Here is a 255,930-nt window from a genome sequence, read left to right on the forward strand (position 1 = left end):
CTGTTACCTCATGTGTTATGCCTTTCTCTTGACAGAAAGCTTCAAACGCATGTGAGGTGAACTCTCCTCCGCCATCAGTTCGTAAAATCTTCAAGACCTTGCCACTTTCTCTTTCCACATTAGCCACGTATTTCTTGAAGACATCAAGTGCCTCACCTTTTGTTTTAATCACAAACACCCAACACATCCTGCTAAATTCATCAACAAAGACGATAAAATATCTATTTCCAGCCAATGACAACGTGTCCAGTGGTCCACAAATATCAGCATGTACCACGTTCAAGCATTCCTTTGATCTTGTCTCAACTTGTGTCTGGAACATTTTTGTTGGTTGTTTGCCTGTCAAACAAGATTTGCAAGCATCAATAGGTAAAGAAATATGTGACATACCTGACACCATGGATTTTTCTTTGAGTTTCTGCAAATCTCTGAAGTTTAAGTGACCAAAGCGCAAGTGCCATGTCCAACTCTCGTCATTCTTCAAAACAGATAGGCATTGTGTACTTTCTTCTGCATCAAAACGCACTTGAAACGTTCTATTCTTTGAAAGATTACTGGTTAATACTAATCTTCCCTTTTTATCATATAGTTTCACCTGATTCTGATTACCCATGACCATTGTGAATCCCTTTTCGACTAATTGTCCTAAACTAAGGAGATTACATTTCATTTCAGGTATGTACAACACGCTGGAAATCACTGCCTGTGAGCCACTTCTTTTGTTGATAACCACGTCTCCCGTGCCTTCAACCCTCAAAGTACTGTCATCAGCAAATTTTACTTTGTTTTTCTTTGTGTCATCGAAGTTAACAAGCCATCCTTTATTGCATGTCATGTGATTCGAGCAACCCGAGTCAAGATACCATGTGTTATTCACCGGTTTCTCACATTCCATGGTTGTCATCACCATCAATGTTAGTGTCTCTTCATCCGATTCTTCCTGTACAATAAGAGCTTCTTTCTCTTTGCCTTGAGATTTCTTTTGACTCGCCTTTTCTGGGAAGCATTCAGATGCAAAGTGTCCATATCTATGACAGTTGAAACACTCAATATTCCTTTTGTCTTTCTTCTTTGACCCTTTCTTGAAATTTTTCTTTCTTGTTGAACCAGTTTTATCATCTGGTTCTTCTGTATCTGCACCACTGCCATCTTCTGTATCAGCATCACTACCATCTTTCCTCCACTTTCCTTTTCTCAGTTTTTCTTCTCGTTTCTTAGGCTTCTTTTTCTCCTCGCTTTTAATATGCTTGACCTTGAGAGCATGATTATCGCGTCTTACAGAGTTTCTGTCTAGTATTTTCATCTCACGTGCCTCCAATGAGCTCTGAAGCTCCTCTATCTTGAGTTTTTCAACATCTTTAGATTCTTCGATGGCCACAACAATGTAATCAAACGACGGCGGTAATGATCTCATTATTTTCTCAATGATCATCGTATCTGAGACAGCTTCACCACATGCTTTCATCTGATTTGTAATTGTTAATATCTGGCAGAAGAAATCACTCACCCTTTCACCTTCTTCCATAACCAAATGCTCATACTGTCGCCTCAAGGTTTGAAGTCTTACCTTCTTGACTTTTCCACCTCCAGCGTAGCATCGTACCAGAATACTCCATGCTTCCTTAGATGTAGTTGCGTTCTGAATTTTTCAAAATGAGCATCATCCACGCACTGGTGAATGAGCAACAACGCCTTGTCATCCTTCATCTTTAATTCTTTTTTCTGTTCCTCTTTGCCAGAAAGATCTGCTTCTGATCCTTCAACAACATCACTGACTCCTTGTACCCGAAACATCACATGCATCTGGGTGCTCCAGCGATTCCAATTCTTGTCTGAAAGAACCGGAAATTGTATCGAGGATACATCAGCCATTTCTGCCAACTTCTTGATCAAGAACAATCTTCTTGTCTTTCGTTAAGATGCTACAACCACCCTTCTCAACCACAATAGGTTCTCTTGTGATGAGCAAACACACATGCACCAGGTTCTATAACCCTGGCTCTGGATACCACTATTGGAACCAACGAAAGCTATTGCAGAGAAGACTAATATCACAGAAGTATATCAGAAAAATAAACTCTCATTAAAAGAATGAATGGGGTACATTGTTTATATATACACCTGAAGAAATAACAGAAAACAGAATTTGAATTACACGGCAGCCATTAAAAACCAAGTTCAAACACGATGCTCCTGTTTGTGTGTGCCTGCAAAGTGCAATAAAAGTTTGAAAGCACCGAAACCAGATCCAAACACAATGAGATATAAACTCCTCTGCCCATCATGCTTCCCCGATTTAATAACTAAATCAATCCTGTTTTTCTTGTATTTTTTTAACACATAACTTTTGTCTTAATAATTTTTTATAACATTTATAAAGTAAAAAAGAAAAACAGTTTTTATGAATTAAAATTAAAAAAATTGTTTCCTCTTTCACCTTTAAAAATCTTATAGCAATATGGAGCACATACAAGCACGTACATACTACATAAAAAATATTATACTTTTTAGCCAAATAATCAAATTAATGGTAATTACTTAAAATATATAACTAATGATTATATTGTATTAAAATGGTTACTGTTGTTAATTTCTCAATTTAGTGTTTATATCTAGCATACACAAATTGTCTATAGTACCATAAAACATTTTTTTTATTAGTCTTTTTGTCAACAAATCCACTTTTTTTTATTATAAAAGGAAATTGTATAATCCTTGTTATTTATTATATGAAATCTATGTATAAATTTAGTATACTCAATTTGTTTATGGTATCATACAATATTTTTTATTAGTTTTTGTGAATAAGTTTTTTAATTAACATTTTTTATAAAATATAACGGTATAATCTTTCATTTATTTAAAAAAAATAGGATTGATAAGTATCATCATAAATAAATTACTATATTATTTGAGTGAACTAAAATAAAAATTATACGAAATTATATATATATATATATATATATATATATATATTAATTGATAAATATTTTTGTTATAGAAATTAATTTAAAATAAAATATAATTAATTTGAATTATGTTAAAATAAAATGTGAGTTATTATTTAAAATAAACAATAATAATTGATGAAATTATATTTAAATAAAATGTGATTAGTAAATCATATGTTATGTTGAAATAAATTGTAAACAATTAATATAAATTAAATTAAATTAAATTTTAACTTTAATCGATAATCACTTGTAAATATTAATATAAATTTTAAACTTTAAACCCTAAATATTAACCTCTTATCCTTTACTAAGTATAAGTGACATAGTTTACATTTTCTAAAACACGCATAAATACTGGAATTTGTTAGAACAAATTAGTTTCATGTTTTATGTTAACTCAAACGTAAACACAAACACTTGAATGTTTCATTAATAAACATGTTTCAATTATAAACATGTTTCAACTATAGACAATCAAACCATGACACGAACATGCATAATATATGCTTTCGATATTTGTTCATGATTTTTGAATGAGATAACTTGGATCATATAGAAACTATTACATTGTCAAACCAAAAATGTATTTTACCAAACATAGTAACAAAGCAATCATGAATTTTCACTCAAATTAAATCCATGCCTGTTTCAAACAAAATTGCAAAGTCATAAATGATACATGATGAAAAGCTAGCACTTATTTTTTCTATGGTGTCATACATGTGCACAGTAAAATAAAACAAGGCTAAAAACATCACATTATATTTATTCAATTAGTTTTCTTCGTGTTTCCAATTACAAGTTGATGAGAGACTTAAACTATCATTTTACTTTTTCATCGTCTCAAATGTAGAAAAAAACAACATACATTCTCATTTAAGTACACACTTGGAAAGAAACGTACCAAAAAAAATTAAACAATAAAATAAGGATTGAAATACAACTAAAAAATCCTTACAACCTAAAAAAACCTACCACACTATTAAAGATTATAATTTAAATACAACTTATTTACAAAATAAATCAAAATGGATTAAATTAGAGGTGAAATCAATTATAAACATATTTTAACTTGTTTTTTATTATTAAAATACAAGTGTTTCGATTTTGTTTGTCTGGTCTCTAAATATATTTATCAAAAGTAATTTCACAATATGCCAATCTACCATAAATAACATCAGTGGCACTTTACTTAGAAAAAAAAAATCCAACATTCACTTATTTATCAATAATAACATAGGTTAAAATAATATAACCAACAAGGTTATATTTCCTTTTATTTGATTTACAAGGAAAATGTTGTTTAAATTGCATTGTATTGTATGTATAAAGAAAATATTGGTTAAAGACAATCTTCTAAATTAGATCATCTAAAACTATGTAGTTTATATGATGACTTTTTTAACTTTCAAACTCTTTTAGAGTGGATATTATAGTGGACTCTTGGTAACAAGTCCATGTATACATCTTCCTCTATATGTCTTTATTGAAAAATGTACTAATAACATGGAGTCATTCCAAAAATCAATTTTATTTATTGTCTTAGACAAAAAAAAAATGAAAAATGAATTTAAGTTTTATAATTAGTGAAAAACTTTATTGGTAAACATATCATTATTCATATATCATTTAACAACTAGTCTTACTTTAAATATTTGATTTATTTGTTTGTACAATTATATATATATATATATATATATATATATATATATATATATATATATATATATATATATATATATATATATATATTTTGTCAACTATGTGTTTCACTACAAATATTCATGCTCGAGTGTGTTGTTCCTTTATATAGTGAAACATATTTATAAATAATATTTCTTTAAAAAGATTTCATTTTATCGTTCATTATTTCTATCATTTGAATCCATTAATACATTATGTATATTATATAAGAATTCGTATATTATTTCTAATAACTTTTGCAATGGTATAATTAGTAATACGAGTTTATTTTTAGTCTTGAATAATTTGATATTGTTTATTCAAAATTTCCTTATCAAATTATTACTAATACTTAATAGTTATGTATATATAAAAACATGTATTTTGTATATTTAGTTAACTTTTAAAATATGGATAAACTATTTTCGATATAAATATTGAGAGAAACGAGTCTATTTATATAAAGTTAGTTTTACAATAAAAGTATAAATTATCCTATAAAATGTTTTAACTTTTCAAATCTTAAAACAACAAGAAACCATATTGTTAGTAAATTTCAAAAGTTTGATTATATTTAATATTCTTCAATTTTTTTGAAAAAGCTATAAAAGAAACTAAGTAGAGTGAAAATTCTTCTACAACTGAGTAATAAATTAACAAAATTCCACTTACATTCTCTTTTTCTCTTATTTGATACCATTAAAAACATTATTCTCAATCTCTCATTGTTCTACCTCTTTCACAATGTCAACTTCAATTCATTCTCAATTCTTTATAATTTTAATAATCAGAGGATAAAACCAACATAATCACACAAATTTTAGAATTTGAAAATCCAGTAAGTTTCTTACTTTTTTTCTAAGAATTTACACACTTGTTTGAGTTATTGTGAGAAATGAATTTTCATTATTTCTAAAAAACAATTCTGGTCATTTTTTTTACAAATTTTATATTAATTTTGTAACCAGTGGTGTATACTATATTTAATGTCTGGCTTCATCCAAATGATCATAAAGAGTTAAAAAAAATACCATGTTAACAAGTTTGTTTTTCTTTTTTACGTAGTTGTGATTATAATTGTTATAAAAACTTATTTTTCTTATGATGGTTAAAATTACGTTATAATATAATTGTAATTGATATAAAATTGTAATTACAATCATAAAAAATGTTTTTAAAATTATTTTATTTTCCTTACGATAAATATTTCATTTTATATAAATAAGTTTGTTATATTATCAGAATTACAATTTATTACATTATCTTAACTAATTTTTAGGTAATAAGCTTTTATTTTTTATTTTTTTAAAATACTATAATTGATATACAATTGTAATTACAATCACCATAGGAAATGTTTTTAGAATTATTTTATTTTCCTTACATTAAATATTTCATTTTATATAAATAAGTTTATTAGAGTGTCAGAATTACAATTTATTACATAATATTAACTAATTTTTAGGTAATACGCGTTTAACTTTTATTTTTTAAATATGAATAGCATTTGAATATTTAGTATGTTAATAATTATTGTAGTGAGTCTAAAGAGTTCAACAAAATATTATTTAGCTTTGTAAATATTCAACCTTGGGAAAAATAACATAAAAGCATCTCAGTTATTTCCTACTAGAATGTGGTGTCAAGCGACAAAATTGAATAATATTTAACAAATTTAAGCAATATTGAATTTGCTTGTTTTGGCTATCTTAATTTACATATATAGTCCAATAAAATATTGCATATCCTAGTTTGATTCTTTAATTAAATGAATAAAACTATGTACAATATTAATAAAATAAATTCCTTTTCAACCACCTTTTTAGTATATATAAATTCTTCCAATTTTATTTTTTAAGTAATTATTTTTTAAATTGAAAAGGATAACAAAGTAAATATAATCTATATGCATAAAATTATAAAGATTATTTATTTTTATAATTACTTTTTATAAAACTCTTTTTACAATTTAATTATAAATTTTTATTTTATAAAACTATGGAATTAGTGAAATGGTTGGTACATTGTAATAAAAATTGAGTTAACAACATTGAAAAAATCCAATTTTAAATCATCCAAGTTAACAAGCTGTTATTTGACGTATAATAAAAAAATTGCAGACATGACTGAAAGTAGTTAAGGAATAATTCGATGCCTTTTTATTTACTCAAAACAGATTAGTACTTTCATGCGTATTTTTTAATTCCTTCAACTGCTTACATTATCTAGTGTTTGACTTTGATATTTGATCCTACAATATTTTATAATAATAACTTTACAAGATTGCATGTGACTTGATAATATCATTAAACTTTTCTTGTGAACTAAAATATGCATTCACTTGGATAATATTCGTTAGAATTTACATATACAGAAATTGTTTATGTAATTCTGGTTCACTAATATAAAACTGGATAACCAAGTCACAGAGAACAGTCATATGAAGATGTAGTGAAGTATTTGGAGTTTCTAAGCAATTCACACAGAGCTCAATAACACTGTGCTGCCTTCTCCTGAAGCTTCTTAATAATGGTCACAGGCTCACCATAAAACCCCATTAGCTGCTGCCACTTGTAGCACTCCTGACCCTTTTTCTCTAACTCTATTACACCCATCTTTTTTTAAAAAACATTTAAAATTCCTCAAATTTCTAACTCTACCATCTCTCATTTATAATCTTTGTTCTCTACTCTCATATTCTTTTCCAAAGTCTGTGAGGTGGCTACATATAGTGTATGTTTTCCCATTTTTTCATTAATAATTTTAAGAAAAAAGTAAATAAAAAGAACATAATTTTTTTTTCGTAAGTTAAAATTAATTAGAATAAATTATCTCTCTTTTATTCTTTCTAAATTCCATTTTTAACTTAGTTATACATTAATTTTAGAGTATAGAAAACACTTATTTAATTTTCTTTCTAAAAACCTTAATTAAATAAATCATTACTACCTAAATATTTCGCTTTCATGGTACAGACAGAGGAGAAATAACTTTAAGAAAATAGTGAAATTTGCTAAACTATTTTCTCTCTTATCTACCTCCCTGTCTCTTTTATTTTCTCCTCAACTGAACACAATTAAATTTTGCTTTATTCTCGTATATTTTCACTCTTACTACCTATTTCCATCCAACCTCGCAACCACGAGAGCTGCATCACCAGATGAATTTCAAGCATATTTTTCTTTTTGTGATGCAACATAAACATGTTTGCTTTGAGCATTAAACTTTTTTTCCGGTTTAGGACAACTACTGGATTCTTCAAGATAATGTGTATCCTAAGTACAAAATATAGAAATAGTTAATAAAAAAATCAACCAATAATGGTGGTTGTATAGTCCAACAGAGAATTCACACCATAAAAAGTTACTAATAGACGCATCTATACTCTACCTTAACTCCCAAAGTAGGGCAAAAGTAGTCAAAGAGATGAAGGTTGCAATGCTTACTTATACACCAAAGGAACCACGGTAGCTCCTCGTCATATTGTTGGGCGGGCGGCCTAGACCATGTCGTGGCTACTGGGCCCTTTACCTAGGTGTTATTGTAGATCTCTGTTAAATCTTATACGGATTATATCAATGCTTTAAAAATCGGCCCAGTTATTGAACCAGACAAGATAACTGCAGATGGAAATCTGCGAGGGCTTCAGACAAGTGCTGAAGACAAGGGCTGCACTAGATTGCCAACAGAGGATTAGACCCCTTCCTTGACATGATTCAAAACATGCTTTTTATATGAATAATTTATATTTCCAGGAACAGATATTTCCCAAACATGCTTAGCAACTCATGACTGTATCTGCCTTCCACTTACTCTTACGACTAGGTTATCCGTATCTTCTGATTTTATTTTTTACTTTGAAGATTACGACTAGTCTTTTTATTTGAGATATCTTTTTTTTTTTACGTTGTACCTACCATCAGACGCATACACACTCACAACTTCAACTTTTTATTGGTCATCTCACTAAAACACTACTCTGTTATAACCTAACCTGACAGATAGGCCGAATTATCTTGCACACAACAAACATATTTACATAAGAGGGGAGATTGCTGAGAAGTTTATGACCTAATTACGAAAAAAAAAATAATAAAGACGAAAATTAAGGTAACTGTTTCTTCATGATAATTTAAAGTACACACTCTGGAATTGTCATGATGATTATGAATTAATTTTGGTTCTGGTAGAATGTATTAATTACCCAATAATTATATTTTTCTCATTTTTTCATAAAATTTTTATTTGATCATTGGCCTCCCAAAGTAAAAGAAAAAGAAAATACTTGACTTTCAATGACCTTGACTATATTGCTGAATGAAGTCAAAAACTATGTAATCCAACATATGGGTTAGCTTCAAAGAAGTGAGGAAAACCATGACTTTCTCTCTACAACTATTTCCCAAAGGCAACTCATTGAAACCACTAGTGTATTTCTACAACGTCCGAGTTTTTTACCGATTGTTTCAACCCCATTTAGACGTCAGCAGTTCTCTAAAGTCACAATCCTTAACAGCTTCAACTTATTCGTTAATTACTATCGTTCAACTTCTTTTCAAAGTATTTAATTCCCGATTAACCTTTTTGTTCCCATTACAATCAACTAGGTTTTCCTGCAGTCTGTCTCTATTGAGGAGGTATATGCAACCAGCAAAGGGAGGCATTATCATTACTGTAATCAGCAAATTGACAGAATTATATGACATCTTATTAAGAGGCCAACCCAAGAAGAGCTCTCTTATTTATGGGGGGTAGGGATGGAGATATTGCTTCTCCTAAATAGAGTTCAAGTCACCTAATGTGCCCACCGGGCCACTATTGTAGCAAGACTCACCCTCTCAAGTTTGTGCAAAATAACACGGGTTGTTCGTCCTAGATCATAAAATCTGTATCATTATGAAAATTAAAATAACTAGGGAATATTTTACCAGAGAAGGAAAAAAAAAAATAACAAGAGATATTATTCATTCAATAGATACCTTAAAACAGTCAGCCTAAGGGGCATGCTGTTTTGGGGTTAAGAAGGAATGTGTTAACATAAATTATTAAGATCTGAAATCACGAACCTGAGAATAACACAATGACAGGGTAGAGATTGAAGCCCAGAATCGCCCATCGAGAAGTCTATCTCACCGCTTCAATGAGCGCTCCCAACATTGTGTGATAGAAAGATGGTATAATCTTTAACTAGGTAGAAGCGGTTCTAGGAAATGATAAAAAAATCCAACAACCTCTAAATTAGAAGAATTTTAAATTATTGTCACCATTACCACTACATACTATCTAAATCCAATAAATAGACTGCAGGTTAGTCAATAAAGCCAATGTACCATAGTGGAATATTCTTGGATATTTACGAACGAAATTAATACATCCTTTCCATCTGTCACAAAAGGTTACCCTAAACCTAACGTAATCCTAGTCTCCGATCTCTAGGTCTCAATTAGAAATGGAATTAGAAGTTGAAGCTACATTATTATACTATGTTTCATATTTTAAACTATTTTCCCTTTAAACTGTCTACCACATACTTTGTTAATAATCTTTGCATGCATGATCCCAGGTCCAAATATATGGTAGGCGGTCAAGAGCCAACATAAACGTTGAATGTGCGTCACACGGATCAATAATACAAAGGTTATTAGTCATTTTTTAAGTAAAACATGTATAAAACAACTTTTGTACACCAATTTTACCAGTTTTACCATTATTTACGTATAGGACGCCATGATATGCCAGTCATAATCTCATTATGCCTACTATCCTCTCAAAACAAAATTACAACTCCCAAGTAATGAAGATTAACCAAGAAACAGAGACACTGAAGCACTACAAGGAGTTGGTGTACCAATGACAAGGTTATGTGCTAATAAATCAAAAACCTTAAACCAAATGATGACATCCTCATTGCAAGGATGAACTGCAAAATTGTATTGAGTGATAAAGAACATATAGCTCATAAACACAGTGCTAAAAAATGTGAGGTAATGCTAAAACTATGGTACACATCCTTTTCTACTTCATCCATTAATTAAAATGAAATGTTGCTTCATATACAGAAGTCAGACGGGGGCAAGTTTTAAAATGAATTGTCAGACAGATTTCCTTTGATCATTTACCCTACATTGACAGTTGACTGAAAACAAAGCCAACGAGCTCTTGTACATCAGATGAAACTACAATGTACTAGTTACCACAATCTAACAGAACAAACAGCATCATCCCACCTAGTACAAAAGAATCTTAGTATATGTCTGGATACTGATGAAAATATTGGTCAAAGTAATTCTCCCAGCATTCCTATATTGGGAAAGTTCAAGTGAAGAGCTGACATTACCCCACCCAAAATTTACAATTATGTTGGAACTAAAGAATAAAACTATACATTACATACTTTTGTTATAAGAAATCCAGAACCTAACCAAGGTCAAGGAAGTGAAAGGTGAAAGTCATCAGATCCTCAAATGTTTTGAGGTAAGAGGTACCAAAAAGGCTCTCCTGATTTGGGGAAAAAAGAAGGAAAGTATAGAGAAATGAAATTACTACAGGAAAAAACAAAATTAACGTGATTAATTACTTAATTTTTTTTACATAAAATGTTAAATTTTAAGATGGAGTTTTGCAAAAGGTCACAAGTACATTCAGTTCAGCAATCAGAAAAGGATGTGGCAACCCAAAAAGCGGCAGCAAGGTAATGAATATATTTTCATAATTAATTTTCTAAGTGTTTTATGATGCACTACCTCTTTTGTCTACAGCTTATTTCTTTATCAGTTATTTTCTATTTTAATTAACATAGTTGTATTCTTTCTTTTTTAAAGACAACGTTCTTATCATTCTCACTAAGTTTAATCTCTCTCCATAACATTTTGACCATTTCCCAATGAACTCATTGGATTCTTTCCTCAAACAAAATGACTTCCTTAATCAAGATCTACGGCTAAGGATGTTGATACGTTTTAAACTTAAATTATATAGGTATGGGAGTAACTAATGCTGATTTCACTTGAATTATTTAGAAGAGTAATTTCATGTTGTTTACATTATTTCTATTTTTTCTAACTGCAAAAATAGGAGGGCCTGAGCAATCTTTCATTTCATGCCACACCCAAACAGGCCAGGTCAGTTGCAATCTGGGTTTTTTGCTCCACAGTAAAAATCGGAATCACAAAAAGCAGCAGAACTCCTGAACATTTCAAGTTATGGCCAAGATTCAACAACTCCAGGCATCTGGTCACCAGAACCACACTAGGCTAGAAGTTTGCTAGGGCAGCAAAGTCAAAAAGAATAAGAAGGAAGCAGAACCACACTCTGCCACCTTCGTTTAGCACCATGAGTGCATGCACCTTATACATCATCGAACCCAATGCGTAATACTTATGACACTAGGACTGTGTATGTGGAGAAAATATAGTTTTGTAACCAAGGATCTTTACCTATTTTTCTAAATATAAAAACTAAATGGAATTCGGCTTCTAAAATATAAATTCCATAAAGTATAAATGGCAGGGGTTAGTTTGATATTTGATCCCTTTTTAAGCTGCATAGCAAACAATTAGCTTCCTTAAGATATGCTTAAAAGCTTGTATAATGGAAATTTGAGTGCTAATTAAGGGATAAAAAACAGAAAGACCAAACTGGGCTAGGATATTCAACTACCATTAATCCGCAGAAGTCAATAGGAGGTTTCTATGATGAGACCAAAAAGGGCTACTGTTAGTGTGCTATAGTGCTGTAGAGCTATGGTAGCAGTTGGCAGCTATAGAGCATCTCTTACAAGACATTTTCAAGGTTCTAGAAGTCAAGGCTCAATCACAGGCAATTTGCATGCTATACTGCCTGATGCTTGTTATCTTGAAAAACCACATTCCCCCTGCCGCCGCACAATTCAGCAGAAACAATGTCAGCAAGGAGCCAAACACACAGCCCTCACTGTTTCTCTTCTCTTGTACCCACCTTGACTGGTGACAATGACCACCTCTCCGGCCATTTTCTGGCAACTGCAACATTGCAGCCATCTCTCTTCTCAGACCATTTTCAGTCTTTACTGTTTCCTTCACTTTTGTCATATTTTACCCATATGCTTTGCCTAGGGCATCCTACTTTTTATTGAAAATTATGAATAGATCAAATTTTGAAATTTTTTTAGCATTACATATTTAAATATGTATATAGCAGAGATGGATAATATATCTGTATCGAAAAATAAAATAGCGCCCATCCTACTATAGCGACTTTGGGGTCAGTCACTATCTAGGATTAGTAACTATAGTCAAAAGATTGCAATCCGGAGAAATTGTAATTATCAATAACATGTAAACAACATAAACAACATGAAATGATAGAAAATGCTAACAAAGCACCAAGGTTGAGAGCTATTCCAGTTATGTAATTATCGATTTCAAATTCAAAAGCCAACAAACTTAACTGCCACAGTACTCCAGTTCTGTAAAACATTCCCATAACCATGAAGGCAGCAACCTGAAATAACACGAGTATCATAAATAACCTTTAACATAGGAAAGGACGTTAAATGATAAACATTGATAGATGCAATAATACCATAGTAACATCTTTTGATGCATTGTAGAATATCAAAGTACAGCAAACTGCGAATACTCAATGCTTATTTCCACGACCCTCAAAACCAGTATTGTGTGCCTTGTTTCCGTCATCAACTGTGGGTTGTTCACTGGGTATTCTACAAAAACAAAAGAAACTTGCATCATAAAATAATAGAGGGTTTATCTTCCATATGGAAGTTAATATTTTTCTAGATGTATGCAACAGCATTAATAACAAACCAAAGAATAGCCTACAACTTCTGTTTCTTCGCATTTTGCTTGATTGTCTTAACCATATCCATAGCCATCTTCTGGTGCTCCTTTGTTTGTGAATGCAAGTCCAGACCTTCTACTGTTTCACAGTCAACTTTACATATCCGGCACCACCCCATGGAAGTCTTCCTTCTCCTCAAATTATCAAACGACCTGATATCTCCCTGAAAAGAAAAGACAACAGTAACATAAATAAAACAAAATATTAAAAAATGAACAATCTATTGAATATTGAAGCCAATTCCCCCCAAAACTTTCCATTCTACCTACTCAACTTCATTTTTTAACACTTGCATGGTAATAATTATAAATACAAAAATGAATATAAGTAATCAAAACTTAACTGTTAAAAATCCAGCATCATTAGGAAATCCAGGAAGAGAAAAGCTGCTCCTGAACCCAGGCTCACCAAGTTGTGGATGACCTGACCGGTTGCCTTTAGCAAAAGATTCAAAACTACGAAAACTGCCATGTTCAACTGCTCTCATATGACCAGGATGGGCACCAAAACCAACAGGCTCCCCAAGCTGCAAATGTCTAGGGAAATTATGAGGACCCAAAGGATCACCCCTTCGAAAATGGCCAGCAAACTCATCTTGACCAATGAAATCACCACTCCTTGGATGTTCACCCATTCGGAAATTACCAAAACCATCAAATTCATCTCTACGCAAATGGCTAGGCAAATGAGGAAAACGACTATCACGGAACTCACCACCAAAATGACGAGAAACTCTGCCATCAAAATCATCTATTCCCGACTTACCAACAAGACTACCAGAGTGTGCCCCCAATCTCCGGGAAGACATCTCAGCATATTCACCAACAGGACTTCTAGGAGTCATACCATCCATATGATGTCTCCCATATCCGGGACCTGGTCCAAGATAACCAGGATGAAGCGTAGAACCTGATTTCTTAATGACATCATCATGAATACCAACTGATCTCTTTCCAGATTCATGTGCACTTAGTGGGTAATTCCCAAATTTAGAAATTGACTCAGCATCCAAAGGCAGCCTAGAGAATTTCTTAAGATCGTCATCATACTCTCTTTTGTCAATATTTTGTTGATTTGAAACAAGGAAAGGTTTGAACCTATCATCATGCAAACCAAAACCTTCAGGACCATGTGGTGGTATGTTTGCTGCCATTCGACCATGCATATCTCCAGGAAGTGGTGCACCAAATTGAGGCCCTCCAAGACGAGACAAATTGGAAGTTCCAGCACGGAAAGGAGGCTCATGGACCTGGTTAAATGGTTGCGGAGGTCCAAGAGACTGAGGTTGAAAGCTCCTTCCAGGGGTAATGTCAGAATCTTGTGGTTGCTTAAACATGGTTGGTGGAAAACTCTCTGCTAAGGGCTGTCCTGTGTGGGGATCATGGGCAGATCCATGATTCCTGACAAGGGCTGAAGAGTGCAATGAAGAGAGTGGCTGGTTTGGAATTGTTGGGTGTGGCAATTGCGAACCTAACATTGCAGAAGATCTCTGCTGGACGGAAGGCCCATAATTAGTCATTGGTTGTTGATGCTTACTCTGGTCTGTGAAAGCGGCAGAGTGAGACAGCTGAGCAAAACCACCATTGCTTTGAGTGTTAGATGCTGCAGAATTGTCATCATTTTGTAATTTATCAGTTTCTGACTCGGGTAGTTTTGTCTCTGTCTTTGGTGGATGTCCTTCTTGAAACTCATTGCCTTGGACAGAATGTTCATTAGTGTCATTTGGAACCCCGTGCATTGCACCACCAGATTTAGTACTAACTGAAGGCTTCCAAGTGCTTTCAGCAGCTGCCCCCATCCCAAGATTCTTATTCACAGAATCACCATTTTCTACTGCATTGGCATTTGGGACTGAAGTCTTAATAGAGTGTGGATCTTCATTATTTAGGATGTTCCCAACCTCTGCTGGTTTCAAATTTGCTTCGAATTTTTCAGATTTCAATTCATTTGTTGATCCAGACACCGAGTCCAAATCTTTAAAACTTTTACCCAGTTTACCAGCGGCAGAGTCAATTTGTTGTTCAACAACATCACCATGTCTTTCAATTGTTTCTGGTGCCCTAGACTGCAACTCAGAAGGCAACTGTACTTGATTATTGGTACCAGCCAACAATTTCTGATTTTCAAGCAAGTAGCCAGCACCATTTTGCCCATGTCTAACTGGAATAGTATTGGAAGATTGAGCAAATGGCTGTAGATGTCCCGCATGGTTAGGCACTAAAGGCCTTCCTCCAGCATTTTGAGATTGATTCTGCTGAATGTTATTTGATGGTGCAATATTACCCTGTGGCTGTGGATACACATGTTTGGCAAATGAATGTGCTGGACCGGGTGGCCGTAAATGTGATGGCATAGGCATTTGGTGCTGTGCAAATGCTTGCTGTTGAGGTATCTGTTGAACCGGTTGCAGAGTAGGACGTTGGTTAATTTGTCCGGGTTGTTGATTGTGGGAATATACAGGCTGTTGTTGCAAAGGAGGGGTAGTTTGGCCCTGAACAGATGATTGCTGATTAGGAAACATGGCATGAGATTGATTAGGACGCATGGTTGGAATTTGTGGAGGAAACTGATTTTGCATCTGAACAGGGTGTTGAGCATGGGGTTGGGGCCCACTTTGAGGATGCCCGTGCATAGGATGTTGAGGAACTCCTGGTTGCATATTTGGGTGAGGCAGAGGTTGCGGATAAGAGTGATGTCCCGTCACTGAAGGTGTTGCTGCATTTTGCACTTGAGGCTGGACATTCGGTGTCACAGGATGAGGAGGAGGCATTGGGAGCTGAGAGGGATGTTGAACTGGAGCATTAGGTTGCAGCTGTGCGTGAACTTGAGATTGAGGAACAGGATACTTCTGAATTGGTTGCTGAATTTGAGGTTGTGAATGTTGCATTTGAGGAAGAGGCTGCTGATATGGAGGAATTTGCATAGGCTGTTGAGGTTGAGGTTGGACAGAATGAAGCTGAACTTGTGGGTATGGATAGGGCTGAGTCTGAGATTGAGGGAGGGAATGACCAGGAGCATGACTCGTCTGTCCATGTGGCTGCACAGCAGGTTGAAGTTGCTGAGGTTGTTGCTGAACTTGCATCTGATTCTGAGATGGTGGGACAACCGGAGCCTGAATATGTGAAAGTGGTTGAGATTGAGCCTGAGGTTGTTGTTGGAGTTGAGGCTGCTGTGATTGGTGTTGGGCCTGTGGCTGGGGCTGAGGCTGAAGCTGGGCCTGGGGCTGTGATTGTGACTGAGGTTGGGGTTGACTATAGGCCTGCTGGTACTGTGGAACCATGGACTGTTGATAGGGATAGTAATGTTGATACTGCTGTTGGTATGGATCTTGTCCAGGGTATTGTTGGTAGTATTGTTGATACTGTTGCTGCTGATACCACTGCTCTGCCGTTGGCTGCCCAGCAGTTTGAACTAAAGCTTGTGTTTGGGGTGTAAGATTGGGTTGCTGACTAGAAACCTGCCCAGGCGTGGTAGTTGAAACAGCAGCTTGTGCAGTAGTTGCTGCAACGGGAGCAGCATTCTGGTTCTGATCAGTAGAAGCAACGACACTAGTAGTTGAAGGATCCTGGGTAGTGGTCACCTGTTGTGCCTGACCTTGCACACCCTGCCAATCAACAAACATAAGCAACATACTGCCAAAAATAAACGGCAGAAATAATTGTTATAGTGTAATTAAATGGAACGTACAGGGCAATTTTGTGCATGTTCTTGTACTTGGCGATGCACTATTTGGATCCCACACCTATTGCAAACTACGGGGGAATTGCCAAAAGCACATCCAGAACAATGGGATGTGCACTCAGACAAAGTTCCCTGCCATGTGCATCCACTCCTATGGTAAAGGCAGTGAACCGTGATTTTTCCAATAGTTTCAGCAAGTGTTTTATTTGACTCTGTCAGAGGCTGCAATTAAGACAAACAAATACACATTCATACATGCACAGGAAAAAATTTATTGCACTTGAGCACTTTGGAATGAATAGGAAAAGAACCTTGGAATCTGCCTCAGTGACCAAGTAACCATCATATGGGCAAGCCTTTGTGGTGCTCACAACGTATGTCAAACATGGCTTGCAGTATAAATGAGTACATTGTGACTGCAAAGCCTCATTTGGAAATACAAGCAGCCGACACACAGGACAGAAGTACTCTCCGGCAAGAGATTGAATGTTCACTATGCACTCGTTATCAAATCCCATGCTAACCTATATTCACGGCTTCAGCTCTAGGCCCGCATAAAACCTAAACACAGTTATAGAGTTTTTTAATACTTCCAACTTAAGAAGTATGAATACAACACAAGACAAGAATGCAATATGACATAAAAATGGAGATATGACCTTAAACAGGGGGACTATACACAGTTATAATACAAAGTTCATAAAGCTAGTTAAAAATAATATAAAATATAACTTCTAAATCATAAAACTATAATTCGTGTCATGAAATGGCAAAATGCATGAATCTATTATAATGTTTAAATCTGTATAGCTATAAAAGTTCAAAAAGATATAGTAAACAACGATAAAATTACAGTTAAAAAAAATTCCAAGTGTCCGCTAGTGCAATGTTCAACACGGATATGTGGCAGATTACTGCACAACACTTCCACCACAATCTTCAAATTTTTCAAACAATACACAGAATGAAATGTGGCCGATAGTGGGTTACCAGATATAAAAAAAGGGCGTTATTATCACTGTTAAACATCACAAATGAAGAAAAAAACGGTTAGACATTTAGATAAACACGTAAAAGGATAAGCAAAGGGAATTGGCACAATGCATTAGCATGTCAACAAAAACAGGAAACTAATCCAATATGTGATGAATCTACCGAATTATCAAGAACGCAAACATGATTGTTAAGCATATAATACAGATTCCGGCGCAGGGGGGGAGGTCATGGAGATTCTGCTCTAAACTAGGAATTAAATTAAAAAAATAAAACCTAGAAGTCCTCGTTCGGTAAATATTCGGTACCCGAATTCTTGCTAGCAAGTCGGATTGGATTCGAAAATGAAAACCCCACGGAGCTGAAACCTGTAGCGGAAACCAAAAAATGCACAAAAACAGTTATAGGAGATCGTGCTATGTGATAGATGAAAGTGAAAACGGAAGAAGAATGAGTAACTTGAAAACGGAAGGGTCAGGTAGGTAAAGCACAGGGACAGAGATTGCGTGAGTTTCTTGGGAGAGAGATAGAGAGAGCGCGAGCGGTGCGAACGGAAGAAAGAAAGTATAATGCGTATGCGATTTGTATTTATAAGTGGAGGATGATGCGATTAAGGGTATGCTAGCACCAGTACCACCCCTAACTACGGCGTTGCCTCTTTTCAGTTCTCCTATGCTCTTTATTTTGTGGGTTTTTTCCCTCCTTTATATTTAGGTCTTGTTCGGTGAGACTGTATAAAATAATTTTATCACATTGTTAATCTAATATTTATTGGACAATTAAATGTTGTTTTTCAGATTGTCTTTAATTATTTATTGAAGTATTTTTTATTGAATTGAGTAATTGAGTTAAAAGTTAAAGAGAATACATTAAATCTTTTGTTTTTTTTTTCAACTTTTCAACATTTGAAATCACAGAATAAAATTAACTCACTCTTTGTACATTATACAACTTTTTCCTTAAATATTTGTTTCTTTATGACATTAAACATGTTTTTAAGCTTTGATATAAAATTATTATTCGTTTTTATCTAAGATTAATAGAGTTTGTTTATACGAGAGTTAAAGTTTTAGAAGCAGTAAAATTATAAGAAACAAGTATTATCGACGGTTAAAGTATGTTGAAAGTGTTAAAATTCATTGATAATGTTTTTTTTACAGATTATTGACGAACAAAAATTTATCAGTAAATATAATAAAAATTAGTCGTTAATTATTAATAGAAAAGTTCGTTGATAAATCTGTCAGTAAATTCGGTAATCTTGTTTACCTTTTTCCTCTTTCCCATTCTTCCTTTTCCCCTTATTTGTTGCAATCCACAAAAATGAACACGTTACAAACAAATGTCATACATATTCATACAATTTTGCGCACAAAATTTCATCATCCCACTTTTATTCATTATCTTGCTTTCCTTTGTTTCCCATTACAGCAATTTTATACAAATTCGCACAATTTTATAATATTCACAAAATTATAGTCAACCTAACAAATTACTTCACTACAAACATAAATAAAAAAAAGAGATAAAACATAAGAAAGATAATAAGGGGGTTTGTTTGGCTTTAAGTCCATCATTGTCTAGTAACAATGCACAATGATGACATTTTGTGGTACAACAACATTGGCTTGGACGCGCCCTTGCATGAAAGAGGAAGAATAAAGACAATATCCCTCTCTTCCATGGGTTAGAGAATAAGAAGATAAAGTGCAAGACCCTAAGCTCGACGACATAATTGGTGACATAAGGATTACAAACAGATTTATCGACAATTTTTTCTGTTGGTAAATGAAATATGTATTATCAATAGACATATCTGTCAGTAATTCAAATCTACTGACGAATTTCTTTTCATTGGTAAAATTTCACCGATAATTTCAAAAGTTTTTGTAGTTTTTCATCAAAGGTTTTTACACATTAAGCAAAGGAAAATAATTATACTACGTGTATGTTCTGGCTGAAATGATACAATATTGTTTATTGAGTAATTGTGTATATTTAATTGATATGTTACGCGGTTGAGTTTAACATTAGATTTTGTGTTGATTGTGTGTGAATGATTTTAGTAACAAATAAATTTATTTTCATAACGAGTGAATTTGCTTAATGTTTGGTTAATTGAGGTTTTATAAGCTTAGTATGAGTTAACCAATGTGCAATTTATGCAAGAAAATAATAAATTAACTTAAAAAAAAAAAACTAAATTGGCGAACATGACTTATTTAGGTAAAACCTAAAATTAAAATATAATGAGCTCCAGAGTTTTGGAACACTCGAGCCCAACTACAAATTTAATTACAAGGAACAACGGGTGTTAGCTCAGTTTCATTAAGCTACATGATAAATTGTTGAACATTGGTTTAGTAGTGTAGGCTCTAGTTGGAATATGTCTTTCTAACCTTTTTTTTTTTCATTTGGTACAATTTGTAGTATATAAACACGAATTGACACGTAATATGTCGTTAATAATTTGACCAGTATGAAAAAAAATTAAATGAAACCTGAAATTACACTTGAAAGAACCAAAATGAATATTTTTCAAAATTGAAAATCATTTAGAACAAAATATACCAAGATCAAAAATATATTTAAACCTTAAACATATTCGTCTAAATATTTCATACCAAAAATATAATTTTCAATAAATTTAGAAAATGCTCAACTGAACATTAAAAAAAAGACATTTATGTGTGAAGTGAAGCAAAATTTATTAAAATTATCCTAAAAATATAATTAATTAAATTTGAAATAATTTAAAATATTAGTTTTTATTATTGAATTTTGTTATTAATACCTCATCCAATAGTTTCATCCATTTTTCGAAATATTTTTTAAGAATAAGATAGTTTTAGTTTTCAAAACGAACAATATTTCTTAAATGCTTTACTCAAAGTGTAATTTAATTTTATTATCTCACATTTATTTACATTTTAAAAACTTATATATATATATATATATATATATATATATATATATAATTTTTTGGTTTAATAGCCAATTTAGTCCTCACTTTGGTTGAAAAATCTCAATTTAGTCCCTCGTTATAAAAGTGTTTTGAATTAGTCCTAACTTTTAAAATAGTGGGTCAGATTGGTCCTTTCTGTTAAATATAAGTTAACAAAATTAATGGATGATGATGTGACACAACTTAAAGCTAACGAGGGACCAATCTAACACATCAGCTTTAAGCTGTGTCACATCATCATCCATTAATTTCGTTAACTTATATTTAACGAAAGGGACCAATCTGACCCACTATTTTAAAAGTTAGGACTAATATAAAACACTTTTATAACGAGGGACTAAATTGAGATTTTTCAACCAAAGTGGGGACTAAATTGGCTATTAAACCTAATTTTTTTTAATTTTATTTTTACGTTTTGGAATTTTTATGCATATACTTTCCACTATTTTTTTTTTTGATAATTTTAAATGCAAGTCACTGTTCTTCATCGACATGTAGCCAAACCAAGTAAGCTGGAACGATTTCCACTGTTTGTCTAGAATCTGGATAAGCCGCGCACTGACCAATTTCACCAACCGAACCCATTCTAGAATCCGACGCCGGTGTAAGTTTATTTGCTTTGCCAAAATGTCACTTTCTGTCGGCCATTTTATCACTCTGCACATATTCTGCTCGATAAAATGCTCCTATCTCTCTGCCACCCTGAATTATTTGCTCCTGGTTTTTAAATGATTTTTCTCACTTTACAAACTGTTCCCTTCAAGTGAAAAATCTCATTCCATGTAATTGGTCGCGTACATCGGCAGCTAACAACGCATGTTGTTGTGTATCAGTTTGACAGTTTTGTTTCTTTTGATGGATAGGTCATGGTTTGCCAAGAGGGGTGAAATGAAGAAGTTTGCAGGATGTTCCCTGGTCGTTTCATTTGCTCCCACAGGTTCCAATATCCTTAAAAACAATGGCAGATTCCCACTACTTATATCTCGTAGGAATAAGTTCAGCTATAGGTTATTTTCTACTCGTGTTCTGAAAGCACAATTACATGATAAGCCTGGGGTGGTTTCCAGATACTATCTTCCTCCTTGGTTTAGGTGTGTTCCTGGTAATGGTATCTCTGCACTTTTTTTTTTTTTTTGGTTTTGGTGTTATCTGCCTGTATGTTGATTATAACAGTCATTTGATATTGTTTTTTGTTGGTTGAATTTTAGTGTTGCTCCAATGATGGAATGGACGGACAATCACTATAGGACTCTAGCACGCCTCATATCAAAACATGCTTGGCTGTACACGGAGATGGTTGCAGCTGAAACAATTGTTCATCAAAAGGACAATCTGGTAGATATATAATTCTGCATGTTAAAAGAAAACAAAAAATGAAATAAAATGGGTAGTATGAAATCAAAAGAGTTTTGCTTGTGTGAATAACTAAGATCATGATTGCAGTTTTGAAGTGTTTTATGTGATAAAATATCTCATATAGTAAATTGTATTGATTGGTTATCATTCAAAACCAATAGTTTATCTCATCTCACTGTGCAAACGCCAGTGCACAAGAGCTCAAAGTAACGCCGCATATTTCTACACCGTGGTTTCTGGATAATTTGGTATTGAAAAACCTATTATTCTTTTTATTTGTCTATTTTTCTCAGGACAGATTCTTGGCATATTCTCCAGACCAACACCCCATTGTGCTTCAAATTGGAGGGAGCAATATAGAAAATTTGGCTAAAGCAACTGAGCTTGCTAATGCTTATTGTTATGACGAGATCAACTTAAAGTTTGTACATTCAATCTTCTTAAACCTTAAAGTTTCGCTTTTCTACTACTGATCTTTGACGTACATTTCTTTTTCCAAAATTTATACCAGCTGTGGATGCCCTAGTCCAAAAGTTGCTGGGCATGGGTGTTTTGGTGTGAGTCTTATGCTTAACCCCAAGGTTAGAAAGCCATTCTTGGTGCTTAATTAAATATTAATATATGTAAACAGATAAATATATGTGTTATTTGTCAATGCAAATTGATATGGAAATCTAATGTATACAAGGAAAGTTTGTTGCTGAGGCCATGTCAGCAATTGCTGCCACCACGAATGTACCTGTCAGTGTCAAATGTCGAATTGGTGTGGATGATCATGATTCTTATAGTGAGCTTTGTAAGCTTCTTCTGTCTGCGATCTCTTTCTATTTTAAGTTTAAAGATTGCAAAGTATGGATTCGATGAATAGGTTTTCTGTTCTTTTTATAAAATTTGTAGGTACGGTATTACAGTTGCCATGTATATGTTAGTATCAGAAACATTTTATAAACTGATATCAAACAGTATGTCTTGCATTTAGTATGCAGTGAAAAGGGTTTCCGTGGGACAGGGTTATGAATTTGGTTTGTAACCAACTGTTACTGGAAAGGAAACTATTGGTTGTGAAATATGCAGAATCAATCACAAACATATTTGTGATGGAGTTTTTTTTTTTTTTTTTTGGGGGGGGGGGGGGGGGGGTGGGTGGGGTTGGGCAACCTTTTTATTTTGGCCACTAATTGTTGGGCTTGGAGTTGTAGGTGTTTTACTTGTTTATTAAGATATCAGTTTTTTGCATTTGTGAAGATCAGTGATAATACATAATTATGAAGTTGTGTTTCCATTTATTCCAGAATCAAATTATTACCATTTTGGTTTATTCCACCTTCGGTCTGGATCTTAATAACGGAAAAGAAATAGAAATTTGTACTTTTTATACCCTTTGTTTCTTTGGATTGGTGCTTTGGGTTTCGTTGTTCTAAAGTATAGTGGATCTCTATATACATCATACGTTGCCATTGATGTTGTTTAGATCTTTGGTTACACACACAATACTTGTTCCATGGTTTTTAGGGTTACTCATAGAACTTTATGTTGTCTGTTAGGTGATTTCATATACCAGGTTTCTTCTTTATCACCCACTAAGCATTTTATAATTCACTCAAGGAAGGCACTGCTCAATGGTATTAGCCCTGCTGAGAATAGAAGCATTCCTCCTCTAAAGTATGTGCTAGTAATAATTGATTTTGTAGTTACATGATATGTAGAATTCCATGTGATAGTCTCTCATCTGTTTAAAATGTAGATATGAATACTTCTATGGCCTCCTACGTGACTTTCCTGACCTAACATTTACAATCAATGGCGGCATTACTAGTGTTGAAGAGGTGAACTATTGTCATTATAATTATTTAATATTCATGAGATTTAGGAGTTTTCCAGGCATAAAGGATTCCATAATCATTTATATCTACACATTGCCTAACTCTGGACACTTCTACTTTTACCTGTTTTCGCGGTACATTAATTATAGGTCCTTGCGGCTCGAGAAGCTGGGGCTCATGGTGTTATGGTCGGACGTGCAGCGTACACCAAGTAAGTTTCAAATAAGATAATTTCCCTTTTGCCTGTGTGATGTATCAGGATTCTGCTTTTCTGAAAATATATCCGAAAAACTTCAGTGTTTTGGGGGGACATAGAGTTTCTATTTATTACAATGTTTTTTTTTTGTTTGTATTAATTAACATGCGGTGGCTTGAGTAACCATTGTTGATAATCTTAACAGTCCTTGGCATATTTTGGGGCACGTAGACTCTGCAATTTATGGTACACCAAGTCCTGATCTTACACGTCGTCAGGTTCATTTACAGAATGTTTGGCTTTCCATGATTTTTTCTCTACCAATTCTGGGTTAACTGTCTCATTACTCAGAGTTTACAATTTTTTGTTTTAATTATTTATGTCTCACTTAATTAAGGTCCTTGAAAAATATCTAACCTATGGGGAATCGGTCATGGGAAAATACGGACGTAGGCCAACTATGCGAGATATTGTGAAGGTTGGAACAACAATAACTGTGGCACTTTATTTTCTGTCTTTTTCTTCTTCCATTCGCTGTAAATTCATATGTAGCATTTTATGTAGTATTGAATAGCTGATATATAAGGCGGTATTCTTTATATGTAGATGTAGCTTTAAGTTGTTACGTGGTAGACACATTTTCACTACGTATTGACTTTGTAATATATATACACCGCACAGAATTTTTTGGTTCCTTGTAGTCTACTTCATTAACACTATGTATTTTTTTCCTATTTTATGTTAGAAAATTGGAGGTTTTTTGTCCCACCTCCTCCTTTTTATTTTCATGAGGCAAACTATACTTCTATTAATGATATTCAATTTGCTGATATTATGCGGCAATTCTGTTATGTTGCTGCAGCCTTTACTCAATCTTTTCCATTCAGAACCTGGGAATGGACTTTGGAAGCGCAAAGCTGATGCTGCTTTCAAAAATTGCACGGTAAGATTTTGTATTGTGAAACCTATTAATTGATTGCTTAGAAGAGTATGCCGTTTATATTGTATAATAGGACTTTAAATGAAGCTATCAACAGAGTAAAGGATGTACAAACCTTTTTATCAAGCAAAGTTTATATACATGGTCTTCGATGTTTACTGTTCTTTTCTATGATTTCTACCTCACGGATGGTAAGGGGCATAATATATGGTCTGGTATACATGTCACCATCCATCTATCTAGCATTTGATGGTTTACTGGAGCGGTCTTCATTTCTACTGAAATTTAAAAATAATGCTTATGAAAATTAAAGATTCGTTGAGGATCCTTTTTTGATAATCAGTTTGGTTTATCTTAAAATAAGTGTTTTTGAAATAAGTAATTTTTAAAAGCAAAATCACTCTGTTTTTTTTTTAAAGCAGAAAACTCCTTATTCTTAAAATATGCAGATTAGACAAACACACATTTTGTTTTTGAAATAAAATAATCATTTGTTTAAGAAGCAGATTGGCTTTGCTTATTAAAATAAGAAGACTTTTCCTATTTAAAATAAACAGAGTAAACAAATACGTAAAAACACTGAAATTTATTTTATTAGGTAAGCACTCTTTTTAAAAATCAAGTACAAATAATCTCACCTAGATACATTATTAGCTTATAGATTGTACATATACAAAATTATGGAAATGGATTGGGAGATGAGTGGTTATTCCAGAATCAATGATTAAATGTATAGAGTGAAGTTGACTCCAAAGAAGTGTGTATATTGCGATCATGTATTTTATAATTCTGTTGTGGAAATTAGAGGCTTACATGTACGAGATATAAGATGCCTTGTTCTTTCATTTCTTTGTTTGGGTTAGTCAGGTCAAGATCTTGCGTTACATAATTTGTACACTGTAAACTATCTATTTACAACTTCATTTATTATATCAACTGATTGAAATGCTAACTGCATTCTTTAACCATGTAGACTGTCGAATCATTTTTTGAAGAAACCCTTGTCGCAATTCCCGACTCAGTATTGGATTCGCCTGTTGCCAAACTACCACCTGGCCGTAGAGATCTTTTTGCCAACATAGACAATTTATTGCCTCCGCCATACAAAACAAGAGAAGAAGAGGCAGTAGTCATTTGCGCTTAAGTTCATGTGTATTCTGCAAACCCAAGTTGAGCTCATTGCCTTTATTTATTTATTTTAAATCGAGTAATAGGTCTCATGTAACAGTATTATCAATAAAACATGAATGCATAGTTATATTTTTTAAGCAATTGACTTTGAATTGTAATCCATTCCATTGAGTACTCTTGATAAAAAAAATAGTGGATTGAAATTCTGTGCGGGGTTTGCTTTCGCTCTTGTTTGTGCCGCAGAATCTCGTAGTGGGTGTTAAGATTGTGAAGTAAACTATTAGCACAAAAAACCCTGCTATGTGTTGGGTCATGGGTGGCTCACATAACCCTGCATAAGATAAGCCTGGCCCACACCTGAAAAATAGAAATTCAATGAGAGATTTTTTTTCTTTGGTAGCCATTCATAAAACATATAGTACATCCAATGGCCACTGGTTCAGGATAATCCCATATTCCACGTGGCAATAGTTTATTGGAGACTTTGTAAATGAGATAAGATAATGGGGTTTCCAACCAGTTCCTCATCCAATATATTCTTTTATCAAACATAACTACTTCTACTTGCAACATAGAAGGACTAGTTTTGGGGGTTAGTTCAAGACTGAGATCACATAGCAGAGATGGCATCAATCACCATGGCAGCATCACTCATTGGCAGCTCAGTCACCAGCAACCGGTCTCCGGTGGCATCCCAGAGGAGGTTGGTGGTGGCAAATGCTTCCAAAGCAGTTGAAGGAGAAAAGACAAGGGTCAGTTACGAGAATGACAAGGAAGGCAACAATGGCAGGAGGAACATGATGTTTGCTGCAGCAGCAGCAGCTGTTTGCTCTGTTGCTGGAATGGCCATGGCTGATGAGCCCAAACGTGGCACCCCTGAAGCTAAGAAAATCTATTACCCTGTTTGTGTGACCATGCCAACTGCTAAGATTTGTCACAAATGAGGGCCTTAGGCTGTAATGTAATGTTTTCCATTTCATATGATGATCCTTTGACTCTCTGTACTATTTGTTCATGAAACAATCTACTTTGCCTTTTCTCTTGTGTACACTTTCTGATTTTTTCCCTTTGCTAAGATCGTTTTTAAGTTGATATGTTGAACGATCTCTAACTCAATTTTCTTTAGAGTGGAAGAAAAATATTAGATTTGCACTACAGTGATGAAAGGAAACAACCTTGAATAGGTTTAACTTGAAGCCATTCATCAAAAACTATTCAGATGCATTAACTTCAACCAACTGAAGAAGATTAGCATCATATTACTCTCAGCCTACACAATATAATGTCATAGTAAATTAAGTCAGATGTTTCAGCCTTCTGTGTTTGAAGTAAACTCGAATTTTAGTTCATTAAAATTCAACAATTGATTTGGTAAATTTAGTTTATTAACTACATTAGCACTCTAAACGTAATAAAAAATAAATAAGTTGATTATTTATTGTGGACCTTCGATATACAATTCTGATATAGTATATTTCATATTTAAAGTGATATTATCAAAATTCAAACTTTTGACCAACCGATGAAGGATCACAAGTTTAGAATCAGTAAATTTTTCTTTAATAATTTATTTTCGTAAAAATATCACTTGTTCTTTAATTAATGAGAAACATAAATAAATATTTATAACAAACAAAACATTTTCTCTCTCTTTAAAATTAAATATTTATTTAATTATTTAACTTTTAATGATTTTTTTTTCAAAATATTAAATAAATTTAATAAAATTTGATTAAAATGGTAAAATTTACGTATTTATAAAATTAGAGATTAAATTAGATGAAAGTTTTAAAAAATGATTAATTTTAATTTTTATTAAAAATTAAAAATTAAAAATTAAAAACATAATTAATTCATTTTCATATATATATATATATATATATATATATATATATATATATATATATATATATATATATATATTATATTTTCTTTACTTATTTTGATTGGCAAAAGTTGTAGCGAAAAACGCTGATACAAGGTTGGATTGAAAGGTTGAACAAAATTTGTTTTTCTAAATTGTGTAATCAATGTGCGAAGCTAGTTTTTCAATAGAAAAATACTTAAAAGTTTTTAAAATAATTATGCAAATTATGAAAGACATTGTTAAACATATATAAAAGAAAAAAAATGAATTTAGTCCATTTAATTTGTATTCCTAATTTTGGTTTTTCATTTTCTTTTATAGTTTTTAAACATGTTTATAGTTTAAAAAAATTGGAATTAGTTTTTTTTAAATTTTGTTTAATTTAATTATTTAATCAAATTTATTAACATTTTAAAAAGTAAATTAATATTAATAAAAAAATATGTTAAATAAAATAAACAATTTAAATATTATTTTGGCCCGTATTTAAAACAAAATTTATTTAAAAAATTAAATTTACACATTTATAAAATTTAAAAGCTGAATTAAGTAAAAATTTTGAAAAGATAATAATTTTAATTTTCACTTTTAAATTAAAGGAAATAAATATATTTAACGTGTTTAAAAAGACAAATTTGCTTCAATCACTAATTTCACGTCAGTTTATTCTTATTTTAGCTAATACAAATTATTTTAATAATTTCTTAAATGCGTAAATTAGGTCATATAACAATAATAACAAGCCATTATTATTACACTTTATCTTCATGAAAAAGTAACAAAATGAAGAACATTTGAAGTAGTAGATATAAAGCGTGAGATGCACCAGGTTGCTTGATTTCTCCGCCAGCAACCCTTGCAACCGTTGATTCATCTTCATCATCTTCTTCTTCTTCATTTTCTCCTTCTTCTTCTTCTTCTTCTTCTTCTTCTTCTGTGTATTATTATGGAGGTAGATTTGAATTCGCAGTGCAACTGGACCATTCCTTCCTCAGCCTCTATCAGCGACACCATCACTTTCCAATCCTCGTACTGTCTCCTCAGCGACGATCAACGAACTGATCCCACTCCTCTTCTTCTTCATTCTCCTTCGCCAGATTCTCCTCCCTGCGAGATCAAGAGTAACCTCGTTTTCCCTTCACTGTACTTCAATTTCACTAACGCTTTTCATTAATTCACTATTTTGTGAACAGTTACTTTTCCGGAGAAGCACGAGCTCAGACAAATCTACGTTCGGAGCACTGCTCGCGTCTACGAGATTTACTTTGCGCCCAACGCTCGCACTAACAATGACTATCTCTGCACTGTCCGATGCGGTCTTGCTGTTAGAGACGATCACGTTCTTCGTTCCCCCGCTGTCCAAAATATAGGTGGTGACGATAATGTTAAAACTGAAGATGATTGGGTTGAGGTCAAAGTTCCCGATTCTCCCAACATCGCTTCGGAAACAAAACCCTACCTCAATTCCATTAAAACATATCAGTCTCAGGTATTCCTATAAGTGATTTCCCGATTTTGTTGGCTTTCGTTTAGATTCGTAAATAAATAGTAAGAACAACTGGATTGATGTGCTCTGTTAAGGTAGATGTGGAATAAACTGTTGTAGCTTTAATTTGGTGAAAGGTTGGGCTTAAATTACACTGCTCCTCCGTTCAGGAGAGAGTGACGATGCATGCATAGTTTTTGTAATTTGAACTGGTTGCATACAAAGTTTTTTGCTCTGTACATCGTTGGCACGAGTTTGATTTGACAAGACTTTTAAACTCCATGACATGAGATGATAGTAGTGTTTGTGAAACATTACTCTGGTTTTGTGTGGACTTCGGATGAAGTTTTTTCGTGGACACTTATTAGAGGAAAAAAAAGGAATAATGAATTGTGTTTTTCTCATAAACTAAGATCAGCTTATTTAAGCATTTGGAGAAGATAAATCAGAGTGCTTTTGTAGAAGTTAAAGACTAAGTTGATTTTGGATTGTCGGAGAACTTAATTCATCTAACCTTCTTATTCTCTTTTTTTATGCCATTGTATTTTGCCAAAATTACCTCTTAAATCCTATAGTTTATAGTGGGTTATTTAAAATTAGCTATTGGTTATTTTTATAGAGTCAGGATAAATTCTTTGTTAGTCTTGTTCCCGAAGGTTCATTTTATCTGAATGGGGAGAAACTAACGCACTCCATCTCTTAGGAGGACAGGGGGAGCGTGTTTATAAAAATTAAGGGGTAGGAAAGAGTACACAAGCATAATTCAGGCGAGGAAGTGTAGTTTTCTCTGTAATAAACAATACATTATTCTCGTAACTTAGAATCTGAATGTGCCATATTAGATGGAGGTACCTTACCGATCTGATTTCAGTGTCCTCTTTTCCTGTCTCCAGGATCTTTATGAGGCTACCGCAGAGATTGATGATGCAAATCCTTGCATATCTGTTACTATTCGGCTGCTCTCGCTTCAGAATAAAGGATGTGTTTATGTTGATGAGATTTATGTGTTTGCTGATCCTGTTGATTCAGCCGATTCAGAAAGCCAAGAAAAGCCTTATGAAAACTCATCCGGAAGTTCCCTCATGGCTATGTTTATCCCCACTTTAATGCAATTATCTAAGACAACAGGGCTCAACAATTTAAATGCTCTCAGAAAGGAAAAGTCCCTTGTTCAGGGGGATGATTTGGAAGCAACTCTCCCTAGTGATTCTATAATTAAAACCCAGGTGATAGGAAACACTAGCATAACTGATCCCCAAGAAGTGACGTTGAAGGAGGTAGAAGGAGGTTGGGTGGGTCCATCCCAGCCAGATGTCATCCCACAAAATGCTAAAATCGAGAGTAACCCTGTTGCAGTACCCTCACAAGCTGCCAAAATGGACAGCACTTACACAGTTGTACCCTCAAAAATTGCTGAAATGCAGAACAACCATAGTTCTGTTCCCTTTGAATTTGCTAAAATGGAGTGCAACCGTAGTTCTGTCCCTTCACAAGTTGGTATTCCTGAGAGCAAAGGTGGTTTTTCTTTGGGTTACAGTGTTGAAAGGCTCCTGGAACAGCTTGTATCACGCATGGACAGGATAGAAGAAATCTGTTTGGGCTTTCAAGAGAAAATGGTAGTGCCCATGAGCAGCATGGAGGTGAGACTTCAAAGAGTTGAGCAGCAAGTGGACACATTGACTAAGAATTTGCAGAACTCGGCATTGCCATCACATTGTAAGATTTTCTCTCCTGATGCTTCTTGTATTGTATCAGATGCCAACACCAGTGATTGTCCTGATTTTCTGGTGACTAGGCAAAGTGAACCAGATGAGAATCATTTACACGCAGAGATACCACATGTCCCTCCTTCTCCTAATAGGTCTGATTCAGGAAATATTTCTCCATTGCTCCCAGGTCTTGTAGTTACGGCACCCGAGTTTCCTGATAGCGAGGATGAAGAAGATAATGCATCAGGGCAAGAAACAAGTTCTTTGAAAGATAAAGGAAAGCACACAATTGATGATGCCTTATCTTCTGCATTGGCTAATTTTTTGTCTTCTGTGTCGATGGACTCTCCAAAGTATACGAAAAGTCTAACTGTTAAAGCCCCTGAGTTTTTAAATGAAGATGATGATGATGACCATGGGAGCAGTAGTGAGATAGCGAAAAATGACTCGGTTTGTCTTGCAGAAAGTGAGGAATTTAGTCACATCCAAGTGTTGGCTTCATCTAATACTTTGGAAAATGGTGAGAAGATAAACCCAGATTCTAATTATAAACAATCTGAAAAGACTGCCCAGGAAGCTGTAGAAGATGGACAACTTTACATTGCTAGAGGAGATCAAGAAGAGGTGCATGTGAAAACTAATAGTTTAACTGAACTCAATCCTGAAACAGGTTTTATTGACAACTCTGAAGAAGATGATAATGGAAAAATCAATGGTCATAAAAGTGATGATTCGCTCGACAATCAGATTCCATATTGTTATAGCATCACCGAGGAAGGACGGACTGCAGGAACTGAAGATACTGTTGCAAGAGAGGTACCTAGAAAGGCCTCCCACGAGAATATCTTAGAGAACGTTCTTGGATTTTCAGTAGGTTCCTCTGTTGTAGATTTTGAAAACCCAATCTTGGACGTGAAATTTATTTCTCAGAGAAGTCCTGCCACTGATCGTTTCCTTGAAGAGCTTCTTCAAGTTGATACACAAGAAACCACCAGTTCAGTAGATCCCTCTGTCAAGGAAAGCAATGTTGATCTTTCCGTTGAGGAACAACTGAAAAGAAATGATGTCTCAATTGAGGAGCAGTCAAATTTGATTTCCAATGGATGAGGAACCGGCGAATCTAGTTAGCGACAGTCATTTTGCTGTGGACTTAGACTTGTGTACTTCGATACCTGTGAACATCGACGAAGATAATCTGCCTCTGCCTGAGGATCATAAACGAAAACGTGATCAAGTAACTTGGTCTAGTAGCATATGAATTGGTTTCTAGTCCTTGCTTCAGTTCTTGAATAGATTTTTAGGCACTGTATATAAATTTCCGTGAATATCATCTTCTTCCTTCTTTATGTTTTCTACAATAGTTTTTTTTTTTCTTGCCTTGTGGCGTGGCTGCATGCATTACAAATTAACAACTGTAAGTAGTAAATCACTTTTAGTTGTAGTTGCTTAATAAATGTGATAAATACTTATTATTCATCTTTATTTTTAATCTTATATTTGTATTAATTCATGTATTGTGTGTTTTGATGTAAATTTTTTTGTTTCTTTCAAATTATATATAATTTGTTATTATTAGATTATTATGTAGGAAAATGGGCATTTAAAGAAGATTGGAGGATTGCCTCTCAAGACTTTTTAGAAGTTATTTCTCACTCAGCAAGAGTCTAAGTTCACTCAACAAGAAGATAATTTGTGAAAGTGATTAATATGTCGTGAATGAAATGAAAAAGGTAGTTTTTGTGTGTGGAAAGACAGAAACTGAGATTTTGGTAGGAGGCAATTCTAGGGCATCAAGACTTCAATTTTCCTCCATTCACGCCATCAATTTCAGCCAACTTATATGTTCTAGTTGCGTAGGAGCAATTAAACTCTCATTTCATTATGTAATGAATTCATACTTAATGTAGTTTTTCTAATATAATCTTTTTTTGTTAATATATTTTATCTAGATATTATTCATGTGTATGTTGGAATATCATGTAATTTGAAAGTATATAATCATTATGAAAAGTGAATTAGAATTTAGACAAAGATAAGACATCCAAGAGATTTGGTTTTAGGAATGGACTTAAATATCTTTATCATTTTGGACATCTAATCTTAATGTAATTTATATATTAATTTGATTAAGGACTTAGTGATTTAACATTAAGAACTTGCTTATAAGAAATTAGAATTAGTGTAATTTTGATGTGAATGTTTGAGTGAGATAAAATATATTGTATAAATTATTGCATTATTTTAATTTATGAAATATAATTTTAATAAAACTTTTAGTGAATATTTTATAACTTATATAATTTTATTGTTTAAAACATGAGATAAAATATATTGCGTAAATTATTGCATTATTTTAATTTATGAAATCTAATCTTCTTGATAAAAACTTTACTGAATCATTTTATAACTTATACAATTTTATTGTTTAAAACACGTTTCTGAATCAATCAATAACATTTATTATCGTTGAAATTAGTAAATAATTATAATTAAACAACTGCAAATCTTTTAAAAAAAAGGATACTTAAACTTTTATTTTACTGTTTATAACAATTTCACACACTTGTAAAATAATTAATAAGGTGTTAGACTCATTGTCGAGGGGATTTACGTGTTGCTGTTTAATCCAATTTTGCGTTATTTATTGATTTAGGCTTTTTCATTCGTTTGTAAATTGATTTTGTTTAAATTTTTGTATATTGATATATATATATATATATATATATATATATACGGGGTTTGCTAACGCGCGTAGTGTATATAATGGATTTTAAGTTTTAAGGTTAAGGGTATTTTAATAATTTTCATTCTCAAAAATATTCTCTTTCCTCTCAACCCTTTCTCTTTTCTCTTTCTCGCTCCAACCTTTTCTCTGTCATTCATACTGTAGTTCTTTGAAAAATCAGAAACACTTAGGCGCGTTAGGAAACCTTATATATATATATTTATTTATTTATTTATCCTGTACTTGCTTTATCTGTTTTATCTAAGTGTTTCTTGGCATAACAAGAACTGATAAACTTTTATTTGATCCAGAAATAAATAAAAAACCGTTTATATGTATAATAATAGAAGAAAACAGAATCGAAAAGCTAGAGAAGTTTTCCTCATATGTATCTATAGTCGGATAAATGCTAAATGTTTGTTTTCTCTTCACCTTTTTGCGTCTTTGGAACCAGTTGAAACTATGATAATTTTTTCTTTTATAAATTTTTAAACTATATGTTCAACTAACAATTTTAAAATGGGATTAGCTATTATACACAATAAAGTTAATTTTATGTACCTTGGAAAAAAAAGCATATTCAACCAAGGAAAAATAGGATTTTAGTGTCAAATTTATCTTTAGATCCTCGCCTTTCAAATGGATAAATTAGTTCTCCAACTTTTAAAAAACATGTAAAATTAGTTTGTTCTCATATTTAAACTAATATTTAATAAATATTTTTACTGTCCTAAAAGATTTTAAAAAAAGGATTAAAGTTATTTGCTTTCTAAACTTTTAGGACTATCTCATTAATTTAAGAATATAAAGACTGAAATGAATTATGTCAAATAGTATAAGGATTACAAATACATTTTTTTCATATATATATATATATATATATATATATAATATTATTTTATAACTTTATTAACAAAATACTATAAATATTTTACCGAAAGTATAAATCAATGTATGAAAAGAACTCTAGAATATCCCGTGCTTTAAACCAAATAGTTTCTATTATGTTTTGATAAATCAAATTAATATTGTTATTTTACATAAACCAATTATATATTTCATTGTACAGTATCGTTTTTAGTTCTTACACACCATGTCATTCATCTACGAATTTCGTATGAATTAAAAAAGCAAGGGGTTGACATAGACCACGTGTCTATAAAACAAATAATCTCATCTTCAATAGTAATTTCTTATAAATATTATATCAATGAACAAAAATATATATATCATAATATAGTTGTTAAAAAAATTCCTATATGAATGTTAAAATATTCTCTGAACTGAACTCATTTTTAATTTTATGAACTTAAAAAACCTTACATATTAATTTTCATTTGTTATAAATGAGCACGGGCTATGTTGGTAAATTGTAGTATTTTTCTCCAGATATATTATATAATTTATTTTAAAAATGATTATTAATTTTCTGAGAAATAATTATATAGAAACATATTATGTTATTTAGAGGAAAAAAATATATCATGCTTGAGAAATAAGAGTGTTGATATGATTATTGAGTGTGACTGAGAGGCTTAGAAGGAAGAGAGGTTGAAGTGAAGGAAGAAGCGAAGAAGGTTGTTTGTTAAGGAGAGAAGATTGAGATTAGGGTTTAGGGTTTAGTTTCAGTTAAGGAAGCGATGGAAGCGGCGGTGGTGGACGTCGGTTCTAAGCTTCTCAAAGTCGGTTTTGCAATTCCCGACCAGACTCCGGCCATGGTTTCCTTTCATTCCTCTCTCTCTCTCTCTCTCTCTCTCTCTCTCTCTCTCTATATGTGTGATTATAATAATCTAAGAATAGGGTTTTGCAAATGCTATCTATCTTCACTGATATGGACGGATACTTATAATAATAATTGATACATATATAGATACAATAATATAGCACGTGTACTTGAAATAATAGTCATAGAGATTTGAATTCCCGTCTTCCAGCTGGAACAATTTGGCGGTAAGTGAACATGATTATCTCTGAGAGCTTGCGTCTCGCTTGCTATGGAATTATTTTGCGAGGGCGAGAGTAAGTAAATTTTGCTTAATGAAATAGAGAATTTATAATCTCCAGCAGTGTATAGACTCTTGGTTATAGTTCATGAATCTCTTACTATCATGAAAAGTTTTTATGATATTCAGATATGTAAGTAGTCAGGGATGAACCGATTGCTATAGTAATTCGAGAGGAGGAGTCGATTCAGAAAGTTAAAATTCTTCTACTTTAGGCTCTAAAGGTGCTAAGAAATTCAATTTGAAAGGAAAATAAAAAAAGGATGAAAGAAAGGTAGCACAACATGTGAGGTTTAGTAGAAGCATCCAATTGGATGCTACGGGTATTAGCTTTATTCATTGACTTCTACTCTCCAGTGACTATAGCAAGCTTTGCCGATCACTAATGTCTTTGAATATTATGAGGTCGTCATGATATCAAAGTGTGAAGGCATAGATTCAAGATATATGGTTAATAGCTCATTGAGAGGTTCTTATTTACTGCTGCTGGGTGTTATAAATTTTCTATCTCATCGAACAAATTTACTTTCTCCCACTCACAGAATAACTTAATAGAAAGTGGGCAGAAAGCTCTGAAGACTAATAAGTGGTCTATCACCACCAAACTGTTACCATTTGAAAAAAAACATGAATTAAGGTGAGCATTCAAATCTCTTTAATTATTAATGCAATTATCTAGACTATTAGAGTATTGTATCTACGTGTGAGGGTATACATTATTGTTATTATCTGTCATAAACTAGACTATATGCATGGAAAATCTCCACACTTTGAGAGATTTCATCTCCTTTAATGCATAATTCTAATCCACTGTACAATTCTCAAGTATAACATTTGACTCACATCCATCTCGTCAATTTTAGTTTCCAACTATCTCAGAATGCCTCATTGAGCCTCTTTGTGTGACTCAGATAATTCCCACTAAAATGAAACAACTGCTTGATGATGGATCGGCCACTGATAGCTCACTGGCTGAAAATGTCACTGTTGATCCAGTTGTGCGGGGATTTATTAGAGATTGGGATGCCATTGAGGATTTGTTGCAGCATGTTTTATATACTGGTCTGGGATGGGAAATTGGCAATGAAGGTCAAATACTCTTTACAGATCCACTTTGTACCCCAAAGGTTTCTCAAACTTGCTTGCTTTCTCTTTTCCTGTACACGTTCATTCCTAGATATCCTTTTTCTATATAAGAATATGAATATGTATTATTCTTTGCTAGTTTTTTGTTTCCTTTCTACCTATCTGAACTAATCAGGCAACCTTTTGTTAAATGGAATTGCCACTAATAAGTTAGTATTATTGTTTTGCTAGTGTTATATATATCTTTTCTTAACTAGTATATATGTTATTGTTTTCCAACTTTCCAGGCCAACAAAGAACAGTTGGTGCAATTAATGTTTGAAACATTCAACATATCAGGGTTTTATGCTTCAGAACAAGCAGTGTTATCACTGTATGCTGTGGGACGTATCTCAGGCTGCACTGTTGATATTGGACATGGAAAAATAGGTATCCACGCCAGAAGCAATGGGAACTTTACTTGAATTGTGCAAATAGTGTCTGCATTGAATACATGGATGCTTTCAACTGCATGCTGTGTGAATCAAGCTGTCTATTTTTGATGTGGGAGTATGTTACCTCTAGCACTTAGCATGACGTGTTCTTGTACCACAGGGTCTGTGGGTAACAAGATATCTGACGTCCTGCCTTTTTGTTTTAGCTACAGAGTAACGAAATAATGATTTATTAATTTTCTTTATCTAATCTCAATAGTAAAATTAAATATCATCATCATATAATAAGTCCACTTGAAATTTAACAGATTCAAAATGATGAAACAGTTATTCTCCACTTCTTATATTCCAACATGTGTATATTCCTTATGTGTTACCAATTCTACCTCCCTTTTATGCTATATTCGTTGGGTTACTAGCTTTATCTTTGAATGGAAGGAATCGTGTGCTGAGGATCTTACCAAATAACATAACCTAGGCTCCTAGTATGAATTTATTGAAGTTTCACTCTTCCACCCAGCCAGTATTTTTTTGGTACATCTTGTTTTCCTAATGGAATCAAATTGAAAGACGAAGCTAGTAGTTTTCCTTAATGGAGCAAGGAAAATATTTAAAATTTATTGAAAAAGAAAGTTAAATACTCCCAAGATTAATACATTTCAATTACAATTTTTCTGATACTCTCTATTTTTTAAACTTAACTAGATAGTGTTCCAGTAATGAATGGATGGATGTCTGCTGAGTGTTTGTCTTCAAATATGAACATATTTTTGAGCTTATTTGTTGTTATATGTATCATTATTTTTTTTATGTGCCTAGATATTGCACCAGTAATTGAGGGTGCTGTTCACCATATTGCCTCAAGAAGATTTGAATTTGGAGGTATTGATCTAACTAATTTCCTAGCTCAAGAACTAGGCAAGACCAATCCAAAAGTAAATATCAGCCTGTCTGATGTGGAGAAAATGAAAGAGCAGTACTCATGCTGTGCTGTAGATGAGTTAGCTTATCAAAAGACCCAATATTTGTGTCCTGTGGAGGAGCATACCCTTCCTGATGGACAGGTCTGCTTTCTTAATTCCTCTGATAGTTTTGACTAGCAATACTGATTGATAGAAGGGAAGTAAAAGAAAATGAAAGAAAAGGTGAGATTAAGAATCAGTAAGCAGAGAATTGATTGATTTAAGCAAAACTTATGATGTGGTGACTGATGTTACATTGGAATACATTCTGTTTTCAACTTTCTGTGATTTACCAATTAAAATGTGATATTTTTAGCTTATCATGCAGCTTTCTTTTATTATGTTATAAAATATTTTAATCAGCCTTTTGGTGAAACCCTTTGTAAGTTCTCTGCATGCTCAAACTGTTAAAAGTTGTATCAGTAATTTTCACATTCCACAAGGAGAGGCTGTGTAACAGTTTGTCTTCCTGAGGATGTTGAGTTGGCTCTATTTAATGGTTCAGCTGCTTTTGTGTCTCAAAATTCTGGAGCAGCCTGAAGGTTATATAATTTTTAGACAAACAGGCTGGTTTGATAGGATAAAAATTACCAGAAAATCAACAACATTTGTTCCTTCACCCCAGTGTCAACAATGTGTGTTTATATTTAAGTTCCGTAAATGCATCTTCAATAATTTATTACTTATCTGAAAGTTGAATTATATTATAGGTGATACGAATTGGGAGAGAAAGATTTACGGTCGGGGAAGCTTTATTCCGGCCATGTCTATTGGGTTTAGAGGCTCATGGCATTGTTGATCAGCTTGTCCGTGCTATTTCAACTGTGTCATCTGATAATCAACGACAGCTGCTGGAGAATACGGTGGTTTGTGGTGCCACTTCATCTATGGCAGGTAAATTTTTGTCTGCATCAGTTCTGGTGAATTTAGGATAAGCTTGATATGAAGTTCTATTTTGTTATGCTTTTTGTTGTTTTTCCATCTAAAGACAATGTGCTTATATTTGGTTTGTCCATCATTATCTTTTAATTGTTATATCTTCTACTTTGAATGTAAGGGATCCTACTTCCTTTTAGATTAGAGTAGAATATAACCTAATATTCGACAAATAAATTCATATCATTTAGTTAGAAACTATGATACATACGGCTATTTGTCTCATCCTTGAAAATATAGGACACGATTGGTTGAGATATGTTTAGACATATATGAATATATATAGTTCACAAATAAAATTAATATTATTATATTTTTTAAAGAACATATTAAAATTGAAAATTACTAAATATTGTCTGATGTATATATAAATGGTGAGTGAGAATTGTTTCTATCTACATTTTGTGTCAAGTGTTTTTTAATTATGTGGTACTCAAATATCAAATCCGGAAAATGGTTTGCTGGAATAAATCATAAAAATTATATATTTTATGTTTGTTTAATGTTTGGAATAATATAAAAAAATTAAAAATAATGATAGTTAAGCACTAAAACGAAAAAAATTACTACAAAAAAAATTGTGACTGTTATATATATTAGTTGAATGTTAAATCTAAGGCTAGTTTAGGAAAATCGAATAGTGTGATCTTGGGGTGTGTTGTCTTGTACAACATGAGTAATAAAGTCTTACCCAAAGGACAATACAAATTTATAAAACAAGATTAACTGTACACCAACAAGTAATACTGTTAGCTTCTTAGCTCTTTTTGTCTTATCATTTTTAACTGCTTATTAACACTTTACTGATACGTAATTTTTAAGTGTATACAAACGTGTATCTGTGTCGGGTATGTCGTAGACACGGACGGATACACAGGCCTGATCCATGTATTAGTGAATCACAGGTTAGTAACTTGGATAGGAGCCAATAAAGTTTGAAATTTAACAAACTTCTCAAATCACAGAAATTAGTAATTAGACTCGGGAATTCAGAAGAAAGATAGAAATCACTGAATAAAAAGGTGACCTAGTGCACGAGGTTCCCACAAAGCTGGGTTTTTGCGAGGATAGATGAACATAGAATCTTGGCAAGTGGAAAGGCCGTTTCTAGGATTTCATATGTAAACTCCTGCTCACAAGGTTGTTCTTGCTACTGTTTCATTAAGGGCCTCCCTGAAATTACACGGCATGCAGGCTAGTCATTATATTTTCAGCTCCCTGTTCTCTTCCTCTCATTCATTACATTCCTCACTTGGTCCTGCAGTGTCCAACAAAGCTGTATGGGGCTTCCTAACGTATTTTTGAAATAATATTTATATATGGAAATTCTAATATGAACTTTTCTGGTGGAATTTCCTTTAGGCCACAATAAAATATGATAAACAGTTTTAATTGTGTATGCTTAATATTTGCGTATTGAGGTAGAAATGCCAATATTTTATATTCCCTTTTTTCTTTATTTCACAGAATCTGGATTTACTTCCCTACTTTTATAAATAGTTATTATATGGAATTTAAGTTTTACATTTTTTTGCCGATGGAATTTAGGTTTTTATTTATTGCCAGTGAACTCCAATTATGTTTTACATCAAGATATTCATATTTCTACTGACAATATTGGCTTTATCTTACACCACTTAAATTTCCTATCTATGCCAATGCTGTTTCTTATTTACTTCTGACGGGCTAATATGACACTTCTCATTGCCAGGTTTTGAAGAGAGATTTCAGAAAGAATCTAGCTTAAGTTCATCTGCCGTTCAACCTACCCTTGTTAAGGTAATTTGGTTATCTAAAAGTGACTTGAAATTTATAACAACTTAAAATAACGTTAAAAACCTTAAAGATACTATTAGTATTCTTGTTTTAACTAATCTTGTCACTGGTGGATAATCTCTGGCTTATTGCAGCCTCCAGAATATATGCCAGAAAATTTAACCATGTATTCTGCTTGGGTGGGAGGTGCAATACTTGCGAAAGTGGTATTCCCTCAAAATCAGCATATAACCAAGGCAGACTATGATGAAACCGGACCTTCCATTATTCACCGGAAATGCTTCTGAAAGTATTCATCTCCAGGATTTCAACAATTGTTTATTCCGCTGCTTGTACCGCTACTGTAACATATCGTATCCTGTAGATTTTAAATGCTTGATGTCCATGTGCGTGTATATTGTAAAAGCTGTAGCAATCTCCATTAAGGCAAATCTTCTCACTCTTTCTCCCCTCCAAAAAAATTCTTCTCACCATCGTGAGTTCCTAAGTTGCAGTAGAAGATTTCCATGAATACTTGTTCCTCAGAAATGTATATATGTGGAAGCTTGCATATCTTTTGCAATGTGGATATCCTTGTAAAATATTCATTTTCTTTGTAACCTTGTAGGCTGTGGCTACTGGCTACATCCCTTGTAGAACCCCTTGTTCCTATAATAGTTTTGTATTTTATGGATTATTAACATTCTCTTTAATAATGTTTTGTTAAATAGTTTAAAAGGAAATTATATGCAAGGCTTCTTTACAACTTTCCCATCGTAACTGCAGTACCACAGCTGTTATAACTTTACTATGGTTTCATGCAATAAGTGCTGTAAAATGAGATTGTAAGATTGGCTTGACTTGCACCTAAAAATGCATCCACGTCCCAAGCACTACCTTCTGCTACTAATTTCTTATTAGATCTTGTCCAACCCAATATTTGAGGGCCCCTCCACATCATCTTATACTCGTACAACCAGAATGAATTCGTTTCTCTTTATTACTCAATCCATCGACCTTGCTTCGTTTTCTAACGTGTCTATCACACCATTGTAAAGTCTGGTTCTAGTATTCTACCAATAAAAAAGTATTCCACATTCTATTCCTTTATTCTAGTGTAAATTTTTATTTCTTTTGGTATTGATTAATTCTAGGATCTCTAACATGAAGATGGCATCCAGAGAGAGAGAAGCATAGATATAATGAAAAGAGAAATAATAAATGTTAATGGAGCATTTGATAAACATATTTGGCTGTTTTACCTTACACTTTCAATCATTTCACCCTGCATTCCAAATTCTTTTAAAATTCTAAAACTGTTCTCTACCATTCAAAAAATTCTACACTTTACTTTTTGTGCCTTATCATATTTCAAAATTCAATCAAAATTTTTTTTCTATCAGATTTTTTGAAATCCAATGAAAATTTTTTCATTTTCTTCGTCAGATTTCAAAATTAGAGGAAGAATTTTTTTAAAGATTTTATTAGATTTAATGAAGAAAAAAATCTTTTATCAGATTTCAAAAATTCTAAAGAAAAAATCTTTTATCAAATTTTGAAATTCGATAAAAATATATATAATTTCTTAGATTATTTTAAAAAATTGAAGGTAGAGGATGAAATATTTGGAAACCTAAGTAAAACAGCCACGTATGTTCATATAAATAACATCTTGACTTGAACCACGTCGTTGATGAATTATGTTTAACAATCAAACAGAATTGACACGTATATTTTATTCCAGAAGAGTAACTTCAGATGATAAGATAGCTATACTTAGAAAAGTAAAAATACCCAACAGGAAGAAGTATACCCGTTTCAATTATCACCCATTTCAGATGAGTATCGGATTCTCATCACATCGGTGTACATAAGAAAAGGGTTCAGAATTTTTTTTATTCTAGATCTGTACAATTATTTTTAATAAAACAAAAACATTCAAAAATAGTAAATATCAAGGATCACGATCATTTTCAATGCAATTCCCAATTATTTATAATTTCAAAAGACAAACACACAATAAAAAAAAAAAGAAAGGAAAAATAAAACACCCCACAAATGTATATTCCTTTTTGTACCATAGGAACTATACTACAGAGGATATCATTTTCGGATATATCTCTTTATCTTTGCTGCCCCTTTTTGAGTAGGAAATGTTACCCAATGAATTTCGAAGTCCATTGCACAGGTTCTCTCTGAAGTTGAAAGAAGCTAAAAAACAAACAAAAGTGTCACTTGTATAATGGGACCAGTCTACAAACGGAAGGAGCAAGAGGAATGCTTCAATTCACACATCGCACTCCAACCACCAATTTTCTCTTATAAATAAAAAGCTATGGACCAAGTGGATGGGGTCCGTGAAAAATAATCATAAACAATCTATGCAATTTAATGATGTAGTCAATGGATCTTTCAGGGAAATATTCAAACTTCACTAAATTTAGTATTATTCAATGGATTTTGAACATGCACGTTTCATGCTTAATGATGTAGAATCTTTAAATTTCCACGCAAGAGAGACTACTTTTGCTTGATTTTTTGCTGTTCTACACGTTCTTTATGCAAATTGATGGTGAACATCTAAGATCATAGCACCTCCCCAATTTCCCAACTTTGTCTTGATGCAACCTTCTGATGGTTGGGAACATATTCCTGAAAGAAACAAAAATAAACAAGAAAAATTGTTACCTGAAAATACAACTTTATTTTCTTGTCCTCTTACACAATTCAGAAAGGAGTTCAACCAGAAAGTTTATCTTGTCATGATCATAATCAGCATGTTTGGAGTACTGTCATACCTCCATTTTCTTTAACAGTTCTTCTGCTGTGTCTGCTATGACTACAATATGCCTTGCAGAGTTGTCTATAAAACCCTCTTCCACTCCCTTGTCAAATAAGGTCAACAAGCTGTTGAAATACCCATCTACATTCAACAAACCCACCTACAGATTCACAGTTACAGTGTCAATTATTATTAACAAATTGAAGATGTCAAAAACCCATATCCATAATTCAGTTTGATCTGTGTTTGTTTCGTTAAAAAGACAACCTTTCTAAACATTTTCAGCTTCTCAAGCTTCATGTTCTGATTTACAAAACATATTAGAGCTCACTAACGTTTCTTGAGTTTTCAGCAGACTTTATGAATCCTTAAAACTTGCAAACATATTCAGGTAGACGAGGATAATCTTACTGGTTTATCATGTATCCCTAGTTGGGACCAGGCTATCACCTCCAGCAACTCTTCCATGGTTCCATAGCCTCCTGAACAGTTTGATACTTTGATTTAGTTTATATATAATATATATGTGAAGTTACTATAAGAATGTTTCGATATGGAAAAGAACTTTGAAATTTTGTCTATAATATACCAGGAAGAGCAATGAATGCATCAGCATGTTTAGCCATCACTGACTTCCTTTCATGCATATTTGCAACTGTTTTCACTTCTCCAAAAGTTTCCCCAGATATCTAATTGCAGGCTTTGGTCAGTGTAAGCCTTTCATGATGAATAGTTCAGATTGAAAGAAGCAGACGATGATGATAGTAATCAAGGATGAAAAAACAATTGTACCTCACGAGGCAGCAGAGCTTTAGGAATCACACTAACAAGGAAAAGATAAAGAATGAATTTCGTGAATCAAAAAGGAAACTGATATGATCTATCAAGAAAAGTAAAAAACAGTACCCAAGAACATGACCACCTCCCTTTTGCACAGTTTGAGAGATCAAACCCATTAGTCCTAATCTTCCTCCTCCATAAACCAAATCAATCTTCCTTTCAACCTACCCAAAAAAATTGAACAAACAAACAAACACATGCAAGAGTTGATCAAGGGAGAATAACTATACCAGAGACAACCCTATTCATGAATTGCCAAGTAAAAATAATACAAAAACAATCACCAGCAATTCACCAAGCACATGAGCTGCATCACTGAATGAAGACCTATATCCCACCCTACTTCCACAGAAGACACATATTCTTTGGAACCTTCTTTCCTGCTTATTTTCTGCTGACACCTTTACTTCTTCCATCCTTTCAATAGTAGTGGAGAGAAGGTATAATCCTGAAAGAAAGAGCATATATATATATATATGATATAGATACAGTAGATAGATAAAAGTGAGTGTGCTTTAGCTTTAGGGTAACAGAAAGAGACACCCTTTTGAAGAAACTACAGAATTGGAAATTTTATCTAAAGACAGCATTCTGCCTCATTGAAAAGAACTTGGCTTGAAAAGACCCTTCTTCTTCATCTTGTATTATTTTTGTCAACTCTCTTATCACTGCTTCTAATAAATAATCTTAATATACTGCGCTGACCAATCACCACTACAATATTTCTGCACACCATGCTGAATTACCGTGCAAGGAATGTCTTTGTTCAATCAAAACCAAGCTATGTTCAACTTTACAAGCAACAGTTACCTCCATTCAATCAAATCAATCTTCCTTTTTTCTTTTAAAACTATATTTAATTCCATTTACTCTTTACCGTGTGGATAGTGATATCTTTTTTAATTAAATATATTTATATTCTTTAAAGTTGAAAGTAAAATTAAAATTTGTATTTGTTTTTTAATATATTTTTTTAGTGTTAATTCGTAGTTGATTTTAATTAAAAGTGATAAATAATAGATCGTTTGATCGGAATTGCTTGATCCATAACTTTACTTTGTCCGTTTTCGAAAACGTCAATGGAGTTCGTTACCTCGTACGGACAAAGACAAAACTCTTTACGACATGGATAAGAAAGGTAAAGAAATTGACCTAATTACTTTCAATTGCGCTGCACCACACAAATATAGAATGTGTAACTTTTTAGAGTCTATCAGCTAACTTTCAATTTTGCCTGTTTGGTATGTAATACAAATTTATATGCAAAAATATAAATTTTATTTATTTAATAAAAAAATTTCGTATTCAATTTTATTACATGTGATAAAAAATAATTTCAAACTTAATTTAATATCACAAAATTGATTTATAAAATAAAATTTACATTTATTTATATATTATAAATTGATTTTATCTTTTATTAATATAAAATTTTTAATTATATGAAAAAATAAATAAAATTGCAGGATGAATGTAAGTTTATAAAATTAATTTCCAATGTAATAAATTGGAGATGTTCATGACAAAAAAAAATGTAATATGGATTGAATATGTAAATGTAACTAATTTGAAATAAGTCCAAATTCACCCAAACAAAAAAGTACAAGGCATTTCTTCAACTATTAAATAATGGAAAAATCTTTAAAACTAATAACTTTTTATAATCTATGCATCCAATAAAATATATATAAAAGAAAAATCTCTATTTTCTACACCAGTAGAGAGTAAATACTTAAACATTTTATATACAACAACCAAATATCTAATAAAGTTATGTACATAATACTCAAACACTTTATATACTTAACTTTTATACATAATCCGTTTTTAAAAAATATAGTTATGTGATTAAATTGGTTAATAGCCAACTTTACACACCAAATGAATAAACTCACAAGTTACACAGGCTACACAGTTCTTCCTACATCTCCATAATTTCAACTTGTAACCTCATAAATATTTAAATTCTGAAATATATAATTTTAAATGTATTTTTTATTTTAGAATATAAAGTAAAAAGTAAATTTAAATTGTAAAATTTGAAATATAAATGTATTTAATCTGAAATACAACTTTTACATTTCACATTCTGATTTCCTAAATACGAAAAGCTATATTGATATCAAATTATGCATTGTTGTACTAAGATCAGCGAATGTGCGCGTTAATGTGAAACATGAGCGACGGAATCATCAATTGGGTGCCAGTATCGGTTGAAAAACCAAACGGAATCAGCCTCTACGGCAATTCCATCTTGATTTCGGTTCCAGCTGTAGTGAGCATGCGTTCGGTTCTTTATGGAAAACATGGCATGTCCAAAGCTGGCTTCTCGGTATGCAGAATACTCTGGTTGTGGTTCTGTCATGCTGCAGATCAAACGTTGTTCATGTCAAACTTTGTAAATACATGTTCAAGCTTAATAACATAAAAGTAAGGAGAAATGTGACAAGAATCATCATGTTACGTTCAATGAGCTTACCTTGTTGCTAAACCTTCAAGGTTTCCTCCATCACCAATGGTGATATATACAGGAGCTGATTGATCTTTTACAGGAGTGCAAATGCCATTCACAACGTTGTATGCAATGTTAGAAACACGTTCCTGATACATAGCAGCCCATTAATCATATACCCATTCGAAAGAGATTATTGAAATGAATTTCAGAAGCATTAGAAATTTCAGATGAAGTCAAATTCTAGCACTTACAGATCGTTCGTAGGCATGAACATGACCAGCAAACACAACATCAACCTTGTACTTCACAAACCAGGCTTCGTACATTACTCTCATTGTTTCCCCTTCCATGTAGTGATAATTGTAGCTATTGTACCAAGGTGAATGCATGAGAACAATCAACCAAGGAGTCTCTGTCCTGTTAACTTTCGGTAGCTCCTGTTCAAGCCATTTATATTGCGGCGTATATTTGCCTGAGAATAACGAAGATGATTATAACAAAAGGGCTACCAATTTCAAAGTAGGTGTGCATTTAATCCAATAAAAGAACAGAGTGGCAGAAGTAAGCAACTTAACTTTATATGTTTGAATAGACACACACACACAGATTATTAAGGTAAATGTCGTTGGTCAGGAACTTAAGGACACCGACATCATGCTTTTAGATAAACAACAACGTTCCACATTAAGTTGATACATACATATAGATAGATGCAGGCGTAAGTGCCGAAATTATTTAGCATTATTTTATTTCTGTGTTGTAAATTATAGCTAATTCCTAAGTGAAGTTATTACAAACAGAACTGAGTTAATCTGAAATCATAGAATTAAGCAGTGTTGTCTACAAAATTATGTATAATGAAAAACACATAGGAGGGAATTACCATATGATGAATATGAGGACAAGACAATTATGTGTGCTGAGGCTCTCTTGATAGAATACCAGAAGGGTGAAGTGCTCTGAGATGCTTTGTAAGGAACATGGTAACGATGGGAATAAGGCTTGAAAGGTACGGTTTCCCCCTGCAAGAAAGTGTTCATCTATGTTAAAAACTCTATTCTTACCAACATTTGGACTGGGAAAATGCATTACACCAAAGTTAAGATTTAATGTTGAAAAACACACAAGTTTTTCAGATAGTTGAAACCAGATAAAGTGAATTGGTTTGAGAAGCTTACAATATCTGGAGCAAAATCAATTTCATGGTTCCCTGCAGTCCAAATCCAAGGTTGATATGCAACACTTCTTTCTGTAAACCTTCCCCAAGTATCCCACCTCACATTATCATGATTCGGGTAGTTATCAGCATAAGAGAGGTCTCCAACAAACAGTACAGTTTCTCCTTTTCTTGGACTCAACTCATAGTGAGAAAGAGTCACATTTGAATCAAAACTCTGACCAAGATCCCCTACAAATAATGCCACACCAGTTTACAACAAACATATAGCACTTTTTTATCTCAAATTAATAAAACACACTAACCTATAAGACCAAATGTGTATGGTACATCAGGTCCAATTTCAGGTGGAGTTACAAACCAAAACTGCCGTGTTGTGTTCCCAAGTCCAACTTCGTAGTAGTATTTGGTGTTGTACTGCCACAAAACAAGCACACATATCAGCAATTTATTCACAAACCAAAATGCCCTTTTTCTTTTCTCTCACAAGCTTCTCTTCCTTGTTCTGCATCTGGACAACAAACAACATAACATTTAAAAAATGGAAAGGAGAAGTACCTCTAAATCTCCGATGGTGGTGTGGTGAATAAACCCAGATGAGTAATTGAAGAACCTATAAGTAACAATTTTTCCTTCTGCAATCTTCTTCTTCCCACTGTTCTCACTCCAGTAACGCACTGCACTCGACCCCGGTTCATCCATCGTCACCCATGACACTATCATCCCCCTCCCCACAAGGTCTCCTTGCGTTATATGAACCTTATGCATAGCAGCCATTTTCATTGATTCAATTCAAACAAAAGAAAACTCCTAAAGGGTCACAAAATGGAAAAGTATCGAAAAGAGAATTTGAATTTCATCTCCAAAATATGTATCCTAAAGAATCCTATGGAATATCATATCAACTCGCTTTGTTATAGTGAAATTCCAATTCTAAAACACAAAAAACAGTTCAAGTAACGGATGAAGCGGCAGCACAGTAATTGATCAACTAAGCAAAGAATCATTCACCGTTTTCCTCAACTCTAGAGTATGTCCTCTCCTATCTTACACCAACATAATATTTAACCAAATTAGAAAAAAAGGGAAACCCAGATAAGCATGTACCTGCTGTGGAGCATTATAACCAGGAGGAACAGAAAATACATCACTGTCAAGTGACATATCCACAGATTTCTCGGTTTTCCTAACGAAGAAGCTGCTTGAGCCTCCATTACACACCACAACCACATTCAGAACCAAAGTTAAAGCCAAGAGAACCTCCACAACACCCATTTTGCTCGAATCCTACCGATCCAAGTCCCAACCCTCGATGGCCTATTTATTGTTTCAATTCTTTGCAATCAACGAAACAATAATAATAACAAGAAGGGTGGTTGTGAATGGCATATAGCAAGGAATATTCCGATCGAGGGTCAACGTCACAATGGGCCCATAAAGCTTGGAACTTGCATAGTTTTCTTGCATGTATATTTCTTTCGGTTCTCTCTATCTCTCACACCCAAACTTCTTCATCCTTTTTCTTTTTCTCTTTCTCTTTCTCTTCCAACTTCCATGAAAAAGAAATTGTTCATCAGATTTCTGTGTGTTTGTTTCAAGTGAATTACTCTGTGTGAGGAAGCTGGTCTTGTCGGCGCATTCATGAGCAGTAATATGGTGCATGCAATTACACATTCATCCTTAATTTAGTAATATTTTATTCTCATTAGGTGGCAAAATGTTGTCCTTAATGTTCACGTGACTTCGAAGATTATCCCCGATAATTTATTGTTTAGTTTAATTTATTTTTAATTTACTAAATAAATCTAAATTTGAAATTAAATTGGAAACATATAAATTAAACAACGTGAATGATTAAAAATGACTTACATATTTTATAATTACTTTTGACTAGATCCTTTAAATATATATTATAGATTTCCTTCTTTCGTACTTATTGCATTTACTTTGTCACGTGCTTCTTCTTCTCTTTTTATTAGATAATTTAGTTGTTGTCTGTTAAAAGAAAATTTTCAAAGTGGTTTTTAAAATTTTAGATCTTTAACTCAATATTCTGACACTTGTGGAAGAGATTTGTAGTTATTTTAGTCCAAATTTAATATTGTAGTTCGATATATATTAGGATAATCATACTTTAACAATATTTTTTTGACAATATTTTAATTTTATATATGTGTTATTATGTGATTGGTCTAGGTTGATGTTTATGAATATTATTATTAATTGTGAATAATTTTAAATCAGTCATAGAATAACACATAAATAATGTTAAAATTTAAAAAAAATTATCAAAATATCATTATGTAGATTAATATCTGTCGTGCTAGTAAGAGTTTATTACTTTCATTACAGCATGTAATTATGTGTACGACCAATCATATAAAAATGTATACTTAAAAGGAATGAAAAGGCTGAAAAATAATCAAGGAATTCAAACAAAAAAGAGAAAAGAGCTTATTATTAATTATTTATACAGCATTTGTATTTTTTTTACATCAATCTAACTTTATTATTTATTTTCATTCACTCTCTTATAATTTTTCCTCCATCCAAAATATCTTTATGATAATAATATGAATAAAAATAGGAAATAATATTTTTTATAAAAAATATGAATTATTAAATTTTTGAATAATTCTTTAAAAAATAATTATCACCTTAACAAATACTTAATTATTGTATTTATTATTCACAAATCATTAATTGAAATTATATAAAATATTTTCACTATAACTTCCATAGGCAACCCATGAAATTCAAATTTCCAATAGTACCCTTCTTCTATTATATGGTAATGAAATAGGCACACCATCATCTAATTTATATTTCAAAAAGATGCGTTCTTATGCAATCTGAAACATAATTTTATCTTTTGCTCTGAAAACAAATTTTAACTTTTTTTGTTATCCATTAATTTTGTAATTGTTTAATTCAAAATAAAGAAATTAAATTAAAAAAATTATAAATTATACAATTTGTAACATAATTTTAACATTTAAATTGCAAAATTATTTTTCAAAATTCACTCGGACTTTATTCCATGCAATTTCAGAAGAGAAGAACGCGATTTGCAATTGTCAACTGTAACTATTTCAGAGACATTGAAGATCAATGTTGGTGGTATTGGCAGCAAATAGTTGCCGACTGATGAAAGTGAAAGTGCGCGTTAATGTCACTCATGAACAGTGGAATCATCAACTGGGTGCCAGTATCGATTGAAAAACCAAACGGAATCAGCCTCCACAGCAATTCCATCATGATTTCGGTTCCAGCTGTAATGAGCATGCGTTCGGTTCTTTATGGAAAATATGGCATGTCCAAAGCTGGATTCTCTGTATGCAGAATACTCAGGTTGTGGTTCTGTCATGCTGCAGTTCAAACGTTGTTCATATCAGACTTAGTAAATACATGTTCAAGCTTAATGACATAAAAGTAAGGAGAAATCTGACAAGAATCATCATGTTACGTTCAATGAGCTTACTTGGTTGCTAAGCCTTCAAGGTTTCCTCCATCACCAACGGTGATATATACAGGAGCTGATTGATCTTTTACAGGAGTGCAAATGCCATTTACAACGTTGTATGCAATGTTAGAAACACGTTCCTGATACATAGCAGCCCATCAATCATATACTCATTCCAAAGAGATTATTAAAATGCATTTGTGCAATACTTTTGTTGTTGTTTTCCTTCTTAAATTTTACGAACAGAATATGTTTTCAAGCTTGTAAGCCTGATGGTACATGATTGATATTGGTGGCTTTCAGAAGAATTAGAAATTTCAAATGAAGTCAAGTTCTAGCACTTACAGATCGTTCATAGGCATGAACATGACCAGCAAACACAACATCAACCTTGTACTCCACAAACCAGGTTTCGAACATTACTCTCATTGTTTCTCCTTCCATGTAGTGATGATTGTAGCTATTGTACCAAGGTGCATGCATGAGAACAATCAACCAAGGAGTCTCTGTCCTGTTAACTTTCGGTAGCTCCTGTTCAAGCCATCTATACTGTGGCGTATATTTGCCTGAGAATAACGATGATTATTATAACAAAAGCGCTACCACTTTCAAAGTATTGGCATCACAGATAAGGTGAGCATTGAATCCAAAACGAAACAGACACGCAGATTAAGTGTTGTTGGTCAAGAACTTAACGAAACCGACATCATGCTTGTAGATAGACAATAACATTCCACATGAAGGTTGATACATTCATATAGATAGATACAGATCTAAGAGCTGAAATGATTTTTGCATAATTTCATCTTTCAGCCGTAAATTATAGCTAATTGTTAAGTGAAATTATTACAAACAGAACCCAGTTAATCTAAAATCATAGAATTAATGTATGATGCAAAAGACGTAGGAGGAAATTACCATATGCTGAATATGAGGACAAGACAATGATGTGCGCTGAAGCTCTCTTGATAGAATACCAGAAGGGTGAAGTGCTCTGAGATGCTTTGTAAGGAACATGGTAACGATGGGAATAAGGCTTGAAAGGTACGGTTACACCCTTCAACAAAGTTTTCATCTATGTTAAAAACTCTATTCTTACCAACATTTGGACTGGGAAAATGCATCACACCAAAGTTATGATTTATTGTTGAAAAACACAGAGTTTTTCAGATAGTTGAAACAAAATAGAGTCAATTCGTTTGAGAAGCTTACTACATCCGGATAGTAATCAAGTTCATGGTTCCCTGCAGTCCAAATCCATGGTTGATACGCAACACTTCTTTCTGTAAACCTTCCCCAAGTATCCCACCTCGCATTATCATGATTCGGGTACTGATCCGCATAGGAGAGGTCTCCAAGAAACAGTACAGTTTGTCCCTTTTTTGGACTCAATTCATAGTGAGAAAGAGTCACATTTGAATCAAAACTCTGACCGAGATCCCCTACAAATAATGCCACACCAGTTTACAACAAACATATTGGCCTATTAAGACACAAACATATAGCACTTTTTTATCTCAAATTAATAAAAAACACTAACCTATAAGTCCAAATGTGTATGGAACATCAGGGCCAATTTCAGGTGGAGTTACAAACCAAAACTGCCGTGTTGTGTTGCCAAGTCCAACTTCGTAGTAGTATTTGGTGTTGTACTGCCCCAAAACAAGCACACATATCAGCAATTTATTCACAAACCAAAATGCCCTTTTTCTTTTCTCTCACAAGCTTCTCTTCCTTGATCTCCATCTGGACAACAAACAGCATAACATTTAAATAATGGAAAAGAGAAGTACCTCCAAATGTCTGATGGTGGTGTGATGAATAAACCCAGATGAGTAATTATTTAAGAACCTATAAGTAACAATTTTTCCTTCTGCAATCTTCTTCTTCCCACTGTTCTCACTCCAGTAACGCACTGCACTCGACCCCGGTTCATCCATCGTCACCCATGACACTATCATCCCCCTCCCCACATAGTCACCTTGCGTTATATGAACCTTATGCATAGCAGCCATTGTCATTGATTCAATTCAAACAAAGAAAAAACCCCTAAAGGGTCACAAAATGCAAAAGTATCAAAAAGGGAATTGGAATTTCATCTCCAAAATATGTATCCTAAAGATTTCTATTGAATATCATATCAACTCACTTTGTTAAAGGGAAATTCCAATTCTAAAACACAAAAAACAGTTCAAGTAGCGAATGAAGCAGCAGCACAGTAATTGATTAACTAAGCAAAGAATCATTCACAATTTTTCTCAACTCCAGAGTAAGTTTTCTGCTATCTTACATCAACATAGAAACAAAATTACAAAACAAGGGAAACCCAATAAGGTACAAAAGAAGAAAGGGTAGAGTATGTACCTGCTGCGGAGCATTATAACCAGGAGGAACAGAAAATACATCACTGTCAAATGGCATATCGTTAGATAACTCGGTTTTCCTAACGAAGAGGCTGCTTGTGCCTCCATTACACACCACAACAACATTCAGAACCAAATTTAAAACTAAGAGACCCTCCAAAACACCCATTTCGCTCAAACCCCGTTATGCTACTGATCCAAGTCCAAACACTCGATCGCCTATTTATTATTTCAATCCAATGAAATCGGTGAAATAATTACAATAATAATAATAAAAGTTTGCTAATTGTTATGACTGGCACAATATTCAGATTAAGGGTCAACGTGACAATGGGACCATGAAGCTTGAAAACGTTGTCCATGGTTTTCTTGCGGTTTAGTTAAGGCAGTGACTGATAACAGTAATAATGATAAAATATCTATAGCAGTAATTTTGAAGGATCCGTGTTCCTTCCAGGTCACATCGTGCATGTGTAATAATTTCTTTCAGTTCTCTCTCTATCTCTCACACTCATACACCCGTTCATCCTTTTTCTTTGTCTCTTTCTCTTCCATTCATATAAAAAGAAATCGTTGGCTAGATTTTTTTGCAATAATGTTGACGTTGACTGAAAAAGTTGACTTTGAAGATAAAGGTTGCAGCTTATGGTTGAGAATAGACTGGGGAATGGCGTTCACACCATTGAAGTTGACCGAATGAACCGTATAACCCTACCATAAGACTTATTACTCTTTTGCTTCTAATATTCGGTCCCTGTGTCCATGAGCAGAAACATTGTGCATGCAACTACACATTTATCGTTCCTTAAATTAGTAACAAGTTCGAAAATTAGTGGGACTAATTACAAACAATTTTTTTATAGGTACTAAAACTTTTTCTTGCATTTTAAAAAACTTTATACCCCACTTTTCTTTTTAACGGATTTTGTAATCTGTTCAAGTTTTTGAAAATTCTTCAAAGGGATTTGAAATTTATTGAAAGACTTTTTATTTTGATATATGTTTAAAAATGTTAATTTTGGAATGTGAGGATGCAGGAAAAATATAAAGGGAGAAATATAAAGAAGTGCAGGAGAAACACTCTTTACTAAATGATACATAAAAATAGAAGAAGCACGCAATTTGTATTTATCAACTGTGACAGAGATTGAGAGACATTGATAATCAATGTTGGTGGTATAGGCACAAATTAGCTGTCGAATGACGAATTTATTGATATAAAATTATACATTGTTATACTAAAATCAGTGGAAGTGTGCGTCAATGTGAAACATGAACGGTGGAATCATCAACTGGGTGCCAGTATCGGTTGAAAAACCAAACGGAATCAGCCTCCACAGCGAGACCATCTTGATTTCGGTTCCAGCTGTAGTGAGCATGAGTTCGGTTCTTTATGGAAAACATGGCATGTCCAAAGCTGGCTTCTCGGTATGCAGAATACTCTGGTTGTGGTTCTGTCATGCTGCAGTTCAAATGTTGTTCATGTCAGACTTTGTAAATACTTGTTCAAACTTAATGACATAAAAGTAAGGAGAAATGTGACAAGAATCATCATGTTACGTTCGATGAGCTTACTTGGTTGCTAATCCTTCAAGGTTTCCTCCATCACCAATGGTGATATATACAGGAGCTGATTGATCTTTTACAGGAGTGCAAATGCCATTTACGACGTTGTATGCAATGTTAGAAACACGTTCCTGATACATAGCAGCCCATTAATCATATACCCATTCGAAAGAGATTATTGAAGTGAATTTCAGAAGCATTAGAGATTTCAGATGAAGTCAAATTCTAGCACTTACAGATCGTTCGTAGGCATGAACATGACCAGCAAACACGACATCAACCTTGTACTTCACAAACCAGGCTTCGTACATTACTCTCATTGTTTCTCCTTCCATGTAGTGATAATTGTAGCTATTGTACCAAGGTGAATGCATGAGAACAACCAACCAAGGAGTCTCTGTCCTGTTAACTTTCGGTAGCTCCTGTTCAAGCCATATATATTGCGGCGTATATTTGCCTGAGAATAACGAAGATGATTATAACAAAAGGGCTACCAATTTCAAAGTAGGTGTGCATTTAATCCAATAAAAGAACAGAGTGGCAGAAGTAAGAACTTAACTTTATATGTTTGAATAGACATACACACACAGATTATTAACGTAAGTGTCGTTGGTCATGAACTTAAGGACACCGACATCATGCTTTTAGATAAACAACAACGTTCCACATTAAGTGGATACATAAAGATAGATACAGGCTTAAGAGCCGAAATTATTTAGCATAATTTTATTTTTCTGTTGTAAATTATAGCTAATTCCTAAGTGAAGTTATTACAAACAAAACTGAGTTAATCTGAAATCATAGAAAAGTATGTATGATGCAAAAGACGTTGGAGGGTATTACCATATGCTGAATATGAGGACAAGACGATGATGTGTGCTGAAGCTCTCTTGATAGAATACCAGAATGGTGAAGTGCTCTGAGATGCTTTGTAAGGAACATGGTAACGGTGGCTGAAAGGCTTGAAAGGTACGGTTTCACCCTGCAACACAGTGTTCATCAATATTAAAATCTCTCATCTTACCAAAATTTGGACTGGGAAAATGCATTACACCAAAGTTAAAATTTTCGTTGAGAAAAACAAAAGGAAGTTTTTCAGATAGTTGAAACCAGATAAAGTGAATTGGTCTGAGAAGCTTACAATTTCTGGAGCAAAATCAAGTTCATGGTTCCCTGCAGTCCAAATCCATGGTTGATATGCAACACTTCTTTCTGCAAACCTTCCCCAAGTATCCCACCTCACATTATCATGATTCGGGTAGTTATCAGCATAAGAGAGGTCTCCAACAAACAGTACAGTTTCTCCTTTTCTTGGACTCAATTCGTAGTGAGAAAGAGTCACATTTGAATCAAAACTCTGACCGAGATCCCCTACAAATAATGCCACACCAGTTTACAACAAACATATTGGTCTATTAAGACACAAACATATAGCACTTTTTTATCTCAAATTAATAAAACACACTAACCTATAAGACCAAATGTGTATGGTACATCAGGTCCAATTTCAGGTGGAGTAACAAACCAAAACTGCCGTGTTGTGTTCCCAAGTCCAACTTCGTAGTAGTATTTGGTGTTGTACTGCCACGAAACAAGCACACATATCAGCAATTTATTCACAAAGCAAAATGCCCTTTTTCTTTTCTTTCACAAGCTTCTCTTCCTTGTTCTGCATCTGGACAACAAACAACAAAACATTTAAACAATGGAAAAGAGAAGTACCTCCAAATGTCTGATGGTGGTGTGATGAATAAACCCAGATGAGTAATTGAAGAACCTATAAGTAACAATTTTTCCTTCTGCAATCTTCTTCTCCCCACTGTTCTCACTCCAGTAACGCACTGCACTCGACCCCGGTTCATCCATCGTCACCCATGACACTATCATCCCCCTCCCCACAAGGTCACCTTGCGTTATATGAACCTTATGTATAGCAGCCATTATCATTGATTCAATTCAAACAAAACAAAAAAAAACTCCCAAAGGGTCACAAAATGCAAAAGTATCCAAAAGAGTACTTGAATTTCATCTCCAAAATATGCATCCTAAAGATTTCTATGGAATATCATATCAACTCACTTTCTTAAAGTGAAATTCCAAAACACAAAAAACAGTTCAAGTAGCGGATGAAGCAGCAACAGCAACACAGTAATTGATTAACTAAGCAAAGAATCATTCACCATTTTTTCTCAACTCCAGTGTAAGTAAATCCTTTCCTATCTTACATAGAAACAGAATCAAAAAACAACAAAACCAGAGAAGGTAGAGTATGTACTTGCTGAGGAGCATTATAACCAGGAGGAACGGAAAAAACATCACTGTCAAGCGGCATATCCACAGTCTTCTCGATTTTCCTAGTGAAGAGGCTGCTTGAGCCTCCATTACACACCACAACCGCATTCAGAACCAAAGCTAAAGCTAAGAGACCCTCCACAACACCCATTTTGCTCAAACCCTCTGATGCTACTGATCCAGGTCGCAACACTCGGATAGCCTATTTATTATTTCACTTTCAATCCAATGCAATCAATTTGTTAATAATAATAATAACAAGGGTTTACTAATTGCTACGAATGGCATATAACAAGGAATATCCAGATTAAAGGTCAACTCGACAACGGGACCATGAAGCTTGCAACGTTGTCCATAGTTTTCTTCAAAAAAGAAAACACAAGAAACCGCGGAGTCTACGATAACGGCATGGACCGAAAAAACAAACCAATGTGTTCGATTTAGTTATGGCTGTGGCTGATAGCAGTACGGGTAAAATACTTACTGTAAAATATTTATAATAATAATAATAATATTCATGGATCCGTGTTGCTATCAGGTCACATCATGCAAGTATATTTTTCTGTCGATTCTCTCGCTAATTCTACTAATCATCGTTAAATATATGATAATATTGTTTAGCAAATCTTCATTAAGATAATCACGATCCTTTTAGACCTGTTATAAGATGCAACACCATGGACTTATGATCAAAACCCGTAGGATTATTCCTGTTTCTTTTCTCTCTCTCCATCTCTCTGTCTTCTTCACACGTGAAAAGGACATTGTTTGCAAGATTTTTGATGCAATTGTGTCGATGATGGCTGAAAAAATTGACTTTGAAATGCAATAAGTATTTTGCAGCATATGATTTGAGAATAGATTTGGAAATGGCGTTTACACCATTCAAGTTGCCCGAATTGACCGGACAACCCCACTAACACTATGATCACTGTTCTATATTTGGCATCAAACGTTGTCTCGGAATCTTTTTTTAGTCGTTTTTAGATTAGATTCACTCGTTGTGTTTTTCAATGTCACTCTGAAAACACAAAGGGTCACACCATATCAAATCATCCCTGTCACCCAAAAATTTCAATTCATCAAACAGTTTTTCTGCAGCGTCTACAAATTTTTATCTAATCTTTGAACATGTAAAAATGATATTTTTTAAGCTAACGGTCGGATCTCATATATTTACATTCATTTAATATATCTAACAAAAATAAAAATAAAATAGTTATAAAAAATGAATTTTTATAGTTTTTAGAAAAAAGAAAATAAAAAATAGCGGTGTCAAAAAATTATGTGTGTCAAATTATATTTTTTAAAATTTTATTGAATACTATCATGAGAAACTTTTTTTTCTATTTATATATATATATATATATATATATATATATATATATATATATATATATATATATATATATATATATATATATATACCTTTTTTAAATAAAGGTTGCACAATAAATCTTTTGGAATTTGTTTACATAAATAGCCAATCTTGAAAAACTACCTATATTGCGCGTGCTACCTGACTGAAGCCGAACTCCGATATGATTTTTATCTTTTTCTTCATTTTCTAATAAAGTTATATTGATCGTAGTTTTACTTTTTTACATAATTAATATATTTAATATAGTTTTGAAAAATGATATAGAAATAATTAATTAATATTGTAAAATATTTTAGTGAGAGTTAAGAGTTTATAAGAATGGTTGTTAATATTTAATTTGAACTTTTTAGTATATTAAAAATGTTCTAAAGTATAATTATGAATAATAAAAATAATTAATACTTATTTTCAAATTATGCTTACGTAAAAATAATAAAAATATTTATGATATCAAAGGTTAAATTTTAAATACAAGTTTTGAAATGGTGATTTAAGTTACTATATATAGTAATAAGTTATAAAGTCGAAAACGATTATTAATTCAAATCATACTTAATAATAATTTTAGTATGAAATTTAAAATGTGGGTAAGAATATTATATAGTGAGTTATAAAGTTAAACGTGTTTGTTTAAATAATATGTTGAGTATTAACAATTAATATTAGTAAGTTAAATATGTGTTGATAAATTTTTTAATTAAATTATTAATTTTGCTATTAGATTTATTAATAACCTATTTAATGGTATACGAGAAATATTATAGTAAATTATTAATTATTAATTGTTGGGTTTATTTTTCAAAGTTAAAAATTTCTAAATCTTTCCCAGCAGGAGTTGTTGATTGTGATGGCCCTCTAAAAGTTCCTATGGAATCTGGGCTCTCGTTTTTTCCCCTCTCCATTTATGCATTTATGAGTTTTCAATTTAAAATATATTCTAAATTATATGATTTTTTAAATTGTATAATTTAAAATATATTTTTGAATTATTGTTTGTAAAATTTGGAATGTATTTATAAATTAGATAATTTAAAATAATTGTAGATGGTAATTTGGAATGTATAATGTTTCAAACCCATACACAATTTGAACTTTTTCCATTTGAAAAGAAGAATATGGTATATGTGGTTGATTAGTCTTTCTTGTATATAACGTAATCCAGAGAAAAGAGGAAAATATATATGTTTATTAATTCTATTATTTTTATAATTATATATATATATATATATAGTAATTTAATAAATTATAAAATAATAACCATAATATACATAATTTTATAACTTTATACTCAACAATTTTAGGGTAAACTTTGTTTATTTCAATATATATAAAAATTATTCTGAATAAAAATATTTAGTTATAAATCAACAAGTTTATGATACACTTTCCCGGTGCACGTATTTTTAGTACATGTGTGTTGTTGCATATAAAATTGTCACATGTGGTTGGTACTATTTCATTATTTATTCATAACACATTTTTCAATTGAGGGTTTCAGGTTAATTATTGAAAGAGGCATCTTTTAGTTAGCCATTTTCACAAGCATGGTCTCGCTGGGTTGAATTACTTCTAAAAACAACGACAATAATCAAATTAGAAAAATATTTTTTATATATCTAAATCTTTTACATTTATTTGACATTCTTTTTTAAAACATACAAAATTTACATTTTTATAACAATTTTATTCTTATACTCTGTGTTAAATGAATGTAAAAATATGTCATAAAGAATTACTCATCAAACTATTATCTAGATTTTCATAACCCTAATATAAGTAAATTTATTGCTTCATCAATTTAATTACAACTATTATACAGGAGAAGCCAAAGAGAAGATACAACTTCACTCGAATGGTTAACGACCTAAAACTTAAGGAAGAAAGAAGCTAAATATTAACTTATTGTTCACTTGAATGATTTGGGAAAGAGTGATTGAATGGATTTGAGAGGATTTGAAGATAAATTTTTTGTTCTTTATTTGAGTGGATTTTGGAAGTAAGTGAAAGTGAATTTGGAAGTAAATTCTTTTAATCTGTCACATCAATCAAATTCTACACTAATTCTCACAAATTTTACTTCCAAATTCACTCTCACTTATCTCCAAATTCCACTCAAATAAACAACAAAATATTTACTTTTAAATTTTTCAAATTCATTCAATCACTCTTTTCCAAATCCATTGAAGTGAAGTATGAAGTAAGTAACATAAATCTAAATTTATCATAGATAATCTGTGACAGATGCTGCAGCTGCTGCTACATGTTACTACTAATAATTAAATCCTCGTGGATCGTCTCGTGTCAAAATTCTAACTTCTGCTCAGAAACAAACACAAGTATCAGCACAAGGAAACAGTATTTCTGGGTACTTTAAGAAGAAAAGGAAACAAAGTTTGAAACAGCAAATACACTTACGAGATTTTGATGGCTGAGGCAGAGTTTGAGACTTATCATTATCAGCCCATCCAAAGAGACGCTTTGCCATTTTACCAAATTTCCGTGAAAGAAAGAAATCATAACACGAAGCCATCTTCTTCAAAAGTATATGTATGTATATGCTTTCTGTTTGCTTCTATTGCATTAGTATTTATAATTGTTCCTTCTCAACTCTTTTCTGCTTTCTTCACATGGTTTTTGAATATAATAATAACACCAATAATATGATAAAATATTTACATGATAGACACGCTCATGCATGAGTTAATTAGCCCGAAAATTTTAATGCTATCAATTACTATGGACTCGTCAACAAATACTTGAATACAACCACTGCTTCACCGAGTGTGACATGAAAAAGAAATAAAACATTTTTTTATTCAGACACAGGACATTCTTATTGTTATCAAAAAGTATTCCTGTAAGGTTATTTTATAACATATACAAGGAAATTTGTAGGACCGAAACATATTTAAATTTACTTTTTAACATCATATCGAATAATAATACATTAAAATTTATTGTAACAAAATTTTATTAATATTCAATCTCATACGAAATGTATATATTAACTATGGTAGGATTGAATATGTAAATGAATACCAATTTTACTTTAAAATCGAATTTTTAAAATTAAATTAGATTTAAAATTTATTTTTTATATGATATTACTTTTAACATTTAAATATGTACGTAGACTTGTCTTTTCTTTTTTTAAAAGACTTTCAACAAACGCCTGCATACTGTTGAACGTTGAACTGGTTTTCCCTTGTCTCTGTGCGTGTTCTTATTGGCATGAAAACTCCTCGTTGTTTTGGTCATGGTTAATGTTTTCGTATGACAAAACTTCCTTTGTCTGTTTTCGTTAAGTAAACTTTTGTTTTTCTTACGATATTAACTATTTATGTTATTATGGATAAAAAAAATAACATGCAAGAAGAAAAAAATAAAATAAAAAGTGTATCTCCCCTAGAAAAACTTAATAAATATAGTTTTCTTTTGAATAATATTCTTATTAAAACAAAATAAAATGCCGTTATGAAATAATTAAATATTTATGTAATATAAAACAAAAAGCTATTATGGAAAGTAATTTAGTGCATTCTTGATTTTTTTTAAAAAAAATTAAAATTATAAAAGGGGGACATGATGTAATACCAAAAAACGAGTATACATATGCACTCACGGTAGAATTGGAAATTTTGAAGTCAAATTAGGACTTCTTCTTGTTGGGTTGTTGTTGGTTATGACTTTCACACTATCCATTTGCAGCAGTCGTGATTTGACAAACCACTTGATTTCTCTCTTTCTATTGGGGAACAATTTATCAATACAGTTTTTTCTTATTTTTAGCATATTTATCAAATTCTCACCAAACATCGTTATGGATTATTATCAAAGATAATGATACTTTGACAATATTTTAACATCATTTACGTGTTATTCTGTAATTGGTTGTGTTTATAATTATTATTATTGATTGTAAAATAATTTTACACCAATTATAGAATGACACGTAAAATATTATAAAAAAAATGTTGTTAAAGTATCATTATTCTATTATTAATTATAATTATTTTTATTATTGATAATATTATTTCTATCAGTATTATTATTTACATAAAATTATCATGATTATTATTATCCTAATCATCATCACTATAATTAAAAATTTACGTATATTTTCCATTTTATCATTATATATTGTCTATGATAAATTTTTATCATATATAGTCATGAATTAATAAGTAAAATAATCAGTTTTTCTTACCATTAAGTAAATAGTTTTCTTGTTGGAATTGAAAAATACCTTAAAAAAAAATTCATAAACATAAAACATGCATTAACATGGTAGGCTCACTTGATTCCAATAATTTTTGTTTCCTCTAATGGATGTTATGGATAAAAACACTATAATGTTTTGCTTCTAGTGATATGATTATGTCTATTTTATGTACTAGTCAATTTTTCAACATTTTTTCTTTCTATTTCTATAAATTATTTGTTTAAATGGATTATTGATTCAAAGTGTTAGTACTATTCTTTATCATGATTTCAATTTTACATATACGTAATTAATAAAACCCTTCTTGTGGTGCCCATTTAATTTTTTATTCTTGTAGTAGTTAGTCTTACATTTGTGTTTTATAATGGTTTTTATATCTCTTAATTCAATTTTAATTTGTTATTTTTTATTGATCCATTGTGATTTTTTTTTAAAAATGTTTTTTTTGATTAATAAAATATTTTATAAGAAAATTATGAAAAATGTTTTGTATGACGATAATTGTTGAAATTTTTTATTATTGTTTACACCTAAATAGGATAAAATTGAAGATTCTCAAAATAATAAATTAAGAGTAATAATTACTCCATAAAAAGTCTTTATTCTCTCTTATAAATGTTTATATAAGCACTTTTATGAATGTTATACACGAGTTTATTTAATGTTTATGTAAAAAAAAAAGTAAAAAAGTGCTGAGAAGATACGTAAATTTTTATTTGTTTTATATTTTTTAATTAGACTTATAATATTGGCCTTAATTTTTTTTTTGGGTCAAATAATTACTTTTGGTTTATGCAAACATAACTTTTTTATTTTATTTGGACAACATTATGAAAATTGTGAAAAAATTGGCCCCAGAATAAACTACACACAGTGGTAGTGGTTGATTCAGTTGAGTTGAGTTTTGATTTGAGGGAAGGGTGAAGAAGGAGAAAGCGAAGTTGTTGGCGATGGGCGTGTCTTCGAACGAATCGATACAATTATGCATTTTTGATCTGAGAAGAGGGCAACATGAGGGCCAAGAGCTTGATAAGATCCTCTTCTTCTTCCCAGCGGGCTTGCCTTTCTCCAAGCAACTTTCCGTCATTGGTCTCAGCGAAGGACTCATCACTTTCACAAGGTTAGGTTATGTATTCATTTTACTGTCTGTTTGCTTTTTAAATTATTCAAGACATTAATTAATTGATGATTCATTGATTCGTTCATTTGTCCGCTCAATTTTGCAGAATCTTTTCTCCCGAGGCTGCTTGCGAGGTCATCGAAGCTGAGCGACATTCTCACGTTTTCCACGAGGCCGAACCTGATATCTGGATGGTCATGGTCCGTTTTTTTTTTCTTTTCATTCACATTGGTTGGAATTCGGGTATGTATGTATGTATGTATCTGTTCGTTCACTTGAGTAGAAGACTCTAATTCAGTTATTCACACTGTTAAATAGTTGATACGGTTGTTAATAGAACACAAGATACTAGGAAATCTAAAGAGCTTGAAGAATATCAAATTGCACGAGCTCGGTAATAGAAAAAACCTCGAGATTTTGTTCGTATAGAAAAATACAGAGAAGGAGAATTGCGATTACCTATTAAAAGTGAGAATTGCCTTACTTCATGCCCAGGTAGTTAGTTGTCATCAGCTAAGTAATTTGATTATGACTACTTAACTAACTACTAAAAATAACGACTATAACGATAGAGTTATCAGCTCAGTGAGTAAAAGCTTGCAATCAAATGCATTGCCAAATGAATAAATATAGGTTAATAGTTTTATACACCAAGAAATAGATTTTTTTTTTCTTCCTTTACAATATTCAAGAAATAATATTTTTGAAACTTTGTGGGAAATCTTTTGTTATTAATGCTAAGGTCGCAACAGAGCTCACATACAGGTCTCTTCAAACCACTCACTGATTTGAGGTTTGTTCTGTGCTTACATCTGTTGCTACACTGTACATACGGAATACTAATTGCTTCTTACGAAATGGGGTCTATGAAGCTAGCTACAGAAACTTGTTATCATTAGATCAAAACTCAACCCCTAATTAGCCAATTTATGAATACAAATAGTGGGATATTGCTCCCATCTGATGATGTGTTATTCATTATGCAATCTAAAGGTCAGAGATGTAATTCATCCAGTAACTTTGGAGTTTAACTGTTATATTAATGTAAAGTTTTTACACTGTCATATATGATGATACGTGACTGAACGAAGGTATAGAAAACCTTTCCCTTGTCAATGCATTTCAATTAAATTTATACCTTTTAGGACTATTTCATTCATTACATTTTTGTTTCCTCAGTTAAATATTTAATGGGAAGGAATAAATTTTTTTAAGGACTAGGTTACTGAAGTGCAGATGTTGTCATTTTCCACAACGTTGCTTCACCTATGTGCAATTTGCAGTAATATGAGGTTGTTACCTTGTAGTTGGTGGAGAAAAGCAATGACTCAGAGCCTATCTGGAGAGATGATGCATTAAGAAAAGTTCTCAAGGAAATTCACTCACTTTTTATAATGTTTCATGGATCTGTTCGAGGAATGCTGGAGAAAGAACCTGGTGGAGAACTAACAAGACGACATTTATATTCCTTTATCATGGATTATCTGAGGGGTAAGTCATCACACAATTGCATGCCTATGAAATTGATACATCATTATATTTTTCATTGGAGTTATGATTCAAAATATTTCATTGTAAGTCATAATTGTCAGCTTGTAAAAACCGGTCTCCGTGGGATAATTGCTGCTGTGGTAATGGTGAAGTTGCTGTATCAAATGGTTTCCTTTGGCTCTGTGCTACCTGACTGATGCTGAAGTAGCTGTCTCTCAAACCTTAATTATGAATTTTCTCTTTGAGGCAGATTTTCTTGCGGGGAGAAAGCTTCTTTTACCATCCTTCCGTGATTGCCTTAAGGAACGTGGAACTGTGCAGATGCTGACAATTGGTCGGGAGGCTGCAATTGAGGTTCAGGTTAGAAATGTTTAAAGTTGCGTTTTCATTCCACCCTTTGGATCTGGTGGCCACTTAAGCTATTGACTATTTATTTGCCGCTGGCTTTGATGAAAGAGGAAGTTTGGAATGTTGATGTTGTTCTGTCTTGTTTTTGCAGTCCCTTGTCAGGGTGCTTGAATCGTCTGCTGGGAACAGTCTCTGTGATTCTTTGATTTTATTTCAAGACCTGCTAGTGTCCACAACTTTATCTCCTGTATGGTTTATCAGTACAATTTTTTCACTGAACTTGATTGGGCAGAACTATTGGTCATTCATTAAGTTACTTAATTATCCTTGACTATGTTATCAGGATGATACCATAAATTTATTCACATATGCGGTGCTAAGGTTGACTCCCCATGCTTTATCTTCTGGATCAAGTTCATGGTCCTACTTAAGGAAAGGAAGTACTGCATCCAATGTTGCCATTGAGTCTAACTCGGCCCATCCAAACTCTCTGTCTGAAAGTTTATATGGCACATCTGATATATCATCTGGTGAAGATAACCACTATCATGTTGTGAGGCCCTTACAGAGTGACAAATGGTCTAAAGGAAAAGATGGTTATCTTGTCACTGATTTATGGGGTGCAGAAGTTGGTACGTGGGTGTTTGCCACTCCCACAGTTTGGCTTCAACAGACAGGAGAGAAAATGTACCTCTGTGTTTACCAGCATAGAAGCCTTACTTTAATGCTTATGATTCCTGTATCAGCTGTACCTAATGGGGAGCAAGGTGTGTCGGAAGTGAGGCGGCAAATTATTGAAAACGTTAGTCTTCTAAAATGGTTTATTTTTTGTTTTCTAATGATTCTGTTAAGCTTTTCAACACTATGAACTGACTTAACATTCTAGTGATTTATATTATATCATTTAGGGTTCAACTTCAACTCCATGCACGACAATTCATTGATAGGACCTCTTTTTCCTGTACATGTATAATGCAATTACTGTGTACTACTTCCATTCTTTTCCCTTTTACGTAAAAGAATTCCCGATCTTTGGAGAGTGGACAAAAGTTACTTTTCATTTCCCTTCTGAAATGGTCCTCTCAATCCAGGCACAGTCTTTAATACTGTGAAAATATTGTTGTCACTAGATTATTGAATTCTCTTTGTAGCTTACTTACAAGGTTTGAACGTGTTTGGTGATTCCCATGAAAGAACATTTCATTAAGAGAGGGATTACAGATTATTGTGCTTGTTTATTCTAGTGGGATTGTGTTGTTTTCTCATTTTTACTCTTCTGTTGCTTTATGTGAATGATCATCATGATATCAGACATTATATATGAAGCCATGCAATTGAGGAAAGTTGTTAGTAAATGCTCATAGTTCCTTAGAATAATAATAGTCTTGTATTTTTTTGGATTAATGACTCCTGTTATAAGGGTTTCATGTGACAATACGGAGCTATCAAGAACAGGAAGATATATAAATGGATGATGATATTATTGACTAAGTATATAAGGGTAGTAATATACTACTTAAGGAAAAGAAATTGTATGCACTTGTTTTTCTTGTAATAATCATTAATTGAACTCCAAAATTTCTGGTGCTTACTGGATTAATACGACGTTGAGACATGTATTATCATGTGCTCATGAAGCAGAATACTTATATGGCTATTTTAAAACAGTCACTAGTATTTAATATTTTTGAATGCTCATTTTTTTATCTGTTGCTAATTATTCATCACTGAACAAGGCACTACTTTGATCTGCTTAATTATCTGATAATCTCTGTTTGACAATGTACTGTGCAGCTTCAGTTGGAAAGCTCATGAAATTGAACCGATATGTTTAGCAAATGTATCTTTTTCTCTGATCACACTTTTTTCTTTTTTTGGTTGAATACATCAGGCATCACTTCAGATATTGAAAGTTGAAGAGAAGCTATCCAAAGGATGGGGTGGTGAGAATGCATATCACGTCGGTGGGTACCGCTACTTACTAGTAGATGGTGATAGAAATGTATCGAGGGCTTCTCCAGCAACAAAAGTAACAACTTTAACAAAGGTGTGTGTTGGCATCTGACTGTGTTCTGATTTGTTTTTCGAATTATATTTAGTCAATGTGAAAGTATAACTTGTTATTCATGATCCTGGTGACACTTTTTTTGAGTTCGGCACTATAATGGTCATGTCACCAGAGCTCTCATTGCCTGTGTGAGCTGACACTTGCAAAAATTTTAAACTTAGTTCCTTTTTTTGGTTGGTACAGGAGTCCTTGCTTGCCATGAATAAGCTTAGGCAAGAGGTGGAGTTGGAAAAGAGAAGAGCGAAACTGGATGGCTGTAATTTTGAAAAAGATTTAGAGATGTGCATTAGAACAAAAAACAATGCATGGGTTATTTCTCGAGTCACAAGAGGGAAGGAGCTTTATATGGTTCTAGAGAAAGCCAGTGAAACCCTTCTATATGCCTCAGATGCTGTTGAGAAGTTTAGCGACAGGTATGCTATTTCTATCTTTAGTGTGGTTAATAGTGTACTTCCTATGCTCAAATTGCTATCCTATCCTATCCTTATTGATAAAGCGTTTTTTTATGCATTTTATGTTTATATTTTCACTTTTATTAACAAAAATGTGTAAAGTTTCGTACAGAAAACGGTGAAAACAACATTTTATATATTTTTTTCTTTTCATATTCAAACTTAATAGAAAAAAGAAAAAAAAAATCTCAAAGTAAACTTCTCTTAAAAGGAATTGTGGCCCTAACAGATTTTTTAAAAATCTTTTTAAAACAACAATTTTTGTTTTAAATGAAAAAAATGTTCTAAAGGAGTGTTTAAGAAAGCTAGTTAGAAAATTTTAGTTTATACTTATTCCTTTTTTATTTTATTTCAGAATACAAAATTTCGTTTACCAAAAACTTTTAGCTTAGAAGTAACTCCCAAGCTTAAAATCATTATATACTTTCAAACAAATTTAAATTTGAAGCTCCTATTTTAATTTCAACTTTCGAATTTAAGCTACGATATGAACATACTAGCATAACATCTTTTAAATTTGAAGCATTTTTTTTTTACCTTGATGAAAAATATTCTTCGCTGGTATTATTTTCCACCTTCTGTTAGATATCCATCTGCAGATATTGAGAAGTTTGATAATACCAACAAAATCTGAACATCCCAAAACGGTCTGAAAACACGAATTATAATTTTTCTTTTTTGTTGGGCATGGCAGGTATTGCGATGGAGCATTTTCACTGGACTAGAGAAAACCAAGCATGCGTATCCCGGAAATAACACGTTAGGTCTTCTAACTTGTTTTCCCCAATAAGGTCGAGAAGTTTTCCACCGTTGAATTTTCTCATCAGTAAATTCAAGAAAGGAAGATAGAATACTGCTGTGTGTATATCTCTATGTATATTTTAAGTATAATCAATTTATACCACCTTTTTTTTCTAATAAGAAATTTAGTCAATTCTCAGAGAAATTGTTTTTTGGTAATGTTTAAAAAAAACTTTATTTTTGGACATCTAATACACAACGCCCAATTCTTACAAAATGTTTATTCTGACAAAGTTGCTTTTCGCTGCTGAAAGTGATGATGATAATAATAATAATAATACGACAATGAGGTTAGTAATACTTATTTTTTTTGGATAACCAAGATATTATTTTATTATTCAACATGTTTTTAAACAAAATTAGTAAATAAAATAGTAAAAACGATTTATGTTTCACATCACCATCTTTTAACATATGAAAACAAGAACAACATAACAGAATAATATGATAGTCAGGTTACCTGAACAACATATACTCAATTGTAAAATTTTAAAATTTTAAATACTTTATTAGATAATTAATTAAAAATAAAGACTTCAAACTCAATTCTGTTTGTAATTAATTTTAAATTTTTATAATTCAATAATTTTTTTTTATAAATTAAATTTTAAGTAATATCTGTGTAAAAACTTCATTATAATTTAAATTGTTGCAAATTTTAATAAAGAAAATAAATACTTCATTAACATAAAAATAAATAATTGAATAATAAACTAATACAACATTAAATTAATAATTAAAAAAAAGGAAAAACTAAAACAATAATTAATTTTTTTAAATAATTTGTATAGCGAACTTTATTGTTTTCTTTGAAGAGATGTCAAAAAAAAAGAAAACTTAATCAAAGTATCAGTTTTATTTACGAATATGTAAAATCCGAATAAAATAGTTCACCAAAAAAATCCATAGTGTGCCCTGTTATTTTTCTTTGGAGAAATGGACAAAGCTCGAAAGGTGAAAAGGTGAAGTGTGGAAGCAGAGTGTCCTCAAACATGACAACGACGCCACAAATGCATATCGGAGAAATCGGAGAGGGAAGAAGCAAGAAGCTTGAGCGCGGTGGCAACGACGTCGTTAAGCTTCGAAATGAGTTGCCATATCTCTCAACGATGACATACACGTGATCTTCTTCTTCAACCCTTTTGCCAAACACCAAAAATGAAGGGAGTGAGTTTAGTGGGACAGTGGGAATAAAAGAAAAAGGGTGGTGGGTGCGTTAGTATAAAAGGTAGTGTAAGTAGTAGCTTCCTAAGAAGACTTATCCAGTTAGAACGGGCCTAAAGAAAATGGGCCTATACAACTGTATCTGATTTTGAACTCCAACCCTCCCACCAAAATAGAGGGAATAAAGATAGGGTTTATGGCTATCAGTGTGATATCATCTGAGACTGCTGCTTCACTCTCCACTTTCACATTCAGATCTTATTCCTCCTCGTAATCAAGGTATGCTGCTTTTGCTTCTACTCTTGGTTTCTTCGAGATATGTGCTTCTTTTGTCTGAATACGTTCTACCGTGTGTATTTCTGCAATTGATTCTGGACATGCTTATTTCTTTGATGAGGATCTGATTCAGTTGAAATTATCGTTTTTCTATCCGTCTGTGTGTCTCATCATTTCTATTTGTTTTGCACTTGATTTCACAAAAAAATCCTTGCTCCTTCATCTTCTTCCGATCCCGGGCTTCTAGGGTTAAGTTTTTTAAGTTTGCATTCTTGTTTTTTAAGTTTTGTGACTTTTTTTTTTATCTCAGGTGATTTTCTGTTTCTGCTATTATCTTAATGTGATGCCGATTAACGTATACAACCTTTCCTGTCATCGTTAAGCTGGTAAAAACAGTCTGAGGATGATGAGAAAAAATAGCATTCTTTTTTCCGAGTTTTCCATGCGCAATATTTATATATGGAAGTCCTGAACTGAAGAGACTTTCTTATTGTATGACTTCATATTCCCTCAGACCTGTTGAGGTCGATCTTTCTTCTGTAGACAATATCTAGTTGTTTTAATCAAACCCGATAGTAGAATATAGTTTCTTGTTTGCTCACAAGTTTAGGATCAACCCTTTTACTTGTATACACATCGCATGTCGTGCACTTCTAAAATGTGTGTGCATTGGATGTAACTTGATCTTTAATCGTAGAAGAGAAGGAACTAAATCCTGCAGGGGATGTTAATCTCTATTTCAATGACATTCTTTAACGTATTGCGTTATATGACAAGATATATATAATTCCCGTCTGACAGTGCGTGCCATTACTCTTTATCTTCTAATTCATAAGTATTATGAACTATAAGCATGATAAGGAGGTCCTCCAATTATATATTTTATCAAATAACAAGATATGTTAAAGAATGCAATTAAAATCAAGATAGAGATGAATATCCTCTACAGGTGAAGTTCCTTTGTTTCTAGAATTACATATATGGAAAACGAAAATGATACAATGACCCACTTTTTTCTTACATGTAGGTGAGTCAAAATTGGATAAGAAAAAAAAGGTCACTGTATATTTTCGTTACATATATGGTGATTGTGACGTCTGTATGCACAATTTGTGATCCAGGAAATTAGAATGATAAGCATACTAGTAAGGTTCCCTCCAAATGCCACGAGCTTGTGTGCCCAGAAGAAGAATAAGAACAAAAATAAAACTTGGAAAGAGAGACGCTTGGAAGGCCAAGAAAGAAGAAATGTTCTTCGTTACCCAAAACCCAAATCAACCCCACTCCTTATCCATTGCCGTCCTCCTCCCCAAACCCATTTGGAAGCACTTGAACAAGTCATCACAAACCTTGAAGACTCTATTGAGAAGGGCATCAAAATCGACCCTGAAATATATGCCTCTTTATTAGAAATATGCTATAGCTTGCAAGCCATTCATCTTGGTATCAGACTCCATTGCCTTATCCCAACATTCATGTTGCGTAGAAATTTTGGCATCTCTTCCAAGCTTCTTAGGTTGTATGCGGCATGTGGGTATATGGACGATGCCCACGAGCTGTTTGATCAAATGTCTAATAGGGACACATCTGCATTTCCTTGGAATTCACTCATCTCAGGGTATGCCCAAATGGGCCTCTATGACGACGCCATTGCACTCTACTTCCAAATGGTAGAAGAGGGTGTTAAACCTGACTTTTTCACCTTCCCTAGAGTTCTCAAAGTTTGTGCTAGAATTGGGTCTCTTCGACTGGGGGAAGAAGTGCATCGCCATTTGGTTCGTGCTGGATTTTCCATTGATGGGTTTGTGCTTAATGCACTTGTTGACATGTATTCGAAGTGTGGTGACATTGTAAAGGCGCAAAAGATCTTTGACAAGATGCCTCATAGAGACACCATTTCGTGGAATTCCATGCTCATTGCATATGTTCATCATGACCTTGAGATTGGGGCAATGAACATTTTCTACCAAATGATTTTGGAAGGGTGTGAACCTGATTCTGTAAGCATATCCACTATTCTTACATGTGTGTCTTCGCTATGTCTAGGTCTCCAAATTCATGGATGGGTAATTCGGCGAGGACTTGATTGGAACTTGTCCATAGCTAATTCCTTGATGGTGATGTACTCCAGTCATGGTAGGTTAGAAAAGGCATGTTGGATATTCAATCAAATGCCAGAGAGGGATGTTGTTTCGTGGAATTCTATAATATCTGCACATCGCAACCGCCGGGAAGCCCTCGCCTTGTTGGAGCAAATGGAAGAAGCGGGTGTTGAGCCTGATAAAATAACGTTTGTTTCAATATTATCAGCTTGTGCCCACTTAGTTTTGGTGAAGGAGGGAGAGAGAGTATTTGCTTTGATGCGCGAAAAATATAAAATAAAACCAATTATGGAACATTATGGTTGTATGGTTAACCTTTATGGAAGAGCAGGACTAATTAAAAAGGCTTATAGCATCATATTGGATGGAATGGGCTATGAGGCTGCAGGTCCAACTCTTTGGGGAGCTTTATTGTATGCCTGCTTTTTGCATGGAGACACAACTATAGGGGAGATTGCTGCAAACAGGCTTTTTGATTTGGAGCCAGACAACGAGCATAACTTTGTACTTCTTATGGGGATTTATGAAAATTCAGGCAGATTAGAGGACATGGAGAGAGTTAGAATGATGATGGTTGACAGAGGATTGGATTATTAGGCAGCTGTACATCCTAACCGTATGTTTTTCTTTAGTCACCGGAATGTTTGCTGCTTGATTCATTCAGTTTTCATTTTGTCCCACAAAATGTGATTAATGTGATGTTGATTGACGTATACAACCTTTCGTGTCATGGCTAAGCTGGTAAAAAATGTCGGAGGATGATGAGAAAAAATAGCATTCTTTTTTCCTTTCCATGCTGAATATTTATGTGTGGAGAGACTTGAACTGAAGATACTTTCTTATTGTATGACTTCATATTCCCTCTCAAACCTGTTGAGGTCGATCTTTCTTCTGTTGCCAATATCTAGTTGTTTTAATCGATCCCGATAGCAGAGTATAGTTTCTTGTTTGCTCACAAGTTTAATCTAGGATCAACCCTTTTACTTGTATACACATAGTATGTCATGCAATTATGAAATGTGTGTGCATTGAATGTGTTGAAATCATGAAATTGGCCTCTGAGGATGATGAAAAGTATAACTTTCGTTCTACTGAGTTTTCTATGCGGAAAATGTATGGAGACCTGAACTGAAGGGGCTTTCTAATTTTTGTCTTAATATTCCCTGGCAGACCCGTTGTGGGTAAACTGACTTTTATGCACATTATTCAGCTATTTTTAATCGAGCCCAGTACCAGCAGACAAATTGTTTTGCTCCTAGTTTCATTTATGGACATTATATTTTCTTCTATGTCCATAGCATATCCTATAATCTTTGGGTCTTCTGTACATTGTATTTCTTTTAGACAGAGTCTTTTGTTACATTTTTTAAAACAGTCAATTGGCCTCTGAGGATGATGTAAAATATATCTTTCGTTCTTCTGAGTTTTCTATGCTGAAAATATACGGAGACCTGAACTGAAGAGGCTTTCATATGTTTGTCTTATAATATATGTTTTCAATATTCATTCTTTTATGTTGCAGAGTGTACATTTTTGTTTGCCCCCTTCGTGTAAATTGCCTCTGAGGATGATGAAAAATATTACTTTCGTTCTTCTGAGTTTTCTATGCGGAAAATATATGGAGACCTGAACTGAAGGGGCTTTCATATGTTTGTCTTGTAATATATGCTTTCAATATTAATTCTTTAGAATTATGTTGTAGAAAGTACATTTTTGTTTGCCCCCTTCGAGTAAATTGCCTCTGAGGATGATGAAAAATATTACTTTCGTTCTTCTGAGTTTTCTATGCGGAAAATATATGGAGACCTGAACTGAAGAGGCTTTCATGTGTTTGTCTTGTAATATATGCTTTCAATATTAATTCTTTAGAATTATGTTGTAGAAAGTACATTTTTGTTTGCCCCCTTCGAGTAAATTGCCTCTGAGGATGATGAAAAATATTACTTTCGTTCTTCTGAGTTTTCTATGTGGAAAATATATGGAGACCTGAACTGAAGAGGCTTTCATGTGTTTGTCTTGTAATATATGCTTTCAATATTAATTCTTTAGAATTATGTTGTAGAGAGTACATTTTTGTTTGCCCCCTTCGTGTAAATTGCCTCTGAGGATGATGAAAAATATTACTTTCGTTCTTCTGAGTTTTCTATGCGGAAAATATATGGAGACCTGAACTGAAGAGGCTTTCATATGTTTGTCTTGTAATATATGCTTTCAATATTAATTCTTTAGAATTATGTTGTAGATAGTACATTTTTGTTTGCCCCCTTCGTGTAAATTGCCTCTGAGGATGATGAAAAATATTACTTTCGTTCTTCTGAGTTTTCTATGCGGAAAATATATGGAGACCTGAACTGAAGAGGCTTTCAAATGTTTGTCTTGTAATATATGTTTTCAATATTCATTCTTTGTAATTATGTTGTAGAGAGTACATTTTTGTTTGCCCCGTAGTGTAAATTGCCTCTGAGGATGATGAAAAATATTACTTTCGTTCTTCTGAGTTTTCTATGCGGAAAATATATGGAGACCTGAACTGAAGAGGCTTTCATATGTTTGTCTTCTAATACATGTTTTCAGTATTCATTCTTTGTAATTATGTTGTAGAGAGTACATTTTTGTTTGCCCCTTTAGTGTAAATTGCCTCTGAGGATGATGAAAAATATTACTTTCGTTCTTCTGAGTTTTCTATGCGGAAAATATATGGAGACCTGAACTGAAGAGGCTTTCATATGTTTGTCTTCTAATACATGTTTTCAGTATTCATTCTTTGTAATTATGTTGTAGAGAGTACATTTTTGTTTGCCCCTTTAGTGTAAATTGCCTCTGAGGATGATGAAAAATATTACTTTCGTTCTTCTGAGTCTTCTAATACATGTTTTCAGTATGTTTGGTTATTATTGCCCCTTTTAGTGATGTCTTCTTAGTCCAGTAATTCTGAAGTCTATCCCTGCGTTGATAGTTGAAATCAACCAAATTAGTCTCTGAGGATGATCATAAAAATAAACTGAGTTGTCTATGAAGAAAATAAATGGAGACCTGAACTGAAGAGGCTTGCTAATGTTTTATTTTGTTATTCCGTTAAAGTGTATCTTATTCTGCTTTTTATTTTTTGGTTATGTTACCGTTTTGTGTTTGATGTTTTAATCAATCATTTGATTTATATATTTTTTTCTTATTTTAGTTTTGACTTCATTTGGAGAGTTTCTGAACTTCCAATCCTTCCAAAATGAGGTACTGGTTCTCTAACTATCATCAATATTATTATTACTTTGATTTTTTAAAATTTGTTCTCAATTACTAACAGGTTTTTGTTTTCTTTACCTTTTATTTCTCTTCTCAAGCCGGCCAATGGAGGAAGATGTAAGTTCTTTTAGCCGTCATGCATGTTTGGTTACATGCGTGTATGATCCTTGAAATCTACAATTGTTTTGTTCTCTATATTTCTTTGGTGCGAGTTTTTTGCTTTGATTGTATTTATTTGACTAATTAACTATTTATGGGAATTGAATCTCTGATGATATTTCTTATATTTAACCATTAACCAGTCTAGTTAGGCAAATGAGTTTTATTAGCTCATGATAACGCATTTGTTTGATAGTGATAAGTTGGATGTTTTTCTGTCAACTAGTAAAATGTTAATCTGTTACATTTTGAAGCTTTAAATTTAATCTGTTACTAATTTATTTGCTAAAATTATTTCCTGTTTCTTCTCCATTTTGAATGAAATTGGCTTTCTTGTTGTAGACTAGCTTTTTTATTGGGGCTCTAGACTCGCTATACGTTACTATCTTTGCCAAGCTAACAAACCATTTTTAACAGACTGCTGCGGGGAAGAATGAGGAAGAGGAGTTCAACACAGGACCACTATCTGTACTAATGATGAGTGTTAAAAATAATACCCAGGTAAATGTTCATTTTAAATATCGTATACTATTTAAGAGGTATATTTTTTTCTAACAACGTTATTTATGAAGGTATTGATAAATTGTCGGAATAACAAAAAGCTTCTGGGTCGTGTAAGAGCTTTTGATAGGCACTGCAACATGGTTCTTGAAAATGTGAGGGAGATGTGGACCGAGGTATGGTTTTTCTTTTAATAAATTAACTTCCCTTGCATTTGTTACACATGCTAATCGATCTGTGTACACAATCAGGTGCCCAAGACTGGTAAAGGAAAGAAAAAGGCCCAGCCAGTGAACAAGGATAGATTCATTAGCAAAATGTTCCTCCGTGGAGATTCTGTCATCATTGTTCTTAGGAACCCCAAATGAGACTGTGCAATCATCTTGTAGAAGGAAATGGCCGTGGTATTTGCCTTTTTGTCATGTCTTGAAATTCTTGACAGCCATTAAAATTTATTTGTTCAGACATTGGCGGAGGATGTAATTGGTATGTTGACGTGGTCGCTATTGAACACTTGTACCAATATCCTGATCTTGTCTACATGGTTTGTATGGAATAGTTTAAAAATGTATAGTTGTTTTTTGTTTTTCTTGTTTTCTCCTAATCTGTACATTTCTTAATTATGCTGGTATTATTTTTATTGATTATCGATGATATGATCATTATAGTAATTCCAGTCATGTTTTGTTTTAACATGTTCTTATAGTAAGAAATGATAATCTTTATTATTTAAGAAAATATTAAATATTTATCATGATTTTTGGTATCTAAGATCACTTTATAATTCGATTACATTATAAAATGGGTTTTAATACGCATTTTGTTCTTTAAGTTACTTTCAATTATTATTGTTTTTTAATTAAATTGTATGTCTATTGTTGTATACTTTATATGAAAAGTCTTTTTGATATTTAGTTACATGTATTATTTCAAGTAGAATAAATGAAGGTTTGTTAAGTGTATGGTAATAATGTAAATGAATTGATAGGTATAGTAGTTTAAAAGAAATTATAGAATTATATATTAACAAAATAATTAAATTATCCTTATTATTATAAATTAATTTAATTTAATTATTAATATTAATTAAATTATTATTATAATTTATTATATACTGTTATAATTTATTATATACTACAAAACTTATCAAATATTAGTTTATTTTATATAAAATGTAGCTTGATATTTTATGATTACAAGACATCCCAAAATATACAAGAACATTCAAATCTTCATATATGTAGAAACAGAAATCCCAACATCAATAATAATTTATTTTGAAGTTTCTATTTCTTATATTATTTCACTCTCAAATTATTATATATTCACATATGAACAATAAAACTAAATAGAGGCTAAATGTCAGAAAATATATAACTTACCGAAAATAAAATTTTATTTGGTTTATATTTTTTTATTCTTCGCCTCCTGTATAAACGGGATATGATTATGAAAAGATAAGTGATCAAGAAACCAAGAATAAATGTTCAAATTTTAGAAAAATGAAATTTCACAGTAAATAAAGAATAAATTTCTTTTAAGAGCATTTATATCTATTTAAAGAAGATTTATATTTTATTATTCATTTAATTTAACCACTTTATTTAAATCTGTAATAAATTGTCTTCTATATTCTCTCTAATAACAGTTTTTCTCTAGAAAATTCTTCCACCGAAAAGGATTATTTAATACCACCTTGATGGAAAATTTATTTATAAGATTCGATCTAACGGATTATTTAATAAAAAAATATACACAATTTAAGAATGAATTCTCTTGCTATTTTTTCTTTTCCAATTCTTGCATTGCAGTTGCACAATATATTGTTTGGATTATTAAAAAAAAAGCTCTTTGAACGTCTCAAACGATTTTCTTAATAATACTATTCTTCTCCTAAACACCTACATATTTCCATCTATAATTATTTCCATTTTAAATTAAATTTCAATAACTTATAATCAGTATAAATTCAATGATTTAAAGTGTTCTGACGTAAATTTAAAATATAAATTATATATACAAATATATTTGTATTTAATACAAGTTTTAATTACATAAATCATATATTAAAAATTCTTGATGCAAATGAAGAACCATATAATGTATTATTCTTCATAAATTTATTTTTGTAATACGACCTCTAAATATGATATAAATTATTTTTTCAATAAGTTCACTTACTGTAAAAATACTTAACATTTAAAGGTAATAAATAAATAGACGAATGTAATATATTAATAATAACAAAGTATCCTTAATATTTAAGAAAATAATCAATGTCTAGATTTCTTTTTTCAACTAAATAGACTTTTTTATGAAAGAGAAGGCCTAATTCATTTTGTAAAAAATATATAGTTTCTCTTATTTAATAAAAATATGTTGTAATATTATTTTTTTCTTCTCTTAAAACTAATCAAACGTAGTCACATTCTTATTTAATTGAGATAATACTGTCACAATAATTTATTAAATCAGTACAAAAATACAATTTTCTTTAACTTTAATTCAAATTTAATCTAAATCTAGTTTTTCAAAATTTTAAAATCAAAATTTCAATCAATCAAAATGCATATTAATTAATAGATACCATTGATTGATTTTATAACAACTTACTGTTTTTTACTTGAATTTCTAATAAAATATTGTTTAATATTTTAATCTCATTGCATTTTCCAACTAAATCATTTAATTACTCGATTGTTATTTCCTCAATTAACTCAATGATCAATTAATCATTAGTATATTTTTACCCTTTTATTTATTTCTGAAACCTATATATTTACTTACTTATGTAACTAATATTAAATGTATGATAAAGAAATTGACTACATTGAAAAGAAAGAAAGAAAAAAACATGTGACGAAAGAGTAAATCAATTCCTGTAGGAATTCTCCCAACATTCATTGAATCAATTTTTAAAATATGATTTCAATTTGAAATATAAATCATTCTAAATTCACTTACTTTCTCCATTCTATGCTCAGACATTAGACAACAATGGGCAAGATTTCTTCTGAGAAGAAGGTTTTTTCTGAATATCCATCAAATCTTAAGGTTCTAGCCATTGATACTGACCCTATAGTTCTTGAGTTCATCAAGAAAGTGTGTAATGAATACTGTTATGAAGGTTAGATATACAATATTACATTGTTTGCTTTTTCTTGAAGAAAGAATAATCTTTTTGTTTTGTTAATGATAATTTTATGTTGTCTGCAGTTATCACATGCACAGAATCGCTATCTGCCGCTATAATTTTGCAGGAAAAGAAGTCCACCATTGATTTGATTCTAATGGAAGTTCATATGCCACATATGGATGGCTATGAATTCTTGCTTACCACCCAAGAAATCAATGTTCCTAAACTCAGTATGTAATTAATTACTTCTCTATACTTTTGCTTAAATTTTGAACATGTTTTACTGATAATTAAGTTTAATTTGCAGTGATGTCTTTCGATGATAGTAAGAAATCTGTGATGAAGACTATCAAACTTGGAGCTTGTGATTATATGATTAAGCCTTTGCATGAGGATCGGCTGAGAAACATGTGGACACATGTTGTTAGAAAATCCATGAATGAGGACAAGATGAGAAAAAATATCCGTAATAGCTTGGAAGATGATAATCAGAATTCTAGATTTGTGTTTTCTTCTAGCGATGAAATTTCAAGAGAAGTTGGTAATGCTGGTCAATCAAAGAAGCCTCGTGTAGTGTGGACAACAGATCTGCATGGGAAATTTGTCAAAGCTGTGAATCAACTTGGACTTGAAAGTATGATTCTTCAGCCTTTGTTCTATCTACTTTTTCTCTGTTCATCCAATATGAATTTAATGCATACTACATGTATGAGATATGATCTGATCTGACATTCTCATCTGTCAGATGCTGTGCCAAACAAGATTCAGCAACTCATGAATACGCCTCATTTGACAAGAAATCATGTTGCAAGCCATTTGCAGGTTAGTTTTTTAGTTCATTTGATTTTCCATTCTTGCATCTGTTCAAAGTAGGTAAATTTTTGGTTCTTAGATTATGCAGATATAGTTTTTTACTACTGATCAAAGCTTATAATTGCTTAGTTTTTGCTATGAACTATTTTTTATGCATGATAATTAACATTATTGTGAATTTGATTGGCAGAAATATAGAAATGTTTTGAAGGAAAAAGCTAGGAGAGAGAAAGAGAGACAGCCAGAACCAAAAAGAGAGCAGCAATCTGTCCCAGATATACAAATGGATAATCATCATGCAGAAGAAGCTTTTGGTTTTGCACTCAGTGATCCACTTTCTATTTATCCAACCATTGCTATTCCTCAGAATTTTCCACAGACTCTAGATTCTGAATGTGGAATATGGTCTCCATATAATGCAATCTTAGCAGAAAATGAGGCTATGCTTCAGAGAAACACTGTGTCATTGGATTCATTGCAGCAGCAGCAGCAGCTGCAGCAGAACATGCAGCAGCAGCAGCAGCTGCAGCAGAACATGCAGCACAACATGCAGCAGCAGCTGCTGCAGAAGAACATGCAGTCTTCAGTGTTGCAACAGCTGCAGCAGAAGCTCCAGGAGCAGTTGCAGCAGAAGCTCCAGGAGCAGTTGCAGCAGCAGCTCCAGCAGCAGCAGCAGCAGAACATGCAGTCTTCAGTGATGCAGAATCAAGTTCCTCTGATAAATTTTCAACCATCTTCTGTGATAATTTCTGAAAATCCATATTTGGTGATCCAGAATGATAACTTTGGCAGAAACATTGATCAGAGAAGCATTCAGTAATTCTCACTGAATTGTTCAAATCCAAGGAGATGAAACTCTTAACCAATTATCTAATCTTGCTGTATATGGGAGCTTTTCTCTTTCTTTTTTAGGCATTAATGACCTTCTCTCCTAGTTTTTTTTTGTATGTTATTATATTAAAGACAAACTATAGCTTCTTTAATGTTTTTTAATATTGTCTTTTTTATAAATTTATACAGTGAAGTGTAAAGGAGAATTTTCTACTTAGTAGATTTCTTTATGGAGATTTTAGGTTAATGTTGGAGTTTGGATCTTTAATAAATTGTTGATTTCTTTTTTTTATTGTATTTTTGGGGTTTTACAATTTAATATAAAATGTGTGAGGTTTAAATACATCTTTTGATACTAAAGTTTCATATTTTAATAAGTTCTTATTATTAAGTTTTTAATTTTTGAAAATTTTATTACTTCAAAATTATATACCTGTTTTGTATTTTTTTTATCAATTAGTGTGTGATTATGTAATGAATGGTGAGTGAGTGCCTTTGTATGTAATGGAATATAAATTTTATTTTTTATTTTTTGAAAAATTTAAAACTAATATGCTACATTTATCATTAAATGTAGTCTTTATTTTTTTATACATCGTTGTTCTTTTTATTTTTGTTTTCTCAATTATCTCACATTGTTCAGCAATTTAAACTTCAAAATAACTTTTTTATACTAACTGTATGAAGTCTAATGAGAAGTGAGTGATTTTTATATTAAGGGTTTATTACTGCTCATTAACTCTTTTTGTAACTTCTAAAAAACATTTTCATTTTATTATTTAAATTGAATTGAAAAATTTTAATATATAAAATCAAATAAACAACTACATTATATTATTTTTCTTTTTAAAAAAATATTACTTACAAGTCTTGTGAAATCATAGTCCAGTCTAATAATATTATATAATGTTTTTAAGTTAATAAAAAAAAAAGTAAAAATCAATCAAATTTAAAGACAAATAATAATATTTCAGTTTGCCCCGCTAAGTATGAGAAAGTCACTATATTAGTCAACATCAGTTCTTCCTAAATATTATTTATTATTTTCTCTAAGTTTTTCATATTAATATTCTATTTAAAGTTTCTAATTTTTATTACAATAACAATTATGACATAAGTATTCATTTCAAGAAAAGAACATTTATGTAATACAAAATAAAATTTTCTTTATCATCTTAAATTCTTTTTTATAATATTTTCTTAATTTTTTATTTATTTCACTTTATTTATTGGTGTTATTTTAATCAGATGCAGATATTTTTTTTTTCTTTTTTTTCTTCTAAAGTTTTTTTTTAATTTATAACTTTATATCATTTTAAGGTAATGAAATTTAGATTAACTTAAATTTTATTAGATCTATTTAATGAAGTAAGATTTGTCTAATTTATATATATATATATATATATATATATATATATATATATATATATATATATATATATAAATTGATTATTTCTCTAATCAAAGTAAAATCTTGATCAATTCTGATTATACGTAGAATTTGTGTAACATAAATTGTGTGAGTTTATGAGGTATCTCATGTATAATTTGAAATTTCTGTTTTTCTCATATTAAATCTTCAAATTTATGTACTATTGTTATAAATTTTGAGTTAAAGAGTCTTATGTGATAATAATATATTTTGAAAACTTAGGGAAATAGTTACATTTTAAATGTGTTACTATGCAATATGTTTTCTCTAATATGCGAAATGAGAGTATCGTGTATTATTTGAGTTATTTTAGTGAATTTTTCAAAGCAATCATTTTATCGAAAATTCTACTCGTTTAAGTGAATGTTTCATCTGAGATGCTATGTGACAATATCATTTGAGTCACTTTAAATAGTATTTCATCTAATCATAACTCAACAAAAACATATATATATATATATATATATATATATATATATATATATATATATATATATATATAGACTTCCTATTGAGTCTTAGCTACTGTTAAATCTTTTGGATGTTTGGTTCTATTTTTGGTATATATTTTAATATATATTGTTAACAAAATTTTGATTCACATATATATTATTTAAATATATTAAGATAATTAATTGATTAATTAAAATTAGAAAGTAATAAATTAATATTAAATTTATAATTAAGGATATATATACTTGTTATAAAAAACTATTGTATATAAACACTAAAGTAATATGTTGGTTTGATTGAGAATCAAATTAAAATTATTAAAATCTGAAATATGACTAGCAGTAATTATAAAATGGATTAATGTGTTATGATTTACATTTTGTAGATGATGTAACATTAAGTATTCTATTAGGGTTTTGTTTTTCTTTTTTCGTCCTCGTCAGAAAACATAACAAAACTGCTGTCTAAAGCCTTCTATATAAATATCACATACTTGTGGTTAATATCATCATCACATAATTTAAAGTGATAAACTCAAATGTAATTTTTATTTATTTATATTATTTATAGATAAAAATATTGATTAAGTACAATTATTATTTTATAAAATTTTGTAATATAATTTAAACTTTTTGTAATATAATTTATAATTTTTGTAATATAATTTATGGTAGTTTATTTATAAATTTATTTTGCTGTAAGAAGTCAAGGGTATGAATGTTTTCTGAATAAATTTAAAGGCTTGACTCTTTGTATAGTCAAACTATTTAATATTAAGAAAAGATAAATAAATATATGAATGTAATATATTATACTAAAGTTAATATAATAAATTAATAATAGCAAAATATTAATATTTACTTGAATAATCCACGTGTTTTAGAAATTAACATTATTTTAATACTACAGGAACTAAACCTAAAAAATTTCGATACTAATAACAACTGTTAACAATACTTAACTAGCCAGTTGAGGTAAAAGATAACCTTACATCAAGTAATTCTCATCATTTAGAAACCAACTAACAAAACTAATTAATTTGTCTTTTAAAATTGAATTTCTTTACAAAATCTATCTATGGTTTCTTGTAAAAATGTTCAGTTTTATTTCATTTTTTGTTCTAGTTTAACAAAAAGTTAAGAATTCGGACCATTAACTTTGGAAGGTCTTTTATCAACCATGAATAATTTATATATTGATCATTTTAGTAATTTTTTTAACTTTAATATAAACCTAGTTTTTTTTTTTTTACAAATCTTAAATGTATTTTAATACATCATACTTTTGATTAATAAGAATAGATGCAATGCATCATATTACAACATTTCATTAATATTTAATTTACTAATCAAATATTTTTTTTATAATTTTTTTAATTTCATCTTCTCTCATTATTTGAAGTTTTAAGATATTAGTTCAGTATTTCTTAAATAACCTATTCCACATCACAATTTTTTTTTTGTTTGTTTTACTTTTCAAACTTGCCATATATATAATTTTTTTTGTCTTTACCGGAGTTATTTTTGTTTAAAAAGATAATTCTATAACTACATTCATCTCTAGTTTATCATATCAGTTATAAAATCAGTTGATAATCATTTAATAGAAATATTATTAGTTAAGTTAGGTATTATCATTATTATTATTAAAGAGGTACAGTCAATTAATTATATATGAAAAAACACTGTAATTTTTATATTGATATATATCATATCAATATATATCTCTTTCTTTCACTTGCTTTCTCCCTCTCCATTGTAAGGTTACACTGCAAAGCCATGGCGAAATTTGGTTCTCCTGCAACTCACATTGAGGACACAGTTCCTCAAGTCCCATCAGCTCTTACTATCGTTGCCATCGACAATAACTTAACCGTTCTTGAATTCATCAAGAACACATGCAACCAGGATGGTATTCGAGGTTAGATATATACTATCTTTTTTTCGTACTTATTTCTTGAGAGAAAGATTTATTCTTTTCTCATCTTGACGCTGGTTTTAATGTTGTGTGCAGTTCTGGCGTGCTCTGAATCTCAAAGTGCCGTGAATGCCTTACGAAAAAGAAAACAGCGTATTGATTTGATACTCGTAGAAGTTGATATGCCAATCATGAACGGCTACGAATTTCTCGAATTTATCAAGAAAGAACAAGTTAATGTTCCTCTCATAAGTAAGCGACCAATCCTATATGTTTTACTCAAGTTTTCAAGTTTTTGACTTTGTTTTACTGATAAAGAATAATTTGCAGTGATGTCTTCGGATAATAGCAGGGCTTCGGTAATGAAGGCGATGGAACATGGAGCTTATGATTATTGGGTTAAACCTTTGCAGGAGTTTAATTTCACGATCATGCGGGCACGTGTATTTCAGAAGAAGTGCATGATTGCAGATAAGCTGCAAAAGGATAGTGGTTGCTTAAAAGATGATGATAAAAGAAGAGGAAGAAGTGATAATTCTGAACCGGCTTCATGTATGGTTCATAGGAGCAATAGCAACTTTGAAGAAGCCGATGTTGTTGATGAATCATGTAATCCACCTCCCACCAAGAAGCCTCGTGTTGTATGGGATCAAAAACTGAATGCTTCGTTTATCAGTGCTGTCCAAATAATTGGAATTGAAAGTATGATTGATGTGTTATTTTTCTCTATCGATCATCAATATTTGTATCTCTTTGTTGGTAGTTTTAATTTTTCTTGATTAATTTGTTTTAGAGGCTACGCCAAAGAAAATTCTTGAAGTCATGAATGACCCTCGTTTGGAAATAACACATATTGCCAGTCATTTGCAGGTTAGTTTCTATGTTCATCTTATTTTCTTTCTATATATATCTCATCATGATGTTAGTCATAGTGGCTGAATGTGAACTGAAATTTCTGATGGGCAGAAATACAGAAAATATTTAAAACAGCAGCAACAGAAACAGGAACAGCAACAGCAACAGAAAGACATGTCTCTCGTTTCAGGGGGACAAATAGAGCGACAACAATCGAAACAGAAGGACATGTCATTGCCAAGGACGTCTGCATTGCAAACTTGTTCTGCTACTGCAATGACAAATTTTCATCCTGGTTTTACTGGTAACATGGAAGAGGAAGCTTTGGCATATGGTCATCCTTTAGCAGCCTTTCCTAACGTTGTCATTCCCGAGAATTTTTCAGAAGAACAGTCAAATCTAAATAGACAACTGCCTAACAATTTTAATGCAGAGCAAGTTTTGGCACATGATCATCCTTCAGCAACCTTTCCTAACATTGCCAGTAACCTGATATCTCAACCGGGAACTCTAGATGATGCTTCTGTATATGGATTACTTACTCCATCTGATACACCGCTATTTGTCAATCCCACTATTCTACAGATAGATACTACGCAGCAGCCGATGAATCATAATCAAATATATCCAATGAACTTTCAGCCATCTTTCACGATGATTTCTGGAAATCCAGCTTTTGCCTCCCAGAATTACAACTTTGGCATGAACATGGGTCATGGTTCTCAATCTATACAAGATGGAAATAGCATAGGTGAAGGAATTGTTGATCAATATAGCACTATAGATTCCATTTATCGTCCAGAGTTTCAAAATGCAGGTTTGCCAAGTGGTGCTGTCAGACGTTTTGCTGCAAGTGATTATAGGAGCCAAAATCCCTATATTGATGGTAACTTGTATCAGCAATGAATCACCACAGGATATGTTGGAGGAAAATGTGTAACTCTTACAACAATTTTTCACTTATGTGTTGTGCATGATATAGAAGTGTTTTTGTAGGTTTTTTTTACCAACCTGGGACAACAATTTGGTAAAATAATCTTTATTTTTGTGGAGAATATATAGGGTTTGGTGGCATAGTTTGTAAAAGTATATTACTAAGTTTGATTACTCAAATGATAGATTCTAATCAAATTTATCTATACCGTTGGATGTTTAGTTTATATTATTTTTCCCATTTGGTTGTATAAATATAATTAAGAATGCACGTCTTGTCTTGTGTTTAGTGTATACTTTGTTTCTCTTTTTACCCCAACCATAATATTAATAGAAAGTTTTTTATTTATACATGTATATGTTGGTTAATTAATCATAAATAAATTTATTTTATATATACATATGTATGACTATATATATATATATATATATATATATATATATATATATATATATATTATATTTACAAGTAATTATATTAAGTATAACAGAAATAATGAAAGGTTCTTTTGATATTTACATGTTTTATTAGATTTAGTTTCCTCCAATTTTAGAGTAATATTTGAAAAATCGTACTTCTATAACTTATTAATTTGATAGTATGTAATGGTATAATTTGCAAACATGAAAAGCTATCATTAATTTATTTTTCTGTGTTTTAATAAATGTAGTTATCCATATATATATATATATATATATATATATATATATATATATATACACGTTGCTAATTTAAATGTTCTGATGCTATGTATATCATAATAATATATTGGTTTTGATATTTTTATTTGGATTAGTCTTTATATTTGTTTTTGAGGAATTCTATAAAACAAAGTTATTCTCTGAATTCTATTAATAAATACATTCAATGTATTAATATAAATCATATGTATATTTGTTAAGCCAAACATAAAGAAAATTAAATTTAGGGACTCAAAAGTTGAGTTAGATATATAGAACTAGTCACTAATGTATACGGTTTAATTTTAATAGGATAGAAAATAAGAAATATAAGATTTACTTAGTGGTAAAGTTGAAAAGGAGAGTGGAATAAAATTACATTATTATAAAAATATTTATTTATGGTAGTTTTATTTAAATTATTAATGATTAATTGTCATATGTATTTATTAAAAAAACTTAATATGTAATTAATATATATTTAATTACTTTAATCACTACCCGAGTTTAAACAAGGAGTTTTATTAAATAAAAAACTTTAACTGAAAAGATTTGATGGTTTATATCGATAAAAAGGATATGCATTCTTGATAATAAAAGGATTAATCTATAGAAATTTTTTATAAGTAAAAAAAAAAATATATATATATATATATATAATTGTAGCTAGATATAGTAAAAAAGCTAAATTTAAATATATAGTTATTGAAGTTTGTCACTCAAACTACTTTTCTAAGTAAAAGTATGCATGCATTTCATTCAATTATATTAATTTAAAAATAGTTAAAATATAATTGATCTGAATTTCATCATGGGCAAGTGTATAAAATCTTTATAGTCATTGGAGTCTTTTTTACACAAAGCATGCAGATGCAAAATTTCATTATTGATCACGGAATCTCTTTGAATTTGTATGCCTACGTTAATATCATTATACATTGATGAACAAAGAAATTCAATATATAACTTTTGAACGTTGATTTCTCATTTCTATTTCTCGAAATGTCGATTAAACTTTGTTTACTGTTTTATTTTGGTCAAATACTCGTCACATTTTTTTTAATATAGAAAGTGACATTACATATTGGTGACTTTGATTATTCTGTGATTAGGGGTAGTTATATACTCTGCCACCAACCCATTAATACTATTCAATAGCCATGACAAACTCGTATTATAATTATTAATTAAGTCAACTCTTAAAGATATAAATTATTTCTTGTTATCTTCATCTTACAAATAATTTACAATATTATAGTTAAAGATATAATATAGTTAAAACCATCAGCAAACCGAAATGCAAGTTCTCATATAACTAACAGTCACAATCAAAATTTGGTTGAATAACACTTAGAAAAAAAAATCTCATTCAACTTTCCTTTTGCGTGTCGGTGTGAATGTGCTAAATTACCTTCAAAAGGTATAACAACAACTTGACCAACACATGACAACATTATTCTTTCTCATATTAAACTTCTTATAATAACACTTTTTTTCTTATCTTCAACTAATTTTAGTAATCAAAATACCATCATGTTCCCATTTGCAATCAACTATACTTATCTATGGCCTTTGGAATCCATGGGAATCAGATTCAAAATAAGTGAAGACAGCTACGTAAAAAGTTTTCACTAAAAAAACAGACGACAAACTGCTTTCAGTTTTCCGACATTACAACATGATCAACCGTAAGTCTTATGTTTGCCTTGCAAAGGCAATTCCAGCTACGTTGGTGCTTTTGCTGGCTATGTCTGAAGGTATTTCAGGACTAACACAAGCTGAAGCTCTTCTTAGGTGGAAACAAAGTCTACCTGATCAACCCATTCTGGAGTCGTGGGTGATCAACTCCACTGCAACAACTCAAACTCCATGTTCATGGCGAGGTATCACGTGTGATTCCCAAGGCACTGTCACTGTCATAAACTTGGCTTATACTGGACTTGCAGGTACCCTTCAAAATCTCAACTTGTCTGTTTTTCCCAGCCTTCTTCGTCTTGATCTCAAAGTAAACAATCTCACTGGCACCATACCACAAAACATTGGGGTGCTCTCAAACCTCCAGTTTCTTGACCTTTCCACCAACTATTTCAATGGCACTCTGCCTCTTTCCATTGCCAATCTGACTCAAGTTTTTGAGCTTGATGTGTCGAGAAATGATGTATCAGGGGTATTAGACCCTTCCCTGTTTCCCGATGGATCAAACAGCCCCAAAAGTGGCCTCATTGGTATCAGGAACCTCCTCTTTCAGGACACCCTGCTGGGTGGCAGAATCCCAGATGAAATAGGGAACATTAGAAACCTGACTCTTCTAGCTCTTGATGGAAACAGCTTCGATGGCCCTATTCCGCCTTCTCTTGGCAACTGCACGCATTTAAGCATTCTCAGAATGCCTCAAAACCAACTCTCAGGGCCAATACCTCCCAGTATCGGTAAATTAACCAATCTAACCGATGTTCGCTTTTTCTCCAACAACTTAAATGGTACTGTTCCCCCAGAATTAGGAAACTTGTCTTCCTTGATTGTGCTGCATCTTGCTGAGAACAACTTGGTTGGTGAGTTACCACCAGAAGTGTGCAAAAGTGGGAAACTTGTAAATTTTAGTGCAGCCTTTAATAGTTTCACTGGCCCTATTCCAAGAAGCCTTAGAGACTGTCCATCCTTGTACAGGGTTCGACTTGAATACAACCGGCTGACAGGTTTTGCGGATCAGGATTTTGGAGTGTATCCCAACCTCACTTACATGGACTTCAGTCATAACAGGGTGGAAGGTGACCTCACTGCAAATTGGGGTGCCTGCAAAAACTTGCAATATCTCAGCGTGGCTGGGAATGGAATAAGTGGCAACATTCCAAGTGAGATTTTTCAGTTGGACCAACTACAAGAGCTTGACCTATCCTCCAACCAAATATCAGGAGAGATTCCTGCACAGATTGGAAATTCCTCCAACTTGTTTCAATTAAATTTGAGTGGAAACAAACTTTCTGGCATGGTACCAGTAGAAATTGGAAAGCTTTCCAATTTGCGATCCTTAGACCTCTCTATGAACATGCTACTGGGACCAATCCCCAATCAGATAGGGGACATCTCAAACTTGCAGAATTTAAATCTTAGCAACAATAACTTTAATGGCTCAATCCCCTACCAAGTTGGAAATCTTGCATCTTTACAAGATTTTTTGGACTTGAGTTTCAATGCACTTTCAGGAGGAATTCCTTCTGATCTTTGGAAGCTTTCAAATTTGGTAAGCTTGAATATCTCTCACAACAATCTGACAGGTTCAATCCCTGACTCCCTCAGTAAAATGGTCAGTTTGTCAGCCATCAACCTCTCCAACAACAATTTGGAGGGTCCAGTTCCCGAAGGTGGTGTGTTCAACTCTTCTCATTCCGTGGATTTGAGCAACAACGAAAATTTATGTGGAAATGTTCAAGGTTTGAAACCTTGTAATGTCTCTCTCACTAAACCTGATGGTGGTGGATCAAGTAACAAAAAGGTTGTGATCGCAATAGTTGCATCCTTGGGAGGTGCTCTTATTATTTCTTTGGTGTGTGTTGGGATTGTTTTCTTTTGCTGCAAGAGAAATTCTAGAGTAAGAAGACAAAAGAGTTCAATAAAAAAACTGAATCCATTTTCCATTTGGTACTTCAACGGCAGAGTTGTGTACGGAGACATAATCGAAGCCACCAAGAACTTTGACAACCACTATTGCATTGGGGAAGGAGCATTGGGAAAAGTTTATAAAGCAGAGATGAAAGGTCAAGTATATGCGGTGAAAAAGTTGAAGTGTGATGCAGAAAACTTAGACATTGACAGTATAAAAACCTTTCAGCATGAGGTAGAAGCGATGTCAGAAACACGCCACCGAAACATAATCAAGCTTTATGGATTTTGCTCTGAAGGGATGCACACATTTTTAATCTATGAGTACATGAACAGAGGGAACTTATCAGACATGCTGAAAGATGAGAAGGAAGCATTAGAACTAGATTGGCCTAAGAGGGTTGACATTGTGAAAGGTGTGGCAAGCGCTTTGTCCTATATGCATCACGATTGTTCTCCCCCTTTAATTCACAGAGACATATCAAGCAACAACATTTTACTCTCCTACGATCTTTCAGCTCATGTCTCAGATTTTGGAACTGCAAGGTTTCTGAAGCAGGATTCACCTATTTGGACATCATTTGCCGGAACATATGGTTATGCTGCTCCAGGTGAACTTGTCTTACTCTTATTTATCTTTGAAATGTATGCTAGTTTGAAATTCAACTTTTTTGTTCTTTTTGGAAACTGACTAATATTCACTGTGCTGCAGAGCTTGCATACACAATGGCAGTGACTGAGAAATGTGATGTGTTCAGCTTTGGAGTTTTGGCTTTGGAGATTCTCACGGGAAAGCACCCTGGTGACCTTGTTTCCTACATACAAAGTACCAGTCAACAGAAAATAGACTTCAAAGAGATTTTAGACCCTCGTCTCTCGAGTCCTTCCAAGAACAATATTTTGAAGGAATTGGCATTGATTGCAAACCTTGCTCTTGCATGTTTACAAACCAATCCTCAATCTCGACCAACTATGCGATACATAGCTCAACTTCTTGAAATGGATACTGCTGATCTGAGATAGCTCACAATTTATGTTTTCTTTTTCTTTCTTTTCTGTCATAGCAGTAAACAACTTTCTGGCACGCATGTGTTTGTATTTGTATATGTAAATGTAGAAACACTTATCTTCTAATCACAGTGATTGTTTTTCCCTTTTCTGAATAGCAATTTATTGAATGAAATGGTTAGAATATTCACTCTGCATTGCTTGTAGGTGGCAAGGGGGACAAAAATAGCTGTTCATGGTGATTTTTTCTATTTCCATTGATTTGGAAACTGCACACGCAAGCTTACTAATTATTTTAGTAATAATTGCTTGATTTTTATCAACTATAAGACCTTTCTGACATTGTTTGTGAAAGAATTATAAATCTTCTATATCTGATAACACTTTAAAGTAAAACTCGTTAAATTATGACCAGGAAATCGGTTTGCACTTTCTATGTTCTTCTCTTCATTTCTAGAACCTGATGAATCTGAAATAGGATAATATAAGTTAGGAAAAACCATGATTTAATAATATTTTCATATAAATTAAAAAGTAATCATGCTGACATATAACTCATATTCTCTTATAACTTTTACAGGAACTTCTCTCACAGAAGTAATATTTTTCAAGTATTAGGACAGAAAACTGCTTCTTTATCTAGCAAAGCAAAACAAGAGATTGCATATTCAAGGATTGAGAAGTGTGTCATAGATAAAAAGCATGAATTAGAATCTGTTATATAACATCAAATGGTGTTAATCAAGACAGATCCTGATAATAAGGCTGGAATTTGACCTTTTCAAAAAGGAAGAACTGGTCCTGTGTATTCAATATTCTTTTTCTTTTTCGTGCCAGACTTGCTTTCATATATACTTTATGGCATGATTAAACAAAGATTAATCAAGAATGGTTATTTTAGTTGACAACAGTGTGATTCTCTCGTTTATGCCGTGCATTGACTCAGCTAACGCGTAAACATCCAAGAATAACGCGCATAAATTTCCTTACCAATGATCTTTTTTATAGAAGAAATTTGTAAAACTGCATAAACTAGTGGTAACAAAGTCAAGCAAATAATTAAATAAAATGCTTGAACAGGAAGCATAAATTTGGATTGATATATAAAGCTGACATGCTCTTGATGAGTGCATAACAACCACATTAATGGCGTCTAAGACTAAGAGAAGCACCTCGCTTACATGGCTGCTGCTTCTCTTTATTTCTTTGTTGTTCAGTTTTTCTGCTAAAGCAATTGCTGCAAGGAACCTTGCTGCTAATTATGCAGGTAAGTCAACTACTTCTCTGATAGATTTACCTTTAAATTATAATTACAATTAGTCATATATATAGATATAGATATAGATATAGATAGGTTTATATATATATATATATATATATATATATATATGATGTATGTAATTTTGTAGGTTCAGATGATGAAAGGAGTGTCAGTAGGAGAGGTCTTGGAAGTTCTCCATGTAAGAGGGGAAGACAAACTTCTGAAGTGGCTGAAGGTGAAAGGAGACAGGGAGTTGATAGAAAGCCATATGATAATCCACGTTGCCACAATTATCTGTGATTTATTTGCAGGGGTTCTTTTATGTGTTGCAAATCAAAATAAAACATCACATGTAACTGTGATTTCTGCTACATGCTTTAAAACTATGTTGTAATGTGAACAATCTGTTAAAGTTTTACTAGTGAATGTATTTATTTGGTATTTAAAATGTTATTTCATGATTTTCACATTTTATTTACTTTGGTGCTGGAAAGTATATATATATATATATATATATATATATATATATATATATATATATATATAATTGTACAAACAAATAAATCAAATATTTAAAGTATTAAAGAATTATCAAATAATATTATAAAGTTGCACCACTCACTTTGACTAATTCCCAATATGGAATCTAGTAACATTTTCAGAGAAATAGAGGGTTTGCACTATTTTTTTGGGGCTATTTTACATTTAATTTAATTATTGTATATGTTATTGCTACGATTTCTTAGTTTTTAATAATGATTAATATCTGTTGAGAAAAGCCCAATAATATATTTGACATACTACAGTTGTATTTGATCCACTCATTAAAGAATATCTTTTATGTATTTTTCCGATATTAAACTCAACCTTAAAAATATATATAGCACTATAAAAAAAAATCCAATGATAAACATATATTATTGAGTCACTAAAATTAATACATTTAACGGAAATACAAATTTAACGTGAAAGCATATCAAGATATCAATATATATAAATTACAAAGGTAAACAAGATACACAATAAGTTTTTAAATTAAGTATGTTTAAGACAAGTTCGTATACATTTTTTTAAAATCAAACTTTTATCTATCTGTCTATCTCTATATATTATATTTTTTTTTATTGTAAGATAAATTTTACATGATTTATTTGTTTATTTAATATTTTTTTTCTATTTCCTTTTACAGTTCGTACAAGCATCCATTCAAGTATCTTACAAATTTTCACTTATTTTTCTCTATGTACTTTTCATCCCTTTATATATTATATCTATCATTTTCTTTTTCTATTTTCTCTTTCGTCTATCTCTCTCTGTTTTCTATCCCAATTCACTCCAAAATGAGGTTAAATTTTGTACTTTGGTATAATTAGTATTAAAATTCTTTCATGCATATATTTTTTGGGGTACAATATCATTTATATATTTTTATTGATTTGTTTTTAAAATAGAGATTAAAGGATAAAATAATATTAAAAATTGGTAAAATGTGTAAATAATAATTAAGAAAACTGATGAATGATGTAAAGGTGAGAAGTCAGTGACATCACGACGGTAGATATGCATGCACATGCAGCGTTGGTGGAAATCAGCTTTGGCGGCATCACTCTCTCTTCGAATCCTTGTTGAAGACGAAGATTTAAGTGAAGAAGGAGCTTCCACTGAGTAGTCAATTTTAGCTGGAATCATTAAACCATTCTCATATAAACCACAAAACGCGTTCATAGATTGTCAACTATGCTACCAAGGTCGTCGAGGCTCCCACATGCTGGAAGGAACAGACAAAATCCATAAATGTCTTCATGAAACAAACCAAAATCATGCATCCACACTTTGAAAGAGATAACAAAGGAAAAACAAAGGTAAACGATAGTGATGTGTATAACATGATCAACGTTAATGGCTATTTATATGGTAGGAGTGATCAAATGTAATTATTCCAAAACAAGTAAGGAGTTTCTGATCAACGTTACAATGAATAACAATACGTGTTATGCCATAACAATCCCAGCTATGGTGGTGCTTTTGCTGGCTATGTCTAAAGGTATTTCAGGACTAACACAAGCCGATGCTCTTCTTAGGTGGAAACAAAGTCTACCTGATCAATCCATTTTGGAGTCGTGGGTGATCAACTACACTGCAACAACTCAAACTCCATGTTCATGGCGAGGTATCACGTGTGATTCCCAAGGCACTGTCACTGTCATAAACTTGGCTTATACTGGACTTGCAGGTACCCTTCAAAATCTCAACTTGTCTGTTTTTCCGAACCTTCTTCGTCTTGATCTCAAAGTAAACAATCTCACTGGCACCATACCACAAAACATTGGGGTGCTCTCAAACCTCCAGTTTCTTGACCTTTCCACCAACTATCTCAATGGCACTCTGCCTCTTTCCATTGCCAATCTGACTCAAGTTTTTGAGCTTGATGTGTCGAGAAATGATGTATCAGGGGTATTAGACCCTTCCCTGTTTCCTGATGGATCAAACAGCCCCAAAAGTGGCCTCATTGGTATCAAGAACCTCCTCTTTCAGGACACCCTGCTGGGTGGCAGAATCCCAGATGAAATAGGGAACATTAGAAACTTGACTCTTATAGCTCTTGATGGAAACAGCTTCGATGGCCCTATTCCCCCTTCTCTTGGCAACTGCACGCATTTAAGCATTCTCAGAATGCCTCAAAACCAACTCTCAGGGCCAATACCTCCCAGTATCGGTAAATTAACCAATCTAACCGATGTGCGCTTGTTCGCCAACAACTTAAATGGTACTGTTCCCCCAGAATTTGGAAACTTGTCTTCCTTGATTGTGCTGCATCTTGCTGAGAACAACTTGGTTGGTGAATTACCACCAGAAGTGTGCAAAAGTGGGAAACTCGTAAATTTTAGTGCAGCCTTTAATAGTTTCACTGGCCCTATTCCAAGAAGCCTTAGAAACTGTCCATCCTTGTACAGGGTTCGACTTGAATACAACCGGCTGACAGGTTTTGCGGATCAGGATTTTGGAGTGTATCCCAACCTCACTTACATGGACTTCAGCTATAACAAGGTGGAAGGTGGTATTTCTGCAAATTGGGGTGCCTGCAAAAGCTTGCAATTTCTCAACATGGCTGGAAATAGAGTAAGTGGTTACATTCCAGGTGAGATTTTTCAGTTGGACCAACTACAAGAGCTCGACCTATCCTCCAACCAATTGTTAGCACAGATTCCACCACAGATAGGAAATTCCTCCAACTTGTACAACTTAAATTTAAGTCACAACAATCTCTCTGGTGTGTTACCAGCAGAAATTGGAAAACTTTCCAGTTTGCGGTCCTTAGATCTGTCCATGAACGTGCTGTTCGGATCAATCCCAAAGCAGATAGGTGACCTCTCAAACTTGCAAAATTTAAATCTAAGCTACAACAAATTCAATGGCACAATCCCCTACCAAATTGGAAACCTTGCAGATTTACAATATTTTTTGGATTTGAGTTACAATTCTCTTTCAGGAGATATTCCCGGTGATATTGGCAGGCTTTCAAATTTGATAAGCTTGAATATCTCTCACAACGATATTTCAGGTTCCATCCCTCACTCTCTCAGTGAAGTGCTGAGTTTGTCAGAAATCAACCTCTCCAACAATAATTTGGAGGGTCGAGTTCCCGAAGGTGGCATATTCAACTCTTCTTATTCCCTGGATTTGAGCAACAACAAAGATCTTTGTGGGCATATTCGAGGTTTGCGTCCTTGTAGTGTCTCTGTCTCCAAACCTGACGGTGGATCAAGTAAAAGAAACAAGGCTGTGATCACCATTGCAGCTTCCCTTGGAGGTGCTCTTTTGATTTCTCTGGTGTTAGTTGGGATTTTCTGCTTTAGCTACAAGAGAAAATCAAGAGCTCCAAGGCAAAGAAATTCGTTCGGTAGACTGAATCCATTTTCAATCTGGTACTTCAATGGGAGAGTTGTGTATAGAGACATAATTGAAGCTACCGAGAACTTTGATAGCCGATATTGCATTGGGGAAGGAGCACTGGGAAAAGTTTATAAAGCGGAGATGGCAGGAGGTGAAGTATTTGCTGTAAAAAAGTTGAAGTGTGATTCAGAGAACTTAGACTTTGAGAGAATAAAATCCTTTGAGAATGAGGTAAAAGCCATGACAGAAACACGCCACAGAAACATCGTGAAGCTTTATGGATTTTGCTCTCAAGGGGTGCACACCTTTCTAATTTATGAGTACATGGACAGTGGAAACTTATATGACATGCTTAGAGATGAAAAGGGAGCAATGAAACTGAATTGGCACAAAAGGGTTGAAATTATCAGAAATGTAGCAAGCGCTTTGTCTTACATGCACCATGATTGCGCTTCACCTTTAATTCACAGAGACATATCCAGCAAGAACGTTTTGCTGTCCCTCGATCTTTCAGCTCATGTCTCAGATTTTGGAACTGCCAGGTTTCTGAAACCGGATTCTCCCATTTGGACATCATTTGCCGGCACATATGGTTATGCTGCTCCAGGTGAATGACTCAAACTCATTGTCTTATAGTTTTGTTTGAAGTTGTCAGTTTTTGAACTCAAATCTCATTAATACTGTATTTTCTCGTTATATCCATCACTTGTTCACAAAATTGAGTAATCTTGACTGTGGTGCAGAGCTAGCTTACACAATGGCAGTGAGTGAGAAATGTGATGTGTTCAGCTTTGGCGTTTTGGCTTTGGAGATTCTTACGGGAAAGCACCCTGGTGATATTGTTTCCCACATGCAAAGTTGTAGTGAACAGAAAGTAAACATGAAAGAGATTTTAGACCCTCGTCTCTTGCCTCCTTCCAAGAAGCATTTGAAGCAAGTTGATTTGATTGCTAACATAGCTCTTTCATGTTTAAAGACAAACCCTCAATCTAGACCAAGTATGCGAAGCATAGATCAGCTGCTTGAAATGGAGACTGCAAACTTATAATAAGTTTTTTTTTTTTCTTTCTATGGAGATTTAAGAGACAACTTGTTATAAATTAGAGTGGTTTTATATGTGAGTTGTGCTTTGAATAATTCGTGGCTTATATAAGGTAAAGTTTTAGCTTGTTTAACGAATCTGAGAAGATGCATAGAAAGTGTGGATTAAAGTATAGTTTGGTTTGTGAGTTTTAGACTTACATGTTTATTCAGATACAAGTAGACGTAGATTGTTGATTATCGGCAAATAGGCAAACTGATCTCAAAGTCAAATAAGTTTGAAGAAATTTAAACTTCTCATCTCAATGTTGCATTCTCAAGGGAAAAAAAGAAATATCAAAGTGAAAAAGTCAAAATCTAACCAAAAACTTGTTCATATTGTAGTGAAGAATGGATTGCGAAATTTCTTAAATTAAATTTAAAATAAAACTTATATCTTACATTAATCGTTATATTTCCTTAACTAATTATACAATAAATGAAAAGATAAAAACATGAAAAATCTAATCATATCTAATAGCATGTTATATCATTTCTTACTCAACTTTAGACTAATCTCTAATTTAAACTAAAAATCAAATTTAATAGAAATTCATTCTAATTTGACTTATACGTAATCCCTAAATATGTAAGGTTGACTTGCTTGTTACTATCAATGTCATAATAATTAGTCTAGATAAATACAAGATACGCTATTATACTACATATTAGTGAAAGTAAACTAATTATTATTAAATAAACCTTGAGTCTTTATTATATGAAGTTGTTAATTATACATGTCATTAAACAAGTACCCACATTATATGCTTTGCATGAACTAAGATGTATACAAATTCGGTTTAATTTATAACAATCTTAATTCTAACATTTAAAAAGATGTTATGCTAACAACTCTTACACAAGACTAAATCCATAAAAGATAGTATTATATAAGAGAATGTTGGGTACAAACAAAGTCTCACATCGGATAAAATACGAAATACACATGGGTACTTGGAGTATTTTGGAGTGGTATCAAAAACAAATCTGTGAAGACTTAGTTTAAAACGGACAATATCTTACTAATAGAAAGATCTATAAATATGCGTGTATATTGATCCTACATAACATGGGAAGTTAAACGAACCCTAACCTTTGTTTGAGGGGAGAATGTTGAGTACAAAAGTATCACATCGGATAAGATACACACAGAGAAGTCTATCACACCATAAAAATGGTATTAAGAAAATGAGAATATAAATTATTCATGCATGCATGAAAAGAAAGCGATTTACACCGCCTGACACAAGAAAAAATTGACAAAGTTTGATACAGCAAAGTCAAAAACCGCGTCTAAATAATATATATATATATATATATATATATATATATATATATATATATATATATATATATATATATATATATATATATATATATATATATATAGTTGAAAAGTAAAAAGAAAGACCAGAATTTTGTGGCTTATAAAAAAGAAGGTACCGAAGCAAAGATTAGGAAATAGCAGAAAGCAAGGAAGCTTGATGGGTTCTAAGAAGAGTATCTGTGTGGTTCTTTTTCTTTGTTTGATTTTCAGTTATTCTACGAAAAGAATATCAGCAGCAAATAAGCTTGGTCTTTCTGCTGCTGCTTCTGAACAGAATGCAGGTAAGTGGTGATGAACCTCTCCATCTTTTCTTAACCTTTTCTTGATTTGAATACACACACGTATGAAGAAATAAAATGTTATATGTTGTTGTAGGATCAGATGAGATGAGTGAGAGTAGGAAACTCCTTGGAAAGGGTCAAAAACAGCGTCCAAAATGTAAGGTCAAACAGGGGCAAGAAGAAGGTCACTACAAGGATAAACCAATTTGCCACAATTATCTCTGATCTCTCATGCGTTTCATGCATTTTCTCTTTTCTGTAATTTCATGTAAGCTTTTGTCTATTTAATTCATGCTTTTTTTTACCAATGATTTATTTGTGAGAGATTATAAATGGGATCTCAATCTAATTCACACTTTAGATTGATATAAATTTTGATGGATGTTCTTTCCACGGTTCAATTAGGAGGAGATTAAATAAATATGAGAATTCATATAAAAAATTTATACCACTTCTAACTCAAAATCAATTTAATGTTGTTATTGAACTTAACCTTATATTTAGATTATTTTCAATCTCTTTCACAAGAGTAAATCTCTTATATGGTATATTTACCCTCTTAAATGTATGATAAATTTTACTTGTATACTTGATATTGTGTTTTGTTATTATTATTGTCACAACAATCAATCACTAAAACGAAACAAAATCTTTAATACTCCTTTCTTTCGAATAAAAATTCATTAAGAAAAATTAAATAAATGTAATCTAATCCATTCTTTCAACATTTTCAACCAAAACTTTAAAATAATAAATTTATAATTTTTTTCTTATAAAATATTTAACTCTTATTTTTATCTAACTCGAACTTACAATTATATCTTCAATCATCTTTGTTTTAATATTAATACATTCTCTTCGAATGAAAATATGTATACGATGTAATAACATTTCTCACAACACTTAAAAACAATTCATGAGATTCAATAAATGTAAAAGACTTGTTAATTCTTGTGTCAACATATAATTTGTTTAACTTAGATAATATTTCAAATTTTGTAATATATTTCTATATAATTTTTAACTACCTTTTTCAATTGTGTTTTGGATGTAAGTAAATAACAACTTTGAACAAATAAAAATGTGTGAAATTTTTTGTCTATTAGCTATTCAAAAGTTATACATCTTTCAATTAAGTTGCTTTTTATTAATTTATTTAGACGATATAGTTGTTATCTTAAGTCTTATTTTGTTCTCCCATAAAAAAAATATGAGATTTTGTGATTTATATATAAAACAAAATTAATGTAAAACGACAATTTTATTATTTAATGTTATTTTATATTAGTCAAAATAGATGATAAAATAAGATAAATTTGAATTTTTTCACCCAACAAAAAATTAAATGTCAAAAACTAAATTAAAAGATATAAATATTCCGAATAGTTAAGATATCAAGTTAAAACTTAATTGAACCTAATATTTTTAGCATGGCTCCAAAACTTTCACTTGAGAGAAAATGTTTACTTTCCATTATTTTTTAATTTTAAAACAAATAATCAAATGGTAAAAATATTAATTTTTAAATCAGTATTAGAAGTTTTAGTATTTTGTTTTATTTCTTCCAATTTTCATTCTCTTAAGTGAACGAGAAAGTTTCCCATTTCTATTACTCATATTCTGAATGAATCACGATCTAGTGAGCTGGTGCTAAACTTTAACACATAAGTAGTATTAAGATTCCTTTTAAGTACACTCTAAAATTAATTAAAATATAATAAGTAATATTATTATTTATTAGATTATCTTGTAAGACAATAGTACCTAACAAAAAATATTTATTTTAAGAATTTGGAAAATGTAAGAAGAAAATATATATATATATATATATATATATATATATATATATATATATATATATATGTATGTATTAGAAAGATTGTAACTAAAAAAAAATTGTTAAATATTTCTTTTCTAATATTTATATATTGCATAAGACTTAACATGTACACTTATACAAAAAAGAAATACAGTGAAGTTCATAATGATTGAAAGCAAAGATGATACGAGAAAACAAAAAAAAAATTTAATAAATTAAATAATATTATTATATTTAAATTTCTAAATAAAGAGAATTATATATATATATATATATATATATATATATATATATATATATATATATATATATATATGGATGTATATATGTGTGTATTGATATTGCAGTAGGCTCATTATTTGTTTTGGTCCAGTCTACCGGCCCATTAGAAAATCAAGAATTCCGGCCGTTGAAAGTTGAAACTAGGGTTTAGAACGAGTGTGTGTTCAAAATCCTCTCTTTAGTAGAATATTTCTGTCTTTCTTTTTTCAAGAATTTTTTTAGAAAAATATTATTAAGTATTTTTTGTCCACAAATGATAAATGGGATTTGAAAAATTAAAGAATTTAATATCAGAAGTTAAAATTTCTCTACTCTTATTTTCTTTCCATAATAAATCTTGTGGTTTAAAAAAAAATATTATTTTAGTAAAAACTTGAGTATCCAAAAACAAATATAAATATAAAGAGTGAATAACCCAATTAAGATTAAGAATACTTCATGTTAGAAAATTCAAGTATCTTATATTTCAGAGTATATTTTCTATTTATAAATAAAGTGGTTGTAAATTATATATTTTTTAATTAAAACATATAATAGTTTAGTTATAAAATATAAATATAATAATAAAGTATAAATTTATTTATTTTTTACTAAAATATATGTTATATTACTGTTAATTAAATCAAAATATCTTATAAGACTTAAGTTAAATTCCTTCATGATCTTATAGGCTTTGGATTAGTCTTTAAACGTTTTATTGATATTTAAGTATTGAATCAAATCTCATACGACTAGGACTGTACAATTACTATTACATAAAAATTTAATATTTCTAGCTAAATTAATTAATTATCTTACGTGTGTGTCTAGGTATTATTTAAGGAAAAATGATAAACTAATAAAATGACGCAATTAGTTTAAAACATTAAAAGTCATGGGATATGGTCCCTCAAATATTCAAAAATATTCTTTAAATTAGTCTCTCAATATTAATAAATATATTGCTTATTAAATTGATGGATGTGATACTTTAGAAATTAAATTAATGAGTTATTAGAATTTAATAAGCAATAATCAATCTCTTGTACCACTCAATGATGTTTGCGTATAGCTTATTAATCAATGAATAGAAATTGTAATTAGGGCGAAATACGACTTTTTCAAAGTGGGTTTAATATTGTTTCCCTTTTCACTGAAGTTTGAAATGGTTGGATACTTTTAATAAATTTTCAGTCTTTATCATATGAAATTATGTTACGTTATTAAATCTAGTACATCTTCAAATAAATTAACATATCTATTATACATTATTTTAATTAACAACATTGTGGTTGTCATTTATGACATCCATTGACTTCACAAATTATTACAAACTTTTCAACCATCACATATATTCCTACATATTCACTATTTACGTAATATATAATTCAGACTTTTTATTTTGAGAAAAAAATCTAGACTAATATGATCTTGAAGAATGCAATAATTTCTTGATTATCTAGCTTCTTCGGAAGTATTAACAATTATTATTGTTTCTATTGTTTATTCACATAAGAAAATTAGGATATTATAGGATTAACAAAATCAAGTTAAAAACGATTTTGAATAAAAAAAAGTTTGTTCAAATTAAATTAAACTAAAAATTTGTTTTAAAAAATTATGAATTTTTATGGTTTAAATACTTTTTTAGTTTTTATTTTAATTGATTTTGTTTAATGTGAGATTTATTTATTTTATTGTTTAATGTAGTTTTTATTTTAATAAATTATGTTAAATTTAGTATTTTCAATGATGCTGCCTAAATTGATAGTGAAAGATTAATAGTGTGGGTCATGTATTAGTTTTTGATTTTTTGAATTTTTTTCTTAATTTATAAGAAAGTTGTTGACATGTCAAATTAACATTATTATGCAAGTCATTATGTCTAGTAAATGGGACGTATTAATTTTATTAATTTAATTTAATTTTAAATTTTGTTAATTTTATTTCATTCAGACATAAGTATTTAAGCCAATTATTATATCGATATCAATATGAGTGTAAAAGTTTAACCAACCTCGACAATAAATGACACAGTAAACGAAAACTTTGATTAAGTCTAAAAGTATTTTGATATTACATTAAAATAGTAAAATTTAAGTTTACATGTTACTTAATGAATAGAGTAAAAAAAGATTAAATTGATTATTCATTAATTAACGTATGATTATGATGATAATCTCACAACTCCAATCGAAAAGCTTGAACAGCTGTCCTTGATTATATGCTGAAATTGAGAACGAATATCATTGCGAGGAGGCAAAGAGTCAAAGATTACAGAAACTAACAGTGTTCTGAAACAAATCAAGAACAAAAGTACAAAGATCGATATCATGATGATGAATATATCCAAACACGATTTACAGTATCAAGCAAATATCAATAAGAAATTTACTAAGGGATTTATCTTGTCACATATATGCCCTAACACACTATCCAATGCACGTGGCACGAATCATCAAAAACATCATATGACGGTGTACACCGACACAAGTACATTTATTTCGTACACTATCAAACATAATTTCCTTCTAATAATAACTATTATATACTTTATTCTAATTTTTCTCTTCAATCAAACTCAATTTTACTTACTTAGATTTTAGATTTCCAATCTTCATATATGATTACGAGATTCTGTTCTCTGTTGGAATTAACCAAAAGAATAATATATTTAGGGTTTGAAATTTTGCAGGGCACAGCTCAGAGCTGTGGGTCATGTAGCCCTCCACAGAGATTTTGCCACCAAAGGAAGGTGATGATGCCATTAATAAAGATAGATTTTTGGAGAAAAATTAGGTCAACGGAGATGTTGACTTGGATGATAAATGATTAGTATAAGGGTTGACTATGGATATATTAAAGAAAATGTTGAAAGAAAAGTTGTAGTGAGGAAGAACAAAATCTTTGGTCTCACATGACATGATTTTAACAACTATTGTGACGGTGTTCTTAGTATTCTTAATCTTTGTTTTCCACGTACCACGGAACACTTAACCTCAAAATATATCATTCAATCTACCTTTTATCTCTTTCTCTAACGCCTTCTTTTTGTGGTTAAAATGTTAAATTATCCAAATGGTTAATATGAATTTCATGTGTGTTGTTGTGATGTGATCATAAAAATAGCTTCCACTGGTTGATTAATTATAGTTTTGCATGCAAATGTATGATTTGAGTTTACCTGTATTTCTTTTTATTATTTTTCTTTTGGGTTTATTTGTTTAAGTTAATGTTTTGATTTTGTCCATGTAAAACATTTTTTTAGTGTCTCTAAAGTTAAAAGCATTTTTGTAGTATTTTGTAACACTCTAACTAATGAAAAACCACATTATATATAATGCATAGATTTTAATGAAAATAAAAAATAATGATTTTTTATTTTAAAGGGATTAAAACAAATAAAAAATTACGAATACAAAAATTAAAGCTTTAAAGGGTTTTGACAACAAATAAATAATTTACGAAAACCAAAATTAAAATCCATTCATTTTAATGGGCGGAAACATATTTAATTCGATAATTAATTTTCAAAAGGCTATCACACATTGACCTATAGGAAAATTTGAATTTTTTATATAAAGTGTTATATTAAAACTTTGCTGACTTGTATAAAAAGACACATAATCCTAAGCCTAATTTGAAAATTTCAATTTTGTAAGTTATCTTCATTAAAATATACAGTATAACATATGTTCATATTTTTTCTGTTGCCAAACATATAGCTAGCTTTGTAGTCTTTAAATAATTGTATCAACTTATTCAGTTGACACATTAAATAGTTATTACATACTTAAAAAATAATAATCTCCACCTATAACTTTCTTGAAATACTTCTAAATTTTTCAGTGTTATCGTTATAGATCACTTTAAGTAATTATTATTATAGATAATTAAGAAAAAAACACAAGATTTTAAATGTGTTTAGCTATGAATAAATTGTGATAATGATACATATATATACGACGACCATTCTTATTTAAATTTCACAATAGTATATTCACTGAATTAATAATCAAAGAAAAATTAAGAAAAATGATTTTTTCATACACTTAAATATTTTACATTTATTTGACATTATTCTTACTTACTTTTTACTTTTTTTTAAAAAAAAAATATAAAAATTTACACTTATACCATTTTACTCTTTTACTGTGTGTGAAATGAATGTAAAAATGTGTCATAGTACCATTACTCAAATATTAATTGTGCCAATCCAAGGATAGTAGAGTTTTAACTTGAAAAAAATGATACTTTGGCACACATGATTTTTTTACATTAATTTGATAATACCCTTCCTTACTATTTTTTTTTTTAAATTACAAAAAATTATATTTTTAAGATCATTTTATCCTGTTAGGTATGTAAAATGAATGTCAATGTATGCTACCCTTACTGATTGACTTGATATATAATGTGGCTAAGGGTATATGAGAAAGTGTCTTTGAAGAGAAGGAAGACCAATGTTAACTGAAAGAAACAATTTCATTAAAGCATGTTCGAGATAGTGCTAAGCAACAGAAACATATATAAATCTCAATGCAGTTTTATATTTTCTCAGCAAAGTCAACTCTACCAGAGATTATGTATAAAACGAAGTTTGAAAGCGACGGATGAAAGAAAAAACGTCTCTGTCATGAAAAAAGCTGTGTGAGTGAATTAAAAATATGGTATGGTTTGACAATTTTGTATGTCAAAAGATAGTTTATTTCTTCAACATATTGGTTGGCCACAAAAGGCACCATTGAAGAAAGTTGAGTTTCATGCACCCACAGCCCCACAGGGTAGAACATCGCATTTAATGGTTTTAATTATTATCAAAATTATGCATTGCAGAGAAGACTTTGGGTATTTTGATGATAATCAAATTGTTGAAGTGCCAACTCAGTGACCGACCCTCAGAGTTCAGAGTATGCACGTTATTATCTTTTGCATTATAAAAATATGAATATGGTATCAGGTTCCTATGAGAGATTAAGCTACTATAACTTCCTTTTGGAGGGTGGATTGGGTCATTAATAAAATCCCAAGAGACAGGGAAGATCACTCATGCTTTGATTTGCATTCTCAATAATTCATTTTAACTCTGAGACATCTGCTATCTCTTCAACAAATAATATATATTTGTGTATTATATCATTAACTTAGATGTTCCTAAAGCCTTCAAACATAAACTATAAACTAAGTAGTTAGAATGGCTTGACCCTTAGAATCTATATATATAGCCAAAGTTTGAGACATTAGCATTGTGGCAAAAGTTAGAAAAACACAAACACAGAAAAAGACAGACACAATGAGGAGCAATCATGTGCGTTTGAACTGTGGCATTACAATGCCTCTTATAGGATTAGGCACTTATTCCTTCCCAAATGATAGGAACACAACAGAACTTGCCGTCCATTATGCCCTTGAGGTACTAACCATATACTTTTTATATTTACATATGTGTGTGTGTATATATATAATATATGTATGTATATACTCACACATATACGTACAAATATGTATATATATATTTATTGTGCTTTGTTGAACCCCTTTGGCCTTTGCCTTGGGATTTTCTCTTTTTTTCAGTTCTGTCTCCTATTTGACTAAATCTGTTGCTTGCTGTTAGACAAAGGGAGAAAAACTTGATGGTTTTTGTATTCTTCTTTTACCCTATTACTGATACAATAGACGTGTATATTTGTACATGTGCAGATGGGTTATAGGCATTTTGACACAGCAAAGATATATGGTTCTGAGCCAGCAGTGGGCAAGGCCTTGAATGAGGCAATCTGCGAGGGAGTAGTGGAGAGAGAAGACATTTTCTTAACGTCAAAACTGTGGGGGAGTGATCACCATGATCCTGTTTCTGCATTGAAACAAACTCTAGAGTAAGCAAATAGAATCTTTGAAGATGTGAAATTGCATGCCTCTGGCTTTACAGGGGAAATTTTCAGATACAGCAGTATCTCAAGCTTTGCCTTTTCATTATTTTTCTAAAGCATATAACCAAAAACGCATGTGGTGTATCATCATTACCAAAATCAAAATCTCAGGGGATAACAAAAACAATGGAGTAGGGTTGTGGCAAAGAATAAATGAATACTGAATCTTGTCATGTCCTACAATATAGGAAACAACTACGTGACAGAATCTTTTTAAATATCAGAGGCAATTACTTAATTTTGAAGCATGGGAGCAAATCTGTGTTGGAAATCTAATGTTGATTTTGTTGTTTTTGTTTAATTGATGCAAAACAGGAATCTGGGTATGGAGTATCTAGACATGTACCTAGTGCACTGGCCAGTGAAATTGAAGCCATGGGTTAACTACCCTGTACCCAATGAAGATGACTTTGAAAAGTTGGAGCTTGAGAACACATGGGCAGGGATGGAGAAATGCCTTGAAATGGGGTTGTGCAGGTGCATTGGGGTTAGTAATTTCTCTAGCAACAAGATTGAGTCCTTATTGGATTATGCTTCTACAACTCCAGCTGTAAATCAGGTGAGTTAGCAAAGTAAAATGCTTGAGGGGCATTTTTCTAGTATTTATCATTGTCAAGACACAGTACAATAATTGAAGTATTCCAATATATTGGAACATAACATAGGTGGAAATGCATCCAATGTGGAGGCAAGAAAGGCTTAGAAAGACCTGTGGGGACCACAAGATCCATGTGAGTGCTTATTCACCACTTGGTGGACCAGGGAATGCATGGGGATCAACGGCTGTGGTTAATCACCCTATCATCACATCAATTGCTCTCAAACACAGAGCAACTCCAGCACAGGTGAAACTCAACCATCATATGTGAATTTTATATAGTTAGTGGAATCAAAAGTTGTATATGGTTAACATGTCTATTTTTGGCTTTCATTTTTGAAGGTTGCATTGAACTGGGGACTATCAAAGGGCTCAAGTGTGATTGTGAAAAGCTTCAATCAAGAAAGAATGAAGGAAAATATGGGATCGTTTGATCTGAGATTGGATGATGAAGATATGTTGGAGATTGAGAAATTAGAGGAAATGAAGATTATGAGGGGGGAGTTTCACGTTAATGAAACCACGAGTCCCTACAAAACCATTGAAGAACTTTGGGATGGTGAAATTTGAAGACAAAGACAAGGTTATGATCATTTAATCCACAGGGGAAGAACAGAATTGAAGAAAATTTTGTTTCAACTGAAACGTTTAATGTCTTCATTTCATAATCCTAGTGCTGATGGCTTAGAATGATCATAACAAAAGGAAAAAAGAAAGCACGTTTTTTTTACAACTAAACTTGCTTTTGCAATGAAATTTACTGTAACTATATTTCGCTTTCTTTTGCCGCAATTGTCATTTTTAAAATTTTAAAGTTTGACTCCAAGCCTAAGTATCGATTATTAAGTTCGTGCATGAGACACCAAAATATGAACTACATAACTGAAAAAGGAAAACTAAATAACCCGAAGAATTTGGATCCTCGTGTGTTTAGCAAAATAGTATGATTTAGGCAAAATAATTTTCAGAGGACTAGTATCTGTTGCTTTTTATCAAGGACTAAAAACAGAAAAGGAGAAAAAAGTGAGTAACTAAACAACTTAGGTATTCATCCCAAAGAGAAGCATCCACTATTATTATCGATCGATGTCGAAGTTGTAGACAATCAACAATGACAACTAATGAAAACATGTCTAACCCACATTCAAATATATATATATATATATATATATATATATATATATATATATATATATATATATATATATAAAGTATTCAGATTGTCATATTCAAAATTAAAATAAATATTATAGTGGTTGAATTGAAACAATCAACAAATAGATCTCCTAGTCTATCTGTGAATCAGCATATAATTACTAGCTCCAAGTTAGTTCAAATTTGTCAAATAAAGCAAAATTAGTTCTGACAAAAGCGTGGCCAGAATTTGGCTTGACTCGCAAGCTGAAAAGGAAAAAAAATATAATGACTCGGCAAGACAAAGCGGAAAAATTGCTACTTTATGGATTTAAATTGACAGTTTAAAATCTAAAATCACTAGTTAGTAAAGGCAAACGTAAAGAAAATTCTGGGTAGATTCAAGCTTCCTTCCCAGTTATCCTGCAAGTGAACAAAAGGTAAGAGTTAGTCTCAGGCCATTGTTCTTGAGAAGAATTGGGGTATTGATAAAAGCAAGGATCGATCTATGTAACTAGCATACAAAACAATTTTTCTTTTATATGAATTAACAATAAATCAGACTTCATAAAATGGAAATGATTTAAAGGGAGCAACAAATGCCAAATTCTACATGCATACTAACATAATGATTGGTAATTTTACCTGAAACAATATATTCCCAGGGCATTGGTAATTTCATGGATGACTGATGTGGCAAAATGCAAGTAAAGTGCCACTGTGTTCATAGAAACAGAATAATCCTTGAGTAAAACAAAATAGAGTCATAGGGCTAGTATAAAGAAATTATGTATTTACTCAACCTCAAATGTTAGCCTAAACAAAATTTAACTCAAGTACAGCACAGCAATGCCGATGTATCAATTTTTCATGATCGTAATACTTTGTTAATACTTAATAGTAATTCTTAGTAAGATGAGCTTCTTTATGTTACAAGAAAAACAATACAAGCCATAAATAATCATAAATAAACATTTGATACAAAAAGCATAATAGTCAAACAATAGTGTATGCTACATCTTTGTGGTGTCAACTCTTTCTGATAATTTCAAAATGTATTTTTGCATTGTATCTGAGGATTTTGGTGAAATTATTTTTTTAGAAATAATTTTTATCGTTAATATTGTAGAAAATAAATAAAATATGTTCAAAGACAACCAAAGTAGTTAGGTTATGATAAAGTCTACTTAGCCAATTTATGGTGGTCTTCTATGTTCAGGTTATTGAGCCTTTGTGTTTCCTTGAGGAGACGATGTTTATCCTTTTTTCTACTGTACCTGTTTCTTTCTCTTTTTAAAGAATATTTTTCTTTAGAAAGTAATTATTGAACACTCACATGCTAATATATACCTAGAAAGAGAAACAGAGAGAAGTGAAGAGACAGATAGATGACATGAAAAAAGAGAGAAATAACGAGTTTCTTGTGAGTTGTATAGGCACAACTACTTAGATGTCAATATATGACTACTAATTAACAGTCCTAACGCCTAATAAAAATGACAATTGTCAATATATAACTACCCATTAACTTTCCCAACTACTAAGAAAAATGAGAACGCAGTTGTACCTGAAAATGCACAGTAACCAAGAAGAACTAGTCTCTCATCTAATAAAGGAACCCTTCAAAGATATACATATAAATGAGTTTTAGAATAAGAAGCAAACGAACATGAAAAGCATCAACTAACGAAATTTAGAATGAAAAATCAGTTCATACCCGTCATTCAGCCTTGATGCAAGAACATTAGCAATGGCTAATGGGAGATACACGAGGGACTGAACAAAAAAAATAATGCTTATACCAATTATCTTAGTGCAATAAAAACAATAACAATCAATCACTGAAAAGGAATCATCTAAGTGTTTTCTGCCATGTTTTTTGTCTTTAAACAACAATAATATTTATCTTTAAACAACAATATTAATGTTGTTATACCACTAAATACATGCTCGATAATCTAAAAAATTATTATATGAAAATTCAATCCAGAAATTTTCCTCCAAAAAATGCGTGAGTTAAAAACTTTTATCGTATGAAGGATCCTTATTCGAATTTTATTCTTAAATGCTTCAAAGAAAATATCACTGACATGTTTGATGTTGAAGTTTTCCGGTTTTCAACGGATTGGGTTTTCTACAGCCGTTGAGCTTCAGCTTAATTGGTTAAGTTAATAGATCAAGATTAATGACTGAGTAACAAATTTGAAACTTGAAAAATAAAGATTTTCATTGAATAAGAGGGCATTGTTATGAATTGATATTTGACGTGTAGAAACTAAAATTACTCTAATGCCACAAGTAAAATATCATTCCAATTATTAGAAAAGGTTTTGGAGGCAAGCAATGACTGTTTCCCTTCCTTTAAGACCCTCAAGATGATCATCAAAAAATCCCACTAATTTGAACATTATACACATTTACATACTACTATTGAAGAGTGTATGTGAAAAAAAAAAAACTCCGAACATATCCCTAGCCATCACGCATACTAAACATTCTATCATTAAAGCAAACACCATTAACACGCATATGTTACCCCCAGGGATACCTCCATGTTAATTTATTACAACTCTTGTTTTCAAGTCAAGATTGAAATACCAAGGTTTTTCTTCGAAGAGAAAAATTATATACTGAATACTGAAAAAGAGTACAGAGGGGTTGCTGCAAAGGTGTTTTGCGTCCACAAAGGAGGCATATATAGGCTAATGTTAATCATTCAATGATACAACTTCCCAATAATCCAGACTCTATTGGAACAATAATGCTCTTAACCTAAAGGATATCAAGAATCTTAAGAGATTGAGACTCGTACTATCTGAGTTTTATAGCTATAGTAAAAAATATATGAAAGTGAAGTTTACTGAAAGAGTTGGCAACTTTTGAACCGTATCATCATCGTGTTTTCATAGTTTTATAATGAGGATAACAATAAAGTCAAGCATCTTAATAAAGTAATTCAGTATGGAACGTTTACGCAAAAACATACCATGCACATGCCAGTTTTTAGACCCTTAGGTTCGTCACATAAATGAGCCAAAATCATCCTCCCCTGTAAAATTAAGCTTCCTTCATAAAGACCAACAATACATGGAGTTGTATATAAAAGGAAGCTAGCAGCAATATATATATATATATAAAAGGTTCTAAAACAGACTGCAAGAAGATGAACTTGCGCTTATTACTAAGAATATATTTTTTTCAAATTCATGATTTGTGTTGCAAATAGGGTTTGGGATAAAATATCCTAATATCTCTTAGTAATTAGTAAGCGTATCGCTAGAATCTACACATTCATTTCAGGACATTTTATTTCCTTTTTTAAGAGAATGTGATTTTTATTAGAAAACATATCCCTAGAATCTACACATTCATTTCAGCACATTTTATTTCCTTTTTTAAGAGAACGTGATTGTTATAGGAGCTAAGAATGTCATTATTATGATTGTAACTAATAAAATATTTCTTTTATCATTCCGTTATTCAGGTTTGTATCAAAGTTCCTGGCCATGAGGGCTCTACTTCCACCATTGCCACCACCCGCCACCGCCACCCTTGAAAACTGGTGAGACAGAAAGTGTTTGTTTTTCTCAACAGTTGAGGTGATATTTACTCCTGTGGGCCATAATGATCTTCCAAATGTGGTGGGTTCCTATTGGTTTGATGGATGAAATTATTTGTAGTGGAGTCACTACATTCTGAGGATTCTAAAAGGAGGGTAAGGATTAGATCACCTCCATGGCGGAGAATCATGGTCAAATGAACCTAATTTTGTGGTTTGCGATAATGAAAATTCACTAGTGGATAAGAGAAAATTATATGTTTTATAGCTCCGCTAAGAAGTTTATGATGACCTAAATAAGACCTGTTCTTTGAAAAATGATTTTGTTGCTGGCTATGACATTGAAAGTAGGGTGCTCAATAACAAACCGAGTTCTCTCTCTATATTGTAACATATATCGGAATGTATTATAATGATATTTCAAATGTGGTGGGTCCCTACTGGGTAGACGGTCAAAATTATTTGCAGTGGAGTCAAGTATATTTGGAAGAGTATATTATAATGACCTTCCAGACAGGGCATAAAAAAACCTGAATGCCGCTATAAAAATTGAAAAGAAAACAAGAAAAGGCAACGACTTTTCAAATTTAAACACAATTGCCATACCACAAGGTATCCAAAAGTAAGTCCTGTCCCAATAACAACTAAATGTGGATATCTACCCATGATGTCCGATGGTGACAAATAATCCCTGCACCAAAAATCACCCAAGTGCTTATAAGAAGTAAAGAATAATGGAAATAATGTGCATATCGTTTAAACAAACTGAGTAAAAATTTTACGCATCTTGAGTTGAGTTTATACCACATAAGAACTCCTCCCACAAGTACAATAAATGGGTAAAGCTGCTCAAGAACAAATACATTAATAAAGCATCCAGATTTATAAGAATATCATAATATGTAAAAAATATATTACCATTGCCAGTGCAAGTGGCATGCTTCCATTCCTTGCCTTCACAACCTTATAAACATTGGTAACACTGCATGTAACAATAAAATAATGTTGACTACCAAATAAGCTAAGTAAAACAGCCTACAGAAATACAAGGATCATTCTGTACTTAACCTAATATCACATGCGCAGATATCTGTAGGCTAACTATTATCAGATTCTGGATGATTTAAGGTATTGAATTCTGCATACTCTAAAATAACACCAAATGAACATAACAGGAAAGAAGAATGTCATAATACTACACGTCTTGAGATTATAGGGTTTAAGGAAGTAAAAAACGAATAGACTCTAAATAATAGTATAATAGATTAATATTGTGACACAAAGCACTTCGCCCTATTTCTATAAATGGTATTTAAGTTGCTTTAAAGCCTCATCTCTGCTCAGAAGATCTTGTGCAACCACTTCCATTAATGTTTGAACATACTTGTGCAACAATATAGGAAGTTATTTTCTATATTCAAACAACCTTGATCTCAGTTTCACTCAATCATCAATGCCGAAAATAACTAGTAACAAAATAACAACCAAATGGTATATAGTTCAACATAAATGAAAATGTGATATAAGAGTTGGAAACATTGAACAAATTTTGAGCCAAGGAGAAGGGGGTATTGCACATGCTAAAGATTTTTGAACATTAATAATTTTAGCTATACATACTTGCATGTAACCGTCGGTGTAACACCAAAAGCTATCATTAAAAACAAAACAGCTTTGAATGTTGGAATTCCTGAAATGCAGAAAAGAAAAATAAAAATCAAGTTACTTATCCAAAACAACGATTATAAATACACCAACAATCTTTATTACAATGAACTATACAGGACAAGCAAATGGAACCCACTTTATGTTATTTGAACCAAACAACCTTAACTTCATTTTTGTTAGACAAGTATGCAAAAATGAATAGATATGATTGTGTTTGGCTAGCTTCTTGTGTCATTTTCACTTTACATGCTTGTATTAATAAAGAAAGTCCACTTTAAGTTCAATTTGTTTCTTGTTTCTAAGAATTTGTAGAGGAGATGGGGAAACAAGATTTTGTTTTCACCATTTCCTTAGCAATTCCCTGAAAGTAGAAAACAAAGTGAAAACAAGTAACTAATTTTTTCGTAGTAATAAAAACATATCAACTGAATAAGAAAACTAAAAAACAGTGATGCACCCAATGTAATTGATTTGTGATACACGGATATCTGATAAGAAGAGCTAAACTGCTCTAAAATACATAAAATCTATAGTTAAAAAACTGAAAGGTAACATGAATATTTCCACCCTTTCCATAGGTAAGAAGAGAAGAAGAGTGAATTTATATGACCTAAATATGCCATCAACTAAATTATGACACTACAAGTGTCATCATCTCACTTTAAGAAATTAAAACTATAAACTAAATATTATTTTTAATAGTCTACGACCATCCTATAAAATCTTTGAACCATTTTATTTTTCTTCTTTGAAGTGTCCCTAGACTCATTATAGATGCATATTCAATATGATGATACATTTATTTTGAAAATAATAAGATACAATATGCAACATAAATATTTAAAAATGTATAGGAATTCTTCAATCATAATAAATATGTAATTGCAATTGTGTGGATCCAAAGTAAAATCACAGTACTTAATCTGAACAAAAAATTATAAATTCATCGTGCGAGCATTCGTGTTTCATAGATTGCATACTTCATTGATAAGTATCCAAGAGTAGAGGACATAGATATGGATAAGTGTCGAATACATATACATGATGCAAAGTAAAGTATCAGTGCATCATATCTGTCAATATATTCACCATATGATCTTAGTTCATAAATATAACTACTCAAGAAAAAGAAAGATGCCCACAAGAGTTAATGAGAAATGAAGACTTCAACTAAAAGGCTGAAACTAAATGTGGCAAATTTAAAGAGTCCAGTTAGGCGAATGCAAATGATTTATGCACTCAGGAAAATATGTTCTTTACGGCTATTTACCCAAATCCGAGCTCATATAACACAAGCAAGCATCTGAGCTGACAAAGACATCTTGCCATATGGTAAAGATGAACATGCAGAATTAAAAGTTTGATTGAAAATGAGGCCACATTGCAGTAAATCTAAAATTGTTTCATGTAAAAGTCAATCAAATGTACAAACAGTTTTGTCCAAATTCCAAAAATTACATTTTATGTTATGTATGAAACCTGGAAAAAGGTATAACAACTACCACAAATAGCAATATAGACTATATAATGAAGGACGTCTTACCCTCGAGATAAGGAAGCCAACTTAAAAATGGCAAAGAATTTCCAAATGGCTGAGCCCACCACTCAGCACCTATATAATAAAATAATAAATAATAATAAAAACAACAGCAAACACAAGATTCTTATCAAATTTAGTAGTTGTGTGTATAAACATAACAAAAGTCCATACCCACGATAGCAGTGAAAAAGTGACAGATGTATATTATCATCAGACCCTCTGTAGGCCCATTTATAACAGGCAGTATAAGTGTGTTGGTGAAATAGCTGCATCCAAAACAACATTTAGAAGAAATCAATATTCCTAGGCGTCTAATAGCATATTTAAATATGGTATTAAAATATAGAGTTAAATATATTTTTAGTTCCAGCGAAATTGAATTTTGTCCCTGTCTAAAACTTCGTAGCACTTTCAACCTCATACTTTACTAATCAGTGGATAAAGTCTTCGTCAACCAACAATGTTAAATATTTGGAGATGTGGTAAACAGCATTGCACAATGGATTAAACTTGTAGTTCCACGTGGCTGTTTTAGTGTTGACATAGTGCCCCCTCATAGCTTAGAGATAGTAGACCTAGAGATGGGGATTAGGATGGAAGGCAGTGGATAAGTGATGAGGCTGGTGGGGGTTACAGTGGCAGGCTTGGAGTTGATGAGCTTGGTGATGGTGGACCCAGAGGTGGTGGTTATGGAGGCACCCAAAATGCTAACGCATGTCAACACTAAAACAGCCACATGGACCTACAACTTTAATCCACTGTGCAACATCATTTACCACGTCAATAAATGTTCAACATCCTTGGCTGACAGAGACTTCATCCATTCATTAATAAAGTATGGAAATGAAAGTTATATAAAGTTCAGGATAAGAACGAAATTCAATTTTGCATGAAATTTCAAGGACTAAAAACATAATAAACCTTAAAATATATAATCACACCAAAATTCTATATTTGTGATTTTACACAAGGGAAGATGCCAGCTTAAAAATAAGAAACATTTTATTACAATACAAGAATACAAACAGGACATTGCAAAATTTAGCAATAACATATCATCCATATATTAATTGAACATGATAACTTACTGCTCCCAGGTTGCACCATAAAATGTAATTGCAGATATTAACCACCACCAGAAAGTACCTCTTCCACACATGGCTGTGCTCCCAAAAGCCAATGATTCAAACTGAAAACAAGTTATCATATATGACAGCCTTTAATCTCTTCCAATCACTTAGAAATAATAGCCAAAGTTAAAAGAGGCATACCGTACAAGCAAGTGCATCACACCCTGCAAATAAAGTTGAAAATTTCTTCATTAATAACAAAAAGGTAAGCATAATAAAAAACAATCAAGTAAAAAACACGAGCAAGAAAATCACCATGATCAAAGAGCTCCCCCAATGGGCTTGAGGAATTTGTTCGTCTAGCTTGCTTCCCATCAACAGCATCAAATGTCTAGAGCAGCCAGATACACAAACATATAAGAAAACAATAAAATAAGTATCAAATAATGGAAACTTGGTCATGTAGTAAAAATCTTCCACAGATAAACCATATGAATATTGCTTAGCTGTCGTGACATAAACTGATCATGGAACAACTACACATAGTAAGATATATATAATAAGAAAGGCAATGTGGAAAACATTAAAAACAAAGAGTTCCAATGTTGATTGCCTTTTTGGGAAATTTAACTGCAATATGAAACAGAAAGTCAGATGTAAACATCCAAGGATAAATTTTTTAAATAATATCACAATCATAATATAAGAGGCTTCACTTCAGCCATTAGAGCACTAGGTTCATACATCATTTAGACTCGTGCAAACAACACCAATATAATCAAGATTCAAGAAACTAGCTGAGGACAAATATTATGCACATCAAATGAGATCACAATTCAAGGCAACTGATTACCACATAAGTAAAATTTATCTCGCTTGGTTGCCATCAAGGCAGCAAAACAGGGCTACCCAAAATAAAGATTGAAACCAAAGTCAAAGAGAGTGAGAACTTGGCAAGTACTGCACCACAAGTATTTTATCCTACCTGGTATAAAAACAGAAGTAGTCCATGGGCAAAATGAACCCATCTTGGAGGAGCTGAGTCCAAATGTGGAGAGTATATCTGAAAAATAAATAAATAAATTTATATACAATGTATCTAGGAATTCACTGTTTCAATACAACCGCTATATCAAAATTGCCTACCTTGACCATGTAAAGAACAGTTCCACAAAAGAAAGTATCAATAATGCATAAAAGTAACCAACAATCTTAAATATGCTTAATATGACTTTAATTTTGGAAGTAGGAAGAACAATGGACTCAAGTTCCACTTACATAACCAAGCAATGCAGACACTAATAAGAACATGAATCCCATAAGAGTTATCTGCAATCAAGAAATTTATAGATTTATTAGCACCAATTTAAATGCTTAAGAGAACCAACAGGTGACGCTACAATAAGAAAGGAGGCAAAGGTGTACCATGTTTGGGCTGCGAAGATTTGAAGAATGCCAATATATCATGATAAATAACACAAAAAGGTATGAGTCAGAATATTCAAAAGTCAAAAGCTAAAATTAAAAAAATTAAAATAGCTACCTTTTTGCCAAAGAGTAAATGATATTCTTATCAATAACAGTGCATACGTACTATAGCCAGAAATTTCAAACATATATTTCAATCAGGAGGTGAACTGACTATGATATTATCCAGCTACAGTAACCCTAAAAAACTATTATTATAATAAATATTTATAAGAAAAGTTCCATTACTTTAATAAAAACACTCAATCTGCTCAAATGAAGTTCATAATCTGATTTATCCTTCTTGAATTAAAGAGATGTTTATATATAAACAGATAAACAAGTCAACATAAAACAATAACTTTGTTTCATTCAAATGATAAGAGTACTCACGGCATCCATAGGGGGAAAAAATTAACAAAGCGTGTCCAAAAGGGTTGCAGTACATATTTGGCCACGTAGGAATGATCTACTCCGCTATACTTATATTTGTGCAAAGCTGCGACACCGTGAGACCCAATATAACCCATTTTCTCTCCAATATAAGCTTCAAGGATATACTAAGCCTTAGCACAACCTGCTAAACTTTGAAAAAGAACAATTAGACCAAATAAATATAGGAATCTGCAAGATGCCCATTTGAAAATTGACAAAAGATTGAATTTGAAGATACAAAAATCAACTTGAACAAATTTGAAAGGAAATCCCAAATGCAAAATGATTAACTGACAAGAAAAAGCCAGATTAATAAAAGTATTTTACACTGAAATAATAGATGTTCTAAGAGATGTCTAAATGAAAAACAAAATTTATCTAAGTAGGTCAAAGAAACAAACCCGTTAAATAAAATTATGAAAATGGAAAAATACGAAAAATACATATAAAATTCCATCAAAGAAGAAAAATAAAAGCTAAAAATTAAACAGTACTTAGCAGCCGTATTTGAAACAAAGCGCTTAAACTATAATAAGTAATCATGTTAGAAACCAAGTTTCGTATTATTTATTCAGGCTAGCACATAAGGCATTCCTTAAGGGCACTTAGCAGTAACCAGCTTACAATTATGTAAAGTGAATATTGTAATAGTTGTTTTGACCACGAAGGTATGCTTCATTAGCTAATGTATTTTGAAAAACGAATACAAATATGGTCAGATATTTTTCTGTTAACTGTTTGTCTTCATTTCCTAGTCCATTATCTGATACAGCATGTACATTTTAACACTTCTTACTGTCTCACGTTACCTTATGTTTGGATAAAGTAATTAGAATATCTTATATTTCAATTTTATTATTTTGATAAAGTAATTGAATTTCTCTTTTAAGATAAAACTTCAAATCAACCAGCGCTGTACATCAAACAGTCAATATCTAAAACAATAAAGACAACTTATAAAATATAAATTACTGAATTGAAGGTTTCTGCCAGGCTTCATTAACATAGTACGCAAACAAATCAGAGCAAGAGTCCTTGTCTATGAAAAACCACTGGACACAAAAATATGGAACTGAAAGCTGAAAGAATACATTGCAAAGACAAATTAATACAAAATTCAGCTCACTGGTAGAAACATAATTGGACTCTTTCAGCTCAAAACCCTCTTTTCTTTCAAAGGCATAAACCTATTAACTTCAAAGAAAAAAATACCCACCAAAAGGAATACTCTCAAGAACGAATTTGCATGATGTAAACAAGCCACCCAACTTTCTCAAAAAAAAAAAAACAAAGTAAAATGTTCATAGTTACATCACAGCTATGGTCCTCAAACTCGTGAGTTAACTTGTTAACTCGTACAAGTTTACGTTTTCACTCATAGCTTTCGAGTTAACTCGTAGGCAAGCTTTTAGTGTAAACTCGGTGATCTCGCTTAAACTGGCGAGTTTGGTACCGAGTTGGCGAGTTCAAAGTATATCCCCAAAACAGCAGCCACCATAATCGTTTGGTGTGAGAAACTGAAGAAAACTCACCAAATGTAGGATTTCACTTTTGCATCCGCTTGTGTGTTCGTTCTTAGCTTAATCACCGTGAGGTCGCGTCTCCTTGCTGCGTTGTTGTTCACTTGCCGCTCGACGCGCCGTCGTTAGGTCGTCGCTCGCCACCCCGCCGTTCGCTTGCCGCTCGATCGCGTCTCGCTTGTTGTGCTGCAGCGTTTAGGAAGGAAGGAAAGTGTCACTGTGTAGAGGAAGAGAGTTTTATTGTTTTGCATCTTTTAAGAAAGGAAGGTAATATGATTTTATATTATTTATAAATTATTCTTTCAATTGAATTATTGTTTCAACTTTCATGGAATCAAATATAAAAGTGGAAATATTTATTGGTTTGTGAGAAAGTTATTAAAGACACATTTCAGTATTTCTTTTTAATTTTCGAAAAGTTATATCCTCTTTTCATGATTCTAATTTTACCTTTTATTTTTATGCCATAGTTTGGGAAAGTTATATTCTAATGGGAAGGTACATTTTAATTCTATTGTTACTTTTTTTTTTTTAATTGCTTAAAATCTAAAACCTTTATGAGAATATTAAAAGTCCTTCATATTTCCACCTAAGAGGAAATTATACTTAAACTTAAATAACATCTCCAAAAAAACATATTTTAAAAATACCTTCATGAGAAACTAAAAAAAACACTAAAAATAAATAAGATAAAGTGCATTAAAAATTGTTTATTTTAAGGTGAAAAGAAAATACTATACAAATTTCTTAATAGGTAGAGTTAATATGTGTTAGATACATAAACAAATTTAATTTAATTGAGTTAAAAATTTATATATGTTTATTTTTAAAATTTGAAAATTAAAATATATTAAAGTTTTGAATAAGAATGAATTATAATTTTGTGTCCCAGTTAAAAACTAAAATTATATTTAACTCTTAAATATTTAACTCTAAAATGAAAAGTTGCACGTGGTAATCATATACATATATTTTTTGCTTAGATTTTTGAAGGTTGCATTGAATTTTCTTAAAATTTTAAATTTATCGTTGTAACTATTACCATAACTGTTTTCTCTGTCTTTTTTATTTTAGTAATTTTTTCTTATGATAATTATGTTTTCACTAGTTTATAATAAAGGACGTGATACCTTCTGACATGTTAATGGGTATAAAGAAGTACTAAAAGGATAAAGTAACCATGCGGCCTAATAAAATCAAATCAGTAGGAAACTTCCCTAACAGACTTTCTCCATCAGAATTTTTCTGATAAATAATTTGAAAAGGGAAAACCATTATATGAAATCAAATACCACATAAAAGGATTCAGAGAATGCTCAGGCAGCCCTAAACGCAATTTCATCTCAAAGCAAAGGAACCATGAAATTCATCTTTACAACACGTGATCGTACAATTAATTTGGTAGCAAATATTGATAATGAAAATTACGTCGATTTATGAACTTTCCATGCCATGATCTCGAAAAATCAGATATCGCAAAGACCGTAATGGCGATGAGCTTGAAAATGTCCCTGATTCCCTTTTCATTTCAAAGTTATTCTCCACAGCATCCAATTTACAACGTGCAGTTGAATCTACAAAGCATCTTTCAGTAATTGGTGAAGTAATTAATACATGCCTACCCCAAAAATTCAAACCATTGACCATTAGATCAATGACTCTCTAATTGTGCAAATACTTTAGAGAAGACAAACAAAAAGTTAAATTTAACAGTCGTAACTTCATACCTGTCAAAATTGGAAGCGATCATTATACATGGATTATGCTGCAGCTACTTGTGTTGTACCATTTTCATTGATACCTTGCTCGATGCACTGAAAGAAATTTTAAGTCATTTCAGAAGTACAGGAATATAGGATCGATCTTATGATGCTAACAAAAGGCTTTAAGAAACATGTAAAAAATTATCAAACCTGTAATTGGGTAACTCCAATTTGTGATAGATATTACTAAGAAAAAATGCTATGCATTTTCAGTGGGGAATAGTAACTAAAGTCACTAGCTTTTTAGTCCGTACATGCTACCATCATCATACAAGAATGTATACAGGTTTTTTTACACCAAAATATGTTCACGAGACAAATGTAAAGGGATTAAGGAATAAAGTTGATTCAGGAGGATATGATCCTCTTTCTCCGGATTCCTTTTCTCTTTTCTAATAAACTTCTTCGTCAATCATAAACCGATATTGAGTATTATTGACTAGAGTATAAATATACTCCAAGATTAACCAAAATCCGAATGTCGCATCTAATAATTTTTTTTACCTGAAGAAGGTAACCATGCAACCAATCCAATGTTTGAGGAAATGTTGTTGCCGATACGTTGACCACAGTCAACCCCTGTAACATCAAATGGCAAGATTTTAAGAAAATAATCACAGATGATACAGGTGTAAATTAAAGTTATGTAACTTAAAGAAAATGGCAGGATTAATGAATAAAATTTTGTATCTTCAGTTTCCCGTTCATTAGTTAATACTTCATATATGGAAACATTGGGAAAAGAACTACAGAGCAAGTAAATATAGAACAATTTGAATTGGAAAAATGGTAAGTGTCATGGTTATCATCAAATAAAACAACTGTCAATATACTGGAAAGAAGGATTTTCCACTTACATTTCCAGTAATGAATAATATCACAGTATACTTTTGAACATACCTGTGATGTGAACGAGCATAGATAATCCTGCATGGTTTTCAAGTTGGCCATAAGTTTCTCATTATCCTGTAAATGAACAACAAAATTCAGATTATTCTCAATCTACAAGAATCTACATGATATAGAAAGAAATCTTGGATCATAAACTGTTACTCAATGCCCTCAAATTTTATGCTTCTGTTGATAGCTCAGAATCCTTTTGTAAATAACCTAACACTTGTTCATTTACTTATTTCCAGTCATTCTCCTCTTGATAAACACACTGAAAGCTAGGATTCTTCAATTAATTGTTATAGATGCCTTTCTTAACAAAGTTTTCTACATGAATGAGAGGTTCTTTAACTCCTCTATATGATATGATCATTAGAAGTGGTTTGTCCACAATCACCGTACAGGCCTTTGTTGACTTGTTTTACAAGATCATTTCTTTGGCTTCATTACGCTTATATAATTTCTTACACACCTATCATTATAACAAAGTAGATTCCCTTGAAACTCAAAACACAGGAAATATATAGTATCCAAAAGTAAAATACCAAGAACAGGGAATGGGGTTTTAGGTGTAGAAGTTGCTATACCAGATCTGGACATTTGTCATAAAATGTTCTGCTGGAGATCCATTCCTCAAGTAATGCCTGAAAAAAAGGTAACACAAATATCTTCGAGTGATATGACGTTTGAAAGTATACGATGGAATTTTATAAAGAGTTGTGCACTTGACCTAAGTAGTTTGCAAAAAATTCAACATACCCTTCTACTATTGGCACAAAACTAATCGCAACAATCACAACAACATTTTGGATCGCATTTATCGTTGTCTTTTTTGTGCCAATATTACAATTGCAGTAAATCCATGCATCAACACCTAAAATAATATTATTATTATTATCATCATCATCATCATTATTTTTATTATTATTATTATTTTCATTTATTATGTTTAAGTCCCCATGCACTATATGAACATCCTAGAGAACACAATGGACCTGTAACCTTGGTTGGATAACCAAAATAAATCCCCAAAGTCCATGCAACAAGTGAAAATAAAAAAGCACTTGGTGTATAATTGCTACTTGCACAAAAGTAATGGAAAAATGGACAAAACCTTGTGATCAAATTCAGCCATCTTCAACACAATAGGCACAATTATTGGTTTGGGGCCTGATTTCTTCTTACTAATGGTAGTTTTGTCAGTCTCCAGTTCCCTAAGAGAAGCAACTGCGTGAAAAAAAAAATGTTCATCATCCATATTATGCCTTATCTCCTAGTAAGAAACTAATAATCAGCACTATAATATGGCAAATAAAAGAGACTAACCTTTTTGCCCAGGGATACTTACAGAAAGACCCATGGATGTTATAGAATTTGATACTGCTTCAATCTGATCAGCAGATACTCCTTCATTAGTCTCATCACTGCTACCCACATGTATATCTTTTAATTGTATGGTAGCATTATCATCCAAAGTCACAACGACTGGATTTATCTCTTTGTTTTCTGAATGTACACCAGAAGGTGACTTATTGTCATCGTCCACTAAATAAATGCTAGGATCCAAATGCATTCCCTGTCATAATGAAAATATAAATAAACAAATTGAACACACACCCAGACAAATATTTTAACCAAATAAAAAAAAACGAATATCAAATTATTAAAAAATTAATTAATTGGACATTTATGTAAAACCAAAGTTACAACTGAAATTATCATTTAACTTTACAATATTTGATTTCCTCTTGGTATCTTCAAATGGTGATTTTTATTTTTGTTGATAAAAGACAAAATAGTATTACTTGAGGTAACATTTGCCCCCCATTCACATACTATATTCTGACATTATCTTTAATTGATATGAAACTCGCATCCAACGCTATTAGCGAGTGACCATTTTAATGATCTAGAATAGGTTTGACACCATCTTGTAAAGTGGGTTAGGCCTAACTTAATCTTGTAAACTTGGTTTGTAAGGTAAGGATTATTGGAATTGATCATCAATAGATACGTGATTATCTACTCATGGTTAGTATTTTAGGAAGTACACTAATCAAATATGGATTGACCAATCTAAAAAAGTTGCAAGGATGTTAAACAGGGATGTACATGGAACCTGCCACTAAACACATGTCTATACATACCTCAATTATAATTGGTTTCCCATCTTTCATTGCCTTCTTCAGATCACCGGCCAAACCTAGAAACCAAATGCCAACTTAATGCATGAAAGCAATCAAGTATAAAATATTTGTATCATTACTTGAAAACCATATTCAATTTATAACGACAGATATATCTAGCTAAAAACAACTAAGAAGACCTTTGCGAACAACCCTGCATTCTCTGCAAAACTCAGTTATTAACTCCTCTGGCGAACCAAATTCTCTAGCCCATACAGGATTTGATGCCAATGGTGCACTGCAAAAAAACATATTCAGATTTTATATACGATTATTAATTACTTCAGTCAGAGAACTGTCAAGCAAAGAAATGAAAATATTGTCAAGTAAGATTTCTCAATTTCTGTTGTGTTTGACTTGGTTAGTTGGCCCTTTATATCAAGAGACATGGGTCATGTTGCGCAATAATAAACATTATGTTGTGCATATCCAAGAACTTGATTTCAAAAGCAAATAATTTTAGGCCAAAAGTAGCCTTAGTATCATCCCTTATAAAAAAACTTGAATAAGTAAGAGTTCAGACAAACAGAACTTTCAATCAAAGCAAAAATATTAGTCAAGTTAGGTAAAAATAAAGAAGTTGCAGACATACTCTGTTGATGTGCGCAACAATTCATACACCATATCTGTCTATCAAAGTCAACAAGAAAAATGTCAAAATTAATTGCATATAATCTTAAATAAGCACAGCAAAATATAGGGTCCCATTAGGTGCCAGTTAACAAGGAAAAAAGAGTCCAATCTGGTTAGCTAGATAAACTGAATTGGAGATACTTTCTTTAACTAGCACCAAACTGAAAGCCCTCATTTTTATATTAAACAAAGATGCAGTTATATTGGAGACATTCAAAGCCTACCTGTAATACATTTGGTAAGTTTAGCCTCTGTGCAAGCTGAGTGGCCATAGTAGACTTCCCAACACAAGCAGTTCCACAGACAAGGATTACTAATGGAACTCTTTGGTGGTGAAATCTGGATAAATGGGGAAAGCAGGAAATTGGAAAAGACAACTCAACATTACTATAAAACATAACCCCCTAAAGTAGTTTCTTTTTCTATCTCAAGAAAACATGAATATGAATTTTTTTCCAATTCCTCATTACAAAAGGCAAGAAATAAGTGCATGCACATAGACAAAATTTATGTATATATACATTTGTATAAATAGATGCTAATTTGATAATATTCAGCTATGATGCATGGATACTATATCTGATACGTCGATACATTTATTTTGAAAATAATAAGATACGATAGGTGATATATTCATATTGAAAAATGTACAAAAATTCTTAAAAACAATTAAAAAATGAGTTAATTTCTTCAAATAATGAGTCCAATAAAATATTGTCATTGTTGGGTAAAAGTCTGGCAAAAACTACACTGTTTTTTCAAACTCGTTGACTCGCTTCTAGACTCTAAGAGTTTACATGATTTTACCATGTGTTTAGCCAAATTTACTCAGAAAGAGTTTGATAGCGAGTTGACTCATTTTTCCTATCTTAAAACATAAACTCATAAGGGCTAAGAGTTAACTTGAGAGTTTGACAACCTTCCTTGTATACACACTATACATATTACATATACAAAGATGAAGTGTCTATGAAAAAATATATACACCCACATGGAATTGACAACAAGACTGAATTCTGTTAGATATTGTTAGTCACATGTGTATTTTCTACACAAGGAGGAATTACTCCTATACCGAATTTCCACTATATTCAATAAATTCCAATCTAGCCATAATTTTTTACCAATGGAAAATTTGGTCCTTTTTAGAAAATAAGGACAAGACATTGACAACCACGTGTTTTGGAAGAACAACAATTGTTTCCAACAGAAAGAATGCATACTTACCTAGTCATCATCTTGTAGCGATTGATGTACTCATCTCCATATCCCCGCCGCTCCATAAGCTGCACACATAGAACCTTTTTAGTACGTATCTATATATTAAATGATTCTCAGTTTTTAAAATGTGAGGAATTTCAGCCATGGTTACTTCATCCCAACAAAAATATTCAACTTCCTCCTATTAAGAGACAGTACTAAGAAATTTCAGCTCCACTTGATTTCAAAATTCAAAACCATTTAACAAACAATTCCGATGATATTTGTGTCTGGACAGACATGTCCAATGAATCAATCGACAACATTTTTTTTATACAACTTTCCTGTATAAATAAATATCTAAAGTGAAAAGATCCAGGGAAATAGAAACCAGCTGTCATGAAAATATATGTACACCACTTTACTCTTCAAATAGTAATTGTCCTGTCCACAAAATTCTTATATTGACATGAGTTCAATTGAAACATGAAAACTGAAAGATGAAAGTTTATCAACAATACCTTAAATAGGTTAACCTCCAAATCAGATTGAGAGCTGCAGCAAAGAAACAGTGAATTGTTTTTCAAAAAAACTAATTCCATCAAAATTCAGGCGGAGAGAAAAAAAAAAGGAACAAAAATATAGAAAAACAACAGCTGAAAAATGGGAAAGTAAGGGATACGAAACAGCATACACATCTAGAAGGCTGTTGTCTATGAGCAGCTTCTTCAGCTCGAGGGCAATTTTGATAGCTACATGGTTTGGAATCTGAAATAAATAAGCTAGTAATAAACTATTTGGCAAACTCAACTCCAATTCATAGAAATCAAAACAGAACATATCCAAACAATCCCTAAAGTAACTTAAACAAAAAGAAACATAAATAAATAAATAAATGAATGAATGAAAGAGAAACAGTGGTGATCGGATACCTTGGTAACCGTAAGCATCCTGCTGAGCAAAAATCTGGAGAGAACGTAGTAGTGATCCGCATTATCACCCAACCACACCTTGACCTAAATGTGAGCAAAATAAAGATTGAAATAAAGAAAGGAAGAGAAAGGAAAAGAGAGAAAGATGGTGAAATTGAGAGCGAGACCTTGACGAAATCGTATTTGGAGGAAGCGTTGCGGGTAGAGAATCTGGCGGAGGGAAAGGCAGGCCGTTGCTTATCGTCGACGTCTTCGCCACTCGCAGGTGAAACCACAACCACTTCCTTTTCTTTCTCCTTCTTCATCGATACACACTACAAAGATCGATATCAAGGTTTCGCTTCCAAAGCAATCAACTTTTTCTCCTATCTTACACTTTCACAATCGAATCAAAATATTAAATTAAATTAACTATGTTTTTCTTTAATAATAAACATATTTATCTTAAAGGGACAAAAAATACTTAATTTTTTTTTTAAATTTAAGAAAAAAAAAACAGTAGTTTGATATCACAACAAAATCAAAATGTTTCATGATATTGCTCTAAGAATACTTTAAAACATTTCTAAATCAATATCTTAATTTTGTGGAGTTCTCTTTATCTTCAGCTGTTAACACCTTAGTCCTGTCGTGCCACGTGTATTCATCAAAATTGTTTTAATTTTAGTGTAGTTGAGATTAAATTGTTTTTGGACTAATGAACACATCTCATGTTAGCCTAACTAATTTAATACCTCCATTTGAATTAAAAGATTAATTAAATACAAATTATTGATTATGAAATTTATGTATATATATTCAAATAATTTTTAAAAAAATATTTATATAATACTAAACTTAATATCTATTTTGGTCTCTAAATTATTTTAATTATGTTCGTCGCTTTTATTACTAGTATTAAAAAAGTTATTTAGAATTGTGTCCAAGTTCAGGTCAATTAACGGGACAATTTTTTAAATGAAACTGATTTGCGTTTTTTAAATCGTAAGCAAAAAAATCAACTTAAACCATTTTTATAAAATACGATATCACAGCAACTAAAAAATAAAAAGAATACTTTGTACTCAACTAATAAAAACTAGGAAAACAAAATTGGTATTAAGCCATCCTGCAAAGCCAATTGATCGAATTGATGGTTTCATTTGTTATCGTGGGCTGGTTCACTGTGCTTGAAACTAATGGGTATGAACAATTTCTATCCAGTACATAATTTTTAACACTAAAAGTCGAAAAATTCTGTATTAATTTCTCTACTAAGATTTATGAGTTATTTTTTAAGAAAAAAAGAACAACAGCATTTGCCTGTGCATTATGATGTAATGGATTGTACTTGGACCAGCTGGGCTGTGCAGAAAATCGTACGAAGAAATAAAGACCTCCAAACTAAACTACATTCATTATCAGCTTTAACTGTTCCACGACATTGACATATGAACAATCCTAAGAAAAATGTTTAACGGGATTTAGTGCCAAGGCCCACAGATAACGGTACCATGGTCAAAGAGAAAGAAAAAACGTTATTAATTATTATTACTACATTACACCCTTTCTTCCTTGGGATGGTGGAAAACAACAAAGAAAGGAACAAATTTGCCCTGTCAACATCTAAGTTAACCGTTATAAAAGTGAATACACATAATTTGGTACAATTTTCACTAGTGTTAGTGAAAATAATATGATTCTAATATAATGACCTAGATTCAAGATTCAGTTATCGTGCCCTTTTGAAAAATTTACCACCTTTTTTTGCCATGGTTATCCCTGTAACACTGGATTGAAGAAGTGATTTGGTATCAGGGCTCCATCTCAACTCCTTGAGACTGGTAAACAGGGTTGCCAGCGCAGTAGAGATCTCACACTCCTTTATATTCTTACATGACACTACTCTAAGGCTCTGAAGCTCCTTCCATGAATGAATTACATGCTCCAAACCTTCTGTCGTTAGTAATGAGCATCCTTCCAAGTAAAACAACTTTACCCTCCTGAAAACACAACTATCAGTTCATATGTAAATCTTGAAGAAATAAGAACAGCAAAGCAATATGTAAGAGAAAACAGAACTGTGATTTCATATAAGTTATAGGTTCAGTTTCTGTTAGTTTCACCATGAGTTTTCATATATGTTAGTAAAAATCCAGAATTGAAGGAGTGGAAAGAACATTCCACGATGACACAGCAGAACAGAACCACTCCGATAACATTGAATCCAAAAGTTATTTGCATTTCACAAAACCAAGATAGAATATAATGATGCTCTGTTTGGAACACATGAGAGTTCAAATCCAATATGCATTGTATGCGAAAACAGGAGAAGGAAGAATTACAAATTACATGTACATCTCCAACTCATTTTCATCTCTGGTAAGTTCTTGTTAAGAATTTTATGCAAACCTTAACCATAGCAAGTTATATGTAGAAGAGAAGATGTCCATTACCTGCACATCATTGCAAAAGAGAAGATGCTATTATCCAATCCCCAACAGTCCTGAAGAACAATCTCCCTGACAGCCCTGCACACAGAAAACAGAGCCGAAACGCCCTTCTTATCCCGAAGCTGACATTTCTGCAAATGCAACCTTTCAAGAGCAGAGCAAGAACCCAAATACTCCTCCATTCCAGGATTGGGATCAATCCTCTTACAAGACTGAAACCTCAAAGTCTTTAAATTCTCACAAAACGGGATGGCAGCAAGCCATCCATCATCCATCTTATGATCAGAAAACGTCAACTCCTCCAACATTAAACAACACTTCCCAATGGCCTTAATCCCATCAAAACTTCCTTCGCACCCGCCAAGCTCCAACCTCACCAGCCTCTTGCACCCCTGCGCCAGAATTGTCAACCCGATATCAGAAACCACCGAACTGTAGAGCCCATCAACATGCCCAACGAGCTTCAGAATCTGAAGATTCGCACAGGCCGCAATCCCGCGCAGAACGTTGTCGCTGCAGCACTGCAGTTCGAGTTCCTGCAGAGTGGGACACTCCTCCGCGACGCTCAGCAGCCCCATCTGGCTAGCGCCGATGACGTGGAGGCGGCGCAAGTTTGGACAGCCGGCGGCGAGGGTGGCGAGTCCGTTGTCGATGACTTCGACGGGTAGCATGTTTTCCTCACAGAAGCACCAATTGGGGGCGAGGTCGGAATGAAGGTGCACGGAGAGGACGCGGTGGCTGAGGAGAATGGCGGAATTGCGAGGTGAAATGAAGGCGGCGGAGAGCAAGTCGACGTGGTTGAGATTGGGGAAGCGGTGGATGAGCCTGCCGGAGAGGAGGAAGTTCCAGTCGTAGATTATGAGGGAGCGGAGAAGACGGCCTTGGAGATTGAGCCAGCGCTTGCAGACAAGAGAATTGGAGTTTCGCTGAGCGGGGGAGTCGGAGACGAGTGCGAGGATTTTGAGGAGAATCTGGTCGGAGAGGAGAAGGGTTCTGTCGGCGATGGCGACGGCGGGGAAAGGAGAGAGAGTGGCGTCGGCTTTGGCTGCGCGGCGAGGAGAGAGAGAGCGAAGCTTCATTGCCATGACCATTTGGTTTATGGGTTTGGATTTGGTCCATAAGTCCGACCAACGCTTCTTCAATGGCGGAGTAGGAGTTGTAGGGTTTGGGTTCTGATTCTCCGACCGAAACGACATCGTTCTGGGTTGATCACAACGGTAACGGAGATGTTGTGGTTGCGTGAATTTGAAAGAAGGAATGAAAATGTGTAAAGTGAAGAGAAGAGTGCTACTTTTTGTCTTCTTCTAACGGCATTTAAAATTGGGATTCAATTGAATGGGTCACAGAATAAGGCCTTCTTCAGTTTACAACTAACTGTTACTTCTTTAACATTAACCACATCTTGCACTCTTTTTGTTACATTTCAGCTTCTTGTTTTTATTAACTGTGCTATTTTTAATAATAATACAACAAATTATTTATTTTTTATTGATTTAATGTCAAAGAATAAGAAAATGTACATCTCACTTTAAGATCAAAAATTTATGATAAACTTAAATAAAAACGTAGAGTAATACCTAACACTTTAAATTAACCAATAATCAATGATGGATAGATATTTCGCATAAAAAATAAAATTATGGAAGAAACGTATGCATGGAAGCTGCATTAGGTTATTAAAATTGCTAGTAAAATCTATAGAATTTATTGTTTTAAACATCATATTATGAATCTGATTGACTACGTTTTCTAATAAAAAACATTTATATGCAATTATATAAATAAGCATTTTAACTGTTTTCATATCGGTTCAATAAGTGATGCATTGATTCAATGATTTGACCACATCATTAAGTGGTCTTAGCTTCAAATCACTGGCTAAATCCTTATCTAAAGTTTTCATTTTGGAAGCTAATAATATCGCTTAAATAGTTCTTCAAAATTATAAAATAAATTATTTTTTACAAAAAACTTGTCTGAAGAACTGTATTATTGTGTTTACTTGCTTTCATGAATTCTAAACAGTCTATTGTTGTTTAAGTACACAAGAGTTTCACATTTGAAATGCAAATTTACAAGTGTTATTTATCCACCAATCAAAGCGAGGCACTTACCTGGAATAATACACTTTTAAGGAAGAATTCAGACCTAATCTTATCTATTTATTTACATCACATAAATAAAATATTTAACTGAAAATGTATAGATCTTGGTTAAACTTGCCCCTCAAACACCATAAATAAAATTTAAAGCAAATAATTATCAGATATTGGACATGATTAAACACAAAAAACAGTTTCATGGGTTTCCAGCTGCCATGAATAAACAAACGGTCAAGAACGAGGAGCAGCCATCTGCATCTTTTTTATCCTGTCCCCAGCCCTCACCATGCTGCAGATTAGACAATAATAATAGTCAAGATTGGGAACCTGGACTGTTCATCTATTTTACACAAATTCCAGATATTTTACGGTTTACAGTCATCAGTAAAAGAGTTTGTTTTCTTTACATATATTTTCTTTGGTTATACTTGTGAGTTCATAAAACCTATATTTATACATTAGTATAGTGCAGTTCTTGCAAGCTGATTGTTGAAATAATAATCTAGGTCCATGGTTGAAACAAATACCTAGTATCATGCGGAGTGATGAATATCCACTGTGATCCATGTGCCTCCGCAAAATCAACTAGAGTGTCCAAGCTGATTTTTCGGCTTACTGCATCCTGAAGATTAAATACAAATTCCACCTTAGGAAACTCAAAAAACAGATTCCTACGTTTTACACAAAACAAAGTATAAAGCATATTTATCAATCAGGTATGGTAGCTAACCTCAAACACTATAGCAGTATAGTGCATAGCTTATATATTTAAATGCTAAATACGATCTTTGTATAGTTTAACTGCTCATAGATTAAAAAAAATAATACTAAAAACCTGTGTTCCTCGACAACAATAAAAAGTTCAAAGTTTTGGTACTAAGGAGGCATACAAGTAAATAGAAACAAAGAATGCCGTGAATAATATAAGACATGGAGGAAAAACAAAGAGGAGTCAATGGGTTTGGATTTTTAGGAGACCGATGCCCAAAAGCATTACAATAAACAGAGAACATCGACTAAGAAAAAAACAATGAGAACAGGTCGGGTCATGGTCTAGTCGCAAGGTGAGAAGGGACAAGTGAGACATGAAAGTAGTGAACTTTGAAAGGATTTTCTACAAGATGCCTACTTTTACCCACAGCCACCTTTTCCATAAAGTACCCTTGCAATGAAAATATTATAGGCCATTCTCAGGACTTGGACATCATCGGCATAGCAGTGCTATATTACAAAAGAGATGCAAATTGTCAAACAACTACATATATCTAAAGATGGCCAAGTAAGCAACAAAAATATAGCACTATTATTTAAACTATATGAAGGTAAAAAGTTTTATCCTAGATCAGTAGCAACAAACAATTATACCATGAAGACATCAAATTCATCCATTGCTCTAAAAGGGGCCTCTGTCATTTCATGAAGCGCCAACGCAAAGCACAATGTTGAAAAAGAACGCTCCCCACCTAATTATCAAAAAATGTACAAATTAATATACACATACAAAATTTAAGTAAAATAAAATGACATGTTTAATAAATTTCCCAACAGTTATATCAAAAATCAATAGTGGAATGGAAGACTAATATGTACAAGAACAAACCTATGCATATCTGTAAACAGATAACTTCTTTTTAATCAAAGAAATAATGCTATTGCATCAACCAGGTTAGCACCATAACTTGTACCAATAATGTAAACAGATAATTTATTTACATTACATTGGTTAAAATAAGACTAAAGTAGTGAATATAAGTGGGAAATTCTCACCTCACAAGGTAATTTTATAAGGTTGAATAAGACTCAAACTCTTAAGAAAAGTCTGTCTTGAATCTGTTATTGGGTCACCTATCATTTTATAGAAACACTAAACCCAATAGTGTTGGCTGTGAGGACGTATAGGGAATAAACTCAAGTCAAAGCTTGACAAGAGCTAAAGCTAAAGAAGGGCTCGGAAGTGAGGGCAAACCTCAATTTTTTAGAGTTAAGCCCAAAACCAAATGCAAAGACTATAATTTCCCCTTGGCATAAAAGATATAAAATTATGGAATCTATTAGAAGATATTAGGGTAACAAGTTTTACTAATAGCGAACAAGTAGTATTAGCAATGAATCGAATTCGGTAATGGTAATAGTATTTGATAGAAACATCTTAATATCTATTTTGTTGTTACACTTCATTCTTTCTTTTCCCTTTTCTTGGGCTAAACCCTAAAGTTTCAACATCAATACATAGCTGGTTCCCTCGTTCATCTCCTTTGAAATTATGACAAAAAATGAAACAATATATTTTATCCCTCAATATTAAGTGGTTCTAATTGATCCAGTGAAACTAAATTCATTAAGTGGAAAGATTTTAAATTATAAATGTCAATAATAACAACTTCAAAAAGTGTGTATATCATCTATTCGGTGGCAATTAAGTTGATTTTTATCCTTTTCTATTGAAAAAGAATTAAAAAGATAATAATTAAGGTCATTCAATTATTACAATTGTTTATTTATATCCCAAAGACACAACCATTCTTGCAAACAATACTTTTTGACACACATACTTGTTGGAAGTCTCACATCGACTAGAGATAAGGTCAAATTATAATATACAAGTGGGGTGCAAACCTCACCTTACAAGCCAATTTTGTGGGGTTGAATTAGACTTAAAACCATTTTCTAATATGGTATCAGAGCCAGGTTGGAGCCTATCCTAGCGAGATTTATGTGGCCATTATGTACCACACGTTGTCGGGCCACTATCGGACCACCCATTAATTCTACTCTCACGCTCGAGATGTCTATACCTCACCGGTTTTGTGGGATTGAGTTAGGCTTAAAACCAATTTCTAATAATACTTTATTATGCCATTTGTTCTAAACTCAATATATTTTTTATATTAAATCATTACAAACAACAATATTTAAAAGCAATTTATATTATTACAAACAAATTTATCATAATTTTTTTTATTTTTCACTATTTTAATTCTTGTTTTCATTATTCTAAATAAATGTCACATAATTTTTTTTTTTTTGTATATATAATATATTCTTATAAATATTTTATAAATTTTTATTTCAATAAACATGTTCGTCACATGGGTCAAAATACTACTATATATATATATATATATATATATATATATATATATATATATATATTTCATCCTATGATGACACAGCATATTCATCACTATCCTATATAGAACCTGAAAGCCCCCTAGTATCTCGAACAGCTCTGTTTGATGCATCTTGTGGCATTTGTACCTATTAATAACAAAAAAAAATAAATAAATTAAAATAAACAAAGGAAACAAATTTAGGTCACGTGCACTGAAGTCCAAGAAACACATTTCACCATGTACAAACTAAAGGTTGACATGACACAAATTAATATTTGTTTACCTCACAGAAAAATTAATAACTTAAAAAATATTGCTTATTTGAAAAGGGAGGGTAAAGGATACTGCAAAGAAATATATATCACTAAGAAAGTAATTTTACCTCAATCATTAAGGTTTTCTGTTCATAATTAACTTTGATAAGTCCACTAATCCCCTTCTTTCTCAAATGGTCATTAAATCTGTGGATGATTTAACGAAGTCAAGGTTAAAAGGGAAAAAACAAATACTTGTGACAATGGATCACCGTAACAACAAAAGATAATATATGGTGAAAGGCATACTTCCAAGAAAGTTGGTGCTTCAGATATGTTGCATTTCTTTGAAACTTTCTCGTACGTAACTCCAAGGCTCTCCGGCAAGCCTGCAACAATATACAAAAGTTAACTCCCTAAAAAGCATTAAACAAGAACGTCACCTCATAAATTGTCTGCATCAAATGAAGAATGAACAAGTAAAAGAATTCTGATCACACTTGTAAATGGAGATTAAAAAACTAAAAGCTATTTTCTGATAATAAGAAGGTGGACTAAAAGTATACAACTATATAGGGACACTAATTTATATTATTTAGAGGCTATAATCTTGCTGTCATAAGTGCAGTTAGAAAAAAAAGAAGGAAATTAATATATCATGATTGCAGTTAAAAAACAAAGGAATGACAACTTAAGTCTCAATTCACGTTCACTCTCCCTCAAAAATATTAATTTTTATATCATAGCATAGAAGCCAAGGTGTAGGAGAAAGATAAAACTACGTAGAATATTAATACATCCGTCATCAACCAACTAAACTTAAACTTTTGGGTGAAAGCATGTCAGTGGTTTTATACTTAAGACAATTGATGCTAGAGGCATCAGGGTTTGATGTATATGCCCAATTTCAAAGAAAGGGAAGAGACGGGTGGAAGGAATAAAAGGGGAATGGGCATAAAATGCAAGAATGTTGTTGTATGAAAGAAAAAAATGTAACGCAGCAGCTGAGGAAATTAGAAGAGAAAAGGGGCAAGAAATAATGGACAGCTGGAAGAAGAGGTTTGGACAAGAGGATACAGGAATCATTTGGCAAGACAAGAGATGGGTATCTCATCATTCTTCGAAGAATAATTTGGATGGCCTGGTAGAGTGAAGAAAAGGGTCTTCCTCAAGAAAATGGGGTGTTGGGGGGAGGGGCAATTCAATAGTCTCTATTTCTTACTTTCCATTTCTGCAAGGAGCTGTGCTCCAACCATTGTTCATATTCAATCATTGCTTCCCAATAATTGTCCTATAACAGGGATCTGTTTTAGCTCATTCAGTGTTTTTATCTCCAAGTTGTATTCATAAATCTGGGTCCAATCATGTGGACAATGCCAGGTGGCCAGGCTCATCCTTGTGCTGAAAACTACTTTATTTAGATGGTCAGGCCCATCCTTTTTGTGCCAAAACTTAATTTATTTAGTAGAAGAATTAGTAGAAGAGTGGGATATCAAAAAGACCAACTAATCCAACAGATAAATCTTTTGGGTGAATACCAACAAGATGGCTTTATATCTAACAATACCGACAAAATTGCATTTATCGATAGAATAAGTAAAACCAAAAAATACATACATCCAATTTCTGTTGAAGGGTTCTGTAAACTTGCTGCCTTTTTGCAATCTTACGCTCTTTTTTCTTATACAGCATCCTAAGATCATCAATTGATTCCGAGTACCTGTATAGTGAAACCAAAATAAAGAAAATCATAATACAGACACATACAAACAGAAGTCCAGCTCGAGCATAGCAACCTGACAACATAAATCAATATCATAATGAGAAACCTTTGACTCTCGCGCATTAGTGTCTGATTAAGTCTTCCTAATTGAGCACTGATTTGCTCTGGGGTATTGCCATCACAACCTCCTAATGAATCAAGTTCATTCTGAGAGCATATTATGGAAGCCTTTTCAACACTTTCCTGCAGTTTAAACCAATGTTGGTATCAGCAAGATATAGATACTAATATATCTTTTATGATTTACATTACCAAGTTATCTCATAACACGAGTAAATCCCATAACACATAGGATTAGTGAAGTTAACGGCAGATCTTTTCACACACACGGCACTCAAAATAATAAGCAAGATGATATTTCCATTCATCACATAATCTTGTTTTTTTTACTAGTACTAATGAATTTGAAGGAAACAGGGGGAAGTGTATGTGACAAAAATATAAAGTATAAAAAAATTGTAGCATTAAAAATGTCACACCAACTAGACTGACAAACAAGATCATTCCATAAAATCCAGGGTCTAAAGATACTGAACAGAAAAGAGAATCTAAAGCATATTACAAAAAACAAGTTCTAGTGCAGATTGGAAATAGCTGAATATATGTCTAAGATGCTTGCTTTTTTTCTCTATTAGGAGACGTTTGAAAAGGATGTTTCAGTTCTGTAGGGTAGTGCACTTCTTAATGTAGATTGCACAAGAGGTTACATTATATAGGACTCCATCGCCCTAGAAATAAATTATTGAAATACATACAATAATTAATAATAACTCATTGTATCCCTACAATATCTGAACATCAATAATTAATAGTATCTCCACGTATCTCAAGAGAAACCTTTTAGTTTTAACATGCTATAAACTTGTGGTCCAGTTCATTGACCACATACTTGCTTTCACATCTAATAGAAAAAGTGATAAGCACAAATGATAGTTCGGTCTAAAATATTTACATCACTAATCTTAACCAAAATGCACCTTGCGCTTCTTTGTAAGCTCCTGATAGTGGTCCTCTGCCTCCTCAATATCAATTAGGACCTTGTTTTTCATGACACCCTCATAATGATCCTTTGCCTGTAAAATGTTTTTAAGAAAAAAAGAAGCCAACACAATTGAAAAAAAATAAATGGATAGAAGATATTTTCAGGTATTAGCTAACATATACATATTAAAAAAAAAAAAAAACCTTATTTGCTGAACCCATTTCTTTTTCAATTTCTACAAGTTCACTCTCAGCTTTCTCTAGGGCAGCAATTTCACCATTCGCTGATTCTACATTGTATGGCACCCAATAGAATATGCATCACATAACATTTCTACAATTCAATAAACAGAAGTGCAGATGATCTCACTGACATAAAACAAATAACTCATATTATATCATACCACAAAGTTTGTCAAATTCTAATTTAAGATCATCCACTTTTCCTGCTGCTTCAAGCCCGTTTTTCTGAAGGCCATCTAGCAAAACTTGTTCTTCTTCTATTTTTTTCTGGATCTCCTAGTGTTTAATAAGAATAAAAAATCATTTAAATTTAGTAACAAAAATCACATTAGCAAATTATTTGGTTTTTGTGTGTCTCCATATTACCAAATTGATAACTTGACTTCATGACTATTTCTAACCCTTCAATACTATATACTTCCTTTGTCACAAATGTTAGCATACATAAAGAAAATATAAAAGAAAAAGCGCCGGAGAGAGAACAAGGGATAAGGGACATAACATTTTATTTCTAGTAAGTGTTAATCACATATACAACATCTCTATTTTTAAATTTTATTTTGTACATTATAAGAAGTTAGTAAACAGCCGACTGACTACATAATTAACATAACCACTGATGAAACTAACTCAACTATTTACAAAACATCCCTTAATTCAGATTAGCAATAGACTGCACCCTATTGTGTCTCTAATTAACTTGAATCAGTCAGCCTTACGAGTCTTTGATAAAATTTACAACACTATTCATCTTTTCAACATTTGATGGATTCAATTATAAGTCGTTTTCCAATATAAAACTTGATTCTTAGCTTATATTAGCAAATGACTTGACATCAGGTTGCCTTGGGGTTTCAACTCTCTCTGGCCCTCTGTTCTAGTTGTCACCTACTGGTAGCAGAGGTGTAGGGCAAAGGACACGACCTCCTTAAAGTTGCCTCCCTCATCCCCCACCCAACCAAAAAAAAGTATGAAAAGGGAAAAAGACAGTAGTTTTCACTGCATGTTTGTGCCTTCACAAAATTTATTAACACTAATGCTCAGAACAAGTAAAATGTTTAGTTGAAGAATGAAATAGATGATAGAGAACAAACTGAAATTTCTTCAACAAGCTCATCAACAGAGGACAAAGGCGTTGCATTATTTTCAGCGGAGTGCAGATGCATTTCTTCCTCCAAAGCTAGCTTCTTAGAAGTAAAACTTTTACTTGCATTTACACATTGTCTCTACAAAGAAAGAAAGCAGAACAAAAAAGTATCACATGAAGCATACATCACTACATGTGTTAAAAGGCAATAATGAAAGTTGATGATTCTTTTCTTCAAGCATAAAAACATAGTTATCCATTTTAGTATTTTTTTTTTTAAATATTATTCACATTTTAGAGGACATAAAATTTTAGATAAGGAAGATTTAAAGTCCTCCTCCCAAGATATGTTCTTTTTGAGGCCCGGTAGCAGTCACGGTTGTAGCTTACCATTGGAATTAGTTCTCAGGAATTTATTTAAGCATGAAGCAGAGGCTTATCCAGTGGCGATAAATAAAAGTTATTCCTTCTTTCCTTCAAGTAATATGACATTGCAATAAAAAATGGGTTTTTGAAAACAAATATTATCTATACAAAAGTTTACCTTAATAGAACTCATATATTTGTCAAGTTCCTCAAGCTTGACTTCTGCCTCTCTTTTATTTTTTTTAAGGTCATTGGCAATCCTTTGTTCATCAGATGCTTCAGCATGAAGTTTCTCAATCTCATCTTCAAAAGAACCACAAAGACGACCAGTTCTTTGCCTCTTATTTGGATGAAGAACAGTCTGCACTGGACCTCGAGAAAACCTAAAAAGAACTTTGATTAGGAAACCCAGTTCCAACTTGTGGGCCATGGCTTGAAGATGAATGCATACATAAGAAATTTCCATCAGTCTGAAGCTTTGATCCATACTGCTACATACTTAAACGTCTGTACTGAATTATCAACAAGGGTTGAAACTTGGATACGAGCTGATGCATTTGGTTGAAATAAAAAGGACTCTATCATCACAGATAAGTATTGTATTTCAACAGGAGCATGGCTCCAACAGGGACCAAATCCCAAAACACTTTTCTCATCAAGATTCTAAGACATTGTCAAGGTAACACTGACTGATCACACTTTACAAGAAAAACAGCAGCTATATAATATCCATAATCTTGTCTTTTTCATATAAAGGAGTATAGGGTAAAAAGATTGAAAAGGAACCCCAAGCACTAAAGAGAGGACCGTGGCAGATGCAAGAACTCTCCTGCCAAAGACTAAGTTCACATTGGGAAACACACAAGTTCCACATTGGCAAGAAATAGTGACAAAGTACAGTATATAAGTGATAAATCCTCACCCCAGGTTAGTTTTGTAAAATTGAGTTATGTCTAAACTACTTTGTAAAATGATACAGCCTATCCTAGATTCACTGAAAGGGTCACTCAACATGACATACATATACCCGGCCATTTCACTCAAATATGTTGTATAAATATGAATTGCTAGTGAATAACAGTATCTATTTGCACAAGAAGTTGTACATGCAGGACACATGAATTGCAATGTCAATTGATAGTGACTTACATTCTACATCCATTTGCTGTGTAGACCTCCTTCAAATTTTGGATCCTTCGCTCAAAGGCAACCACTTTCCCAACTTCATAATCCTTGACTAGCACTTGCCTCTCAACATTTCCCTAGAGAAGCAATAAACATATTAGAAATTCTTAAAGTTAAACATATTAAGGGGAAGAGAAAAAATAATTGAGAAGGTACAAGGTGGTTTCAGGGTGAAGAGAGGAGTTGTTTCTATCAGTGGCAGTGACAGTTATCATACTTAGTATTATCTTTCAGTTTTCATACAGCAAGGAGCCGTGCTCCATTCCATCATTGTTTAAGTTCTTTCTTCTTCATACCACGTCATAAAACTTTCACTGTATTAAGGACATTATTCTTTAGTGGAATATATTTAATCCAAAAGAAAAATAATAAAAATGATATAGAATTGGGTATTATAGATAAAATCTTATGATGTATTTTTCTTTAACATTTTATAATTTGTTTCCTTATTTAATTATAATCTTTATAGTCACAGGGAGATCGAACAGTATTAGAATATGATTAGGTATGCCATATCATGTATATAGGAATAAAATATCTTATAATTATTTGTATTTATTGAAGTCTGTTAGATGTTAAGATGTGTGTTTCTGTTAATTGGGCTCAGCCCATTCTATATTAAGGGCATGGGCCCATATCTTACATTATAAATAAACTACCCTATGTGTATGCAAAAGACACAAGGGATATTTTCTCCCAATCTTCTCTATTTCTCACAAAGTCAACTAATATAAAATGGATCGGAGTCCATATACACAGTTTTTAAAATCCCACGCATCTTTTTTTCTGTCTTTGAACAACTATCATAGCAACCCAATATGAAACACTTCTTTAAAAGAAATCAATAAAAGCACTATCCTTTACAACAAGGAGAAGCCAACAGGTATAAAGTTATGAAGCAACTGCTCATCCAAAGAAATCACTTTTAAACATTTGTGAATTGCATATTGCCCACAAATAAACCAGAGAGCCATTATGGCTACAAGAATTTGGCTTCTTTTTCATCTCTCACATATAGTAAAGATAGTCAACAAACACCAGCCAATAACAAAACGGAAAACCCAACACTCCGAACATGCAAAAGAAAGAATTCCACAAAAAAAACATTTATACTGAGGATACGATTAATATGCAAGAATAATTAATTTTGGACAAGATTGACGCAGAGCTCAGAAAAAAGATAACTTCAGATACAAGAGTTTATAAAACAAAAGAATTAAAACAAGTATAAGATAAACCACCCGGTCCCATAACAACATTTAGGAAAGAATGGGAAACAACAAAATAAGGAAAATATAAACCAAATGAACTGTGATTTCCTTTAAATAAGCAATCAAAAATTCATTGAGATAGGACATTACTTTCAGGAAGCAAATATTAGCCATTACCTGATCCACTAAGACATTAATCACAGTGTGATTATCGCATTGTAAGACAGAAAGAATTGATGGATGTTCTGTATCAGGAAGCATATGTTGTGGTATCTTCAACCTGTACACCAGAAAGCAAAAGAACATGACCACAACCAAAAATATAAAACACAAACGAAGACAATTCAGGCAAAACCGATATGAAGCTAACAATTTACCTTGGGATTGAAAAATCATAAATAATAATTTGAAGGTGACCATAGTTAGCTTCCTTCGCACATTGTTTTAAAAGACGACAATCCGCATGATTAGTCACTATAAAAGAATTGAGCAATCTCCCAATAGCATATTCAAGGGCAAGTGCCCATTTATTACCATGAAGAAGCTTCTGTTAAACCATAAAAACAATGCAAAATAATAATTTGAATAAGTAATTATCATGCAACACTCGTTTATCAATATTAAGCAACTCTGTTAAACCATAAAAAGCAATGTCAAGTAATACAATCTAGTATGGCAATTAAGTGAGCAACCAACCAACCACAATTTCATTAATTGACAAAGCTAGGAAATAAACTTGAAAATGGCATTACATCAATGAGAAAACCCGGGATAGAAACCAATGTCAAGTAATACAATCTAGTAGTGCAATTAAGTGACCAACAAACCACAATTTAATTAATTGACAGAGCTAGGAAACAAACTTGAAAATTGCATTACATCAATGAGAAAACTCGGGATAGAAAGCATTAAGCATGGAGTCACACCTTTGTAAAGTTTGACTAACAGCCAGAGAACTGAGAATTTATAAGAATTTAGAAGAAAAGAAAACAGAATTACAGGGCAGGAGTCCCTAAGTCTTAATTGTAGAAAAACCAAGGAAAAGAGAAAAATATCAAACTGGATACCTATAAACCCCGCAGAAAAAACAAGGTGCATGAACACAAAATGAAGCAAATAAACCATCTTATCACAAATATGAGAAACCAGTGAAAAATATTGACAAATGAGATTAAAATTATATAGTTACTAGTGAAAACACAGGCGCTACATGCATGTGTATTCACATTTTTTTATGATAATAAAAACTAAAAATTATAAGAAAAAAATAAATATAAATATTTTTCATAATTATATCATAGATTGTTTATATTTATCTTGTGAGTAATTTTTTATTATAAATAGTTATTTTGTTTTAAAAAATGGTCAAATTAAAAAAAATAGTTAAATTTAAAAAACCATTACTAAATTGGTAAGATAATTATTTTAATTTTTAAAAAAATTATTTATCAAAGGATAAATTCGAAAACAAAATGTGTACACCAAAGCAGTGAATTCCCTTTATATATAATAGTATAGATATTCCATCACTGTATTCACTTATTTATTCCACTGAGAAGAAGACAACAGCTAACCAAAGAAAGACACTTCATTTCACTTGAACCAAAAAACTCTGCATAAGCCAAGAGAGTAATATGCAATACATGATAAAGGGATTACAAATTATGATACCAGATGGGCACCAATTGGACCAATTGGAGGCATTTTAAACCTTCGGTGGTATCTCTCAATTATTTGTAACAAATTGATTACTTTGGCTCCTCCGAAAACAGTAATCTGCTTCCAAAAAACAGTTCTTAGCAACATTAAAGCAAGGAATTTTATGAAAATTTATTGTCTATTAGATTTTGTGGAAATGAACAAAATACATAAAAAAGAAAAATAAAAGCAATATTTTGATCTTGATAAAGAAGTACAATATTGGTTATACCTTATTGCTTTGATGTTGTTGAAGATCACGGATTCGGCGCATGGTACCATGGTGATTTTTTTCATGATCATGAATCTGTTAAAAGCAATGAATTACACTGATATAGTTAATGTTGTAATAAACAAGTTTCAAAGAACAGAAGAGCCTCAAAAAAAAAATCTGCATCAGGTACTCTTTAACATCATCATGTAATACGGAAACGGTAACCATTTTATCAGCTTCCTAAGAAAGATTTAAAAAGATATATCCCCTCCCCATCCAAAAAAAGGTCATTAAGAGGCACAAATTACAGAGAGTTTAGTGTTAAAAAAAATGAAAAGAACATGTGAAAATTCTGAAAATTTAATTGAAATTAGAAAATAAAAAACCATAAAAGAAAATTTGTTTACAAGAAACCAAAGAGAGAATAAGAATTCCATCACAATTTAACAGCATTAGCAAAAGGCACACCTTATCAGCTATCTTTTGGATTTCGTCATTTTGCCTACGTATACTCTCCATTAAAGAAGCATCTTCTTCTTTCAATCTGAAATGACAAAGGATACTTAAGAACGAGAACTTTAAATCCCAAGTAAAACACAAATATGAGAAACCACAAAAGTAAAACCACAACCTCTTCAGGGTTAACTCAGCTGCATGAACCTCATCTTTAAGCACCTTCAGTTTCTCCTCCACGTTAGATTCTTCAGCCTACATTATTATGAAAAATGATAGGAACTGAAGCTTATTTATAAGAAAAATAGCATTGTTATCAGATGCGAACCATTCAAATTCATGAAGAAGACCAGAAGTTAAAACCAGGGTACAATCAAAAGGAAAAGTGACAAACATTAAAGAAAATGATACCAAAAAGAAAGAAGCAAGTGAAACAGTAACAACTAACAAGTAGGTAGTTGAAATTGAATATGACATGGGTCAATAATCAATAATTAAATATATAAGCCATAACAAAGTGCCAACCAAAAAACACCACAGTTTTTCCCCCTATCCAACCCCTCCGCCTACAAAGAAGAAAGCACACAGGAGCCACAATTAAGGCAGGCTAAGGGTGAGCAAGACTAAAGCAACTTTCCAACACACTCTCACACCTAGGGCTATGGGACAAGAACATGGCAATGCAGGTGACCAAACAATAGACATACAATAGACTCTAATATCATCTTACAATTTGGGCTTAGAGCCTAAACTCAACCTCCAAAACTGGCTTACGAGGTACTAAGGTGAGGATCCCATGAAGCCATCCTAAAGAAGTAGCAATTCAAGCAGGTCAGAAGTGACAACTGCCACAACATCGACAACTTTGTACAATATTCAAATTTAAATAAAAAGCAGTCAAAAAGAATTCAAGGAACCAATGAACAAAGCGAAGTGTTTCACTGAAAAAGAGCAATTAGGTGACACTTTAACAAATTTAAATTGAAAAACTAAGAAAAAACACCCCAAGGAAAGCAAAGTTAAGTATTAACATAGATATAGAATATCCATAGCGAGGGACTTGGAAAACCTGAGTATTTTTTGCATGCTGCTCGTGAATATCCTGTACTTGTTGTTCAAGCATTTTAAGTTGTCGTACCATCTTCTGTATGTTGCTAGTTTTGCTTTTGCAGTCTCGCTCAAGTCCAAATGCCTCTTTTTTTGCCTTAATGGAGGAAGATGCATTTGCAACAGACAGAATATGAAGTATGAGTAATAAAAATTAAAAGCAAGATAATTATCGAAATATAAAATAATCATCTACAGTCTCCCTTGAGTTAAAATGCGTCTTTTTTGCTTCAAGGAGAAAGATGAATTTGAAAAAGATAAAATATGAAGAAAGATTAATAAAAATATAAAGAATGAAAATGATTGATGCATAAAAAATAGTCATACTATTAGGACAGAACACAAGTTATCTATCAGTGGAAAGGGTCTGCAGGTTCATCACCGGAAAAGCAAAGTGGCAAAGTTGTAACATGTTAGTTGGTTCTGTTATTGTTCTGTTATCCGTCTTACCATAATTCATATAGGTAGATCCTTTTACAAGTAAAAAGCAGGAGGGGAGCTCCTTTGGGGGTATACTCATATACCTTTGTTCTAGGGTGATTCTAGTGTTTCTTTCAGCAATAAGGAAGCATATTCAGTATTCAACAATAAACAAGCATATTTCCTTGTTTAAGTGTTACTATTTCCTGGCAGGAAGAAGCTGATATCACTACATCAGAAAAAAAAAGAACGTAACATGTTGGAAAAGGGGAAGTCTTCCAGATCACCTAGTTCAAGTAAAATGACAAGCACATAGCTGAATAAAGGAGTATTGCACTATGAAACTTTCATATCACATAATTCAAGTAAAATAACAAGCATATAGCTGAATAAGGATTAATGCAGTATGAAATTTCACCCACATATTGTTCAAAGCAATTGGCAAAAGAGGAATTGGGAGTAAGACCACCCACTTCTGACATACCATGGACACAGATTGGTTTAAATTTTCCTTTATTTGCTTAACTTGTGATGTCTTTTCCAACATTCTTGCAATTTCATCTCTCTTCTTGGAGCATTTTTCCTTCAACTTTTCAACCAAATGCTGCAAAAGAAATTAGAGTCCAACTTACTCTATTAGAGATCAAATATACATAGAAAAAAGAAACAGTAAAGATGGCAACAGAAGTTAATAATCATAAATTATATCATGTTCGGAGTGCAAGCCTTAGCAAATAACATTTTAACTTAAAATATATGATAAATTATATCATATATGAAAACTTACTTTATGTTAATATGCCCATTTGAGTTTGCATTACATTTTCATTTTATTGTAATATCCTTTATATTTCATCTATTAGTTCGTTTGTCAAGCATTCAGTTAGTTGCTAACTTAGGAATGAGTCATATTGTACCAACTTGATTCCAAGAAGTATGTCATGCAAACAGAAAGGAGAAAAAATTGGTCACAATTAGTTGCATTTTAGCCAATCCTATCTTACCACCTCAGCATCTTATTGAGAGTACAATTATGTTAACCCAATGTATTTTGATAGTGACATTAGATAAACCTACTATAAATTCATAAAAAAAATTTGTTTTGGAAATGCTTCATTACAACATGGATGCAAACAAGAATAATAAAAAACATGAAAACGGATCAACAATGGCAAATAAGCAATGTATTACTTTTGGTATAGAAGAAAAATGCAGAGGAATGAACATGCCCACTGTCCAGAGCTAAATTATTTTAGTGAATAGAAATTTCTCTGACCCTAACTGAAAATAACCCTCCTACCCACTCTCCCTGAACGATCCCCATACAACAAAACTCCTCTTACTCCTTTCTCTCTCTGCCACCCAATCATTCTTTCCCTGCAACATTTTTTTCTTGCAGGTAGACTATCCATACCATGGGCTTATGCTCGCTGGTCTGCAGTCAGACCAATTACCATATCCCCATTAAAGGTCCTAACAAACACATGAATCAATGAAAATCCATACCAACAACATTATTATACTGTGACTAATCACACATTAAGCAAGACCAAAATATATGTTAAATTTTATCCCATGTGAAATGCATTAAAAAAATTTCCTTTGTGTACACATCCAGATTTTAATTGTAGAATGTACTAGCAATTCAAGGAAAAAGTGAGAATTATAAACAAACAGCTGATGAAATTGTAATCCTATCTTTTATTTTCTACTGTAAACAATTTTTGCTTGATGTTAGTATTGGAGATCTCACATTAACTAAAAAATAATCAAAATATAGCATATAAGTGGGTGCAAGTCTCAAATTAAAAATCAATTTTGTAAAATTAAATTAGGCTTAAAATTCACTTTCTAAAATGATATGAAAGTTTACATAGTAAGGTTTGTTAGTTCTACGAGTTTCCCACATTGGACCTCTCATAAATATTTCTTCCCATGCTCAAAATGTCTAGTCCTTGGTATCAGAGGATGTGTGGAAGATTCCACATTAATTATGAATAAGGTCAAATTATAATATATATCTGGATGCAAACCTCAACTTGCAAGTCAGCTTTGTGAGGTCAAACCGCAAAGAAAAGTTCATATTGTATTCAGAAAATGAAAACTGCTGAGTGCTAAGCACATAGGCGAACATACCAGTTGTTGATCAATCTTAGCCTGGCAGGTAGGTATCCGGTTCTTCAACTTTTCAATCTTTATATTTTGTTCCTCTAGTTGCTTGTCCACATCATAAACCCATGACCATGCAAGTTTCTTTTTTAACTGCTGAACCTGCATGGATATTTGTTCAACATGCTCCATGTTTCTAATTTTAACTTCCAGCTCATTAAGCTCATTCTCTATGGGCCTTATTGCAGCCTCTAACTCTTTAACTGTTTCATATGCGATAGAAATTTCCTTAAAAATGCTTTCAAGAAGATCATTGACTTGCTGAAGAAGTGTGGCCTTGTAAAAGAACTGATTAATCAAGTGTCAGTGTCGCTTTTAGTAAGGTTTATTAAAACAATAACACCAACGCTAAGAGCTAACCTTAAATTTATCTTTGTTATTCCCAGAATGCAAAAATTCCCTGCTTTTGTCTTGAGTCATAATTACACACGGATTCTCCACATCGATCTGCAAATGAAAAGATTCAAGAAAAGTTGCAAGAAAAAAAATACTGAAAAAGGAAATAAAGGCATTGCTGAATATTTAATGCATGTTCAAGTGAATATTCTGAATTATTCAAATCAAACTATTGGTTCAAAATAAGACAGTCTCTTGTTACTTTTGACTCAAGTAATTTGGGACTTTTAAACGGAACTCCAAACATGTTATTATTGGTTATTAGCTTCTGAGTTGAAATTTGCATCTTGCTTATATACTCTACTTTACCCATGTCATTAGTCCACATAGGAACTCTAACAAAAACAATAAAAAAAATAGATTACTAATCACCACCTACTCAAATACATTGGTTATTACCAGACACCCCCCTTCGTAAGATAACATTGAAATCAAGCATGTAAATAATATTTTTTTAAAATTCATCTTGCAACAATTCAGCAAAGCATAAGAACAGGTTCAAAGGATGCCACATTACTACAAGATAGAACATTAAAAATTGAAGTACTGCAGGAGAGAAAGCCTACATTAAAATGTTCAACTATTTCTTGAAGCTCTGCCTTTCGACTAACAACTTTCCTTCCTGTCAACAAACCCAGATATACAACATAATGGTGAACAAAGCATCATTAACAATCATTTAAAAAAAAATTATTTGTAAAGAAAATGTCTCACTGAGAATTATCCACCAGAAAATTAACCCCATTTAATGCACAGTTAATTATCATTAGACACTAAATAATAATTAATGAGAATATTGATTTATTTATCTCATATCTCACCAAATATAGCCTTCACAGTAAGCTTGGTGAGTCAATTCATTCGCTCACCACATGAAGAACATCTTGAGGCAGTTTTCCGGTTTCTGTGGTGTTCAAAAGGTCCTCCCAGGCAGAGACTATTTTTCAAGAAAATTAGGCAAGGTCTTTAAGTTTTCACAGAATATGGACAGGACTGGATCCACTACTGACTGAAAGTTAACATTTAGCTACAGTACATTTGCATGGGGAAATCTGGTCACTTAAAGATGAAAAAAACAAAACATTGTGGCTAGAAGTAGTTGAAATCATGAATATAAGGCAATGGCCCAAAAAGGTTGGGTAATTTTATTATTCAAGAATCTAATTACAACTTAGTACGACTCTCCCATGAAGTCCTGCCGAGATAACAAGGCTTCAATTAGCATTTTCCTAAACCCAATTGAACATGATCAAACAAAGCAAATTGAAATTGACAAATATTTTATAAAAGAGAGGGCGGATGTAGGCCTAATTTGTACGTCGTTCTTTTCCACTCCGAAGCAAGTGACAATGATTCTTACACAAGGATTCTCCAGATTTAATCCTAAATTCTTTACCAGCAAGTGGGGCATCTTGGACATCCATGAATTAACACGAGGGGAATGACCATTTTATGTGTCTGTTACGTTAAACTTAAGTTCAATTAAGGATTCTGGAAGATGTAGGAAGCCAAGATCATTCAGATCCGAATGTATTTCATTCTCCTTTATTCTAAAGATTTAGATATAAGATCATGACAGGGTTATTCAAATATGACTTTATTTTATTATCATTTATTTTTTCCCTGTCTTATCCTTATATTTATTCTGTAATCAGATGGTTAGGATCTCTCTTAGTCATCTCTTCCAATATAAAGCAAGTGTAATTCTAATCAATCAAGAAGAGAAATATAATTTTAGTATCCTAAAATTATACCAATAAATCAGGAAACTAAGCAAACAAAGATGGTTTTCTGGTCTTGATCATGAGAAACAATCCCCTAAAACAAGGAATTTCTGCTTGTGTTAGATCAGGAAAACTTACAAACATGGGCCCTGTATCTCAAAGAAAATTATAAGAGAACAAGTGGGACATATATCTCATGAAAATTAATCTGTTGCAAACTAAAACATTATAGCAGTAATAGGCTTAGTACGGGAAAAAACAAGAAACATAGGGAAGCACACCTAGGTGATCTTTTAATGTAGTAGAACTTGCGGATTCAGATATCCGACGTTCTACATTGATAACACGACCATATATTTCAGGCTTGAAAGCATCCTCTCCTTCATTTTGAATTTCAACTTGGATGACAGCATTACTACAAAGAGAAAATAGAATTTCATGAAAACACTGTATTGGGTACACTAGCCATTCTATCAGCAGTATGAACAAAACAAGATAAAACAAGGTATGCTAATTCACCCATAATATAACTATAAACCACTTCACAAATTTTATTATTTAAAAATTACAAATAAACTATAAAGACAAAAATGTTGATTAGCACTAGACTCAAACCACACTTTAGAATTTAGCTCCATTCATTTATCATCTAGTTTGGATGCAAGAGTCTCAATAATTCAGGGTCCTCCCTATTATAAGAGACCAATGTACTGAACTTAGAATCACGAACCTTTCACTTTTTCACTCATTCTCTAAAAGTTTGACATGGTAGCAAGATCTTAGGCACGATCCACAATGACCACCAAAGGCTCAGCTCTGAAATCTAATTATCACTCCTTCACCAGCTGCTTCAATGATCTTCTCACATCTAATCTCCAATCTCCAAGAAAATTGACGACAAAAAATTCCTCCAACAAATATTTTAAACTCTTTATAAACCCCTAAGAATGATTTTTCAAAATTAACATTACTATTGGAAAGTCATCTCAGATACCATTCCCAACCCCCACCTGCCTAATTTGCTCATGTCATGGAAGAACTTCTCTAGGTGCAAACCTTCCCCCTAAACTCGAAGTCCAAAACATTGCTCCTCTGGTATTGTGCAACAACATGAGCATTGTTCCATCGTCCACAATTCTGTACAACATGCACACACTACACACATGGAGTTGAATCTCTTTTATGTTCATGTGAAAGTTCTCAACAAACAACTTAAGTTTAACATATTTCAGCCTTTTTCCCAGTGTGTTTATCAGTTAACCAAGGTTCTCTCTCTCTCCTTCAGGTTTTGAAATTCTTCTGTCTAAGTTCAAGGTGTTTGGTCCTGCAGGACTTTTGAACTATAGGAGACGAATGCACTGCACCTAGAATCTAGAACCTACCTTCTATTTTACTAACTAAAACTAGCATTGACGAATTCAGTTACGAGAAAAGTCAGGAGTTATGAGTTAGTTATAGTCACACAATTCGAATGGCAAGTTTAATGTACCACCAAATTGTAATCAATTCACGTCAATAGTTTCTCTTTCTTTTTCTCGGAAAGTTTTACAAAGAAGAATATTCTATCCCAACCCATTCTCTTACTAAGAATAATATCCTTGTAGAAAACTCATTCGGAACCCCAGTGGTGTTATCCATCTGAAGTCAAATTCCTCATCCAGAAATACCATATTGGAGGTAATGAAAAGTCATCATACAAAGAGATAAAAAGAAAAAATAGCACACTTACCTGGCACCATTTTTAATGAAATCCTTCAAAGTGGATGCTCTTTGAGTTCCTTTGGCCCGACAGCCAAATGCAACACACAGTGCAGTTAGGATTGCACTCTTACCACCTAAAACCCCAAACGAAACAAACAGTAAATATTTTTCCTTTATACATGACACTAAATTCTGAATTCATAAGAAGAAAATATAACACATGTCTACTAAAAAAAAAGGAACTGACTTCCGTTTTGACCCGTGATGAAATTCACATGGTTTCCGAACTCAGTCTCGTGTTTGGAGTGACACATGAAGTTCTCGAGACGAAGTCGCTTGATGATGCCTGCTGTGGGGTTCTGAAGAGTTGGAGAAACCCTAGAACTGGATTCTCCCATGCTCTCTCCTCTTCCCCGTTTCATTCTTGCTATGCTATGCAAACGATGGCTAATGCTGTCACTCAGCTCAAGTTCATTGAATTCAAGGGAACTGAAGTGGGAGCGAAGAAAACTCACCCCTTAGGATCAATGCAACAAAAGCAAGAGAAATTAATGGAAGCAAAACTTAATGGCGGGAAGGAAAAAAGGAGTTGGGCTGGACTGGGCTTTCTCTCTACAACTTCTTATCAGCTATTGCTTCTGTGTATCTACCATTACTAACTGCAACACTATAATAATACGAGAAGACTGATATACCCTCCATCACTTCACTGCCATTGTCGTTCCTGAGAAAGAGGAAAAGGAGGACGACGCTGCATACGAAGAAAAGAAAAAAAAAAGTTTTTCCGTATTTTTTGTATTCTGAAATTTTTTTTCAAAGTATATTCCATGTAGAGTGTTTCAAAAAAATAGGTTTCGGAAGGTATTATATATTTCAGAAATAAGAATATATTTTAAATATTCAGGAAATTTAATTCCAAAAATTCCTTTTCAGAAATCTGATTATGGAAACAACGTCTCGAAAATTTTATTCTGGAAACTTTGATCAAAGGTTCCAAAAAGTATGTTCCGGAGAGTTTTTAGAATATATATTTCGGAAATCCCTTTTTCAAACGATATTTTGAAAATTTGTAGGGGTGCGTGAAGAAATTGAGGGAAATGCATGAAGTGAAAGCCCTTCTTATTTGCACTCCCCTTTGAAGACAGATTCAAGTATCACATTATTGGTAATACATCCTAAATATAATCATTTTTAACTTAACGGTATTAATTATTTTTTATTACACGATGTTTCAAATGATATTTTAATTAAAATGTGTCAAAAGTATAATAATTTAAACATTAATCTAAAATATTATTATTTTTAATTACACGATACTTCAAAATAATATTTTAATTAAAATGTGTCAAAAAATATAATAATTTAAACATCAATCTAAAACGTGATTGACATATAAAACAAATAACCTAATTCGATTAGAATGACATTATTTTTTTAATTTAAAAATCAAAATATATTAAAATTTAAAACATTAATTTTAATTTTGTATTTAAATTTAAAAATATATTTAACCTTCATTTTTATTAATGATTATGAATAGAATTTTATTTGTTATATTACTTCCTTAAAAGTTACTCATAAATTATATTATTATAAATTTGAAAATTATCTTTACATATTATAACCGAAAGACAAAACTATAAATAAATATTTTTTTATGTGGGTCGGTCTGTGAACCTATAAATTAAATATTATGCGAAATAAACTAAAGAAATTATTCCCAAGATGTGGGTCAAAATAACACAAATCATCCCAATTGTCATTTCTATAAGATATTTGACTAAACCATAATTGAATAATTTCAAAATAGTCAAATATGTCATGTTATAAATAACAAAAATCACATGCTCACAGATTGAAAATCGGATAAACTTGAGATCACCAAGTATACTAACCTCAACCTTGTTAAATATTAAGATAATATGAAATTTTTATCAAAATATGTATTTCTAAGTATGTTATTTAATGGAAAATGGTTAAAAACCTTTTACAATCTCTTACCATAATAATTGAGTTCACAACGTGTTATGAGATGTCTAATCACAAAATTTAGCTTCAAAATGTAATTATATAATTAAATTGTGTTATTTTTCACATTTATTTTGATTGTTTTTTGCATGAAACTTAGATACATATCTTTTAACCATTTTATGACATGGAGTAGTTGAAGGCAACACCTTAAAAGAAAAACTTTGTTGAGATTTCAAAAGAAAATAGAAAGTGTTCAAAGTACACAATAAAAAAAATTACATTCTATATACAAAAATTAAAATTTAATATTTATTAATTATTTTCACTCATGACGTAATTAAAATGGAAATTTATCTAGCTTTTTCTTATATATTTTTATTCAAAACCAATGTATTTAAATACGATTTTAATGTTTTTCAAAAGATAAAAGCAGAGTTCCAATGCACATATTTTATCTTTACAAAAATATAAAAAATAAAGTCACTCGTATCTTAATACTTTAAACTTAAATTGTGAATTAAATTATAATTCCAACCAAATCGAATAAAAAAAACTATAAAATAGGTTGCAATGTTAAACTCTGTGGTGTCAATTATTTATTTATTTTATTATTAAAAAATATATGATATTGTGTTTCATAACACAATTTCACTTATTTATTGATTGATTTAGAAAGAAAATCAGGCAGAAACGTGGAAATATAGGTGAGACTCGAATATATATAGATAGATATAAGCATCAGCAAACAAGAGTCATGACAAGAGAAAAAACCAGAACAAGTAACACTTGAAATTCCATTGCAAGTAAAATAGAAAATGACTTTCTCCTATACCAATCCCCCACAATAAGAAAAAATAAAATATCCAAAAAAAGAAAAAAAAACATTTGAATGATATGAACACATTAGCATTGTTCTGCAATTGGCTTGTGTGGGAAGGGAATGTCGGGAGCAGCAACGACATTGTCCCCTCCAAATCCACCTACAACACTATTCTGCAATTTCCTCTTTGGCTTTGCCTCTTGCAGCATCAACACAACATCCCTCATAGAAGGTCTGTCTGCAGGGTTTTTACTGGTGCAAAGCAATGCAATTCTCAGCATCTGAATCATCTCTTCTCTCACTGAACTGCAACCTGCTCCTGCATTTTTGTCCAATATGTCATCAATTCCATCTTTTGATTTTATCTTTGATCTCACCCAATCCACTATGCTGTTCCCATCTCCAAATGCTGCTTCCACAGAACGTTTTCCGCTCAGAATCTCCATCAACACCACTCCATAGCTGTAAATGTCACTCTTCTCATCCACCTGAAGGGTGTAAGCATATTCTGCAGAGGAACACATACCAAGGAAGAAGTACTGTTAGTTAATGCTTCATTCAGACAACTACAAAACAAACACCATTAAAATACATGCACCCCAAGTCAACATCCTCATCATTCAAAGGAGTTATGATAATTGACAATATTATGAGTGGACGTGGACCCCATCGAGATCAGCTCGCCAAAGTTAACAAATTTAAACAAAAAAGGAAAAGCCTTCTTCTCCCTCCATGCGTAACAGTGCGCCTACCCATGCACCGAAATTCGGCAGGAAAAGTCCCTCTCATGCTCGTACCTTAACCTTAACTTGCTTGCTTTCTTCATTCAAACTTGGTTTCACACACCCAATGGACCACCTTAGTAAATTTGATAATCAAAAAATGAACTTTTGTTTCTTTTGATTAATTAAGGTAAGCTGAATGGTTTGGAACAGTAAAAAAAAATTAAGAAAACGTAGGAGCTGGTGTTGGTGTGGGTGGTTGGTTACCTGGAGCAATGTAGCCGTAGGATCCGGCAATGACGGACATGGACTCGTCGGTCTGAATCAACTTGGCGACGCCGAAATCGGCGACTCTTGCCTCCATCTCGGCGTCCAGTAGAATGTTACTGGGTTTGAGATCGCGATGGACGATGACGGGGTCGCAGTCGTGGTGGAGGTAGGAGATTCCCTGAGCAACGCCCAAGGCGATCTTGTACCTTGTGAACCAATCAGCGACGAGATTATCACCTTTGTTTTTGGCATGCAATAAATCATCCAAGTTGCCGTTGGGCATGTACTCGTAGAGCAGCATGGTGCACTCCTTATTGCTGCAGCACCCTAACAACCTCACGATATTCCTGTGCCTCACGTTTCCCAACACCTCCACCTCTGCCAGAACGCCTCTCCTCCGTCGGATATTCTCCTTTTGTTTTCCCCAAAGCTTCTTAACCGCTATGATATCTCCACCTGTCATTTCGGCGCGGTAAACTGTTCCCGTCGATCCCATTCCTAGTATCTTATCGGACACCGACAAGCACTCCAGCACGTCGTCCGCCGTGAAATTCAGCCGCTGGAACGCCGTTAGCTTCCACGGCCCGACCTCCTCTCCGAACCGCCGGTTGTAGTTCGCATGGAAGCACCGCGTCCCGGCAACCAGCACGAAGAGCCCGATGCCGAACGCGGCGGCCACGATCCACACGATTGCACCGGCTGTTCGCTTCGGCTGCTGGCGGCGGACGTCGACCTGATCATCGGCGGTAGCGGCGAGGGCGTCGGCAGCGCAGGGTTTGGCCAACACCCCGCCGCAGAGGCCCTGGTTCCCGGAGTAGGAGGAAGGATGGAGGTTCGGGAAGATTCCGGACGATGGGATTGGACCGGTGAGGGAGTTGAAACTGACGTTGAAATTCTCGAGAGTGGAGCAGTTGTTGAAGTTCGACGGAATGGTTCCGGTGAGGGAATTGTGAGAGAGATCAACGTCGGTGATGGAAGGGAGAGTGGAGATTTCCCAGGGAATGATTCCGGTGAGTGAGTTTCGACTCAGATTGAGTAAAATCAGCTTCTGGCAGTGTCCAATGTCCCATGGAATCGTACCGTTGATGAAATTTCCCTGCAATTCGAGCTTATACAGTTGCTGACACCCAATGAAATCTGGAATTTGACCGGTGATGTTCGACGAAGCCGCGGAGAAGATCGCGAGATTAGTTGCATTCCAAATAGACGCAGGTAAGGAGGTTCCGAAAGAGTTTCCGGAGATGTTGAAGTACTGCAAGTTACCTAAGTGTTCCGGAATTGGACCCTGAAAGTTGTTGCTGCTGATATCTAGGAATGTAAGGTTAGGGAGGAGCGTGAGGCCTTCGGGGATTGAACCGTTGAGGAAATTGTTTTGGATTCGAACCCTAGCGAGTGAGGTGCAGCTCCCAAGAGATGGTGGAAGGGTATGACTGAACTTGTTGAGAAAGAGTATGAGTTTCACGAGCCTGTTACCTTTGCAGACATTTTCAGGGATTGGACCTTCGAGTGAGTTTGTGGAAACGTCTAGTTTCAGTAGTAACCCGTTGGAACCAAGTTGCTGAGGGAGGGTTCCGGTGAGTGAGTTGTTGAAGAGGAACAGAATCTCAAGCTTTGGTAGGTCTCCAATTCCCTGTGGTATTTCTCCGGTCAGGTTGTTTTCCATCAGGTTGAGCGTGGTTAGTTCCGTTAGCATGGTGACTTGGGTGGGGATTGGCCCCGTGAGTTCGTTATCTGAGAGGTCAAGGCTTTTTAGAAACTTCAATCTTCCTATGGTTGGTGGGATTTCTCCTGTTAACCTGTTCTTGAACAGCAAAAGTGTCTCCAGGTTGGTGAGGTCTCCCAGCTCTGGAATCACGTTCCCTGAGATGTTGGCGGTTGAGATGTCCAAGTATTTGAGATTAGAGAGCAATGACAGTTCCGAAGGTAGTGTTCCTGAGAAATTGTTGTATCCAATTTCCAAGTGTTCCAGTTCAGTCAAGTGGCCTAATTGGGGTGGAAGCGAACCTCCCAATGCGTTCCCGGCTAAGTCTAGAAACTTGAGTCTTGGGAAAGTGCCGTAGCTTGGTGGAATCCTGTCACTGAAGTAGCTTCCGCCGAGGTTCAGGTGTTCCAGAAAACGAAGGCTGGTTAACTCTAGGGGGAGGGGCCCGGTGAAGCTGTTGCTGTAGGCGTTGAAGTGTCTGAGGAACTTGAGCTTTGATGTGCCGGGTGGGAAGGTTGAGTTGAAGTAGTTGTGGCTGATGTCTAGAGTTCTGAGTTCTGCTAGTTCAAAAATGGCGAATTGGAAACTCCCGCTGAAGTCATTTCCACTGAGGTTAAGGTGGTTTAAGGTGGAGAGGTGGCGGATTTGGGGTGAGATTGAGCCGGAGAGATTGAGGTGGGAGAGGTCGAGGGTAGTGATCTGTGATGTTTTGGAGTGGCATGTGATGCCTCTCCATGAACACCATATTGGGTGTTGGGGACTGGAGTTGGAGAAGGTGGAGGAGGGATCCCAGTCGTGGAGGTTATTGAGAGGGTCTTGGAGGGATGATTTAACTGAGAGGAGGGAGATGAGTTGGAGAGGCAGGGTTGTGGCAGAGAGAACTGGGAGTGGGTGTGTTTGGCAGAGGAAGAAGAATGTGAGAAAGAGAAGAAAAGGTTTCATGGTTTTGGGGTGGTGGGAGTTGTGGATGAGAAGGGGGTGGTGTTCAAAGGGGTAAATTTAAGGGAAGGAAGATTTTGATGAGGATGGCAATCGCTTTTTCGGAGTGCAGGGTGCAGAGGGAGTTTCATCATGATAATTTGCTTCAGTGGGTTTTGTTGGTGGTACTGGAAGACATGGATGAGAGAGAGAGAGAGAGATTAACCACTACTTCTTCCACTTCGTCTTCTATTATACCACACCACCATTTATTCACCTACATCCACCTCTCTACGGTTCGGTCCCTTTGTTTGAAGCTCCTACACCATCATCTCATCTCACTTTCTCTGTCTAGTTTTCTTTCCTACCTCAGTATTCTACCTTTGTCTGCTATCTCCACTCATACTTTTTTATTTTCTCGGAATTCTTTTCTCCTTTTCTTTTGCTCCCACTTTTCATCATTCCCTTGTTTCCTTTATCTTTGGCTAACAAATTGATAAATACGTGTAACAGTGACATTGTCTCTCGCAGGATCCAAGAAAGCCATCTCAATTTCCCACCATATTCCTCCAAACCATTATTTTAAAATAAAAAACCCATTTTTCTTTTTCTTTATTTTCCTCTTCTTTATGCACATATATGTAGAGGCTTTAATTTCTGCTTTATTTTCCCCCTTCATTCTTTTCCTTTAGGGTGATATTTTGGGGCTTTAGTTCCATGTTATATTCCTTGGCTCCAGCATGGAGATTCAGGTGAGAACCTTGTCCAAAGCAGTTAAGTATGGACCACAAATATTCTAAATAGGCTACTTCCAGCATGTCTGCATAATCCCAATCACGGAATGCTGTGTCGATACACGCATATCTATATAAATAAATCCTTCACCCCCATTCTTAATAGTGACCATATTTTGGGACCAGATTTTCATGATCATTAGACCCTTGTTTGGACGTATTAGACGCAACAAGAACAAACTTACCAAACTTTCTCAGTTTTAAACATGAAAATCTTGAACCAGCCAAATAATGATAAACAACAAAAATGATCTTATTGCCCAATCTCCTTTCTGTCCTTGTATCTGGTTGCAGCAAACTTGTGCAAATATGTTAGCAGTGCATTTTCCATCGGAAAACACGTCAAACAAATTCGGAATGTGATTACACATCTTCCCCCAAATTCAGCTTCCTTACACAATATGCAATGTTGTAATAATTTGTCACCCCGGAAGGCAGTTCAGGTACGTACATGTAAACCCATTTGACCCTGTTCTATTACATACCATAGCATCTATCAATTTCACACTTTTTTTTTAATATTGTTATTTCCAAAATTTATCCCAATTACGGAAAGATATTAAGAAATGCTTTTTTCTGTGGTACCTCCTTACTAAAGTTAGCAGATACACACCTGGCACTATTTTATATGCATTTATTTAACAGACCTATGTTCATCAGAATCAAGTGTGGTTGGTGAGACATACCGTCAGAGGAATCGGCCATTGTTTTGTAGAAAGAGTTCTTGCAGAGTAAGAAACGAAAAATAAAATGAGAGCATATTCTCTGAGCTGAATTGGCGCGGGTGTTTGAAATTCAAGATAATGGTTTTGCCAATTTCAAAGCATTAATGAAAAGAATGGGATACAATGATGGGTTCATTGATGATGCTTAACTAATACTACTACTACTGGTACTATATTAAATACCGAATATGCTTAAATTTTGTCGCTTTTGCACAGTTTGACTTCACTAAAGCAATACTATGATGAGCAATTACTACTTTCTGTCATTAACGTCATTAAAGTATTTGTTAAGATAAGAATAAAGCTTCAAACACAATCATCCTCATCCCAATATCTTAGAACTGAGCATACATATACTGCCATCCAACATCTTTTTCTTCCTCTAAAATGCATGTCTCATTATCTTTATTATTCTTCTCACTGTTACCAGTGCTGTAGTACATAAATCAACACCCCCTAATTAAGAACGATTTTGGCCTCTACTTATATATATCACACACCACAAATAATTTTCCAATTATTATTATTATTTATTTTAAATTGCTCAACACAAAAAATGATTTTACACTGTAAACACCAATTTCAACTGATCCAATTTGTGCTTTCAGGACTCATTGGACAGAGAATTTGGGAATCAGTGTTCAGATGTATGTTGATTGCAACTGGTTTGGCTAAGTAGCAGAAGGGACCAGAAAATGCTGATTACTATGAGAATAAGCGTAAGAACGGCAAAAAGGGGTAATTGTGCCGTACTGGTTGAGGGATTTGCATGCATGGTTTTGCGAACAGAACACGAGTGATGTCAGAAAAAGAACCATTCTTAACTAATGATTCATAATTTGTCGACTATATGATACACCAACATGTTTAAGGGACACCCGTACACGTTTTCAACCTCAACTTACAAAAAAAACATAATAATTTGATAACATTTTATGATAACATCTTAACATGTTATTACGTTATTCATTCAAAATTACTTTTCAATTAATAATAATAATTACAAACACTAAATACAGAATGATGTATAAATAATATTAAAATATTGTAAAAAAATATTAAAAATATCGTTATCTAATAAAAGAAAGCAGATTTTTATTTATCATCCTACTCGTAAAAGCTAAAATTATTGTACTAAACATTACATCTATGTAGAAAGAGCATATTCTTATCAGAGTTGCGGTTTTTGGAAAATTGAACACACAAACGTCCAATTGAAATCTTAGTAATTTTCTTTAAATTAAGAGTTATTAATACTTAAATATTCTTTTAATTTCTAAACTTTGAAGCAAAATTAAAATTTGTATCTATCCCAAATTTAAATATAATTAATATTTAAATTTTAAAAATAAATAAATATAATCTTTTTAATCTAATGATATTAATTTTAATGAAATTATTAAACAGCATTTCTAATTGACACCAAATCAGAAACTTATAAAATAGGATAAACACCTTAAGTATTATTTTGAAATATATTTAACACGTTAAAAATTTAAGATTATATCATTTTATTTTAAAATCTGATGATGAAAACGTATCAGAATTTGAAAAAAGACAAATTCTACTTTTAATTTTGTGTAAAAATTTAAAAAATAAAAACATATTTAATTCTTAAATTAATAGAAAAAAGAAATATATATTTTTTCTTATTTTTACAGAAGTGGCAAAAGTGTATTAAAAAAATATAAGAAAATAAGTTTGAACGAGTTTATTCTTTAAAGATTGTATAAGAATATTTGTAAAATTGTGAGGAAAAATATATAAGAACACACATAACTTTTTTACTTAATATTTTAACTTTTTTCTTTTTTCTATTACATTATAGCACTTTTCATGATAATTACATTTCTATTTTTTTGGTCTGTGAATTGATGTAGTGGGTGTTTAACAGTGTCTGAGAAGAATCCATGAAGGTCACATTTCACATTCCTCTTTTATAGAACTTTAATAGCTCTGTTCATTCTGTAGGCAATCTGCAAACATTGGAGTCATAAAATGATAGGAAACAATTTGGATTAAAAGCTAAATTCTTATTCCATCTCAGATTCAATTTGTAGGGTGACAGAGAGAGAGAGAGAGAGAGAGAGAGAGAGAGAGAGAGAGAGAGAGAGAGAGAGAGAGTAGTTTCAGGGTTCAAGAAATGTACATGGAAGAGCTTTCGTCATCCACTGCTCTTAGCCGCAGCAGAAACCACGTGTCCGTGCATGTCTTTTCATAACTAAATATGCATACGAAAGCGATAATGGAGAACGAAATGAAAATAACAACAGGGACGAATTGTAAGCAAAAAACAAAAGGACTGTTTGACGTCATGCATGCATGGAATACACCTACGTACGTACTCGTATATTATGTATGTACATGTATGAATGCTCACTGTTTTGTGGGCATAAAGGACAATCTCAAATATTCATGTACATTTCTTATGTATTAAAGGAATATCATAATAACACTCTAAAAAATACTCAATCTGCAAACATTTATCACTAATTGTTGTTTTTCGACCGATCACTGAGAGAATGAAATCCATCTGTTTTTTTTATCAAATTAACAAATATATTTTAAATTTAACTTAATCTTATAAAAATGTATCTATTTATATATTATAAAATTGTTTTGCTTTTAATTGATATAAGATATTGAATAAAGGATAAAAATCCATTCATATATTTATTAAGATTTTGAATTACAAGTTTTATTCCATTTTATAGTATCGTCATACAGCCGTATCATGGGACCGACCGAATGGAGCTACTAAGAAAGGACGATCGGTCAAATAGGTTAAAGTATGTCATCACGCCTCAAACAATCTAGATAATTAGTATAGGAACACCACGGTCATAGAAGGTGAGAGACCGAATTAACGATATCCAACAATAATCATTCCTAAACATCACTTCTAATCAAGATTACTAAGTGTTACTTAATAAATAATGGATCATGATTGGATTGTGATTAGGTTTTCATTAATTCCAAATCCATCTCGAAATCTATAAATAAGGTCAAAGGTAAGAATGCAGGTGATTTCATTTATTGCAGATTTAAGATTTTACTGTGATCGGATCGGATTAATCACTGACTTGAACGTCAGAGTGTTTTTGAAATCGTGAAGATTACACTTCATGATTAATTGATGTTAGTTTGGTGTGTTATGGAAAATCTGATACAAAGAGAAAGGGAGCGATAGGGTAGGAAGATGGTATGGTAAAGGGAAGTAGAGATGAGGTATTGGGAGTTTGAAACTTGAAAAATGAGTTTAAAGTTATGGTGAAACGAGAAAAAGAGGTAATGCAAAACAAAAGTGAGGTTCAGATAGGCACATGTCTGTGATGTGTGGAGTGGGGCTAACAACATTGGCAGAGGCCACGCCACAGTTAGACAGAAGGAATTGGGACCCATTTGGAGCATTGGTTTGGTGGACAGTGCTCTCGTGGGCCCCACAACCTCTTTCGTCTGTCTCCTTTATACCCTTCACACTTTCTCCCTAGGATGTTACAGGATCATACCTTCTCTTTTTTCTTCAATTTTATATATATTACAACCACCATAAATTTTTTTAATCACTTACTTTTATGTATTTCTTTTAAACAACCAGTAGCATGATTTCTTTCACAAATGCTTGTTCCCTGTTTGAAAATCTATGTGCTTGCTCAGAATGTCTCATTTTGTGACAGAAATGTAGATTTCCTTTTATATAAACAAGAATGAAACATAAAAAAAAACACTTTGGAGAGGAATTGGTTTAACTATTCAAATATAGGTGGTACTTCATACTTAGTTGTTTGGTTTTGCCCCCATTATAGGAACTGTCTGAATCTGCATCATCAAATACATGATTCAGAACATGTCTGAAATGGACCAGACTTAAATGCATCCACCTAACAAAAATGACAAAGCATAGTGTATACAGCCTCCTATATACGAATCATCACTATACAATTCTTGTCTGTTTTCTTTTTTCTGTTGAGTATTTCAAGAAAACATTATCACTACAGATAACATCAATGAAATAGGAGTCTAATTTATATAAACTATTAATACTAATGAATCACTATCATATAATTCTTTTTGCTTTTTATTGAGTCAGAAAAAATATCATAGATACAACGTCTCCAATCTAATACCTTAAATCGATGAATTTATGAGTCTTTCTTTTTTTATATGATGTTCAACTTTCTTATTTTTACTTAACATAAAACTTACATTCATACTTGTGTTCTAACAATCTCATGCAAGCTTCAAAGTTTTTTCATTTCATGCATGATTTGTAATCATTACTTGAGCAATTGAAATATGCATTTTGTGTAGGCATGGTTTGGAATATGGCATGATGGAAAAGAGATACTGGAGGCACACTCAATGGCAATAGCCAAAGCCAAAGAGTGTATGATCATGCTATAGTGGCATGGTGAGGCAGAAGCAGAAGCAGATGATGGTGTATGAGTAGGTGGTAGGAGTGAGCATGAATGAATGAATGAATGAATGAATGAATGATCCATGAATGAGGCTTGCTCTCATGTCTAATGGTCATGATGGCCCTACCATTTTGATTGTCTCATGTGACATGCCATGATGATGGTTAGGATAGGCTATGCTTCCCCACCCCACGCGTGATTCCCTCTCAATTTCTTCAACTCTTTCACTCTCTCTCAGCTTTTCTCTTCACTTCACTCACTACCAATTTAAAGTTTGTCTCTACTCTTTCAAACCATATATATTAAAGTGTTCATTACAAAACATGTGAAGGAAAATACAATGACCTATGCATTTGGTTGCTGTGAGTTGGAACTGCAACAGTGTTTACTGCACTGACATCACCACAAAGTTTATTCTGATGCTGCCTTTCTTTCTGCTCTAGAAACTTCATGACGTGACTTCCCTAGTTTTCTTCTGCTCTCTATCATTTATGAACTGTCTCATGTTTCTAGTAACATTCTTTCATGTTATGCAGTTAATTCATACTTCACAATAACTTCAAAATCAATGAGAATGTCCAAAATTATTCATTGCAGTAGTAGCAATGCAGACACATTCTTTACTATTTACCAAAGTTTATTAAAAGTACTCAATTCTATAAACTTCACGAGTGTTACTTATCATTTTGCATTCTCCGTTACTTTAAGTCTAACTCAATTTCACAAAACTGATTTATAAAGTGAGGTTTACATTCATCTATATTTTATATACTACAAATTGGTCTTGTCTCTAGTTAATGTGAGACTTCCGACGTATATTTATATGAATTGTTTACAAAATTTGTTACAAAAAAAAAATTAACTTAAAAACCTTTTCAACCATTAACTGAACCCTGCGAACTTTATTTCTGAAACAATTGATAAACCCTTTCAATCAACTTCTTCAGAGGCTTAATTCTACTTTGTACGAGAGTGTGTGATGTTTGTAAGAGTTAGTATTTTACTTAACAAAGTCGGTTTCTGAAAACTATGGCTTCATTATCAGCATCACAATTGTCTGCTTATAGATAAAAGGCTTGAATTGAAATTTGAAAGAGGTTATAAGTCAAAAACTAAAAGTAAAATAAAATAAAATATCCCTATGTTTGGAGTTGAGAGGTCTAATAAATGTTGATTAATTTAATGATTCTTGTCACAGTCAACTAAGGGTCCATCTTTTTCCTCAGAGCAAGATATTTTCAAAGTAGAAAAAAATGAAACTAATTTTTCAAAATACAGAGAAGATCAAGATAAAGCTTAATTTTTGATGAAGTGTCTTCAATACCCAAAATCAAATCCTTATCAACAGCATACTTAAAAGGAATTTAAGAAAAATGGTAGGACATTTTCTTCCAAAAACCTTTTTTTTTAATTATTGGTTGAATTGAAATTGATTAGAATCAGAAAGTTTGATGGATTTTGCCATGGCATTCAACTTATTTTGACTTTAAAACACAACCCTTTTGAGAATAGATGAAGTATGAAAAATCTGCATGTTTTGTCATTGATTGTAGGCTATTCTATGGGGAGAATTACAGAAAGCAGAATAAGGGTATGAAAGAAGGGCGAAAGCTGTAAAAGGAGAAGACAGCATGCAGAGAGAGAGAGAGAAAAGAAAAACTGTTATTGGAATGAATAGATAGATAAAATGAATAGAGAGAAGAGAGAGGTCCACAAAGGAATGATGAAAAAGTTTGAAAGGCATAGTGAAGAGAAGAGAAGAGGGTGGGAAAAGTGGGTTTTGGGGTCCAACCACAGTCCCACTTACATTCTTTTTGCAGAGAGTAACAGTATCCTTTCATTCCACTCCTAAATATTACTCTTTGACTTAACAGTTTTCACCTTCTTCTTTTCTCTTTCAATTTTTTTTTTAATTATCATAATTTGTAATGAAAGTGGAGAACAGAATTATGAGGGTTTGAAGAACAGCATGTGACACCTTTCCTCTAAGTCAAGACTCATCACACTTAATTTAACCAAAAACTTTATCTGTTATAACTCTTAGCGAGAATGTGCCTTACACTCCTCAATTTCAATCATTCACCACTTGATCTCTTTGCTAATATCATTCATTATCACCTAATTTAGTTGCAGATACGTTACATGAAAGTAAAGAAAATTCGACTGGTCATCATCATATTTATATAACATCTAATTTAGACAAATCGACATCATCGAGCTAAGATCGTATTTACTGTTTTCAATAGTTTTACATTGTTTAAGAGTTACGATGTTTCATGTTTTAAAGTAGACAATACTTCAGATGTATAATGATAGACTATAACGATGTCACTTTACCGGATTTAGAATTGAAACATTAACACCTTTTAAATACTCTTCTCAACTTTTTCATTTTTATCTAATGTTCAACTTAAATTCATTTCTGCATTATTCACAATCTTTCCTTTAAAAGTGAGTTCACTGCTACATTCTCTTTGAAGAAGTGTTTGCTTCAAAACCTTGTGAGTATAAGAAAGATTCAACAACAATTAAATACTGAGTTAAACCTGCATAATGAAAAGTTTATCGGTTTAGAAACTCAATTTCTTATATCTACCTGAGATTTATATTCATATAAATCTCTATAAATTGTCTAATAATTTTTGTCTCTGAAACTTTTATCTCTTTTAGTACATGTTACTAATAATTTAATCAAGTTAAATATTTACTTTTGGGTTTAGCGTTTGTACTGTTTACTGAGTTGAAATCATTGTAACTTAAAAGAGGAATAAATTGAGAGTAGATTAGAGCATTAGAAAAATAATAATGAAAGACTTATATAGAAGGCCCACCTCGAAAGCATTAAAATAAGACAAGAAAAAGATGAAGACGAGAGAAACAAAAATAGAAATCAGAATGAAAAGGATGGAAGTTAACAACACCCAACTTAGCTTAGAATAATAGAAAACAAAGTAAGATTAGTTGTATATCACGCAAAAAATAAATCAAACTTTTTAATGAGAAAGTAGAAAAGTTAGAGAAGATAATTAGGAGATAGATGATAGATAGATCCATTTTGAAAGCTTTGATTTGGTTGTTGGTGAAGCCTTATGATGGCTTAGGTGAATTTAGCTAAAGCAAAGTTTAAGAGTGAAAGGGTCCCATTATAATGATTACATGTCATGTTTTATCATATTCATACGGTGTTTGTTGCAAAAAAGATGCTTTAACATCTGATATGAGAGAGCACCGCTAGTTATTTGGGAGACTATGAGAAGAGATGAATAGACAGCCTAATGATTTATACCTTCTAAAGTAATCTCACAAACCATAATGCTAATGGAATTTTTACTCTTTTTATTAAGAGAGAGAAACCTCAATATCTCAATCAAGTTAAAAAGAAATTGTCACATTCTTCAACTTTCCTTTTCATCTTCTTATATTTGGTCAATAATGTCTACGCCTGGGCCAGTCTCTACATAGTAACACAATGAATTATTTCTTAACTTCACCGGCTTATTAACACTACCCACATTTATCTTGCATGCATCATGATATTCAATTTTCCCCTTTTCTGTATTTCTTTCCTATTAGGTCTATCGAGAGGATTTACTAGAAAGATACAACACTAATGAGACCTGAGTATAACCACATAAAAGATTGACATCAGTCTTAACCCAAAACCTTAAAGTAATGAATTAATAGTTCTTCATTCATACACGGTATTCCACTTTCTCATTTTTACTCAATGTAGAACTTAGACTCATATTTGGATTTTCAAGAAAGTCATCATTCTTATTCTTATATGGTGTTTTACTTTCTCATTTTTACCGAATATAAAATTTAGATTTATATTTGGATTTGGAACACTTTCCAATACACCCATGCACAGAATTTGAGTAGATAATAGGTATTAATTAAAATGCAAACAATTAATATGTTGGGTATGTTAGAGGTTTTATATATGAGACATGTATAAAATCTTATTATACAAGCTGATCATTTCATAAGATTGAGATAAGCTTAAATTCATTTTTTACATAGTAAAATAGTTTCAAATGTTTTATTTGAGTTGTTCTGATTCTCAAATCTTTGAGAATTGACAAAGCTTGATTTCATTGACCAAAGAGTGTGACTCTTTCCCTTTTTTTTGGTTTTCTCTGATTAAACAATTGCATGAACAAAATGTACTTTACCATTTCACCCTCATGCCACTAAAATGTTCACACACACTTTCTTAATCAACGACATAAATATACGTCTAAGCATATCTCCCAAAATATTGATCACGATAAAGTTGAAGAATTGGCACCAAAAGTTTAGTTATCTTTTCTGGTTTTTGATTTGAATGTTGGTGTTTGTATGATCCCTGATCATGTGTCAGGGGCAGCCATGCAATGGAAAGCAGAAAACCAAACTGTAGTGAAGTGCATCAAAGAATCCAACCTCTTAAGCAAAACTCAAAAAATGACATCATTTCGTTTGGAAGATGAAACTCACTTTATACTCATTTTGATGGTTGGATGCTATAGTCTAAATCTTGGTCTGCATTTTAATCATAAGCTTCATCTGCTCTTTCTACTTTTTTTAATATTTTCTAAGCTTAGAATGATTATAATTAGCACTGTTGATAATTTGTAGTGACATTGAAGGCCAACAAACATAGCCGTGGAGGTGGGTGTCCTATGAATCATAACCTTTTCTTTCTTTCTAGCCATTTCCTTCATCACTGCTTTGCTTTTTGGAGTATTGGTGTTGACTTTTAAAATTTCTGCCTCACCCATATGACAGATTCACTGACAGATACATATCTATCTATGCTCCTCATAAGTCTTACCAATTTGTTCTTTTTTTTCAATGAAGATATAAGAATTTGTCTTTTTGTAATTTGATGTCACTTCTTTTTTTACTCGTATCCCTGTAATAAAATTGTACTAGCCAACTCTTTCTTTTTACATTCTACACAATATTTATCAGTATAGTGTGTACCTTGTTACCTGTTACCACATCTCATGCAGTAATATGAATTGAGAAAATTAAAATAATGTTAGAAATACAGAGAAAGATGTCCTGTTAATTTTTAAAGAAGCTATACTTTCACACAGTTTTTTACATTTATTACACAATTTTTTTTTATTCTCTTCTTTCTAAAAAAAATACAAAAATTTACTCTTTCATGACTATTTTATTTTTATAATATATGTGTATCACCCCATTATTATTTTAATTTTAATGTGAAATATAAATTGACATTGACAGTGATTCTTGAAATTTCGTATGATGTCTTTACCTGCGTAACATCTACTCTAACAACGACACCACTATAAAATTTGAAAATAATAATGATTTATTATAATCAGTGTAATTCATTTGTTATGAAATAATGGCATAATGACTTTTTTTTAATAATAAACAAAATTTATTATGTTAATTAAAATTGTACTTGATATTTATATTATAATTACACTTTTTTTAATTTTAGTGATAATTTGCATTGCAATAGTTACATAAAAAAGCTGAGTTTATTCATTATATTTAATTATAGTCAGAGCAATGTTCTCCCCCACTGAACATTTGCGATAATACTTTTTAGGATAGGATTTTTGTCTTATTTTATTATCACTTCAGATATCACCTTCTGTTCATTATCTTTAATGACTTGAATTTCAAAATGAAAAGTGTTTGAAGTGAATATACAGCAAAGCCCTTAGAATATTCTAATACTCAATATCGACATTAGAAAGGTGCTTCGTAATCCCAAGATACCACAAATGACAATTTCATGTTCATAAAACCTTCAAAATTTTGAGATGCCTTCCTTTTTTTCCTGGAATTTTTGAGCTTTGATGGTGGTGTTGGTGTTATAAACAAAGTGTTTGGTCTATAATTTACAATTTGGAAATCCAAAATGCTGGACCAAAGAGCATTCATCTCTCAGAAATATATGCTTTTGTTACGCTACCTTTGTCCTCCTTCAAAGGGATTATGGATATTTTTAAGCTACAAAATCATAATGAAAAGCAATTATGTCGAATCTCTATTTATACAAAAAGCAACGAGGAAAATCCAATGAACTTTTCAACTTTAAACATAATGACCACTAGCACGAAGCGCGCATGCGGAATCTCCTTTATTTCAAAATAAATGTAAGTATTCCTATCGTAAGATGAAATAAGAAACATTCCACGAAATATGTGTGGAAGAATTTTGGGAATAATAGAAAACACTATTTTTCTATCTTTATACACCACACATGCTGCTTAACTCCGACAATAATTTGAGTAAATAGACACAGCCGAAACCGCAATGAACTGTCAATAGGTTATAGAAAACATGGCTAAAGTAAATACTATACATATACCAAAAATTGAACCTTTAAGGTTATGTCTGCCACTATTCTGCTGCTTGGGATATAGCCCATAGAAAACTAACTGACGTTCCATCATCTTCCAGTAACTACACCAAAATTGTCATTTATCATGAATAACAAATCTTAAAATACTAACTGTTTCAAAGAAACAAAACTCACCTCCAAGACATATTGCAGAAGTCTTCAGTCCACATGATCATTAAAGCGAACAAGTCTTCTGATGAATGTTTTTTCCCGGCAATAGCTGAATGACAAAGACAAAAGCATTTTAACAATAGGAAACAATAAAAAATATATATATATATATATATATATATATATATATATATATATATAGACACACACACACACAGCACTAGATCTTCGAAGTAAACAGAATAGAGGAAATATGAATATACATCACGTATGATGACACACAGAAGCAAGCCAGCCCAACAGAGAAATGGACCATGAATGATGGCCAGAAATTATCTCGGTCCAAAAAGACATTCTCAGAAATGAGAGTGATTATGCCTGAAAGTAACAGAATAATCCATCCTGACGGCAAGCATTCATAGAAAGAAAATGAGGAAGATCCCTGTGGACAAAAAAATAAAAAAATCCGAGGTCAGAGGAATTAGCATCAAATTACAGTCGGCCAAGCAGAGCTAATAGCCACCATACCTGGAAGTACTTCTTTATGAATATAGCAGAGTATAAAATCCTCAGGGTCATATCTATAGTCAAGTCAAGTAACCGTAAAAAACTTTTTCTCTTCAACAAATTACGAAAATTAAACATGGAAATCAAAGTTTTGAACTGACAGGAACCACATAAAATTCTTGGGAGATGAACGCAGGGCACATTTGTAAAAATCCAACAGTATTGCTGTGCTAGTAATAGTTGAACTTGCAATGAAATTGGATTTTAGCCGCTTATAAATAATAGCTGTAATGCTTGAGTATCCACATGACTTTCCATAAGGGAAAAACAAATGTAAATTCTGAAATAACATGAAATAAATAACGGTAAAGTAGAAAGGATACTGAGAGAATTTGCCATTATCAAGCCAACAGCCCCAGCTAACCTTATTAACAGGACATTCAAAATTATATATATCAACGAGAATATAAGTAGTGAATCATTAGATCGCTTGAGTTGGCTCTCGGTTGCAACTGCATGCATAAAGGCTTCAGAGGTTCCTGAAACAAGCAAGGAATATTATAATCACGAGATTAAAGAATTCGATACACCATTTAGCAAGTCACAAACACAGAAGTAAATGTAAAATTAATGTTATTCAGTCAAAGGCCCAAAAGGTTCAGCAAAAACTTATTTTATCAGAAGGTATTAGGCATTCAAGTTAATCAAATCTACAAGCAGAAATTGCAAATTGATAATTTGACCTAGAATACATTAATCTAATAAGAAACAATCCTCCTTCGAGTTTATGAAATATATTTCTCACTTTACTCCAGACATACCCCAATATAAGTATACCCCCCTTCCCAAAGCTTGAAAATGATCCCATTTTCAGTTATCCTTCTGCTGTTACTTAACAACCATTTTGAAGAAAACTGGTTCAGAATTATAGAAAGAAAAGTTTCTATTAACATAAAAGAGTACAAATGATTCCCAGAACTCTCAAGGGGCCTAAACTCCAACTAGTACAAAGGCACACACATTGAGGTTAGCTTATGAAGAAGGTCATTGCATTTTAACTTCTTTTTTATATTTTCCTATTGATACTTATGAAGTTTATCTAGACAAAATCTAACAGCTAATAGAGCTTATCTAACACACTTATTAATTCCTTTAGATGTTATTAAATTTAGAAAATGTATTCAAAAAATTTAGATTATATAAAGAATAAAAAACATGAGATGCGTTGTAACCTGCAAACGATCAATGTACTTAGAATAAAAATAAATAGTAACATTAGATAAGGTAGATTACCATTCATGGCCAAAACAATGACATAAAAGCAATAACAACGGAGGGCAGTTGACGCTTCTCCATCACTCCATTTTTCACCATAAAGCAATCTAATGAGTGAATAAGAATAACTTGGACCAAATGCCATAAAAACAAGGCCTGCAAAAAAAAAATTAAAGCTGGATATTATACCACGAGAAAAAAAATATATTCAATTTAAGGTAAAACATGTCCAAAACATTTTTTCCAGGGGGACACAATTAAGCTAACTGCATAATCGTTATGGTCACAACTTCTTTTATTCTTCAAAATTACATAAGTGGTTCAGTTTGACTTTTAGGGAGAAAAGATAATGCATCTGCGCATAATTGTTGCTTGTTACCAATGACAAGCAACTAATTTTCCTAATTTAATGCAAACCAGATATATACCTCAAATAACATCCTCATTACAGGATAATTTAGTATTATTGATTGCATCAAATTATATGTACACAAATGTCAATCATCAAGCAGACCGCAATTTTTTCAGTTTCTCATGCAAAGGCTCTTGCCTGTGGAATGCGGTACAAGTAACAGAAGTCAAGCTAAAAGGAACTCTTTTAACAAAGTGATATCCCTCTTTTATTTTTATTTTTTTCCAAAGGGAAGGGTCAACAACAACCACAAACAAGTCTTTTTCCTATTACACATAAGGTTGGCTACATGAATCAAATGTCGCCATACTGTTCTAAGGTGGATTCATTTACAAAGGCAAATGGCTGACTTCTAAATCCTTCTTAATAGTTTGGCAAATAGTTTTACTCAGCCTTATTCTATGGTTCTACGTCCAGCATTAGCCATTAGAATTACATTCCATGTGGTCTACTTTCTGTTTTCTCCACACAAGCAAAAACAATAAATTCTACCAATTCTTTTACTGCAGGTGTTATTCAACTTTTTCTCTAATGCACACATTCCTAATTCATCTTGTCTAGTATGCCACTCAATGCTCATTCAAGGGAAGGGGAACAATCTCAAAGTTAGATTCAAATTTTTCATTCTTTTTATCAATTCTCACAACAGAAATTCATACAGATTAAAAAGAGAAACATCTAGGTTTAAGTTTTCTTATTCATACAAAACAGAACATTATTGGTCAATAGTCAACACAGCATTTTACAGCAAATTGAATATTGGGCAATGGCGGAACATACAATCAAATTTGCCTATTAAGTAATATTTGTCTAAATGCAACTTATGTGAACTATTCTGAGTTACTCGACATCAACATTTCTTACTTTTGCAATCTTTGCAGAACAATTGATTACTCATAGTCAAACTAAGATATGGGTAAAGATGCATCTTTCTTCAAACAAGGACCACAGACAACTCCTTTTGACTGAATAATAGGAAAACTAAGAAATATGTATTGAGGAAACAATATGAAATTAAATGAAAAGACTTACCAATCAACAAAACTAACTTAAGGGATTCCGTCAAGCCATTTCCCAATTTCTTGCTTTTTCCTGGATATTGTCCTGTCAGAATTGACCACCAAAAACAATTAAAATTTATTATTAAATAAGAAAGGAACTCAGTATGATGTGCTTATAACAAAATTAAAGGAGGTCTAGATAAAATATTTGTAACATGACATACATAAACTATATTTAAATAGATATATTTTCGTATGGCGTGATGTAAGTTATATAGTGCTAGCATATGCTGGTGCCCGTCCAACTTTATTGTTTCATTAATAAATTGACTTTGGTTGATCAATTTCTAAAAGCATTATAGTTTTTATGTGTGGATGAGTATGAGAGGACTGATACTGAAACCTAATAGACATACACAACTAGCCAGGTAAATGATGAAGATAGAAATAAGGGGCAAATTAAGAACTGCAGCTCAAAAGAAATAAGCAATACAAAGAGACAAACAAAGGAAGAAGCAAAAACTACAGTAGAACCAAATAATAGTTATATGAAAGCTATTTAAATTTTCTGGTTCAAGCATCAAGTAAACAAGAGAGAAATAGAACCTGAAGCAGACCTTGCAAAAGTTGCATACGAACTTTCTTCGAAAGGTAAAAAGACAAGTCTCACCACTAAGCTACCTGAAAGGTGGAGATTTTTTTTTCAAAAAAAAAAAAGAATACAAAAATGTTCACACAAGAAATAGGAAACACAATAAAATAGGAAACACTCCTGATTCAATTAAATTTATAACATAATAATTAAGCTTTCTGAAACAAATTACTCAAACCAAATACCAACCCAATTTGTCCACCACGCCGTATACTGCCTGATTATATGGTGTATCCAACCATACAAGTACTATCTTTTCTCCTTCCTGAAGGATCAATTTTCGAAAGGATTGAAAGGTAAACAGTATACACATCTTGGACAGCTGCTGGTCAAAATCAATCAGTTTTCCTTTTCTGCAAAAATTGTTACTGATAAATCATACATTGATGATAAATAAGCAAACATAAAGCAAAATTAAGTTGTTAACGATTTAGATTTTCAACTTTTCCTTGCAAAGCATGTTTTATATACCATGCATCACATCAGGAGAAAAGTGCAACATCTTAACATGTAAAACAATCAGATGATAAGTCTGTTAGGAATAACATTAACTCAGCCATCAAAAAATACACATGAACTTAAACATGGTTCAACCTACAGCAAACTAGAGGCACATATAATTATATATGTCCACAGCAGAAAAACAAAATCACTATGATCAATAAATATTACATATAGTAGCATCTGGCAAACATGATCCCTCCTCAATGAGACTGCTGCTTAGAGCTTATAGAAGAAAATTTCCCATATAGTTAAAACTATATGGAAATAAATAACTATACCTGAATGGAAAGAGGTATGAAACCTTCAATTTTTGGAAAAGCAAAAGATAGCCCCAATAACCAAGAAATAAGCTGGCTCCATATGCAGACTGTGACAAACCAAATATGATTGATTTTTCCTGGAAATGATCATTCAACTCAGAATCAGTTGCATTTACACATAGATATGTCACAAATATAAAACATTTTTTTGGTACTCTAATAGATTAGTTTACTAGAGAATTGATTGATAACAGCATTATCATACCAAATTGTGAGTGCATAAAAAATAAAATGCACAATGCAGAAAAAAGTTCTTGAAACTTGTGAGTAAAATAACATGGCAGACATCCTAAAATTGATGAAATGAAATGCTATAAACAAGCAACACAGCAGCATACTATCAATGATACAAGAGTGCACCACTTGAAAGCTCATTTGCATTGTTTACCTGCCCAATATGATTGAACTAATAAAAGACAGCTATTATTCTTGGGTTTCAACATCTGTATCATTAAACTTTTTAACCGGATTTTTTTATCAGGACTCCTTTATCACTCAGAAAACATATATATCAGCAAAGATTCAAATGAAACTTCAATAGTCCTAATATTAGGCGCTGTTTGGTTTAAAAAATGGTTTCTGTTTCATTTTCTGCTGTCTTTTTCCTGTATAACTCCAGAAAACAAAAAACATACAACATAAAAAACGGAACATTTTTTCAAACAAAAAAGTCCCTTAGAACATCAATATCCAAATTGATTTACACTTCTAGTTTAGTAGGTGTTTTCTCTAATTTGTACAGCATTTTGCTTTCTGTAATTGTTTTTGGCCATTGGATTGCATGTCTGATTCATCTGATGTTTCAAAAACCTTAAATTCAAAATTATTAAATTAATTATTTAAATAAGCAAAAAATAATATACCCTTGGTTTTATGGTCTCAATATTCTAAAATTTATGAACAAATGTTAGTAAACCAAACAGAAAATCAGCAGTAATTTACTTAAACAATAGCAAGAAACTAGCGCAATAGAAGTCCCTTCAAGAATCAATGTTATTAGCATATCTACAAGCTTAACAGAAAAAGCACTGGCTGTTTGCTTAACAATAGTAAAAGTAAATATCTGCAGCTCAGTATAAGTCCACTCTTACAATTCCAGTTTGCTTGCTGATTAGAAAATACATTGTCAAGCATCGTAACAGAGTGGCTATAGTCTCAACCATCAGCCGTAATTCAAGTAAAACCATGCTTTGTGAGAGAATGTACGCAGGCTCAGCCAAGAGCTCCAAAATACATGCAAAACCTGGCATAACAAGTGAACTCTACTCATAAATTTTCAAAATTTACAAAATCTGAAAATTTTTGGAAAGTTGTTTAAGGATGCGTGGTTTCATATGTTTTGAAGAGAGATAAGATTACAGAAAAAAACATTGATAACTCATGAAAGTTAAAAGAAAAAAAAGTGTATAGATGACAAAAAGCTACATTAGATTACCATTGATCAAGATAGCTTGCCCATGTGGACTACAATAACTTATTTGTTGCCACCAGAAGACAAAAAGGCATATTACAATTGTAATAAATATTCCAAGAGGGAAACTCATCCACACTACTTTCATTAGCTTCACAACATCTCCCATTGAATTGCCATCACTATAACATAAAAAGTTACATATTATAAATGGAGCTCACTCAAGTTTGGGAATAATTGAATTAAAAATAAAATAAATGAAAGATATAAAACCTTGGTTAAACTTATTTGAATAATAATACTTTTTAAATTGATAATATTCTTAACTATCAAAGAATTGAATTGAGACACTCAATTCGGCCTTTTACAAGATCTTTCAACCAAACTAGAAATATATTTTTAAATACAATTCCAGTACACATTCTTTCTCTGGCAAGTAGCATAGTTTATCCAAAGAATCATTAAACAATCAGCGCTCACCTATGAAGCAGTAGCTTTAAACCTAACACATACTCATTTTCTTTTGAAGCATGATGCAAAAGATGGCCCATAAACAAACCATACGCACAATCAAGAGGTATCAAAAGAACTAACAAAGCCCTCATCATCAAGCATGGAAAAAGCCCAACAACTAGGAGGATTCAAGCAAGGAATCAAAATTAAGCCGAATAAACTTGTTGATAAGATCATATGAACTCAGAAAATAAGATGGAAATTAAATAGAAAAAATCATTCAAGTTAAGAGCTGTATTATTGAAAGAGAACAGAAACTGTGGAGTAGAATTCTCCCCAAAGGTTTCCCTTTCACAAAGGATCTCTCCATTCGCTCACAAGCCTGTCAAATACACTGAACGCCCTTTAACAATCAGATTTCACTATTTATGTAACCAATTCTAACCGACAAGACATTCCCTCTAACTAATGAACTAACCAAAACTGTGCTCATTCGTTCTTACTGTACATTTAACGCTTGACAAGATCTGTGGAGCCCAATTTCTTTAAATACACTTCTTCCTACGTAACAGAACTAGAAAGAGCATAAAGGGATCACCATTTCAGGTCCATTCGCAAGCATGCTCGTCGAAAGCCTTCCCGGCTAAGAAATAATATACATGTGACTAGCAGATGAAACTGCACTGCGTACAGCTGCATAAAAAAAAAAAAGTTGTCAAGATGGTAAATCAATTTTTATCATAAATCTTATGATGCAGGTCATAATGACACAAAAGGCATAAAAAATAAATTGACGCCCAATAAACAAATTTAGAACTAAAGCAAGAGGCAAAAGAAAGTAAATCAATTCCAAGAAATGAATAGAGACAGCACAACTGGAAAACGCATCTCTTGACTGTGAAGTAACTATTATGCACGGGGAAGATAGAGACAGCAATTAAAATTAAAGAGAGTATGGGAAAACAGTTACCGCATAGTCCTCTTGCGTGAGATGCCTTACAATCCATGTATTGAATATAAATGGAATCCCTCTTGACAAGAACTGGGTAGCTGGATTCACGATATCCCAAAAAAGTAAAATGGAATGGGGAAATATCAACGAGTCAGCTCACAAGGCAGGGTAAAAAGCTATCGTCGTAATAATCCAAAATAAATAGACTCCAATTAACTGCGGAACATAACTAATTTTTTAATCACGTCTAATATATTAGGAATGTGAACAAGCGAGACGATGGTGGTAATGTTGCTACAAGAGGTGAAAAGAATGAACTGACCTAATAGGTATTTAAAGGTGCGAGAGAGATTGGTAGCATCTTTATTCTTTGACATTGCAACTGCGGAAATGAAAATGATTCCTGGATCAATTACTCGAATACGTCATATGCCAGAATTACCAATGCACACGATTTTGGATACGGATTCTGAGACAGAGTGAATGTAACAGAGTGAAATACCTAGCTCAGCTGTTTAGGTTTGCCACACGGTGGACGATGAATAAGCGATTCTGTTGAGTTCCGGCGAGGGCGAGGAAGCTGTGAGTTGCGCCTTCGGAACTCGGAAGCGTTTGATTATGGATTAAGCTTTGAAGAATTATAAAAGTCATCAACTCAAGGTTTTAAAAATATTTCAAGCGGCTTCCACCACTACTGCAGGGTGTTTGACGAAAGTACTAAGCCAGGATGCTCCTACGTTCGGTAGGATTTTTGTGTCTTCTGCTGTGAAATGTTTACTTCAATTCTAATTTTAGTTTTAATTTCAATTTATTGTTTTGAAGATAAACTTATTTTATTCAGCTCGCAGTAAGAATATATATTTTCATTTAACTATTAGGAGCATTAATACTATATGCTGCAGTTTATGTATTGCTTAATGAAATTCAAAAATTTAATGGCGTATTGTTTGTAGATGTGGAAGATATAGAGAAGTGACGTAGAAAATAGAAAGGTAACTTCTCTCTCGTCAAGATGTACTAACTGTTGCGGCTCACAGTAAAATTAATTTATCTTCTGTTTTCGTATTTTGAGAAATAAAAATATATGAAAATTGAGAAAAAAGAAATGAAATTAGAGATAAAATATTTTAAAATTTGGTAGTTTAATTGACGTGATAGGAAAATAATAAATAAATAAAAATAGTTATTTTATAAAGTTGATTATTGTACCTTTATTCCTGAGTTAAACTAACAAAACTAAATGATTTTCTTTTTTTTTGTCCTCCTTAGACCAACATTTATGTTCGTAAGAATAAAACGAGAGAATTTTTTTGGTAAAAGAACATTTAAAAATCATCAACAAAGTAGTTTTAAATTTTGGTAAAATTATAAGTTTCAAAAAAAGTATTTATTTTTCACATTACAGTTTAACAATAAATAAACCAATACTAGGTGGTTGACTTTATTCGCGTGTTCTGTTCTGTTGCATGTTAAGTGCCGTATTAATCATTTATTTGATCGTTGCTCTTTACCCCCCAAACAAAAACTTGTGAAAAATAAATGCAACGGAAGCCCCAAGAAATAATCAAATCCCAGAGGAACAACTGTTGAAGGTGTGGGATATCCCAGAAAAACAAGATCGGCTAAACAGATTCAAGACTCCTCCGTTTACGAAGGATCGCACTGCATGGTTGTTGGATATTCACCCCCATAATTATCAATCAAATAACAATGATTATACACGAGGAGGAAAACCTAGGGATAAAGAAAACAGGAAATGCGAAGAACCAAAAATAAGAGGCAATTTTTGCTGGTTACGATGTTATAATCCAAAAAATGTGAATTCTTGAAAATACTATAATCCAAATGATATTACTAAACATGTTTAAAAATGTTTGGTTAACCTTTGTCACTTTTTGAAATACTTTTTATAATTTAAAATAATTAAAATAATAAATAAAACTAAAATTGAAATTACAGTGAAGTTAGAAATAACAAAAATGCAGGAAGCTATACATGTCTTGTTTGAGGTTTTGTCGACTGTTGGATTAAGTTTGTGCTGGATCCAGTTACCAATCAACTGTCAACAAGGCAATACTGGTGTATTAATATGCGCAGGAGAATTACCAGGATGGCATGCTTGTATGCAGTTGGCAGTTCCTTGATATCAATCAATATTACACCGGACATTCTACCAAAATTTTACTTTCTACACCGATTATCCACTCACAAATGATACTATTCACTCGTTCTGGTACCTCATCGTGCGGACAATGACCTGTGTAAATGTGAAGAAGAAAATGGGTCAATTTGAAACAAAGCCCAAGTACTTTGTTATATAAAAGTACAGATATAAAAAAACTCAGGCTACCAGCTTCTAACTCCTTAATTATAACTCCATCACAGTGTTCTTTAAGCATAGCCACCTTGGAGTTGGAATCAGAAATCGGATCTTTCATTCCCTAATAACAAAGAAATGAATAACAATTTATGACTATAAGAGTCATTCTCAAAACATATTAATCCATCCTTTGTCGCCCATAAAACTTGATATCCATGTTATAATACCTGTATGATTAGGACCTTTTCCTTGACATCTTCAAGAAGAAAGTTTACAGGTATCGAAAGATTAAAGCTAAAGATGCTTTCCAACACCACAAGCACACCAGGATCATATGACTTTTAATATGTAAAGGAGATGTCACAGGAAGAATTGTGTATCAGAATGTGAAACTTGCTGACACAATACAAATAATTTAGATTCTAAAAGTAGAGGATACTGCTCTTAGCATTTCATTTATGAGCCGATCATCTGCTCTTTCAACCCTCTACAAAGAAAACACAATAAGCCACCATCACAACAAATGTATAACAAATAAATGAGATTTGAAAATTAGTGACAAAAATTACACTTACAGTTGGATAACATTTCTTAAGTAACTCCTGAGTTCTTAGCCTCAAGTAGAACAGAAGAATGCGAGACCCCAACCAGGAAGCCCCCGAAGTTTGTCTGTCCTGAACCTTTTACAAGTACACAAAAAAATGAACTTTTAAATAGAACAAACTAATTATGTTGCACTCACAATAAAACGTCAAATCATGGTTCGAAGAAATCAACACAACCCAGCTGCTAAGATTCATTACGATTATATTCGCAGTTTTAGATGCTTATCTCTATTCATGAAAACTATCCACTCATGGTACGTTTCCATTGAAGACTAGATGATACATTACGTATAACGGAAACATCTGTACGGTTCTAACAAGAAGATGATATCACACATCAACGGCAGCAAAAGTTTACGACAAGAAGAAGCAAACTGCAGTTTTTCAGGCATAGCCAATAGAAAAAGTATAATATCTTACAAATGTTGTATGAACTTGAGTTGTTCTCGATTACACTTACTCTAGACAGTGGTATGAATGAATAACTTGGGATGACATTGCCCGCACTGTTGATCAGAACAAGGGATTTGATCAAATCACTCCAAATACCAGCAACGATAGCAACAAGATAACCTAGAGTAGGGAAAAGTAATTGTTAAATTATCAAATCGTCAACAGAAGTGAGAATAAACTGGTAATACACACACACACACACACAGGAACCAAATTATTGCATGTGTGCAAACGACACATTTTTTTGGTGCAAGATACCCAATCATGCTTTAGTCATACCGCCAATTGAGTTGCCAACAATGTGAACTGGTTCACCCACAACATCAACAATAAAATCTCTCAATAGTTCAGCCCACAAGAGTTCAGTGTATACAACATTTGGCTTTTCTGATTTGCCAAATCCTAAAATAGTAATTGCCCAAACTCGATTTCCAGATTCAGCTAAACCATTTATGTTGTCACGGTAATGCTCCCAAAAGGCACCAAAACCATGCACAAGAAGAACGGCAGGACCATCCTCACCAGCAACTGTATACTGGGAAAATCCATTTAGACAAGAAATTAGCAGGAAATTTTATAAATATTTTACTTAAGCTGTACTGAGTACTTCTGGTCTTGACTCATTTCACTGAGAAAAAAAAATTGAGTGGGCTCTTGCAAAGTGGACTTCACGAAAAATCAAACATTGACCATGAACCAATCAATAGAATACCTCGATAAGAAATCCTTTCCATTTCCATATCCTTGTTGAGTATACTCCGTCATTGTTTGTCTGATTTCTCAAAGCCATAAGCCAATACCACTACGACAAACATATAAACAAATCATTTGACAAAAGAAGAAAAGAAAAAAGTTCGTGGCAAGTACCATGGTATTACATATAAGACAAAACAAAATCAATAAGGCGCAAAATAATTTTGTACTCAAACAAAGCATAACAGTTATAACTAGCACCTCCATTGAGCACACAGCATCAACTGCTGCTGCAATCGTGGCAGCTGAATAACCAAAGGGTGATAAGAAACCTGCATTTCTTTCTTGCTCATATTTGATAGCTTCGTAATATACTCTTCTTCTAGAAATAATGCCAAGAGACAGGGCAGGACCGAATAGACCAATAAATGATGCTCCATCCCGACTTTCAGAAGCACGCACTTTTTCATGCACCCTGCACAAATTGAAGTACATTTCATAACATGTAATTTTTACATTATGACTTCAACCACCAAAGTTTATAAACTTAGTGAATGAATGTCGATTAAATGACTATTATAGACATTACTAAGAAAGAACACCTTGCGAGCGTTAATGAATTAATCACTTAGGAGGAGAAACTGACCAAAACAGTAGAGTATGAAAATTGCTGCAAGTGATGTTAACAATGCTACGCACAAAACTTTTTATCCCTTCTTACGATACAGGGGAAACAGAATGTAATAAAAGAATGGAAGAAATGCATACAAAACACTGAAACAGAAACAGAAAACCAAAAAGGGGAAATATTATGGCTCTGTTTATTTTTTAGAACATCATTCTCCTTAAAATGAGGAGAATAATGAGAATCCAGCTATAAAAAATTATTTTCAGCCTCCATATTTCCAAGAAATTTAACAAAAAACAAAAACTTCAAAAGGTAAGTTGTCTACATACTCTTGCCAGTCATCACGAGCTGTTCCTTCCAAATATCTTAGATATGCAGCTAGTGCATTCAGTACATTGTTTGTTCCACCTCCTACGGCATTTCCTTCTTTTGTCACAAAAACAGATCCACTACGCTCCCTTGATTGTGTTTGCCCAAAGCTAGAACTTCTTTCAATTCTATCGCCAGACTCCAATGCTTTTCTGCGTAAAACGGTTTCAGCTGAGGTTTCCTTGATTAGCCTCCAATTCTCTCCTGATTTACGTTGGCTGCTGGTCATAAATCCATTTATATCATCATACGAAGGGAGAACACCTAATTCAATGAACAATCAGTGCATAACTTTTGGCAACATTAAATGAATTTAATAAAAAAAAAAGTAACAAATGCAGTGAAAAAGATAACAATAACAATAAACAAAATATCCTGTAAAGAGATCTATCCACCACGGAACTCACCCCAGTCCAGTTCTATCTCTACACCAGGTAACGTTGACACTGACAGTTGAAGTGGTGTAGTCACAGGAAGTCGAAGTTTCTTAAACTCATCATACGACGCTGGAAGCTTTTGCAAATCCTATGTAACAGTAACATACCATGAGTTCAACTTTTACATAATCAACTCGTCCAAGTCAAATTTTCATACATTACGTAACAAACACAGTTAATTAGTCTCTAACAATCTGCCACCTACCTTCACTTCATAAAACGGAGTTTGCCATAATTCAATCCTAGGACTCCCTTGCGGAACACTGACGGACTTCAAACGCTGTTTTACCACGTCTATGATGAGGCGTAGCTCATACTCCACCTCTTGTTCCGCGAACACACAAGTGGCTTTGACCTGTTCCGGCCTGAGCGATGAATTTACTTAAGAAAAGGAACGGCACGAAAATGAACTATAGATTAAGCAAGAAAACTCCAACTAACAAAGTAACAACCTCCGTTGCAAGCTGCTGTATGACGCTGTCCGCATTGCCGAATCTGATCATCAAATCGGAACCGCGATCCTTCAGCGACTTCCTCAAATCTTGCAGTGCAAGCAGAAGCAGTTCCAGCGTCTCATCGGAGAAACCTGCAACACCAAACAATAGATTAAACTGCGTGTTCAGTTCACTAACAGAAATTGCAGCGCATTAGTTACTCACGCGAAAGAAAGCGGCGATCGAAGACATATATAGGAAGAAGTGAGGTAAATGTGGAGGCAGCGAGAAGCGCGGGGTGGTCATCGGTTCGGAGATCGTGTTTGAACCACAGAATCGCCGTTCCGGTTTCCTTGATCGAACAGTAGCGTCGAGTTGGAGAGAAAGAAGGGATGTTTGGGAAGGAAGAACGTGATGGAAAATGGGAACAAAAGTGAGGGAAAGTGAGAAGAGCCATGACTGCAGAGAAGAGGAGTGAGTCACTGCACTTAATTAAATAATATTATCATTAAATTAAACTTGAAAAAAAATTGTGTTCATGTCTTCATCCATTGAAGGTTCTGCATTTTTCTATGGTGAACATAACAAATTATAATTGTGGTGCAGAAATATGGATTGAAATTCTGTTGACCCTAATAAATCCAAAAAACCCAAAAGCTCTGCTACCACTAATTTGTTGTACGGGTAATTTCCTTGTACAAAATATGTACAGAACTTTCAACCACTTGTTGCTTCTGTACTGTGGGACACTTTATATATATATATATATGAAAAATAGGATATTAAAAATATGTTTTTATGTATATAAATATATAAAAAAATAAAATAATGTGTGGTAAGTTTAATTGAATAAATAAAAAATGAGTTTTATGTAACATATTCAAAATAATGTGGTTGTGATTTTTCATTTAAGAAAAAACAAGGATAGTAATAAGGTGTGGACATAATTTGATACAGGATAATATCTATTTATTTTAAAAAACAGTATTAGTAATATTTTTTCTATGGTTGTGTTTCATTAAAATTTACATGTAGATAACGAGGCATGCGCTTATATGGAGGTGTGAGTATTTACAGATATTTTTGCTGACATTGAAAAGAGATTATTGTTCTTAATAGTTTTACATAAAACTGCTAACATTGGGATAAAATCATCATCTAAACATTGATTACTTAAATATATAATAAATTGTTTCAAGATATAGAAAATAATCCATGATTTAATGAGATCTCTATATTAGATTTTATATCTTAATGTAAATCATGATTTTCTAAGTAATAATAAGTATTGAACATAGAAATTGAACCATTAATCTTTAATCAAGTTGCACTAAATATATCTTATACTAAGAGAGCCAGATAAGAGGTACACTTCGTTACTATGATTAGAAAATTTTAAAAAGATAATCTTTCTTGAATCATTATTTATATTTATAATTATTTTATTCTAAATATTCATATTATATTAGCTTCTTTTAATTGACCTTACATGACATTTTTCAACAAAATTAATACATTCCTAATTTATTAGTTTGGTTAACATCTAACCTAAACATTTTCAATTTATGAGAATTTTCAATTATTATTGTTTCACTAAGTAGACCACTTCGACACATAAAATATTCAATAATATGCTCAATTTTTGTTTAATGAGTGAGTTTGTTCAACTAATTTCTTAAAAATAGTTTTTTTCTTTCTTTCTCAAATTTCGCTTAACTCATAGAAATTATAACATTAAAAGTACAACAAAATTTAATGAAGAAATTTTAGTAAAATGAATAAAATAATTAAAAATAATAACAGGAGATAAAAAAAATGTCAATTATTTTACACAACAAAGGTTAAATTTCAAACAAGAAACCGTAAAATAAAAACATATCACAAAATACATGACATATTAATATGCCAAAATAAATGATAAATATTGAAATTTAAATTCAAATTCATAATATTAAATACATAAAAATAAAAGTATATTATGTGTTACAATACTTTGACACTGATTAGAGAAGAAGATAAATTGACTATTTGCAAAGGAGATCACGACTCGATATCTATATTTTTGTTAATGTAAAGATAAAAAAAATGACATATTATTACTTAATATAAAAACAACATGTAATTATCTTACTATAATATATAATTATAATAATACTATAAATATTCTTTTATATATTTTAAAAAAACAACTAATTTTATAAAAATTAATAAAGTACATCTATTTTATGTATATACATTTTTATTGTAATAATTATATTTTTAGATATATATTTTTATTAAGAAAGGGCATATCTTTGTTTTCTATCTGTTTTCCATCTGTTCAGCGTTCAGCTCTTATCGGTCCTAAGATGTCTTACTATTTTCATGGGCAAACAGCGAAAAACAGTATAAAAAGTTTTTCTAGGGATTCTTCTACTTCTGATTGTAGCAATGATCACAAAATCGAATCCTCGTACCTTGTCATCTCGTCTTCTCCTTGCAAGAGGGGTTCGTTCTCTGCCTCTCAGATGCCCGTTTCGTCTTTTTCCTCTCACAGCGATGATGCAGATCACCCAAACAAGGTTTTTGTGGATGATGATGAAACCCTTTTTGGAGCCGTTCCTTCTCCCACTGAGATTCAAACTGCTCTAACTTCACTTAAACAGTAAGCAATTGTTTTGGCAAAATCATTTGTTCAGCAAATGATACTGACACCCTGAGTTTTCTTGAATTTGCACACAATCATGACCATTTTTTTAACAAGGAAACACTCTGTAATCTCTTTTTTGGTATCATTGAGTCTAATCATGCAATGTATTTCTATCCATTAAGCATGTTAATTATAAAAAGAAAGGGGTAACGGAGAAAAGTGACGGTGTTAGTGTAATTTACTCTTACCTGTTCTACTGCAATGCATGCCAAAATATGGTATATGTGGTAAAATTTCGGAATTGACACTTTGGTCGTCTTCTTTTTTATATCTTAGTTGTTGAAATGTTTAATTGTTTTAATGTTTGAGTTTAGTTATTCATTTTATTCCTATGCCGAGTAATATTTATATTTTAGTTTTTATGCTTGAAAAGTGATATGAATTAGTCTTTATATATCTCTTTTAAATACTATTACCTATTAAATTTTTGTACGTGCAGGGTCTTTGGGTCTTGTTCACCTGTCCAGCATGTTAGGAACACCTATCATTACCAATTGGACAGGGAAGTAGATAATGTCAAAGATACTCCTTTGGTTGATCAAGTAGATTCAGATCTGTCTGAAGCAGACTGGAAAGAACCTTCTCTCTGTTCATATAATTCAAGCATGTTACAAGCTGATGTTTTTGATAGAGCTTCTTTTGCAGTTCATTTATTGCAGACTGATGCATGTGTGGAGGTGTAGTTTATGATACATGACTCCTATTTTAATAAAATAACTCAGATGTTTGTATATAATCATGAATAAGATTTTAGTTACCTCTGGTTGTTGAATTTGTAGAATTATTTTTATGTTTGTACAAAGTTACTTGACAGCAGATATTTGAGCTTTTTGTTTGTATATAAATTATGTAAAGAAAACTAGTGAAAATGATCTGATGACAAATCTGTTGCCATTCACACGAAATATATAAGTCTTTGGGCAAAGAGCAATTTCATTAATTTTAAAAATGTGTTTGTCTTGTTGCAGAGGATGGTAAGATCATTATCATCAGATAAATCTGTTTGGGATGCTGTACAGAAAAACCAAGCCGTACAGGAATTAAGGAACGCCCTAAATGCAGGTTGGTTTTTAGGTGTTATTGTATGTAATGAAATGGTTTAACTGGTTGAATTTTCTGAGAATTTATTCATACTAGACTTTCAATGTAACTCATCCGATATTCATACTAATAACTAAAAACATGATATCTTGTTGCAGAGATATGATTTCATTTGTACATTTATTGCATGTTAGACATGTCACTGACACTTTCCACGTTTATATAGGTATTATATTTTGATTAATTTGGACTTGAAATTTGCAGAAAGAGATGAGAGCTCGGATGTAACAGTGGACAATGACTCCCCTGACACAAAAAATGTCATACTGCGGATGTCTGATGCTGTAGTAGCCAAACTCATGGAAGCAATTGAGAATATCACCGAGATTGTGAAGAAGTTGTTTCAAACTGCACGTCACAAGAGAGCAGCATATGCAGGAAAATCTAATTCGTTCAAAATGAAACTGAGAGTTTCTTTCATGCTTTCCATAATGATCTTCCTATTTGTGGTGGTGGGTCGTTTCTATTAATCTAATTCATTCAATGAGAAGCTAATCCACGGGATAGTTCAACTAAGTGGTGACAGTTCTCAATGATTCTTTGGAACTATTTCTTGTGGGTAAAACTTTGGGATTGGGATGTTTACCTATTTTTCCCTTTTTGCTTCTTCCCAAACAAAAAAGAAGAGATTTTGCTTCCTTTTGGACCAAACAAGGAGTAAAAGCTATCATTTGTATACTTGAATTTGACTTGGTCTTTACAATCTATATGCGAATTTGATCTTAACAAGCTTGATTATGCTTCTCTATATCTCAAGTACAATTGTGTTGATTGAAAAACATTTCTTCGAAGCTTTAAGTTTCCTATTCAGCATAACTAGTATGATTGCCTAGAGTGGGTTTTTATGTTACAATACAAGGGAAGTATATTTTAGTCAGTGATATAGAATGCGTTTAAAATAGTCATCGCTGGCCATTTTTCTTAAAAGATCAAATCTGTTGAAGCAAGTGAACTGTGCCCATACTAGTCAATCTTGTCAGAATCACTCCTGTAACCAAAGCAATTACAGAAAATGTATTTAATTTTCCGCTTGATATTTCATTAGTTAAATGCTTGTTCTAGTATCCAATTTGCACTTGCCCATTGGCAGTGACTTTTTGATTAATCACATATTCACACAAGCCAGAAAGGTACCGTGCCATTCCTGCACGCGGTGCATTAGTCATTTTTGCCTCCAGTGTTTCTCAGATCAATTGAATCAAGATCAGGAACTACAACAACCTTATTGCTAATCTCGCCAAGATTGCAGATCTGTTTCTGTGCAAAGTTCACCGCTACGATATCTTGAGCAAATCCACATTTTGTACCCGGAGACAGCTGTAAGAGAACAAAAGATTATATAAGCAGTAATTGTAGTTACAAGTAAAAGAACTAAAATATTGATCTGCTACCGACAAAAAAATTCATTCTTCAATTTTAATTGGAACCACAAGGGAAAAATAAACTGACTTTGCACTTAGTTTAACAAATGGAGATGGGAAAATAGCAAAAAAACATTCTTAGTTTCGTACGTCGAACAGAGCTTCTCCAAGTTTAAGTTTGATTGCTCCACTCTTGTACACCTGCATTTTTCCCATATATCCGCTTGGCAACTCTTCCAAAGCACGCGCCTTTCCGGATCCTGTTGTACGAATTTGCTCCTTCTCCTTCCCCTCGTTAAAAGGCATATTTCTAGGAAGCTGAAATAAAAACATCTTATGTTGCTCGCTCTTCTCCTGTCAAACAATCATCTGAGCAGTATTATATCTGTTTCAGCTGTATAATGCTTGTACAATTTATTATATTCCATGATGACTACTAACCAAGAGCTCGAGTTCTGCAGCAGAGTTAACAGTATTCTCATCATACTCCGAACTAGTAGCAGCTTCTCCAAATTCTTCCTCATCAAGAATTTCTAGCAGATTAAAAAGTCACATGACTGTCAATGTTTAGAAAAGCATCCTTTGGAGACTTCTGCTAAATTTATATCTTCTAGAGTACTGCTACTGCACTGTGTAAAAGTTATCCTTCGGACTTTTATCAGTCGAGGTCACGAATATTAATTCTATTAATAGATCATTTATTGACATATATATATTAGAACAAACCTGGATTTCCAGAATTTGGCTTCCTTAGTGGAAGAGTAATGGGATAATAAGAGTTGTTATAATCCTGTAGATAAACATTGAAATGCTTAGATGCTTGAGAAAGATACAGATAACGATGGAATAGATGATAGTGATCACAGATTCTCACCCATGGTTCCTTGTACTCTCTTTTGAATTTCCTGGCTGATGCATTGATGGTATTATCAGTAACATCTATCGTGCTGGTATCATTTTGATCCTCAGTAGCAGCAGAAGAACGTCGTGAACGAATTTGCTCTTTAGAAAAATATGTAGACGGCGAGCCACTGTTTGTGCCATTATCTATAGCTTTGCTCGTGCCATATGACCTGAGGGAGGTTGATGAAATTCCAGGACTAAATGCAACTTCCACGCTTGCTGCACGTTTTAAAACACCGAAAATAAGCAGCAAACAACATGAATAAGATATCAATCACGAAGGTGAAGATAGTTTGTCATTGTGGGCAGGCCACGCAATCAACTAATCAAGGAGCTTTACACAAAATGCTCCACTAATATTTTCCATGGTAAAATAGTGTAGAACCATAACATATTTGATTTAAATGTACTATAACTCGTTTGAAACTATAACCGGGTTTTTCCCTTTACCCAGATAAACTATATTAATTACCTCTCCTCTCCATACAAATATCTTTAATTTAAAAGACTTCATCATTAACCACAAACATTTCCTAAAAGCAATGAACTATCATGAAAGATTGCCTGATAATGAATGCCATATTTTTGGTATTTTCAACTATGTATTATGGCATGTAAGCTTAAACTAATGATAATTTACATTTTCTTTCGACTTTAGGCTCTCGCCTCGCAGAATTCTCCTGCAAACGTAGAAAAAAAAGTAAATTAGTGACACTTTAGCATTAAGGGAATTAAAAAAGGACAACTAAAAGGAAAAGCTCAACGTAACAATTGCTCCTTGTGATATATTTAACCGAGTTAATCCGTGAAGTCTTTGTGGCAACTTCTTTAACAGAGGTTGATACAATGGCAAACATAATTTTTGGGAACTTAGTTAAGGATTAATAAAACAAAAATGTTAAGTCTAATTCACATTTATAAAATAGACTTCTAAATGGAGAATTACTATTCGTCTATATAGTCTAATCTGGTAGAAGACATTTCGAGCATGAAGGACCATAAATAAGGCTAGCTGCAATATTGATGACATGATCAGATACTATATCTTCGCTATGGTTCAGGAAGCCAGAGATCACGAGTAAGCTATTCTGAACAATTATACCGAAATTAATCAGAAACTGAACATGAAGTTATAGATTTCTTTTATTGAAGAGAAGGTAAAAGAATAAGGAAACAAAGTTGACTTAGTACTTTCAATAATTTTAAACTTTGATTCCCTTTCGGTAATCCCAAAAATCTTGGTATTTGTTATTTTTTTTGCGCGAAAAAAAAATACTTATTTTTACTTAAACTTTTATTATACTCTGTTTTGAATGTAATTTTTTTAATGAATACAAAAAATTGGTAAGATTGTTATTGCAATTACTTATTTAAATTCTTCGCTAACTACTATTAGTTATGTTGAATTAAAAATGCGACCTTTATATTTTTTTTCAAAAAAAAAATAAAAATAGAGTCGTAGTTAAAGAAGACAACTGGTTTTGACTGAATAATTCAAGTGTATAAACATTTCTGAGTTTTATTACTATAACAGTCTTCTTTTCCTAAACGAGAACAGAGATACCCTTAACTTGTCGTCAACAGCAAGGAGAGGGACAATTTATGTTTGGAACATTACAATTCATAGTTTTGGCTAACGGATCTAAGAGGGAAATTAGTTTTCACAGCAATTGATTTTGAAAGACAAGTTCAGAACAAATAATAAAAGCTAAAAATTAGAGCAGAACAGTGAAAAGAAGATGAAGAATAGGGAAAATGAGGAGTGAAGAGACTTACATATCGACGCGAGAGAAGTCGAGCAGGTGTGCTGTCTTCGTCTTGCTTATTGTCCAGTTGGCTGCATCGAAGCAATTTCTTAAGGCAATCAGAGAACAATGTTTGCAATGATACGAGGAATTCAAAGTGAATTTGTTGAATTACTTTTTGGGAGTATGAGCTTTGGGCGGCCTGGGAGTGTACTTGTGCTGAAAAGACACGCATAAAAAACATAAATTTGGACCAGAAAACATTCAGAGAAATAAGGGATTTCGTGTATGTCAGTACCTTCCTGCTTCTCGAAGAGCCCTGATCTGGATCCATGGTGTTGCAGTTCAACAAGATCAACAAGAAAACGATGAACTCAAAAAATTCAAAAATTTTGACGGGGGCGAAGTTTCGAACCCACGACCTAACTCTGCAAAACCTATGGCGAAACCATTTCACTCATATGGTGTTTTATGTCCTCGAACTCCACTTTATTATATAACACTATACTTTTTAAATTTTACACTTAACGGAGGTAAATTAAAATAATATAGTTATTATTTTTATTTTTAACTTACAAAGAAAAGTCCGTTTACATTTTTTTTCCTATTAGAAGTATTAGCCATATCTGTAAAACTAATTCTTACATGTTTCTAACACACTGTACAAAGTGTGGTTGGTAAATATTTGATAAAAACTTATAATTTTCTTATAAGTTAAAATTGATTAATACATAAGTTTAAAAGCTATATGTTTAAAATTATTTTAAAATTTAAATATGTTTATTTATTTTTCTCTTGTGTTAAAGAAATGTTTATAAAGAATAAACTTAGTTAAAATTATGGGAAGCAAATTTCTCATACGGGGGATAATGTGGAATTCTTTCGTGACTAATTTAGTAAACCCCTATTAAACAGTACGCTACAAATAGATGAAAGTCTATATTAATTTTTTTTTACACAATAATATCAGCATTTCAAGATTACAGAAATCTCTCTCATTCAATGTCCCTCCTTGTATTATTTTAAATAAATAAAAAATTGAGTGGAAATTCTTGTTCCACTCTGTTGAGGAATTTTTGTAAGTTACCTATACGATGCAATATAACTAGTTCATGTTCTACATTTACAATTAAAATAGAGAAAATTCACTTTCCTCTATATCTAAAAAATCTCTTTTCAAGTATACTATAAGTGCTTCTTCGAAATTTATAGTTAAAGAACTCCTAGGTATTTTACTTTTTTTTTGTTCCGTTTAGGTTAAGTTGTAATCTTGTTGGTACTGGCAAACACTACCGCAGTTCAAATGATTAATCTATTATCCCTATGATTTTCCTAGGGTTTTACCTTTCTTGTCTTTTAATTCTCTACCCTAGGTTTAGCTCCTTTAAGAAAATGTACGTAAATGTAAATATTACTTCAACGAAAAGCAAAATACTTCGCATAAGCATTACACAAGTCGACCTTTCGTTAATTACGTGTCTTATAAAATTCAATAACGATTTGGTCTCAAAAAAGGATTGGCAGTGTCGCAGAAAGGTTAGTTTTTACTTGAAAAAGGCAATGCTCAAATATATGCGTAATTTTTACTCACTTATGTTTTGGTTATAAACCATCTGGTAAAACCCTGTATCGATTAACACACATAAGCATATATCTTGCAAACAAAGTAGCACTACACTAAAAACTAAACGGCTAAGCATAGGGTTTGAGGCTCTCCAGCAAAAAGGTAACATATTCACAAATTGAGGAACAGAAAATAAATACTTGTAGATACTTTAGTATTTCTGATCTCAAGCCCTACAAAATTTAAACTTTGAAACTGCACTCTTAGTTATATTTTTTAAATAAACTTTAATTCAAATTTTTTATAAGACCAATGGGGAAGACAGGTCATAATGGGGATAAGGGGCACACAAACACAATAAAAAAGGTTATATGTAGTAGCATAAGAGACATTGGTAGATAAAACGATTCACCGCAAAAACTAAAACCAAAATCTCCGGAATTTACTCGATGTAAAGACAACGTCTTTATAAAACATATTCAATACCAAATAGAATTGCTCAAGCACAACTATAAACGCTGAATATTGAAAGCATATGGGGATGAAAACTATCATGAAATTGCCAATTTCAACGCTAACAAGGATTATAACTCGAAACAACAGCCCTTATTTGCATGTTTCAACTTGCACCTAATGAGTGAAAAACAAAATTGTATTTCTAAATGAATGCCACAAATACATTGACTAACACATGCACATAAACGAATCACAATTTCAGGCATTGACGCTCTGACTGCAGAAAATTGTGGGTTAAAATGGAACTATGACAATTGTTTAAAAAATCTTTTTCAGTGCTTAGGTCGTCTATCTAATCTAAACTACATTTGGAGGATCTTACTGCCCTAATAGATCACACAAGAAAAAAAAAACTTCATATTTGCTGTCAAACCACGTAAAAGACATAGCCACTCGTTAAGTACTTAAAAAGGGTCATACTATTTTTTTTTTTTTTTGCAAACAGCACCTAAAAAAAGCATACCAGCAGACTAGCAAGATTAGTGGATTTGATTGATGGCCATGACCTATTATTGCATAGTTGAATTAGAAAACTTTATATATCCCTAGTGACAATACAAAGATGTTCTAATTCAAAAAGGCGATATGAAGCAGCAAAATATAGAAAATTTCTACAACTCCAATTCTTTGATCATTTACTCTATCTTCGCCCAGCAACAGAGCTAAACGAAGCATGTGCAGACAACTCAAACACTATCATTTTCACCTCAGCCTTCACCTTATGCCAAATAATATTGGCCGTGTCAACTGGCCCACATGATCACTTCAGAAACAAATGAGAAACTTGATAATTGCCTGTGTCATGATACAAGAACTTGGTGTTGATAACACCATGTCAGCTAAACTTTTAATTTGAGGCAAAATGTAACAATGCCAATGTCTGACATTATCATGCCAGGAACAGAAAAACGTTTCAAATCTTTTTACCTGTCACACTAGGAAATGTTAAATACATTTTATAGTTGCATGATCAAACCATTTAATAAAATTCTCTTTCTACCAACCCAGAATGCCTAAAGCAAATGGCAAGGTTTGATTACCTTCATGATGAGAGAGATGTATGATTAAAGGCATCTAAAACGCAGCTTCAGCACCAAGCCATATAGAGAACTATAGTGCTCAAAAAAATTTAAGCTCATCACCAAAACTATAAGTTAGAATCAGTTGTCAATAAACTAAATATCTTAAATACTGAATGTGACAACCCAACAGTATTAATATGAAACACCAGGAACCAGCTGCCATAAAAGTTCAAACAAATTTTCAAAAGGAAACATTAGCAACCAGACATTACTGTGTAAATCAATAAAATGCCACAGAAAATAATTCAGAAAGTATTAAGTCCTACACGACAAGAAATGATTAATAAAAATCATAACTATAATATGCTTTTGACTTCTGCCGTATGAAGACTGCTATCAACTTCTAGCCCAAATCTCTGCAAATTTCATAACAGTACAGCAAGGTTAAAGAAGTGAGTCCCAAACTTCGAAGAAAGACATGGCAAGAGGTTAAGAAATCAGGTTCACAAGAGCTCCAAGAAACATCAGGCCTGTCACAACGTTACATCATAATAATGAAGAGTTAACTAACAGAGGTAAAATCATGATGACATATCAAATAAACATGTAAAAGGCCATTGTTGGTTTTATGCATGATTACAAAGCTTGAGTATGGTATTGTCATCAAGAAGCATAAACAGAAACAATATAAAAGGAATTTACAGATGTAATCTGCAAAGCAATGCATTCAAACATACACACTACTGTATATACGTCAATGAATCAGTCAACCCATAAAAGACAACAGAGGTTTCTTCTTTTCTTAATTCATTTGAAGATGCGACTTTTAGTTTCTGCTCCAATGCACCAAAAAATCATGAAGGAGACCAGACACCACCACATTCATACATTAGCTGGAGAAAATATATCCAAGAAATTTTTTGTGCAGATATCAAATACTTACACAGTCATATACCAGTTTGCCCTTTCTCCTGTAAGGGCCCTTCAATCATTCAGAAAAAACGGTGGAACTTAAGTGCAAAGAGCATGAATACATTATTTTATATAGATAAAATAGCTTTGTTCGGGGGTCAGTGGGTGATAGCCTAACATTGCTCAAGATTTTTCAGTAAAATAACAATCTTCGGGGAAAACGAATACATAACAAAATTCCTTGTGATGGTTAAAAAAAAAAACAAGAATAAAGCAAATGATGTGCTAACGGGAAAAAAAGGTACACAGAAAACACAATAACCATTGACTTGCAGATGAAAATCAAAACTTAAATGAGGTAACACGGCATTTAACTATGAACTTAAAAGTTAAATTTAAAAGCATTAGTGAATTAGTAAGGATTCAAATTAAAAATTTCCATGATCCCACCTGTCTCCAACTAGAAGAATGTCAGAAAAAACTCATGATTTTCATGGGCGCTCATCTGCTGAAATGGATTTCAAATAAAGACTTTCATGGGTGAAAAGTTCTTTTTCAGGAATAAATCTAATTTCAGACAGTTATAAATAATTAGCGTGTCCCATAGTTCAAATAAAAAGATCAGGCCTTATTTCAGTTATGAAAACAAAGAATTGAATGCTAGATCGTAACAAAGTAAAACATGTATATCATCTGTTAAGAAAAAAATGAAACCTAGATGACATACGCACCTTTTGGAAACCGAAACACTATTTGAACAAAATCATTTCATCTCTGCCATGAACTTCTCATACTCTGAATCAGCACCATATGAAGTCTTCTCAGCTGATGAAGGAGGAGGAGGCACTGGAGGATTTGAGGTCCTAGGCACATTTCCAATGCTAAGGGATTGATCTGTACCATATGATGTCTTGTCTGCCGATGAAGCAGGCGGCGGAACAAGAGAATTATTGGCCCAAGGCACATTTGCAATGTTGTGGGATTGGTCTGAAGTTGAAACAGGAATGGGGGCAGGAGGGGGAGGTGGAGGAGGAACTGCGTTATAGTAAGGTGGATATCCATAAGATGCAGGATAAGTAGGTTGGGCTGCAGGTGGCATTGAAGGTACCGAGTTACCATATACATTGACTGCTACAGACTGAGTTGAGGTACTACTGTCAGACTGCACTCCAGGTGGGTAACTCTGCTGCAGTTCACTAGAAGTTGCAGACTGGGATGGGGCACCAGGAGGACCACTCTGCACAGGCGGAGGATATTGAACCCCATATGGAGGCATCGGTTGACCTTGCATAGGTGGATACATGGTTGACCCAGGTGGAGGAGGAGCATAAGAAGCATATGGAGGAGGAACAGGAGGTCCCCATGGCACCGGGGTACCACCGTAACTCCCAGGAGGAGCAGTCCCAAGGGGGCCACCGGCAGCATACTGTTGGGACGGATAAGCACCGAGTGGCTGGCTTTGAACAGGATAAGTAGGCACAGCAGACGCTGGTGGGCCAGGGGGCACAACAGGCTGAGGAGGCTTACCAGCAACTCTCACTGCAATTGTTCGACCCTCAAGGCGATAACCGTTCATGGCCAATATTGCATTGTTTGCCATTGTTATATCAGCATACTTCACAAAACCGTATCCTTTACTTAAACCCGACATTCGATCCTTGATCACTTTTGCCATGACAATTTCACCAAATTGTTGAAATAATTGGATTAGGCCATCATCATCAAGGCTGGGCGGCAAGTATCCTATGTACAAATTTGTATCATCAATTTCCTTTTTAACAGCAGCAGCCCCTAAGCCAGCTTGAGCCAAACCACCAGCCGTAGCGGAATTGTTAGCCCAAGGAGGATTGCTTCCAGAAGTGCCTGCTCCAATAGCCAAGGTACTGGTTTGCTTTGTTGCAGATTCAGGAACCGAACCACCCAACTCTGCTAAGAAATTCTGATACTCATCATCCATCTTCTTCCCAGTAGCACCCTTCACCGGACAATCTATGCTTGGATGACCACCGTCCCCACAATGTTTACAGACAACTTCACTCTTAAATGTCGAAGTCCTAGTAGGACATGCATATTGGCGATGACCTGGTTCACCACATAGCCTGCAATACTCCTCATCCCTGATCGTACCATTCAATGCAGCTAGTTCCCTAAGTTGTTGCCTCTTGTGCTCATTCAATACCTCATCCACGGGCTGCAAGAGCTTCTCCACCATACCAGCGGCAGCCTCAAGCGACTCCGGCGTCTCAGCCTCTACCAACACATGCAAGTCCTCATTCTCCGAAGGGTCAGGCTTCAAATCCCTCTTCTGCTGTAGCCTACCCTCTTTCACTGATCCTTTACCCCGAATCACAATTTTAGCACCAGTTTCTTTTTCCATCCGCTTCTGGGTGTTACCTCTGGGACCAATAATAAGCCCGATGAAATTGTAACCAGGGTATTCTTTCATCGGTATATAAAGCTTCTTCTGAAGCTTGGGTGGCCTGTAATCCGCAGGTGGCTTGAAGGCAGGGTTCTTCTTTATAATCTGAGATATTATTTCCTGTCTCTCTTTTTGCAATCTCTCACGCGCACGGTATTCCCTAGTGTTAATCCTAATGCCCATGTTATCATATATCGGCTCAGGCGAAGGAGATCGAGCCCCTTCGGGGCGATCATCTAAAGGTAAACCTGACTGTAACATTCGACTAATCTCAAGAAGCCTACTGTTCAAAGCCTGAATCTCGGGATCGAATTCAATACCGCCCATGAAATCAGGAAGTTGAATCACCGGCTTGGGCTCGTCATCAGCCCAACGAGACTTCCTCTTCTTCGGCCCAGACCCCAATTCCCCGCCGCTCTGGCCGCTCTGGTCATTCGATTCTGGCTGCGGATCCCATCTGCTACGGCGGCGGCGCTTGCTTGTAGTCTCCTCCTCGCCGCCAGATTGGTCCCTGTCAGTGCCGCTCCGCGTCAATCCTTCAGATAGCAATGGCTTCGAAAGCTGAGGATGCAATCCGTTATTATCCAAAGGTCCCTGGCCATTCTCCGATGGCCTTCCGTCGCTGGTGCCGTTACCGTTTTCGTTTTGTCCGGTTTCCGATTGTTGTTGTGACGAGTTGTGATACTCTGATGGCGCATGGTTCTGTGGTGAAGGATAGTAGGGATGCAGTGGAGGGAGATTTGGGGTTGAATCGAGAGCGTCCATTGATTGAGAAAGAAGATAAGGTTAGGGTTAGGGTTCGAATGTGCGCAGCAGTGGAAACACCACCAAACCAAGAAGAGTCGAGAAAGAAGATGAATATTGTGATGACTTGTGAAGTGGCCACGTGACGTAGCCGCATTAAATAACAGACCCGACTTGGATTTGGATCCAAAAAATCGGGTATGTGATACCGGAATCTGATAATTCGGGTTTTCATGCTTTTATATATATATATATATATATATATATATATATATATATATATATATATATATATATATATATATATATATATATATATATATATATATATATATTATTTTTTTTTATTTCTGGTTCTTTGTCAGTTGAGTCTGTAGAGTTTATGAATTGTTACTCAGTTTTTACATTACAAATATAAAAAGTCATTTTGTATAATTAAAATTTATAACAATAAATAAATATTTCTAAGTTATAAATGATATTATAAATAGAGTTATGATAAAAACATCATGTAAGACTATTTTTAATTATGAATACTACTGAGAATATATTAAATTTTTATTTATATTAAAAATGAAAAATAAATTGATTAAAGATATAAAATATTAATAAACTTATCAAAAATAGTTCTGATTGAAAAAATAAAAACAACTTGGTTGAAGATAATTATTAAAAATACTGTTATTCAAATAGTTATTCTGACATGCACATAGAGATAATTATATAAAATAAATACTTTTAAAAAATATTTAAGATTTATAATAAATATTATCGTTAAATATATATATATATATAATATTATTTTTAAAATATTATTAAGCTAAGAAAAATTAAGAAAAGAAATTAAGTATAGAGATAGAGATATTAGTAATGTTTCCTCTAAATGTAGTAAATATGGACTTTAAGAAAAAGATATTAAACATGTTTAATTGAAATAATAAAATCACTGTAGATTTAAGGTATAAGACAACAGTTTTGGACCTTAACGTTGTTAATTTTTTTTTTCATAATTTAAATTTTGACAAATTACGTTATGAGGAGATCAGTCTCTATTAGATTAGACTTTCAAGATATTTTATTTCCATAATTTATAAAAATTCTAAATGTGTTTGGCTTATAAAGTTACATCTAGTTTATAACACAAGTGTACATTTATATGTATAACTATTGGCATGATCATTTTTACACATTAGGTGAATTTTTATCAGATAAGAAGGTATGATAAATGATTAATTAAAAAAATAAAAATAAAAATATATACTGCTCTCCTGACTTTCATTGCAAGAAAAGCCTTCTGGTCCTTAAAATTCACTTGGCAAGAGGAATTCAAAATACTATGTTCTTTACCAACTTCTGTACTATATGAAAGGTTTGATTTTGTTTAATTATTTATGAAAGATCATATTTGGGTAGCTTTTTTAAATGATAGTATCTGGATAAAATAATCCATCATGGAGTACAATCCAGTTAAAATTTGTAATGAAATGACATTAGTTTTTCTTTTTTTTAGACTTATGAAGTTTTTTACTTACAATTTCTCAGTAAGTTGTGTTTAAATAATCTGATATTTCATCTCAGATCCAAACAATCATCTTAAAATTTTTAAAATTATTGTTACTTGATAGGTAGTCATCTCTGCAGAGTAAACCTGATTAACATATACAGACTTAAAAAATGGCATTTCAAAATTAGTTCAAAAATAAAATCATAATACAATGCAAAGCTAATTGCAGTCTCAGATATGGAAACAATCATACATAACAGAAATAGTACAAATTTGATGAAAAATAGATAATGAGGTATTACTAGAACCACATTGGATTGTGATTTCAATTTCCTCAAGTAGTCAAATCCAACTTCTCTCTTTGCTCTAACTGGTTGCTCTTTCTTCTCTCCGGATTATCTCTAATGAGAAGCACTTACCATGTAGAACAATTGTGTCATACAACCCAAATTAATCAAAATTAAAGTGGTGAGCATGGAGAGAAAATAGTAACATTCAAAAACAACAGGACAAGTTATTGCACCATTATTATTGGTTTTCAAATTCTGGAGAATTTGCCACCAATGCTTCCCAAAAGCTTCTCTTCATGTAAACAAAGCAGAGACAGATAAAAAGAAATCCAGATTCAGAAACTAAATTCAATTTCAAAACACAGAACGGAGAACAAAAACTAATTCAGATTATCCCCATCTTAACAAAAATTGAATGTGATCTGCAATATATTTTGATAAAAGAAAAATAACAAATAGAAGTTATAAATGTGATATGCACCTTCCTTTGACAGAGAGATTTTTTTATACCTTTTAGACAAGAAGATCAAGGAACAATCTCTTACAGTTTAATTAAAGGTAGGAATAGCTATTAAGTTATAAACAATGACCAACGGATTTGTCCATTGGAAAAAGCATATATAACGCCCATTTGAAGCAAACCCTGAAATTTAATCAGATAGCATTTGTAGTAGACAACAGGAATTGATAGATAAGATGGAGGGTTCTAGACAAGAAAAGCAAGGAATAAGATGTCTCACACTTAAATCGAAAGACAGAAACAGCTATGAAATCATTTATTTCCAATTAAAGATTATGCTGAAAGAGTTCCAGTTCAAACAGTCATTTTATATATCGACCAAATTCTGTTCTAAGCTTTCAAGGCCTGTTCTAAGGTTTGCCTTTTCCATTGTTTGTTCCTTGTAGACTATTTTCTTTTCAACTTTCAAATGGTTAACTTTCAATATAGCATACTTGCATTGCCTGAAATAATATAATAACAGTAATACCTCTTGAATATGAAGTAAATTTCAAGCTAACGTCCTAAAAATGTAGTAAAAGAATAGACAAAGAAGCCGACAAAAACACAATTCATAAAGAAAATAGAAGAGGAACATATAGAGTTCAACCAAGTCAATAAAGTACTGCATTCTTGTAACCGTTAAAAATGTCGTAATACCATTTGCAAGGGGGCAAAGCAAATGGAAACTTCAATGCCAGAAAAAAGTGTGGCAAAGGCATCAGAAACCTTCAGCAGTGTGGATTATAATTCTAAACAATCACTGCTATGAACGAGAACTCATGAAACTAATAATCAAATTATTCTATCACAATTATTATTATTAAATATTGATACAACTGAGGAATATCATCGGGAAAGACAAAGTTCAGTTCATAATCATCCCTTTACCATAACACAGTACACCCACAAATCAACTCAAGAATCAGAACCATCTAACTTGATCTAACGTGAAGCAGAATCAAGAGAGGGGTTTGGTTTTTTGAGTGAGCATGATGACTTGAAAGCCTCAATCTGTGTCTGACATTTGACATAATCTCCCTTGTTCTCTTCCAAACACTTTTTTAAAGCCTCAACATCACAAGCTGAATTTATTTTCTTCACAGTGCTGCTATGCCCAGCTTTCTGATCCATAATCTCCAATTGAAAACCCACTAAAAATAAACTTTGGAGTTTCAAATTATAGAACAAGAAACTGAGTTACGAAGTCCAGTGTTATGTGACTTGAATTGATTGAAAATAGAATAAACAAAAATGTAGTACCGTAATGAAACGCAGTGTAACTGTGCAAACCCTAAGCTAACACCGCTTCGGAATACCACTATAGACTCCGGCACCATACGAAACAGAACCCCGTATTCATAATAATTATTTTTAGTTTTTTTGTTGCATATATATTTTTTTCAATTTTTTTTTAAAATTGTAGCAATTGTTTTTATTGTGATACTATATTGTATTTTTAGAAAAAGTAAAGAAAATAGTTACTTTGCACTGTTATGATATGTTTTTTCTTTATATCGTGTTAACTGTCTTACTATTATTATAGAAATAACGAGAATAATATATATATATATATATATATATATATATATGCTAACCATTTTTTCTATTTAAGCTTATTTGTCGAAATATAAATGAGATTTTCAGAAGTGATTTAAAACCTTATATAGCCAAATACAAAAGTTGTAGTATTTTATTTTTAACTCTTAAAAATGATCAACTTATCTTCCAAAAAAAACTACTTAACTTGATAAACTTGAACATTTACACATTTATAGCTAATATATAAAGAATAACGTTTGCATTCTAATCAATTATGTATAAATCATTATTCTTTTTTACCTGGCAGTTGATTTGAGAAGTGATAGATTTGGATCTTTTAAATTATATATGAGATTTGAATGAATATTGACTTTTGGCCATGAAACAAACTAGAAATAGCTATGAGTCTTCATTGCTGAAAAACTACAGGCTTATATTTCAAAGAGCTTCGATGATCATAAATAATAATTCTATATCTTTCTAAAATGCGATGTCAAAACCAAATTTCATTCACCATTTGAAGCTTTAAATAATTACATAATTGGCCATTATTTACAATGAAATAGCAAAGTCTAGTGATTAAAGCTTTCTCCTGAATATTAAACATTCTGGCACATTTTCCCACATCCTATTTTCGTTAATAATTACAAACTTTGCAAACACTACTATTTTGAAGCATCTGCAGAAGATGCTGAGTACTCAGGAGTGGAGTTAACCTTGTCTATTTCATATTATAGGGAGAAGAATGGCGTTAGATACACGAATGTGTGCCAATTATGTACACATCTTAAAGGAAATTGGTCCAACATATTGATAATCATGACTCATACTGTCATAATTTACATGACATGTACACCAACTGTGTGACAACCAAAGATTATGCTCAGAAATAAACAGAAAGCATTGGTGCTCTGGATCACTGGAAACCAACACTGGACAATATAATATGCCCTTTAAAGTAGCAGCTACCATCTGAAAAATTAAAACAGTGCAAATCATCATAATGACTAATATCTGTCATGAAAAGAGTATTAACTGGGTAGAGTATTAGTAATAATCACAATTACCTTGGTCAATTGCTGGAGCTACCAAGATCAAAGTCCATGGTGTAATCGTACTCAATTGTTGGAATTACAGAAGCCATAAATTTTAGGAATAAGAATAGGTACCTACAGAAATAAGAATATGTGATTATGTCATTTCATACATATGAACACCCGAGTATAAATCATTACGAACAGGTACTTCATTTTAGATTCATGAACTAGAAGAAAGGGGGTAAAGTCCATATCTAATGGCTATACATCTGTGAAACTAAAAATGGTAAGGAATATTTGTGTTGTTTTAGCCACAACATGGCGTATCAGTACTCATAATATGGATGAATTATTTCTACACATGAAAGAAATATCTTAGGAAGAAAGGGTTTACTTGTCAACTTCAGGCTCAACACCACGTGACATCAAGACATCAATGATTTTCTTCATCACTGCTCCATGTCGACATGGATGAATAGATGCATGCTTCCCAGGCAAGTGAGGATGGTCTTCAATTGTTACCTGCCATAGTTTTAGTTACACATTGTGAGAATTAAAGCGAGAGGGCCTTTATTATGTTAGAAACTGATAATAAAAGGCTATCTATCCATCCATCTATCTATCTAATATCTCACCGTTTTGCGAGCATGGTCTTGACTAACATCTTCAAGGACAAGTTCTGGTTGCAAAAGCATTCTTGCCTGCCAACGAAAAGAGATGGAATTACTAAATTATTTACAAAGTTTCCAAGGTATAGCTGGAAATGGTGAGAGGTTTATATGTCTCTACAACTATTTCAACTAAAAAATAAATCATCAAACAGTCAAATGAGAATACAGTATGACAACAAATTTCACAGGTTTCAAGTTTGATTTATGTCAGCGACGTCTTCATTTTTACAGCACCAATTAGTTCATAGAGATAACAGAGGGAGGGACACACAAATTATTCATTCCGTATTCATAAAACTTTGAAGAGTACATTCATTTTCTGTTGTCCACACGTTACCAATCGGATCATTTTTTTGGTTACCTATTCAATGCTTTATATCAGTAATTCTAGTCCTAGCTAAAGTAGCTTTGCCACAGTCCTCCAATAGATAATTCAAACATGACTAAATTATAGTTACAAGGATCAAGTGAATAAAACAAACCTCATCATACCCAGTAAGCCATACTCGTGGTGTTTGATAATATTTATCATACCTGCAAAATGAGCAGGGTCGACCTTTAAAAATCATTGCCAGAAAACTATTTAATTCTACTACAACACAAGATTTTTTTAGGGCGGGGTAGGGTTGGGAAGGGAGGGGGGGCGGAAATAGGGAAGGGGGAGAGAGACAGAAAACAGTGTTAGAGAACAGAGGTAAAGAGATAGGATAAGATATCTTTGAAAATAGAAATTTATAGAACTTCTGATGCTGCTGTAGGCAGAAACATTTAAAAAAGTAACCCTGTTTGCTGACGTTTTGACATTTATAATTCTTAGAAACAATAGGCGTTTAAGTTTAAAAATGCTTCGGCTTTTGTTTCCAAATTAATTGTTCATAACTAATATTTTTTTTGAAATTGTCAAAATCTTTTTAAAAGAAGAGGCAGAACCAAACTAACAATGAATTTCACATACCAAAGTTTTCCTGACATCATCATAAATAGCAACTTTGTGGAAGATATTGAAGTCATAAAACATTTATAATGTAGTTGGATACCATTAATAAGCCTAGTTGAGGGTTAAAAGCATAGACCAAAATGCATAAAATGACAAACATGAAAAATCATATTGAAACTCATCTTACGTGATGCTGACATCATAAGTTCGGGTTCGTAGAATATTATCGTCATCAGGCTCATGAGCTACTATATACGTGGACTGAAGAGTGGCCTCCCATTAACATAAGAACAAATAGTTACAGAAATCACATTTCTTAAATCAGTATCAAACAAGTAGAAGGGATAATTAAAAATACATCGTTAAAAGAATAGATAAAACGAATGCAAAATTAAATGAAATATTACGACAAAATATGTACATAAAACACCAAATAAACCCTCAGGTACATCATGGCCCAGGCCTACTAACTTAAACACTAGAAAGGGTTGGTGAAACAGTCAGTTAACCAAATTATTTTCCTCAACCATCACACTTTCAAGCGATAATTTGAGAAAGTATGTCTAATTAAAATGTGGTTCTACAGTCATTCTAAATGCTGAAAGCGGATCTAATCATGCATCAACATTAAGCTATTTATTTGACATGATGTACACTGAAACAAATGGGTTTGGTGCATACCATAGTTGGTCAATATGCATGATCCTCCAGATTTCAATTTAAGGAGTCATTAAAGGACTTGGGCACTCACTCACAGATTGTCACTTAGTATATGGCAACTGAATTTGAATAAATGCTTTCAGCCAGTAGAGAAGTATGTAGACTTCTCAAAGTATAAAGATGGCTATAAAAATAGACACAGTAGTAAATAAAAATAAAAGACAATATGAAAATTATTCTAAAAAAGTATGGACACCAAAAATCTCAAATGTATCCGCAGCAGCAGCCGCATAACTGCTATTAGGACCTCTCCTCCCAACTTCTTTCCCTATATATCTATTCCTTTGACACTATTACATCTGACAATAGCAAACTATATTTCCTTCATTTGATTCAGTAAAATTTAAACATCAAGTCCCAAGTAAAAGTACAACGATTAGGAAACATAACCTCTCTTCTGAAAAAGCAGTATCAACTTACAGGATCATTTTCAATAACATTGGAATTATCATCAAAGTCTGCCATATCCGGAATATCGTCGTCATCCTCAGCTCCCATGTAAGAAGGAATTTGCTTAATAGAACTCTTTTTGCTGATTTCTAGGCTTTCCATGGAAGGTAAATTATCATCCTCATCAGATTTGTTTTCTTGAAAAAAAAATGTAAAAGCATAAGCTATGAGGATTAAAGCCAAAGCACAATACACAAGCCACCAGTCCAACAGCAATGTATACCTTTAGGTTTCCCATGAGTTGCTAGCCAGCCATCATCACCATCAAGCAGAACTTCCCCTCCGGAAGCTTCGTATTCTTCTTCAACAGATGCAGCCCTCCGAAGACAAGGCACTGTTAAGTATTAAGCAACTCCAAAAATCAGTATGATAATGAAACAAAAACATTCAAGATCTTACCGCTTGCTTTTAGTAGAGGAAAACAAACATCAGAGACAAAAAAAAAACACGCATGATGTGGAGGCATACTATACTCAGATCTTAATCATACCGTTTCTAGTGATCAATATCTGTTTCTCAGGTGGCAAGTATGGCTTCCTCTTCCCTGGCTCACCCGATTCCCTGTTAAAACACAGAACCACACAAATTAACAGCTGGTAAGAGCCTACATACTAGTGTAAATTCCACATTTACTAATACAAAATGAAAAAAGAAAACCCTCTGCTACAGGACATCCTCAAAGAGTACCATACGCTTCTACAATATCATTCAAGCTGTGCCGTCGAAATCTCTTTCAAAAGGAGCAACTTTTGGGATAAAATAGGCAGGATGAAATTAAATACCCAATACCCATAACCAGAAAAGCCGAAGAAAATTGAAAATTAGACAAAGGGAGGAATTGGAATTACCAGGACCAGGTGGGGCATTTGGCAACGAGATTATCGCCGGCGGTAACAAACTCGGAGACACTGAGAACACCCTTTTCTTTGAAGGCGGAAACGGTACGCGGGCCAGTGATCCTCTCGACGGTGCCTTTGAAAGCCTCGTGAAGCTTCTGAGACAGAACCATCTCTTCCTCCCACTAAGGATTTTGGGAAATTGAAAAGGAGATTGAAGGAGGAAGAGGTAAGGGTACGAGGAAGAAAGGTTTTTGAGATTGTCCCTTCAACAACACGTTCCCTTTGTCAACACCTCATCGAATAGAATACTATTGCTGAAAATGTATATTTATAACATCACACAAAGGGGCAAGGGCATCATCATCGTAATACTGATTTCCTCTCCGAATATTTATTATTATTTTTTAGTAAATAGTTTACATAGGAAAACAAAACCTTAATTTCGGTAATATATGACAAGATAAATTTATAACTGAAATATATCATTAGTTATATTTTTGAAAAATCGTTATAGTTTTATTCCTAAGCATATAAATAAAAATTCATATAAAAAATATATATAAAGGTTTAGATAAAATTATCCAAATTTTTAAATACATGTTTACTTGTGGATTAAATTCACTCAAAGTTGTAGATTAGAAGATACAAAAAATTAAACTTTTTTAAAAAAACATGAAAAAGATAAATGTTTTATATTCCTCAGGAACCTTAGGATTTTCATGAGTGGTTCAACAGTGGATATAGAGTTGTTCGGAAGAGGAAGCAGAGCCATGAATCTCTATGAAACTGGAAGCAGTGAGCGGCGGCACAGCTCTGCGTTTCATCAGATTCCTGGTGTCCATAACAGCCTCCCACCGTCCCATTCCGGCGTAGAACTTCGCCAGAACAACGTACCTTCCACTGTGCTCACATTCAAACTCCACCAAATATCTCCCAATTCTGTGACCCAACTCAACGTAGCCATGCATCAAGCACCCATTCACCAAACACCCCCATATGGCTCCGTCAGCTTCCATTTCCATGCCACTCATGAACGCCACCGCCTCCTCGATCTTCCCGGCTCGAGCCAACACATCAACCACGCAGCCATAGTGCTCAATCCACGCCGCAATCCCATGTTTCTCCCTCATGTATTGGAACAATGTAACTGCTCTGCCAAAAAGCTCTTTGTCATTGCACGCTGTCAGAACGCCGATGAAGGTAACACCGTTGGGCCTCGGGCCCACCTTCTCCATCTCCGCAAACAGCTCAAGGGCCCAACGATTCTTCCCGTTGATAGCCAGGCCCAGTATCATGGCGCTCCACGCCGCAACGTCTTTTGTTTTCATCTTACCGAACACCCGCTCAGCAGGTTCCACGCACCCGCACTTTGCGTAGAAATCGATCAACGCCGTTCCGAGCTCAACTTCGTGATATTCTAACTCTCCGTTTCGGTGTACATAAGAGTGAATCCACTTCCCTTCTTCAAACGCGCCGGTGGCAGCACACGCGCCGAGAACACTCGCCAGAAGAGAGTTATTGGGCTTCACGGTTGCAAAACAGTTTTTCTTGAGGTCACGAAAAAGCTGAATGGCCTCGCGGAAGAACCCGTTTCTGACGTAGCCGGAGACCATTGCGCTGTACGACACGTCGTTTTTGTCGGGGATTGCGTCGAACACCTTCCTGGCTTCGTTTACCAAGCCGTTGTTGCAGTAGCCGGTGAGGAGGCTTGTGCAGCACGCGACGTTTTGGTTAGGATTTTCGTCGAACACGCGGCGCGCGGCTCGTGTGCAGGCGTGGTTGGAGTAGGCGGCGACGAGGGAGGTGGCGACGTAGGGATCGGCGAGGTGGCCGAGTCGGAGGACGAGGGAGTGGAGCTGTTGGATGAAGGAGAGAGAAGGGGAGGCTTTGGAGAGGAGGAGGGTGAAGGTGCGGGCGTTGGGGCGAACGGTGTCGTTTAGCATTCGGAGGAAGAGGGAGGAGGAGCGGCGGGAGAAGGCGGCGATGATGGTGTTGTAGTGGAAGAGAGTTGGGAAAGGGGTGCGAGAGAAGAGGGTATGGGCGTGGCGGAGATCGGCGTGGGGAGAGAGAGCGCAGAAAGCCAAGAGTTTGCTTGAGATGAAGGTGAAGCGAGCGAGGGAGGTGGTGATGGCGTAGGCGTGGATTTGCTTCATCTCTCTCATGCTTGAACATTGTTCCAGAAGGCTAACAAGGTTGTGTTTCTGTGAGGTAGAACTCATCATCCCCACCAAACAACAACTTCCACGAACTTTATTTCATGAGGCAATTGTTCCAAGAATAAAAAACAAATTTTGATGAGGCCGTTTATGAAATTATTTTTTGGAAATGATTATTGAGGTTTTGGAAGCAAAAAGAAAACCAAAACGGTTGAGTGAATGAGGTGACAGGCAGTTACCATGTATGTATAAGAGTGGAACAGTTCGTGGAAACACAATAGGCAGTGTTTGAAGAGAGAGAGAGAAAGTGTAAAGGAAAATGACAAAGAGTTGCAAAAGATTGCAGGAGAAGCTCGAAGAACTGCAGGGTATGCTGGAGGACGCGTTGCTGCTTGGCCCGGAGACTCACTCCCACGACTCCGTCTCAAGAGACATCAAACACAAACTTGCTTTCGTGAACAACCTGCTATATGCTGAACTTGCTTCTCATTCCTCACCACCCCCTTACTTGAACCACATTTCTGATCGGTTATTCGCATTGCAGGGGAATTTTAATAAATGGGATTCATTCAGATCAGTACAGCCAGGTCATGATATGGACAAGGATTCCACTTCCTCTCACACCGATTCCTGCGTCAACGATGATGGGGAGGCGCTTAATGAAACTGGTATGGTTGGTTTCGAAGACCCTGAAAAGGTTTGTCTTCATTCTAATGAGAAGGGTGAGGTAACTGACTGTGATGAGGAAGAGAAAGAGAAAGAGACGGGAGAACTGAAGAATGGATCTGATAATTTGGTATCTTCCGATTATGAAGAGGCAGAGGAGTTTTTTGAAGAGTTTGCAGGAGAGAAGGAGCTTGTGGAATTTGAGGGTAATGATTTGGCAAAGGAAGCGAGAAGAGAGAGTACGTCTGGGGAGAGATGTGGTGCACTGATTTGTGGGGTTGTCATTGGGATGATACTCATGATCTTCATCATCTTCATCATCTTCATCATCTTCATGCTAAATACTTCTGACTGGTTTTATCATACAGAAGAACTGAGTTTTGCGGTTCCAACTTAGAAGTATGACCTACTGAATGTTAAAATTTGCTTCTGTGCTTCTTCCACACAATGTACTTCCAAAGACATTCAACAACACTACTGCACACAGTTTGTAGGCACTACTTTGTAATTCGGACTGAGATCGGTTCGTACAATCTATTGTGTAAATTGAAACGGAGGGTCACTTGAGTGGAGGAAAGTTGAATTCTTTTTCTTATCCAAAACTATCTGTTTGATTACTAAGAAACGCTGAAACTGCAAAATAAGGGGCGTGATAGCTATGTATTTCTATTATTAATATATTTTTTATCTCTGGTAAGAGTGGAAGTCGTTGAACAAAAAGTATAACAAATATTTTTTTTGTTTCAGATTTATTTTATTCATAATATATATATATATATATATATATATATATATATATATATATTACATTTTAATTGAAAATATTTATGCACCTTCCTTTGGTTTTCGCCTTACAAAATCTTGGCACATTTTCTTGCATCAGGAAACGGTACCCTTCTTTAATATCCTGAAACACTCGTTCTGAAATGAAATTGCTTGCAGGATTTTAATAAAATAAAAATGGAAAAAGTACAATTTCTTGTCGTAAGAACTTAATTGTTTGGAAAAGATTGAATAATAGAAAAACCACTGCGTATTTTTTTTTCCTGGATGGTCCTGCTAATGTTTTTATCAAAATTAGTGGAGCAAAATTCTTTTCGTTGATAAATAAAGTTGATGTTAAAATGCAATGGACAAGAAATAAGTGGACAACGTCACTTAACCACAAAACACTTGAATAAAAATGTCTCCAAAATAAAATACCCATGAAAAATAATAACGAACCAAGTTGTACTTCGAGTTCTGGTTAAGTACAGGCAGTAATTAAACAAGCCCTTGGATAAACCGAATTTTGAATCTAATATGAGGAAATTAATGGTATCGTTTGTATAGTGAAGTTCACAAAAAATCAACAAGAGAAAAAAAAAAGATGCTTTACTAAGAATGTATAAACAAAAGAAATTGTCAAAATCATCCACGTTAAACAGGAACTGGAAAACCCTTCTTGGCCATGCTATCCAAAACATCATTGAGGGCTTGACATAGGCCTACAATCTGCAACGAAATCCACCATTAGTAAAAGCTTGAGGAAATTGAACCGTTGAAGGTTTGCTCTAATGCGGCAGAACATGCTAGTGAATTAAACAGTATGGTCCTCAAAGAATAGGTGCCAATGAATTCTTGGGTTAACACATACAACGCAACGTTTCATTCTACAAGTACATTTAAGCACAAAATGCGACATACTTCAGGTTCATAGGAATCGGTTACATATATCAAAAACTTCAACTAAAAACCAAATAATTCATTTGAGATTCATTAATCAAGAAAATGATTAAAATTGGAAAGAATGCCTAATTTTTCAGAGTTTTAGCTAATCATACTTTTAAAAAAATCCAATTGTGTGCTCCAATATTTCACTGGAAATTTCATAAATTTAGGTAGCCGCCGCAGTTGGGGTGGAGATTCATTGATTATTTATTTAATCCACCGGTAACCACTGCATCCAGAGATATCAGATCTTTATAACAAAATTACCTGTTGGTCCCATCTCTGCAACTCTTCAGTGTCGTCATCAAAATGTATGACTGCTTCAACCTGCAATAAATCACAAAAAAATTGGCCACTGCTCCTCAAAGAGGCTAAAACAAAAACCTAGCAATAATGTTTTCCTCACTCTCAAAACAGCTAATAGCTCCCCTCCTGCATCATACCCCAAACCCTTTTCCTAATTCCCATCTAGCAGTCCAACAAGAAGATTCCTTTAATTATTATTTCTATTTCCGTTAGTTTATTCATAAACAGAGGTCAATGGTTATTTATACCTGATCGATAGATCCCCTCATCCTATCCTCATAAATCATTCTTGATGCTATCTTCTCAGCCTGCGAAAAATAACTGTTAAGAGAGAAAAACTAACACAAATAAAATCTAACAAGCTCTACAACCACAGACGTTAAAGAGAGAAATATTATTTACACACTCTCTACCCGACTCAATTAATTTACAGATTCTGATGGTCTCGAGAATGATTTTGTAACTTTCTATCGAGAGTGTTAGAATGTGTAGCAAGCAACCCTTAAAAAATACCCAAGAGCAATTTCCTTGTGTATAAAAAATAAATATATCTTCATGTGAAAAACAGACAAACAATAGATACATGAAACAGTAAATTCAACAGAGAAGTGTGTTTCTTTCTATAAAAGGAACCATTATTAATAGTTCATACCTTGTGAGGTGGGATCCCCAACAGCGTGCCAAGCTCCCCAAAGCTGCAACAGAGGCATACGGAGATTAAGATGCATGAAACACATAAGTAATAATGTTAAAATAATGTACTTATAAGAAAGAAGTAAGCAGGTGCATAATTTCCCAAACCTGATATTAGTATAAAGTTTGCTTGCGCTAAGAAGATTGTGCTCAATCATAGCCCGGTCCAGTACAGTGAAATTGTCTGGAAGAAGAGCTTTCTGTGGGAAAAAGTGAAAGCTGAGGCATGCCTAATATGACTCCCAAAACTATGAAGATACAATATAAATTTAGATAACCTGATGTGGTTTCAATTCTTCTGAAAAAGCATCAATTTCTGGTTTTCTTAGAATTCTCTCCAAATAAACCTGATGTAGAAGGGATTCAGATAATATGATTCAAGCAGAGAGCCATGCAAGACATGATTAGTGGGGGAGAAATACCTTCTGCAATATTGGATAGATCTTCAACTTTGAGCACCGCTCATCCTAATCCAATCCCACAAACCTTAATGTGATGAAATTTGACCTTTGCAAACAGGACTCTTAAATATTTAATGAGTGAAGCATTCACCTTGTACAGAGTAGCGAGAACACGGGAACGCTGAGGTCCTGCAGCTGCCAATATCGTGCATGTAACAGCAGCAGATAAAGTTTGCTCAAGTGCTTCTTCATTAATCTCCCTATAACATTATAATTCAATCCATGTGATACTGCCTAAGAGTAATGCTATTTAAGAAATAATTATATACTTATATGTAATATAGGCTAAACATTAACCACAATGGACACATGCAAAGTTATAACAAATATAGCTTTCATTTCAGATTAGGGGACAGTAAAGTTAAAGGTCAAGGATATGTACAACCTTTACCATCATTAGACCGTCACTCACAAGTTAAGTTCATCATTTGGTCTAATAAATGCTGAGATACCACATTGAAATATTGAGTGTTAATTACATGAAGTAATACTGTCTGTGAACCAAGCTGAAATGCAGTTTAGGAATTAGATTTATTATGGACCAAAAAGAATGTCATTATTATGATAAGAATTACCAAAGGCCCCCACTAACTAATTTCCATGAATTTATCAAGTAATGGACAATATTAACAAATATACACAGTTTGCCAAAACTTCACATGAAGACAGTGTGTTTGTATATGCATTGTCCAATGGCAGATTGCCATTGAACACAGTTTGTGACTGCTTCCAAACACAAACAACACAGTTCTGTTTACGATGTCAAAGGTTTTCATACTCTGCCACATATATCAGGTACAACAGTACTGAGCATTCCATCGAGCATCCCTGTATATTTGTTAGTCAGAAACTTTGGGGCTATTTTATTTTAAAATATGTTCTGTTTTTACTTTTAATTATCACAATGTCACCTCGTATTCACTTTATTTCTAATTTAAAAAATTAGGATATAATATATATATATATATATATATATATATAAATCAACAAATAATTATTTTTATTTTCCTTGCACAAATATTTGAAAACAGAACAGAATGATAACAGGGAGTCATTTTTGTAATTAAAAGTAAATTCAAAGAATGAATACAGAACATTTTATGAAACTAAATAATCCCTTATTTTCTCAATTACGACAAGCTCTAAATTATGTTATCTGCAACAATAGTTACTGCAAAAGCAAATCTAAGCCGAAGAATATGTAGGCAAACACAAGATACCCTTCCAACTGCAGAAAAGGGAGGCACAGTGACACAGAATTCAGATGCATGCAGATTCTTCACTCACAAAAATGATTATGAAAAAACTAAAATGAGGAAAAGATTACACCCGAAGATACATACTCGTCTCCTATTTTCCTTTTCTCAATTTGAGATATATCATAATAGCGTAATGCTGCTTCCAAAAACTTCCTCTTCAGATCTAAGATCCTTGCATAGCAAACCTGAAAACAAATAGGAGAAAGATGGAAAAACAGGTAAGGCTACGCTCAAGCATCCTACTTTTTGGCCCAGTTACACCTACGCAGTTATCATTTTCAAACCTTGTACTTTAAATTGAGTACTTCATGCTGACTACTGCTGACCAAGAATGATGCTTTATTAATAAAAGCCTCAGCATTGACAGCATCATCATCCTGCAAAACAAAATTTGTGTCAAAATAAATTATGACTCTAGTCTGACATTCATAGCAAGTATACCAATCATATTTTTAAATAGGGAACAGATGTCCCCATACTTACAAAATTAAAATTATTCCTTATGTACGTGCTTAAGAGTATGAGGAACGTGAATGTTCCAGTTATAAAAACATTGTCCTCTTGAATATGAAGATGTTGAACAAGAATAGGTAGGACATGCTTTGAGACTCTAAAAATCATAGAAACAGATACTCATGCGTGTCACTTGTTACGACTTTCATTTTGGTCTTAGCCACTACTTCAAATCAAACATGAATTTCAGTGCACAAAATAGTCAGATACCTCAAGGTATAAACAAGCTATTTGGACACACTTTGACAACCTGAATGCATCATCAATCACCCTGATAAATAAATCAAAGTACAAATAAGTTAAAGTGACATTCTCAAATTCGAGAGAATTATAATACTTTACACGAGCAAATAAATATGGGAGACGAGAAATTCTGAGACCTCATTCCTGAATCTAGGTCAATACCACTGAGCATTTGAGCTGCTTTTGACCATTGCTTCTCAGATTCATAAAGCTCAGCGAGTTTCTCTCTAATAACTAGAACCTATAATAAAATAACAAGTGGGATTAGAATAATTAAATTGAGTAGGCCGAATACAAGAGGAAGGAAAAATGTAAACTTCACCATAATAGGATGATGGATCAAAACAAAAATATATGAAGAGATGATGAGAGACACTTTTTGCTTGGAAGCAAGAAACATTCACAATTACAAGTAACCACTTTCTAATAGAATTTTACTCTGGCAAAAGTGAATTTTATTTGTTTTCCTTAAAATCTAAAACTGTGATAGAAGCAGAAACACTTTTTTGATAAAGTTTTTGCATTCATAACTAAATTTGTCATTCTGATAACAAAAGAATGATTATTTCCTCTCCCAGCCACCACTACCTCACTACAATTTATACAATTACACTAGAGAGCGCAAAAGTTGTGTTCAAAATAACTAAATCTAACTTTTTTTCCGTTTATCTTTTGTTTCACATAATTTAATTCCTAAATAAGCAATTACACTAGAGAGCGCAAATGTTGCGTTCAAAATAACTAAATCTAACTTTTTTCTCTTTATCTTTTGTGACACATAATTCAATCCCTAAATAAGCAAATATTAAACCAAATAATAATTTACTAATGGCGAAGTGAGGGCAGAGTTCGTCAAGAAAATGACAAGCATGTTTTTAAAAGTGGCGTAGATATATAGTAATTTTTCGTTCTTGGCCTCAAAAGAGAAAATACTAATTGCAATTAAGTAGTAATAACTAAAACTTTCCCATTTTCCGAAATAAAGCATGCAGCATTTCATCTGAATATACAAAAAATAAACCTGCTCTTCGAACGACACAACACGAGGCTGAATTTGGGCAAGGGTGTAATGAGCAATCTCTTTCTGTATCTCAGGCTCCAATCTTCCCAACTCTTGAGCAAAAGTCTGCAAAAGCTGCCGCGAAACTACTAATGGAACATCATCTGATAACACTGAAATACGAAATATGAAGGTCTGAGAGCTTGAAATGGAGGAACACTAACCACAAGAAACCCTGGATGAGATAAAAGACACTTAACTGTGATCGATGAATTTCCTAGACTGAGCAATGTCATTGGACGAAATGACAGCTGCGAGTATGCTCTTATACTGCTCTATTTTTTGCCTCTGGTCTGTAATCGCAGAAGCGCTTGCAAAAGCACTCTCCATCACTGTTGCACGTTAACATTCATCAACACAAAGCAACCAAATGTATAAAACCTAAATTAAGAAAAACTAGTCTAAAACTTCCGATTCTTCAATATTTCGAGCAACTCGTAATCATTAACAAATAAAAAGACACCAAAGACAAATACATTAATAAATAAGCGCTGAAAAGATAGTGTCTAAGAAGTGAAGGGTGAAATCGGTTTACCTATCGGCGTTGTAGGAAGGTTGAGCGTCGCCGACAGTTACAGGTTTGGCCGGTGGAAGTTGTGATTCCTCACTCCTCCGTCGTGAATTGGAATCAACGACAAACTCTCGAATTTCAACTATGAACTGAACTCTCTTCGCCTTTGTAAATTGTCCACGCCACGGCTCTCAATCGGTAATGAAATTGCTCCACCCGGTTCACTTGACCCACACAAATTTCCAACATTCGTTTTCTTGGGCCTGCGTCTTCTTCTTCTTGCTTTATTTGGGCTGGGCCTAACAATTACCGAATGACAATTACTTTCTGCATCTCCATCAAATTAGTAACTCATAATACAACGAAAATACTTAAATGTCCTTCATTATTACTTTAATTCCTGCTGTTTAATTATAGTTATTTATAATATTTTTTATTAATTCGTAATATAAAATTTAGTATCCTACAGACAACATTTTTTAATGAGAACAAAATATGCAATCCACAGATACAGCTGAAATTACGAATGTTTCTTTTATTAAAAAAAGCGAAAATATTGTCTAGCCGTTTTATTAGTATGTAATATTCATCATGTCAGTTGATAATTTATCAAGTTAGGCATATGACATACGACACTTTAAAACTGAATTACCAAAACATCTAAAAGAAACACTTTTAAAAAAGCTGTTTTGAAAAATAAATATGTCTAAAAAATAGGCCAAAGGTATACTTAAAAACTGATGGTAATGAAATACAGAAGAAAAAAAAATAATACATTTATGACGTTTTTAATAATATGAAATTTAATGCAATTTAAATATTAATTTCTTTTTCTATTTCATATTCAAAATCATCATGATAAATAAGATTAACAAAAATACCACCTCAAATCCACTTATGTATGGTGATTAACCAGTCGTAGAAGCTTTTTTTTTATTACTTTAAACTATTTTTAATTTTTTTTATGTGTGATTGTTTTTTACTATTATTGTGGGTACGTGTGAAAAACTTCTACATGCTTCTTCCCGTGGATTTGAATATTTTTTAGATTCCAATATGCAACCTGTATTTGATTTTCTTGTAACAATGTTGACAAATGCACATTAACTTTCTCTTTAACGGAGGCAGACTTTTTGGCCTTGAAAATTTTACAAAAAAGAGTATCGCAAAAAAGTGAAATTTAAACAGAAAGGAACAGTGAGAGAGTGGTGACGAAACGAGAAAAAAAAAATGCTGGTTTCACATGGCAAACCACAAAACATCGACATTGCGTCGCAGGAGCAAAATCAGGAACGCGGGACCCATTTTAAATATCCATGTCGAAATTCCCGATTTGCCCTCATCATTTCCGTTCCTCTGCGTCCTCGTACCCCTCATTTCTTTGTCGTCATCTCCATTCCACTCTTTCTTTAAACCCAACCATTCCCTTTCAACATCACAATGAATCATCGCTGACACTGATCGTTCACTATAATATTCCTTATTCAATTCCGACCGAGTTCATACCGAGTCCACTCACTCACCATGAGCCGATTCAGGCGATTTCAGCTCATTGAACAGCCATTCCCGTTATGCTACTCCTCACCCTTCCAAACCCTGACATTCCCCTCCTTTCTCGAGCACTCTCTTGACCTTGATCTCGACCTGTTGCTAGCCCCCAGCTCTTTCGACGCGGATCTGCTTCACGCGCCGTCGTTGGCCTACCGCCGCGTGGAGAGCCAGATCGAGACTGAGTTGCGCTTGCAGAGCCTGGGTGACCGGGTCGCGGAGCTGGAGTCGCAGTTTGACCGTCTCATCGGCGGCGATCGGAAGTACACTTGGACCGCGGAGATCAAGGGAGCGGAGAAGAATGGGTTTGACAGGAAGTACAAGTGGGTTGCGGAGATCGTTGAGGAAGAGAAGAAGAAGAAGAAGAAGCAGCAGGTGAAGAAGGTGGTGAAGGATAAGAATGTGACGTGGACGATTCAGCTGGAGAGTGAGGGTGAGGAGGAAGAGAGGAAGAAAAAGTTGGTGAAGGGTGTTGCGAAGAACGTTAAGTGGACGGCTGAGATCTCGGGAAAAGGAAATAACAGTGGGAACTCTAGGAAGTACACGTTTCAGGTGGAAAGTGGAGATGCTGAGAAAAAGGAGAAGGTGAAGGAGAAGGAGAAGGAAAAGAAGAAGGGAAATGGGTTGCGCATTGTGGAGATTCACGAGCCAAGTAATCATAGAGACGTGGTTTTGAGACAGGTTGGTTAGCCTTCGACACTCTTTGAAATTTTGACGTGTGATCTTGTTTGTTTTCGTAGTTTTAAATTTGTGACTTTTAATTGGGAGCTCAATAATTTGGTTGTTGGTGGGTGAGCAAGTGTTGAGGTCATTATCAGGGTCATATGACAGTGATGCGTTTGGATTTAGACTGTCAGGTTTATTAACGCGACGTTTTTTCTTACTTTCCATGGTCATCAGCTATTGCTTTGAAAGTACCTTATAGGCCGGGGATCGGAGACTGGACTCGGGTGGGGGGAGGGGGTAAAAGTTAAAATGCCACTATTGAGTAAACAGGAGGAAGCTAATACAAACTTTTCTCCAGTATGAATAATCTAACTGATGCTTTTTAGGAAACAGAAAGGATTGGATAAATGGAAAATTCTCAAGACTTAGTTGAACAGTTTGATTCGGATTGGAAATGAATGGTATCTTTGTAGTCCATTGTATGACTAGATAGGATTAAATGTTCAGTTTATATGGACAGATCTAGTTAAGTTAACATTACTGGTTACCTATCTGCTTTGTGATTCGTAATATAAAGAAATACATAGTAAGTGCAAATCGGTAACTAGTAAAACTATGGCATTAGAACCTCGAACTCCGGCTTTGGAGGGTGTGCTCCATTTGAAAGTTTACTAACGCGCATTTGCTGTCTATTTAACTACTTCTTTCATGCCTTGTATGTGTCCCATTATAAATAAAAATAACGTGCAAGATTATATTTTCTAAATTTTGTTGATCTGTTCAGAATACAAACCTGTATATTCTGGAAACAATTTGCACATATTTATCTCTTGTGGATTCTCTTCTGCCTGAATCTGCTCTCGTTATAGTTCTACTTGGGATAATATGTACTGCTTCTGACATCATCTTTCGACTAGTAGTTGTACGAGTTCACTTATGTAATTGTATTTTTATTCAATGTTTTTACTTTTGTTGTTTTATTATCCAAAATGGTAAAAAAAAAAGGGGAGGGGGGATTGAAGATATGCAGGTGAAAGTAAAACCCAAAATGCCCGAGTCATGGCTAAATTCTTGTTCATAAACATTAACTTCAGATCTTGTTGACAATGAGCTTTTTTCTTATTAGCGGGTGCCCATTAATCCTAATTGTGCTCTGGCATAGGAGATGCTTTGTTAATTTTTTTATCAGCTAGCAGACTGAATATTAGCTGCTTTTCACCTTTATATTTGATTTCTTTTTTATGAATTGTGCATTCATACTCATAAATGCTATTACATTTAGAATTTGGAAGATTATCAGTATGCTGAGTTATTCTTTTTGTATCCAACTTCTTGTTGAGGAAGGCATTTGCGAAGAGGTTTGGAGCTGTGCAAAATGATAGGGGCAAAAGGAAGGATTTCTCTCCTCAAGATGCTGCTTTGTTGATCCAGATCAACTTTAGAGCTTACTTGATCCGTAGGTCAAAAGCTCTCCGGGCCCTTAGAGAACTGGCTGTTGCAAAATCTAAATTGAAGGAAATCAGAGCCCAGTTCAATAACTTTTCTTACCGACGTCATATAGCTCGTGATGCAGAGGAGCGCCAGCGATTTTCTGAGAAAATCATCGTCTTGCTCCTCACTGTTGATGCCATTGAGGTACGATAGATCTCTCTTTATTGATTAGATTGAACTTTTTCCACAATTTTGAACTCTACTAAATGTCATACCAAATGTTAATTTGGTAGTTAGCCTGTAATTTAATTTTGTAGTCCAGATCGTAGAATGCAACCTAGAAGTAAAACATGTATATACAAGTCTGAATATTCATATGTAACTCATATTGTGTTCATCATAATCCTTACTACCTTGTTTAGTCATTGGAGAATCTTACTGGACGCTGTGTCTCATCTAAGTGTAGATTTATGTTTGGTTTAGGAATTAGTAATGGAAGTTCTCATTATTTCTGAAAAAAAATTAATAGTGACTCTGATGATGTGACTCATTATAAAATATAAGTTCTAGCTTTCTGGAGTAATTTTGTGCGCCATTTACTGGTTTATCTAACAGGTTTGTTTATATTCTGTTATGTAGGGAGCTGATATTATGGTAAGATCAGCGAAGAGGTCAATGGTGGATGAGCTAGAAGCAATGCTTGATGTGGTTGATCCCCAGCCTGGTGGAAGATCAGCATCACTCTCTTTCAAAAGAAGGACATTTGATATGCCCGATGGAGTCATCCGGAAGGAAATTGAAGAAGGAGTTGCACAGGTTGTGCAAATGCTTGAAGAAGCAGAGAATAGCAGCAACACCTTTGAAGCATAACTGTGAGATGAAAAACGTAATATTATCCTAGTATTCCATGCTTTCCTTCCGCCGTTGTCGTTTGTTGGTAGAAGTATTTTAGTCTATGTTTGAAAGACTTCTAAATTTAGGCTTTTCATCCAATCGTTGTTTCTCTGAACTTTTTGGCACATTCTGAATGGAAAGATTGACTAGTGTTGGAGCTTTTTTCTTTAACCATGACCACTTCTACAAGCTTGCCCATTGGGATCCATCCTTTTGTTGTGGACAATACATAGGTTAATCTTAAATGCGATGCATCTGTCAATAACTCACCCTCCATATAACTTTAATTCATCAGTATTTTCTCTCAATTTTAGAGTAAATTAAAAACATTTTTAGATTGGTAGATTGAAAAGATTGCATGCATTGTACTTCAGTGATTATTGCTTGGCAGGTTGTTATGTTGTTTTTTTATGGTTTCTTTTCGTTGTATGAGAATATGCATTCTTTGCAGTTTGACCATTGCCTGGGTTGTTGTATTGCTGTGTTTTGGTTGAAATGTCTCATTCATCCATGATTTAAGGTTGCACTGAGTGAGTTGTCCTCTAAGCTTTCATCCTAGTTCCTTCTGACCAAAAGGAAAGAAACTGAAAGCAAGTTCTAATGAGTTTTATTTAAATTAATTGAAACAAATTAATGCAATAAGATGTTTTCACTGAAAGTATATTTTTTCCGGATATGTAAATTTATTATTTTTCAAATTGATAGTAAAGTCAAAATATTATTTTTTGTTGAATCATTATTGATCATAAATTGTAGTTTATTAATTTTTTAAAAAACATATTTTAAGTTGGAAAATATCGTCACTGGGCAGATAATTAACATTCATGTATATAAGTTATGAAGTTGTATTTTAATATAAGAATATCTGAAAAACATAATGGATTATGATATGGCAGTGAAAAAATTTCCTTGCTATTCTGTTACAAAATTTTCCTTCATATCAAATTCTGCATGTTTTCTGTTAATTTTAGGACTATATATATTATTGTTTGTAAACCATTAATATAGTTCAACAATAATATTTCTATAATCTCTTTCCCAACACTTTTAAAGTATTACACGATTCTGCAGAAGCTAGCTGGCATGAGCTGCCATCATTATTGACCTTTAACGATACCTTTATTTTTCACTTTCTAACTAATTTTTATTATTTTGCACCTTTTCAGATTTGTTTATTTTTTTAAATATGTTTCACGAATATTTGAATTATTATTTTCTAAGTTAGTTAACAAATTTTTCTACTTACGAACTTCTCAAATATCGTCATAGTTCGTTTTATTTTTAGTTTTGGATAAACATCAAAAGGTAAAAACACTTAAAGAATAAAAACTAAAAATTACATTATAAACATAAAAGGTAACTAAAAGTTTTTTTTTTTTTTGTGTGTGTGAATCTTTCTAATACAAAAGCTTCAACATGCCAATATTAATAAATATTAAAAATTTTATACTTATATACATAAATAAAGAAGATTTAGTATTTATTCGAATTATTCAAAATAATAACACATTGTTATTTTCTAAACCATGTGAATTTAATAAAAACAATCACACTCATTCTTTTAACATATATAACAAGTTAAAATATCATATTGAATGATTTTGACAAATATTAATGCTAAAATATTAAAAAAAAAAGAAGATATATGAGCATTGTAATTAAATGAGAATATCCTTTATTGATGTATTAATTATTAAAATGTTGTAGGTATGCTTATTTCTTATGACAACTATTCAGTTGACTATAATGCATGTATTGTATTCCAATGTTTCATAGAAGTTGGAAAAATTGCACTACAACTCATGGGCGTATGTGTTGGAAAGTGTGTTTTCCAACGTTTGCATTGAAATAAGAGAGAATGCAACCGTGATGTGTGAGTAATTGATGGAGACAATAAACTAAATTGACGGTAGTGAAGCAACAGATTAGGAGAGCTTTCACACACACCACCATCCATCCTTTGATTGCCAAAATTGATGGCTGTGATTCAAAACTTTCTGCTATTTTCTGATGTCATGCTTGCATTGGATTACATCTGTGTTAAAACCAAGGAACCACCGATATCAGCTCAAAACACTTTAATTTTATTGCAAATAATTTTATATAACTAAATACAACATAGATTCATAACATATAAATATATAAATAAGTTTGAAGCTTATTTTATAAATTAATTGTATGATATTGTGTTCAACTTAAAATCTGTTTTTTTTTTTAAATTTCAACAAATTCACCATGTTTACATATAGAAGGGGCGAATTTTGCTTATAAGTTTTGCTTATTGTTATAAATAATGAAAATAAAAAATATTTATTGTTTCGTTATTTATTTATATTTTATATGTATTATCCTCTCTCACTCTCATACCATAGTTGAAGAAGGAGGAAAAATGTTAAAAGTTTGGATATTATTTTTTTCTTAATTTTTTCTCAATTGAATTTAAATATAATTTAAAGTTTTATTTATTTATATATTAAATATTATTCTTCCAAAATTTTGATAAAGGAAAACATGCATAAGTATACAAAAAATTTACTTAAATAAAAAATAGTGTACAACTATTTCTTAGAACATCTTTCTCTTACGGTTAACAATTATTTAAATATTGATTTATAACAACATCCAAATTTCATTACTGGAACACTTTATTAAATGTTTAAATTATTAAGTATTTTTTATAATATCATATTAATAAAATCGATAATAAATTAATTTTTCTGACATAATTTTTTTCTATACTTTCCGTACCAAACAAAAATGAATGTGGTAGAAGGAAAAATAGGTGTGAAGTTTGAAAAAAGGTGACAGCATTATTTATTGTTACCGTAGACACGTGTCGTTTTTATTGGGGTTGACATTATCGGCCGCTGCATGAAGGCCCATCCCATGCCACTTCATCCCATTATGAGGCCATCATTTGTCCCGATGTGGACCCCACCATGCCACGTGGGACCATCTCACTGGCTGTTTCCGACAATCCCCACCGTCACCGACGACAACCACTCGTTCCTCGAAAGCGACAACACGCTAGCACACGTCGTCCCCACGTACGTGGCGGGCCCCGCCTCCCCAACGTGGCCACGTCGATCTCGTCTCATTTACACGTGTCCCCACGCGCTTTTCCTCCGCCACGTGTCTCCACATACTCTGTGGGACCCACTTTTTCAATTTCCTTTATTTATTTAATTAAAAAGGTCCGCGAACCAATGGAATCAGATCTTGCCTTTTCGTACTTCGGTCATGCGTTAATCATAAGGAACCCACGCGCCGTCATGGGGTTTGACGCGCTGCCGGCTTTGGAGTTGGGGAGTGGAGAGCACGCGCGGGGACGAGAAAGAATGTAGTGTGAGATTTCGGGGGGCGTATTTTATTGGTGGTGTTTCCCAAATCAACACAACCAAACCAAGGAAGGTTTTCTTGTAAAGCACGTTTGGTGAGAAGCGAAACGCTATAAATACCCGTTTTCTTATTTACCATTTTCTTTCTTCTTCTTTTCGCTTCTTTGCGCTGCCCACCGTTTTGGTTTTGGGTTTCGTTCGTCCATTTTCTGTGTTTTGTTTATTATTTTCTCAGGTGAATATTATCGCGATTTCGTGTTTCTCTCCGAAAGTACAAAAAACGCATTGCCTTCGCTATTGTCTCTTTGTCCCTGTTTGGCTGCCCATAATTTTACCCCATTTTTAGCTTCTGCCAAACTACAACTTGTGCCTTTTGTCTCCTTTCTGGGTTTTCTACCACTTTCTCTTTATTTTTCTTTTCAAATTATAGCCTATTTATTTGTTGGCCGTCAAACAAAAAATATCACTGTGCGCGTGTCTTTTATCTTGCCTTTCCTCTTCTGACTGCTCCTTCTTTTTCGCTTTTGAAGATTATTCGTCGAGAAACTGCATTCTGAAGATTCATGACCAATATAATTTCTTTCTTCCCGTTGTTGGAGCTCGTATTTTAGGTAACACGTTTTCATCATTCTTCTTTGCCCCTTTTCGTTTGTTTTTTTTTCTGGCTTCCAATTTGTTTCGTTTCCCTTTTTTTTCTTTCTGTTTCGATTCCGATTGGGTGAAACTTTTGACATTCAAAAGGGTCGGTGCCGTTTTGAGTTGCGATGTTTGGTGTTGCTCTCTTTTAGCGATTATTATTATAATAATAATTTTAATAGTGATAACAGTGATAATTATTCAATATCGTGCAAAGTTTTGGGAGCTGGTCAAAATCTAGCATTCCAAGTCACCTTTTCATTTTCTCTTTTCAACTCATTTTGATTGAAAAACTGTTCTTTTATTTTATTTAATTTCTAGTTAATCATATTCTACTTTGACCGATCCTTGAATGATTGGTTAATTCGGTTTTTTCAGTTTTGAGTTTTTCCCGACCGTGAGATGGGTGCTGTCGATTATTGATTCTGATTTGTCTTCCCTGGAGCTGTTTTTGATTGTGCTGATGTGATGTTCTTTGTTTACACCCTTGATTTTTTTAGTCTAATTGTTTATTGTCCTCATCGTGTAAACTAATGTGAACCATTTAAAAGAATGCAAAATATAAAGGAAAATGAGGAAAAAGTCAATTTTCTCAAGTCTACATCACTCTCTGTTTGATTTCCCGGTCTTGGGTTGTCTTTCGATGTATTTTTAAACTTAAACCTTGGAAATACTTGTAATTTACGTTTGGTTTTGAAGGAAATGTACCTTAAAAAGTTTGGGAAATTTTTTATTCTTTGTCATTGTTTATTGATATTATGTGTCAGTTTGTCTATTTCATCGCAGAATCTTTATGTGTTGGGTCCATTTGTATTATTGACTCCCACTCTTTGTAGGCCCAAGTTGTGTGGTTGCATATGGTATTGTTTTCTTCCGTGTCCACTGAGTGGGGTAGTACAACTTTACATTATGCAGGAAATCAGTATTTTCTTAATTGTTTCATTAATCATTGACAGCTTAGCACACTTAAGCTGTTGAAATTTTTTATCTTCCTTTCTGTTGATATTAGTGGTGGTTGGATTTTTTCATTCCCGATTTTTCTCAGTGTTTAGTTTGTTTTCATATTTATTCTGAGTGATGTTGTAGTCGTTGTTAGTGATTTCTATCATTTGTCATATTTATTTAGTTGTTACTCTGTAGTAGATATAAGTAGTTTGTCCATTCTTTGATAAATATCTACAGCATTCATCGTTGTCATGCTCAGTTCGCACTGATTGAAACCTTTCCAGGACTGGAGCATCCTTTAGTAATCAAGCGAGGAGCAATATATTGTGTTTCGATATTCTTCTTAAAATGGGTTTCTTTTATTATCCCTGTAGAGTTTGGGAAATTGAGTTTATATGGAAAGATTCGAATCTGGAGAAGGACTTGACATTTGATCATATGAGTGTCTGTTTTTGTCAATATGGTGGGAAAAGTATGCTATTTCTTCTGTTCATTAGCTGCTGCTGTACGATTTTACAACCAACAATCGGGAATAAAGTCAAAGAATTGTTAATTTTTTCCTTTTCCCTTTGGCTAAATTATTTCCTTTTTTTATATTCTAAGTACAAAAGTAAGAAAGAGTGTAAGTGCATACAATTTCCATTGATGCCTTTACTCTTTCAACCTTGTCTTTTACAAGTTACTTGAATGTAGATGATCCTAGCACCTATGTATTACTCAACCATAGTTCAAGGTAACCTCAATCATGTTTAGCTGTCAATTAAGGCCAACTTGTGCTTTGTGTATGTATGTAGCTCACTACATGTAGGATGGACCCTTTAACGTCTTTATTTGGATTTTAGTGAATTGCATTTTTGGACCAATCATTGATAAGAAAAATCCTTCTATTGAATAAATAAATGATAGGAACAATCAATAATACTTCCTTTCTTTTAATTTTTTAAATGGTTATTAAATGTCTTATATAATTATGCTTTTGATAACACCGGTTCCTAAAGCTGTTTGCCTTCACTTTTCCGCTTCCTGCTCCCAATTTTTGCATTTGCTTGCTTCATGTGTTCCATAGTATAATTTCTATACACATCTCAAGCATCTTTGATATTTATTGATTGAATATTGATCATAGCATTTTGCTGTGCCTTTTTTCTCTCACATCCATCAGACCTAAAAATTTTCCCATTTCTATTGGATGCTGCTAAATATTTTATTTTTAAAAATCATGTTTTCCAATACATGCCTGCAACTCTTTTATTACCTTGCAAGTTGATAAGAAGATGAACAAGTGGACTCGAACTCCAGATTTCCATTTGTTTAAATTATTCTTATCACTAGATTTTCAAGTACTTCAAAGTAAATCAAATATATGATCATTATTTTCAGGAGCTCAGCAGTTGATGGACTGTTACCCCAAGAGCAGTGACAAGAAAACATTAAAGAGGTGGTTTTTTATTGATAAAAGAGTAGGGTGAAGTGGACATCTGATAGAAATTTGTTTGATCGGTGCTCAATACTTCTTAAAGTTATTACATTGTTACTGGACTGTAAAGTGGTCTGAAACCTGGATTCTATGGACTTGAAGTCGAATCATACTCCTGTTCTCACTGATTCTGCACCCGTAACAAAGTCTAGGCTGTGTGCGCACTCCAGTTTGTTGCCTTACTCCCATTCCGGGGCAACCTTTACGCATGGAATGTTATTGACTATCCCAAGGAAGAAAACAGGAATTCTTGAAGATGTTCGTTCAAGTGGTTGGTTGGATGCCATGAAATCATCTTCACCTCCAGCCAGGAAGATAACAAAGGACTTTAGCCATGGGTTTGCATCATCTGACTCTGATACTGCTGGTGCTTATTTTAGCTGGCTGGTATTACATACATTCACTTTTGTTTAGTTTCTGAATTTCACAGGTGTAAGGTGGTTATTTATTTTTTTCTTTCATGTGTTAATTTTGCAGCTAAAATACCCATCTGCTCTTACATGTTTTGATCAAATCACAAACTATGCAAAAGGGAAAAGGATTGCGTTGTTTATGGATTATGATGGAACTCTTTCCCCAATTGTGGATAATCCTGACTGTGCGTTCATGTCAGACAATGTATGGCACTCTCCTTGGGTTTACTGTCCATAACATCCTTTTGTTTTGCTTATTTTTTCATTCTTCTTTGGCTAATTATGATCCTGTAAACTCTGCAGATGCGAGCTGCTGTTAAAAAGGTGGCAGAGTATTTTCCAACAGCAATAATTAGTGGAAGAAGTCGTGACAAGGTAATTGAGCAGGTTTTAGAAAATACAAACATTTTCCTATCTATTTTCAAATTCGCTCATCTATCTCAACGCCACTGCGCCTGCATGTACTCCTGCTCTAAGAAAGCTTCCTTGTCGTGCTGGTTCTAACTTTAGTATTACCCCCGTTGGCTCAGGTATATCAATTTGTAGGACTAACAGAACTCTACTACGCTGGTAGTCACGGGATGGACATCATTGGCCCTGTTAGACAATCTGAATCTGATAATCACCCGGATTGCATTAGGTTTACAGACAAGCAGGTACTGGGACTGAAGTTTGTCACATGTTTTATGAATCTTTCTCCCACTTTCCAATCTCTTAAAGTTTTTTTTTTTTAATTAAAATGAATTGTTTAAAATCTACAGGGTAAGGAAGTAAATTTATTCCAACCCGCTGCTGAATTTCTGCCCATGATTAATGAGGTAAGCTTTTGATAATCTACCATGAATCATCATCTTTCAATATATTTTCTTCATTGAAAACTTGACATCCTGATTGACTCATGCTTGGGCAGGTCCTCAAGTCTCTTGATGAGTGTACGAAAGACATTAAAGGTGCTAAAGTAGAGAACAATAAATTTTGCGTATCTGTGCACTACCGGAATGTTGATGAAAAGGTTTACGCTTCTGCTCTTATGCTTAGTAATTTTCTGCTAAGATGATTTACCTTTTTCCAAACTTATTATCCGTTCTATATTTGTAATTATTTTTCTTTTGAATTAATGATACAGTATTGGGATTTGGTGGGGCAACGTGTTCATGATGTTCTGAAGGGCTATCCGCGTTTGCGCTTAACTCATGGCCGGAAGGTACTGTTTGTGTGGCCAAAGCCAACCGTTTGACTCATTATTTTGGAGAATCTAGTATTAAATGCTTTGAAAAGGATGATTTGTAGTTTATAGATCAATTTCTGTCTACTATTTTACAGGTTTTAGAGATCCGACCTGTGATTAACTGGGATAAGGGAAAAGCTGTCACGTTTTTACTTGAGTCACTTGGTGAGTTCATTTTCTGTTTTTATTGACATGGTTTTTTCCTTTAATGATCACAGTTCTTTGTGTTGCAGTAAGTGATATTAGTCATATTGTTTTTCAGGGCTAAATAATTGTGATGATGTGCTTCCTATATATATTGGAGATGATCGGACTGACGAAGATGCATTCAAGGTAGTATTTAGCTTTTAGTGATAAATCGGTTGCTCCTATTTCCTGTATTTTCAGTTTCTCTTTCATTTTGTTCTCTTGATTACTTTAATACTGATTCCAAACAATCTGTTACAGGTTTTGAGAGAGGGAATAAAGGTTATGGGATCTTGGTGTCTTCATCACCCAAAGAAAGCAACGCAGTTTACTCTCTTCGTGATCCATCAGAGGTAAATCTCACTTCTTTTTTGTATTTTTTGTTGAATTTCTTTGTCCTAATTCGTTGTGCTTGTGGTTGTGCATGTTGGTATCATTTGGTCCTGACGTAAATTTATCTTATCACTGTGTACACACAGGTCATGGAATTTCTCAAATCACTTGTGTTGTGGAAGTCAAGCTGCTTAAAAAGTCTTATATAGATTATAGAGGAGAATATATATACTCTGCTATACTATTATATAGTACATCATAAGAAAAAAAGAAGCTTTTTCGATTTTGGTTTTCTCGGAAACATTCAAAGAGGTTTCCTGGAGCAGTTTTACGCACAAAAGACCTCTTATGGTACCAACAGCGCTGTCTGTCGCTACCCACTTGTTTTGTTCAAACCTTCTGTGCTGCTAGCTGTAAATTCCTGCCTCAATTATAAATATCTTCAAGATTTAAAAGAATGTGCTGAGTTTTTCTTTTTTCTTTTTTCCACCTCTCATTACCAAATGTATTGATATTTAATCATTGGTGCTTCAGTTTTGATCACTCTATCTAACCACTAAAATGGGGGTTACAAATGCGACATCATTCATTTGTTAAAGGATGTAATATATCTATTGTAGTTTTTTGATTATATGTCTGCTATTACCCTTTTTGCCCATTGAAAAGAAAAAGAAAAGGGGTAATAGCTTCTTTTTGCCGTCCAATAATTTAAATTATATGATAAAAAAAATGCTTGGGATCTTGAGTCTTGTCTGTAACCAAATCAGAGTGAGTAATAATTGTGTTCTAGAAATGCCGAAAAAAGAATGAGCAATTACAGTTGTAAACTTTAGAAAAGGCATGGCTCAATAAACATTAAGACTTTAGGTTCATTCAGTGCTGCTAACCACTAAGTCTTTTTTCTCATAACTCAATTTATAATTTATCTTATACTTGTTTGTTTTTATTTTCAATCTAGCACTTTCTATTTAAAAGAAGGAAATTAAAACTGGGAATGAAAAAAAAAGGGTTTTTGCATTCCCAATTCTAATTAAAATTATATATGCCTAAAACAAACAAAATTCTAAAAAATTAAATAAAAAATGTGAAAGAAGGTTGGGCTGAAGGAAACGAAAATGGTTTTCCTGTGACATGCATAAGCTGGTCTCGGATTGTGAATTTGTTCGGAGATAATTTTTTATAGCAACATTTGACTATCAAATAAAAAGGATTAAGTACTTTAGTTTACTGAGTTGTTGTATTTTAGATTCGATTCCATTGGATAATAATACTTGTATCTCTAGAACATGTACATAAATATATTTACCAATGTATTTATTGGTTCTATTTTATTTAGTTGGAAAAGGTGAGAAGTGTTTTATTTTTGAGACAGAAGCACGAGATTGGTAAAGAAATTTAGGAGGAAAAGTTCTTAAATCACAAGGATTACCTGATTTCCCTTTATCTTCCATTCTTCTCCAATCTTCTCTTTTCTACAAAACAAATACTAAAATATAAGTATTAAGTATTCAAAATAAAATAAATTATGTTCAAATATACTTTAGACCGTTGACCTGTGTTACATATATTATTTTCTTCTACCTATTATATGATTTGACTTTATATTGTGACTTGCACGAAACATATGGATTGAAAAAGAAATGTATGTAGGACACGTGTCCTTGGTCAAAAAGGTTTCTACCATGTAGTGTGATATCTCGAATATATAAAAAATTACATACGTATAGAGAGATTGGTAGCAACTTAGCGTATTTGTGTAATGTACGTCATCACTACCGTAGTTAACAAAAACAGTCAAAATTAGTATTAACTAAAGGTATGATATATACGGTATACTAATCACGTCTTGCAACTTTTTTTCAACGATATAGAGTGAATACGTTACGTATTTGTTTAAGAACTTTAATTTTTAAATGGACTTTTGTAAAAATAGAGTGTTGGAATTTTAGACAAAACAAATATTTTAATTTTATAGAAAAAACTCACGTGTGAGGAAAATAGTAACTGCCAAATAATATAACTGCACATAGATTTTAGCCGCAACTACCTAACCTATATACAGTTGTTTGTACAGTAAAATTACAAGCTGTATAAGTTGAACAGTAGAAAGGTAGAAAACTATTATATATCATATTGAAAATTGTAATATCATAAAATAAGTTTAATCATAAAGTAGATTTTTTACACTGTAAAATTTAATCTTATGATGTCATTTATGTATATGATCATGCTTTGTGATATGTTTATTAACTTTTGTAATAATTATTCGAAAGAATTTTGTATGGTCAACAAAATAAAACATCATTGATAATATGTGAAGGTTAAATTCATATATGAATTTTAATAATGTAACGTATTATTGGTTCCCACTTTCAAATTACCAACAGTTTAATTTTCATTAGATAATTATTGCACTAATGTGTATTGTTTGTATTTTAGGGATACATGTTGATAAATAGAAAAATGTATCAAAACATTTTTGTTTTAAAGATAATTAATAATATTATTTTAATTTAAATATGTGTTTTAAAAAAATAAATTAAAAAACTTTGAGGCCTTCGTGCTAGCAATCTCTTTCACCACCCCCATTTAATTTACAATTTGAAAAAAAAATAATAGAAAGTTGAATTTTGATTTATGAAAGCATTATAATTTAAATCCAATTCAATTAACTAGTTTATGATTTAATTTTGTTGTCAACACTAATATAATTATTTTTAACAGTTATAGTATATATTAACGTTTGCCATTGATACCAAAAAGAAAATTTTCAGAAAATTCGAAAAAAAAGTTTGTAAGCCAATTTTGTAAGCTAAAACTACATCAGTGTTTACATTTAATTTTTGATGAGCTATTTTCAACCATTTATTTGACCTACACATAACTATATTATTATTTTAATTTTCAGTATAGCCGTCCAAGAAAATGAAAATTTCAACACGAAGTTACGTGCAGCATTTGTTAAATGAAAGGTCAAGAATTCAGTAAGGATTTAGTTCCTTAATTTTATCACTTATATCCCAATTAAAGATATTTGGATATATAGGAAGACTTTTTAGCAAAAAAAAAAGTATTTTTTTAAAAGAATTTTAAAAGACATAACTTTTGTAAAGCAACTTATGCATGAGATAACTTTAGTTTATAAAGACGATAATTTTAACTTTCTTATCTTACTGTTTTATCAAATCGAGTTTATAAAAGAATTTAATTCAACACAGAAAAAAATTGAAGTTTTAATTTTGTGAAGGAGTGAAGAAAATTGAAAATTCTAAAATAATTTTAATAAATGAATATAAATCGTTTATAAGATTGAATTAAGTTTAACCATTTCAAGTAGGCATGCACATGCAGAAATATAAACCTATATCCATAAGAATTAAAGAAGCTTAACTGTATATGTTTTTTTCACAGTTGTGTCTATATATACGAGCTTCATCAATTGCTCTGATTATTTCAGTTCTGCTACATATCATACGAAGGCAAAGACAATGAACACTGATCCAAAAACTCCATTGCTGAGTCCTCCAAGTTCCATAACAAGGAAAAATGAGGGAAGAACACAAAAGGGTGTCCTTATTTTCATTGTTTCCATCGTTTTTCTCGTGTCATTGGCTGCACTTGTCATAAGCCTCCATAGCCATAACATCCAACCTTTACTGAGTATTATCCAGAAGCCTCTCACGATCGAGATCAACTTAAGGTCTCTACCATTACAGCCTCGAGGTATTGCAGAAGGTGTTTCAGCAAAGTCAAATCCATATCTATGGCAGATAGGTTCATATAACTGGACAAACGCCATGTTATCGTGGCAAAGAACAGCTTTTCATTTTCAACCTCAGAAGAACTGGATGAACGGTAATTCTACAACTAAACTAAACCTTTCTGCATTCACTTCACCTTCAACTATTAATTTAACTGCTTTTCTCCTATGTTTTCTTGTCGTGTTGGGGTTGCTGTGCTAATGTTCGGTCGTATCTGCTTCAGATCCTAACGGTATGGTCTTTTCATTTGCTGAATTGCTCTTCCCATTTATCTTTTTATTTCTATATTTTCATGCTTCCATGTTTAAGAGTTTGACGTGAGCTTTCAGTTTAGCTGAACCTCTGTCATGGCGACCACGTTTGAATTATAATCAGACGTTGAATCTGGTTTTTCCTCGTAAAACATGTTATTTTTTTAACGTTGAATTGTCACAGGTCCATTGTTTTACAAGGGGTGGTACCATTTGTTTTACCAATACAATCCTGATTCGGCTCTGTTTGCAAACATAACGTGGGGCCACGCCGTATCGAGGGACTTGATTCACTGGCTCCATCTTCCCATTGCGATGCTTCGAGATTCCTGGTACGATATCAACGGTGTATGGTCAGGATCGGCCACGCTTTTGCCAGATGGCAAAATCGTCATGCTCTACACTGGTAGCACCCATCAGAACGTGCAAGTCCAAAATCTTGCGTACCCCGCCAATCTATCTGATCCGCTTCTCATTCATTGGGTCAAGTACTCTAATAACCCACTCTTGGTGCCTCCACCGGGAATTGGGCCCAAGGATTTTCGTGACCCAACTACTGCGTGGATTGGGCCTGATGGCAAATGGAGGATCGCTATTGGGTCAAAGGTCAACCAGACAGGTCTTTCGTTGGTGTATAAAACCCAAGATTTTATCCACTACGAACTCAATGATCAGTACATGCATGAGGTCCCGGGTACGGGTATGTGGGAGTGCGTGGACTTTTACCCGGTTTCGGTAAATGGGTCGGATGGGTTGGATACATCTGCAAATGGGCCAGATGTGAAACATGTGTTGAAGTCTAGTTTGGATGACACTAGGGGGGATCATTATGCTATTGGGACGTACTTCAGTGAAAATGATACGTGGGTGCCCGATAACCCGGATGAGGATGTGGGTATCGGGTTGAAGTTGGACTATGGGAGATTCTATGCGTCAAAGACGTTTTATGACCAATGCAAAAAGAGAAGGGTCTTGTGGGGTTGGATCAACGAATCAGACAGCGAAACCGCTGACTTGAAAAAGGGTTGGGCATCTCTTCAGGTATGCAACACCCTTTCTTTTGCCCGGAACATGTTTGGGAAAAGTATTTAAGAAATCTTTTGTACTTAGCTATCAAAATTAAGGTAATTTGGACCCCAATTTAAGTTGAGATGAGAGAATTTGTTTGAAGGAATCTAATTTCAATTTACTGCACTTGCTAGTGTAGCCAAATTAATTAGATGCAAGAACAGTGGTGATTTGATTATTGAAGGTTGTTATGAATTTGATCTCGTCCAATTTTTCTTGTGGAAATCAGAGTATTCCAAGAACAGTGGTGTTTGACAATAAAACTAGAGCTCATTTGCTTCAGTGGCCAGTGGAAGAAATAGAGAGCTTAAGGCTTAGCAGTTATGAATTTGAAGAAGTCGTGGTTAAGCCGGGCTCAGTTCTGCCATTGGACATAGGCCCTGCCACACAGGTTTTCTAGTACCATTAAGCTAATCACTTGGTTTTTCTGCATAATAAATTGTGAATACGTAGTTAACCAAAGCAAATTTTGTTGAAAATTTTCAGTTGGACATATTTGCTGAATTTGAAATCGAATATTTAGCATCCAAAGAGACCGAGAAGAAGGAAAATGTAGGGTGTGGAAATGGAGCTTTTGACAGAAGTAGTCTGGGACCATTTGGCATTCTGGCTATTGCAGATGACCAACTTTCTGAGCTAACACCAATTTATTTTCATCTTTCTAGTACTACCACCAGTTTAACATCTTCCTTCTGTGTTGATGAAACCAGGTCCGACACTTTCCATTTTCTTACTTGAATTAAAAGGAAGATAAAACATAACCTTGAAGTCTTATCTTACGAATATGAAATGTTATTGAAAACGTAGGTCTTCAAAGGCTCCTGATGTTTCAAAACTCGTTTTTGGAAGCGAAGTTCCAGTCGTCAGTGATGAAAGATTATCAATGAGGATATTGGTAAGTGTGAATAAGATACACACACACACACACACACACACTTAATGTTCATACATCAGCTAGGTGTTTTAGCTTTAATTTTGACCACTATAAATTTAGTTTCTGATCCAAACAATGCTTACACATTTAAGTTTAAGGATAAAATTGTTTTGTTGGCTATACCATTATTATTATGCCAGTTCATGACACTTAAATTTTGAACATGATGATCTCAGGTGGACCATTCAGTCATTGAGAGCTTTGCTCAAGGAGGGAGAACTGTGATATCGTCTAGAGTTTATCCAACAAAAGCAATTTACGAAGCTGCAAGATTGTTTGTGTTCAACAACGCAACAGACATAAACATCAAGGCCTCACTCAAGATTTGGCAATTGAACTCAGCTTTTATACGTCCCTTTCCCTTTGACAAGAAGTTGTGAATGTGAAAATTATGTTTTGGAGTAGGGTATACTAGAGCCCCTCCTTGGGAAAAATAACAATGAATCCTGTGGCATCTACCATATATAAAACTGATAACTTTTAGGTTGAGTTCCAATATGAGTGGCTAGCAGCCATAACACTTGGGATGAGCCAATTGATTCAGTAAACATTTTAATTTTAATTTAAAAAAAAAAACTTATTTTATATATTTTTTCTTTTGAACTTACTTTTGAAAAAGAAAATTGTTGACATAATCCAGCGCGCATCATTATTGAAATTCCTAGATTCCTATTTATCCATTTTTGTCCTATTATGATATCTCTTATCAGCATATATTTATGAAACGGGAAGCAATGGGCAATGGCAATGAGCAAGAATTTAGAAAAAAGAAAGAAAAGGTTCAGTTTCATCAGCACTCCGCTTTCTTAAGTATTCCTTGTTCAGATTTAATTTAAGCCATCGATCCCAAATTATAAATTAACTCGAATGATTGGACCCAATGCAAGAAAGTTTTGATTTTGACTATAAATTGATATTCATATGATATGATTCCTCGTTCTGTAGTACAGTGCAGAGTGCACCATGGCAAACATGATCATGAGAACATATATCAGCCTATCAGGGGATATGTTTCTGGATTTGATATGATTTAATAATACTTTAGCTCAACACCATTTTATGATTAACTTTCTTCCACTTTACTCTATTCCAGGTTTTATTCCAACCCCCATTTCTTCAATGTTCGCAGCTTTGGAATCAGGAGTTCAGTTTACAAGGGTGATAATGTGGATAACTCTTGTAGTGTAACAAATCTCAAACATTTTCTGTTCTTACAAGATTATATAACGTTTCTCCCCTGTTGAGGATGAATCTTACCAAGTATGATGAAACTTGAGAGGAAAAAAAAGAACTCTTACTACCCCACTTGTTATCTCAAACAAATTGGATGTTGAATGTTGTGGTGAGAGTGAGAAATGTGAGTTTTGGATGATGACAATGAGAAAAATTGTAACTTTTGGGTGGTGAGAGTTAGCACAGAATAGGACCCACCAGTAAAGGCATCAGTGTTGATTTAATGCATTGTTGAAACATGGAAAAAGCAGTTTGTAATGGCTTGGTGCAGAACAAAGTAGCATTTATAACATAATGTGCAGGATATTTATAATCTATATAGAGTTCTGCGCACAGGAAATCAGGAATAAAGCTTGTGCCTGAATATTTTAGTAAAATGAACCATATTCTATGGACAGAAGCACCTTTAGTATCACATGCTTTGATTTGATTTGATTTATGATGAAATTAATTGGAATCCATACACTTCCAAGTGATGGATATTAGAGACTAAACAAAAAGTTAGTGTGGTGTAAAGGTGGCGGTGAAGTTTACTTAGAATAAATTACTTGTCCTTAACATATTATAAAACTCTAACCGGTGCAGATTCCATAGGTACGTGGAAGGCGAAATGTTATAATATGCGGTGGTTTGTCATATAAGATGTTGAATCCCAGAAATTGAAAGCAAAATTAGGAGAGAAACTCGGAGAAAGGTACTACGTACCTGCTGCAGCAACCTCGAAGCTAGTTCAAACTAGTGGGAGGTTGTGTGCATAGAAGCGCACAAAACAAAACCAAATTGTACTGAGAAAAAGACAGAAAGAAAAACATCAAACGATAGATCTGAGGAAGAAGAATAATCAAGATGGCTCGTGGAAAGGTTCAGCTTAAGAGAATTGAGAACGCAGTGCACAGACAAGTGACCTTCTGCAAGCGTCGAGCTGGGCTTCTTAAGAAGGCTAAGGAGCTCTCTGTGCTGTGCGATGCTGAAATTGGTCTTTTCATTTTCTCCGCCCATGGAAAGCTCTATGAACTAGCCACCAAAGGGTCTTTTTCTTTCTCTCTTTTCCACCCTAAAACTCTTGCTTTCTCTCTTCACATATCTGTATTAATATTATCTCCCTGTTTCCATTTTCATCTTTTCTATACCTTCGTCTGCATGTATATATCAAAGAACCATGCAAGGCCTGATCGAGAGGTACACGAAGTTCACGCGAGGGGCTCAACCTGAAGCACCACCCGAACCACTTCCTCTTGTAAGTACATATTTCTATTTTTCAAGAAATAAATAAATAAAACATAAAGAATGAATAATACGAAATAAATGTAAACATTTTATGTGTAAAATTATATTCTTTTCATTTTTATTTTCTTTTCATCAACTTTAAAGTTTAAAAATTCAAATAAGAGTTAAAGTCTTAGAAATTAGGAAGTTAATTACTATGTAAATGTACAAGATTAATGTTAATCTCTAACGTAAACCGTAAAATAATTTGATCAATGATAAGAATGAAACCTTAAATATGCTCTGTCATTATAATATGCAAAGGAATCACGTAATGTTTTGTTCTCTGTCCACTTAATTTTGTCGCATACATGGTTAGATTAGATTCTTCAAGTATTTGCTAGCTAAAAAATCGTGTTAGAATGGTATAAGTGTCATACACCACATTGAACTTAATTTAATTCTGCCTTATAAATAATTAATCACTATGCTTAAGGTTAAAGTAAGCATAAGCCCATTCAAAATTATTGCTTTTTAATTATTTGAGTAAGTTATAGCCCTTCTCTGTTTTCTTATATTTGCTTTTTACTCCTTTTTATATTTGTAATTTGTAAATAAATATCCTTTTAATTATTTTAATTTAAAGCAAACATATAAATATTTTTTTAGCTTACAATACTTTAAAAATGAATTATTTAATTATGAAAATTGTGTACACAAAAGAAAAACATTTTCTTAACACCAAATTTTGAAATTATTAATAAAAGATGAAAAATAAAAATTTATACTTAAATAAGTTAAGTGTTCAAATAATTAAACGAGATAATGATTAGTGATCACAAATAAATTCATCTCTAAACGTATTTATTAATAAGTCTTAATTTTGACATAAAAACTTCTCATTAACTAAGTATACACAGTAATTTTTCAAATTGGATATAAAGATAAGATGTCTTATTCCCATATTACTTGTTTTCGTCTTTGTACTCGTTTACATTTTAATTTAACATTTTTAGTTTATGAAATAATTTAAACAACTTGTTTAAAATAAATTCATGTTAAATGTCATTATGTATATTGAAATCCCATCTAGACTAACTAGATAAATGAGATTATCATATTCATTTAAAATTATATGTTAAAGTTAACTTTTTTTTATATTTTATTTAAATGATAAAATTTCTACACTGATCCATTTTTATTTTAAATTAGTTTGATTGAAATGTAAAAGACAGAATTCAGTAGAATAAATACAACTCAAGAAAATATAAGTAAGGACATTGAAATTGAGGTATATATGTTGTATTTATGTGCAACTTTACATTAATTGTGTATCTATTTTAGGGTTAAATATGTTTTTAGTCCCTAAACTATTGACCGTTTTTGGTTTTCGTCCTTCTTCCAAAGTAAGGTACAATTTGGTCCTCAATCTTTAAAAAACGTTCGTTTTAGTCGTTACGTTCGTTTTAGTCGAAAAAACGAACGTTTTGAGGACTAAAACGAGGACTAAAAACAAAATTTTGAGGACTAAAACGAACGTTTTTCTAAAGAATGGGACCAAATTGTACCTTACTTTGGAAGAGGGACGAAAACCAAAAACGGCCAATAGTTTAGGGACTAAAAACATATTTAACCCTCTATTTTATATTGTCATTATTAATCATAAACAGTTTATAGTTTTTTTTTACCATTATATATTTTAATTGAAAGTCATACTCAGTGACATAATTGTTGACTATGATGCAAAAGAGGAATCTTACTTGCTAAAACAAGAAATACAAACACTGCAAAAGAGTATCAGGTACACTATTATTTTATTTTATTATATTTTTTATCTTCCAACAAAGTACTACACTATTATGTACACAATGTAATTAAGGAAATTAGAATTTTTTTTACTGTGTAAGTTTCTTTTGGAGAGGATGAGTTTGAGTGTTTCTTCTTGTATCTTCTCAAATTTCTTTCTGTACTTTAATATTTTTTTAAATCTTAAAATTATTTTCTGTATTTCAAAAAATTTTATATTTCACTTTTTTTTTCAATAGATTTCGAAATTTATTGAAGAATTTTTCAAACCTTCAACAAATTTTAAAACCATTTTAGGAAGATTATTTTTGGAATGTGAAAATGTAGAGAAAACTTTTTGAGCCTAATAAGCATTTTTAAATGGTGGTTGTTGCTTTTTACACCCATCAAAGGATAATAATACTTTGACAACATTTTTTTGACAATATTTTAACACTATCTACATGTTATTTTATGATTGGTCAATGTTGGTGTTTATGATTATTATTATTGATTGTTCAGTAATTTTTCACCAATCACAAAATGACACGTAGATAATGTTAAAATGTTGTCAAAGTATTATTATTCCCAATCAAAATAACATATAGTCTAAAGTGAAAAAGGTTGACACTTATACTCATATAAGTTTGCTTATAAAAAATTGTTAGGTATTTGTTTGGAGGTGGAAACAAGACCTCAACAATCGATGAACTACAAGTGTTGGAGAAGAATATGGAAACTTGGATATATCATATTCGCTCAATGAAGGTACTATAAAATATTTTCTTATATGATTAAAATATCTATAATTCTCATTTATATTATACATGGATGATTAATTTGTATACCATATGTGATGAACAACAGACCAACATCATGTTACAAGAAATTGAAGCATTGAAAGATAAGGTTAGCATAAATTTATGGTTCAATTTTTATATTTCTAAATATTTTACTTGTCATAATTGTATCCTTGCTATTATAAATTGCCTTATATAAATACAAAAGTTATATATATATATATATATATATATATCATGTAAGGAAATTAAAATATAGAAAAAAAGAAGTATATACTAAACTATAGCTTTTCATTGGGAATACACTCAACAAATTTTATTACAAACGATTTGCAATCATAAATATTTAGCATTGTTAATAAGATTTTTGTGTGAAAAAAAAGAGCATAATACAAAATAGTATTATTTTTTATATATACTTTGCATTAACATTCAATTATATAGAAATGATTTATTCGTTGTATGAAATTTTATTTCGATCTAACTTTTCAATTTGCATTAACATTCGATTGTAGTTGAATTTTCCTATTTTAACCGGACCAAGTTATAAATATGTAAGATAATTAAGTTATAGTATTACAGTGTTAAAACAGTTTAAATTAAAATATTAAATAAACGGATCATTTAAATTATACACACTTAATCATTACCCTTTTACTTTTAAATAAAAGTTTACTCACGAACTAAATTTGGAATATACTATTAGAGAAATTAAGGGAAATTAAAAAAATACATAATAAAGAGAAAATATAGGTATCTACAAGAACAAAAGAGAATGAATTCAAATTGATACGATAATTGAAAGTAAGGTATATACTTTTATAGAGTGCAAATAAATCCAACCAAACGGGAGATTTGAATTTTAAACTTTACTTGTAAAAGGTGAATCCTTTAAGTTTGATTTAAACGAATCTAATAAAAAACTTAACTTTGACCTGTTAATTTCTTTTAAGATAATATTGTTTAACTTAATTACTTTATTTTTATAAAAAGAATCGTAAATATTTTCAAGTTTACCATCTTAATGTTTAATAAACTTTAAGATTACGTGGTAATTCACAAATAGAAGATTATACAAAAATGTTTTCATATAAATAATAAGAAATATACACTTTTTTTCTTCTTGTATAAATCTCTTAGTGAATTGTTTATTGTCCAATTTGCAAAGCTTTGACCTTGGTTTATTCCAATAGTTAAACTTAATATTAAGGTTGGATTTGCTTTAGTTAAACAAATAACCATAATCAAACATTTACAAAAATTGAGTATATAATTAATTTATAAATATTAAAAAATAGATTTTAAACTTAATTTAACTTTACAATTATTTATAAAATAAAACTAATATAAATATGGTAAGATATTGTTGGTTCTAAATTATTATATTTTTACGGATTTATTTTTAGTATTATTCGAAAAGATTTTTTATCTATGAAAATATTTTATGTATATAAACATATTTTTATTTTTTATTTTATCTTATTTTTGTATGTATCCTAACAAAATTTACCTATTATACCATATTTATGCCAACAAACCTCATACATAAACTAACGTTTTTTACTGATTTATTTAAAAATCCAAAGCAAAAATTGATCTATGAAGCCTTAAATAGGAGGAAGTTCCATCTTTGTTAGAATGTTCTGTTTTTCTTTTTTATTTGGGTTATAATTCTTTAACATTTTTATATTATATATAAAAAAATCAACATTTTACCTTTGTGGATTGTAGGAGGGAACACTTAAAGCTGCAAATAAATATCTCCATGATAAGGTAATACTTTATTTCTATTTATTAAGTACACGTTTTTCCTAAAAACACGTAAGAATATGTCATACTTTGTCCCAAAAATCATTCTAATTCTAATGTATGGTTACGTTTTCCAGATTGTGGAGAATGCTGCAATTCATAACTTTGCTCAATTTCCCACGGATGTTCCGTACCCACTAATTATACAAGATGGAACTTTTCAACTCTATTAATAAGTTGTTTCTATAATGTTTTATTAATAAAGGGAAAAATTATGGAGGCTGTGTTGTGTTACACAACATTAAAAGTAAAGTATGAACATTGTACTTGTGCTACAAACTACGCAATAATTTGTAACATTAATATTGTCTTCCTCTAATAAGTTTATAATTTATAATGTAAAGTCAGAAAAGTGTGAATTCTGACTAGTATCTTTTATCTGTCATTGACAATAATGTAAAATAGTTGACGAGAGTAACAATGATATTGTATGTAATAATTTTGTATGTTGTATTAATAAATAGTTGATTTTGTATTTATAAAATAACATATCGTAAAAGAAACTTAAATTATCTCAATTCATACGTGTATATATATAAATGGTGTTATGTTATATTTGTATTTAGAAAATTAATATAATAGAAGAGTAAATTATTTATTTGTTCATTAAATTAATTTCATGCATTTTTCTTCTGTTCACGTACATAAGACATAGGGCATTATTCACCACAATAATCTTTTAGTAAGTTTCCCTTGTTACGACTCAAATGAGTATTAATTTTAAAAATTGTATTCAAACAAGAATACCATTACACATCCTGAAATTCCATTCACTTTATTACATCATGGATGAATATCATTACAACCATTACTTTATTCATGAATATTCAAACAAGAAAAATATATACTAAATGGTTAAACACTTCTGTAGACAAGAATCTATCACTTCAGACACAGCACCGCTACCATCTGACATACAAAATGAATCATTAGAAATGTGAAAAAACATATTAACTGAAATATGAAAAATATGAGAGCAATGTTGTAAGTGTTTGAATACCAATGTTGATGGTTATAGATTTGTTAACCCCACAACGAGAAATGCACTCGGAAGCTTCTTTAGACTTTTGTGGACACTTTCCAAGACAAATCCCAAGACATATTGGATAAACAACTAGAGTTGCAAGACAACTTATTTCACATTGAGCATGACATGAAAGTTTAGCTGCTGCTTTTGAGAAACACAACATAATCATTATCATAACAACAACACCAACATTTTTCATCTCATTCTTTGCCATAACTTCTTTTCAACCCTATGATATATCAAAATTTTGTCTACAACTTAAATTTATGTTGTGTGTTTCAAGGGAAGCCAAACATGCTTATATAGACACAAAATAACTACCATTTTTTCAGAGTTATATTTATGGTATTAATTAGGATCAATGTGATTTACACTCCTTTAATGATTGATTTTGAAACTTATTAATGAATAGTTGAGGTTCATGTCTTAAATAAATAATTCAAATTGAGAAGTCTAAATAAATAATGCTTCATGTCTAAAAAGTTACGTTTTCAAATGAATCTATAATAAATATTGATAATAAAATAGTGCATAATAAATAACAATAAATATAAAATAATAGTAAAATAATTTATAATAAATTATAATAAATATATAAATATAAAAAATAATAAATTATAATAAATATAAGTAACAATAAATAATATATATAAATATAATAAGTAGTAGTAAAATGAATAGAAATAAATAATAATAAATAATAATAAATATAAATAATAAATAATATGAATAGAAATATAATATAAATAAAAAATAAATTTCGGTTAGATTGAATGTAGATTAATTATATTAAATGATATAAGACTAGATGATACAAATTGAAATCATAAGATGATATATGTGACAAAGTCCAAATGATCTTAACTAGTAGTCTATACAAGCTTATCATGTTGACAAGGTAAAACAATGTGAAAGTTTTCACTTATACTAATTAGATAATATAGTAGAACAAATTTGTCATACAATCAACATGGTAGAATAAATATAAACACATAATAGATGAGATTAGTGTGCTCATATAACCATTAGACAAATCTATTAATTTATAATGTAAAAGTAAAAAACGTGTGAACTCTGACTAATATCTTTTATTTGTCATTGACAATAATGTAAAATAGTTTATGAAAGTAACAATGATATTGTATGTAATAATTTTGTAGTTTGTAATGATATAAACACACAGACACACAGACACACAGACACAGACACACAGACAGACACACAGACACAGACACAGACACACACACACAAACACACACACACACAGACACACACACATACACACAGACACAAACACACACACACAGAGACACACAGACAGACACACGCACACGCACAGGCACACACACTTACACTTTTAATTTTTTTATATAATTTAAATTTATAAAATTTAACTTTGTAAATTAAAATATAAATTTTAATTATATGACACTATATAAAAATTAGACGCGATTAATGTAATACTATTTTAAACTAATAACTAAAATATTTATATTTAATTAATACTTATGATGTCAACTCATTTAAATAAATTGATTTTTTCATATAAAAAACTACTCTACATTTTTTAAGAAGTAAATATAAATATTAACTTTTAATGAGAATTTAATTATTACATTTAAATCTCAAATTATAATATGAAATATAAATAACACAAATTTCATTTATATAGTAAAACTCATATAATTATATATTTTTTTTTACATTTTTTATATAATTTTACTATATTCTTTTAATCCAATAACCTACTTTATCGTTTATAAATTATCAGCTTTTGCAGCTTATTAGCTAACCGTTATAAGCTTCTTTTCCAGCATAGGCTATAATTTAGTCATTATAATTTTTACTATATACCATATTATTTTATAACTTTTTTTGTCGCAAATTATCTCCTATTTAAGGTTTTTCATATAGATTAATGAAAAAAAAAATGAACGTATTGTTGCTAATTGCTAAAAATTGAATTAGACACTGTAATTGATTCATATTCTTACCTGAATTTTAAAAATTCCAATACGATCATTGAAGATAAATTCCTTTTATACATTATCAAGAAATCGGTTTACACAACCTCTTCAAATAATAAGTTTTATTATTTCCTATTCTTATAATATTCGATTAATTGCTAAAACTACCATGTATATTTTCTAATTACTAAATTATTTCTAATTATCATCTCAAACAAAATTTATTTAGTAATTCTTGCAAAATATTACGTGCATTGCACGGTAAAAGTACTAGTTGATTACATATTTACTTCAATCATTAAAAAATATAATACGTTTTTTATTAGTAAAAGAATATAATAGAGTATTTAGAATCTTCTAATCCTTATAAAACCGAATATATATATATATATATATTATATATATATATATACATATATATATATATATATATATATATATATATATATATATATATTAAATAGTAATGTAGATAAATAAGAGTAATATTTATTTTGGGGAACAAATACGAGAAATATCATACAAAATAATTGTAAGAACAAATTGATTTTTTTCAAAATAATCTGGGAATTAAAAGTAATCCTTTGTACATTAAACTTTGTTTTGGCAAGTGAGTTTGAATTTAGGTGAGAAGTGAGTGCAATTATTCTATATTTTAGTTATTGTTGATAGAAAAAACTATTAATATTAATTTATACATTATATAGTAAAAGGACAACAGAGTGTCTATAAATTTGGTTCAACAGACAATGTTTACATGTATAAGGGATAATAAACATTGATTATTTTCTCAGTGAGCATAGTATATAAGTATTAATAAGCACAAAATTGCAAACAGTCACTATTCTAGGTATTTTTTTGCATAATTTATCCTTTGTGTTTTTAAATTGTCAATTCTTATATTCTTCTGTAATGTTTAATATTTTTTTAGAGTTTAGTTTTGACATTTTTTCCATATCCTTTGTCATTTTTACATCATCTACTTTTGCCTAAGTTTTCTTTGTAATTTTTACGTCATCTATATTTGTAAATAAATTATAAATTTCTTTTAAAAAACTTATGAATTATTTAATTTTTGTTAGGTATGACTATTGGTATGATATGATATTTTATTTGCAGCTACTAAGAACTTACCGTCAAAATTTGATGAAGCTATTGAACAATTAATTAAGAGGTCTCCTTTCATTTTTGAAAAGTATAGAAAAAATGGTTTCGAAAATAAAATGGATTCTATCAAAGAAATTGCTTTTGAAATGGGTATAGACATTTAGTGAAAAAACATATCAATAGTAAAAAGAAACAATTTGATAAAAGTATTGATAATGAAATTATAAAATATCTTCAAGAATAATTTAGAAATGATAATATTTGTATATATTGTAGATAAAAAGATCACAACATTCTTCAAAGCATATTCAAACAATTTAAAAAATTTATAGATATTTTTTATTTTTGATTTAGTGTTTAAAAAATTAAAGTCAATGTACACTTTTAAAAGAAAAATGTTTGAACCTTGAACAATCTTTAAAACATGATAATTTATTAGATCTTTACTGCATTGTACATATAATAAGTGAGATCAACTGATAGGCTGATCTGTCCGATTAGCAGACCAATTGATTGCATAATACATGTTAAATTAATAATTAATCAATGATAACAATGAATCAATCAACTAATGATTAAGGTATAACTGAGTCATGATTAGACTAGCAAATAGATGAAACACCAACTATAAATAAAGGTTTAAGGTATGATTGTTAAAAAATTGACAGTAATTGACCCATTCATATCAAAACATGGATTAATTTAATTTATTTAATAATATATATCCTAGAGAAAATTATAATTAAGTTTAGAAAATGATAAACTAATTAATCGTTTTAATTATATAAAAATAATATATTCTTTTTCAAATATATATATAAGTCATAGAATAATGTTAATATCAATTGTTTCCGTGATTTTCTCAAAACTAAAAAAAATTATTTAAAATCAGTAATATATAAACAAAGATTAAACGAATTAATCTTATTGTCAATTAAAAGAAATATTAAATTAAATTAATTACGATATTTTAATAGATAATTTTATATAAAAGATTTAATAATTTTAAATAAAAAAAACTTTATTCTTAAGTTTATTTTATTCCTTCCATCTTGAAATCCTATTCACCTTATTACATCATGGATGAATACCATTACAATCAACACTTTATTCATGAATGTTCAAATAAGAAAAATATATTCTAAATGGTTTAACACTTCTCTAGACAATAATCCATCACTTCATACACATCACCGCTACCATCTGACATACAAAATGAATCATTAGAAATATGAAAAAACATATTAATTGAAATATGAAAAATATGAGAGTAATGTTGTAAGAGTTTGAATACCAATCTTGATGTTTATGGACTTATTAACCCCACAACGAGTAATACACAGGAAAACTTTTTTAGACATTTTTGGACACTTTGCAATACAAATCCCAAAACATAATGGATAAGCAAGAATAGATTCAAGACAACTTATTCCACATCAGGACATGAAAGTGCTGTTGTTTCTGAGAAACACAACATAATCATTATCAGAACAACAACACCAACATTTTTCATCTCATTCTTTGTCATAACTTCTTTTCAAATCTCTAATATATGAAAATTTTGTCTACCACTTAAATTTATGATGTGTGTTTCAAGGGAAGCCAAACATGCTTATATATATAGGCACAAAATAACTACCAATTTTAAAATTATATTAATGGTATTAAATAGGATCAATGTGATTTACACTCCTTTAATGATGGATTTTAAAACTTATTGATGAATTCATGTCTTAAATAAATAATTCAAATTGAGAAGTCTAAATAAATAATGCTTCATGTCTAAAAAGTTGCATTTTAAAATGAATCTATAATAAATACGGATAATAAAATAGTGCATAATACATAACAATAAATATAAAATAATAGTAAAATATTTTATAACAAATATATAATATATAAAATAATAAATTATAATAAATATAAGTAAGAATAAATAATATATATAAATATAATAAGTAGTAATAAAATGAATAGAAATAAATAATAATAAATTATAATAAATATAAATAATAAATAATATGAATAGAAAAATAATATAAATAAAAAATAAACTCCTATTAGATTCAATTAACATTAATTATATTAAATGATACAAGACTAGATGATACAAATTAAAATCATAAAATGATATACATGACACTTGATTAGACGAATTAATACCTAATACAAATTCAAATGATCTTAATTATCAATCTATACAAGCTTATCATATTGATAAAGCAAAAAAATGTTAAAGTTTCGACATATACTAACTAGATCATATAGTAGAACAAATTTATCATACGATCAATATGCTAAAATAAATATAAACACATAATAGATGAGTGTGTTCATATAATTATTAGACAAATTTATTAATACACATCATACGAGTATGTCTATATATGGATAAGATTAATGTGTTCATATATTTATGCAAAAATAAATTACAAAATAATAATAGTAATATAAAACATATGCAAATTTTAATTATTTTTACACCATTCAATAAAATAATCTCTGAAATAATTTCCTTTAAGTGAATGTATTTTAAATGACCCTTCTTTAGTATCAATTTCCATTGAAGGGTACCTTAAAATAATACTTATAGTATTTATTATATTAGTAAAAAATTATAATAATTCCAACATGCTGTATTGTGTTTGTCTGCTGAAAAAGTACAAGTGAGTGAGACAGCAATTTGACATTCCTTAATAGTTGGAAATCATGGTGGGACAGAAATTACATTTATGTATGTATTGTATGGAAGAACATAACAGCATTCACATGGACATGTTCCTAAAAAATGATGTTTTATTGTTCCTTCCATGACAAATAACATATAGAAAAGTGACACTGTAAACTCTAATTATTCACCCACTCTTGTGCTGCCTATGCTGTTGCTACGCCATGCTCTTCTTCTGCCTAATTTTTAAACGCATGCACATGCTTTCTCTCGCCAAAGCAAAGTCAGAAAATATTACCTCTCACTTTCAGCTTCTTTTACTACCTTGGAATCCACAACTCAATCACTGCCTCCATTTTTGTATATCTTTATCTCCTTCCACCTTCATGAGTGTGTCGTCTTCCAACATAATTGCTTCAAAATCAATAAACTCTAACACTTATCACCTTCTGCTTCTTCTTCTTCTCTTCCGTATATATTAAACCCTTAGGTTGCTATATATCAACTTCTAAATATACAACTTTTTTTCTCTTCGTTCTTTCCAGCTATACCTAGCTTCATTATGTTTTGCTTCCATTTCTCTCCTAGGCCATTTTTTCTTCTGGTAGGTATAACCCCATCACCATTATTTCTCAGTTCCTCCCAAAAATTACGTTCTTTTTATGGAATCTCATGTTTCCATACCTTACTATATATACTTGTTTATATAAGTTTTAAAATTCTCAAACTTTCGTTTCGTTCCAGAGCACAGTTACTGCATTCTTGCATCGTATTATTCTTTCATCTCAAACACTCTGAATTTGTTGGGAAGAGCTTCTATAGTTCTTTTTTTTTTCTAAGTTATATATGATTGTGATGTTTAGTTCACAAGTGGGTGATTTGCAACTTTCTTTCTTATTCTAGATATAACAAGATTTGTGTCTAATTTAACTCTACACTTACATGCAAATTGGTTTTATTTGATTTCCAAAACAAAGTGTACTTTTGAAAATTCTTTGAAACGGTCAAAGTTGCTTTAAAGTTGACAATTCTCAAACTAGTTATTTCTTTTGCACTATGATTCGTATTAGCCTTACTCAACCCTATATTATTATGTTGGAGTTTGTTTGCAATTATTAGCAATATATAGTGGCATATGAAATAGATATTGGCCTTGGTTAAAAAATGAGTTTGAGTGTACTAGAAGGCGTTGAAGTTACGTATTATGACACTACTTGTGATGCCTATGATGGCTGTAATAATTTTCTTGCATGATTTGTTGGCACTTCGAAGAAGTAATTATAGAGAAAGGTTGTTGTTTTTTGAATATGAAGGCTAGGCTATATATAGGTGTAACTTTTGCTTGGCTTCTAAACCTGAGATAGATTTGGATGCATATGCGGGGTATATATTGCGAGACTTAGGAGCAAAGAATATGTGGTACCATCTATTGTCGTCTTTGTGTTAAGTACTACTTTCTTTTCTTGCTTCATCATTAAATATATATTATCACACAAGCCAAATCAAGATCCCCATATATATATATATAATATATATATATATATACATTTTAATTAACTTTTTAGAATATATATGTCTTAGTATGTAAGCTTCATGGACCGTAATGAATCATTATATATACTTTTAATCTTTTGTTTCCAAGGAAAGAGAGCATAACATATAAAAAGACTAAGGCTATATATCACTTAATTAATATTAGAATTAAAATAAATTAAATATATGAATATTATATAATTAGTTATTTTGTTTCTCCTTTTTATTAAATTTGTGGTATATGTTTTGTTGTATATATATAACCTTATGTTGATTATGTAAATTGTATTATTTCTTTTTTCTATTGATAATTAAGATTTTACATTCGGATCTCTCTTTTTACTATATTTATAAAACTTAGATAAAACAAAATAAAAAAAATTAAATTTTTATTATTATTTTGTTTTTTTAGCATGAAGAAATTAAAAGAGAATTATATATATGTTCTCTCCTGCAAAGATACAAAACCATGTCCAAATTTACTTAGAGAAAGATATAATGTTCATAAAAAAAATTATACAAAACTTATATAGTTACATTGTATTTCTTTAATTTTTCCACACCCTTAACATCTAATAAATATAATACTCAGTAGTGTATTCATTTTTAAATTATTATATTTTAATGTTTGATGGTGTTTAAAAACATTACACATGCAATCTTTAATTTTCATAAACCCTTTAAATGTAAATTTTTTACTTTCCCGGTTGATTCATTTTAAATCATTTATAATTTCATGTTTAATGATGTTTAATTAGCAAAAAAAAAGTTTTTATGTGCCATCCTCAATGTAAAAATATAGCCTGTTAAAAGGATGCTCAAATTAACAAAGAAAGTAAAAAGGAAAAAAAGAACAATTTATTCTATAACTATTTTGTTGTAATTGTAACATACAGACATATATATATATATATATATATATATATATATATATATATATATATATATATATATATATATATATATATATATATATATATATATATGTGGACCACCCTGTCACTCCAATGAAAACAGCGAATGTGGTCGTTGGACCTCGGTTTACATGGCAGAGCTCGTCATGCATGCGTACCCACCAATGCAACTTTTACCCTTTGAAACCTTTCCATCTTCAGGGAAATATAGATATGGCTTTTTATACTAAGTATATCACGTCCCATTCGTTTTCTTTCTTTTCAGTTGAATATATGCTAGAAGCTAGATAGATGCAGTGGAGCGAGAAGCTCCACAATAGTTAAAGTTTTGCTCATTATACGTTTATTATGTACAGGCACTTAAACAGTACTTGCAAGAGATGTTTTTAGCTAAGTACCTATAATTAGTATGTACCCAAAACCAATTTATGAAGCAGTCGCTATTTCCACAATGCAATTGGGCAGCTGGAGTTTGATGTTGAGGCATTTTCTTGAGGCACCACCATCTCATGTTTGTCGAAATGTCTGAACTGTACATTGCAATTGCCACTGTCAGTTCCGTGAAAGATACTGGCTGAGGTGTTTGAGTAGGCGTTTTCTTTGGATCCATCTTGACTGAGCTGTGAAGCAACGAACTTGTCAAGCACTCGCCAATCAGTTACTTGATCCACTGCTTGATCATTGCAGTTGCTGTTGCCGTAGGTTGTCTGTAAGTTTATTTGCTGACCGATAACATGTTCTTCTTGTATGAGTAACGAGGGAAGCAGAGTGGTGGAGTGGTTGACATGATCTAGAAGATATGGTGCCATGGGATTAGGGGTTATGGCTGAAGCAGATTGAAGCAGTTTTGGGCTCTCCAGAAGTGGAAGGAAGTGGTCACGAGGCATCTGGTAGGGCACATCTAGCTCTTTCTTGCAAGGATAGGGAAGCTGGTAGACCAGATTAG

General features: G+C 32.6%; 32 protein-coding genes, 3 long non-coding RNA genes, 9 other non-coding genes and 3 pseudogenes across 63 annotated transcripts in view; 28 read left to right on the forward strand and 19 right to left on the reverse strand.

Annotated features, from left to right (window-relative positions):
* Positions 1–12,831: 12,831 nt before the first annotated feature.
* Positions 12,832–18,832, reverse strand: LOC124828042 (uncharacterized). 3 transcript variants are annotated; one of them, XM_047301254.2, is made up of 8 exons: positions 18,609–18,832; positions 18,458–18,517; positions 17,468–17,717; positions 17,163–17,378; positions 13,819–17,079; positions 13,442–13,638; positions 13,200–13,338; positions 12,832–13,118 (listed from the first exon to the last, which is right to left on the reverse strand). In XM_047301254.2, the coding sequence occupies exons 3-6, from the start codon at positions 17,672–17,674 to the stop codon at positions 13,453–13,455; spliced, it is 3,870 nt and encodes a 1,289-aa protein (XP_047157210.1). In that variant the 5' UTR covers positions 17,675–17,717; positions 18,458–18,517; positions 18,609–18,832; the 3' UTR covers positions 12,832–13,118; positions 13,200–13,338; positions 13,442–13,452. The 3 variants fall into 3 exon arrangements, with proteins under 3 accessions (XP_047157210.1, XP_047157209.1, XP_047157205.1); XM_047301253.2 differs by having other exon boundaries at positions 13,460–13,638; positions 18,609–18,831; XM_047301249.2 differs by having other exon boundaries at positions 13,457–13,638; positions 18,609–18,828.
* Positions 18,833–21,561: 2,729 nt separating this feature from the next.
* On the forward strand, positions 21,562–26,766 carry LOC124828043 (uncharacterized). 2 transcript variants are annotated; one of them, XM_047301255.2, is made up of 13 exons: positions 21,562–21,718; positions 21,978–22,205; positions 22,323–22,449; positions 22,764–22,891; positions 22,982–23,051; positions 23,164–23,266; positions 24,015–24,132; positions 24,215–24,296; positions 24,443–24,504; positions 24,695–24,767; positions 24,887–24,967; positions 25,352–25,432; positions 26,403–26,766. In XM_047301255.2, exons 2-13 carry the CDS (start codon positions 22,003–22,005, stop codon positions 26,571–26,573), a joined length of 1,299 nt encoding a protein of 432 aa, XP_047157211.1. In that variant the 5' UTR covers positions 21,562–21,718; positions 21,978–22,002; the 3' UTR covers positions 26,574–26,766. The 2 variants fall into 2 exon arrangements, with proteins under 2 accessions (XP_047157211.1, XP_047157212.1); XM_047301256.2 differs by lacking the exon at positions 21,562–21,718 and having other exon boundaries at positions 22,075–22,216.
* A 342-nt stretch (positions 26,767–27,108) lies between these two features.
* On the forward strand, positions 27,109–27,610 carry LOC124828044 (Photosystem II 5 kD protein). The gene has a single exon (XM_047301258.2). It carries the CDS (start codon positions 27,184–27,186, stop codon positions 27,502–27,504), a length of 321 nt encoding a protein of 106 aa, XP_047157214.1. The 5' UTR covers positions 27,109–27,183; the 3' UTR covers positions 27,505–27,610.
* A 1,588-nt stretch (positions 27,611–29,198) lies between these two features.
* LOC124828045 (40S ribosomal protein S27) lies at positions 29,199–33,132 on the forward strand. The gene is given in 4 exon segments (XM_047301259.2): positions 29,199–29,548; positions 29,621–29,916; positions 30,807–32,719; positions 32,721–33,132. Coding segments are annotated over 4 exon segments (2,544 nt in total). The 5' UTR covers positions 29,199–29,373; the 3' UTR covers positions 32,881–33,132.
* Positions 33,133–35,839: 2,707 nt separating this feature from the next.
* Positions 35,840–42,220, forward strand: LOC124828048 (actin-related protein 7-like). Its single transcript, XM_047301263.2, has 7 exons — positions 35,840–36,065; positions 37,262–37,477; positions 37,724–37,865; positions 38,690–38,934; positions 39,543–39,726; positions 41,480–41,547; positions 41,679–42,220. The coding sequence occupies exons 1-7, from the start codon at positions 35,988–35,990 to the stop codon at positions 41,829–41,831; spliced, it is 1,086 nt and encodes a 361-aa protein (XP_047157219.1). The 5' UTR covers positions 35,840–35,987; the 3' UTR covers positions 41,832–42,220.
* Positions 42,221–43,492: 1,272 nt separating this feature from the next.
* LOC124828050 (cytokinin riboside 5'-monophosphate phosphoribohydrolase LOG1-like) lies at positions 43,493–45,820 on the reverse strand. 2 transcript variants are annotated; one of them, XM_088109125.1, is made up of 8 exons: positions 45,689–45,820; positions 45,430–45,593; positions 45,212–45,309; positions 45,098–45,128; positions 44,895–44,994; positions 44,717–44,787; positions 44,322–44,465; positions 43,493–44,175 (listed from the first exon to the last, which is right to left on the reverse strand). In XM_088109125.1, exons 2-8 carry the CDS (start codon positions 45,559–45,561, stop codon positions 44,110–44,112), a joined length of 642 nt encoding a protein of 213 aa, XP_087965251.1. In that variant the 5' UTR covers positions 45,562–45,593; positions 45,689–45,820; the 3' UTR covers positions 43,493–44,109. The 2 variants fall into 2 exon arrangements, with proteins under 2 accessions (XP_087965251.1, XP_047157222.1); XM_047301266.2 differs by having other exon boundaries at positions 45,430–45,820.
* A 1,333-nt stretch (positions 45,821–47,153) lies between these two features.
* LOC124828046 (purple acid phosphatase) lies at positions 47,154–50,389 on the reverse strand. The gene is made up of 8 exons (XM_047301260.2): positions 49,885–50,389; positions 49,336–49,536; positions 49,083–49,194; positions 48,779–49,008; positions 48,484–48,622; positions 47,852–48,072; positions 47,625–47,746; positions 47,154–47,511 (listed from the first exon to the last, which is right to left on the reverse strand). The coding sequence occupies exons 1-8, from the start codon at positions 50,050–50,052 to the stop codon at positions 47,310–47,312; spliced, it is 1,395 nt and encodes a 464-aa protein (XP_047157216.1). The 5' UTR covers positions 50,053–50,389; the 3' UTR covers positions 47,154–47,309.
* Positions 50,390–51,722: 1,333 nt separating this feature from the next.
* Positions 51,723–55,056, reverse strand: LOC124828047 (purple acid phosphatase-like). Its single transcript, XM_047301261.2, has 8 exons — positions 54,605–55,056; positions 54,034–54,237; positions 53,781–53,892; positions 53,453–53,682; positions 53,159–53,297; positions 52,586–52,806; positions 52,259–52,380; positions 51,723–52,145 (listed from the first exon to the last, which is right to left on the reverse strand). Exons 1-8 carry the CDS (start codon positions 54,770–54,772, stop codon positions 51,950–51,952), a joined length of 1,392 nt encoding a protein of 463 aa, XP_047157217.1. The 5' UTR covers positions 54,773–55,056; the 3' UTR covers positions 51,723–51,949.
* Positions 55,057–55,695: 639 nt separating this feature from the next.
* On the reverse strand, positions 55,696–59,039 carry LOC124828049 (purple acid phosphatase). Its single transcript, XM_047301264.2, has 8 exons — positions 58,445–59,039; positions 57,892–58,092; positions 57,639–57,750; positions 57,311–57,540; positions 57,013–57,151; positions 56,406–56,626; positions 56,179–56,300; positions 55,696–56,065 (listed from the first exon to the last, which is right to left on the reverse strand). Exons 1-8 carry the CDS (start codon positions 58,610–58,612, stop codon positions 55,864–55,866), a joined length of 1,395 nt encoding a protein of 464 aa, XP_047157220.2. The 5' UTR covers positions 58,613–59,039; the 3' UTR covers positions 55,696–55,863.
* A 5,870-nt stretch (positions 59,040–64,909) lies between these two features.
* Positions 64,910–70,531, forward strand: LOC124828051 (vacuolar fusion protein CCZ1 homolog B-like). 3 transcript variants are annotated; one of them, XM_088110675.1, is made up of 10 exons: positions 64,910–65,184; positions 65,291–65,384; positions 66,492–66,675; positions 66,777–66,821; positions 66,926–67,035; positions 67,175–67,270; positions 67,367–67,825; positions 68,915–69,070; positions 69,275–69,504; positions 70,238–70,531. In XM_088110675.1, exons 1-10 carry the CDS (start codon positions 65,015–65,017, stop codon positions 70,266–70,268), a joined length of 1,575 nt encoding a protein of 524 aa, XP_087966801.1. In that variant the 5' UTR covers positions 64,910–65,014; the 3' UTR covers positions 70,269–70,531. The 3 variants fall into 3 exon arrangements, with proteins under 3 accessions (XP_087966801.1, XP_047157223.2, XP_047157224.2); XM_047301267.2 differs by having other exon boundaries at positions 66,777–66,815; XM_047301268.2 differs by lacking the exon at positions 66,777–66,821 and having other exon boundaries at positions 64,912–65,184.
* Positions 70,532–71,694: 1,163 nt separating this feature from the next.
* On the forward strand, positions 71,695–78,374 carry LOC124828052 (uncharacterized). Of its 2 annotated transcripts, none has more exons than XM_047301269.2 (6): positions 71,695–71,787; positions 77,065–77,114; positions 77,225–77,243; positions 77,703–77,786; positions 77,858–77,962; positions 78,038–78,374. In XM_047301269.2, the coding sequence occupies exons 2-6, from the start codon at positions 77,110–77,112 to the stop codon at positions 78,152–78,154; spliced, it is 330 nt and encodes a 109-aa protein (XP_047157225.1). In that variant the 5' UTR covers positions 71,695–71,787; positions 77,065–77,109; the 3' UTR covers positions 78,155–78,374. The 2 variants fall into 2 exon arrangements, with proteins under 2 accessions (XP_047157225.1, XP_047157226.1); XM_047301270.2 differs by lacking the exon at positions 71,695–71,787 and adding an exon at positions 74,430–74,502.
* On the forward strand, positions 71,799–74,483 carry LOC124828057 (pentatricopeptide repeat-containing protein At4g25270, chloroplastic pseudogene; annotated as a pseudogene).
* LOC124828061 (small nucleolar RNA Z159/U59) lies at positions 74,941–75,024 on the forward strand. Its single transcript, XR_007027982.1, has one exon. It is a non-coding gene; the product is annotated as a small nucleolar RNA Z159/U59 (small nucleolar RNA).
* On the forward strand, positions 75,269–75,352 carry LOC124828062 (small nucleolar RNA Z159/U59). Its single transcript, XR_007027983.1, has one exon. It is a non-coding gene; the product is annotated as a small nucleolar RNA Z159/U59 (small nucleolar RNA).
* Positions 75,444–75,527, forward strand: LOC124828064 (small nucleolar RNA Z159/U59). Its single transcript, XR_007027984.2, has one exon. It is a non-coding gene; the product is annotated as a small nucleolar RNA Z159/U59 (small nucleolar RNA).
* Positions 75,624–75,707, forward strand: LOC124828060 (small nucleolar RNA Z159/U59). The gene has a single exon (XR_007027981.2). It is a non-coding gene; the product is annotated as a small nucleolar RNA Z159/U59 (small nucleolar RNA).
* Positions 75,804–75,887, forward strand: LOC124828065 (small nucleolar RNA Z159/U59). Its single transcript, XR_007027985.2, has one exon. It is a non-coding gene; the product is annotated as a small nucleolar RNA Z159/U59 (small nucleolar RNA).
* On the forward strand, positions 75,984–76,067 carry LOC124828066 (small nucleolar RNA Z159/U59). Its single transcript, XR_007027986.1, has one exon. It is a non-coding gene; the product is annotated as a small nucleolar RNA Z159/U59 (small nucleolar RNA).
* On the forward strand, positions 76,164–76,247 carry LOC148201963 (small nucleolar RNA Z159/U59). Its single transcript, XR_015785380.1, has one exon. It is a non-coding gene; the product is annotated as a small nucleolar RNA Z159/U59 (small nucleolar RNA).
* LOC148201964 (small nucleolar RNA Z159/U59) lies at positions 76,343–76,426 on the forward strand. Its single transcript, XR_015785381.1, has one exon. It is a non-coding gene; the product is annotated as a small nucleolar RNA Z159/U59 (small nucleolar RNA).
* On the forward strand, positions 76,523–76,606 carry LOC124828067 (small nucleolar RNA Z159/U59). Its single transcript, XR_007027987.1, has one exon. It is a non-coding gene; the product is annotated as a small nucleolar RNA Z159/U59 (small nucleolar RNA).
* On the forward strand, positions 76,861–76,934 carry LOC124828063 (small nucleolar RNA Z159/U59; annotated as a pseudogene).
* An 11,954-nt stretch (positions 78,375–90,328) lies between the features above and the next one.
* LOC124828054 (uncharacterized) lies at positions 90,329–93,596 on the forward strand. The gene is made up of 2 exons (XM_088108680.1): positions 90,329–93,048; positions 93,150–93,596. The coding sequence occupies exons 1-2, from the start codon at positions 90,516–90,518 to the stop codon at positions 93,458–93,460; spliced, it is 2,844 nt and encodes a 947-aa protein (XP_087964806.1). The 5' UTR covers positions 90,329–90,515; the 3' UTR covers positions 93,461–93,596.
* Positions 93,597–94,553: 957 nt separating this feature from the next.
* On the forward strand, positions 94,554–95,159 carry LOC148201965 (uncharacterized). Its single transcript, XM_088108295.1, has 2 exons — positions 94,554–94,712; positions 94,855–95,159. Exons 1-2 carry the CDS (start codon positions 94,592–94,594, stop codon positions 95,004–95,006), a joined length of 273 nt encoding a protein of 90 aa, XP_087964421.1. The 5' UTR covers positions 94,554–94,591; the 3' UTR covers positions 95,007–95,159.
* Positions 95,160–96,673: 1,514 nt separating this feature from the next.
* LOC148201966 (uncharacterized) lies at positions 96,674–99,934 on the forward strand. Its single transcript, XM_088108816.1, has 2 exons — positions 96,674–99,207; positions 99,344–99,934. The coding sequence occupies exons 1-2, from the start codon at positions 96,681–96,683 to the stop codon at positions 99,646–99,648; spliced, it is 2,832 nt and encodes a 943-aa protein (XP_087964942.1). The 5' UTR covers positions 96,674–96,680; the 3' UTR covers positions 99,649–99,934.
* Positions 99,935–101,115: 1,181 nt separating this feature from the next.
* On the forward strand, positions 101,116–101,577 carry LOC148201967 (uncharacterized). Its single transcript, XR_015784821.1, has 2 exons — positions 101,116–101,288; positions 101,383–101,577. It is a non-coding gene; the product is annotated as an uncharacterized LOC148201967 (long non-coding RNA).
* Positions 101,578–108,624: 7,047 nt separating this feature from the next.
* On the forward strand, positions 108,625–110,607 carry LOC124847939 (NAD(P)-linked oxidoreductase superfamily protein). Its single transcript, XM_088111115.1, has 5 exons — positions 108,625–108,781; positions 109,069–109,244; positions 109,614–109,857; positions 109,964–110,143; positions 110,239–110,607. The coding sequence occupies exons 1-5, from the start codon at positions 108,662–108,664 to the stop codon at positions 110,464–110,466; spliced, it is 948 nt and encodes a 315-aa protein (XP_087967241.1). The 5' UTR covers positions 108,625–108,661; the 3' UTR covers positions 110,467–110,607.
* Positions 110,608–111,124: 517 nt separating this feature from the next.
* Positions 111,125–120,680, reverse strand: LOC124847935 (choline/ethanolaminephosphotransferase 1-like). The gene is made up of 17 exons (XM_088109383.1): positions 120,293–120,680; positions 120,146–120,196; positions 119,853–119,930; positions 119,183–119,258; positions 119,069–119,091; positions 118,886–118,986; positions 117,969–118,063; positions 117,801–117,869; positions 116,210–116,279; positions 115,508–115,571; positions 115,394–115,434; positions 115,196–115,280; positions 114,017–114,079; positions 112,748–112,806; positions 112,598–112,650; positions 111,676–111,748; positions 111,125–111,453 (listed from the first exon to the last, which is right to left on the reverse strand). Exons 1-17 carry the CDS (start codon positions 120,332–120,334, stop codon positions 111,432–111,434), a joined length of 1,065 nt encoding a protein of 354 aa, XP_087965509.1. The 5' UTR covers positions 120,335–120,680; the 3' UTR covers positions 111,125–111,431.
* A 2,862-nt stretch (positions 120,681–123,542) lies between these two features.
* LOC124847936 (P-loop containing nucleoside triphosphate hydrolases superfamily protein) lies at positions 123,543–130,413 on the reverse strand. 3 transcript variants are annotated; one of them, XM_047325532.2, is made up of 16 exons: positions 130,062–130,413; positions 129,895–129,978; positions 129,657–129,730; positions 129,484–129,517; positions 128,990–129,048; positions 127,987–128,101; positions 127,722–127,759; positions 127,270–127,367; positions 127,091–127,146; positions 126,270–126,519; positions 126,058–126,170; positions 125,531–125,587; positions 124,953–125,018; positions 124,557–124,631; positions 124,017–124,103; positions 123,543–123,874 (listed from the first exon to the last, which is right to left on the reverse strand). In XM_047325532.2, the coding sequence occupies exons 1-15, from the start codon at positions 130,197–130,199 to the stop codon at positions 124,050–124,052; spliced, it is 1,311 nt and encodes a 436-aa protein (XP_047181488.2). In that variant the 5' UTR covers positions 130,200–130,413; the 3' UTR covers positions 123,543–123,874; positions 124,017–124,049. The 3 variants fall into 3 exon arrangements, with proteins under 3 accessions (XP_047181488.2, XP_047181487.2, XP_047181486.2); XM_047325531.2 differs by having other exon boundaries at positions 123,543–123,907; XM_047325530.2 differs by having other exon boundaries at positions 123,543–123,863; positions 130,062–130,412.
* An 854-nt stretch (positions 130,414–131,267) lies between these two features.
* LOC124847940 (RNI-like superfamily protein) lies at positions 131,268–133,664 on the reverse strand. Its single transcript, XM_088108710.1, has 2 exons — positions 132,330–133,664; positions 131,268–131,876 (listed from the first exon to the last, which is right to left on the reverse strand). The coding sequence occupies exons 1-2, from the start codon at positions 133,520–133,522 to the stop codon at positions 131,606–131,608; spliced, it is 1,464 nt and encodes a 487-aa protein (XP_087964836.1). The 5' UTR covers positions 133,523–133,664; the 3' UTR covers positions 131,268–131,605.
* Positions 133,665–134,384: 720 nt separating this feature from the next.
* LOC124829042 (structural maintenance of chromosomes protein 6B-like) lies at positions 134,385–155,092 on the reverse strand. 2 transcript variants are annotated; one of them, XM_088110141.1, is made up of 28 exons: positions 154,781–155,092; positions 154,562–154,667; positions 153,114–153,247; positions 151,675–151,730; positions 151,073–151,159; positions 150,680–151,000; positions 149,028–149,147; positions 148,086–148,220; positions 147,195–147,271; positions 147,032–147,107; positions 146,582–146,656; positions 146,323–146,427; positions 145,029–145,198; positions 144,829–144,931; positions 143,405–143,517; positions 142,434–142,638; positions 141,897–142,028; positions 140,964–141,078; positions 140,764–140,849; positions 140,556–140,651; positions 139,625–139,761; positions 139,413–139,515; positions 138,105–138,184; positions 137,924–138,002; positions 137,629–137,686; positions 135,794–135,891; positions 134,956–135,050; positions 134,385–134,717 (listed from the first exon to the last, which is right to left on the reverse strand). In XM_088110141.1, the coding sequence occupies exons 1-28, from the start codon at positions 154,953–154,955 to the stop codon at positions 134,660–134,662; spliced, it is 3,195 nt and encodes a 1,064-aa protein (XP_087966267.1). In that variant the 5' UTR covers positions 154,956–155,092; the 3' UTR covers positions 134,385–134,659. The 2 variants fall into 2 exon arrangements, with proteins under 2 accessions (XP_087966267.1, XP_087966268.1); XM_088110142.1 differs by lacking the exons at positions 154,562–154,667; positions 154,781–155,092 and adding an exon at positions 151,930–152,045 and having other exon boundaries at positions 153,114–153,224.
* Positions 155,093–157,272: 2,180 nt separating this feature from the next.
* PXY (Leucine-rich repeat protein kinase family protein) lies at positions 157,273–161,141 on the reverse strand. The gene is made up of 2 exons (XM_047320220.2): positions 158,314–161,141; positions 157,273–157,832 (listed from the first exon to the last, which is right to left on the reverse strand). The coding sequence occupies exons 1-2, from the start codon at positions 160,958–160,960 to the stop codon at positions 157,408–157,410; spliced, it is 3,072 nt and encodes a 1,023-aa protein (XP_047176176.2). The 5' UTR covers positions 160,961–161,141; the 3' UTR covers positions 157,273–157,407.
* A 409-nt stretch (positions 161,142–161,550) lies between these two features.
* Positions 161,551–163,324, forward strand: LOC148201968 (uncharacterized). Its single transcript, XR_015785077.1, has 3 exons — positions 161,551–162,173; positions 162,391–162,622; positions 163,064–163,324. It is a non-coding gene; the product is annotated as an uncharacterized LOC148201968 (long non-coding RNA).
* Positions 163,325–172,935: 9,611 nt separating this feature from the next.
* On the reverse strand, positions 172,936–181,744 carry LOC124843473 (lipid transporter). 3 transcript variants are annotated; one of them, XM_047320228.2, is made up of 16 exons: positions 181,347–181,744; positions 181,167–181,247; positions 180,863–180,942; positions 180,491–180,585; positions 179,464–179,621; positions 179,120–179,271; positions 177,987–178,105; positions 177,394–177,557; positions 177,159–177,233; positions 176,584–176,655; positions 175,158–175,295; positions 174,248–174,403; positions 173,886–173,938; positions 173,621–173,799; positions 173,382–173,466; positions 172,936–173,308 (listed from the first exon to the last, which is right to left on the reverse strand). In XM_047320228.2, the coding sequence occupies exons 2-15, from the start codon at positions 181,219–181,221 to the stop codon at positions 173,406–173,408; spliced, it is 1,557 nt and encodes a 518-aa protein (XP_047176184.1). In that variant the 5' UTR covers positions 181,222–181,247; positions 181,347–181,744; the 3' UTR covers positions 172,936–173,308; positions 173,382–173,405. The 3 variants fall into 3 exon arrangements, with proteins under 3 accessions (XP_047176184.1, XP_047176183.1, XP_087965255.1); XM_047320227.2 differs by having other exon boundaries at positions 181,167–181,226; positions 181,347–181,743; XM_088109129.1 differs by lacking the exons at positions 180,863–180,942; positions 181,167–181,247; positions 181,347–181,744 and having other exon boundaries at positions 180,401–180,526.
* Positions 181,745–182,676: 932 nt separating this feature from the next.
* LOC124843479 (DNA photolyase) lies at positions 182,677–187,356 on the reverse strand. 2 transcript variants are annotated; one of them, XM_047320235.2, is made up of 14 exons: positions 187,009–187,356; positions 186,802–186,935; positions 186,555–186,704; positions 186,320–186,437; positions 185,873–186,176; positions 185,177–185,390; positions 184,935–185,024; positions 184,502–184,757; positions 184,230–184,342; positions 183,740–183,844; positions 183,604–183,651; positions 183,392–183,502; positions 183,195–183,285; positions 182,677–183,101 (listed from the first exon to the last, which is right to left on the reverse strand). In XM_047320235.2, the coding sequence occupies exons 1-14, from the start codon at positions 187,238–187,240 to the stop codon at positions 183,001–183,003; spliced, it is 2,067 nt and encodes a 688-aa protein (XP_047176191.1). In that variant the 5' UTR covers positions 187,241–187,356; the 3' UTR covers positions 182,677–183,000. The 2 variants fall into 2 exon arrangements, with proteins under 2 accessions (XP_047176191.1, XP_047176192.1); XM_047320236.2 differs by having other exon boundaries at positions 186,555–186,714; positions 187,009–187,147.
* Positions 187,357–189,082: 1,726 nt separating this feature from the next.
* LOC124843478 (uncharacterized) lies at positions 189,083–191,311 on the forward strand. Its single transcript, XM_047320234.2, has 4 exons — positions 189,083–189,427; positions 189,912–190,149; positions 190,441–190,534; positions 190,778–191,311. The coding sequence occupies exons 1-4, from the start codon at positions 189,132–189,134 to the stop codon at positions 191,041–191,043; spliced, it is 894 nt and encodes a 297-aa protein (XP_047176190.1). The 5' UTR covers positions 189,083–189,131; the 3' UTR covers positions 191,044–191,311.
* LOC124843477 (RNA polymerase III RPC4) lies at positions 191,227–195,025 on the reverse strand. Of its 2 annotated transcripts, XM_088110624.1 has the most exons (10): positions 194,881–195,025; positions 194,758–194,801; positions 194,614–194,674; positions 193,478–193,517; positions 192,809–193,056; positions 192,661–192,724; positions 192,376–192,467; positions 192,085–192,288; positions 191,708–191,890; positions 191,227–191,561 (listed from the first exon to the last, which is right to left on the reverse strand). In XM_088110624.1, the coding sequence occupies exons 1-9, from the start codon at positions 194,914–194,916 to the stop codon at positions 191,732–191,734; spliced, it is 948 nt and encodes a 315-aa protein (XP_087966750.1). In that variant the 5' UTR covers positions 194,917–195,025; the 3' UTR covers positions 191,227–191,561; positions 191,708–191,731. The 2 variants fall into 2 exon arrangements, with proteins under 2 accessions (XP_087966750.1, XP_047176188.1); XM_047320232.2 differs by lacking the exon at positions 191,227–191,561 and having other exon boundaries at positions 191,589–191,890.
* Positions 195,026–197,876: 2,851 nt separating this feature from the next.
* Positions 197,877–201,885, reverse strand: LOC124843474 (splicing factor-like protein). 2 transcript variants are annotated; one of them, XM_047320230.2, is made up of 2 exons: positions 199,328–201,885; positions 197,877–198,100 (listed from the first exon to the last, which is right to left on the reverse strand). In XM_047320230.2, the coding sequence occupies exon 1, from the start codon at positions 201,778–201,780 to the stop codon at positions 199,360–199,362; it is 2,421 nt and encodes an 806-aa protein (XP_047176186.2). In that variant the 5' UTR covers positions 201,781–201,885; the 3' UTR covers positions 197,877–198,100; positions 199,328–199,359. The 2 variants fall into 2 exon arrangements, with proteins under 2 accessions (XP_047176186.2, XP_047176185.2); XM_047320229.2 differs by having other exon boundaries at positions 197,877–198,214.
* Positions 201,886–204,841: 2,956 nt separating this feature from the next.
* Positions 204,842–205,515, reverse strand: LOC124843475 (uncharacterized). The gene is made up of 2 exons (XR_007029282.2): positions 205,316–205,515; positions 204,842–205,217 (listed from the first exon to the last, which is right to left on the reverse strand). It is a non-coding gene; the product is annotated as an uncharacterized LOC124843475 (long non-coding RNA).
* Positions 205,516–206,080: 565 nt separating this feature from the next.
* ATG3 (autophagy 3 (APG3)) lies at positions 206,081–210,419 on the reverse strand. 2 transcript variants are annotated; one of them, XM_047320225.2, is made up of 10 exons: positions 210,258–210,419; positions 209,900–209,970; positions 209,633–209,743; positions 209,380–209,546; positions 208,427–208,500; positions 207,785–207,836; positions 207,267–207,332; positions 207,026–207,153; positions 206,662–206,763; positions 206,081–206,566 (listed from the first exon to the last, which is right to left on the reverse strand). In XM_047320225.2, exons 1-9 carry the CDS (start codon positions 210,416–210,418, stop codon positions 206,667–206,669), a joined length of 927 nt encoding a protein of 308 aa, XP_047176181.1. In that variant the 5' UTR covers position 210,419; the 3' UTR covers positions 206,081–206,566; positions 206,662–206,666. The 2 variants fall into 2 exon arrangements, with proteins under 2 accessions (XP_047176181.1, XP_047176180.1); XM_047320224.2 differs by having other exon boundaries at positions 208,427–208,512.
* Positions 210,420–210,424: 5 nt separating this feature from the next.
* Positions 210,425–212,477, reverse strand: LOC124843480 (pentatricopeptide repeat-containing protein At5g66520 pseudogene; annotated as a pseudogene). Its single transcript, XR_015784914.1, has 2 exons — positions 210,956–212,477; positions 210,425–210,562 (listed from the first exon to the last, which is right to left on the reverse strand). The product of XR_015784914.1 is annotated as a pentatricopeptide repeat-containing protein At5g66520 pseudogene (transcript).
* A 1,873-nt stretch (positions 212,478–214,350) lies between these two features.
* COP8 (Proteasome component (PCI) domain protein) lies at positions 214,351–220,038 on the reverse strand. Of its 2 annotated transcripts, none has more exons than XM_088110883.1 (15): positions 219,851–220,038; positions 219,516–219,647; positions 219,277–219,428; positions 218,393–218,496; positions 218,223–218,283; positions 217,784–217,876; positions 217,584–217,684; positions 216,332–216,440; positions 216,202–216,246; positions 216,058–216,126; positions 215,888–215,979; positions 215,739–215,781; positions 215,335–215,394; positions 215,048–215,107; positions 214,351–214,564 (listed from the first exon to the last, which is right to left on the reverse strand). In XM_088110883.1, exons 2-15 carry the CDS (start codon positions 219,643–219,645, stop codon positions 214,490–214,492), a joined length of 1,194 nt encoding a protein of 397 aa, XP_087967009.1. In that variant the 5' UTR covers positions 219,646–219,647; positions 219,851–220,038; the 3' UTR covers positions 214,351–214,489. The 2 variants fall into 2 exon arrangements, with proteins under 2 accessions (XP_087967009.1, XP_087967010.1); XM_088110884.1 differs by having other exon boundaries at positions 219,516–219,696.
* A 944-nt stretch (positions 220,039–220,982) lies between these two features.
* On the forward strand, positions 220,983–224,536 carry BAG7 (BCL-2-associated athanogene 7). Its single transcript, XM_088109131.1, has 3 exons — positions 220,983–222,055; positions 223,385–223,675; positions 224,111–224,536. Exons 1-3 carry the CDS (start codon positions 221,351–221,353, stop codon positions 224,339–224,341), a joined length of 1,227 nt encoding a protein of 408 aa, XP_087965257.1. The 5' UTR covers positions 220,983–221,350; the 3' UTR covers positions 224,342–224,536.
* Positions 224,537–229,810: 5,274 nt separating this feature from the next.
* LOC124822003 (trehalose-phosphate phosphatase A) lies at positions 229,811–233,552 on the forward strand. Of its 2 annotated transcripts, none has more exons than XM_088109132.1 (12): positions 229,811–230,349; positions 230,665–231,148; positions 231,239–231,379; positions 231,478–231,549; positions 231,705–231,830; positions 231,936–231,992; positions 232,085–232,186; positions 232,301–232,378; positions 232,498–232,567; positions 232,665–232,738; positions 232,858–232,941; positions 233,068–233,552. In XM_088109132.1, the coding sequence occupies exons 2-12, from the start codon at positions 230,852–230,854 to the stop codon at positions 233,128–233,130; spliced, it is 1,164 nt and encodes a 387-aa protein (XP_087965258.1). In that variant the 5' UTR covers positions 229,811–230,349; positions 230,665–230,851; the 3' UTR covers positions 233,131–233,552. The 2 variants fall into 2 exon arrangements, with proteins under 2 accessions (XP_087965258.1, XP_047149911.2); XM_047293955.2 differs by having other exon boundaries at positions 229,816–230,349; positions 232,665–232,735; positions 232,850–232,941.
* Positions 233,553–236,395: 2,843 nt separating this feature from the next.
* On the forward strand, positions 236,396–239,522 carry LOC148201970 (beta-fructofuranosidase, soluble isoenzyme I-like). The gene is made up of 6 exons (XM_088109333.1): positions 236,396–236,780; positions 237,110–237,974; positions 238,231–238,392; positions 238,488–238,711; positions 238,809–238,896; positions 239,112–239,522. The coding sequence occupies exons 1-6, from the start codon at positions 236,410–236,412 to the stop codon at positions 239,313–239,315; spliced, it is 1,914 nt and encodes a 637-aa protein (XP_087965459.1). The 5' UTR covers positions 236,396–236,409; the 3' UTR covers positions 239,316–239,522.
* A 144-nt stretch (positions 239,523–239,666) lies between these two features.
* Positions 239,667–246,246, forward strand: LOC148201971 (agamous-like MADS-box protein AGL12). Its single transcript, XM_088109334.1, has 7 exons — positions 239,667–241,196; positions 241,324–241,407; positions 243,113–243,175; positions 243,828–243,927; positions 244,027–244,068; positions 245,691–245,732; positions 245,846–246,246. The coding sequence occupies exons 1-7, from the start codon at positions 241,015–241,017 to the stop codon at positions 245,939–245,941; spliced, it is 609 nt and encodes a 202-aa protein (XP_087965460.1). The 5' UTR covers positions 239,667–241,014; the 3' UTR covers positions 245,942–246,246.
* An 8,827-nt stretch (positions 246,247–255,073) lies between these two features.
* The window catches only part of LOC124822004 (NAC domain-containing protein 7-like), a 3,985-nt gene continuing 3,128 nt past the window's right edge, over positions 255,074–255,930 (reverse strand). Inside the window, exon 4 of the mRNA XM_047293956.2 lies at positions 255,074–255,930. This exon is cut by the window's right edge and continues 142 nt beyond it. Coding sequence (XP_047149912.1) covers positions 255,425–255,930 — 506 coding nt within the window. The 3' untranslated portion in view covers positions 255,074–255,424.

Source organism: Vigna umbellata, chromosome 3, assembly GCF_029865625.1.
Source record: "Vigna umbellata cultivar VRB3 chromosome 3, Vumbellata_1.0, whole genome shotgun sequence".
NCBI lineage: Eukaryota > Viridiplantae > Streptophyta > Magnoliopsida > Fabales > Fabaceae > Vigna > Vigna umbellata.

Excerpts from the sequence above, each read along its gene's own strand:
- LOC124828042 (XM_047301249.2), bottom strand. The coding sequence starts at position 17,674 with ATGGGATTTGATAACGAGTGCATAGTGAACATTCAATCTCTTGCCGGA. Across the intron at positions 17,080-17,162 it reads AACATGCACAAAATTGCCCT|GGTGTGCAAGGTCAGGCACA; the intron begins GTACGTTCCATT and ends GTTGATTGGCAG. Across the intron at positions 13,339-13,456 it reads AATGCGAAGAAACAGAAGTT|AATACCCAGTGAACAACCCA; the intron begins GTAGGCTATTCT and ends TTGTTTTTGTAG.
- LOC124828043 (XM_047301255.2), top strand. The coding sequence starts at position 22,003 with ATGAAGAAGTTTGCAGGATGTTCCCTGGTCGTTTCATTTGCTCCCACA. Across the intron at positions 22,450-22,763 it reads TTCATCAAAAGGACAATCTG|GACAGATTCTTGGCATATTC; the intron begins GTAGATATATAA and ends TATTTTTCTCAG. Across the intron at positions 23,052-23,163 it reads GTCTTATGCTTAACCCCAAG|TTTGTTGCTGAGGCCATGTC; the intron begins GTTAGAAAGCCA and ends ATACAAGGAAAG.
- LOC124828044 (XM_047301258.2), top strand. The coding sequence starts at position 27,184 with ATGGCATCAATCACCATGGCAGCATCACTCATTGGCAGCTCAGTCACC.
- LOC124828048 (XM_047301263.2), top strand. The coding sequence starts at position 35,988 with ATGGAAGCGGCGGTGGTGGACGTCGGTTCTAAGCTTCTCAAAGTCGGT. Across the intron at positions 37,478-37,723 it reads ATCCACTTTGTACCCCAAAG|GCCAACAAAGAACAGTTGGT; the intron begins GTTTCTCAAACT and ends CCAACTTTCCAG. Across the intron at positions 39,727-41,479 it reads TGCCACTTCATCTATGGCAG|GTTTTGAAGAGAGATTTCAG; the intron begins GTAAATTTTTGT and ends TCTCATTGCCAG.
- LOC124828050 (XM_047301266.2), bottom strand. The coding sequence starts at position 45,609 with ATGCTCTTTCTTTCAGGATTATACCTTCTCTCCACTACTATTGAAAGG. Across the intron at positions 45,129-45,211 it reads GGAGGTGGTCATGTTCTTGG|TGTGATTCCTAAAGCTCTGC; the intron begins GTACTGTTTTTT and ends TTTCCTTGTTAG. Across the intron at positions 44,995-45,097 it reads AAGCTCTGCTGCCTCGTGAG|ATATCTGGGGAAACTTTTGG; the intron begins GTACAATTGTTT and ends GCCTGCAATTAG.
- LOC124828046 (XM_047301260.2), bottom strand. The coding sequence starts at position 50,052 with ATGGGTGTTGTGGAGGTTCTCTTGGCTTTAACTTTGGTTCTGAATGTG. Across the intron at positions 48,623-48,778 it reads TTGATTTTGCTCCAGATATT|GGGGAAACCGTACCTTTCAA; the intron begins GTAAGCTTCTCA and ends ACTTTCTTGCAG. Across the intron at positions 47,512-47,624 it reads CTTGAAGGTTTAGCAACAAG|CATGACAGAACCACAACCAG; the intron begins GTAAGCTCATTG and ends TTTGATCTGCAG.
- LOC124828047 (XM_047301261.2), bottom strand. The coding sequence starts at position 54,772 with ATGGGTGTTTTGGAGGGTCTCTTAGTTTTAAATTTGGTTCTGAATGTT. Across the intron at positions 53,893-54,033 it reads CCACCATCAGACATTTGGAG|TACAACACCAAATACTACTA; the intron begins GTACTTCTCTTT and ends GTTTTGGGGCAG. Across the intron at positions 52,381-52,585 it reads TTCATGCCTATGAACGATCT|GAACGTGTTTCTAACATTGC; the intron begins GTAAGTGCTAGA and ends GCTATGTATCAG.
- LOC124828049 (XM_047301264.2), bottom strand. The coding sequence starts at position 58,612 with ATGGGTGTTGTGGAGGGTCTCTTAGCTTTAGCTTTGGTTCTGAATGCG. Across the intron at positions 57,152-57,310 it reads TTGATTTTGCTCCAGAAATT|GGTGAAACCGTACCTTTCAA; the intron begins GTAAGCTTCTCA and ends ACTGTGTTGCAG. Across the intron at positions 56,066-56,178 it reads CTTGAAGGATTAGCAACCAA|CATGACAGAACCACAACCAG; the intron begins GTAAGCTCATCG and ends TTTGAACTGCAG.
- LOC124828051 (XM_088110675.1), top strand. The coding sequence starts at position 65,015 with ATGGGCGTGTCTTCGAACGAATCGATACAATTATGCATTTTTGATCTG. Across the intron at positions 67,036-67,174 it reads AGGCTGCAATTGAGGTTCAG|TCCCTTGTCAGGGTGCTTGA; the intron begins GTTAGAAATGTT and ends TTGTTTTTGCAG. Across the intron at positions 69,071-69,274 it reads AAGTAACAACTTTAACAAAG|GAGTCCTTGCTTGCCATGAA; the intron begins GTGTGTGTTGGC and ends TGGTTGGTACAG.
- LOC124828052 (XM_047301269.2), top strand. Across the intron at positions 77,787-77,857 it reads GTGTTAAAAATAATACCCAG|GTATTGATAAATTGTCGGAA; the intron begins GTAAATGTTCAT and ends TTATTTATGAAG. Across the intron at positions 77,963-78,037 it reads TGAGGGAGATGTGGACCGAG|GTGCCCAAGACTGGTAAAGG; the intron begins GTATGGTTTTTC and ends GTACACAATCAG.
- LOC124828054 (XM_088108680.1), top strand. The coding sequence starts at position 90,516 with ATGATCAACCGTAAGTCTTATGTTTGCCTTGCAAAGGCAATTCCAGCT. Across the intron at positions 93,049-93,149 it reads ATATGGTTATGCTGCTCCAG|AGCTTGCATACACAATGGCA; the intron begins GTGAACTTGTCT and ends ACTGTGCTGCAG.
- LOC148201965 (XM_088108295.1), top strand. The coding sequence starts at position 94,592 with ATGGCGTCTAAGACTAAGAGAAGCACCTCGCTTACATGGCTGCTGCTT. Across the intron at positions 94,713-94,854 it reads CCTTGCTGCTAATTATGCAG|GTTCAGATGATGAAAGGAGT; the intron begins GTAAGTCAACTA and ends GTAATTTTGTAG.
- LOC148201966 (XM_088108816.1), top strand. The coding sequence starts at position 96,681 with ATGAATAACAATACGTGTTATGCCATAACAATCCCAGCTATGGTGGTG. Across the intron at positions 99,208-99,343 it reads ATATGGTTATGCTGCTCCAG|AGCTAGCTTACACAATGGCA; the intron begins GTGAATGACTCA and ends ACTGTGGTGCAG.
- LOC124847939 (XM_088111115.1), top strand. The coding sequence starts at position 108,662 with ATGAGGAGCAATCATGTGCGTTTGAACTGTGGCATTACAATGCCTCTT. Across the intron at positions 109,245-109,613 it reads GCATTGAAACAAACTCTAGA|GAATCTGGGTATGGAGTATC; the intron begins GTAAGCAAATAG and ends GATGCAAAACAG. Across the intron at positions 109,858-109,963 it reads CAACTCCAGCTGTAAATCAG|GTGGAAATGCATCCAATGTG; the intron begins GTGAGTTAGCAA and ends AACATAACATAG.
- LOC124847935 (XM_088109383.1), bottom strand. The coding sequence starts at position 120,334 with ATGATATATTGGCATTCTTCAAATCTTCGCAGCCCAAACATG. Across the intron at positions 119,259-119,852 it reads TACTTCTGTTTTTATACCAG|ACATTTGATGCTGTTGATGG; the intron begins GTAGGATAAAAT and ends TGGCTGCTCTAG. Across the intron at positions 112,807-114,016 it reads TAAAAACTGGCATGTGCATG|TCCCTCGTGTATCTCCCATT; the intron begins GTATGTTTTTGC and ends TTTTTTGTTCAG.
- LOC124847936 (XM_047325532.2), bottom strand. The coding sequence starts at position 130,199 with ATGAAGAAGGAGAAAGAAAAGGAAGTGGTTGTGGTTTCACCTGCGAGT. Across the intron at positions 129,979-130,061 it reads CCAAATACGATTTCGTCAAG|GTCAAGGTGTGGTTGGGTGA; the intron begins GTCTCGCTCTCA and ends GCTCACATTTAG. Across the intron at positions 124,632-124,952 it reads TATGCTCGTTCACATCACAG|GGGTTGACTGTGGTCAACGT; the intron begins GTATGTTCAAAA and ends TTGATGTTACAG.
- LOC124847940 (XM_088108710.1), bottom strand. The coding sequence starts at position 133,522 with ATGTCGTTTCGGTCGGAGAATCAGAACCCAAACCCTACAACTCCTACT. Across the intron at positions 131,877-132,329 it reads TCTTTTGCAATGATGTGCAG|GAGGGTAAAGTTGTTTTACT; the intron begins GTAATGGACATC and ends TTGTGTTTTCAG.
- LOC124829042 (XM_088110141.1), bottom strand. The coding sequence starts at position 154,955 with ATGAAACGGGGAAGAGGAGAGAGCATGGGAGAATCCAGTTCTAGGGTT. Across the intron at positions 154,668-154,780 it reads CATCACGGGTCAAAACGGAA|GTGGTAAGAGTGCAATCCTA; the intron begins GTCAGTTCCTTT and ends TTGGGGTTTTAG. Across the intron at positions 140,652-140,763 it reads AAATGGGTTCAGCAAATAAG|GCAAAGGATCATTATGAGGG; the intron begins GTTTTTTTTTTT and ends AACATTTTACAG.
- PXY (XM_047320220.2), bottom strand. The coding sequence starts at position 160,960 with ATGAAACCTTTTCTTCTCTTTCTCACATTCTTCTTCCTCTGCCAAACA. Across the intron at positions 157,833-158,313 it reads CTACGGCTACATTGCTCCAG|AATATGCTTACACCCTTCAG; the intron begins GTAACCAACCAC and ends GTTCCTCTGCAG.
- LOC124843473 (XM_047320228.2), bottom strand. The coding sequence starts at position 181,221 with ATGTCAAAGAATAAAGATGCTACCAATCTCTCTCGCACCTTTAAATAC. Across the intron at positions 180,586-180,862 it reads TCACGCAAGAGGACTATGCG|CTGTACGCAGTGCAGTTTCA; the intron begins GTAACTGTTTTC and ends TTTTTTATGCAG. Across the intron at positions 173,800-173,885 it reads TCATAAAGAAGTACTTCCAG|GGATCTTCCTCATTTTCTTT; the intron begins GTATGGTGGCTA and ends TTTTGTCCACAG.
- LOC124843479 (XM_047320235.2), bottom strand. The coding sequence starts at position 187,240 with ATGGCTCTTCTCACTTTCCCTCACTTTTGTTCCCATTTTCCATCACGT. Across the intron at positions 186,177-186,319 it reads AGAGATAGAACTGGACTGGG|GTGTTCTCCCTTCGTATGAT; the intron begins GTGAGTTCCGTG and ends TCATTGAATTAG. Across the intron at positions 185,391-185,872 it reads GCTCGTGATGACTGGCAAGA|GGTGCATGAAAAAGTGCGTG; the intron begins GTATGTAGACAA and ends CAATTTGTGCAG.
- LOC124843478 (XM_047320234.2), top strand. The coding sequence starts at position 189,132 with ATGTCTTACTATTTTCATGGGCAAACAGCGAAAAACAGTATAAAAAGT. Across the intron at positions 189,428-189,911 it reads GCTCTAACTTCACTTAAACA|GGTCTTTGGGTCTTGTTCAC; the intron begins GTAAGCAATTGT and ends TTGTACGTGCAG. Across the intron at positions 190,150-190,440 it reads AGACTGATGCATGTGTGGAG|AGGATGGTAAGATCATTATC; the intron begins GTGTAGTTTATG and ends GTCTTGTTGCAG.
- LOC124843477 (XM_088110624.1), bottom strand. The coding sequence starts at position 194,916 with ATGGATCCAGATCAGGGCTCTTCGAGAAGCAGGAAG. Across the intron at positions 194,802-194,880 it reads GCTCTTCGAGAAGCAGGAAG|CACAAGTACACTCCCAGGCC; the intron begins GTACTGACATAC and ends GTGTCTTTTCAG. Across the intron at positions 194,675-194,757 it reads AAAGCTCATACTCCCAAAAA|CCAACTGGACAATAAGCAAG; the intron begins GTAATTCAACAA and ends GCTTCGATGCAG.
- LOC124843474 (XM_047320230.2), bottom strand. The coding sequence starts at position 201,780 with ATGGACGCTCTCGATTCAACCCCAAATCTCCCTCCACTGCATCCCTAC.
- ATG3 (XM_047320224.2), bottom strand. The coding sequence starts at position 210,418 with ATGGTTCTGTCTCAGAAGCTTCACGAGGCTTTCAAAGGCACCGTCGAG. Across the intron at positions 208,513-209,379 it reads ATGTTATTGAAAATGATCCT|GCCACTCTTCAGTCCACGTA; the intron begins GTAAGTTGATAC and ends TGTTAATGGGAG. Across the intron at positions 206,764-207,025 it reads GTTGAGCCTGAAGTTGACAA|GTACCTATTCTTATTCCTAA; the intron begins GTAAACCCTTTC and ends TTATTTCTGTAG.
- COP8 (XM_088110883.1), bottom strand. The coding sequence starts at position 219,645 with ATGGAGAGTGCTTTTGCAAGCGCTTCTGCGATTACAGACCAGAGGCAA. Across the intron at positions 215,782-215,887 it reads AAACTTTATACTAATATCAG|CTTTGGGGAGCTTGGCACGC; the intron begins GTTTGGGAAATT and ends CCTCTGTTGCAG. Across the intron at positions 215,395-215,738 it reads TGGGGATCCCACCTCACAAG|GCTGAGAAGATAGCATCAAG; the intron begins GTATGAACTATT and ends TATTTTTCGCAG.
- BAG7 (XM_088109131.1), top strand. The coding sequence starts at position 221,351 with ATGAGCCGATTCAGGCGATTTCAGCTCATTGAACAGCCATTCCCGTTA. Across the intron at positions 222,056-223,384 it reads GAGACGTGGTTTTGAGACAG|GCATTTGCGAAGAGGTTTGG; the intron begins GTTGGTTAGCCT and ends TTGTTGAGGAAG. Across the intron at positions 223,676-224,110 it reads TCACTGTTGATGCCATTGAG|GGAGCTGATATTATGGTAAG; the intron begins GTACGATAGATC and ends TCTGTTATGTAG.
- LOC124822003 (XM_088109132.1), top strand. The coding sequence starts at position 230,852 with ATGGACTTGAAGTCGAATCATACTCCTGTTCTCACTGATTCTGCACCC. Across the intron at positions 231,993-232,084 it reads TTCTGCCCATGATTAATGAG|GTCCTCAAGTCTCTTGATGA; the intron begins GTAAGCTTTTGA and ends ATGCTTGGGCAG. Across the intron at positions 232,379-232,497 it reads GCTTAACTCATGGCCGGAAG|GTTTTAGAGATCCGACCTGT; the intron begins GTACTGTTTGTG and ends ACTATTTTACAG.
- LOC148201970 (XM_088109333.1), top strand. The coding sequence starts at position 236,410 with ATGAACACTGATCCAAAAACTCCATTGCTGAGTCCTCCAAGTTCCATA. Across the intron at positions 238,393-238,487 it reads ACATAGGCCCTGCCACACAG|TTGGACATATTTGCTGAATT; the intron begins GTTTTCTAGTAC and ends GAAAATTTTCAG. Across the intron at positions 238,897-239,111 it reads GATTATCAATGAGGATATTG|GTGGACCATTCAGTCATTGA; the intron begins GTAAGTGTGAAT and ends TGATGATCTCAG.
- LOC148201971 (XM_088109334.1), top strand. The coding sequence starts at position 241,015 with ATGGCTCGTGGAAAGGTTCAGCTTAAGAGAATTGAGAACGCAGTGCAC. Across the intron at positions 243,176-243,827 it reads ACACTGCAAAAGAGTATCAG|GTATTTGTTTGGAGGTGGAA; the intron begins GTACACTATTAT and ends AAAAATTGTTAG. Across the intron at positions 243,928-244,026 it reads ATCATATTCGCTCAATGAAG|ACCAACATCATGTTACAAGA; the intron begins GTACTATAAAAT and ends GATGAACAACAG.